Source organism: Salvia splendens, chromosome 17, assembly GCF_004379255.2.
Source record: "Salvia splendens isolate huo1 chromosome 17, SspV2, whole genome shotgun sequence".
Taxonomy (NCBI): Eukaryota; Viridiplantae; Streptophyta; class Magnoliopsida; order Lamiales; family Lamiaceae; genus Salvia; species Salvia splendens.
Window position 1 is genome coordinate 7,658,741 of NC_056048.1, and position 254,884 is coordinate 7,913,624.

At 38.7% G+C, this 254,884-nt stretch overlaps 18 protein-coding genes, 1 long non-coding RNA gene and 2 pseudogenes across 28 annotated transcripts; 8 read left to right on the top strand and 13 right to left on the bottom strand.

The window, feature by feature from the left end:
• Positions 1-31,266: 31,266 nt before the first annotated feature.
• LOC121773329 (ubiquitin receptor RAD23d-like) lies at positions 31,267-35,409 on the top strand. Its single transcript, XM_042170157.1, has 12 exons — positions 31,267-31,479; positions 32,269-32,430; positions 32,736-32,786; positions 33,418-33,491; positions 33,569-33,619; positions 33,721-33,895; positions 34,094-34,234; positions 34,314-34,379; positions 34,456-34,503; positions 34,593-34,702; positions 34,798-34,876; positions 35,076-35,409. Exons 1-12 carry the CDS (start codon positions 31,414-31,416, stop codon positions 35,190-35,192), a joined length of 1,140 nt encoding a protein of 379 aa, XP_042026091.1. The 5' UTR covers positions 31,267-31,413; the 3' UTR covers positions 35,193-35,409.
• A 748-nt stretch (positions 35,410-36,157) lies between these two features.
• LOC121774248 (protein SWEETIE-like) lies at positions 36,158-54,391 on the bottom strand. The gene is made up of 37 exons (XM_042171154.1): positions 54,383-54,391; positions 53,877-53,980; positions 53,530-53,662; positions 53,348-53,454; positions 52,622-52,729; positions 52,338-52,505; positions 52,079-52,165; positions 51,800-51,893; positions 51,635-51,703; positions 51,417-51,539; positions 51,268-51,336; positions 51,076-51,180; positions 50,000-50,088; positions 49,093-49,249; positions 47,595-47,744; positions 47,132-47,181; positions 46,858-46,957; positions 46,724-46,780; positions 46,111-46,178; positions 44,920-45,013; positions 44,099-44,319; positions 43,630-43,774; positions 43,471-43,539; positions 42,650-42,706; positions 42,406-42,492; positions 42,197-42,325; positions 41,848-42,048; positions 41,295-41,744; positions 41,102-41,167; positions 40,080-40,177; positions 39,909-40,005; positions 39,625-39,754; positions 38,271-38,581; positions 38,065-38,199; positions 37,763-37,927; positions 37,566-37,691; positions 36,158-37,172 (listed from the first exon to the last, which is right to left on the bottom strand). The coding sequence occupies exons 1-37, from the start codon at positions 54,389-54,391 to the stop codon at positions 36,189-36,191; spliced, it is 5,412 nt and encodes a 1,803-aa protein (XP_042027088.1). The 3' UTR covers positions 36,158-36,188.
• Positions 54,392-54,465: 74 nt separating this feature from the next.
• Positions 54,466-56,301, top strand: LOC121774249 (ubiquitin receptor RAD23d-like). The gene is made up of 8 exons (XM_042171155.1): positions 54,466-54,488; positions 54,613-54,787; positions 54,986-55,126; positions 55,206-55,271; positions 55,348-55,395; positions 55,485-55,594; positions 55,690-55,768; positions 55,968-56,301. Exons 1-8 carry the CDS (start codon positions 54,466-54,468, stop codon positions 56,082-56,084), a joined length of 759 nt encoding a protein of 252 aa, XP_042027089.1. The 3' UTR covers positions 56,085-56,301.
• A 400-nt stretch (positions 56,302-56,701) lies between these two features.
• LOC121773328 (protein SWEETIE-like) lies at positions 56,702-84,961 on the bottom strand. Its single transcript, XM_042170156.1, has 48 exons — positions 84,600-84,961; positions 83,885-84,092; positions 82,346-82,452; positions 80,632-80,868; positions 80,447-80,536; positions 80,295-80,376; positions 79,944-80,008; positions 78,802-78,906; positions 78,050-78,139; positions 77,888-77,968; positions 76,954-77,022; positions 75,720-75,845; positions 74,752-74,855; positions 74,405-74,537; positions 74,223-74,329; positions 73,497-73,604; positions 73,213-73,380; positions 72,954-73,040; positions 72,675-72,768; positions 72,510-72,578; positions 72,292-72,414; positions 72,143-72,211; positions 71,951-72,055; positions 70,875-70,963; positions 69,968-70,124; positions 68,472-68,621; positions 68,009-68,058; positions 67,735-67,834; positions 67,601-67,657; positions 66,988-67,055; positions 65,797-65,890; positions 64,977-65,197; positions 64,508-64,652; positions 64,349-64,417; positions 63,528-63,584; positions 63,283-63,369; positions 63,074-63,202; positions 62,725-62,925; positions 62,172-62,621; positions 61,979-62,044; positions 60,969-61,066; positions 60,798-60,894; positions 60,514-60,643; positions 59,162-59,472; positions 58,956-59,090; positions 58,654-58,818; positions 58,457-58,582; positions 56,702-58,063 (listed from the first exon to the last, which is right to left on the bottom strand). Exons 1-48 carry the CDS (start codon positions 84,762-84,764, stop codon positions 57,080-57,082), a joined length of 6,828 nt encoding a protein of 2,275 aa, XP_042026090.1. The 5' UTR covers positions 84,765-84,961; the 3' UTR covers positions 56,702-57,079.
• A 10,602-nt stretch (positions 84,962-95,563) lies between these two features.
• LOC121773444 (uncharacterized protein DDB_G0275933-like) lies at positions 95,564-98,199 on the bottom strand. Its single transcript, XM_042170301.1, has 3 exons — positions 98,037-98,199; positions 96,438-96,585; positions 95,564-95,873 (listed from the first exon to the last, which is right to left on the bottom strand). The coding sequence occupies exons 1-3, from the start codon at positions 98,089-98,091 to the stop codon at positions 95,795-95,797; spliced, it is 282 nt and encodes a 93-aa protein (XP_042026235.1). The 5' UTR covers positions 98,092-98,199; the 3' UTR covers positions 95,564-95,794.
• A 2,105-nt stretch (positions 98,200-100,304) lies between these two features.
• Positions 100,305-103,818, top strand: LOC121773478 (ultraviolet-B receptor UVR8-like). The gene is made up of 11 exons (XM_042170348.1): positions 100,305-100,513; positions 100,579-100,723; positions 100,832-100,942; positions 101,044-101,104; positions 101,283-101,401; positions 101,794-101,879; positions 102,090-102,291; positions 102,689-102,742; positions 103,006-103,116; positions 103,226-103,282; positions 103,380-103,818. The coding sequence occupies exons 1-11, from the start codon at positions 100,485-100,487 to the stop codon at positions 103,578-103,580; spliced, it is 1,176 nt and encodes a 391-aa protein (XP_042026282.1). The 5' UTR covers positions 100,305-100,484; the 3' UTR covers positions 103,581-103,818.
• Positions 103,819-109,860: 6,042 nt separating this feature from the next.
• On the top strand, positions 109,861-116,882 carry LOC121775066. Its single transcript, XM_042172028.1, has 13 exons — positions 109,861-110,251; positions 110,438-110,535; positions 110,619-110,705; positions 110,775-110,916; positions 111,002-111,190; positions 111,356-111,498; positions 111,577-111,759; positions 111,846-111,936; positions 112,019-112,151; positions 115,022-115,129; positions 115,203-115,296; positions 116,235-116,597; positions 116,785-116,882. Exons 1-11 carry the CDS (start codon positions 110,126-110,128, stop codon positions 115,268-115,270), a joined length of 1,368 nt encoding a protein of 455 aa, XP_042027962.1. The 5' UTR covers positions 109,861-110,125; the 3' UTR covers positions 115,271-115,296; positions 116,235-116,597; positions 116,785-116,882.
• On the top strand, positions 116,472-117,519 carry LOC121774250 (cell division cycle-associated protein 7-like). The gene is made up of 5 exons (XM_042171156.1): positions 116,472-116,597; positions 116,785-116,882; positions 116,966-117,052; positions 117,131-117,272; positions 117,358-117,519. The coding sequence occupies exons 1-5, from the start codon at positions 116,472-116,474 to the stop codon at positions 117,517-117,519; spliced, it is 615 nt and encodes a 204-aa protein (XP_042027090.1).
• Positions 117,520-128,089: 10,570 nt separating this feature from the next.
• On the top strand, positions 128,090-136,230 carry LOC121773403. 4 transcript variants are annotated; one of them, XR_006044749.1, is made up of 13 exons: positions 128,090-128,561; positions 128,708-128,805; positions 128,889-128,975; positions 129,043-129,172; positions 129,260-129,487; positions 129,903-130,042; positions 130,122-130,301; positions 130,388-130,478; positions 130,568-130,718; positions 132,792-132,899; positions 132,973-133,066; positions 134,218-134,524; positions 136,100-136,230. XR_006044749.1 is itself a non-coding variant. In XM_042170256.1 (12 exons), exons 1-12 carry the CDS (start codon positions 128,448-128,450, stop codon positions 134,225-134,227), a joined length of 1,431 nt encoding a protein of 476 aa, XP_042026190.1. In that variant the 5' UTR covers positions 128,090-128,447; the 3' UTR covers positions 134,228-134,689. The 4 variants fall into 4 exon arrangements, 3 of the variants coding, with proteins under 3 accessions (XP_042026190.1, XP_042026191.1, XP_042026192.1); XM_042170256.1 differs by lacking the exon at positions 136,100-136,230 and having other exon boundaries at positions 134,218-134,689; XM_042170257.1 differs by lacking the exon at positions 136,100-136,230 and having other exon boundaries at positions 128,092-128,561; positions 130,586-130,718; positions 134,218-134,689.
• On the bottom strand, positions 134,850-139,223 carry LOC121773404 (thylakoid membrane protein slr0575-like). Its single transcript, XM_042170259.1, has 9 exons — positions 138,945-139,223; positions 138,533-138,579; positions 137,908-138,010; positions 137,494-137,580; positions 136,149-136,232; positions 135,583-135,636; positions 135,281-135,361; positions 135,139-135,184; positions 134,850-135,046 (listed from the first exon to the last, which is right to left on the bottom strand). Exons 1-9 carry the CDS (start codon positions 139,206-139,208, stop codon positions 134,991-134,993), a joined length of 822 nt encoding a protein of 273 aa, XP_042026193.1. The 5' UTR covers positions 139,209-139,223; the 3' UTR covers positions 134,850-134,990.
• Positions 139,224-143,604: 4,381 nt separating this feature from the next.
• LOC121774946 lies at positions 143,605-146,529 on the bottom strand (annotated as a pseudogene).
• An 18,674-nt stretch (positions 146,530-165,203) lies between these two features.
• On the top strand, positions 165,204-166,839 carry LOC121774251 (protein REVEILLE 2-like). Its single transcript, XM_042171157.1, has 5 exons — positions 165,204-165,667; positions 166,203-166,289; positions 166,402-166,513; positions 166,607-166,745; positions 166,830-166,839. The coding sequence occupies exons 1-5, from the start codon at positions 165,650-165,652 to the stop codon at positions 166,837-166,839; spliced, it is 366 nt and encodes a 121-aa protein (XP_042027091.1). The 5' UTR covers positions 165,204-165,649.
• A 131-nt stretch (positions 166,840-166,970) lies between these two features.
• Positions 166,971-167,739, top strand: LOC121774252. The gene is made up of 3 exons (XM_042171158.1): positions 166,971-167,215; positions 167,318-167,385; positions 167,523-167,739. The coding sequence occupies exons 1-3, from the start codon at positions 166,976-166,978 to the stop codon at positions 167,737-167,739; spliced, it is 525 nt and encodes a 174-aa protein (XP_042027092.1). The 5' UTR covers positions 166,971-166,975.
• Positions 167,740-169,530: 1,791 nt separating this feature from the next.
• On the bottom strand, positions 169,531-172,793 carry LOC121773720 (annotated as a pseudogene).
• A 3,552-nt stretch (positions 172,794-176,345) lies between these two features.
• Positions 176,346-178,781, bottom strand: LOC121773277 (probable protein phosphatase 2C 47). Its single transcript, XM_042170098.1, has 4 exons — positions 178,360-178,781; positions 177,722-177,907; positions 177,367-177,572; positions 176,346-177,224 (listed from the first exon to the last, which is right to left on the bottom strand). The coding sequence occupies exons 1-4, from the start codon at positions 178,558-178,560 to the stop codon at positions 176,669-176,671; spliced, it is 1,149 nt and encodes a 382-aa protein (XP_042026032.1). The 5' UTR covers positions 178,561-178,781; the 3' UTR covers positions 176,346-176,668.
• Positions 178,782-179,529: 748 nt separating this feature from the next.
• On the bottom strand, positions 179,530-182,791 carry LOC121773477 (protein PIN-LIKES 7-like). 6 transcript variants are annotated; one of them, XM_042170346.1, is made up of 12 exons: positions 182,655-182,780; positions 182,296-182,385; positions 181,716-181,907; positions 181,546-181,625; positions 181,334-181,458; positions 181,126-181,247; positions 180,720-180,920; positions 180,543-180,629; positions 180,352-180,452; positions 180,238-180,290; positions 179,973-180,158; positions 179,530-179,882 (listed from the first exon to the last, which is right to left on the bottom strand). In XM_042170346.1, exons 3-12 carry the CDS (start codon positions 181,848-181,850, stop codon positions 179,758-179,760), a joined length of 1,215 nt encoding a protein of 404 aa, XP_042026280.1. In that variant the 5' UTR covers positions 181,851-181,907; positions 182,296-182,385; positions 182,655-182,780; the 3' UTR covers positions 179,530-179,757. The 6 variants fall into 6 exon arrangements, with proteins under 6 accessions (XP_042026280.1, XP_042026276.1, XP_042026278.1 ...); XM_042170342.1 differs by lacking the exon at positions 182,296-182,385 and having other exon boundaries at positions 182,655-182,791; XM_042170344.1 differs by lacking the exon at positions 182,296-182,385 and having other exon boundaries at positions 181,716-181,970; positions 182,655-182,791.
• Positions 182,792-187,393: 4,602 nt separating this feature from the next.
• LOC121774253 lies at positions 187,394-188,241 on the bottom strand. Its single transcript, XM_042171159.1, has 2 exons — positions 187,512-188,241; positions 187,394-187,416 (listed from the first exon to the last, which is right to left on the bottom strand). The coding sequence occupies exons 1-2, from the start codon at positions 188,239-188,241 to the stop codon at positions 187,394-187,396; spliced, it is 753 nt and encodes a 250-aa protein (XP_042027093.1).
• Positions 188,242-201,736: 13,495 nt separating this feature from the next.
• On the bottom strand, positions 201,737-203,788 carry LOC121773984 (protein PIN-LIKES 7-like). The gene is made up of 9 exons (XM_042170892.1): positions 203,550-203,788; positions 203,406-203,485; positions 203,086-203,332; positions 202,867-203,013; positions 202,674-202,769; positions 202,490-202,590; positions 202,362-202,414; positions 202,107-202,292; positions 201,737-202,024 (listed from the first exon to the last, which is right to left on the bottom strand). Exons 1-9 carry the CDS (start codon positions 203,682-203,684, stop codon positions 201,900-201,902), a joined length of 1,170 nt encoding a protein of 389 aa, XP_042026826.1. The 5' UTR covers positions 203,685-203,788; the 3' UTR covers positions 201,737-201,899.
• Positions 203,789-219,400: 15,612 nt separating this feature from the next.
• LOC121773855 lies at positions 219,401-220,472 on the bottom strand. The gene is made up of 2 exons (XR_006044869.1): positions 220,062-220,472; positions 219,401-219,987 (listed from the first exon to the last, which is right to left on the bottom strand). It is a non-coding gene; the product is annotated as an uncharacterized LOC121773855 (long non-coding RNA).
• A 9,270-nt stretch (positions 220,473-229,742) lies between these two features.
• LOC121775495 (WUSCHEL-related homeobox 8-like) lies at positions 229,743-232,358 on the bottom strand. 2 transcript variants are annotated; one of them, XM_042172570.1, is made up of 4 exons: positions 232,238-232,358; positions 231,935-232,153; positions 230,658-231,188; positions 229,743-230,063 (listed from the first exon to the last, which is right to left on the bottom strand). In XM_042172570.1, the coding sequence occupies exons 2-4, from the start codon at positions 232,113-232,115 to the stop codon at positions 229,978-229,980; spliced, it is 798 nt and encodes a 265-aa protein (XP_042028504.1). In that variant the 5' UTR covers positions 232,116-232,153; positions 232,238-232,358; the 3' UTR covers positions 229,743-229,977. The 2 variants fall into 2 exon arrangements, with proteins under 2 accessions (XP_042028504.1, XP_042028505.1); XM_042172571.1 differs by having other exon boundaries at positions 232,294-232,312.
• A 1,240-nt stretch (positions 232,359-233,598) lies between these two features.
• LOC121773847 lies at positions 233,599-238,735 on the bottom strand. Its single transcript, XM_042170764.1, has 6 exons — positions 238,445-238,735; positions 237,609-237,808; positions 237,228-237,307; positions 235,295-237,013; positions 235,015-235,180; positions 233,599-234,547 (listed from the first exon to the last, which is right to left on the bottom strand). Exons 2-6 carry the CDS (start codon positions 237,679-237,681, stop codon positions 233,913-233,915), a joined length of 2,673 nt encoding a protein of 890 aa, XP_042026698.1. The 5' UTR covers positions 237,682-237,808; positions 238,445-238,735; the 3' UTR covers positions 233,599-233,912.
• Positions 238,736-254,884: the final 16,149 nt, after the last annotated feature.

A 254,884-nucleotide genomic window follows, 5' to 3' on the forward strand; every position in this document is an offset into this window, starting at 1 on the left:
GAGTTTGCTATAAAAGGCTAAACGGAATATCAGAGAATAAGTGGTAGTTAGGTGACTAGGCCTACAGATCTGAAAAGTGACTGCTGAAAAGTAAAGAAAAGTAAAGGACAAAAGCAAAAGTAGCTAAAAAGTAAAAGTGGTCCCAAATTTGGATGTGGACATTGTCTTCTCCAACGAGTATGAACACAAATCAAACAACTCAGATTCCATGAACGAGAAATGCAGAATAACAACTTCACAAGAACAGATCTAATAATTAGAACTCCAAATAAAAAGATTAAACTAACGAAACTGAAATTACGCTTACTGGGTGACATGCAAGGTGGCAGAAATCACATAAACTAGGCTTTCACACTTAACCATTTCAGATCTAAAATCTAACAGATATCTAGACTTGCAAACTCAGGGAGATTAACTACAGAAATAAAAACATGCGATTCAACACTTGAAATTACCGTAACGATTAGATCTAAGCTATCTAGGCAGAAAAGAACGAAATCAAACAAGAACCGATGCACAAAAACAACTTCATAGCATAAAACGTTCGGATCTTAACCACAGTGCTTCAAGTCAGAAAGTATTGAAAATGCAACAAATCCAACGTAGGAAAATAAGTGCGATTAACTAAGAAAGCAAATAAAGATTGTTTGCCACTCCGGGCGATGGAACTGTTAACACTACGAAACACGCTGACTGGAACAAAAGGATGTGGAACTCCGGCGAACTGATGATCTTCAGGTGACCATGACTGTCGGCGAGGAACGAGAATATGAAGGATAATGCTGAAGGATTGATCTACCGAAGAGAGATTGCTAACTAAGTGTAGGAGTGGATGAACTAATTGATGATGATTCTCTCTCCAAGTGGCTTCCTTTTATAGGGAGGCCTCCCTTGATTTTTAGGGTAGACTTCAAACATGAAATGACTCTTTTACCCCCTTGCTTGCGGCTAATCTTCCCAGCTATCCTTCTTCTCCATCTCGAGCCTTTTTAGCATGCATACTGGTCAGGATAGCAACATCCAGATGCCCTTTTCACCTGAATTCTCCTAACATTCCCATACTGGCTAGAATACTTCCCTGCACACTTTAGCAACTGTTTTGCAGATATATTCCAATTATGCACATTATACTGATCAGTAACCAAGGCCTAGAATACGACTTATCAAACTGCTCACACTTACCACATGCTTGTCCTTAAGCGTGAAGAACAAATAAAAGAAGTAAGTCGAATTCTAGCTTGGTTACTCCCCTCACCGACTCTATCCTAACCTAGACCCTAAACTATGGCGCAAAGAAAAAAACACATAAACAGAACTAAAAAACACTTAAACACATTAACACAGTAAACACAGTAATTGGGCTATATTTTCAACCATCACTCCCCTTGGGATTAGGTGCAATCCGGCCTTAGACAGCCTTGAATTTCCGCCGCCCCACTTTCCTTCCAGTCAGTACATCCGCTTGTCAAGATCACCCACACTCGCGGCTTAACACTGGATTCTCTCAGTCACTCACTCCTCACTGGGGACGTTAGGATTGTATTCTCTCATAGCGCTGAACCCAGGGGCGGAGGCAGGATTTTATTGGAGAAGGGGCAAAAATATAATACATAGGAAAATTTTATGTATTTGAGAAGGGGCATTTAGTGTGGTTAAAGTACATAATTAAAAATTTATGTATAAATATATAAGAGAATGAGTGGATGAGGAGGGGCAATTGCCCCATGTCCTCATAAGGTGGCTACGCCCCTGGCTGAACCACAGATGCTTCAGACTTAGATCTCCCGTGCGGCTACTGAAGGTCTTTTAGGCTTGTAACGGGGCTATTGGGTTATAGTGTTTGGGGTGGTTGTTCCTAAGGCTCTAAGGTTCAAAAACCATTACTTTATTCTGATGCGGGGGGGGAACTGTGTGCACTCAGGCTTTCGGCTGCCACTTCTGCTTGGCTGGACTTTTTCCGAAGTTGCTTCCCAACTGGTCAGTAGTGTCTTGTGGCTTCGCCACCCTTATTCCTTCTCATTCTTTTTGTGGTCAAGTGTTTTCGACCATTTTCTTCACATTTTTCTTCTTTCCTTCTTATTATTTTTTTGGGCCTGGAATGACTTCCTGGTCGATTTTCTCCTTGCTTCTCAATTCTTTTCGCTCCAGTTGGTTTCTTTATTGTATGTCCTTCTGGCCAGTGGCTTCCTTGCCTCATGCCTTGCACACAACAGTCCAGTGGCTAGGGGTTATAGCTGGGTATATACGGCTAGAAATTGGGTTCTAAGGGTTGGAAAATATTTTTTTTTGGGGGGGAGGGGGGTTCCTACTGCCTTCAGTGTTGCTACACGCGGTCACTTTACCCTAGGCACCTTGTGGCAGCCACTCTTTTCTTTTCTGAATTAGTGGAAAGTGGTTCCACTTTAGGCTTTTAACTCACATTTTAAGAGGGCTTTTGTGTTTTGGCTCTAAGTGTGGGCTTTTCTCTCATACTCGCATCATCTATACTGACGAGGAGATACTAGGGGGGGTGGTTTCCATTTTCCAGCATGTCTTATCTCCCTCAATTCTCCTCACCGTCAGTTCGAGACAGTTGAGTTTTAAGCCCAATAAATAAAAAAAACTAGACCTAGACACTACACAAACACTTAAACACAGATAACACAGTGCATTCCCCCCTCCCACTTCACACGTGTCTGCCCTCAGATGAGGTTGTGAAGTGGAAAAAGGTAATGGCCAGTATGGCTGACACACAGACATACCAAAACACAACAAGACATACTTATACTAAAAACTTCTCACACTTAGACTATATAATAGGCTAAGCGGGAGAGTTTAAAATCTAAACAGAAACCATCAAACCTAAACATATATATACAACAAACTCCTCACACTTAGACTATATAATAGGTTAAGTGTGAGTTGATATGCATACGAAAAAGAAACAGAAAATACAAACACATGCGCTAAAAATGGCAAACCCTTTACTTCTCACACTTAGACTATTGCGTAGGCTAAGTGTTATGAAAGGGGTTTGCTCACGTACTACACAAATTATACTACCTAAAAAACACAGCAAAACACAATAAAAATACGAAAAACTAAAAACTGAAAATAAAAAGAAAACTAACTGGTCAGTATGGTTGGTCACTTGTTCCTCCTGCTCCTTCGCGGGGCAGGTTGTGGTGCAGGTGGTTCTTCCGGTTGTGCCTCCTTATTCTCGGACTGCTTGTTCCCAGATTCTGCCGACTCTTCGGCATCTCCTTCCTCTTGTTTCTCTTCTTCTGTCTCGGTCCCCATGGGTTCATCATCCTGGCCTCCATGGCCACTCGGTCCAGCTTCATGGACCAACTTCCCGGTCGCCAGTTCTTTCAAGATTCCTTCCATCACGGTAGTCAGGCGAGCCAATTCTGTCCTAGCTTGTCTATTTCTTCTGCTTCCACATGCACATCACTCTTCCCCGCCTCTATCTGGGGGTTCACTGACTCTGGCTCTTTCTCTCCTGCCCTACCTTCTTCATCTTCTCCTACTGCCCTAGATGTGAGGTTCAGATCCTCAACCATCGTGGCAGTATCATCTTCCCTCTGGTTTACTCCATCCAAAATCGCCTTGAAAGAGCAGGATTGTGTCAGGTGTCGTATCGAGCACATGATGTATCCTACTGATCAGGATGGAACCCCAGCTATGCCTGAACCTGGTATCAATAATTCCTCAACCCACTTCTACTGACTAGTATAGTGGACGTAAGGGTCGAATCCCACAAAGATGAATGCACTTTGGGAATTGTGGTGAAATTCTGGAGAGGTTTGGTTAGCTACCACGCTTTGGGTTGAGACTTTATCTAGGCTGGAAGTTAAGATGTTACTCTACTGATTAGGAGGTGTGAGAGACGTTTGATAAGCAACTGTGTACGTGAGAGTATGGGACATTGTGTCTCTGAAAATATGTGTAAGGTACGGGATTACTATAAAAGGCTAATGGAATATCAGAGAAAAAGAGGTAGTTAGGTGACTAGGCTGACAGATCTGTAGGGTACCAGCCGAAAAGTAAAGAAAAGTAAGGACAAAAGCAAAAAGTAAGTAAAAGTGGTCCCAAACTTGGATGTGGACATTGTCTTCTTCAACAAGTATGAACACAAATCAAACAACTCAGATTCCATGAACGAGAAATGCAGATTAACAACTTCACAAGAACAGATCTATGATTAAAACTCCAAATCTAAAGATTAACTATCGGAACTGAAATTAAGCTTACTGGGTGACATTCAAGGTGGCAGAAATCACGTAAACTAGGCTTTCTCACTTAACCATTTCAGATCTAGAATCTAACAGCAAAATAAACTCATGAACTCAGATCTATCAATTCGGAAATGAAAACATGCTCGCAACACTTGAAAATACCGAAGCAGTCAGATATAAGCTATCTAGGCAGAAAGAAATTGAATTAATTAGGGACCGATGCACGAAAACAACTTCAGAGCATAAAAAACGTTTGGATCACAACTAAGACTTCAAAGTAAGCTAGTATCAAAAATGCAACAGACCCAACGTAAGAAAACAAAGAGCGATTAACTAAGAAAGCAAGTAAAGATTGTTTTGCCACTCCGGGCGATGAGACTGTAAACACTACGAAACACGCTGACTGGAATGAGAGGATGGGGAACTCCAGCGAACTGATAAGCTTCAGGTGACCATGGCTGTCGGCGAGGAACTAGAATATGAAGGATAATGCTGAAGGATTGATCTACCGAAGAGAGATTGCTAACTAAGCGTAGGAGTTGATGAACTAATTGATCATGATTCTCTCTCCAAGTGGCTTCCTTTTATAGGGAGGCCTCCCTTGATTTTTAGGGTAGACTTCTGATAAGTCGTATTCTAGGCCTTGGTTACGGGTCAGTATGATGTGCTTAATTGATTATATTTGCAAAACAGTTGTTTAAAGTGTGCAGGTTAAGCATTCTAGCCAGTAGGGAAGTTTCGGAATGTTCAGGTGAAGGAGGCGCCAGCATGATCTCATACTGATCAGTATTCGTGCTAAAACGGCTTGAGATGGAGAAGACGGATAGCTGGGACGGATTACCCACAATTAAGGGCAAAGAAGTCAAATTGCAACGAGGATTTACCCTAAAATCAAGGGTAGCCTCCCTATAAAAGAAAGCCAAATTGGAGAGAGAGACACATTCACTCATTCACCACCATCTTTAGGTAGAAAGTTTTCTCGGTAGTTTCAGTCTTTCAGCCGTGTCCCGCTTCTTGCCTCGCCGTAGCCATGATCACTTGACGTTCAGAGGTTCCCAGAATTCCAGTCATCGTCCATTCCAGCCAGCAAGATCGTAGTTTAGAGTCTCATCGCCCGGAGTGGCAAAACACTTTTACATTGCTTTCGTAGTTTTAAATTTCTCGCTTTCCTTACGTTGGATCTTGTTTGCCTTTGGATATTTTCTGCTTTTGAAGTACTTTGTTGAAGATCCGAACGTGTTTATGCTATGAAGTTGATTTCCGTTTCGTTTATTGTGGTGTTTCTTTATTCCCTTGCCTAGTTAGCTTAGATCTAAAGTTTCTCGGTGTTTAAAGTGCTGAATCTCTCAATTCCGTTTACGTAACAAATTTCTTTAGGATAGATAAACAAGTACTGTTTGATCGGAAAGTAGATCGTTGCATGCAAAGCTTAGTTTTAATTTCTGAATCGTTCTTTCATGTTGACCAGTATGCAGAAGTCCAGTTTCAGTGTTTGATTTCAGATTTGATTTCTTAGTTTTGGATCTGTGTTTGTGAGTTGTTAATCTGAGTTTTCCGTGTTGAATCTGGAATTGTTATCTGAATTTTGGAAGTGTTTGTTGAAGAAGATGATGTCTATTTCAATTGGAGGGGACCACTTACTTTTCGAGATGCTTTTGCTTTTGTCCTTCACTTTTAGTTAAGCCCTGTCAGCCTAGTCATCAAACTTCCACTACACTCCGAATATTCTGTTTAGCCCAAAATAGAAACCCGTACCTTCCAAATATTTTCTGTTACAAAATTGTCTCTCCATTCCACGTACACAGTTACATTCCAAATGTTTTCCTTACCGTCTGACTAGTAGAACACCTCCTTTAAGTTCCAGCCTAGGTAGAAACTCAACCCAAGCGTGGTAGCTAACCAAATCTTCCAATTGTCACCGCGGTAGTTTAAGAACGCACCATCTCTGTGGGATTCGACCCTTACCACCACTATACTGATCAGTAGAAGTGGGTTGAGGAATCTTTGAAACCAAGGTCTAGGTTAGTTAGGATCTCTATCCTGATCAATAGGATATATCCTTGCTTGAACGACACCTACGCACCCAGGTCCTTTCAAATGGCGCCGTTGCCGGGGATGGATAGCGTTATTTGCAATTACTGTGAGTGATACTTCGGTGTATATATTGTGCATAACCTTTCTTTTTTTCTTTTCTTTTCAGTTTATGAGAAGCAGTTCGGCTCCTGACCAGTGGAGGCCGAAGATACTTCAGCGAGGATCGATACTCGTAACCACTCGATCCGGGTTGTCGACGGCTTTATCTGACTTAGGTTCGAGTAGCGACGAAGAGCAATACAACATAGAAGGACCAATACCAGAGGAGATACCACTGTTGGAAGGCATTCCAGTTCAGATGGCCGCCAACGGAGATGAGGATCCAGAGATCGGTACCCTTAACGCGCATACCGAGGGAGAACCATCGCAAGCCATAGTCGTCACTCCAGGGCAAACCGCCTGCGATGTGAAGCCTCATGTGATCGCGATTCTGCCTACATACTGTGGGAAGAGCTATGAAGGGCCGTATGAGTTTCTGCATGAGTTTTGTAAAATTTGTAGGGCGCAGAGGAGACCAGCAGGAGCGAATGAGGATGATTATAGGTTGAAGGCCTTGCCATTTGTGCTCAAGGGGGAAGCCAACACCTGGTTCATGCGCCTGCCCCCCAACTCCATTGAGACTTGGGCCGATTTCAAGTCAGCATTCCTAGGCGAGTTTTTCCCGTCATCAAAGACAAGCGCGCTGAAAAGGGAAATAACTAATGTGAAGCAAGGGTATGATGAACCCTTGAGCGATTATTGGGCAAGATACATGGGTCTTTTGGAATCATGTCCCAACCATCGCATGGCGGACATTGAAGTGCATCATACTTTCTACGAAGGTATGAACGCGGTAACCAAGGATCTAGCAAATTCTTCGTCAGGAGGAAGCTTCACACAATTACGGGTCAGCGAAGCGAAGAGAGTCCTAAGGAAGCTACTGAATGCAAAGAAAGAGTATGACCATTCAAGGGAAGGATACAACCGAGAGCGGGCTGCTGTTGTCTCGTCTACTGATCAGGAAAATAAACTGGAGCAGAAAATGGACTTGAAGATGGATGAGCTGAAGAAGTCACTTCTGAGTGCGATCGAGAAAAGCACCCCACCACCTCCCCCGGCTGGGAATTACAAAGGTGCAGAACAGGGAAATCAAGGACCGAACTATGAACAGCCTAGTGACTACGTGAATATGGAACAGGTCAATGCTGCGGGGTACTTCAATTCCAGTGGGCATTGGATTCAGGGTAGACAACGGGATGCACCATGGAGGGATCATCCAAACTTTCGATGGGGAGACGGGGGCCAAAATCAGAACCAAGGACAGAACCAGTATAACCCCAATCCGAACCAAAACCCTAACCGTGGACTAGCAAACCCAGACTACCAGCCCAACTGGTCAGGAAGAAACCAACAAAGCCAAAACCCGAATCCTGTTTATGTACCACCCCACCAGAGAAACTTCCACAGTTTCCAAAATCAGCCAAATCATGCACCCCAACACCATCAGAACCAAAATCAGTTTCAAGCCCAGCACCAGAATCAATATCCTCAAGTTCAGTACGTCCCTCCTGCACAGTATAACCAATACCCGCCTAATCAAGACCAGCAAAACTTCCAGAACTATCAACACCAAGGGCCGAATCATTTCCAAAATCCGAACAGGCCAAGGAGGTCCGTTGAGGACATGATGGGTGAAATGCTAGCGTCACAATAGAGCATCAAAGGAGACTTGCAATCCCATAACGAGGTTGTGCAGGGGATGCAAAATGCCCAGAAAGAACATAAGGCGAACATGGATATGATGAATAGGCAGTTAGCCCAACTGGCCAGTTCGGTGGGGGATTTGAAAGGAAATGCAGGTAAACTCCCATCTACAGTCCAAATGCCCGACAAGGCAAATGTGAGTAAGGTTACGTTGCGGACCGGAACTACTTATGACGCGCCTCAACCCAAACGACCTAGTGGAGGATCTAACGGAACGAAGATAGGAGGCGATACCGTTTAAGCGGAAGAACTAGGGAGGCCTATACCTCAGATGCAGGATCCATTCTTCTTGGATGCTACACCAATTGTAGGAGATGAACCCGAAACCCTACTGACCAGGAAGGAACCTCATCGAGAAGAAGAGCCCAGAATGGAAGCCCAGACTCAGGAACTACCCCGGAAAGACTCCAAGAAGGTTGCTAAGGGACAAGTAGATGAGAAAAAAGGGGAGAAACCATTCCCATTCCGATTTGTTACAAAGAGGAAGAAAGAGAACCCGGTTGACTATTTGTCGATTTTTGGGAAGTTGGATGTCACCATACCATTTCTCCAAGCCGTGAAACTACCCCCTCTTGGGAAATTCATAAAGGACTTCATAGCCGGGAGAGCCCAGAAAGATGGCAAGATTATGGTGGAAGGGATAGCGTCAGCAATAGTGCAAGAGACGTTACCACCCAAGAGAGCCGACCCAGGTATGTTTACCTTACCAATAACTGTTGGAGATGTGAAGGTCGAACATGCAATGTGTGATTTGGGGGCGTCTATAAATGTCATGCCATTGTCTATCTATAACCGGTTGAAGGGAGTGAGGCTGTCAAGTACTAGAGTATTGATCCAACTGGCTGATAGGTCGTGCATAAGTCCGGAGGGAGTTTTAGAGAATGTATTAGTTAGAGTGCATGATTTTACATACCCTGCTGATTTTTATGTGATCAAAATGAGTGAGCATGAAGCGAGGGAGTCTAGTGGAGTCTTGTTAGGAAGACCATTTTTGAGAACGGCCAAGACGATCGTGGATATGGCTGAGGGGACTATTTGCATTGATTTTCATGGGGAGAAGTTTACCTTTGATATAAATGATGCCATGAAGAAACCTATTGATTCTGAAAATCTATGCTATGTTGATGTGATTGACCCTTTAGTCCAAGATTTTATTGAGACCGAACTATTGCAGGAGAGACTCCAGGCTTTAGATGTTTATGAACAGGCTGACGTAGAAGCTGCTGCATGGTGTGATCTGATCAGTAGCCAGGGGTTGACCGATGAAGAAATTGAAGGAGCAATCAAGGATTTTTGTCAAAAGTCGGAGTTCATAGGAGCCGCAGGGGCTCAGCTACCAGTCAGTATAGAAGAACCATCAGAAGGAGATTTAGAAAAAGGGGAAGAGTCCGAGAAAAACCCCCTAACCGAAGACACACTTCCACCCCAAGTTGAGCTGAAGAAGTTACCCTCGAATTTGAAGTATGCCTTCCTCGGAGGTGAGAACTCCTATCCAGTGATCATCAGCAGCAGCCTTATGAAGGAACAAGAAGCTAGGCTACTGACCGTGCTGAGCAAGAACAAGAAGGCGATTGGATGGAGTCTTACAGATTTAGTTGGAATTAGCCCCGACGTCTGCATGCACCATATTAGGCTGGAAGAGGGAGCAAAGGCACATCGAGATGCCCAAAGGAAAGTAAACCCTAACATGCGAGAGGAAATATTGAAGGAAATCTTGAAGTTGTTGTCGCTAGGGATTATCTATTCAGTGCCAGACAGTGAGTGGGTCAGCCCGATCCACATGGTTCCAAAGAAGTCGGGAATCCAAGTCGTCCAAAATGAGAGGAATGAGCTGATTCCAACGAGGCTAGTCACGGGTTGGCGAATGTGCATCGATTACCACAAGCTGAACAATGCAACAAGGAAGGATCACTTCCCTCTGCCTTTTATCGACCAGATGTTGGAGCGACTCGCTGGGAAGAAGTACTTTTGCTTCTTGGATGGGTACAGCGGATATTTCCAAATCTACGTGGATCCTGAAGACCAGGATAAGACCACCTTCACTTGCCCATTCGGAACTTATGCATACCGGCGCATGCCTTTCGGCCTATGCAACACTCCAGGTACGTTTCAACGTTGCATGATGAGCATATTTTCTGATTTGATTGAGGATTGCATAGAGATATTCATGGATGACTTTACGGTCTACGGAGACTCGTTCGATTCTTGCCTTCATCATTTGGATATAGTTCTTGAGAGATGTCAAGCGAAGAGTTGGTTTTGAACTTTGAGAAGTGCCATTTTATGGTCACCGAAGGGATTGTTCTGGGACACGTGGTCTCGGAAAGGGGAATCCAGGTGGATCGAGCAAAGGTGGACGTTATATCTAAATTACCGTTCCCTACTGATCAGAAGGGGATTAGGGGTTTTCTGGGGCATGCCCGATTTTATCGACGATTTATTAAGGATTTCTCCAAAATCGCCCAACCCCTTACCAGGCTACTTCAAAATGACGTGGAGTTCGTTTTTGATGAGCAATGCAAGGCTGCTTTCAATCTTCTCAAGGAAAAGCTGATATCCGCACCTATCATACGGGCTCCTGACTGGGACCATCCTTTCGAAGTAATGTGCGACGCCAGCGACTTTGCGGTAGGGGCCGTGCTGGGTCAGAAGATCGATGGGAAGAGGTACGTAATTTTTTATGCGTCCAAGACTTTGAATCAAGCCCAGCGGAATTACGATACCACTGAAAAGGAGATGCTGGCAGTGGTGTATTCTTTCGAGAAGTTCCGGCCATATTTGTTGGGATCCAAGGTCATAGTATATACTGACCATGCAGCCATTAAGTATCTGATTGCCAAGAAGGAATCCAAACCACGCTTGATCCGATGGGTACTCTTGTTACAAGAATTTGATTGGGAGGTGGAAGATAAGAGAGGAGTCGAGAACAAGGTGGCAGACCATTTGAGCAGAATAATGCAAGATGGAAACAGTGACAAAGTGCATGATAAGTTTCTAGAGGAACATTTATGTGAGGTGATTTTTGCGCCCAGGAAAATTGATTGGGAAGAAGTGTACAAACTTACTGGTCAGAATGATACAGCAAAAGGAAAGGAGAAGGTAGGGCAGGAGCCATGGTATGCGGACCCTTTATGAGGACATGGGGCAATTGCCCCTCCTCATCCACTCATTCTCTTATATATTTATACATAAATTTTTAATTATGTACTTTAACCACACTAAATGCCCCTTCTCAAATACATAAAATTTTCCTATGTATTGTATTTTTGCCCCTTCTCCAATAAAATCCTGCCTCCGCCCCTGGGTTCAGCGCTATGAGAGAATACAATCCTAACATCCCCAGTGAGGAGTGAGTGACTGAGAGAATCCAGTGTTAAGCCGCGAGTGTGGGTGATCTTGACAAGCGGATGTACTGACTGGAAGGAAAGTGGGGGCGGCGGAAATTCAAGGCTGTCTAAGGCCGGATTGCACCTAATCCCAAGGGGAGTGATGGTTGAAAATATAGCCCAATTACTGTGTTTACTGTGTTAATGTGTTTAAGTGTTTTTTAGTTCTGTTTATGTGTTTTTTTCTTTGCGCCATAGTTTAGGGTCTAGGTTAGGATAGAGTCGGTGAGGGGAGTAACCAAGCTAGAATTCGACTTACTTCTTTTATTTGTTCTTCACGCTTAAGGACAAGCATGTGGTAAGTGTGAGCAGTTTGATAAGTCGTATTCTAGGCCTTGGTTACTGATCAGTATAATGTGCATAATTGGAATATATCTGCAAAACAGTTGCTAAAGTGTGCAGGGAAGTATTCTAGCCAGTATGGGAATGTTAGGAGAATTCAGGTGAAAAGGGCATCTGGATGTTGCTATCCTGACCAGTATGCATGCTAAAAAGGCTCGAGATGGAGAAGAAGGATAGCTGGGAAGATTAGCCGCAAGCAAGGGGGCAAAAGAGTCATTTCATGTTTGAAGTCTACCCTAAAAATCAAGGGAGGCCTCCCTATAAAAGGAAGCCACTTGGAGAGAGAATCATCATCAATTAGTTCATCCACTCCTACACTTAGTTAGCAATCTCTCTTCGGTAGATCAATCCTTCAGCATTATCCTTCATATTCTCGTTCCTCGCCGACAGTCATGGTCACCTGAAGATCATCAGTTCGCCGGAGTTCCACATCCTTTTGTTCCAGTCAGCGTGTTTCGTAGTGTTAACAGTTCCATCGCCCGGAGTGGCAAACAATCTTTATTTGCTTTCTTAGTTAATCGCACTTATTTTCCTACGTTGGATTTGTTGCATTTTCAATACTTTCTGACTTGAAGCACTGTGGTTAAGATCCGAACGTTTTATGCTATGAAGTTGTTTTTGTGCATCGGTTCTTGTTTGATTTCGTTCTTTTCTGCCTAGATAGCTTAGATCTAATCGTTACGGTAATTTCAAGTGTTGAATCGCATGTTTTTATTTCTGTAGTTAATCTCCCTGAGTTTGCAAGTCTAGATATCTGTTAGATTTTAGATCTGAAATGGTTAAGTGTGAAAGCCTAGTTTATGTGATTTCTGCCACCTTGCATGTCACCCAGTAAGCGTAATTTCAGTTTCGTTAGTTTAATCTTTTTATTTGGAGTTCTAATTATTAGATCTGTTCTTGTGAAGTTGTTATTCTGCATTTCTCGTTCATGGAATCTGAGTTGTTTGATTTGTGTTCATACTCGTTGGAGAAGACAATGTCCACATCCAAATTTGGGACCACTTTTACTTTTTAGCTACTTTTGCTTTTGTCCTTTACTTTTCTTTACTTTTCAGCAGTCACTTTTCAGATCTGTAGGCCTAGTCACCTAACTACCACTTATTCTCTGATATTCCGTTTAGCCTTTTATAGCAAACTCGTACCTTCCACATATTCCTAAACATCATGTTCCCCACTCTCACGTACACAAATGCCTGTCAAACATCTTTCACACCTTCTAGTCAGTAGAGTACCATCTTAAATTCCAGCCTAGATAAAGTCTCAACCCAAAGCGTTGTAGCTAACCAAACCTTTCCAGAATTTCACCACAATTCCCAAAGCGCATTCATCTCTGTGGGATTCGACCCTTACGTCCACTATACTAGTCAGTAGAAGTGGGTTGAGGAATTATTGATACCAGGTTCAGGCATAGCTGGGGTTCCATCCTGATCAGTAGGATACATCCTGTGCTCGACACGACACCTGACGCAAACCTGCTCTTTCAACTATCCTATTAAATACATTCGGAGAATTTACAACGTCTACCAAAGTTCCTCTCTTTTGCATTCTGGATTCTATTCCTAGTCCTCTATTTTGTCCCTGAAATGCATTCCAAGTTTATTCCTTCATTGTATATCTCATACATCAACCTCGCACACTAAACACTAGCAATATTCAACAATGAACCGAACTGAACCACTGAATACCACGTCAATTAATCGGAAAGTGCGAATTAACATAAAAGTTGAGTAAAGAACTTATCTTTCTGGGTTGTGCGGGGCTGTTCGGGTTGGTTTCGGGACGAATCGGGGGCTGCGGTGATGTTTCGGGGCTGCACGATCACCGACGGAGCAGCGGCGAATAGTAGCCTACGGCGCGGTGCAGATGGCGACAGCGGAGAACAGCATCCCAGCTCTGTGCAGCGGCGAACAGCAGCCCGGCTCTGTGCAGCGGCGAACAGCAGCCCGGCTCTGTGCAGCGGTGACAGTAGCGTCCTCCCGGCGAGACGACAGCAGCTCTTCCGGCGGATTGGCGGCGGTGGCTGGACGCTGAAGACGACCGTCAATTCTGTGGTGAATCGGGCGACGGCGACGGAAAATTTGGGGGTTTCTTTTCCTTGTGGAAGGGAAGGGAAGAACGAGAACCGTGACTCTCATCACCAGAATCGCGGCGGTGACGGAACGACGGAGGTGAAAGGCGACCCTAGATCGAGGATTTCTTCAAATTGTCGACGAGAGAGAGAAATAGAGATAGGGAGAGAGAGAGAGAGAGAGAGAGTGTGAGGGACGAAGGAGAAGGTGGGAGTATAAGTGGGCCTCTTTTGTTTTTATTAAGAATTGGGCCTTTGTTTGTTTAAAAAAAAATAAAGAAAGAAATCGGGCCTTAGCAAATAGGATGATTTATTTGGTTTGGGCACCATTTAATTGATTTGGGCCATTCTTTTTAGTTGGGCATTACTAAATAAAATGGAGAGATAAGGATGAGTTAATAATTGTTTTGGGCTTTAAAATTTTAAATTAGAGATATAAGGTGTGAAAATAATTAAGTCTTGGGCCTTTTAAATAAATCTTTGGGCCGATAATTAATCGTGACGAATTATTTAATTAAATCCCGAAATAATTTTGAAGTATGAATAGTTTATCCCAAGTCCGGAATATATAAATTTTTCTTAACAAAGGGGAATACTTGCGATAATTCGGTTAAGCGCTTATATAATTTTGGGATTTTAGTTCGACATCGTGGTTGAAAATACGAGGAGCCAACGGAGAAATTTTGGGCATAAGCGACCGACCGGCATCGCAATCGACGCCTCGGGCGGCCGCTAAGGAAATGGAAAGAAAGAGGGAGACGACGTTCTCAAGTCACAGAAATAATTAAGTTTAATAAAGAAGTGCTATTAATTAAATTTCCCAATTTAATTAATATGCAAGTTTCTAAAATTTTCTAACGGTGAACAAATGATAAAAGAAATAAAGTAGGGGCATGCATTCCTATAAGTATGTGAATTTCTCGAGTCTTATTAGTACGTTGTTTGTTTTCAAAAGGCTATCTCCGTGAGTTAAGGGTGGAGTCAGGAAAATTCAAGTTAAAGAAACTAAACGAACAAGGTGAGCTTTCCTATACTAAAAATACAAATCGTATTTTATGAAAACACGAACACATGTTCGTGATTCTTAAAGATGTTGTCTTGCCATAAATATTTTTGTATGATGCCTATCTATTTGGCTAAGGCCAAAGGAATTATGAATGATGATATAAGTCGAATCTGGGTCCCAGTGAGGGTGGTGTCCCCACTCGGACTAGTGTACACAAGCTACCTCTGACATGTTGGGCAGAGCAGGTGACCGAGGAAGGTGGCCACCTTCCCGGCACAAGAATACCTCTGACATGATGGGCAGAGAAGGTGACCGTGCGAGAACACCATCTCGACGGCATATTGGGCTGCACGGAAGGATGTGGAGCGGGCATTTGGTGTGCTCCAATCACAGTGGGCAATAGTGAAAGGGCCGGCGCGTCTCTGGTACAAGGAAGTCATCGCCGATGTCATGTATGCGTGCATAATCTTGCACAACATGATAGTCGAACACAAAGGTGGAAGCGTCACCGATTGGGGCGATAATGAAGGAGGATCTAGCTCTAGCACGGCGACCGCGCCCCACGCTCGAGGATTACCGACGGGCTTCAGAGCATCGGCAATGGGCGGACGATGGCACGCCCGATGGCACGCATCGTCCGCGCCATCCATCGTCCGCACCCATTGCGGGTGCGTGCCATAGGGCGCGGACGATAGTCGCGCCCTATACTTCGGTCGCGGGGGATAGCGCGGACGATGGCCATCATCCGCGCCATCGTCCGCCCCATTGTGGAGGTCGCGGACGATCGACGCGGACGATGGCACGCGATTTTGATTTTCTATTTAAATCTTGTTTCTCATTCAGTTGTGCATACGAACATATCGACTATCTCTTTACATATTCTCTCTCTACATCCAACCAAAATGAATCTCGGCAACGACACCAATAGTTCTAGATCGTCTGAATCCGTTGGTTCACTTGACGAAGCATTAGATGCAGCCGTTGAAGAGGTCATGGCGGCATGCTATGCGCAAATGCAGCGCGAGAAGGAGGCGGCAGCCGCGGCTGAGCAAGTCCATTGGCCTATTCGACATAGGTCGTATGTCCGACGCGACCACCAGGAAGCTCACAGACGTCTGGTTGAAGACAATTTTGCCGATCAACCGCGATGGGGCCCGACTGTTTTCCGCCGCCGGTTTAGAATGTCGAGGTACCTTTTCTCAACATTGTTCGTACATTGAGTTCACTGCCAACAGACGATGGGGCCCGACTCGTCCACCCTCTTCACCGACCAATGTAACGGCAACGGCCCGGCCATAGAGTTCACTGCCAACAAACGCCAATACCATATGGGGTACTACTTGGCCGATGGCATCTACCCACGGTGGCCAGTTTTCCTAAAGACGGTCAGCTGCCCAATTGGTGAGAAGAGGGTTTTATTTACGCAAAAGCAGGAGGCGGCGCGGAAGGATGTCGAGCGGGCATTTGGGGTGCTCCAATCACGGTGGGCAATTGTGAAAGGGCCGGCTCGTTTCTGGTACAAGGAAGTCATCGCCGATGTCATATATGTGTGCATAATCATGCACAACATGATAGTCGAGAGTGAAGGCGGAAGCATCACCGACTGGAATGAAGACGACCGTGCATCTAGCTCTTCCGGCACATCGACCGACACACCCGATAGAGGGTTACCGTTAGGCTTTGAAGAGGTTCTATCTAGACAGACCTCAATGTGCAACCAACAAGAGCATGCGCAGCTCATGAGCGACATGATTGAAGAAGTGTGGGCTCGTAACCGACGTCGCTGAGTTTGCATTTTTTTTAATTCGCATTGTAATGTATTAATTTTTATTAAATTAAATGAAGTTTTTGAAATTTATATTTTAATGTATTATTTTTTTTTACATTCGTATGGATTTTATAAATATTAAAAAAAATGATGACGTGGCGCGCCATAGGGCGTGCCTTAGGGCGCCCCACTGCAGGTGGGGAGGTAGGAGGATAAAACTGCTGACGTGGCACGCCATAGGGCGCGCCTTAGGGCGCCCCATTGCTAATGCCCTCAATGAGGTTCTATCTAGACAGACCTCAATGCGCAACCAACAAGACTATGCTCAGCTCATGAACGACGTGATTGAAGAAGTTTGGGCCCGTAACCGCCGTCGTTGACAATTCGTATTGTAATGTATGAATTTTAAATGAAATGAAGGTTTTTTCCAATTTTTGTAGTTATTTAAATATTCAAATAAAGAAAATGCTTAGGGCGGCTTATAGGGCGCCCCACTGCATGTGGAAGGGTAGGAGGATAAAATGATGATGTGGCGGTGCATAGGGAGCCCCATTGTGGATGCCCTTAGCTAAATTATTAGTCGTCTCAGCTCAACACCACCTCCTCTCGTCAGCGTTCAACATGCACATTTAAGAAAGAACATGCAGGGCTAAGTACTTGGTATAATCAGTGGACACATGCCGAAAATATATAATTTTCATAAAAAGGGTTTTGTCGGCCACAGTTGAGTGAACACGAATTTTTAACCTAAAAAGGCCAGAGTCACTAAAGTACTTTACTCGTAAAGATCGATTGGGCAATCTAAGTTCATCTAACGTACGTGAACCCGGAATGTGGCCACATTCCACGACGGTCATTGGATCGGCCAACTCGAAAGTCAACTCATGATCCCCATATGTGTACACTAATCTGAGTATGGTTTGCGGTCCTACTGGGACCGAATTCGATTTAACATAATTGTTATAGCCAGACAGATAGGTATTTTATAAAAATTAAATATGGCATGACAAAAAGTATACATAGCATAATTTTCACATAAACATGCTTGAAAGGCAAGTTCACATTTTATAAAGAAAGCGCCACCTCAAAAGTGATCGGAAATCGTTAGTCCGAGTTTAGTTGACGTACGAAAACGCCCCCTTTAGAAATAAATAATATTTCAATTAGACTTTTGAAAAGTCGTTAACTTAAACGTGAATTCATCATTAGGGTGCAGTCATTTTATTCCTCAGTCCTAACTTAGGGAAAATTATAGGATTCTTGAATGTTAAATAAATCAGGAGATTTAATTAACTGTTTTACTAAAATCGAAATTCTTGATGATTTTCTCTTGGGACAAATTGTTAGATAAATCACGGAAGATGCATGGTTAAGTTTTGGTTCTTCTCACCCTTTTCAACATTTGAAAAATAAATTACCATTATGATTTTTTTGTAAATATCTCATATTTTCCTTTTTTGGTAAAAAGATTTCATTTAAAACACGTGGACATAGCAATCGATTTAAGATATGTGGATAAAATGCGTCGAGCATAACAACAACTCGTAATAAGTTCGAACAATGTTTTGTCCTCTGTATTTTAGACCAGCTGTCAAACCATATAAACAATCCTAAAGTCATCCCACTAGTCCTTCTAAAAACAATACTACAAAAATATTAGGCAAATGAACATATTCGGAAATTGTAGAATGTGAGTGAACTGAATGATCATATGTCTGAAAATTTGTTCTAGTCAGACTTGAAAAAGTTCGGAATATTTTGATGATTGATACCACTTAAAAAATACAAAATGATATTAATAAAATATAGTAAAAATTATGATAAAATTAAGAGCACTCACAATAGGTGCCTATTGCGGCCGCCGAGGCGTGGGAGGGGCACCGAGCGACCGTCGCCCATTTTTAATTTTTTTTAAAATTTTATTTCTTCTCTAAAATACCCTTCTCCCGTTTCATTTTTTTTCATCCATTTTCTCATATTTCACTTTTCCACACGAAAATTTTCACACTTCTCGCTAAAAATGACTTTTGGTGGCGATAAGGATCCAATGGATAAGCTCGTCGAGGACGCCTTGTGAGCGGAGCAGACGTCTGCGGAGTTAGACTATGAACTGGAACGATACGTTCAGGAAGAGATGCAGTCGGTGGTTCCTCAAACGATTCAACATCGATGTACAATCAACCACGATGGGATTCCAGCAGCAGGGCTAGAATATCGTCGATACAGAAGTGCACTGCTATAATTAGGCAGTTGGTTTATGGAGGACCGACCAACATGTTCGATGAGTATCTTAATATCGGCCACACGACTGGACGCAACTATCTAAAGAATTTTTGTCAGGGTGCACGGCTTTCCTGGAATGTTGGGCAGCATAGATTGCATGCATTGGGAGTGGAAGAACTGCCTAGCCACTTGGAAAGGGCAGTACACGACCTGGTCAAGAATCCCACGATGATCCTTGAAGTCGTTGCTGACTACCGGCTGTGGATTTGGCATGCATACTTCAGGGTTGTCAGGTCAAACAACGACATCAAAGTCCTATAGTCGTCGCCCCTCTTCAATGACCAGTGCCTAGTATGGGTCCGGCCATCAATTTCGTATCCAATGGCAACCACCATGATATGGGCTACTATTTGGCTGATGGGATATATCTCATGTAGCCCGTATTTGTGAAGACAATAAGATTCCTAACAGATCTGAAAAAAAATTACTTTGTGCAACAGCAAGTGTCAAACCCCAACCTCTAGGACTTATTTTATTATACTCCATATAAACTCCCAGCTTTAGAATAAACTAGTATTAACCTCCGTACTATGACGGGACATAAGAATTTCAAATAATGAATACAAAATATAATAAAAATATAGAAAAGAAGAACTCAAAGCAATGTGAAGATTTAAAAAAAATGTACTACTCCTTAATGAATGTATTATTTATATACAATTTTAATTTATGATCTAAGTGGAGTAAAAACAATAAAATTAATTACAAAAAGAATATGTGTAACTAAGGATCAAAGAATATAAGTTAATTAGAATAAATATACAAATAAAGAAAATATGTGTGAGTAAAGATCAAAAAGTAGAAATTGGAATAAGAAACGTACAATAACAGTATACTCATATTAGATAATTCAAAAAATATTTTAATTAATTAACTATAAATTTTAAAATACATATTAACTAAAACACTTTAAAATTATATAATACATATAGAGCAATCACACTTCGATGACATACTACAACTTCGTATAAAAATAGCAGTATTATTTTAATATTCAGTTAAACTCAGGAATAATTAATACTTTCGGTCATTCAATTGAATCGAATATAAAAAATGTCTTTATTTTTATGAGGATGAAATATTAAATATTTTAATTAAATAAATATAGCATGAAAATTAAATTATATATTTGTGTTGCCATTTAGTTTATAGATTAATTCAGAGAAGAAATTATTACTATGATGAATAAAATTTTAATTTTAACCCAAATAGAAGGCAAATTAAACTCTTTAGCACAGTTCCAATTTTAAACTCTTTAGCACAATTCCAATTTTAACTCAAATAAAAGGCAAAATAACAATACATAAACTTAATTACAAAGATGAATTTAAATTAAAAAAATATTTATACAAAGTCCAATAAATTAATAGTTCAAAATTAAAACCTAATTTTTAAAACATAAATATAATGATATATACGTAACACCCAATTTAAAACTATATTTTTATAAAATATTTCAAAATCATAAAATCCAATACAAATAAAGCCCAAATATTCCTTGGACTAAAATTTCAACACAAATAAACCTAAATAACAGTATACTCCATAAATTATTATTCCCTACAAACCCTACAGAAAAATGCGGTGTCTCCCTCCCTTTCTCTTGTATTTTTATTAAATTGGTAGCCCATTCTATGACTTAATTTATCATTAGTCCATCCTCAATTTAATTCTCTTGGATTAAATCTAAAATGAGATTTAATTAGTAAGGTCACAACTAATTGGTTGTTGGTCCAAGTATTAAAATGCCCAACATAAATCAGAGGCCCAAAGGAAATTATTTAATGGCCCAAGTCAATTAAAATTCATGGTCCAAGGAATTAAATTTCATGGCCCCAAATTAATTAAAATTCATAGTCCAAAAATAAAGTTTTAATGGCCTAAATCAATTAACATTCAGTGGCCCAATTTAATTAACATTTAGAGGCCCAAAACAAATATACTCCTATCTGCCGCTGCTTCCTCTCTCTCCCCCCCTCATTTCTTCTCTCCATTCTTCCCCAAATCCTCAACCATAGTCTCGCCCTCTCTCCCGTCGCGGCGAATCCTTGCTCGCGTTCGGCCTGTGCCGCTGTCGTTATGCACCGGCGACGTTTCCCTCTCTCAATCTCTCTCCGATTTTTGCCGTTTTTCCGCCGCCATTTGCCTCCGTCGTCTCTGGCGAATCTACGCCAATCGTCCGTCGATCCCTCGCCTTCTCCGTCCTAGAACAGAAAAACCAGGGTATGGCTTATTGAGGCAGCGGCGTTCCTCTTCCTTTCGCGGCTGAGTCGCCGATGAGGCTGAGATGTCGCCTCGGTGGTCGCGACCTCGCCGCCTACGGTAGCCTCAGCGTTGCGTCGAGGCAGCAACCGTTTCCGTCGGCGCTGTCCCCTCTCCAGCGGTCTCGTGGAGCCGCCGCCGCCGAAGCCCAGCGGGGAGGCAGTCCTGCTCTCCCTCGTTTCAGCAGCCGTTGCTGCTGTCTTTCAGCCGTCGCCGGGTTGATTAATCGATAATAATGCAGATTCAATTAAAGGTGTGCATGTATAGGTGTTTTATCTTGTTTGAGAAGCGAATGTTTCATTAGACCAATTTTTTTTCTAATAATATCTGCCTCTTTTTCTGTCTAATGTAACAAGAAGCCAATGTTTCATTAGACCAATTTTTTTTCCTAATAATATCTGCCTCTTTTTTTGTCTAATGTTGTCATGTTTAAATGACCAAAAGGGTAAACAAAATAGCTTTGTATTTTCTCACCAAAAAGGACAAATAAGTGTTTTCATTAAATTGGCACTTTATATTACGATAGATAGGACACATATTTTAAAAATATTTTTAGATTGTAGTGGGATCCTCTCTTCCCTCTTATATGATATACATATATAATTTCTAGTTATTTTTTCTATCTATTATTAACTCTTTTTTTTTACGTTTTATGACACCATTTTCTTTACAAACATATTATACCAACTCTATCAGAACATATCTCATTTTTTTAGGACCATTTGAAAAGCTAATTACTATCATAGCTCTTACAACCATTTTTTTTGTGCATTATTCACTAACATCAACCACAAGATATTTCATTAGTATCACTTTACTGTTTATAGTATATAAATAACATAAGTATATCAATAACATAATAACTCACTCGGATAACATGATAACTCACTCGGATCGCATCATCATAGCTTTAAATATTTACGCTTACCATACATCCCATTCAAACTATTTTAACTTCTAATTAACTCATTTTTTTGCCGATATTTCCTATTGATATACTTCTTAATCTAGATTTTCTTGAAATAATATTTTTAGTTAAAACTTTACAACTTGTGATGGTTCCAGGACAACCTACCATGCCTATTATCATGTATTCTCTTTTCATATAAAAACACATTATATAAAATATTACTCCCTCCATCCCAAGTTACTTGAGGCGTTTCTTTTCGGCACGAAAGTTGTGTTTAGTAAATTAAATAAAGTAGATGAGAGAATAAGGTAAGAGAAAGAAGAGAGAGTGAAGTAATTGAAAGAATAAAGTAGGCGAGATTAGTTAGATGTTTTGTTTTTAGTCAAAAAGAGAAATGACTCAAGTAATTTGGGACAACACAAAAAGAAATACGACTCAATTAACTTATGACGGAGGGGTATACAAACTCATCTTATATGGTTAGTACGCATGAATATCATGCTACGAAGTAAAAGTAGCTATAACACGCTTGAAATGCAATCCCAATCAAAATTTATTGATCTAATACTTTAACTTACAATGTTTAGCCATTAGTCTTTCCATTAAAATATGTTCATTCTGATAAATCAATCATTACTAGATATAGGATAATTAGTTTATTTATTTATTTTATTTTTTGGAAAACCAACTAAGTTCAATTTTCTAAAATTGGTATTCTCCCAGAGAATATATCTAATAAACGGTATATATCTAATAACTATCCAAGTATATTGAGGAAGAAAGAAAATATATTCGTATATGTACTTAATTAAATGTTTATGTGTTTTATAGGATCAAGGCTATGTATGAGTGAGAAAACCGAATGAGTTCATATTAGATTATCTATCTTAATTAAGTGTATATCAAATCAGAATAATAAACTGAATAGAGAGACATATGCATATGGATATGAAATTGTTTATGAAATATGTTGTATATTGTTTCTGATTATATGTGTTGGTTAAAGCATATGCTTGATATATGTGCGATGTGAATTTATTTACCCTGAGTTGTGGCTCATATAAGTAATATTTTTCAGGAAAAGATATCAGTGATGTTTCTGTGAATGTGACTTATACAAACTCCACGTGTTATCAGGACCGGCAACTGACACATTATGGAAATTTCTCCTCTTCGTTATTTGGTATGTAGATAAATGTATATCATACAAAGTAAGAGATGATCTCACTACAATCCAAAAATATTTTTAAATATGTGTGCTTTTTGTTATGAAGTTGGGTGTTTATACATTATAAGAGAATACGTCATAGGGGTTGGGGTGTAACAGTTTAGGGAGTTTATATATTATAAGAGAATACGTCATAGGGATTGGGGTGTAACAGCAAGAGGGTAGGCGGAAGGACGTGGAGCGGGCATTTGGTGTGCTCCAAGCGCGATGGGTAGTGGTGAAGGCCCGACAAGAATGTTCTATGACGACTGCATCGCTGATGTCATGTATGCATGTATCATCATGCATAACATGATAGTTGATAATAAAGGTCCAGAACTCACCAATTAGGCCAATGAAGATCCTACTGGACCAAGTCACGGTGTAGCCACCGCCCCCGTACAGATGGGCGTAATGCATGGCTACACTGAGATGCTCCAAGCATTTGTTACTATGCGTCAGCAAGAAGCCCATATTCAACTCCAGCACAATATAATCAAAGAGTTATGGGCACGTAGGGTTGCACACAACCGTTGATATCATTTGTATTTTATTTGAAAGTTTGTTTATCGTTGTATTGTTTTCCAAAATTCTAATATAACGAAGATTTTCCTTAATCCTGCATTTTCGAATAAGTAGTAGTAATTGTTACAAAAACTCTTATCAATGTCAACTCAATGAAAAGGAATTTCACATTGTGAATATAAGGTTTTATTTCAATGTGTTTACGTATTTTATATGTTTTATTTCTCCAATTAATTTTGTTTTTTGTTGTTTCAATTTCTAAAAACTCCAACAATTTAAATGAATTAAATGGGAGGGATATTGGTTGGGCTGAAGGCTATGAGGGCTGTGGGAGGGCTGTGAGGTGTTTTTGGGAAGACTGATGATATGGCAGGAGGAATTTTTGAAAGGGATGTGGGAGGGCCTAAGCTATTATGAATGCTCTGATATCACGACCGCACTTTGCTAAGGATAGCGAAAGTGGGAAACCTGTGGTTAAAGGGGGATTAAAGAGTGGAGAAAGAAAGGGATAGAGCTTTACGAATTTATACTTCACATGAACAATAATCAAAGACTGATCCAAGGTCAAAGTACTCAGACTACACGAGTTTGATCAAAAGACATCAAATGAGTACAATCAATCAAAGTCTGAATGATAGAAGATCATTGTTTTCTTGTCAACCAAAATACAACGAAAATATATTGAGAAGATGAGAACGACTTTATGTATGAGGACATGATAGGATGATTTGTGTCATATGTCTTCAAATGTACTATAATGGAATATATTTATGTGTAGATGCTACTTTTGGTGTGAAAATGGTGAAATTCGCAAAGAGCACGGGTGGGAGCGTACGAAGTAGAGAAGATGGAAAGAAGGGTTCCCCTAACTGATGGTGAGGATTACCAACTAGTCTCAGGCGCCCATGCCACAAATACTGACTAACTTGTGAACATGTGTGAACAGTTCTGCGGCTTTTTAGAAGTACTCCCCCCGTCCCAAGATAAGTGAGCCAAAACTTTTCGGCACGGGATTTAAGAAAATGGAGTTTTGTTAGTAAGTGGAAAGTGAATAGAGTAAGAGAGTTAATAAAGTAGAGAGAAAAAGTAAGAGAGAATGCCAAAAAAGGAAATGGCTCACTTATCTTGGGACGTCCCAAAAAGAAATGTGAGTCGCTTATCTTGGGATGGATGGAGTATAAAAGAGGCGGACTTAGTCGCAAGAAAGAGAGGATAATTTATCTAGTTTTAGTTTATACTATTAGAGTAAAGACAATAGGGCATCCGCGGCGGCCTATTGTAAGCCGCCAATGTGCCACGGCAGTGGTGGAAGAGCCGGGTACGCGGCGGTGGCGTGTAAGAGGACGGCGGTCTCTCGGCGCCGCCCCGGCGGTCTATTGCAAGCCGCAAGACCACAGCGGCTTATATTTTATGAATTTATTTATTTAAATTTTTTCTATAAAAATCATATTCCCAACTCATTTTTTTTCCATTCCAATCTCAAATCTCATGTTTTTCTCAAATCTACTCTTAGAAAATGGACGTCGACGACGAGTATCAACGTGCATGAGATGCGGCCTATGACGCGTTAGTTGAAGAGGTTGCGCACGAAATATAGGAGGAGGAGTGGGCGGCAGCGGCGGTCCCTCGTCCGATCCAGCATCGGCGGACAATCCCCGGCGGCCATGTCGGGACTAACCAGCGGCTGATGGATGACTACTTCACCGAAAACCTTCATTTTACGCCAGAGCTTTTCCGTCGGCGTTTCAGAATGTCCTAACGGCTCTTCTTACATATAGCATCGTCATTGGCGACTTGATACAGGTGCTTCACCCTCTGATCTGATGCCAGCGGCAGGGTCGAACTATCGACGTTACAGAAGTGCACCGCTACAATTAGGCAACTGGCCTATGACGGACCGGCTGACATGTTCGACAAATACTTACATATGGGTGAGACGACTAGCCTACAAGTAATGAGACAGTTTTGTAGGGGCATCAGGGCCATCTTCGGTGAAGAGTATCTCCGAAAGCCGACCTCCGCTGACTACTAGATACTGCTTGCTATGCACGGGAGGGAGCACGGTTTTCCAGGGATGATGGGCAGCATAGATTGCATGCACTGGGAATGGAGGAACTGCTCGGTGGCTTGGAAAGGGCAGTTCACTACCGAGTTCAAATGCAAACACCCGACGATGGTCCTGGAAGTCGTTACTGACTACTGGTTGTGGATCCGGCATGCGTATTATGGTGTTGCAGGGTCTAACAACGACATAAACGTTCTGCAGTCATTGCCTCTTTTCAGTGAGCAATGCTTGGACAAGGGTCCGCAAATCAGCTTCGTAGCCAACGGCAGGCAGTACAATAGGGGCTACTATTTGGCTGATGGTATATACCCTCGGTGGCCTATATTTTGAATACGATCAGACATCCAGTTGGTCGGAAGAAATCTTGGTACGCAAAACGGTAAAAGGGTGCGAGGAAGGATGTTGAGCGAGCATTTGGTGTGGTCCAAGCGTGATGGGGCATTATACGGTGCCCGACATGAGTTTGGCACAAAGACGATGTTGATGATATTATGTATGCATGTATCATATTGCATAACATGATAGTATATGTTCAAGGTCCATCTGTGGAGCATTGGACAGCGGACGATGGTGCTAGACCAAGTCAAGGTGTTGCCACCGCCCCCTTGCAAATGGGTGTACAACGTACTAATGAATACTTGCTCCTAGCTTTCCTTGATATATGCAAGGAAAGAGAACATCTCCAGGCCGATATGGTTGAAGAGATATGGACACGTAGGGAAGCGATCACGTCGTGATTACTTTTGTTTGTAATTCTCGTTGACTAATTTTTTATGAATGAATTATATTTTTTTTAAAATTATTTTTATCCAATTAATTTTATTCTAGTGCAATTAAAATATACCAACAATTGCTAAAATAATGTGATTTGTGATTGTGGCGTGACTTTTTTTCTGGCTGTGATGACTAGGTGAACACGTTTTTGCGGTTGTTGATGACTAGGCGTACAAGTTTTTGTGGTTGTTGATGACTAGGTGAATAAATTTTTTTTGTGGGTATGGCATGGCTGTTTCACCTACTGTGGACACTCAAACGCCTCAGCAAAACAAATTGACACGTTTCTATTACTAATTAGTGCAGGTGTGCCAACTAGTAACCATGTTGTTATAGCTTACATAATTGGTTTTTAAAATAATAGAGAAGAATATATACATTAAGATTAATATGTGAGGGCATGTGATATTTATAGAATAAGAGAATTAATAAAGTAGACGAAAAAAGTCGTTGCTTGACATAATGTATACATTATGGATGGACCGCATGTCACTTAGTGTTAGGCCGCTCCCACAATGTGCATTACGGATTCCCGCTCGACCCCTCTAGCGGCAATGCGATATCAAGTAATTCGATCAATGCTGAGCATGTACTACACTACATAATTTTGACATCCATTATTCTTAGACGTCACCACGGTTCGGGAACCGCCGGTTAACGGTTCGGAACCGCCGGTTCCGGTTCAAGATTTGGATGAACCTGAACCGGCCTGGCCAAGGTTCGGCGGTTCCGGTTCGATTTTTTTTTTAATTGTAAATTTGAAATTCAAGTAAAAAATGTAAATATATTTGCATAAATAAAATTAGAATAAAACGATGTACAAATGCAATTTTATTGATACACATTACAATTTCAAAATTACAAATTACAACTTTAAAATTGCAAATTACAACTTTAAAATTACAAATTACAACTTAAAATTTACAAATAACAACTTTAAAATTACAAATTATAACTTAAAATTTACAAATTACAACTTAAAAATTATAAATTACAAAAGACCTAAAGTCTTTATTACAATTTACAAATTACATATTCGAAACAAATGGGAGAAAAAAGAAATAAAGGAAAAGGACTTGAGCTCAACTTAAATTTAAAATTTAAGTTGAGATGCCTACGTATCCTCAATGCTCAATTTCATTTTGGAATCAAAGTCTACGTAGTTCTCTTACCTTGCTTACCTATTTGGCTTGATCGGAGGAATTGGCGGCGCGCCTACTCTTCTTCGTCGGGGAAGTAGTCTTGGTCGGGTTGTACTACTTGATTGTTCCAATCCGGTTCTTGGTCTCTAATTTCGGCGGAGCACCAATCATCAAGTAACATGGTGGCTTCCATGTTTTGCCCGGTGAGTCTACTTCTTTTGTCGTCCAAGACGTTGCCTCCAACACTAAAGGCGGACTCGACGGCGACAGTGCAAGCCGGAACCGAAAAGATCTCCTTGGCCATTGATGCAAGGATGGGAAAATCTTTCTTGTGTGATCCCCACCAATCTAGGACGTCGATTTGTTGGGGAACGGGACCTCCTTCTTCCTCATTGAATGAAAAGTGTGAGTCAAAATATAAGTCTAACTCACTTGTCGAATTTGTCGTCCTTCCTCCGCTGCTGAAGCCGTATAGGTCCGCCAATTGGGATTGGGCGTCGAGGTCATCAACTTGGAAGAAGCCAAAGTTATGTGTTTGACGGGGGGTCTAGGTCTCACTTGGTGGGTACGGTTGTACTTGGCTTCGTAATCGTGAAAGAGAGCCCGCAAGTCGAACTCAAAACTTCTTTGGAGGCTTGGGAGGTGGGGGATGTTTATTTGGAATGTTTGGGCTAAGTTTATGCAGTTGTCGTCGTCCTCGTCAGTTTGCAAAGCTCGGAGTGGTTCAAGATCAATAGAAGCCAAATTGTTGTAATAAAATTCTAAAATTTTGAAAGTGCCAACTAGTTTCCACTTTGGATCCAAAACTTTGGCAAGCAAAAAAACCGTGGCGATCTCGTTGAAATACTTGAGCCATTTTTCAACCATATAATATAAAACACACATTAACTCAAGATTGTTTGTGGAATTTTTCATTGCAGTTTTAAAACCAAGTGATATGATCATGCAATGTTCTAAAACACGAACGGATGTGCAATAATACACACCCGATAACTCAATAGTGGCATTTCGAAAACCTTTGAATAACTTAAACAAGCTCATGCTTTGATCCCAACAAAAAGATGTTAGATATAAATCATCAACAGGGTAAGTTCTATAAAAATCAACTAAATATTCTATATGCTCCAATGTAGATTGCAACATATCATATGTGGAGTTCCATCTAGTAGACACGTCTAAAGTAAAAGTTGTGTACCTTATTTTCTTCGAGTGGCAATACTTCTTCCACGCCTTGCCAATTTGAGGCTTCCATTGGATCAAGGATACAGCTGTAGTAATAGGTTGAATATGTCTTTGCCATAAAGACAAAGCATCTTGTACACATAAGTTTAAAATATGACAAATACATCGTTGGTGAAAATACTTACCACTTATCACCGGGGAGCAAGCCGCAATTAAATCGGCTATACTTGCGGTGTTAGCGGTTGCGTTATCAAAACAACCGAAAATATCTTGTTGCATAACTTGTACTCATTCAAAACTTGAATAATTAAAGATGCAATTGTTTGTGCGGTGTGTGGGGAAGGAAATTGTCTAAAACCAATTAAACGTTTATTTAAAGACCAACTATTGTCTATAAAATGACATGAAATTCCCATGTAAGAATTTCGTTCCACACATCGGAGCAAATATTAACTTTGTGCCCCAAGGTGGAGAGGAATTTTCCAACCTCTCGTTTTTTGTCAAAAAACTGACGGTTGTTAGATCTTTGAGCAGTAGAGGGGGGAATTCTCTTTGTAGCAACATTAAAAGCGGTTTGCATAGTAACTTCATATTTTTTGTCATTAAAAAAATTGAACGGCAAATGTTTCATTGCCGCCCATCTTACCATAGCATCGGTAACATTTTTCGGATCATATTTAAATAGCGGTGTACCTGTTTGAGACGATGAGCCGGCGGGGAAGTTTATTTGGCTTTGGGACTTAGTATGCCCATATTCCACGGGGTGTTTTGACTTCAAATGGCGATGGAGAGTACCAAATCCCCCACCGGTTCCAAATGGATAGACTTTATCGCAATAGTTGCAATATGCTTTGAACTCACTTGTCTCCACGGTAGTGGTCGGATCATTAGGATTTGAAATTACCACCGGGACCTTCTTGAAATGTTTGGTGAAAATCTTGGATTTCAACTTGGGAGGCATCTTTTTCTTTTGTCGTCCTGCGGAAGGAGGAGGATCGGCCTCCTCCTCATCATTGTCGCCAACTTGGCCGGTGCTAGAAGGGGGGAATTGATGCGATCCATCATCGCCTTCGTCCGACGATAGATTCACATCGTACTCGAAACGCGAAGCCGAATGTGAATTCCCCCTTGTTGGTCGTCGTCGGCGAGGGCAAGTAACAAGGCCGCATTTCGATCTTCTTCCTCCTACGAAAATTATACAACTAAGTAAAAATACTAACACAAAAATAAAACACATAGACACATAGATGTTGAAAAATGAAATTATGAATTTAATAAAAATGAATTAACAAAAAATTAAAACATATTATAACTTACTTGAGCTCGAAGAGCGGCTAGCCTTCCCACCTCCTCCGCAACTTGTGCTCTAGAAGGGGCACATCGACGACGAGTATCACTTTGATCTTTGGCAATTCCCTTGCCCCGATCACACCACGACGAGATGAAGACATGATATAAATATTTATGGAAATTGAAAGTGAAGAATAGATAGTAGTGTGATTGTGTGAAGATGATAACGTGAACAACGTGAGAGTAAAGTATGAGCGCAAATAACGTAAACAACTTGAGAGAATGAGGATGGAGAATAGAGAAATTGAGATTGAGAGAGAAATTCTTATTAACACAAGAATGGGGTGAGTAGAAATGAAGAGGAGGGGGGTATTTATAGGGGAAAATTGTGATTAAAAAAAATTAATTTTTGAAAAAACGGTCGAACCGCCGGTTTTCGGTTGGAACCGGCGGTTTTTCGTCAAATTCAAAATTCAAATTTTTAAAAAAGTCGTTGGAACAGCCGGTTTACCGCCGGTTTTTCGGCCGAAACCGGAGGTTTCCGTCAACGGTTTCTGACCAAACCGGCGGTCGTGGGAGCGGTTTCTGAAAAGGCTAGGAAGTAGGCCTGAAAAGGTGTCGGGAACCGCCGAACCGGCGGTTCCGGCGAGACCGGCGGTTCAGAACCGCCGGTTATGGTTCTTCAAATTCTGCAAACCTGAACCGGCCCGGCAGTTCCGGCGGTTCCGATCCCGGTTCGAAGCCGCCGACGGTTCCGGTTCCGGTTCGTCCGGTTCGGTTCGGTTTGAAGACCTCTAATTATTCTGATCTCAATTTATTTTGTTACCAAATTATAGGCAAATATTGAAAAAGAAAACATAAAAAAAAAAAAAAAAAAAAAACGCATTACCAAAACTAATTAACACGTGTCTATTACTAATTGGTGCAGGTGTGCCGCCGGCTAATAACCATGCTGTTATAGCCAACATAATTGAGCTATATAAACGGCGCGATAGGCAGCAGTTTGCAATTTATTTGTGTGATTTGCGTCTCGTTTTTTTTGGATTTTTTAAAAAATCATCGATCAGCTCGTACCTCGCCGCCGGCCACAGGAGATCGGAGGCGCATTCTCCGACGCGCGTCCGGACGTAGAGTCAGAGAACCAAAACGATGAAGATTTTCGTTAAAACTCTCAAAGGCTCGCAGTTCGCGATCGAAGTGAAACCTAACGACTCCGTATGTATATCCTTTCCGCTTTCTCTCGCTATGTACCGGTGTCGAACACCTAATTGTTTACATGTGCGCGGAATGTGTTGGATTTCCAATTAGTTGGTGTTCTATTTTATGTGGCTGGAGAGTGGCTAGGGTTTTCGAATGCTACTATTGTTTTTCGGTTTTGTTGATTGTGATTTATTTTAATAAAATGTTATTGTCATTGAAGTAGCAGTAGCAGTAGCAGCGTGTTTCTGTGTGTGCTTCTTTATTGATCCTAGAACAAGGCGAGTATATTTTCCCTTACATAGGAGCAAGCTGGAAATTGTTTCAATTATGAATTTAGATAAATTGAGGAGGTCGTGGATGCTTAGATCATTAAATTTTGCAGCAATGTGTGAAACTTTGCACTTGTTATAGAAGATTGTTGCACCAAATTCCTGAAACATTATTTAACTCTTGTAGTTACGCAAAATATTCGTACGTAAAGAATTATGCATTTTAGGATAAATTTGAAAATGCTCATTCCTCACTCTTTAAATGGAGAGATTAATGTGGACGTCTAATATTGGATTAGAACAAAGCTGTTGCTGTTTGCTCTCGGTCTTTATTTACTCAAATTAGAGCAGATTTTTGTAATGCGATTGGTATGCAAGCCTTTTTCTATGTTGGTGTTTTTTCTTAATAAATATATTTTTTACAAAGAAGTAATGGAGACAAATCAATAAGTTACTGTATCCATATTTGTTGATTCTTTTTAATTGAAAAAATTGTAGTTCTAGTCATGTCACTGTTTGTCTTGATTATTTTCAGGTGGCAGATGTGAAGAAAAACATTGAAACAGTTCAGGGCTCTGCTGTCTACCCCGCAGCTCAGCAGATGCTTATCTATCAAGGGAAAGTTCTCAAGGATGAAACGACAGTAGAGCATAATGAAGTTGCTGAGGGAAGTTTTGTTGTGATTATGTTGTCCAAGGTATTTTTTATCCTGTCTTCTGGAGAAGATTCCTGTTGCAATTTGCAATTACTTAATATATCTCATTTCGTCTTGAGTGAGGGTTTTATATATCCAGGGGTGATTTGCAAAATATGATTAAACATTAAGATGTGACTCACCATTCAAAGGAACAATGAGAGGGAATATTTGCATAGCCCCAAGGAAAGTTGTGTCTAGGAGCCAACATATTACATTACGAGATTACCTAGCATTGATGAAAAGTATTGTAGAACACTAGAACATGTTTGAATATATTTCTGATTGTATATGCCCAATTTTGATAGAACAAGAGTTCGCAGAGTGGATCATCTGCATCTGCTGCCCCATCGAGTACAGTGAGCCACAATCTCTCTCTCTCCATCTCCCTCGTTGTGCATATGTTTTTGGTTTCTTTTTTGTGCTAGTGGCTAGATATGCTATATATAAGATGTTTACGTGAATACGTGTTTAAAATGCTGATTTTAGTACTACTTGATTTGTAAGGGTTAGATATGCCTCTAGTATCTACTCCAAGGTACAAAAACTGATACCGATAAGGTATTGATTTAGATAAATTTTCATATATGCTTATAATATTAGTTTGTTAGGTTTATGTCTCAGATTGAGTAATTTAAGCTTTAATATATTCGGTAATTGAATGCTCTATAATGTCAATTACAAAACTAACAAGCCAAACTAACTATTATATTAGTCAAAAGACACTTGAGAAGGGCATGATGTGAGTGTTGGTCAACTTGTAGACTTAATTATACATCAATCATTTTATGTAACTTTTATTGGTTGTCTTAGCCTAAGTAAAATTAGCACGTTTGCTCAATGATTTTGTTCATGAATAATTAAACGAAAAGCTGAAATGCATGAATTGTGCATATGTGGCTTTTGAATTAAAGCTTTTTTTTTTACTATTTTGCTGAAAATTGTTCGTGAATGATTGCTTTTGGTTGATATTTCTGTTTATTTGTGTAGGTGCAACCTGCAAGTGGCACTCCATCAGCACAACCAGTTGCAGCAGCGTCTGCAGATCCATCTACTCTTGCACCGTGAGTTCATCTTGGTCCCTCAGTTTTGGCTAAACGAGTAATTTCTTGTCTTATAGGTTCTTTTCCTGCATTTGTAGTCAACAATCAGAACCTGAATCTGCTTCTTTTCCTGCGCCTAACCCTGCTGCGTGAGTACATCTAATCCGTTCATTACATGCAGTATTAATTTTTTAGGTTGTTTTGACTGCCCTCAATTTTTCTGAGATTGCTTGTTTGTTCAATCAATCAGCTCAGTAGGCGTCTATGATCAAGCGGCATCCAATCTTGTAGCTGTAACTAACTTGGACGGTACTGTTCAGCAGATACTAGATATGGGTGGAGGAAGCTGGGACCGAGATACTGTTATCCGTGCACTACAGGCTGCATATAATAATCCAGAGCGAGCTGTTGAATACCTCTATTCTGTGAGTCTCTTCCTGAAAATCTTGGACTCCTGATAAATTTTGATTTGATCTTTAGTGGTTCCATTGACTTAAGAGTTGAAAACTTATTAATTATTAAAAAGTGGAAAATAAATTCTACTTATTGGATACAGCTGATTCTTTTTACTCACACTCGTTTAATAGAATCGTTGTGATAACCCAATAATAATCCAATCTCAGGGTATTCCAGAGCAAGTAGAAGTTGCTCCTGTTGCGCAACCTCCTGCTGGTGCCCAGCCTGTGGTCACTTCAATTTATGATACACAGCCAGCTGTACCTTCCGGTGGACCAAATGCTAATCCTTTAGATCTTTTCCCACAGGTACAGATACAACTTGATTATAAATTTCTTTATTAAAACAATAAATCGAAGGACAACTCTAATAGTTTCTCTGGGTTAGGGTCTCCCAACTATGGGCTCAAATGCAGGTGCTGGAAGCTTGGATTTTCTTCGCAATAGTCAACAGGTTTGAAACATTGTTTTCTATTAGTTGCGATGTTTTTTGGTATGGATCTCATGTAACTAATTCCTTCCCCTCTCAGTTCCAAGCCCTGCGAGCTGTCGTGCAAGCCAATCCTCAAATCTTGCAGGTACTTATTTATCTTTTTAGTTAGTATCTGCAACTTTTAGGTGTCACTGGGAATGTTTTCTTGAGATTGTTTCATTCTTTTGTCTGTAGCCTATGCTTCAAGAGCTTGGAAAGCAAAACCCTCAGCTGGTTCGGCTGATTCAGGAACATCAGGCTGACTTCCTACAGCTAATAAATGAACCTGTTGAGGAGGGGGAAGGGTGAGAAGCTGAATATTAACTATATCATATTCCACTGTCTCTTTAATTTCCCTCTGAAAATACTTTTTGACCGTCGAGTTTTGTGATGTCTGTAGGAACATATTAGGGCAACTTGCTGATGCAATGCCACAGGCTGTAACTGTTACACCAGAAGAGGGTGAAGCAATTGCACGTGTAAGTTCTTCCATCTGAAATAGCTGATTCCTGTCTTTTAACATCTCACCACTCAGTTAAGACCTTCACGTGTCTGGTTGATCTCTCATTATGATTACTGATATGTCGATCTCCGTACCTAGGTCATCTTCTATCCCTAATAGTTCAATACACGCTAACTCTAACTTAAGTTTATATATGTTGGTTTGTTGGCTTGTAGCTCGAGGCAATGGGTTTCGATCGTGCGTTGGTAGTGGATGTATTCTTTGCCTGCAACAAAAATGAGGAGCTTGCGGCCAACTACCTATTAGACCACATGCACGAGTTTGATGACTGAAATTTTGTTGATGTCTTCTTATGTACAACGTTTTTGTCTTCTTGCTAGCTCGTCGGTATTCATATATTCCCCAGACAAGATATATTTTTGGAACATTTGTCCCAATTCTCTGTTGCCTTTTACTGCCTTACCAAACATTTGGATTTCGCCATTCATTTCTAGTAACTGAAGCAATTTAATCTTCTCGCATTGAATTCAACTGCCAGATTGCTGAAAATGTGAAATCGCAAGTTATTTGTCGTCTGATTTATCTGCTGTGCTAATATAATAATAGGAATATATTGCAGTACTGTAAATGTTGTTTAGATACATCTATGAAAATTTGTAGTACAATTTTATTGCCCTTCCACTATTTTTTAATCACTTTTAACAAGTGAGATCCTAGCCAAATGTACCATTCATTTGTTTAAAATTTGGGTTGCCCAGTGTAGCAATTTTTTTGTGCAGCCGAAAATGAAATTGTAGCAAATTTTCTAAGTGGAATGGACGCAGCTTTAAATTAGTATTCGTTTCATTGTAATGCAGCTTTATATTGAATCCATAATTTGCAAATGTGAACATTAGAAAACTATAATTTGATTCCAAGTAAAACAGAGACTTCGCTGACAGTGGAGCTCTTAAGTAAAAGTCACCCTAACATCTGGCAAACACACAAGAAGCATCCACCATTCATTACAAACAAAGAAATAAGCAAAACATCATATACGATTTGTGATTTCAGCTCTGGGCTCGATTTTTCAATCTTCACGAAAAAACAACTACCATCTCCCAACCTACTACAAATGAATAAACCATAATTCTTTCGTAATGGGATTGTGGGCACTAACTTGCCTGTTCAAAAATAGTCCCTCGAACAAAAAGAGGATAATAGCTTAATGTAATGTCATGATTGCAGTTGGCCAGCAAACGATCACGAATTCATCAAGCATGTAACCTTCGCTAGCTACCAGAAAATGTTAAAGTCCCCAACCACTCCCATGGCCTACTTATGTAAAGTTACTCTCTTGCCAACATGGTGCTTCCGTTTTCTGAATCATTAGGAGCCAAACTGGGCTGCTCATATAGATTACTCGTTTTCTCATGATGCCCTGAATTAGATTCCTCTACTGCAGATGCGTCTTCAGAATCATCGGTTGAGACCACTGAGATGTTTTGGTCAATGTTATTGTTCTCTTCAAGAGGATGCTCAATAGATGGCTCATCATTATCAGCTGATAATTCTGTAGGTTGACTACATTGCTCTAAGGTGAGAGAAATCCCCAAACAAAGCTCATTAGACGGATTTTCATATGAGTCTGTGCTATCTATACATTGAACATCCAAAACAGTTTGATTGTCTTCCTTCTTGGGTGATTTCACAGAAGGTGAAGTATGCTGATTCTCAATTTGATCGGACTGAATATTAGGCAGCACTTCATCTGCACCTGGAAACACCACAACAGACTGCTGATGATCGCTAGAACCATCTTGAGGTCTCTGGCTATTTTCTATCTGATCGTTACCATCGGGTATATAAGACGTACTTGCAGCTTCACCAAACTCATGATCTTCTGTGTTGGAGCCCTCTTTAGTGCTAGGAGAGTGCCCTTGGTCATCACTGTTTTCTCCACTGTTATTGCCTGAGATGGATGGAGATCTTTCCAGAGCTGGAGCAGTGTCATCGCCTGAGATGGATGGAGATCTTTCCAGAGCTGGAGCAGTGTCATCGCCCGAGATGGATGGAGATCTTTCCAGAGCCGGAGCAGTTTCATTGCCTGAAGCTGGAAAAGACTGGAAAGTGTCCCAATCATCTTCCTCATCTTCCTCATCTTCGTCTTCCACACTACTGTTATTAGACTCCTCTGGGGGGTCTGCTAATGGAACAGGATTCTTCATTACAATTTGCGGAGTCTGTGAAGGTAACTTTATCACTAGGGGTGGTCCAGTGGATGCCATGGGTTGTGGGTTCTTATCTTGGACAACAGAAGCACGGATTATATCCTGAAAACAGGGAAGTAAAATCAGTGAACAAATCAAGATTTCCAATTCCTATGTTACTCACAACAGCTTACTTGCCGTATGGTAATACATGAATTGAACATTAAGAGCAAATACAGATGATAATCGGAGGGGGGAGAGGGGATAATGTTCAAATAGAGTAAAGAAAAAAAAATATATAAAAAACATCAAGAATAAGAACAGTAATTGGCAATTATTGTTTTGCGACCCATTGCACCGCATGTTGTGTGGCAGTTGCAGGACAGTTTTCATGATATGAAAAGAACCGAGAAATGCAGAACAGCACTTGGTTTAGAATAATTATTACTTCAACTTAAGAGCTTGGAGTTGATACAGAGAGGAGTATGCCAGATAAAACGGGAGAAACAAAAGAACCTGAAGCTGCTGTCTTCGTGTAGTAGGCATTGCCAAAAGAATATCCTTGACAGAAGATGCTGAACTAGGAGTTTGAGCAAGTTGTGCGACAAGCTTAACAGCAATGCTCTGTAAATCATGAGCCTCCTGGAATTGGCCTTGATGATTAGAGCAGGCAAGATTAGACAAATGTGAAGGGACTGAAACATTGGCATTACCGGAGAAAGAGAGCTATCAGATGTCGCAAATATCATCAGAACAGATTCCAGAATAAGATGTATTAGGCCTTTCTCATAATCACACTCTTTTGACACTGTCTGAAGAAGCATTAGAAATTTGAGACACTCCCCAGCAATAGCAACTGCTTCTCTGTTAATAGGGTTCTGCAACCAAAAAATCATATGGTAGGCCAATTAGAATGTGAAACCAGCATGATTTCAATTATAATAAAAATAATAACATAATAATAATAGTGATAGTTATTTTTAGTATTATCAAATTATTATAGGAACACTCTCACCTCTAAAATGTTGTGGAGAATGACAAATATATCGCCGACAAGCTCCCCAAGGTAGAAAATTAAGAAAGGATCAGATTCTGCACCGATTCTCTTTTGCAGCATGACTTTCACAACTTGCAAGACAACTGCTTGAATCTGCTTGCAGATTCTCAGTCATTAGTTTGTACGTGAATGCATCAATATGAAGAGATTTTTTAAATGGTAACCTGTATGTCAGGATCAGTAAGCACAGCTCGGGCACACTCAATACTATGATGCAAAACTCTATAAAAGACAGGATTCATTTCTTGTCTCTCTCTAGGACCTTCGAAAGTATAAACTAGAGTGGCATAAGTAAAAAGCTGTTCCACTGAATAGGAAAGCTTCAACAGCAGCATCTTGCGCAGGTTGGACCTCTTCTCTTCTAGTTGATGAATTGCTTGGACACAGTCATTAGTCAGACTAACTGTTGCATCTACACTAGCTCTGGTTATTGATACAAAGTGTGTAACGCCATCAGCCTCAAGTTCAGATTGTCCTGTGAGGAAAGAAACCATCTTGTTGACATATAATTATGCTACTCAAATGAAACCTAGTACATCCAGAACAATATCCTAGTTTTCCAGGATACAGATATTAAGATGAAACCAGATGTTACTCAATATAAAACCTTCAGAAAATAGTTTATTTAATTATATAACTATGTCCTTCTACCACCAGGTTATGTCATTACCCTTAGTACCTTACCACCAGGTTATGTCATTATCCTTCTATTATAGCTTATGTCTGATCACTAAGTGTATCTTCTTCAGGGTCACAGCTCACGAGATACTACCACAGCATTTTAAGAGCAATGCTGTTTTTGTTATTTGTTTTATCAATTGAAAAGTTATACACAAGTAAAGCCCCCTACCTCATCGAAGAAAAAAAACACTTTACATTGATTTTTCCGTCTGAGGTAAATTATTTCACTTGTGAAAACTGACCTCTAGATTTTTATATCACCTTGCTTACTTCTCCAAGTGCAAGACCATGTTCTAACATGGTCAAACTGCAAGCCAGTAATGGCTCACCTAAAAAAGCAGGCTACAGTGTAGCCTCTGAAGCTTTTTAGCCAGATGGAAGAAAATAAACTAAAAGATATAGAGAGCCAAGATCAGCTTTGAGCTATAGCCTTGAAACTCCCAAGTCATATATGATGATTGAGTCCGAGAAAGAGAGATTCAAGACCCTCATTTCACAATCATATGTAGCTCAAAATAAGAATGGAAGTTAGATGCCTAATTATGACTCGAACTCTTAAAAGCTGTTGCCTGGAGTACCCATTTTTGACACTAGTTCTTATCTAGATTTTTTTCAAACAAAATGGAGTATCAGCTAAGAAAGCAGATTGGTGGATGTAAGAAAATTGAGAAATTCATTATTCCAAGAACAATCCTACAGTGACATGTCAGTGAGGGAAAGGAAAATCCATCAAGAAGTAGTCCATAAGTATCATGGGAAGATTATACTAATAAACTTTTAATAAGCTGGTGGTGATCTAATAGTGCTTATCAGGAATCAAAGTCATGAGGTACTTGCCGAGTTTTTTCAATGAAGAAGTAATAGTCTGGCTAAAGTAGGTTATTCTTGAAAGGGCCATCTCAGTTGATGCTTCTCCGATGCACTTGTAAGCAATAAGGAGAAAGGGCAACAATAACTTTAGCTGCATCTGCATGAATGAGCAAGGTAATAATAAGTGACACAAGTATGATAAAATGCTCCAATGCTTCAGGCCTTCACAAACAGCTAACTTGAAGTCGATACTTGTAATGATCAGAAGACTAAAATTTCGGCATTCAGTTACCATCACAAATGTATCTTACCTTAGCTTCAGAGCGTACTAATAGAGTTGAAGCAGCATTAAGTGCAACAGAAATATCTCCTTCCCAGCCTGACGGTTTCTGACAACTCCCATCACAACTGAAAAAACAGCATCGTCATTTCACCTGTTATTCTAGGGATTGTTGAATACATATAACAGAATATACTGTTACCTTAATAGCACTTTAAAGAGAGAAGTTAGACATAGTTCTGTTGCCAAATACGTGAAACTCTCCACTAAAAGGAACTCATTAGGACAGTTCTGAATAACCTGCCAAGGCCAGCCAAGAAATAATTGTCATAACAATCATGTAAAATGAAACTCCCCTATAATAAAGCAAACAGACTTTTCAAGCTTTAAACAGTACAAATCAGAAAACAAGCATGGTTTAAATTAACTTGTGCATACAATAATTTGTGAATAACAAAGCAAAGCATTATGTTTTAGCTAAAGTTGAGAGCAGTGAAGTTTACTTGGGCTCTGTTCGGTATCATGGAATTGGGCTTGCGGAATTGGAAGTGGAGCTTTCAATTCCAAATCCAATGTTTGGTAATTGGTACCACAAAAAAATTGGATTTGGAGTTGAATTACAATTCCAAGTCCTCCCGATTCCACAATTTGACTTCCATATCAAAAGTAGATAATTGGAATTCCAAATAGTTATAAAATTGGGCACCTTCACAGTTCACGCACTACACACACATTGCACACACACTTCATATCAATTCCTTCTAATTCAATTCTTTATGATTCTAATTCCAAACCAATTCCAATTCCAATTCCAATTCCAATTCCAATTCCGTGCACCAAACGGACCCTTATATATCTTGTTCTTACATGCTGATAAAAATGAGAGTTCCTCTATTTGAAACAAGGAAAACTAATTTATAAAGAAAAATACAACTACAGAGGAGATAGCGAAATCCAAAATGAAACAAAGAAATCCGACCAAAATTACACTGCTCTAAAATATCAGTAGATAACTCCAAATTATTTAAGATCCCTTATTCCTTTCTAAATCAATTCATCAACTATTTTGAGATTACCAAATAAAAGAGATCAAATTTTATTTGCACAATAATGGGCCATATGACTAGGTGGTAATGTGAACTAAGTTCATTTATTTGTTTTTATATTGGTTAGTTTCATCTACCAAACGGATGAGTTATGAAAGAAGAGAACCAAAATTGTAACCTGTGATAGAAAGAAGACTGCAAGATAATCCCATCTATCTTCCTCAAAAACTAGATATGAGAATACCTGCATTCAGTCTGTAAAGTTACGGATTGAGAGCCACAACAGTTCACATCCATTTTTTAAAGTGAAGTCATTCTATTGTGCCTTCCCTTTGTAACTTGTAAGAGACTGAAATTGTAGGCATGCATACCTTCAGTAATTCTGTGCACACATCCAAACTGAGATATCCAGAACTGAAGAAACTTTTGGTGGACATAAATTGAAAGACAGAGGAGAAAATATTCTTCAAACTTGAAGAAGAACTGGAGTCATCGGCTAAGATTTTACTGCTGAAATTGGATTTTATTTGACAAACTGGTATAATATTATCTCTGGGTGTAACATCTTGCTCCTGAAACAGAATCAGTAGTAGGAAACCCCACAAAAAGTTGAAATCATCAATCTGAAACTCCACCATGCCGTGTCCAGACGTATGAATATTTTCTATTCTATCTGTTGGAGGAGATTCAATCAAATCAGAATTTGCAGGAACTGCGTCCAACACCAGTGCTTGTAGAATTACAGGCCAAGCTTCTTCTAGACATGGGTGCAGCTCAGCTGATACAACTGATGATTGGATTCCATCAAGAAATGGCTCCCACTGTATCGCAATCAATCAAGGAAAGAATGTTTCAGTTTAACAGTCGGTGATCAAATTTTAGTTGAAGTAGGTGGCTCAACTGAGAGAAGAAGGTAAAGCTCACATTATCCAAACGTAAGTGGAAATGAACAATGTTGTAGTCCTTTAAAAAGGAAAGCCAATATGTTCCTAGTGTGCTTGAACTCTTAGCGAACAGTGGCAACAGAGCTAGATACTCATCGGAAATTTCATCACCTTGTTCCCTTAAGGATGCAAACATGTAACATTTAAGAGATGCATAGACCATGAGAAGCCTGACTTTTATCTGTAATCACCAAAAAAGATAAGCATCTCAGAAAGGCTCCTAGATCTTTTCGTCATGTTTGCTATGCGTGCTGATGAACTAGCAGTCTAGCACAGAAGAATGAATAACTTGACAAAGCTACATAACATGTTAAAAAAGGCAAGTGGACCTTGCATGACACCCATTCGGCATATGAAGGATAGAAAAGATCATTGAAGTCATCCAATGGGCGTGAAATCAATGAAAATATTCTCTTGACTGCAACTTGATCTCGGCTAATAATTCCACTAGTTAGCATCTGGAAACCCCGAGATGTCAGACCATCTGAATTCATAATTGAAAATTTACTTTGAACAAATATCTGCATGTTTTCTATACCTTAGTGGCTAATTGCAGGCCTGCTTCCAGTAAAATTGGGCCTGATAATGAGTCCAAAGCACTTCGGACAGCGGACACCAGTTGGGCCTAGCACCAGTAAGTCAAGCTACAATAAGGACTCTGACTAATTTGTTGCAATTAGGCATGAATAGCTTCTCAGGATATATTATAAACAAGTGTCGATATCTAATTTAAGCACAAGAATTTAAACGACCGACAAAGTATAGCAACTATGGTAACAAACCTGATACTGTTCCACAAGGAGGTGATCGGGGAGCTCAGGGTCCGGAATTGCTGCAAACTGACCACACATATAATGATATAAGAATTTACTCAGTCAATTACTATCTTAAACAAGACTGATTCTATTCTATTGAAACCTTGAGTTTTTAGGGCCTCGCCACTTTGTAGAATATGGGTGGATTGCAAGAAAATCTTTGACCAATGTTACTTTCTTTTATTTTAAATCCATATTAAACCATAGTCAGTGAGTACTTTGGATTTGAGTGACTAACTAGTATCCAGTAATGACTATCTCATCTAATAAAATTGGAAATGTATTGTCCATCTCTTTCTAGTTAGTACATCAGAGTATGCAAGATGTAATTATTATATCATATTTAATCTATCATATCCATACAGAAAGAAAAAATTCCTCAAACTAAACAAGCCCTAAATACTTCAATCACATGTGTCTGAATTTTCTCTTACGTTTCTTCATCCATGCCCAGGTTAAAAACATAACCTGTTAGTACTGCAGTAACCTTATTACAGTACTGCAAATAAGCTAGCAAGAATGGATGTCATTTACTTGAATTAGAATAGAAATCTCGACTACAAAAATCTTGAACATAATGTATTCGTTATGAATAGAAGTTCTTCATGGAATGTCACCATCAAGTTATCTCCAATATTGAACAGCTTCTTTGGGAAGGCAAGCATACATTCCACATTGATAAATATAGAGCCAAAATTGAGAAATTAAATGAAGGTTATATATATGATACTTAATCTTGTTTGTTATCAGGTCATAAAAACAAGTAATGTTTAGGTGAGGTGAAGTACCTTATCCATTATTGTACACAGAAGTGTAACACCTATTGGCCGCATTTTCTCTAACTGGATGGTACTTATCTACAAATCATGATTAGGAATCAGAAAAACAATTCTTTGTGCCACAAATTGACGTACAATTTTAAGATGGCTGCTTAATATGTAGACCACCTGATAAGCAAGAGAAATGATCTCTTGCAATTGAAGAACCAGCCAGTCTCCTGAAAGATGTCCCTTAGCATGTTGTGCCCTCGCCAACGAGAGGTCAAAGTGAGCAGGATTGTCACCAACAGCTTCAGGAAGGTGATTCAAGCACCTAATTCGAACCAGACTCATAATTTCAGTCACAAATCACAATCATATATACAATGGAAGTGTTTGCATCTAATAACAAAAGTATAACTAAATCATGTGATTCTCATAGCAACATCAGATCATGGAATTTTAATCAAATAATGAATCAAATCAAGCCATATTGCTCTAAAGTACACAGGCACACATAACATTTAAATTCAACTAGGATACACAAGTTTAAAATCACAAAATAATGACACACTAATGAATAGTTGATCTTATCTTCACAAACTCAACAAACTATATGCGCAAGCAAGAGTAATAGGGGGGATCAAGGGCAACATACTCAGCAGCGAAAACTCTTGTTCGATATCTGAGGTGCTTATCCCTTGAAAAGTTGGGGCTAGAATAGTCAAATGCATGGCCACGATTTGGAGATGGTTTGGAGCTAGAGACCATGCTCTCATCATCATCCCCAACACTCAAGGTTCTTTCACCATCCATACCAGTTGAATCATTCGTTGTATTGTTGCTATTGCCTGTATTATGTCTTGATGTAGAAAGAATCTACATGAAGTTCATAAAGAAACTTTATATGAGTCATGGATCAAATTTCAATAAAAGCTAGATGTAATTAGCATCACAAGTCACAACCAAACAAACATGAAAAGAGCATATGTGAATGAACATATAATCATTGGCATCCCAGTTCTTAGGTATAACTAGAATACCCATTTTCTATAATGTAGCATAAATACATTGGCTGGCAGGGGAAATGGGTTTATTATTGATGTCCCAGTTTGAGGAATGATCTTCTTTCGCAGGTGTGTTCAATGGCTGCATCTATGTCTTTCTTGTGCCGAGCCAGCATGAAGTTTTGGTCTTGCGGAGATTCTTGATTTTGGATATGACGAGGATGTGGGTGTAGAGAGAGAGAGAGAAAAGGTAGGCGAGGCCTTGATGGGGTAAGCAGGAGAGTTTCTGAAAAGAGACAAAATGAAAGTGAAGTTGCTGGGGCTCAAAGATAACAGGCCAGTGGAGGACTTGAGGAAATAGTAAAGCTGCTGAAGTTGGGTCAATATTGATTTCAATATATAAAAATCCAACATTTGCATAAAATTTTAGAATCACACTAGTAATCCATATTTTCGTAGGCAAGAAAGTTACCATCTTGCGGCATATTGACAACCAACGGGATGGACGTGAAGGGCATGATGCATGGAGTAATCTCATAATCGTACTACGAGCTAAATTGCCAATCCTGCAATCAAGACACAAGAGTCAAAATTTTGTCCTATACTGCTGCTATTCTAGGCACCAGAGTGTATCTATATTTAGACCACTGACAAAAATTCAGCCTGGCACCTGGACTGCCTTGTATGCTGTGGATTTGGCATATATGAATCTACGCAATGTAGCCCTAGATGAGTTCTTTTTCTAAACTTCCTATGAATTTTGTATTACTTGTTGAAATTGATGGTCTTGCTTGGGTTATTATAGCATTAGAGAAAACAGATATTGAATAAAGAATTTATAAAAAAAATCATTTTTTGCTAAATTAGCAGGGGCTAGAGCAGACTGGGTGCAAAACTTTAGTGCTGCCTAAATGACGAGGCTTTGTGCAACAGTATGTTTCAAAACACCGGGTAAGACACTAAAGAGAGGGTATACCCTCTAAAAAAGATTATTGGCAGACAGCAACTAAGACTGATGAAACTTATGAACCACATCATGAGTCGTGACAATGGAAATTTCTACATCCTAAGCACCATTATGAAGTACGTTAATCACCCAGCTCTTTCGTTGACCCTTGAGAACAAAAAAAAACGAAGCAAATCTTCATTCTTAAGGAAACCTCTCCATTAGAAAGCCATAATGTGCTGTTCAGTCAGCAGTTGAAGATACTGTTTCTAAGTCCTCTAAATATCATGAATCCTAATGATATTGAAGTTATAGCAAGTAGGAGTATTTCATTTAACTGAAAGAACAACATAGCTAAGCTATAATGATGAACAGCAGAGCACATTATTACACCATAAAATTCTAAGGATTATGAGCCAAAATCATGTTCATGAACTCATGAAGAGCAGATACAAGATACATCCAAATATTTTAAAGTAAATAGACCAAATGGCATCACATGAAGAAGCACATCCTTAAGGCTGTAAAATCCTATAAGCATAAAAATACGTTAATGGGACCAGAATAAGAGAGAAAAATATGTGTTAGCAAGAGGAAAAAACAATGAAAGCAACTCCTCAATGTGTAAATGATATGATGCAAAGAAACAATATGGCTTTCTGGTTGTAACTTGTAACAATACCAACTTAATACAGTATATGCAGGGAAACAACTCACTCTGGGTCAGTTTCCTCATCCAACATGTAGAACAAAGTTTCTTCTATTTGTTCATCAATTATGGACACCTGTAATTTCTAAACATCAGATTCCTACTAAACATGTTTATATCAATAACGAATCCTATTATGATAAAAAGGAGAAATCATGAAGAGAAGCCAAGTCCTCACAATCCCTACATTGGATTAACATTTAAAACTTTTCAGGGGATCTTATAATAACTTCTTTTAAGTGTAGCCACAAGGCTGTTGGAAATTGGGATATTAAGACACTTCTCAAGAAGATAAAAATAACAAACTAACCTCACAAGAAATTTGGTTAGGAGTATTACTCCTCATACATTACTCATTATATAACCTCTTCAATGGTTTATGGAACTTTCCCGCTACAGATAATTTTGTAGTTGAAATGCTTAATACACATTCATGCAGATCAAACAAATGTATGTTCATTGACTTTATATACGAAGATACGCTTCTGAGAAATGAAGTCAAGCTGTCAATGACCTTTCTTTTTTATTTATTTATTTTGTGTCTTTATTATTATGATTTTTCTATTTTTATTTTTTGTGATAACAGAAAGATCTTATTATAAGTGACACGTAGTTACTAACCGGATCCTTTTCTATGAGGTGTCGCAGTGTGGACAAAGCTAGATGTCTCAAAGTCGGCTGACATACAAAAATTGAATTTAGTTAGAGAACAAGATAATCCATGTAAACCCTTTGTATTAGAAAGATAAAGATACCTGTCTTGAGGATAAAGTTGGAAGGAGAGTTAGCACATGAGAATGTACAGGAACTGCTTGAGGTGCAAAAAGAACGAGTTGTTGTGTGAAGCGGACACTCCTGCCAATGTGTAAGGAAAAGTGAAATTGCAATATTTTCTTCTGCATTCAACAGCAGCTATTATATAAAACTCAGTCAGCTACAAAAATTAACCAGCTAAAAGTACGTGTATTAATTCCTATAACTAGTAACAACAAAGGATAAGTAAACTATCGAAATTTAGAGCTAACATACTCGAGAAGTGTTGCGGTCTCTTGGGAGGAGCTGATCTCTGCAACAGCTGACTATGTCCAGAAGCATCAATTAGGTTAAATTCAGCAATAAGGCAAAACACCAACAATGAGTTTTTTCACTTAAAACAGAGGGTTAAATGCTGAAAAATTACACAATGTTAAACCAAATTTGTAATTGTCACATGAGTTTTAAAATGTTGAAATTTCAACAGCACTATTTAATATGGTTAACCTTGTTTTGAACTATCCCAAAATTCAGTTACAAGCTCATCAAGATCATAAATCCTTGAATAAGTTTACTATTCGAATTATGTGTATTATTTTAGATTTTAGTTGTTGTTATTTCCTAAAACTTAAATAAATTTTTATTACATAAAAATATAAATCTATTTAACATAGCAGGAGTAAGGATAGTGTTAATAGAAAGTAAACTAAAACACAGAATACAAAGGGAGAACTTTCACCTTGCAGCGAGAAAAAAATACACTCCCAGGGGCAAGCTCCGGACCTGTGACTGCAACTATAGCATTAATTAGGCGGCCCACTGCCTGCTGCAGGTCAACCCAACCACTCCCCTCTGATAAAATAATTTCCATTGCCAGGCCAAGTGTTGCCTGTTAATAGAAGAAAGCATTTCAAACTACATGGACATAAGATGTTTTAGATAGCCTAGTTTTTTATGAATAAAAGTAGAATGGAAATATATCAATTCAGCATGCCACAACTGAATGGATGTTCCACTAAAAAGACAATGCAAAGTTCATCATATGTTTATAGTTTTGCATTTTTAAAGAATTCTTAAAATTTACCATAGAAAAGACAGCAATACATTCTGGAGATTTTTTTCCTTTGTCGGATTTATTCATTGTTTCAAAAAGATCATAGAACCTTCAAAATAAAACTTATAAACCACCTCAAATTTTCATGATCTATCTATTTTTTTTCACAAGGATCAAAAGGAAAACATAAGTTCTACCCAGCCACTGTAACTTCTCAACAAGGACTTTGTGAATAACTCTCACAGACTCCTATATTCTACTCCAAATTGGTGGATAATTCATGCAACATCTAATAGAGAAAGCAAAACCATCAATGTCCAGTAGACCTTGTGTTAGAGTCTCATAGTGGATGGATTTAAAAAAGAGAACTTCCAAAAATTTACGGGCTTATCTTAAGAGACAACAATTTGATCGTGGTAGTCTGGAGATCTCATGGCTATTTTTGGAACAGATCTAAAATTCATGTAATATGAAGCCATTATTCCCAAAGTTCTCTCAGACTCAAAGCCTTACATCAAATGCATCTTTAAGATTTTAAACTCGCAGTAGTTATATTCTTGCAGGTCATTTCGGTATATGTAGTAAAAAACTTCATCATCATTTTGCTGCTTCTTCTCCGACTCCTCTTTTCTGGCCTCCATCATTTTTGCATCTCTTCCATTATGAGATTGATTATCATTTATATAGATCAATATATGCATTGTATATAATCTTATTTGGTGGGTCAAGTTAGAGATGATTCAGTGAAACGTGTCTTCACCACCACAAAACATGCATATCAACTCTGCTTCATTTTACACGTTGCGTGAAATAATAAAATTATTATTCAGTCTCTATTTCTAATGTACACTTATCTATATTTGCATAATTCCAATACTGCTCTTGATCTTTCAGAGCAATAACATGGAATCAAATTAGAGACGCGTGAGTCTCTCCCTAAGACGCATGACGCTCATGCGTCGTTCAAAAAAAACCAAAAAAATTGAGAGACGCATGTCCCTCATGCGTCTCTATGAAAGACGCATCTCCGTCATGCGTTTCATTAAAAGGAGACGCATGAGGGTCATGCGTCTCTCCCGAAGCCGGAACAAAAAAAAGTCCAGTACAATCGAGGAATGATAATCGTGGTCTAGAACAAAAAAAGAAAAAACCTCACTCAGAAGGTCTGCAAGCCCATCTATACCTGAACCTGGGACACATAAGACAAGCCGGCTGCTTCAATGGTCAAAAGAAGTCCATGCAAGGACCAGATCTGTAAACTTGATATTGAACTTTTAGCAAGCGATGAGACAACATTGACCGTGTTAGGAACCAAACTTGACAAGGCCATTCCTCCTGCACTGTAGCAAATTGATGAAAGGAAATTTGTAAGCCATTCTTCAGATAATACATATGTTTCCAATGCAAACAAGCTTCGCTATGTAAATAATTTATCAACTATCAGTATATCTTTTCTATGATGAATAATTACTTATGTGCAAACGTGACAGTAATTAAGGCTTAAGCAGTTGCATATTTTCCCCATGCATGCGTATATCAACTGAAATAGTAATATCACAAAGATAATTAGCTTCAGTAGAGTAGATAAATGAACAATTGAAAAGGGAGCACAAGTTGCATATGGTAGAATGAGAGGCCGACTACAACTCCATAATCTCACTTAGTGTAGGTTAAAAATAGAAAAGCAGATTGCTTCATATGAAGCACACATTTTGCTTGTCCTGCAATCATGAAAAGAGCTACATATTCAATCACAGCAAGTTGAGACATGGTGTAATATTAAATCATAGTTAAAAATGGTGGTGTGATATAGGCGTAAGACAAGAACCTGCCGGTCTACCATGACAATATTACACGCAAAAAAAAACGATCTTTGTACTTAAGTTGGAACGTCTGAACATGTTGGCGCTAGACACTTACTAGAGGCATAAAATTAGTTTCTTAATGGGTATGCAGATTTGTCTGTGTGCATCAGCGATGTGTATGTGAGCAAGTGCACGCACGCAAGCGAGCGAGAGAGAGAGAGATGAACTCTTGCCCACTCAAGCTAATTTACATTACATAAATTGAAATTTGTAATTCACAATTACCTGCAATGTATGCAACCAAGAGCGAGAGCAATTGATCCAGAATAGTGAGAATCTACATTGCCGGTTACATCACCAAGAAGTTGTTTTGTCTGATCACATTAAGAACGGTCAAAATGATAACAGAATCAATGAAAAATACATAAAGGAAAATGCAATATTACATATATAAGTCACAGTACTTTTAGTTGATACACTAAACAAGAATGTGATGTGGTGATAATGAAGATGAATCAATAGCCTTAGGTCCTTTATAGAAATCAGTGTGTACAAAAAAAGGGTTTAAGGAGGTGAACTTTTTTAGCCCTAGAATCAATTACAAAGGCAGGGGAACATCACATACGCAGAACATTAGAATCAATTAAATGGGCGGGGGATATCACATGCGCAATATGAAGATTATGGCATGGAATATACACGGAGGCTCCTAGGGCAGGAGTACCACCACAGCCTTGAAATCTTTAGGAAGATAAAGGACTGCTTGGATGGAGTTTTTGTTATAAGTATATGGAAATAAAAATTTGTGGATTAGATTCCTCTTCTGAGAGATTGTTGACGAGGTTGCATAGTGGTAATGTGGCACCACAAATGGTTTCTATTGCCAATAGTCTGTAGGGAGATTCCTCAATTTCCATCAAAACCAGAAAAGTAGTAATACTTTCTAGTAGCCTACTCTGTATATGGGCCTGCCAAATCAAAAAAAACAGTGCCGGGAAGAAATTGCAGGTTTAAGCACACTATTTCCAGAGATAACTGGTGCAACTGATCCACAAGATGTTCCATTAGACATATTACACAATGCTAAAAAGGAATTACTAATATGCAGGCAGGGCCCATCCTGCAGACTGCAGATTGGATCACAAACCACTTAATACTTTTTAGGGGAAGATTTTTTTTTTTTAGTTTCATATATTGCCAGAGATTGGAGTAGTAACTTCAGCTAGCATGTTATCGCCTTGTTGCGGATTACTGATTCTTTTCCTAATACAATGTGTTATCTTATTACTCGTATTATCTTATAAGACAATTCTAATAGTAAGCAAAGAAAATCACTAGAAAGGGTTCATCAACCAACTGACCAATCTGGCAGTAAATGTATCATTTCCTAGCCGTGCTAATAAACCAAGCCCTTCTGATGATGCTCTTCGTTGCGATGCACAAATGTCACCTTCTGCTAAAATACTCTGCCATGAACACAACATTAACACCTAAGGAGAAAAAGAAATAATCTCATAATACTCCAGAAAATAAAATAAAAGAATTATCTTAACCTGAAAAATTGACTGAGTAGCAGTCAGTATCTCCATCCCCAGGGGTTCAGAGCGTTGAGCAAGCAATGTCTGGAAGAATATATAGCTTAATGATGTACAACTTGCTGGAATAAAAGATAAGAAACCTGCCCATGAGATTAGTATATAACCTTGAGTCCAGCCAGTAACCCCACACAAATATTGGTGACACTGGCTGCATGCCAAGACTGTCTTTTTCCAGCTTTCAGACATTGATCAATCATGCCAAGAAAGGAGAGCATCCCTCTACTATCCTGGGAGGATGGGGAATCAAGATGACAGCATTCAGTTCTTTCCGCATAATCTCCAATAAAGATTCAGACACTAAACCAACTATAACATCACCTACCTGAGAAGCAAACATGGTTCCGAACGACAGAAGCATCTGATTGACCAGCATCTTGCTTATGGTCTCAGGCTTCATTGTTTATTACATATATTGCCATCATAGACCAAGAAAAGATTAGTTATAAGAACTCACGCAACTGCTTTAAGATAAGGCGACAAACTTTACCTGGGGAAAACTAGGAGGCTCATTTTCCCAAACACATGTCAGTACACCATCTTTGCCCCCTTGAAATGAACGAAGTTCATCTTCAAACCAATCTCTGGATAATCATATTCCATTAAAATCAAAACTTTAGAAAAAGAAACAACCAATTAACTGCCTGAGAAAAAGAAAATATCAGTTAAAATCAATGATGAGGCTGAATGACCATAGAAAAAGAAAAAAGGATCATAGACAGTACAAAACACAAGTTCAGGAAAAATAAGATGACTGCAAAGATTGCACCTTCCAGGAGTCCAAGGACCTAACCAGGCATCTCTCTTGTCTAACAACATCCTCAGACAAGAGCTTTCATCACATCTGGACGCTTCCCTGTTATAAATTTCACATGAAACAACTACAGATGAACTGAGCTCCTTTGAGAAGAAGAAAAAGGATTGTACATATCCCGCTTTTATTTGCAGTAGAAGTGTCTGGTTTCTTCATAAGTGCATGTCTTAACATGCAGAAGTAATCTCAGGCAAAGCAATTTATTAATGATTACCTAAAAGGGGTAGTGCATATCTGAATAATTGATGCATGATCACTTTCATATAAAGATGGATCTGAGAGTGCTTGATAGGCTGACAACACCCTAACAATAAATACGTCCATTGAAGAACTTGCTCCACCTCGTTCTTTGCCTGCTAACTGGGATACAAAGGACAATGCTCTGGTTCATACAAACGGAAACATAATGTTAGAGATACATACACCTAGAGGAAGGAACCAACAGAAATTCCACAGAAATTTAGAGCCCAAAAAGAAACTGTTAAGAAATATTTGTACCCGTTGAGGTATAGAAGAACAGGTTGCAGCAATATTGTATCCACAGGATCAGAAGAAAGAAAACATTTTATGCATGACATAAGAGCATCAATGGCAGCAGACCACACTCTACATAGGAAAAATATTATTGTAAGTTTAATATTAAGAGAAGAAAAAGAAGAAAGAAAGCAGAAAAGTGATTCAGAATCTCAGATATTAAAAAATAATGAATTTAAGTACTCAGTCCACAATGTTCACTTAAGTATTGAATATATGATACAAGACACGAAGAATTAAATGTAATTTCTCCCTTTCTCCCTCCCTCCCGCATCCCTAAACTCTAGATTCCAGACACAAATTCAAGCTGGACACAGATGGTGATTGGTGAGAAAGGAGATGTGGTTCTCAAGGTAGTAACTGCATGGAGAAACTATGCACCACAAACGCTTCTTTTTATTGGATAGTTTTTCCGTTTATCTCTTTTCAATCATGAGGTTCTTAAAGGCATATGAATGAGCAGTATAGTTTAAGGGGCAAATGCAAACCAATCATTGCTCCCAAAAATCTTAAAATGTAACTAATTGTCATGTTCCACTAATTGGCTGGAAATATTTTACATTTTAAGAGAAAAAATTGTCATATAGTTTCTCCGAGTGAAAATAGTAGGCTACCAATATCAGATCGGTTCAGCCAAAAAAATGTGGAGGTAGAGATGATGTCATTGAACAAGAATATCATTCAACTGACCCTATTTCTGATGTGCGATCTTGAACTAGGTTCATTGGATTTTTAGTATTTCCACTGAATGTGGAAGCCCATAAGGCAAGAATGTCAAAAACTTGGTCATGAAGCTCCTGAAACCATCAAACTAGCTCCGTAAGAAACTGAAAAGAAGTTAGGACCTACAAAATAGAACAAATAAAACTTACCTCTTTTGACACAGAAGTCAATAGTGACGATAGAAGGTTCCACCCAGCTTCTTTTTCTACAGAAGCTGCTATAGGGTTCCTGCTGGATTTCATCAGCATCTTCTTGCAAACATCAAGGATAGATTTGGGCAACCTGCAGACAACATACCAAAATAAGTAATAGATATCATTAAATTGGAAAACCTTCGGTGCTGAAAATAATTGAGATTCCACATCGTACAAAAATATGCACATGTGAAACATTACGAGCAATCAGAAAGCATATAGCTCTACATTAATGCAATTTGGGCAGTTGATAACAACGTAAATGCACAATGTAAAGAGGAAATGGAAACCAAAAACTATACCTGGTTGGATATCCAAGTGGTAACTTTGGTGAAGTGGACACTAACGAAGCCAAAACTGCTGCTAGCCCATGCAGCGAATCAAGCTCCCTTTTAAAGTTGGATACCTGGATATCTAAGACAGTAAAACAACTTGCACGAAGAAGAATAGCAAGAGGGAAAATTGAATATATATATTTATCATCATAATAAGAGAAACTGAGGCCAGAATGAAAGGAGAACAATGATAGCATATTATACTTTATTAATACATGTAAGGTCTTATCAAAAAATTAGAAATCAAGCAGAAAAACATTCCAATAGAGAAAACATATATTACACACACACATATACATGTATACAGTCCATTAGAGGAACATATTACACACATGCATATACATGCATACATGAGGTGAAAGAGTGGAGCATTCACAAAAAAAATTATGTTTAACCGAATTTGATCCTTTTGATTCCAAAGATTTACTGAAAATAATGTTCTAGATATAATTTGATGTTCGCATCATAATAACCATCGCCATTGTCTTACTTGTTATATTGTTAATGCTTCTATACATTGATATAACCACTAAACAATCTATTACATACGGCAAATATGGACCAGAAACTCAAGGTAAAGTTGATGGAGCCAAACACATATCCACACACATTATGATCCGTTCATTACATGCAGTATTAACTTTTTAGGTTGTTTTGATTGCCCTCAATTTTTCTGAGATTGCTTGTTTGTTCAATCAATCAGCTCAGTAGGCGTCTATGATCAAGCGGCATCCAATCTTGTAGCTGTAACTAACTTGGACGGTACTGTTCAGCAGATACTAGATATGGGTGGAGGAAGCTGGGACCGAGATACTGTTATCCGTGCACTACAGGCTGCATATAATAATCCAGAGCGAGCTGTTGAATACCTCTATTCTGTGAGTCTCTTCCTGAAAATCTTGGACTCCTGATAAATTTTGATTTGATCTTTAGTGGTTCCATTGACTTAAGAGTTGAAAACTTATTAATTATTAAAAAGTGGAAAATAAATTCTACTTATTGGATACAGCTGATTCTTTTTACTCACACTCGTTTAATAGAATCGTTGTGATAACCCAATAATAATCCAATCTCAGGGTATTCCAGAGCAAGCAGAAGTTGCTCCTGTTGCGCAACCTCCTGCTGGTGCCCAGCCTGTGGTCACTTCAATTTATGATACACAGCCAGCTGTACCTTCCGGTGGACCAAATGCTAATCCTTTAGATCTTTTCCCACAGGTACAGATACAACTTGATTATAAATTTCTTTATTAAAACAATAAATCGAAGGACAACTCTAATTGTTTCTCTGGGTTAGGGTCTCCCAACTATGGGCTCAAATGCAGGTGCTGGAAGCTTGGATTTTCTTCGCAATAGTCAACAGGTTTGAAACATTGTTTTCTATTAGTTGCGATGTTTTTTGGTATGGATCTCATGTAACTAATTCCTTCCCCTCTCAGTTCCAAGCCCTGCGAGCTGTCGTGCAAGCCAATCCTCAAATCTTGCAGGTACTTATTTATCTTTTTAGTTAGTATCTGCAACTTTTAGGTGTCACTGGGAATGTTTTCTTGAGATTGTTTCATTCTTTTGTCTGTAGCCTATGCTTCAAGAGCTTGGAAAGCAAAACCCTCAGCTGGTTCGGCTGATTCAGGAACATCAGGCTGACTTCCTACAGCTAATAAATGAACCTGTTGAGGAGGGGGAAGGGTGAGAAGCTGAATATTAACTATATCATATTCCACTGTCTCTTTAATTTCCCTCTGAAAATACTTTTTGACCGTCGAGTTTTGTGATGTCTGTAGGAACATATTAGGGCAACTTGCTGATGCAATGCCACAGGCTGTAACTGTTACACCAGAAGAGGGTGAAGCAATTGCACGTGTAAGTTCTTCCATCTGAAATAGCTGATTCCTGTCTTTTAACATCTCACCACTCAGTTAAGACCTTCACGTGTCTGGTTGATCTCTCATTATGATTACTGATATGTCGATCTCCGTACCTAGGTCATCTTCTATCCCTAATAGTTCAATACACGCTAACTCTAACTTAAGTTTATATATGTTGGTTTGTTGGCTTGTAGCTCGAGGCAATGGGTTTCGATCGTGCGTTGGTAGTGGATGTATTCTTTGCCTGCAACAAAAATGAGGAGCTTGCGGCCAACTACCTATTAGACCACATGCACGAGTTTGATGACTGAAATTTTGTTGATGTCTTCTTATGTACAACGTTTTTGTCTTCTTGCTAGCTCGTCGGTATTCATATATTCCCCAGACAAGATATATTTTTGGAACATTTGTCCCAATTCTCTGTTGCCTTTTACTGCCTTACCAAACATTTGGATTTCGCCATTCATTTCTAGTAACTGAAGCAATTTAATCTTCTCGCATTGAATTCAACTGCCAGATTGCTGAAAATGTGAAATCGCAAGTTATTTGTCGTCTGATTTATCTGCTGTGCTAATATAATAATAGGAATATATTGCAGTACTGTAAATGTTGTTTAGATACATCTATGAAAATTTGTAGTACAATTTTATTGCCCTTCCACTATTTTTTAATCACTTTTAACAAGTGAGATCCTAGCCAAATGTACCATTCATTTGTTTAAAATTTGGGTTGCCCAGTGTAGCAATTTTTTTGTGCAGCCGAAAATGAAATTGTAGCAAATTTTCTAAGTGGAATGGACGCAGCTTTAAATTAGTATTCGTTTCATTGTAATGCAGCTTTATATTGAATCCATAATTTGCAAATGTGAACATTAGAAAACTATAATTTGATTCCAAGTAAAACAGAGACTTCGCTGACAGTGGAGCTCTTAAGTAAAAGTCACCCTAACATCTGGCAAACACACAAGAAGCATCCACCATTCATTACAAACAAAGAAATAAGCAAAACATCATATACGATTTGTGATTTCAGCTCTGGGCTCGATTTTTCAATCTTCACGAAAAAACAACTACCATCTCCCAACCTACTACAAATGAATAAACCATAATTCTTTCGTAATGGGATTGTGGGCACTAACTTGCCTGTTCAAAAATAGTCCCTCGAACAAAAAGAGGATAATAGCTTAATGTAATGTCATGATTGCAGTTGGCCAGCAAACGATCACGAATTCATCAAGCATGTAACCTTCGCTAGCTACCAGAAAATGTTAAGTCCCCAACCACTCCCATGGCCTACTTATGTAAAGTTACTCTCTTGCCAACATGGTGCTTCCGTTTTCTGAATCATTAGGAGCCAAACTGGGCTGCTCATATAGATTACTCGTTTTCTCATGATGCCCTGAATTAGATTCCTCTACTGCAGATGCGTCTTCAGAATCATCGGTTGAGACCACTGAGATGTTTTGGTCAATGTTATTGTTCTCTTCAAGAGGATGCTCAATAGATGGCTCATCATTATCAGCTGATAATTCTGTAGGTTGACTACATTGCTCTAAGGTGAGAGAAATCCCCAAACAAAGCTCATTAGACGGATTTTCATATGAGTCTGTGCTATCTATACATTGAACATCCAAAACAGTTTGATTGTCTTCCTTCTTGGGTGATTTCACAGAAGGTGAAGTATGCTGATTCTCAATTTGATCGGACTGAATATTAGGCAGCACTTCATCTGCACCTGGAAACACCACAACAGACTGCTGATGATCGCTAGAACCATCTTGAGGTCTCTGGCTATTTTCTATCTGATCGTTACCATCGGGTATATAAGACGTACTTGCAGCTTCACCAAACTCATGATCTTCTGTGTTGGAGCCCTCTTTAGTGCTAGGAGAGTGCCCTTGGTCATCACTGTTTTCTCCACTGTTATTGCCTGAGATGGATGGAGATCTTTCCAGAGCTGGAGCAGTGTCATCGCCTGAGATGGATGGAGATCTTTCCAGAGCTGGAGCAGTGTCATCGCCCGAGATGGATGGAGATCTTTCCAGAGCCGGAGCAGTTTCATTGCCTGAAGCTGGAAAAGACTGGAAAGTGTCCCAATCATCTTCCTCATCTTCCTCATCTTCGTCTTCCACACTACTGTTATTAGACTCCTCTGGGGGGTCTGCTAATGGAACAGGATTCTTCATTACAATTTGCGGAGTCTGTGAAGGTAACTTTATCACTAGGGGTGGTCCAGTGGATGCCATGGGTTGTGGGTTCTTATCTTGGACAACAGAAGCACGGATTATATCCTGAAAACAGGGAAGTAAAATCAGTGAACAAATCAAGATTTCCAATTCCTATGTTACTCACAACAGCTTACTTGCCGTATGGTAATACATGAATTGAACATTAAGAGCAAATACAGATGATAATCGGAGGGGGGAGAGGGGATAATGTTCAAATAGAGTAAAGAAAAAAAAATATATAAAAAACATCAAGAATAAGAACAGTAATTGGCAATTATTGTTTTGCGACCCATTGCACCGCATGTTGTGTGGCAGTTGCAGGACAGTTTTCATGATATGAAAAGAACCGAGAAATGCAGAACAGCACTTGGTTTAGAATAATTATTACTTCAACTTAAGAGCTTGGAGTTGATACAGAGAGGAGTATGCCAGATAAAACGGGAGAAACAAAAGAACCTGAAGCTGCTGTCTTCGTGTAGTAGGCATTGCCAAAAGAATATCCTTGACAGAAGATGCTGAACTAGGAGTTTGAGCAAGTTGTGCGACAAGCTTAACAGCAATGCTCTGTAAATCATGAGCCTCCTGGAATTGGCCTTGATGATTAGAGCAGGCAAGATTAGACAAATGTGAAGGGACTGAAACATTGGCATTACCGGAGAAAGAGAGCTATCAGATGTCGCAAATATCATCAGAACAGATTCCAGAATAAGATGTATTAGGCCTTTCTCATAATCACACTCTTTTGACACTGTCTGAAGAAGCATTAGAAATTTGAGACACTCCCCAGCAATAGCAACTGCTTCTCTGTTAATAGGGTTCTGCAACCAAAAAATCATATGGTAGGCCAATTAGAATGTGAAACCAGCATGATTTCAATTATAATAAAAATAATAACATAATAATAATAGTGATAGTTATTTTTAGTATTATCAAATTATTATAGGAACAATCTCACCTCTAAAATGTTGTGGAGAATGACAAATATATCGCCGACAAGCTCCCCAAGGTAGAAAATTAAGAAAGGATCAGATTCTGCACCGATTCTCTTTTGCAGCATGACTTTCACAACTTGCAAGACAACTGCTTGAATCTGCTTGCAGATTCTCAGTCATTAGTTTGTACGTGAATGCATCAATATGAAGAGATTTTTTAAATGGTAACCTGTATGTCAGGATCAGTAAGCACAGCTCGGGCACACTCAATACTATGATGCAAAACTCTATAAAAGACAGGATTCATTTCTTGTCTCTCTCTAGGACCTTCGAAAGTATAAACTAGAGTGGCATAAGTAAAAAGCTGTTCCACTGAATAGGAAAGCTTCAACAGCAGCATCTTGCGCAGGTTGGACCTCTTCTCTTCTAGTTGATGAATTGCTTGGACACAGTCATTAGTCAGACTAACTGTTGCATCTACACTAGCTCTGGTTATTGATACAAAGTGTGTAACGCCATCAGCCTCAAGTTCAGATTGTCCTGTGAGGAAAGAAACCATCTTGTTGACATATAATTATGCTACTCAAATGAAACCTAGTACATCCAGAACAATATCCTAGTTTTCCAGGATACAGATATTAAGATGAAACCAGATGTTACTCAATATAAAACCTTCAGAAAATAGTTTATTTAATTATATAACTATGTCCTTCTACCACCAGGTTATGTCATTACCCTTAGTACCTTACCACCAGGTTATGTCATTATCCTTCTATTATAGCTTATGTCTGATCACTAAGTGTATCTTCTTCAGGGTCACAGCTCACGAGATACTACCACAGCATTTTAAGAGCAATGCTGTTTTGTTATTTGTTTTATCAATTGAAAAGTTATACACAAGTAAAGCCCCCTACCTCATCGAAGAAAAAAACACTTTACATTGATTTTTCCGTCTGAGGTAAATTATTTCACTTGTGAAAACTGACCTCTAGATTTTTATATCACCTTGCTTACTTCTCCAAGTGCAAGACCATGTTCTAACATGGTCAAACTGCAAGCCAGTAATGGCTCACCTAAAAAAGCAGGCTACAGTGTAGCCTCTGAAGCTTTTTAGCCAGATGGAAGAAAATAAACTAAAAGATATAGAGAGCCAAGATCAGCTTTGAGCTATAGCCTTGAAACTCCCAAGTCATATATGATGATTGAGTCCGAGAAAGAGAGATTCAAGACCCTCATTTCACAATCATATGTAGCTCAAAATAAGAATGGAAGTTAGATGCCTAATTATGACTCGAACTCTTAAAAGCTGTTGCCTGGAGTACCCATTTTTGACACTAGTTCTTATCTAGATTTTTTTCAAACAAAATGGAGTATCAGCTAAGAAAGCAGATTGGTGGATGTAAGAAAATTGAGAAATTCATTATTCCAAGAACAATCCTACAGTGACATGTCAGTGAGGGAAAGGAAAATCCATCAAGAAGTAGTCCATAAGTATCATGGGAAGATTATACTAATAAACTTTTAATAAGCTGGTGGTGATCTAATAGTGCTTATCAGGAATCAAAGTCATGAGGTACTTGCCGAGTTTTTTCAATGAAGAAGTAATAGTCTGGCTAAAGTAGGTTATTCTTGAAAGGGCCATCTCAGTTGATGCTTCTCCGATGCACTTGTAAGCAATAAGGAGAAAGGGCAACAATAACTTTAGCTGCATCTGCATGAATGAGCAAGGTAATAATAAGTGACACAAGTATGATAAAATGCTCCAATGCTTCAGGCCTTCACAAACAGCTAACTTGAAGTCGATACTTGTAATGATCAGAAGACTAAAATTTCGGCATTCAGTTACCATCACAAATGTATCTTACCTTAGCTTCAGAGCGTACTAATAGAGTTGAAGCAGCATTAAGTGCAACAGAAATATCTCCTTCCCAGCCTGACGGTTTCTGACAACTCCCATCACAACTGAAAAAACAGCATCGTCATTTCACCTGTTATTCTAGGGATTGTTGAATACATATAACAGAATATACTGTTACCTTAATAGCACTTTAAAGAGAGAAGTTAGACATAGTTCTGTTGCCAAATACGTGAAACTCTCCACTAAAAGGAACTCATTAGGACAGTTCTGAATAACCTGCCAAGGCCAGCCAAGAAATAATTGTCATAACAATCATGTAAAATGAAACTCCCCTATAATAAAGCAAACAGACTTTTCAAGCTTTAAACAGTACAAATCAGAAAACAAGCATGGTTTAAATTAACTTGTGCATACAATAATTTGTGAATAACAAAGCAAAGCATTATGTTTTAGCTAAAGTTGAGAGCAGTGAAGTTTACTTGGGCTCTGTTCGGTATCATGGAATTGGGCTTGCGGAATTGGAAGTGGAGCTTTCAATTCCAAATCCAATGTTTGGTAATTGGTACCACAAAAAAATTGGATTTGGAGTTGAATTACAATTCCAAGTCCTCCCGATTCCACAATTTGACTTCCATATCAAAAGTAGATAATTGGAATTCCAAATAGTTATAAAATTGGGCACCTTCACAGTTCACGCACTACACACACATTGCACACACACTTCATATCAATTCCTTCTAATTCAATTCTTTATGATTCTAATTCCAAACCAATTCCAATTCCAATTCCAATTCCGTGCACCAAACGGACCCTTATATATCTTGTTCTTACATGCTGATAAAAATGAGAGTTCCTCTATTTGAAACAAGGAAAACTAATTTATAAAGAAAAATACAACTACAGAGGAGATAGCGAAATCCAAAATGAAACAAAGAAATCCGACCAAAATTACACTGCTCTAAAATATCAGTAGATAACTCCAAATTATTTAAGATCCCTTATTCCTTTCTAAATCAATTCATCAACTATTTTGAGATTACCAAATAAAAGAGATCAAATTTTATTTGCACAATAATGGGCCATATGACTAGGTGGTAATGTGAACTAAGTTCATTTATTTGTTTTTATATTGGTTAGTTTCATCTACCAAACGGATGAGTTATGAAAGAAGAGAACCAAAATTGTAACCTGTGATAGAAAGAAGACTGCAAGATAATCCCATCTATCTTCCTCAAAAACTAGATATGAGAATACCTGCATTCAGTCTGTAAAGTTACGGATTGAGAGCCACAACAGTTCACATCCATTTTTTAAAGTGAAGTCATTCTATTGTGCCTTCCCTTTGTAACTTGTAAGAGACTGAAATTGTAGGCATGCATACCTTCAGTAATTCTGTGCACACATCCAAACTGAGATATCCAGAACTGAAGAAACTTTTGGTGGACATAAATTGAAAGACAGAGGAGAAAATATTCTTCAAACTTGAAGAAGAACTGGAGTCATCGGCTAAGATTTTACTGCTGAAATTGGATTTTATTTGACAAACTGGTATAATATTATCTCTGGGTGTAACATCTTGCTCCTGAAACAGAATCAGTAGTAGGAAACCCCACAAAAAGTTGAAATCATCAATCTGAAACTCCACCATGCCGTGTCCAGACGTATGAATATTTTCTATTCTATCTGTTGGAGGAGATTCAATCAAATCAGAATTTGCAGGAACTGCGTCCAACACCAGTGCTTGTAGAATTACAGGCCAAGCTTCTTCTAGACATGGGTGCAGCTCAGCTGATACAACTGATGATTGGATTCCATCAAGAAATGGCTCCCACTGTATCGCAATCAATCAAGGAAAGAATGTTTCAGTTTAACAGTCGGTGATCAAATTTTAGTTGAAGTAGGTGGCTCAACTGAGAGAAGAAGGTAAAGCTCACATTATCCAAACGTAAGTGGAAATGAACAATGTTGTAGTCCTTTAAAAAGGAAAGCCAATATGTTCCTAGTGTGCTTGAACTCTTAGCGAACAGTGGCAACAGAGCTAGATACTCATCGGAAATTTCATCACCTTGTTCCCTTAAGGATGCAAACATGTAACATTTAAGAGATGCATAGACCATGAGAAGCCTGACTTTTATCTGTAATCACCAAAAAAGATAAGCATCTCAGAAAGGCTCCTAGATCTTTTCGTCATGTTTGCTATGCGTGCTGATGAACTAGCAGTCTAGCACAGAAGAATGAATAACTTGACAAAGCTACATAACATGTTAAAAAAGGCAAGTGGACCTTGCATGACACCCATTCGGCATATGAAGGATAGAAAAGATCATTGAAGTCATCCAATGGGCGTGAAATCAATGAAAATATTCTCTTGACTGCAACTTGATCTCGGCTAATAATTCCACTAGTTAGCATCTGGAAACCCCGAGATGTCAGACCATCTGAATTCATAATTGAAAATTTACTTTGAACAAATATCTGCATGTTTTCTATACCTTAGTGGCTAATTGCAGGCCTGCTTCCAGTAAAATTGGGCCTGATAATGAGTCCAAAGCACTTCGGACAGCGGACACCAGTTGGGCCTAGCACCAGTAAGTCAAGCTACAATAAGGACTCTGACTAATTTGTTGCAATTAGGCATGAATAGCTTCTCAGGATATATTATAAAACAAGTGTCGATATCTAATTTAAGCACAAGAATTTAAACGACCGACAAAGTATAGCAACTATGGTAACAAACCTGATACTGTTCCACAAGGAGGTGATCGGGGAGCTCAGGGTCCGGAATTGCTGCAAACTGACCACACATATAATGATATAAGAATTTACTCAGTCAATTACTATCTTAAACAAGACTGATTCTATTCTATTGAAACCTTGAGTTTTTAGGGCCTCGCCACTTTGTAGAATATGGGTGGATTGCAAGAAAATCTTTGACCAATGTTACTTTCTTTTATTTTAAATCCATATTAAACCATAGTCAGTGAGTACTTTGGATTTGAGTGACTAACTAGTATCCAGTAATGACTATCTCATCTAATAAAATTGGAAATGTATTGTCCATCTCTTTCTAGTTAGTACATCAGAGTATGCAAGATGTAATTATTATATCATATTTAATCTATCATATCCATACAGAAAGAAAAAATTCCTCAAACTAAACAAGCCCTAAATACTTCAATCACATGTGTCTGAATTTTCTCTTACGTTTCTTCATCCATGCCCAGGTTAAAAACATAACCTGTTAGTACTGCAGTAACCTTATTACAGTACTGCAAATAAGCTAGCAAGAATGGATGTCATTTACTTGAATTAGAATAGAAATCTCGACTACAAAAATCTTGAACATAATGTATTCGTTATGAATAGAAGTTCTTCATGGAATGTCACCATCAAGTTATCTCCAATATTGAACAGCTTCTTTGGGAAGGCAAGCATACATTCCACATTGATAAATATAGAGCCAAAATTGAGAAATTAAATGAAGGTTATATATATGATACTTAATCTTGTTTGTTATCAGGTCATAAAAACAAGTAATGTTTAGGTGAGGTGAAGTACCTTATCCATTATTGTACACAGAAGTGTAACACCTATTGGCCGCATTTTCTCTAACTGGATGGTACTTATCTACAAATCATGATTAGGAATCAGAAAAACAATTCTTTGTGCCACAAATTGACGTACAATTTTAAGATGGCTGCTTAATATGTAGACCACCTGATAAGCAAGAGAAATGATCTCTTGCAATTGAAGAACCAGCCAGTCTCCTGAAAGATGTCCCTTAGCATGTTGTGCCCTCGCCAACGAGAGGTCAAAGTGAGCAGGATTGTCACCAACAGCTTCAGGAAGGTGATTCAAGCACCTAATTCGAACCAGACTCATAATTTCAGTCACAAATCACAATCATATATACAATGGAAGTGTTTGCATCTAATAACAAAAGTATAACTAAATCATGTGATTCTCATAGCAACATCAGATCATGGAATTTTAATCAAATAATGAATCAAATCAAGCCATATTGCTCTAAAGTACACAGGCACACATAACATTTAAATTCAACTAGGATACACAAGTTTAAAATCACAAAATAATGACACACTAATGAATAGTTGATCTTATCTTCACAAACTCAACAAACTATATGCGCAAGCAAGAGTAATAGGGGGGATCAAGGGCAACATACTCAGCAGCGAAAACTCTTGTTCGATATCTGAGGTGCTTATCCCTTGAAAAGTTGGGGCTAGAATAGTCAAATGCATGGCCACGATTTGGAGATGGTTTGGAGCTAGAGACCATGCTCTCATCATCATCCCCAACACTCAAGGTTCTTTCACCATCCATACCAGTTGAATCATTCGTTGTATTGTTGCTATTGCCTGTATTATGTCTTGATGTAGAAAGAATCTACATGAAGTTCATAAAGAAACTTTATATGAGTCATGGATCAAATTTCAATAAAAGCTAGATGTAATTAGCATCACAAGTCACAACCAAACAAACATGAAAAGAGCATATGTGAATGAACATATAATCATTGGCATCCCAGTTCTTAGGTATAACTAGAATACCCATTTTCTATAATGTAGCATAAATACATTGGCTGGCAGGGGAAATGGGTTTATTATTGATGTCCCAGTTTGAGGAATGATCTTCTTTCGCAGGTGTGTTCAATGGCTGCATCTATGTCTTTCTTGTGCCGAGCCAGCATGAAGTTTTGGTCTTGCGGAGATTCTTGATTTTGGATATGACGAGGATGTGGGTGTAGAGAGAGAGAGAGAAAAGGTAGGCGAGCCTTGATGGGGTAAGCAGGAGAGTTTCTGAAAAGAGACAAAATGAAAGTGAAGTTGCTGGGGCTCAAAGATAACAGGCCAGTGGAGGACTTGAGGAAATAGTAAAGCTGCTGAAGTTGGGTCAATATTGATTTCAATATATAAAAATCCAACATTTGCATAAAATTTTAGAATCACACTAGTAATCCATATTTTCGTAGGCAAGAAAGTTACCATCTTGCGGCATATTGACAACCAACGGGATGGACGTGAAGGGCATGATGCATGGAGTAATCTCATAATCGTACTACGAGCTAAATTGCCAATCCTGCAATCAAGACACAAGAGTCAAAATTTTGTCCTATACTGCTGCTATTCTAGGCACCAGAGTGTATCTATATTTAGACCACTGACAAAAATTCAGCCTGGCACCTGGACTGCCTTGTATGCTGTGGATTTGGCATATATGAATCTACGCAATGTAGCCCTAGATGAGTTCTTTTTCTAAACTTCCTATGAATTTTGTATTACTTGTTGAAATTGATGGTCTTGCTTGGGTTATTATAGCATTAGAGAAAACAGATATTGAATAAAGAATTTATAAAAAAAATCATTTTTTGCTAAATTAGCAGGGGCTAGAGCAGACTGGGTGCAAAACTTTAGTGCTGCCTAAATGACGAGGCTTTGTGCAACAGTATGTTTCAAAACACCGGGTAAGACACTAAAGAGAGGGTATACCCTCTAAAAAAGATTATTGGCAGACAGCAACTAAGACTGATGAAACTTATGAACCACATCATGAGTCGTGACAATGGAAATTTCTACATCCTAAGCACCATTATGAAGTACGTTAATCACCCAGCTCTTTCGTTGACCCTTGAGAACAAAAAAAAACGAAGCAAATCTTCATTCTTAAGGAAACCTCTCCATTAGAAAGCCATAATGTGCTGTTCAGTCAGCAGTTGAAGATACTGTTTCTAAGTCCTCTAAATATCATGAATCCTAATGATATTGAAGTTATAGCAAGTAGGAGTATTTCATTTAACTGAAAGAACAACATAGCTAAGCTATAATGATGAACAGCAGAGCACATTATTACACCATAAAATTCTAAGGATTATGAGCCAAAATCATGTTCATGAACTCATGAAGAGCAGATACAAGATACATCCAAATATTTTAAAGTAAATAGACCAAATGGCATCACATGAAGAAGCACATCCTTAAGGCTGTAAAATCCTATAAGCATAAAAATACGTTAATGGGACCAGAATAAGAGAGAAAAATATGTGTTAGCAAGAGGAAAAAACAATGAAAGCAACTCCTCAATGTGTAAATGATATGATGCAAAGAAACAATATGGCTTTCTGGTTGTAACTTGTAACAATACCAACTTAATACAGTATATGCAGGGAAACAACTCACTCTGGGTCAGTTTCCTCATCCAACATGTAGAACAAAGTTTCTTCTATTTGTTCATCAATTATGGACACCTGTAATTTCTAAACATCAGATTCCTACTAAACATGTTTATATCAATAACGAATCCTATTATGATAAAAAGGAGAAATCATGAAGAGAAGCCAAGTCCTCACAATCCCTACATTGGATTAACATTTAAAACTTTTCAGGGGATCTTATAATAACTTCTTTTAAGTGTAGCCACAAGGCTGTTGGAAATTGGGATATTAAGACACTTCTCAAGAAGATAAAAATAACAAACTAACCTCACAAGAAATTTGGTTAGGAGTATTACTCCTCATACATTACTCATTATATAACCTCTTCAATGGTTTATGGAACTTTCCCGCTACAGATAATTTTGTAGTTGAAATGCTTAATACACATTCATGCAGATCAAACAAATGTATGTTCATTGACTTTATATACGAAGATACGCTTCTGAGAAATGAAGTCAAGCTGTCAATGACCTTTCTTTTTTATTTATTTATTTTGTGTCTTTATTATTATGATTTTTCTATTTTTATTTTTTGTGATAACAGAAAGATCTTATTATAAGTGACACGTAGTTACTAACCGGATCCTTTTCTATGAGGTGTCGCAGTGTGGACAAAGCTAGATGTCTCAAAGTCGGCTGACATACAAAAATTGAATTTAGTTAGAGAACAAGATAATCCATGTAAACCCTTTGTATTAGAAAGATAAAGATACCTGTCTTGAGGATAAAGTTGGAAGGAGAGTTAGCACATGAGAATGTACAGGAACTGCTTGAGGTGCAAAAAGAACGAGTTGTTGTGTGAAGCGGACACTCCTGCCAATGTGTAAGGAAAAGTGAAATTGCAATATTTTCTTCTGCATTCAACAGCAGCTATTATATAAAACTCAGTCAGCTACAAAAATTAACCAGCTAAAAGTACGTGTATTAATTCCTATAACTAGTAACAACAAAGGATAAGTAAACTATCGAAATTTAGAGCTAACATACTCGAGAAGTGTTGCGGTCTCTTGGGAGGAGCTGATCTCTGCAACAGCTGACTATGTCCAGAAGCATCAATTAGGTTAAATTCAGCAATAAGGCAAAACACCAACAATGAGTTTTTTCACTTAAAACAGAGGGTTAAATGCTGAAAAATTACACAATGTTAAACCAAATTTGTAATTGTCACATGAGTTTTAAAATGTTGAAATTTCAACAGCACTATTTAATATGGTTAACCTTGTTTTGAACTATCCCAAAATTCAGTTACAAGCTCATCAAGATCATAAATCCTTGAATAAGTTTACTATTCGAATTATGTGTATTATTTTAGATTTTAGTTGTTGTTATTTCCTAAAACTTAAATAAATTTTTATTACATAAAAATATAAATCTATTTAACATAGCAGGAGTAAGGATAGTGTTAATAGAAAGTAAACTAAAACACAGAATACAAAGGGAGAACTTTCACCTTGCAGCGAGAAAAAAATACACTCCCAGGGGCAAGCTCCGGACCTGTGACTGCAACTATAGCATTAATTAGGCGGCCCACTGCCTGCTGCAGGTCAACCCAACCACTCCCCTCTGATAAAATAATTTCCATTGCCAGGCCAAGTGTTGCCTGTTAATAGAAGAAAGCATTTCAAACTACATGGACATAAGATGTTTTAGATAGCCTAGTTTTTTATGAATAAAAGTAGAATGGAAATATATCAATTCAGCATGCCACAACTGAATGGATGTTCCACTAAAAAGACAATGCAAAGTTCATCATATGTTTATAGTTTTGCATTTTAAAGAATTCTTAAAAATTACCATAGAAAAGACAGCAATACATTCTGGAGATTTTTTTCCTTTGTCGGATTTATTCATTGTTTCAAAAAGATCATAGAACCTTCAAAATAAAACTTATAAACCACCTCAAATTTTCATGATCTATCTATTTTTTTTCACAAGGATCAAAAGGAAAACATAAGTTCTACCCAGCCACTGTAACTTCTCAACAAGGACTTTGTGAATAACTCTCACAGACTCCTATATTCTACTCCAAATTGGTGGATAATTCATGCAACATCTAATAGAGAAAGCAAAACCATCAATGTCCAGTAGACCTTGTGTTAGAGTCTCATAGTGGATGGATTTAAAAAAGAGAACTTCCAAAAATTTACGGGCTTATCTTAAGAGACAACAATTTGATCGTGGTAGTCTGGAGATCTCATGGCTATTTTTGGAACAGATCTAAAATTCATGTAATATGAAGCCATTATTCCCAAAGTTCTCTCAGACTCAAAGCCTTACATCAAATGCATCTTTAAGATTTTAAACTCGCAGTAGTTATATTCTTGCAGGTCATTTCGGTATATGTAGTAAAAAACTTCATCATCATTTTGCTGCTTCTTCTCCGACTCCTCTTTTCTGGCCTCCATCATTTTTGCATCTCTTCCATTATGAGATTGATTATCATTTATATAGATCAATATATGCATTGTATATAATCTTATTTGGTGGGTCAAGTTAGAGATGATTCAGTGAAACGTGTCTTCACCACCACAAAACATGCATATCAACTCTGCTTCATTTTACACGTTGCGTGAAATAATAAAATTATTATTCAGTCTCTATTTCTAATGTACACTTATCTATATTTGCATAATTCCAATACTGCTCTTGATCTTTCAGAGCAATAACCTGGAATCAAATTAGAGACGGGTGAGTCTCTCCCTAAGACGCATGACGCTCATGCGTCGTTCAAAAAAACCAAAAAAATTGAGAGACGCATGTCCCTCATGTGTCTCTATGAAAGACGCATCTCCGTCATGCGTTTCATTAAAAGGAGACGCATGAGGGTCATGCGTCTCTCCCGAAGCCGGAACAAAAAAAAGTCCAGTACAATCGAGGAATGATAATCGTGGTCTAGAACAAAAAAAGAAAAAACCTCACTCAGAAGGTCTGCAAGCCCATCTATACCTGAACCTGGGACACATAAGACAAGCCGGCTGCTTCAATGGTCAAAAGAAGTCCATGCAAGGACCAGATCTGTAAACTTGATATTGAACTTTTAGCAAGCGATGAGACAACATTGACCGTGTTAGGAACCAAACTTGACAAGGCCATTCCTCCTGCACTGTAGCAAATTGATGAAAGGAAATTTGTAAGCCATTCTTCAGATAATACATATGTTTCCAATGCAAACAAGCTTCGCTATGTAAATAATTTATCAACTATCAGTATATCTTTTCTATGATGAATAATTACTTATGTGCAAACGTGACAGTAATTAAGGCTTAAGCAGTTGCATATTTTCCCCATGCATGCGTATATCAACTGAAATAGTAATATCACAAAGATAATTAGCTTCAGTAGAGTAGATAAATGAACAATTGAAAAGGGAGCACAAGTTGCATATGGTAGAATGAGAGGCCGACTACAACTCCATAATCTCACTTAGTGTAGGTTAAAAATAGAAAAGCAGATTGCTTCATATGAAGCACACATTTTGCTTGTCCTGCAATCATGAAAAGAGCTACATATTCAATCACAGCAAGTTGAGACATGGTGTAATATTAAATCATAGTTAAAAATGGTGGTGTGATATAGGCGTAAGACAAGAACCTGCCGGTCTACCATGACAATATTACACGCAAAAAAAAACGATCTTTGTACTTAAGTTGGAACGTCTGAACATGTTGGCGCTAGACACTTACTAGAGGCATAAAATTAGTTTCTTAATGGGTATGCAGATTTGTCTGTGTGCATCAGCGATGTGTATGTGAGCAAGTGCACGCACGCAAGCGAGCGAGAGAGAGAGAGATGAACTCTTGCCCACTCAAGCTAATTTACATTACATAAATTGAAATTTGTAATTCACAATTACCTGCAATGTATGCAACCAAGAGCGAGAGCAATTGATCCAGAATAGTGAGAATCTACATTGCCGGTTACATCACCAAGAAGTTGTTTTGTCTGATCACATTAAGAACGGTCAAAATGATAACAGAATCAATGAAAAATACATAAAGGAAAATGCAATATTACATATATAAGTCACAGTACTTTTAGTTGATACACTAAACAAGAATGTGATGTGGTGATAATGAAGATGAATCAATAGCCTTAGGTCCTTTATAGAAATCAGTGTGTACAAAAAAAGGGTTTAAGGAGGTGAACTTTTTTAGCCCTAGAATCAATTACAAAGGCAGGGGAACATCACATACGCAGAACATTAGAATCAATTAAATGGGCGGGGGATATCACATGCGCAATATGAAGATTATGGCATGGAATATACACGGAGGCTCCTAGGGCAGGAGTACCACCACAGCCTTGAAATCTTTAGGAAGATAAAGGACTGCTTGGATGGAGTTTTTGTTATAAGTATATGGAAATAAAAATTTGTGGATTAGATTCCTCTTCTGAGAGATTGTTGACGAGGTTGCATAGTGGTAATGTGGCACCACAAATGGTTTCTATTGCCAATAGTCTGTAGGGAGATTCCTCAATTTCCATCAAAACCAGAAAAGTAGTAATACTTTCTAGTAGCCTACTCTGTATATGGGCCTGCCAAATCAAAAAAAACAGTGCCGGGAAGAAATTGCAGGTTTAAGCACACTATTTCCAGAGATAACTGGTGCAACTGATCCACAAGATGTTCCATTAGACATATTACACAATGCTAAAAAGGAATTACTAATATGCAGGCAGGGCCCATCCTGCAGACTGCAGATTGGATCACAAACCACTTAATACTTTTTAGGGGAAGATTTTTTTTTTTTAGTTTCATATATTGCCAGAGATTGGAGTAGTAACTTCAGCTAGCATGTTATCGCCTTGTTGCGGATTACTGATTCTTTTCCTAATACAATGTGTTATCTTATTACTCGTATTATCTTATAAGACAATTCTAATAGTAAGCAAAGAAAATCACTAGAAAGGGTTCATCAACCAACTGACCAATCTGGCAGTAAATGTATCATTTCCTAGCCGTGCTAATAAACCAAGCCCTTCTGATGATGCTCTTCGTTGCGATGCACAAATGTCACCTTCTGCTAAAATACTCTGCCATGAACACAACATTAACACCTAAGGAGAAAAAGAAATAATCTCATAATACTCCAGAAAATAAAATAAAAGAATTATCTTAACCTGAAAAATTGACTGAGTAGCAGTCAGTATCTCCATCCCCAGGGGTTCAGAGCGTTGAGCAAGCAATGTCTGGAAGAATATATAGCTTAATGATGTACAACTTGCTGGAATAAAAGATAAGAAACCTGCCCATGAGATTAGTATATAACCTTGAGTCCAGCCAGTAACCCCACACAAATATTGGTGACACTGGCTGCATGCCAAGACTGTCTTTTTCCAGCTTTCAGACATTGATCAATCATGCCAAGAAAGGAGAGCATCCCTCTACTATCCTGGGAGGATGGGGAATCAAGATGACAGCATTCAGTTCTTTCCGCATAATCTCCAATAAAGATTCAGACACTAAACCAACTATAACATCACCTACCTGAGAAGCAAACATGGTTCCGAACGACAGAAGCATCTGATTGACCAGCATCTTGCTTATGGTCTCAGGCTTCATTGTTTATTACATATATTGCCATCATAGACCAAGAAAAGATTAGTTATAAGAACTCACGCAACTGCTTTAAGATAAGGCGACAAACTTTACCTGGGGAAAACTAGGAGGCTCATTTTCCCAAACACATGTCAGTACACCATCTTTGCCCCCTTGAAATGAACGAAGTTCATCTTCAAACCAATCTCTGGATAATCATATTCCATTAAAATCAAAACTTTAGAAAAAGAAACAACCAATTAACTGCCTGAGAAAAAGAAAATATCAGTTAAAATCAATGATGAGGCTGAATGACCATAGAAAAAGAAAAAAGGATCATAGACAGTACAAAACACAAGTTCAGGAAAAATAAGATGACTGCAAAGATTGCACCTTCCAGGAGTCCAAGGACCTAACCAGGCATCTCTCTTGTCTAACAACATCCTCAGACAAGAGCTTTCATCACATCTGGACGCTTCCCTGTTATAAATTTCACATGAAACAACTACAGATGAACTGAGCTCCTTTGAGAAGAAGAAAAAGGATTGTACATATCCCGCTTTTATTTGCAGTAGAAGTGTCTGGTTTCTTCATAAGTGCATGTCTTAACATGCAGAAGTAATCTCAGGCAAAGCAATTTATTAATGATTACCTAAAAGGGGTAGTGCATATCTGAATAATTGATGCATGATCACTTTCATATAAAGATGGATCTGAGAGTGCTTGATAGGCTGACAACACCCTAACAATAAATACGTCCATTGAAGAACTTGCTCCACCTCGTTCTTTGCCTGCTAACTGGGATACAAAGGACAATGCTCTGGTTCATACAAACGGAAACATAATGTTAGAGATACATACACCTAGAGGAAGGAACCAACAGAAATTCCACAGAAATTTAGAGCCCAAAAAGAAACTGTTAAGAAATATTTGTACCCGTTGAGGTATAGAAGAACAGGTTGCAGCAATATTGTATCCACAGGATCAGAAGAAAGAAAACATTTTATGCATGACATAAGAGCATCAATGGCAGCAGACCACACTCTACATAGGAAAAATATTATTGTAAGTTTAATATTAAGAGAAGAAAAAGAAGAAAGAAAGCAGAAAAGTGATTCAGAATCTCAGATATTAAAAAATAATGAATTTAAGTACTCAGTCCACAATGTTCACTTAAGTATTGAATATATGATACAAGACACGAAGAATTAAATGTAATTTCTCCCTTTCTCCCTCCCTCCCGCATCCCTAAACTCTAGATTCCAGACACAAATTCAAGCTGGACACAGATGGTGATTGGTGAGAAAGGAGATGTGGTTCTCAAGGTAGTAACTGCATGGAGAAACTATGCACCACAAACGCTTCTTTTTATTGGATAGTTTTTCCGTTTATCTCTTTTCAATCATGAGGTTCTTAAAGGCATATGAATGAGCAGTATAGTTTAAGGGGCAAATGCAAACCAATCATTGCTCCCAAAAATCTTAAAATGTAACTAATTGTCATGTTCCACTAATTGGCTGGAAATATTTTACATTTTAAGAGAAAAAATTGTCATATAGTTTCTCCGAGTGAAAATAGTAGGCTACCAATATCAGATCGGTTCAGCCAAAAAAATGTGGAGGTAGAGATGATGTCATTGAACAAGAATATCATTCAACTGACCCTATTTCTGATGTGCGATCTTGAACTAGGTTCATTGGATTTTTAGTATTTCCACTGAATGTGGAAGCCCATAAGGCAAGAATGTCAAAAACTTGGTCATGAAGCTCCTGAAACCATCAAACTAGCTCCGTAAGAAACTGAAAAGAAGTTAGGACCTACAAAATAGAACAAATAAAACTTACCTCTTTTGACACAGAAGTCAATAGTGACGATAGAAGGTTCCACCCAGCTTCTTTTTCTACAGAAGCTGCTATAGGGTTCCTGCTGGATTTCATCAGCATCTTCTTGCAAACATCAAGGATAGATTTGGGCAACCTGCAGACAACATACCAAAATAAGTAATAGATATCATTAAATTGGAAAACCTTCGGTGCTGAAAATAATTGAGATTCCACATCGTACAAAAATATGCACATGTGAAACATTACGAGCAATCAGAAAGCATATAGCTCTACATTAATGCAATTTGGGCAGTTGATAACAACGTAAATGCACAATGTAAAGAGGAAATGGAAACCAAAAACTATACCTGGTTGGATATCCAAGTGGTAACTTTGGTGAAGTGGACACTAACGAAGCCAAAACTGCTGCTAGCCCATGCAGCGAATCAAGCTCCCTTTTAAAGTTGGATACCTGGATATCTAAGACAGTAAAACAACTTGCACGAAGAAGAATAGCAAGAGGGAAAATTGAATATATATATTTATCATCATAATAAGAGAAACTGAGGCCAGAATGAAAGGAGAACAATGATAGCATATTATACTTTATTAATACATGTAAGGTCTTATCAAAAAATTAGAAATCAAGCAGAAAAACATTCCAATAGAGAAAACATATATTACACACACACATATACATGTATACAGTCCATTAGAGGAACATATTACACACATGCATATACATGCATACATGAGGTGAAAGAGTGGAGCATTCACAAAAAAAATTATGTTTAACCGAATTTGATCCTTTTGATTCCAAAGATTTACTGAAAATAATGTTCTAGATATAATTTGATGTTCGCATCATAATAACCATCGCCATTGTCTTACTTGTTATATTGTTAATGCTTCTATACATTGATATAACCACTAAACAATCTATTACATACGGCAAATATGGACCAGAAACTCAAGGTAAAGTTGATGGAGCCAAACACATATCCACACACATTATGATCACTGCTGAGAAACCTTAGATCGTTTTTGCACATGACGACTTTGTTAGATTGTAGCAGATCAAGGAAAAGTTCTATCACTTCTTCTAACCCACAGAAAGTTGGAGAACCTACGTACAAACAATTGACCTCTACAATAATAATCGTTAGTTCCTCAAAACCTCTACTACAGCCTAGCTACTCATCCATAATAGCACTTGCATGTCCCTCCCTGTATTTCTAAGTCTGATTGCACAGGCAATAAATAAACATGCATAAGTTCCAGGCTCTAGGAAGAGCATATGTGCATAGCACAGTGAGCCTCAGTAAAAAAGTTTTACCTTCTGAAATGAAACATTTTCTCTTGCTGCACTAAGCATTGTCATTGCATAAGATATCAAGCCACCAACACAAGAAGGATCAACTTCAGCCAACATACGAATGGTCAAGGCAGCTTCAACTCTTACCTGGCCAAAAATATGACACGGTGATTAAGATGAAAAGCACACCTGGCTTGAAATCTAAAGAAGTAGATACATCATGTAGTGTGTACATATTTGACTAAATCGCCATAAGCTAAGCCACGTTTTATAATTTTATTACAAAAAGATTGGTTAAACAATCCTGCTTGATAACCATACAAGGCATATAACGAAAAAATGTGGCATACTAAGCAAATCAAAGTAAAAGCAGAATGGAAGTAAATGGCATACATAATAGGTAGTTCCCCTAGAGTAAACTAGGTGAATGTATAGAATACCGTTGTTAGACAGACTGAACAGCTCTGAAGGTGAACATACAATAGTAATGTTCGCACAGATAATGTGCCGCAAATAAGCAGATAAAAATAAAAGCAGAATGAAAGTAAGACATACATAGCAGGTGAATGTAAAAAATAACAATGTTTTCACAGAAAGCACTGCTCTCTGAAGGTGAACACACAAAATGTAGCAAATATCCAGCCTTTTAAACCATCATATGTATGGAAGTTGCAGGAATTCAACTGTACAAAACACAAAGTAGACAGTAGCAAATAGGCTTATCAAACCAGTCTCTTTCTCCTTTGGCCAAGTAATTACAAACACCATTAAAGTCTTATTGTCCATAGAATCAGAGATTTCTTAGCTTTTCTATCTGGGGGGGGGGGGGTGAATAAATTAACGGTCACCAAAAAGGGCAAGCTCCAAGTCTTCTCCTATACTCCCTAGCTACCAGAGCTGAAGAGGGAAACTGCTTGGGCCAATGATGATGAGATAATATCCAGGATGCTAAACACTATGTCAAAATGTCAATTACATCTAATTAGAATGAAATACACCATAACTTTTATCAGATGAAGATTCAAACACATTCACAATCATAAAGAGAAGAATGTAAAGTTACCAAAAAACTGAACCATAGCATGTGTAAAAAGGTTCATATATATAACATAGATGACTAGGCATGTTTACTAACTTTGCCAGACATTGCATATGCCAACTGCCAACATGACAGAGGTTAGCAATCTTCTCTAACATAAACATGGCTTATTTAACAAGATTAAAATTGAAGTAAATAATATTATCAGAAGCTTACCAATGCTGAATTATGGGACAACGCTGCAACAACTGTGTCATCAAGAACTTCCTTGAATTCGTGTGGAACCTATTGTTAAATATGTGGAGTATTACATTTATGGTAAGGTGTATTTGCAATAAAACCCACTAAACCACAGGAAATAGTTAACAAATAATGCAGAAACCAGGGAAGTAAGCAGAAAGTATGAGTAGTGGCCAGGAGGCTATTCATAATATGTAACTCATTATCTTGTCCTCAATTTATATAATTAAGTTATTAGGATTATAAGTTTTGCAGTAATAGATAGCAGATTCCATGGAATAAAACCAACTTCATGTAGAAGCATGTAATACCTGGAATTGTGCTTTCAATCAGTACAAGAGGGCAGATTGCATGGAGAGTTGTAAAAACATACACTTGGTTTGTCTATCCAGCAGGAATGATTACAAATTATGAAATACCTTGAGGAATGTTTGTATGACGTATAGGTGGATTGAAGGTCAAAGTACTATTGTGGATATAAAATAAACAGAGAAGGCACGGTGTACTTTATTTTAAACAAAAGGATCTTTTTCAAATGATTTCCTGAATCTTATATTGATACATGCTTTTGTGTGTATGCATATCAGACCATCAGTTTGGAGGTGTTCAATTCAAGAAGTCCAGCATGTAGCTTTTTGCTAATTAGAAGGTATGTTACGCCTTTCATCAAGCCATTCAAACAGCAATATAATCTGGAATTCCAAACTCAAATAAATAATTCCTTCTGCTTTTGGACCATAATAGATGATGATGTCATCTGAAGTGAAGAACTTACAACACAACACAATCCCCATGTCTGACCTAACTACAACTCTTCTTATTATTTGAGCATGGTTAGACATAATCCGAGGACAAAGATTGGAACACAAAAACTGATTGTTGTGAATATATGTTAAAGCCATGAATGTACCTCGCCAAGTGTTTTCAGCACATATGACAGAGTTCGTAAAGCAGCAACTCTCATGGATGGGGTGGAATCTGATGACAAAAGCTGCAGCATATATTTATTACCAAGTCGATAATGTAGCAGCCAACAGAAGTATTACAGTTCCAGTTGGACCATGTAGAATACCTGCTTCGCCAGAAAAACTGAAAAGCCTCTCTGAATTGGTTCGCTCATTTGATCTATCATACCAACTCGCACAATATACAGCACACAAGCCTTGAAATAAGGAAGAGGAATATGAGAATTTGAGGTTACAGAAGCTGACATGTATACAAGAAATTACTAAATTCATAAGGTGATCAAAAGTAAGTAGTGGTCAAGATAAAGACACTGTGATGAGTTGAAAACCTACACGTTAATCTTATTTTATGTTTTAGAAATATGGACTGTGTAAGCAAATATTTCTAAAGTGGGAAAGAGAGGTTCTCCTATTTCAGAATGGAAATGTAATGCCATAGGGACAATGACTCAATTATTTGTCTACTATGAGCTATCCAAACCACAGAGAGAAACAAATTAATGGAAATGTTATGATGAACAAATAAAGATGAAAATGTCAACAAAAATTTACAACATAAAATTGTGTTGACAATGCATAGGACCAAAATCAGGAGGGCAAGTGTAAGCAAACATTCATTCTTATTCAACCATCAAACGGGTTTCGGAGCCATTCAACCAGATTTTTTTTTAAATTGCAGGTTATTCTATGAGATTTCTGTTTTGCTCATACAAAAGAGTTCTAAGAGATCTCTGTTATACATGATACTATTCTAGCTGAATATAAATTATAAGAACTAGGAAGTATAACCAAAAGCTATTTTCAGCAATATATGTGAAAAAATAGCGTCTATCAAACTATATTGTTTAACATCAGATACCAGTGCTTGAGCATCAACAGATGTATCCGAACGGAGCATATCCATGACCAGCACAGCATAGTTTTGTAGCTCACTATCAGGATGTAGGTACTTTAAACACATAGCCTGCAGATTCACGATATTACAACACTAGTCCAAAATAAGAATTTAGAAGTAAAACAGAAAAAATGGTAGTTTACTGACAAATATAAGGTCTACGAACCTTACATCAGGCTCAACATTATAGTATTTAACCGTTTTACTTTCTCGTTCTTACCTATGTTTATTCTTTACAACTATTTTTATTTAGATCTCAAAAGTCAATTTCATACATAACCAGTGATCAAACTCTCTAGATCTCAAAGCCATGTAAAATAGGCTCTAAGAGTCCAGATACCATTTATTTTCTCACTCGGCTGAATATCCATAAACTCCATGCATACCTTCAAAGGTTTTGATACCGATCGATTTTCTGTGGTCATCCTTATCTTTAGTAGTTTATTTTATTTATTGAGATGTTATTTTTAAGAGTTAGAGTTCGAATAGGAGTCTAAATTGCTATCTTTTGAGTTAGAGTCTTTGTTGAATAGGTGTCTTCATTAGTAGGTTATAAATAGCTCTTCATATAAGAGCAATGTATCATAGAGTTTACAGTTTAGGATGGTAGTTCACTGTAGGGACTCGAAAGAGGATTATCTTTGTGTTTTACTTTCTCTAGTTCAGTTTGTATCAATATTATTCAGTTTATATTCTGCAGTTTGCTGTTCTTCCTGCCTCCTGTTTTCCTCTGTTCGTTCTCCAAAAACAACCGCCTTATCTCTAACAGGTTTCCACGTGGAAATGGTCCAATGACACTGCATTAACCTTTCAACACTCAGAACCTTCCATGTTCTGACCCAGTTGCACACTAAGATTAACTCGCAATGTATAATAACTGAATAACAGAGGTGATTGAGCAAAATAAAATGACTTCTTCTTGCTTCACAGCTTCAGATATGAATTTGAGATGAATATCTTCCCGTTTTCCACTATATCTAACCATATCAAGAATTTATTCGAGGAGAATATCTTCCCATTTTGACAAAATTATCTCACTGCGACAAGGCGTGTTTCTTTTTCTAATTCTGAAAAGAAATTATTAACCGTTAGGATGTGTCCATTACCTGTAAAAAGCATACCCATGACAAGGAAATGCCAATACGTACATCCTTCAGACGAGGTCCACTGACTGCAAGTTCACATTGACAGATGAAGATAAAGAGGAAGAAATAAAAGTAAAAAATATGGAGAAGTAACTATATATACAGAAATGACGAGGAAAATATTTCCGAGCTAAATTTTTTTTAATGCAATTCAGAATTAGGTATTATCGGCATAACAGAAACTTCGCACTTTCCTCTAATGGGGGGCTGAAAATAACTATCCATTGTAGATAATAATCTCAAATTTAACTGTCAACAAAAGCTACTAAAGATTTAAGAGAAGTACAAGAGCAATCATGCACTAAAGCATACCTTTGGAAAATGGGACTGCTAAGTGCTTCTGTAAGCCCCCTTCTAGCTTCTTAGGAGTAGTACCCTTTCCCTTTGGTTGTACCTAACACAAGTTGATAAATCACTACATTAACAATGAACAGCGAACAGATGCTGAAGACAGAAAGTGATACCTGTGCATCAGGATTCATTCCAAGAGCCAGCAATGCTCCTAAAGCGTCAGCAAAGGCATCTCTTACAGGTTTCACAGGATCCTCAAGAGCCTATAGCAGACAAAAAAATACGATCACATGTATGTAAAAGCAAGGTGTTACAATAATGGTAAAAGAAACATAGAGGAACATGAAGATTTAAGAACCTTGACACAATAAGACAAGCAATTTTCAAGTTCTCCAATCCCCAACCCTGGTCCTCCAATATTTGCAAAAGCCTTAAGACATCTTGCAGCAGCTATTTTGACACGTGGAGACTTGTCCCCAACTCCTACCCGCATAATTACACGAAAAGCCTCTGTATAAGCTGCAGAAGCAGCACTACCATCAGATCCCTCCAAAGCATTGTGAAGCATGCGCAGAGCCTCTTGCCTCACAAAATCCTAGATCAACATGCAGTTAGGCAAGGTACATAAAAACCAGAAAAGAAAGGAAAAAGAAAACAAAAAAGATACATCCAGAAACATTCAAAAATGAGAATTATATTTGATCCAGAGATGCCATTTCAGTCACAAGTATCAAATTCAGTCTTATTGGCTGATAGATCAGCTTACATGCAACACAGTTTCAAATGAATAATCTGACACAAGTGGGAAAAAACAAATACTCCCTCCGTCTCACTTATGGCAGGATGGAGGGAGTAAGATTTTTTGGGTGTGGAAACTATATTCAGGGAAAATCCTTCATTATACTGACAAACCTATAGAAAGATGAAGAAACTAAATCTTTTGCATCCCAAGTACGAGACTGGGATTTTCACTACAAAAATGGATGACATTGAATATGTCAAAGTCACCACTGAAGACACTACCAGGATTTTAAGAGAATAAAAGGGTGTAACTCCCCCATGAGTTTAAACACAAAGTGCATTAAAATAGATTAACATCTACTTTTGAGAATTGTTGGCAATTGAAACATAAAAATGAATATAATAATATCTCACATCGGTGTACACAAAGAGCTTAATATCCCACATCGGTGTACACAAAGAGCTTAATCCACTATATAAGTCTCATGGGCATCTCCTCTTATCACCAATAGGTTTTAAGATGGAACCCATGGATTTCTAACATAGTATCAGAGCGGGTCGCCGACTGTGGGTCATATTTAACTGACCCAGCAGTATATCTGGGCTGAAACCGAAAAAAATGACTACCCAACAGTATAACTGGGCTGAAATTTTGGGCCAGTGGTCCAACCGATCGAAAAAAAATTGGGCCGATGGTCCAATCGATCATAAAAAGTCCAACCCCTCCAAGATTCACCTTGAAGGGTTTGAGGGAGGGTGTTGGCAATTGAAACATAAAAACGAATATAATAATATCCCACATCTTTGTACACAAAGAGCTTAATCCACTATATAAGTCTCATGGGCCTCTCCTCTTATGACCAATTGGTTTTAAGATGGAACCCATGGATTTCTAACAAGAATAAAGGAATCCTCAATATGTTTCTAAATTATTTATATGAAATCTTTACTCATCCATTACAAAATTTCCACGACATCAGCTATTATCCTGTCATTCCTTCGCAAAAGATGCACCCTGACTTTCTTATCTATTTGGGATAGTAGAGGGGTCTTTCAGAACCATTTTGAAAAGGAAAGCAAATGAATATCGAACATATTTCTAATGTACTAAGGAAACTAGACATTGCTAGTTATAACAAGTAAACACCATCCTTTGTCCCAGAAAAACTTATGGAAGTTTGCCCGGGCTAGGGCTTCTGATATTTTTAAAGTTCCTGTTTTCAGTACATAACCATTATATTCTTGCATGGCCATATAGGAGAAAAATCAGGGTTCATAATACATGGCGAGTTAAAATTGGGTAACTGGCGATGGAATGGGAATTTAAATACCTCATTAAACTTTAGTAACTTTGAAACAATAGTAGTTGTTTCCAGTAGGCCAGAAACAATTCGTCTCCCGAAGAACCTATACAATATTCCCAAGCATTGGGAAGCACCTGCAGCAGCAGTGAAAAAGTAATAGAGTTAGAATCAATATTTCTCAATAATAATACCCTTAACAAATCTTGTGCAACAGAGATGAAAGAAGACTAGGCATGCATTCTTTAATCAAGTAAGATTACATAGACCAAAAAAATATATATAAATGTGATGCTATGACCGTTAGGAAGGTAGCTAGCCGGAGATAGACTTTTCTTTCCTAAATCTCATGTTTTATAAGTAGCAACGTTATTAGAACAAAAAGTAGAAATTTAAAAAGGGATGAGAAACTACAAAAGACGCAGCCCACTGCAAACACAACACCAATCTTTAGTATAATAACTAACACTAGAAAGAGCTTGCAAACTTTGTGAAATGACTCCTGCCATGCAACTCTAAACCTTACTATATCCCCCATCCCCTCTATGTAATCTCATTTACCCTCAAATATTCTCCTATTCTTCATTGACCGTGAATACCAACATAGGGCTAGAACAATGATCTCCCAAACACTTTGCCTACTTTACAAATTAAACTGCCATCATTAGGAAAAAATAAATCATAACTGGATGTGGCTGAGGCCACTGTATGCCAAACTCATTTAGCACTCTGTACCAAAGTCTGCCCTACATCTCACTTATTTTAGGCAGATAAGGGTTTGGAATTTAAAAAGAAAAGTAAAGCAAAAGGAAGTGATATTTGCACTACTTTGCTTAATTGCTTAACAAAATGTATGAAGCCCCTTGCATGATAACTTTTATCCCTTTCCTACTTCCAAGATTAAAACATGTCAGAAAAAAACACCATGGTGGAGCTAAACATTGTTTAAATGGACTTGCCTCAGTTTCAAGCATAAGTTATCCCACTTGTTACTAATGAGGTAAGTTTGTGTCCACTAGTGCAAAAAAGAATTCTAAAAGCTTATAATTTCATCCAAGAATAGAATATAATGTCAACTTCCATTATCCTACAACTCAGAAAACACAACGGGGTCATAATGTTGGGAAACGTTTCGACCATGAATGGGTTGCAGGAGACTCTTTTTGGGTGATTGCAACTGCAGTATGTGTAGGATGAGTTAAATGTTAGTAATTAAATATTGGCATATTTTATGCGCGAGTGTGTCTTACTTATCTTGCTAACTTAAAAATTTGGAAATATGAATTTCTTCGATTATGAACATATTGAATTTAATGTCACACATGGTGTATGAGATATATACAATGTGAAAGGGGGACTAGCCTATTAAAAGCGAAAATGCAAATGAGAATACTTTCAGTACAGTAAGTTCCCCATCATAACCAGATCACCCCAAGCTAAGACTAACAATATTTAAAACTGCAGAAATGTACAACCCTTGTTAAACATAAAACAATCTCAAAGAGACATTTGAAATACCAACAGACCAACAAATATCCATGATGTATAAGAAACTACATAAATACACACCAGCAACTTTCTGAGCTTCACTCCTCTTGCCATCAGAAAGAAAACCCTGAAGGCTGCTTGCTCTAGAGTATATTGAGATTGAATCACCCTTCAATATAATATTGGCCATTGCTACTGATGCCAGATGTCGCACTGGCCTACGAGCTCCAAGCACCAGCAATGAATACAGTGTGTCCTCACATTTCCTTTGCCATTGCAATACAGACTCCTGGATAATGCGAGAAAATCATTAACAAAGTGAAGGTTTAGAAGTTTAGGGTGAGATGATTAGAGATTTGTAAACTAAATTCAACGAACAGCCATTGAAAAGACTCTATTTACAAAATGCCTTCAGCAACAAATACAACATCAGGCAGAAAACATATGCGCAATTTGCTAGCAGTTCTTCTATAAGTATTCCAACCACAGCAATGTGCTATTTGATGAGACAGAAGCTACAGTATTGAGAATAATGGAAAATTTTAAAAAAAAAACGATATATCAAATTATTTATTCTCCTTCCTGCAGTTTGTTTCGTACGAGTAATTAAGATGAAAGCATAATTGTACTGATTAGTTACTAAAAATCGCCGAGTTTAACTTTTCATTTTTCCACTAAATCAATAGCAGAGCAGACTCAAAGAAGTGCAACGGCACACACACGCTGACACGGATCAGTCAGCTAGCGAGTGCAATGTATATGAAATAAGGGGGGGAAGTGAGCATCAGTCTCCTACCTTCGGCTCTTCTTCAATGGCGGAGATGAGATCAGACAGAAGATCGAAACAGAGAAGTGCGTCCGGTGGCTTGTGCGCGGCGGAGGCGACTATAGATTCTAGCTGCGCCACCAGAACGCTTAATCTGGAGAGCTCCATGTTCTCTCTGGCGTAATTCCTCGCCATTTAGCGGCTGTGAAATGGCAAATCTGGTTGCCAGCGCTCTGCTGTGGTAAGATCTGAGAAGGTGCTGTTTGGTGGCAAAAGTCGATATTTTTGTTTGGGGATCAAATTTGGAGTGTGTTCGCTCTACACAGTCTCTGTAAAACAAAACACTCTTTCAATTACTCCCTATAACTATAAGAAATGACATCAAAGAAACTCATGGAGTTGTTCGTTATCCCTGAAATTGGAAGGGAAAGGTTATTTTATTTTTTATATTTTATTAGGAGTGTAAGTTTTTTTATTTCTTTCCTCTTAATTTTTTTCTTTACCAATAAATAGGCTAATTGGTAGTAGTAGTAGTAGTAGTAACCTCAATCAAATTAAGCAATTAACACAATACAGAAAAATCGACTAATAAATATGTGAATCGAAAACTACTAGCGATAATCTCAATCAAATTAAGCATGCCCTTTTATTTTTATGTATATATGTTTTGTTTATGATATAAATACGTCTAGATGTTTACTTCTATTATGATATTTTTATTGTCAACAAAATAAAGTTATTTTTGAACTAATAAAACATTTTTAATATCTGACCAGGTGTCAGACAGATTAAACATAACTAATTTTTGTTAGATGTTATGTGTTTTTATTAACTTTAACCTTGAATCCACCTTAAATATAATCATGTATGCTATTTACATATTAGTAATACAAGTTCTTTCATCTCAATTTTTTTCACAACTTCATTTTATTAGTCATCTCCTAAATTTGGGTATTGTGGATCGTATCAATTTTAATAACTCAATGTATTAACGTGCAAGTAAGTTTAAATTTAAAACAAAAAAAATACAAAAATAAACTGATGACGGTGAACAAACTACAAACATATAACCATAACCACTATGTTTGTTAGTGAATTAACTTACTGAGTTTCGAAAAGTGATGGGGTACGTACTAAACAAGCCCAATAGCAGTGACGGCCCATCAGCCCAAAGACCAAGGAAGAGTATCAGTTCGGCATTACCAAAGAGTTCGGCCCTAGCCTACAGCTCGGTAAAAGCCGACCAATCAGTTCGGCATTACCAAAGAGTTCGGCCCCAGCCTACAGCTCGGTAAAAGCCGACCAATCAAGCTCTACTCTCAGATCGGCAAAAGCTGCTCGGCAAAGTTCAGCAGTTCGGTCTCAGTATTCGACCGAACTGGGAGATAGTGGACTCATGCAGAATCTCCACGACCTCCACTACTCGATCTATTTAGTGGTGGACCCATGCAGGATCTCATGACCTCCACGACATCCACGATCTAATTAGTGATGATGTAAGCCACGACCTAATTAGTGATGATGTAAGCCACGACCTAGTTAGTGGTGATGCAAGCCACGATCTTAGTTCAATGTATAAATAGAACTTAGATCAGGTAGACAGAGGAGGAAGAAGCTCTCTAGACATCAAAGATCATATAGCAAGTCTGTATTTGTAAGCTGTAAACCAGATCAAGCAATACAATCTTGCCCTCCTTTCTTCCCGTGGACGTAGATTTACCTCAGTAAATCGAACCACGTAATTCCTTGTGTCGTGATCTATATTTTCATTACCTGCATTTACTACCATCAAAAATTCGCCCAACCATCACTGGCGCCGTCTGTGGGAAACGGAGAACCAAATCTGTGATAAAAGCGAGTTTTTGATCCTCTTCCACCAAAAAAATGCATACCAGATCACGTAACACCCATAATACCGTTAGTGATAACCATGAGGAAGCTAGTCCAGCCCGCAGGTCTGGAAAACAGCCTCGGGAGAAATCTACTTCCAGTTCTCACGGAGAAGGAACAAGCCGCTCAAAGACTCATCGCACCGAGTCTTCCCAGCAGCCCAATTTGAACGAGGCTGTCAAGTTGTTTTTGGCCGAGAAGCAGGAAGAGTTCTTAGCCTTCCTGCAAAAGAGCCAAGAGCCGAAGACGAAAACGGTGGATTCTCCTTCATCCAGACATGAAAGTCACTACCGCAGTAGTGCCGTGTCTTCCAGGAAGAAGAATCCTCAACCCCGACATGTTCCTGTTCCTCCTCGGTACCGGAATCACAGGAGAACTCCATCTCCTCCATACCGAAGAGATGTCGGGTTCGCCATGTACGGAGCATTGAAGACTCCGTTCTCGGACGATATCACCCGAACTCCCTTGCCACAGAACTACCGAACTCCGTCGATGACTTATGACGGGTTAGAGAATCCTCATGACTTCCTGGGACGCTATCAGTATAACATGGTGAACCAGGGTCTCAATGAGGTCCATATGTGCAAGCTGTTTCCCGAGCTGCTTATCGGGAACGCAAGAAGGTGGTTCGATAGCCTCCCCCAAGGCAGCATTAGATCTTACCGAGATCTAATGGATGCTTTCCACAGGAGGTTCTTTCAGAAAGCGGAAGCCCGAATCACTTCGGCTCAGCTGCTTTCTACACGTCAAGGTCGCGACGAAAAAATCAGCGACTTTATGACGAGGTTCCACAAGGAATGCCTACAAGTAGATTATCTCAATGATCTGCTTGTCATCTCGGCATTCCAAAATGGAATCCTGCCCGGAGCTCTCTACAGGAAGCTCGTTGAGTGCGGTCCGCAGACAGCTCAAGAGATGTGGGACATTGCGGACCAGTTCTCCCGTGCCGATGAGGCAGACCGTCGCAAACGGTCTTTAGACAGCTCATCCCGAGGAGACGGGAGGAAGCCCGATCATAGCGATCAGGGACATCCTCGCCGAACTCCTTTTGGCGATCAGGGACATCCTCGCCGAACTCCTTTTGAAAGGATTCAAAGGACTCCGGTGCAAGACCGATTGGGGCCACGTCTCAATCCTGAGAAGCCGCCCGCCTGCCGTGATTCCGGTTGAGATCGGCGTACCCAGTCCCCGAACTCTAAATTTCTCCTCAGAAATGAATGATGACGGACTGAGAGCCGAACTAGATCTGGCCGAAGAAAGAAGAGAATTGGCCTGCATAAAAGCAGCCAAGTACAAGGAGCAAGTAGCCCGGTATTATAACCAAAGGGTGAAAAAGCTGCAATTTCAAGTGGGAGATCTCGTCTTGAGAAACAACGAAGTAAGCCGAGCAGAAAAGCTGGGCAAACTCGAACCCACATGGGAAGGTCCATATCGGGTGTCAGAAGTCCTCGGCAAAGGGTCTTATAAATTGACTCACATGTCAGGAGAACAAGTACTCCGAACATGGTACATTTCCAACCTCAAGAAGTTCCATTTGTAAGAGACAGTCCGGTCAGTCAGTCTTGTGTCTAGTTCGGTCCTAGGGGTATGTGCTTTCCTTGTTTTTTACTTGTTTTTCGTGTTTGTCTATGTGCGTTTTGTTTGTCTATGTGCGTTTTGTCTGTCTATGTGCGTGTCGTCTCTTACAAATGTTACTGAGGTATCTTGTTCTTCGAAGGCTGATCCCCTTTTTAGAACATATATAAGCCAACGATTGTGAGTCCAAGCTTCTAAGGAGGATACAAGACCACAATTCAGCTTAAGAAACAAGCAGTTCGTCTGAAACGAACTGCAACAAAGGGAAAGTCCGATCCACGCGATAAAACTCGCCGAATTAGGACAAGGGAAAGTCCGATCCACGCGATAAAACTCGCCGAATTAGGACACAAGCTTAGTCCGGTCAAAGAAATTTACTTCATAAGACCAAAGACGAGTCCGGTCAAAGAAGTTTACTTCATAAGACCAAAGACGAGTCCGGTCAAAGAAGTTTATTTCATAAGACCGAGGACCAAGTCCGGTCAAAGAAGCTTACTTCATAAGACCGAGGACGAGTCCGGTCAAAGAAGTTTACTTCATAAGACCGAGGACGAGCACGATGAAATTTTTTCGCTGAGCTGTAAATACGCAGTGATAGAAGCGAAATGAAGATTTCATTTATTAAAACTTGTTCGGCATACAACTCCGCTGCCCTACGAGAAGGCGTTACGCTATTACAAAGGACTATTCTACTGTCCCTGGTTGCTAAAGTTGAGCCACCTATTCACAAAATCCTCGTGAAGCCGAGTTCGGGCGTTCCGGGCAGCTGAAGAATAAGCAGGTCGACGAGATGCTCTGATCGACCTACCGCCTCTTCCTTGAGTCCGGGAAGTACTGGCACCTCGGCGGCGAAGAGTCTCTTCACGAAGCATTTGTTGATCTTGCTCACTCATAATCACAGCTCCTCTACGAACTTCAGTCCGTCCTTGTCTTGACGTTTCCGGTTGCTCCTGAGTCCGTTCTCGTCTTGACGTTTCCGGTTGCTCCTGAGTTCGTTGCTGATTTGGAGTAGGATTTTGAGCAAGTGGATCAGAGGTTTGAGCTGGAGTATGAGCATCTGTTGGCGAGAAATGCCTAAGGAATCTCTCGATTGAAGGACGCCGGGAAAGAACGATGTCGTACCGAGAAGCCCAGCGCCGCAATGATTTCACAACTTGTTGGCAAGCCGAGCTCTCCAGCGCATTGTTCCTCCGGAGTACATGATATTCCTCCCACAGTTCGTCAACTCGTTCCTGAACTTCAGAGATGGTCATTCCCCCGCGCCTGCTGATGAAATCCTCATACGCAGTCCTCTCAGCGACAGCAGTATTCAGTTCGGCCTCCAGATCTTTCTTTTCGGACTCTAAGTCCTTATTGTCGGCCTCCAGCTTCACTAAACAAGCCAAGAGTTCGTCATTCTTCATCTGGTCAGCTATGGCTTTTTTCTCAGCTTCGTCTAAAGCGGAAGAGTACAGCCGCTTCCAGTGAAGTACCTCCAGCTCCTTAAGAGTTAAGAATACAAAGCAGCCTATGTCAGTTCGGCATTTCAGTTTACTGAGCAGGTAGTAAACCACAACAGGAGTAAAAGAGAGTACGAAAAGCTATACGAAGACACAAGTGCAGAAAGAAGAATTTTTTCATTCATAAGAAAAAAAATTTTTACACAAGGAGGGCTTCAAGGCCATTTTACAACAAGGAAGAAACTAAACTAAGAGAAGGGAGACGAAATCATACTCCGCCAGCTTCGTCTCCGGCTCCTCGGTGAGGTTCAGCTTCCTTCTCCTTGTCTGCCTCAGCTTCAGCCTCGGCCTCCCTGCTCCTCCCAGCCTGCTCGGTGCCCCCATCACCGATCAGCAGCACCTCTTGCTCGGCCTGCCTGTCTCCGGTCTGCTGATCAAGTTGCTCGGTCTCACCCTCTCCGTGGAAAATTGGAGCGGGTGAAACTGGCCCTAAGGAGGCAAAGATAGCCTCCATATTCTCGTCCCGGTCAGCTCGGCAACTACGAACTCGGTCAGCAGAAAGCAGGACCGAGGACGAAGCAAGCTCCTCAAGGAGCGGCAGACTCTGGAGACGAGCTGCTATCTCTCGGCCGTACAGCGGCAGAACGACTTCGGGCCCCTGCTCGGCATTATCGGTCATCAGTTTCAGCAGATCACCGACAAAGGCCGAAAATTGATTGCTCAGAAAGAGTTTCTCCGCGAAAGCACGGAGAACCTCCCCTTGGGCAACCACGGCGGCAGCATCCCTCCGTTTCGTCTGCTCTCGCTGGATGACGAGCTGGTTTTTGGCAAACTGGGCTTCATCCTGGGCCGAGATCCTAGCAGCTCTGGCCTTCTCAAAGTCGGCCTTAGCCTGTTCGGCCTGGTGACGAGCTGCCGCCAACTTCCTCTGCATCTCAGCATAATCGTTGGACGCTTTGGAGAGTTCAACGGCGACGAGCTTGGAGAGCATATCGTTCCTCTGAAAATGGAAAAAGGAAAAAGTCAACCGAGGGGCCACAAAAAATACAGGAAAAAAGCAAGGCCAGAAAATCAAGAAGAGAATTCACCTCGGCGAAGTCCGTGGGCCATAAAAAGGGCTCACAGATATGTTCCGAAGGAGGCGCCAAGACCACGTCTTTCTCTGGCGCTCTTGGGGGTTTCTGGGTCTTCCCCTTCCCCTTTGCCGAAGTCGACTCCGGCTTTTTTGGATCCGAAGAAGAGGTCTTTTGCCTCTTCGGATTCTTCTCGGCATCAGGCGCCGAGCTGGTAGCCTTCTGTTTCTCCGGCTCCTTAAGCTCGGAGGATTTGCGGCTAATCTTATTTAGCAAGTTCACTGCCAAAAAGCAAGAAAGCAAGGTTAGTTTTCGCCACAAAAGCAGTAAGGCACAAAAAAGAAGTCCTCACCCTCAGTCTCTTCGTCCGAAGACGAGGAGTCGAACACGAAGTCGCCCTTGACGAGCTCAGACTCCAGGTACTGCTTCCTAATCATAGGAATCTTATTGAGCTCGCCCTCGAGCTCGTTCAACGGTTCTAACCGAGGATGAGGAATCACGGACTTCGGCCCTCTCCAGGGAAAGCCCGGAGCCGCTGTCCTATTATAAAAAAAGAAGCGATGTTGCCACTTTGGCCACTTGGTTTTGCAGAAGGCCCTAAAAGGCTGTAAATGGATCAAGTAAAACCAAGATCCTTTTCTTTTAAACTGGAAAAAATTAAGGATTGCCCTCAGAGACAGATCCTTATCTAGCCTACACAGTTCGGCAGCAAAGGCCGATAAGTGCCTCCAAGAATTCGGAGTCACCTGACCTAAAGGGAGTTGGAAAAAATCAAGCAGCTCTACAAAGGCAGGGGGAAGAGGGAAACGAAGCCCGCATTCCAAGCCGGCTTCATAAACGGTGGCGTAACCCTCCGGCGGCGAGTCAGCCCTATGAAGGTCGTCGGGAATCGCAACCTTCCCCCCAGGAAAAAAATATTTTTCGTGTAAGGATATCACAGTATCCTTACTCAAGATGCTGTGAAAATACTCTACGGTCTTCTCCCCGGATTCTTTCCGGCTAGAAGACCCCTTATCCCCTTTCCTACCGCTACCTGACTCAGAAGAAGAAGAAGAAGACATAGTTCTTACTCTTTGAAAGTCTGAAAAAATTCTGAAGAAATTCTTGAAAGCGGAAGGAAATTTTTTCGCAAAAGAGAGAGAATGCAGAAGAAGCAATAGCAAAAGTGTTCAACTGATGAAGAAAGGACGTATTTATCAGATTCGGAGAAGATTTCAAAATCATCGCACCGTTTCGAATCCCACCTTTTCAGGATTCAACGGCCGGATTTTACTGTCGCATTTAATGCAGTCACGCGCAAGGCACGTCCCCTAACGTCAGCCTCCCCCGTACCTTTATCCAGAATGCCGAAGTGACTCGCTTCGCCGAAGTGATTCACTTCGCTTTTCGGGGGGGGGGTAGTGATGGGGTACGTACTAAACAAGTCCAATAGCAGTGACGGCCCATCAGCCCAAAGACCAAGGAAGAGTATCAGTTCGGCATTACCAAAGAGTTCGGCCCTAGCCTACAGCTCGGTAAAAGCCGACCAATCAGTTCGGCATTACCAAAGAGTTCGGCCCCAGCCTACAGCTCGGTAAAAGCCGACCAATCAAGCTCTACTCTCAGATCGGCAAAAGCTGCTCGGCAATAGTTCAGCAGTTCGGTCTCAGTATTCGACCGAACTGGGAGATAGTGGACTCATGCAGAACCTCCACGACCTCCACTACTCGATCTATTTAGTGGTGGACCCATGCAGGATCTCATGACCTCCACGACATCCACGATCTAATTAGTGATGATGTAAGCCACGACCTAATTAGTGATGATGTAAGCCACGACCTAGTTAGTGGTGATGCAAGCCACGATCTTAGTTCAATGTATAAATAGAACTTAGATCAGGTAGACAGAGGAGGAAGAAGCTCTCTAGACATCAAAGATCATATAGCAAGTCTGTATTTGTAAGCTGTAAACCAGATCAAGCAATACAATCTTGCCCTCCTTTCTTCCCGTGGACGTAGATTTACCTCAGTAAATCGAACCACGTAATTCCTTGTGTCGTGATCTATATTTTCATTACCTGCATTTACTACCATCAAAAATTCGCCCAACCATCAAAAAATATTCTAGGTAATGACGATAATATTTATGAAATGGTGCATGCTCTAATCTATCCACCGTATAATATTTGCATCTCACATTACATATAGAGGGAGTCTAAATCACACGTTTCTTCAAGCCTTCAATACACCAGGGGGCAAAGCTACCCCAGCATTTTAGACATTTAATATATTTCATATAATTTTTATCTATATAATATAGATATTGTAGTTCTAGTGCATATGGCATAGGAGTTAGGCTTGTGTTCCAGAGGTAATATGTTCGATCCCGTTGGAGTTTTTTCCCAACTATTTTATCTCTCTATGCTTGTTTTATTTTGAGTTTTATTTTTTTTTTCTCTTTTTATTTACCTTTTTTTAATATGTGTTGTTTTGTGTTCTTTTCATTTTTATGTTGTTATAATTTTGTTTTAGTATTATTATTATTAATAAAACTTTATTGTTTTACACTACTAATTAATCTATTTCAAATATTAGTCATTATTAATAATATTAAATTTGTAAAAATTATTGATAGAATATTGTAAGATTTTAGAAACTACTCATCTCTCATATATCTTCTATCGTTAATGTCGCAATTGTTTTCGGCAATATTAATGGCATTAAATAGTTCACAATTGTTAACATTGACTTGAGCCCCTTATCAGCAAAAATCAAAATCATTGCTTCGCCACTGAATACACCCTACAAAACTTTAAAGCTTTATTAATATACAAATTACAAAATCGAAGTTTTTAAACTAAGGCTATTTGCATGTAAGGTACCATACTTTCACTATTTTCTTATCTTGTACTACCAATTTAAAAATATTCAATGCTCATGCAGACGATGGTAGCTGGAAAATTGATGCAAAAATAGATCTAATGCATAACCGTTGTTTTATTTATTGCTAATTATGTCAAGTTAATTATGTGGTTATCTATGCAAGCACAGATGATGGTTGAAACTTAAAAATGAGTTTTGAATTTAGACTAAAGGTCCATTTTGGTCTTTAACGTATTGCGATTTGTTGATTTTGTTCCAAAACATTATCTTTTGAATTATTCAGTCCCTCACAAATAAAAATGGATCACATTTGGTCCGAATTTGACGGAACCGTTAAAAGTTAACGGTCAACGCAAATAAGTGATCCGGTGATGTTGTTTTTGGAGAGCTTGAGGTCGGTGAGGGAGGCGCACGTATTGCCGAGCTCCGGAGGGATTCAGCCAGTGAGGTGGTTGTGAGAGAGGTCTAGGGTTTGCAAATTTTTCAGCGCGCAGAAAAGCAGAGGGGATTTCGCCGGAGAGGAAATTCTCCGGCAGAATCAGCTCCACGAGGCTGGTGCAATTGGAGAAGAACGGCGGCAGCGATCCGGAAATCTGATTCCCCGACCAATCGAGGTGAGTAAGGGAGCTGCATTTTTCAATCTTCAAACTGGAGATGGTGCCGGAGACGTTGTTGTAGGATAGATCGAGATATTTGAGCTTATCAATGTGGAGTAAGAGATTATCCGGTAAAAATCCGGTGATGTTGTTGAAGGCAAGATTGACGTACTAAAGACTAGGAGAATTGGCAAACATGCTCACCTGTAAGTGGCCGATGACGCCGGAGAAGGAGAGCTCGAGCTCCTTGACGGAATATGGAATTTGGAGGAGAGAAGAGTTGGCGTTGACGACGAAGGAGTTGGCGGAGAGGTTGAGGGAGAGGAGCATGTCGAGGGAGGAAAGTGGGGAGAAGGAGATTTGGCCGACGAGATTGGACTGGGCGAGATCAAGGGCGGTGACGCGGCGTTGATCATTGCAGGTGACTGTTGACTTTTAACGGCTCCGTCAAATTCGGACCAAATGTGACCCGTTTTTATTTGTGATGGACAGAATAATTCAAAAGATAATGTTTTGAACCAAAATCAATAAATCGCAATATGTTAAGGACCAAAAGGAGTCTTTAGTCTTGAATTTAGTATACATAGTTGGAGATAACCTTGTATTAAAAATAATGTGTTTGTCAATGGTACTAATAGACCATTTTGCAGCATTTTCAAAAGATGAATAATAGAAAATAAATTTTATGATGTAATTGTAATTGACTTTTATTTTTTAAATATTATGATTTAACTTATACAGTACTCCCTTTGTCCGAAGATAATTGAAACATTTTTTTAGATATGCGATTTAAAAAATTGATGAGTTTAAGGTTAACGTGAAGAAAATAAAATAGTAAAGGGAATAAAGTATGACAAAAAAAAAAGAAACAGTAAAATATGTGAAAGTAAAGTTTTTGCAAAAAAAATGAAGACAATCCCAAAAAATACTCCGTGATACTCACCTACCTTGAAATAAATAGAGTACTTGTCTACAGTATTACTTAATATTTTATTTTTAAACTTCATCTTGGGCTCCCCAAGTAATTTTCTGGCTCGATCAATGATTGGAAAGCCATTTCAATTCGACTCAACAATTTATCAATGATTATTTAAGAGTTAGATATTTAGGTGGTGTTCGGTTTACTAGATAAAATAATATCAAGATAAAATCTAGAATTAGTTATGAGACTATTTTAGTAGCGAGGAGTTGATCATGACTAATTATCACATGATTATCCATCTTGGATTGAGTTGTGGGATTCAATCTCATGAACCACACCCACTATATATTTAATCTCGAGATACAATCTTACAAACCGAATTTAATTAGAACAAACGCAGCATATTTAAGGATGATGACTTTTTGTGAAGTATTAGTCCGAGAGCCTCTAACTCGTTTTTCTTTACAATGATAGCCACCATCAGTGTGAGGTAAACATGACACTGAAATAGTTTTTGTGAATCTAAACTGCAGCCATTCATAATAATCATCCCCCAAAACAGTATTTCGCACACTTTCTTATCAGATAGACACTAGGAAAATAACTAAGAGAAAGTAACCCTTAAAGTGCACCAAACCTAATATAAAGTATTCATATCCTATAATATTTAGCAATTCATCACCTCCCAAATGTAAAGACAGTACAGGCACGGGGATATATTGCGGCAATTAAAGAACAAAAGCATGTTATGAAACTAAGATTGCGGAGACACTAATCATGACATAGGCATGATATAACGAAGTCATAGGCCCCATAGAGATTTCTTCTTGCAGAAGCTAAAATACTCCAATCATCAGTAGGAAAATGAATCAAAGGCTTAAAGACCCCTTTCCCTCCTGTTGGAGCATGTATTCTTTCTTCATTTTTTCCAACACAGAATCATTTGTGCTGTAATATACAGAATACAACGACAGATATTTCAGGGATTAGTGATTACACGATGTACTTTTTGAAAAAATTGGAGCAACACATCCTACATATCTGACAGCTGAAACTCAAATTTGGTTACTGCATCCTTAGGCAAATTCTTGATGCAAGAATAAGTAATAATAATACTCCGTATGTTTTATAGATGAGTACCACGAGAGCTGCAACTGACAACTATATAAGCATGCAAGAACTTAGTATATAGAAGTTTCAATGATAAGTACATACTGGGTGAAGGTGTCTCTGTCTTTCATCTCTCATTCTCATAAGTCATGATACTAAGTTGAGGCTAATAATTTTTCACTACTTCGACACGTATGAAAGTGTTGTCTGTATGTAGTATTTATCAGGGGAAATTCCAAACCGAGTGAAAACAAATAACAATTTCTCCATTTCAACATTATTAGAATATACTACAGATAACAAACAGCAAATAAAGTATGAAGAGGCCCATAAGCAGACCGCAGACATATATACAAAATTTAAGAAAATAAATGATTATAAGAAAAAACAAATCCGACTTACTATTGATGGAGGCATGTATTCAACTCCTTAGCTTGACCACGACATGTCCAAACAACGGATAGTGTTCTGCCTACAGCACATTCAGCATATTTGGACACGTATTGATCACATTCTTTCAGTGCTTTCTGTTTCATCTTACTGCGCAAAGCTGGAGTATAAGGTGAATAAATATCTGCGTACTTGTATTTAACTCAAAACCCCACAATAAATTATTTCTGCACCCCAACTCTCTTCTATGATAATGAAGTTGGAACTGTTTGAAAATGAACTTTGGAAACGATAGTACAACCATACAAAGAAGTGCACACCAGATCTAAGCTAGTTGATGTAAGTGACTATATGTTATACTCCCTCCATCCCATAGAAGTAGGCCACATTTCTTTTTTCGTCTGTCCCATAGAAATAGTTCATATCCATTTATGGTAACTTTTTTCCCTTTCTTTTTTACTTTATCGTTCATGGGCCCCACCATCCACTATTTCAACTACTTTTTCTCATTCTCTCTTACTTTACCAACCAATTATGCATTAAGCCAATCCTAAATGGCCTATTTCTATGGGACGGAGGGAGTATACACTAAATATAGTGCAGAACAATCAGCAAAAGGAGCACGTTTTCCATAAATCCAAGGAGACAGTTCTTTCCAATTGCATATTTGTCAATTTATCAGTAGAACCCTCCCCCCCCCCCCACCCAAAAGAAAAATACTAATAATTAATTGCCCAAAACAGAGATTAAGCATAACCTACTAGTCATAGCAGGAGAACCCCAAAAGCATGAAACAACGAGTGTTTCTTGTACTTATCAAGAGGGTACGATAGTAGATAATGATGATACAAAAAATAAAACATCTACAATGAGCAATACGACTTCCCCATAGATAAGAACCATGGCCATAAACACTTAACATAAATAGGTTCTTTTGTTCATCTCCTCAAAGTATAAGGCACTACATTGCTTCAGCAATTAGAATCAGGCAACGTTATGGTTATTGGTTGAACAAAAAAATGATACGGAAATAGCAAAACTTCATCTCTCATTTAAATTTTAAAGGGTGTGCCTATAGACAAACACAAAAATTTCCTTGAGACGCTAAAAGCATGTATTTGATTCTCAAGTTTTTCTACTGTGTAAAATCCACAATTTCCAATCAACAACGCTGGCTCTATCTGTACACCATTTTCAAAACCTCTGGCACCAATACTATAGGAAAACATACTTGTAAGCGAAAAAACAAATTATTTGTCAAAATCAAAATTTGATGCATAATAGGATGAAATCCGCCTCAATTTGAATAGTAGGCGTTCGGTAAAACACATTCCATCGTTTTCCAATCAAGACAGATTTTAAAAAAAAAATCACTGAACTGAAATTAAAGACTGAAATGAAGGTCAGAAAAATGAAACACCACGTTTGAAGGAAACACACCCAGGGCACATTGAGATTAATCAAACAAATCACAAATAACAAGCAAGGTAGTGCAATTAGCAAGGCATCCATAAATGTAGCGTATCTGAGCAAAAAAAAAACAGCAATAGGGTTTAAGGGGGCTTTTGATAAATTATACTCCTTGCAACATAGAATAGCAGAAGAAGTTACCTTCTTCGACCTTCTTCTTAACGTGATTCTCTCTGGCTTCATCTAGGTAGCCCATTTTTACCGATTCAGAGCAACAAATTCAACTCCTCCTCAGGATTGGATTGCTACGGTGTTTTCTCGTTTTTTATTCTAAGTTATATTTTTCTCTAACCCCTCAACTAAAAAAAGCGTGAAATAAAATTTTCAGTTATTATGTAACTCACCCGATTTTTGGGGGCGTTGTTGGACTTGGACATGTAGTAGTACATCTTGTTTAATGTTTATGATTTGCTAGGGGTACTAAATTGCATGGATTGGGTCGGCTTAACTTGATAACGATCCCACCTAATAAGTTCTAACCTGAATTTGAGCCGTAAAGGTTACTATAAATCTGAATATGAACCTGACTACCTTCAAACTCGAACATGATCCGTACTCGACACGAACCCGTCAACGATACGATAGCTATCCGAACCTGGTATTACAAGATTAAAGTCTGATATTACACGATTAAAATCTAATAGTACACATGTAAACCTAATTTACACGATAATTCCATTTTATACAATTAAAACCTGATTTACTAAAAATTAAAAAAATTAAAGCGAATATGTTTTTTCAAATTATAATAAAAATAACAATTTCGTATCTAACTCATCCAACTCAAAATTACCTGGTTCCTAACGGGTCAACTCGAAAAGTACGCGAACCCAATAAGGTTTGACTCAATTCCAATAATTTTGTGCAAATTCATGTCGTATTATAGTGTCTTGTCAAAAATTGTCAAGCATATGTTTTAAATTGCGGATATAATTAAGACCAAAAATTTAAAATTGGTCACGTAATTGTTCAATTTCTTTTTTTTGTTATCAGACCAAGGGCACCCATTGGCGGACCCAGTGGCTATTTTTGTGGTGATTTGTAGGCACCTCATATGGTGGGTGGGACAACTAACCCAAGAACTGAAAGTTGCTTCATATCTAAAGGCATGGATTGATCCCATGATCATTTGGTTAATGATGGACGAGTCTCATGCCCCTTGACCACAACCCTTGGGTTCAAAAAATTTCAACCTATATTATAGTAGTATGTGTTAACTTTTGGTCTTTAAGTGTAGTAACATGTTTTGATTTATATTTAATGGTTTCGTAAATATTTAAGTGCTAATTTTGTTTTGACCTAATTGATTAATTAATTAACTAAACAATTGTATATGACCAAAAGCTAACACATTTTAAAATAGGTCTTTGTGCAAATATATGAAACCAATTTTGGACTTAAAAATATGATTGACTGTTATTTTTTGATAAAATTGTTAAATATAAATTGAAGCATATTATTTAGGATACAAAAATAACATACCTCTAATGTGTAGATCTCAAAAGATATTTTAAGCATATGTAAAGACCAATTTTAGACTTAAATTTTAATTCCATTTATCTTTTCCTCCTCGCCTTCTATCTGTTAAAGAAATATACTAGTATTCCATTTGTTTTATAAAATTATAAGTATATGGGATAGTACAAGTTTTAATATAGTACTATATAAATAAAGTTTTAACTATAAAGATAATTTAACATAAAAAAAAGTTAAAAAAATAATAAATTATTTTTATAAAATGGTCCAAAATAGAAAAGGTTCTTATTCATAAAGAATCGGATTACAACGAAATTGTACCAAAACTCAACCTCCACCGTCGATTCTCTCCAATCACCAATCGCCACTGTGTCTATCACAACTTTCAGTATATCATCCTTTGCCCTATAATGGGGATGAATTATTTTATTTTCATTTTATTTTTGGAGAATATTGTGGACACATTTTCGAAAATACAATAGAATAACCCAACTAGGTTTCCAACTCCAAGTGTTGTCTGAAAATGTCAATTCTGTAATTCGTTAGAAGATATTGGAGATACATGTAATTAATTATGGAATGTCAAAACGCGAGATGTAATACGAAAAAATTGAAACTTAAAATACAAAAGATAAATGATTTATAGTTAACATATGCTCAAATAACGCTAGTTATTCTACTCTAACTAATTAGTGGAACAATATAAAAATATTCAAGATTTCAGCTTAAAAGACTCGGGTTCATGCCATTTGTGTGTGTAATCGAAATAAAGCAATTAATTATCTAAATTTTGAAATGAAAACCACACTCCTTTAAAGATAAGTCTCACTCGACCGACAAAGAAAATAAATTGAAATCCGAAAGTGAAAATTCAAATATTTTGACTATAAAAAAACTTAAATCCCACGTTTCAAGGGTTTAGAATCAAATCGCAGCCCACCAAGAACAAAACCCGGAATGCAGCCACTACTTGTCCTAACAAAAATAAATCTCCACTAATATCTCACCATTATTTTATGTACTAATAAAGTTGGTACTATTGCCTGAACTTGTTAAATCCTGCGCTTGCCGCATTGCAACTATCACTGCAAGCACCAATTTTCTCCACTGTTTATGGCCTCCAAAACCGCCGTCATTGCATGGTGAGTCTCTCTCTGTATCTCTCTATCTCTCACACACACTTCTTTTCTGACACAGTGCATTTCAGGGGTTCGGGGGAAGACGGCCAGTTAGGAATCGGAAATAATGAAGAGAAAGAGTGGGTTTGCACCATCGACGCCCTTAGCTCTGAAAAAGTGTGCTCCGTCGTCGCCGGCAGCCGCAATTCCCTCGCTATTGGTGAAGACGGCAAGGTTTCCTTTGAACCCTTTTACTGTATTCTGTTTCTTTAGAGCATAGGATTCTCAGATATTTTAATTGGTTTTGAGCAATTGCTATGACTTTGTGTTTGAATTTATTAGTTGTTTACTTGGGGTTGGAATCAAAGAGGCACCTTGGGGCATCCACCGGAGACCAAAACTGAGAATGTTCCTAGTCAAGTTAAGGCTCTTACTAATGTCAAGATAGTCCAGGTATTTGTTTAAAGTTTTGAGCTTTGGAGTGGGTGATAATGAAATAGTTAGCCCACTTCTTGAATTGTTGATGGTTTTGGTCTTGTTCTGTTTTTTTCTAGGCTGCTATTGGTGGTTGGCATTGCTTGGCTGTTGATGATCAAGGCCGAGCCTATGCGTGGGGTATGCATACTTGCCTTTATGCACTATTTCTATCTTTGCTCGGAAAGGCAGATAAATAGGAAAATAAGATGCAATATGAAATGGATGTTTGATTCGTAGAAGTGATTTATTGAATTCAATGTAACACGGTTATGTAAGGTGTCTTATGCTTCAAGGTTGAGGTCTACTGTGGGTGCAGGTGGTAATGAGTACGGGCAGTGTGGTGAAGAACCTGAGCGTAAAGATGATACGGGCAGACTGGTTAGAAGGGATATTGTGATTCCACAGAGATGTGCGCCAAAACTTTCAGTTCGTCAGGTAACTCAACTAAATTTGTCTAAATCTTGTGCGTCTTGATTTTCGTCACAGCTTGGTAAACAAGATTAATGAAAGTTTAGGGGTGTCTGTGGAACTTTGTTTATTTTGAGCTTAACTGGAACTTATACTAAATGTTCATTGTTAGTTCCACACAAATATATCTATGGGAATAGATATCGTTGCTGGTCATTTTACTGATTTTTGGTCTAGAATGACTATTAAGATGTCTGCCTCTGAGAGAGGATTCCATGTTCTGTTGAGTGCTCAGCATTTGCAAGACATCAGGGGCTAGAGCTCCTTACTGTCAAACCCAATGTAGCATGATTTCATAAATCTGCCAGCTTTTTATGATTTTATATAATGTCAACATGTCTAACTTTCTCACACATCAGGTAGCTGCTGGTGGGACGCATTCAGTAGTCCTAACGCGGGAAGGACATGTTTGGACATGGGGTCAACCATGGCCTCCCGGTGATATGTATGTTCCCTTGCATTAAAGTCTGCAATAGTATTTTTGTTGTCGTGCTGCCTGATCCTTTCGTTGAAGCAAGCTAGGATCCATGAATCCATGATCAGTTAGCGTTGAGTAATTGATAGCAGCTGCTTAGAATTTACAGAAATTTCCTCATCTTGTTTGTTAGCTAATTGCGATGTTCATATGTTTTCCATGGATTTGCTTTGTTTGTAGAAAACAAATTTCCACTCCAGTCCGAGTGCAAGGCCTAGCCAGCGTGAGAGTTATTGCAGTTGGAGCATTTCATAACTTGGCCCTTCTTGATAATGGAACTGTAATGGCATGGGGTAATAATGAGTATGGCCAGCTTGGAACCGGTGATACACAGCCACGATCGCAACCAGTACCCGTCCAAGGACTATCCGATCTTAATTTGGTTTGTGTCCCGACCTTGACATATCTCCTAGAAGCTTTTTCTCGCATCTTGCGAGCACTTTTAACTTCACTGCACAAGATGTTTGCTTTTATACATGAAAAAAAGATCATCAATATCCTTTGATTTTTGTTTCTTTCTCTAGATGATTAGATCACCATTGTATTAAAGATTGCAACGGCTTAGCCTACAAGAGGGTATACCATTTTCAGTGGTTGAAGCCATTTAGATTCATAATTTGTCAGATATACCAATGAATTTAAGAATAGTTGGCTATTTTCTGTTCTGTTTAATCACTTCACTGATAATTTGTATAGAACATTCCTCGCCCAAAGAAAAGAAAAAAGAAAACTAATAGATGAATAATTATCCAGATTCTGTTCATCACCTGGTTTTGCAGGTTGATATTGCTGCAGGAGGATGGCATTCTACTGCATTGACTGATGATGGAGAAGTAAGATTTCCGAGCCCCTTCTATATTTACGTCCATTTATTTGAGCTTTAGAACTTTTATCTTTTGTCTAACCATGTCTTGGATGAATCTAAAGCCAAGCTTTGCTAATGTATATACCTTAATCTATTGCGTTACATGTAAGTATGCAACTTCATTCTCCACATAATAGCTCTATATGCCATGGCGATAAAATCCTCATTGAATTACCCTTAATTTGTTTATATGGCGTGAATATGTAGATGAACATCTCGTCTTTGATGTAGGTGTATGGGTGGGGTAGAGGGGAGCATGGGAGACTGGGTTTTGGAGTTGACAAGAGCAGCAAAATGGTTCCTCAAAGGGTTCAACTTCTAGTAGCCGACGAAACAGTGCAGGTTTTCCCATATATCTAACCTTTAGACTAAATCACTGGTTTGAAGTTTCAAGTCTTGATGAGAAACAAATCAAGATGTTTGATTCAAGACACATGCTTATTGAGTGCAGGTGTCTTGTGGAGGTACGCATTCTGTTGCGTTAACACGGGATGGTCGCATGTACTCGGTGAGTTTGTGCAGACTACACTTAAAAAACAAACATTCTAGACATATATAAATAATCTTTATCACACACAATGACAACGAATTCTGAATCACTTCAGTTTGGACGAGGAGACCATGGGCGTTTGGGTTATGGAAGGAAAGCAACTACTGGGCATCCAGCTGAAGTGCCTATAAACATCCCTCCTACTAAGGATCTGAGTGCGGAAGAAGGCAGTTGGTGCGCGACCCTCGTCGCTTGTGGTGGCCGCCACACGCTGGCTCTCATAGAATGGCGTGATCATGAGCAGCAGCTCCTCTGAAGCAAGCTTTTCATGCTTATGAGAAAAATATAGCTAGACTTTTGTTGTAATTCAGGAGTCCAAACTATAACTTAATTACCTATCTATGAACTCTAATATCGTTAGAATAATCGTGAGTCTACCTGTTCATCCAAACAAAACAGGCATATCAAACTATATATGACTATATAATATAAGGATGTATAGTTTGGCTACAAATTAAACGATTTTATGATGCATTAATTAGAAAAATGTGAAATCTGCCTTCTTTATTTACCGTGAATTTTAGGATGTTGTACTTTTGGTACTTCCTATAACCGACTAATGAGATTTTGTAGTCTCAACCCAATAACCCATATTGTTTTAGTTTTAGATTCTCACTTACTTTCTTCCATCACTTTTTCCTCTCTCGTATTTTATTATTTTTTTATTAAATACATTACACATATTTTCTTAATCTCTGTGTTGGAAAGAAATACCTCCATTACTATGGAACGGAAGAAATGAAAAAATGTGAATAAAGTATTGTATAAGACTAAGTTTATCGGTAGTGGGGGTCGACCGCCACGCCACTTTATATTTTAAAAAAGTTTAAAGGCAAAAAGTAGTCCTAAACATATTACGATTTTACGATTTTGATACAGAACATTATCTTTTGAATTATTAAGTTTTGAACAAATGAAAACGGATCAGATTTGAAACATTATCTTTTGAATTATTAAGTTTTGAACAAATGAAAACGGATCAGATTTGATCCATTTTTATTTTTTAAACGTCAACACTAGTTAAATGACATTTGACCAAATTAGTATTTCTAATTGGGGTTTACCAGATTCGGTTTTAGATTCATACATTCAACACTTTTTTCTCTCTTATAACTGAACATCAATGGCCGACGTTGAGTAGGTGTTTCGTAGTTGGTTTGGCGTGGGCCTCCACCGACCAGTCTCTTCCAGGCCTTCTCTCAGTTCGGCGAAGTCATCGAATCGAAGGTCCGTTGTCGCAGAGATCGGATCGACTCGATTCACTCTGATTTGTTAACAGAATTGTTACTCTCTCTGTTACTACTACTGTAAATTTCTCCAGTCTTCCTCGGAAGAGCCAAGGTCACCTGCCGCCGCCATAAGTACCACCGCCCTCGCGACGGCCATATTCCCCGCCACCCCCGGCGCCCGTAGCCACCTCCGCCTCCATAACCTCCGCCATCACAGCGTGGGCCATGGAAATCGCCGCCGCGTCCACCACCGCTGCCGCTACGGCCATCTGATTCCTGGTCGTTCAACCCCTCGATCTATTCAATTCAACACTAGATAGCAAATAAAGGGGGAAAATGATAGCGATTTTTTCTTATCTATTCAATTCAATTTAGTTCAATTCAATTCAATACTAGATAACAAATTAAATACACAATAACAAAAAACATCAGATCTATTCAATTCAACACTAGATCTACATAAAATGATATCAAATAACGGAGGAAATCAAACTGAAAAGCCATTTTTTCTGATCTTCAACTCAATAGAGAGAGAGGAAGCTAGAACGTAACGTTTCTAGTGTAAAATAGTAATTAGAAATATTAAATACATTAATTAGAAATACTAATATAGTCAAATATCATTTTATTTGCTTTGACCGTCAAAAATAACGATTCTTTCAAAAATGGACCAAATATGATCCGTTTACATTTGTTCGAGACTCAATAATTTAAAAGATAATATTTTGGATCAAAATCGTAAAATCGTCTATGTTCAGAACCACTTTTAGCTTTTACTCTTAAAAAAATTTGAAACAAGAGGCCACTCTCTCTCCATGACCAAGGCCTCTTCCATTGGCAAACACCAACCGGCTGTCTCCATGTTATTTCATTTCATCATCCAATGAGACATATATATATTTTCGAATTAATATATCTTTAATATATTATATTAAAGATTTATTAAAATTATATCAAAATTCATAATTTTTCTTTCTTTATAAATAAAGACCACATTTGCTATAGTTTTGTATGCAAAAAAATATCATATTTTCTCCTCCTATAATCCTTCTTGTTTGATAGAATTTCATATTTTTTAGTTTCCTTTGTTGCTAACCATAGAGGATGATGAGAATAATATATTCTCCGATCCCCAAATTTCTATCCTTCCCAAAACTTCTACCCTTCCCAGAATTTTAATCCCTCTCAAGATTATTTCCCTAGCTTTTATGATTTTCCTAATTTTGATCAATTTCAAAGTTCATTTCAAAACCAATTATGTATTTTCAATTGAATGTCTAGTTTTCATCTTATGTATGAGCACCAATTATGTATTTTCAATTTCGTATTTCAATTATTGTAATTTATATTTTTTATTTGTTTGTTTTTATAATTTTTAGTTTGTCATTTATTACGTTTTTCTATAAATTTACAATAATAAGTATTTCATGTAATAATAATATTATTAAAAACTAGTATAAAAATAAATACTATAATAGTGTGGTTGGGTGGTCATTGATAAACCATGAAAATATGTGTGGTTGGGTTGAAATATATATTTACCAAATTATATATTGCAAAATTATCATTTATGTTTTGTTTACATTTTTACGTGAATTATACTTTTTAGAATTATTATTTACAAAATTCTATATTATAGATTTATAATACTCCCTGTCCGTCATTAGGAGTCTCATTCCTTGGCGGCACAAGTTTTAAGAAATGTTAAGAAAAGTGAGTGGAAAAAGGTTAGTGAAATATGACTCTCACTTTTATATATTAGTTTTAAATAAAATGTGAGTTGAATAAGTTAGTGGAATATGAGACCCTATTAACATTTATGGTAAAAGTGAACCGGGACTCCTATTCGCGGACAGACTAAAATGGAAAAACGGGACTCCTATTCGCGGACGGATGGAGTATGTAGTATCATGACATATGTATTAGTAAATTTTTAAAATGTTATAATTTTTAAAAATGAATGTTTGCATAATTATTTCAATCAGAATTTAATTTCATCATAAATTTTTTTTGGTTGAAGAAGCATATAAGAATTACCAAAATAGTATTATAAAATTTTGAATCGTTAATTTAATATGGAAAATTAAAGAATTTATATAGTTTTTTTGCTTATTCGAAAAGGAAGAGTATTACCGGTTGCATTTCAGACAACTCATTGTTGCATTACTAACAATGCAGACACTAGTTATAATGACAATTACCATATGTATCATTTCCTATTTATCTGTCGCAATATAAGTAATTTTTTGCTTATTAAAAAATGAAGAGTATTACCGGTAGAAATTATGACAACTGGATGTTGCTTTTATAGACAATGAAGACATTAGTTATAACCACAATTACCATATGTATCATTGCTTATTTATATCTCTCGCAACTATATTATATAGTTTTTTTTTTGCTTATTTGAAAAGGAATAGTATCACCGGTTGCAGTTATGGCAACTCTTTGTTGCTTTTATGACAATGCCGACCATAGTTATAATAACAATTACCATATGTATCATTGCACAACTCGCGTACACATCGTGCAACACATTGTAAAAATACAGATTTACATGTCCTGCACTTTATCCAGTGTGTTTCTAGCCGTTTAAATTTTTTTTGTCAAATAACCTTAACAACTGCTTATCGAAGAATGATTCATTTCAATTTTAGCGATTTAATCCTAAAATTTTGATCACGTAAATTTATAAATTTACTCATATAATTTTCAGATTTCAATTATGTACTGTATATTTTTTATTTTTACGTGATCTTAGAATTTTAATGTAATTTCATTTTAATTATACTCCTTCCGTCCCAACTTAAGAGTCCTATTTTATCATTTCCGTTCGTCTCAGCTTAAGAGTCTTATTTCACTTTTACCATAAATGGTAAGTAGGACCCACATTCTACCAACTTATTCCACTCACATTTTATTATAAAAGTAATATATATATAAGTGAGATCCATATTCCACTAATTTATTCAACCTATTTTTCTTTACATAGGACTCTTAAATTGGGATAGAGGGAGTATAATTTAACTACGTAGTACAACTGCAAATTAAGTGAAACACGAATGATAAAATTAAAAAATTGAAAAAATGAATTTAGCAGTGGTGATCCATTTTCGTTGGTGGATTTATAGAGAGTTTTTTTGTTTAAAAGTCGATGTAGAGCCAGGCAGTCATTTATCAGATGTAAATTGCTTAAAAAGTTACTCCTATTTGATTGTCATTGTCAATACCCTTATTATTTTTACACCCAACGATGAAAAGTGCATCCACGTTAATACTCTTTGGCAAGAGCATGGATATGGGTCCGGACCCATTTTTATTCATTTTTTTACTCTCTACTCATCTGCAAAAGCACAACACCCACATCTATACTCTTCCACAAGAGCATGCTCAAGGGTCCCACCATTCTATTGTTCAATTTAAATACTTCGATTACTAAAAACATTTCCACAACATTAAAATGCATTAAAAAATCGAAATACTATTACAAATTACTATAAAAAAACATTACATAATTAAAATCTTAAAAATAAAAAATTACATAATTAAAATCCTAAAAAATAAAAAATTACATAATTAAATCCTATAAATTAAAAATTACATAATTAAATCCTGAAAAATACATCAGTGCAAAGTTAAAGAAGACTACCCCGATGGCGGTATCCCCAATGTTTGTCGGAGAGCTTGTATCATTGCGTGATGTGAATCAAGTTGCTCAGGAGTTATCCGAGACGTATCGGCCATATTGGCTTGAGCCAAAAGAGACAACAACGAGTTGGTGGGGGTGGAGGCGACATAAAGGGAGCGGGAGCTCGCTTTGCGGCTGGTCGCGACGCGACGGCGGTTGGCCGTCGCTTGTTTCCTTCCTGGCGGCTGGTACTAGGAACTGCTCGAACCGGCGTCGGGGCTATGCAAGTGAGCTCCGGCAAGCTGGCTAGCCACCTCGTCCTCTCTAGCGTCGGATAGGGATACCGACCTCGACCGTTTGTTGAAGAAGTTGGAGGAGAATCGGACACCATTCTTATACTTCGGATGAAGACGCACCTCCTGCCAAGCGCTGAGATGCTTGAATGGTTTGTAGTGTTGATTGGTAGGTCGACATGGCGGTTGTGATGATGTCGACCTCGCTCGTGCCGCTCCCTGCTAACTGTTGTTCCTGTAGGTCATACTCCTAGAACTTTTGGATTTCATTGTTGGCTCTTCCGATGGCATTGCGCACCATACTCTCAATGCGTTCGATGGTTCCATCCGGTCGGCTGGCATTGTAATGGCGAGAGACGGGCCACCAAAACCTGTCCTCGGTTTGGTTCGTGACGCTTTCCGCATCTTTGGAGATCACCAAATAGGCTTTGAATAATTTCTCCATTTCCCCCCAGAGTGTACGGGGTGCGGACGTTGGGGTCACCGGTAATACAACGAGTACGAACACGGACACTACGAGGAGGAGGAGCTGCGGGACAGTCAGAACCATCCTCCGGTGGCATCGGGGCGCTCCTTCCCGTGCCAGTTTCGGGAGCCCGCCCGTATTGCCCCTCGGCATCTTGCTCGTCCACCGGGTAAGGCCGGTAGCCACTCAGAATATACGAACCTTGGGTTGAGGAGGAGGCGAGAAATCAGTATCCGGATTAGGGAATGACGATGAGCAGAACCATTCGTGGTTCCATCCGCGGGAGTCGGAGGGGTGATCGCCGGAGCCAGACATTTTATGCAAGAGTGAAAGAGTGAGAATTTAGATGAAAATTGATGAGAGAATTTAGAGAGAATTGATGAGAGAATTGTTTTGACTTTTGTGTATTGTGTAAAATTGTGTGTGGAAATGAGAGTATTTATAGATGAAAATGTGAATTTTAGGGTAAAAATGATGAAAAATAAATTAAAAGTGAAGAAAAAATGAATATATTTTATTGGGAAGTGGGAATATATATATATTTTTATTTAAAACCGATTTTTTAATATTTTTTTATTTTTTTAAAATGCTCATCGGCACGGCGGTGCTCGATGCATCGAGCAGGGTGCTCGCCGCGCCGTCGACACGGCGACTGCTCGATGCAAAGAGCACCGATGCAGGTGCTCTAATAATACTAATTTAAATTGGGTTAGTGAATGGGAATTATAGGATTTAAGCTTAATAAGTATCATTAGAGCAATTATGTCACTAAGATACTGTAATACTACTAATAAGGTTATAAATATGCGTATAATAATGAAGTGAATATAGAAATTATTATTTTTATTGTGTTAATAGTTAATTTGAATAAATAAGTTCAGTGTGAGTTGATTATTACTGTACGCCTCTGTTTACAGATCATTCCTACACACAGAACAGAGCTAAGATAGAAAGACAACCATTTCTCTTGAAGGCGGGAAAAGGAATCGGCAAAGAAAATTTAATGCAGATGACTTCGAAAGATTCTAGGGCAAAAATTCCCAATTCTGCCAGTATAATTATTGAGAACTGTCGCCGCTGCACATTTCGAAACCATCAAAACCAAAGCGCAAGTTCAGATTTCAGAAGAAGGAAAACCGAATTAAGTAAAATTTCCGGTGTTGGATATCTGAATACTACACAGAAATGGCGGTTGAAGCATCCCTAGGTAATTCTGTGGCGTCTCCGTCGGCAGAGAACGTTAAATCAACCGGAAAATCGGATGCCGGTAGCCAAGTTAGTAATTCTGGTGACGGGGTATATTGCCATCAGGTAAGTCCTATTCATACCAAAAACTCCTGATTCATTTTATTATTTATAGTGTTTCATTTAAGCTGGGATGGATCTGATCATTGAGCTGCAGAATTTCACTTAACCCTTAAATTCATATAGCTGTGGTCATGAATGTGCCTAAACTGTTTTTTCGTTTCTTTTTCTCACATGTAAACAATGCTGCAGTGTCGTCAAAAAACCAGGGCTCCCGCAGCAGCATGCAAGAATCTTATGAAGAAGAAACCCTGTTTAGTAAAGATATGTGGCAAATGCCTATGGAACAGGTTATAAACGTTTTCTGTTTACTAGGATTAGGTCTTGATTTAGGTACTCGAACTGGCAAGTGAACTGAAATTCTTGGATCTAGGTACGGTGAAGTGGTGGAGGAAGTAGCTAGTTTGGAGGAATGTAAGTGCCCGAAATGCAAGGGCGCTTGTAACTGCAGTGTGTGCTTGTGAGTTTTCTGACATATTTATCCATGATCGTCTGGTGTTTTACTGTGTTTAACATCCGTGTCATTCAGGAAGAGAAGAGGCCTTCAACCCATGGGTGTACTTACCAATGCAGCAAAAGCGACTGGATTCTCTTCCGTCACCGAGATGCCAACTGCTGAGGGTTCAGATAATGGAACGGTTGGTAATGCCATGAATGGGTCTCTGGAAAATGTAGGCACCTTAAAGATAACAGTTGCTTATTATGTGATCTGCCGCATTATTTTTTATCTAATGTTGTGCTTCTGAAAATTAACAGGATGCAGATGATAATACCTCTTCAAAGAGAATGAAACTCTCTAAATTGTCTGAAACCAGCCAGACTATTCCTAACGATATTGTGCTGCCAGTCGGAACAGACTCGAGCAGTGTGGATGGCATTGATGTACCTGCAGAAGATGTTAGAAATGCTTTGGAGTTTCTAGAATTTTGTTATGTTTTTGGAGAGGCAAGTGACTCTATTCATATAGTACTAGTTAATAGCTACTGATGGTTATTTGAAAGCAAGCTGTTATCATGCATATGGATTTTCCTATTAGCATCTCTGGTATTATATAGTACACCTGTACCTTTATCGCTATCTTTATGGTTTGCTTCCTCTAATGAGCAACAGATCCTAAAATTGAAAGATGGGGAAGCATTATGTGTCCTTCGAGATATATTTCATGGGCGAACTGCAAAGCAAGGCAGATCATGTCCGGTTGTCCTGTTTCATGTACACCTGCTATCAATAATTAAAGAGGAAGAGGGAGAGAAGTATGACCCCGATTTAGTAACAATTGACAAGTCAGAATTTATTATGCTGGAATAAATGCTTTTCCATTTTGTGTATAGGATTGCGAAGCCGAATCCGAGCTCGTGGTTCAGTGTGCTAAAGAAATGCTTTGCTGAATCTGAACGTGTTCTTAAAATGTTGGGGATGCATTATTTAGAGAAGGCTTCCGACTATGATGCTTTAAATGCTTCAGAAATGCTTAGGGTCTTAAATCTCCTATGCATTCATGCTCTTGGCACAAAGTAAGGATCATTCTGTTTTAAGTTATACATGCCACTCCCTTTTCATCTCTCACCTAGATTGATTTTATTCTATTCCTTATGCACAGAAAGCTAAGAAATTGGATAAAACACCAAAAAATACAATTTGACCAGAAGGCAGAAGAAGCTAAACTTAACGTTTTTGAAGCAAGAGGCGAGGTAATTAAACATTGTCATCAGTAAACACACCAACTGTGAAACTAGACTTATATCAGATTTCTTCCTCTTCTCTTTGAAGCAGAAAATAAAAGAGGACACTGCCAAAGCTAATGACGCTAGGGTTGGGGAGGAAGAAGCAATTGTTTCTCTTAATAGATCTGCTGCAGAGCAAGCTCATGGAAAGCTGCTCGAGTCAGAGGCAATGCTTTTGAAGCGTAAGTTCTGTAATATTCATACTGCTTTTTATCGTTAAACACGGGTCCGTGTTTGTGTGTGTGTGTGTGAAGAGATTCAAATGAGAATCCCTATTTAAATTGGGAACATGAGTATGGAGATCTACGAAAAATGCATCACTCGGGGATTGAATCCCATAGATGAAAATTCCTTTTTTTGTAATGCAGTTAATTTCAAGGCGAATGTGGTTATCTATATCATTATATGCTCCGGGTGTGTTCTTCAATTCTTACATAAAATGTAATTCTCACTACAGACCCAACCCCTACATATGTAGAGAGCTAGAGAGTGATAGAGTACATGTAATTGGCGTAAAAAAAAACAAAAGATAGAATAGAAAAATCTCTAATCGCAAGAGGCCATATCAAAGATGCTGATCTCTAAAATTATATTTTTGATCAATGCAAGGTAGGAAACATAGCCTTATAAATAAAATACTAACAAACCTTAATAAAAGCCTAGACCCATATTAACCGAACAATAGTTCAACCTAATCAACTAAATATCAGAAGACAAATATTACAGAATATAAACATAACATCTCTATCTAATCTACTACATCTCTATTAACTGCGGCACTATGTCAAAACAGGCATGTACACAAAGGTGGAAAAAATATTAGAAACGACCCAAATCTGCCAGTCATATTATAAACTTGAAAAACTCGTTAATCAGTTCCCTCCAATCTTAAACCCTAGCTGAGAGAGAATTAGCAACAATAGAGAGTTTCAAGCCACTACAACCACTGCACCTATTAAGAGATGTTGGCAATGGCATTGTCGTTGAAACAGGAGGTAGGGAGGTACGGCTGGTAAAATGGATACCCACAGGCTGTTTAGTAATTTAGGGCGAACAAAAAATATGTACTCCCTTTGTCCATGGGTAGATCTACCTTGAGCAAAGGAGGGGCAAATGTCCCACCTCATATCTTCCAACACATGTATATATTACCTATTATAAGTTTATTTCTTTTATTCTCTCACTAGCATGCCCCTTCTCAAATTCTTAAAATTCTTTCACATGTAAAGATCCCCTCACTACTACAAATTCCTGCCTCCGTCCCAGTGTATATGTCACACTTGAGAAATACATCGTATCTTAATGCACGTATAATTTAATTTTGATTGATGCAATCAATAAAATGTTTTTCAAACACGCATACATGGAAAGCGTAACTCGTTTTTCAAATTCGTAATTCATTTATTCTTTCTTAGAATTGAAGCTGTAGGCCTTTGGAGAAAGGTGATGGAGAGAGTTATAAATCATGGTGACCTTATCAGTGTATGTAGTATTATATATTTATTACCTAAGCGAGAGAAAATAGCGACGAGGGTAGAAGCAAATTTCAACTACTAAATTAAGTTTTTACTCTCTATTCCCTTTGTCACTAAACATTCTACAAAATTAGCCCATTTCCTTGTTTGGCAACTTTTTCACCCTTATAGGGTGGGTCTCATTATTCACAAATAATACTTCAATCACTTTTTCTTTGTATCTCTTTTACACTTTACCAATTTTGTATTAAAAACCGTGCCGTTCCGAAGTCCCTAATTTTAGGGGACAGTTGATTGCAAAAAAATTATTGTATCATAATAATGAATAAATAAATAAATATTAAATGTGGATGAAGTTTCATATATTTAAATAGATTTGATACAACTAATTTCTTTTTATAATATGCATAACTAAATTATCTTTATATTATAATAAAATATTAAGAATGGTTTTATAAATTTTTGTTGTTAAAATAAACATTTTTAGAATGTAAATATATATATATATATATGTATATATATAAACCAAAAATTTTAAATTAAATATTCATGTTACAACTTAGATTTCTTTTTCCATCTTAAAATTTTTATTTCATGTAATAATTTAATTATATATCCTACTAAAATACTCCATGACTAGAAATGGACGGGATGATGACATGAACACTCAAACTCATGATGATTTCTAAAACCCATGAGGCTACAAGAGGCATTTCAGCTGAGGGGGCACTATTTACACGTTCCTTGAATGCGTATTCGGAATACGGCGTATTTGGAATATGCATTCCAAGAATGCGTCTCACTAGAAGTAAATACGCATTTGCCAAATGTGTTTTTTCCATATTTACAAGTAAAAAATTGTTCCCCTTTTGGAAATCTATATTTTATTTTCGCCCTAAATTACAAACAAGCCGCGGGTACCTGCACCCGGAAATGCGTCCTTGAATGTGTATTTGGAATATGGCGTTCAGCTAGGGAACACTAATTAAGCGTTCCTTGAATGCGTATTTGGAGTACTGCGAATCTAGAATACGCATTTAAAGAATGCGTCTCGCTAGAAGTAAACGCATTTTCCAAATGCGTTTTTTCCATATTTATAAGTCAAAAAAATATTCCCCTTTCAGAAATCTATATTATATTTTTTCTTGAAATAACCCTTTCTATTTCATTATTGCGACGATTACTCCTGAAAATTACAGGTCAATTTCATGCATGCGAGCACTTTGGAATGTGCTGCATGAGAATTGTCTTAACATAATAGCTCTCCAGAAAGTTTGGTCTCCTATTGCTTGTATCCTCAACCTTGATTTTCAGCCTGCCCATTAATCAATCTTTTGACATTTCTATAAATTTCAATGCTGAGTGGGAGTCAACCATTTTAGTATTGTGTTGTGTAACTTGTAACTAATATTTACTTTGCTTTGCTTATTGCATAACCTCTCCAACTTGTCAGCAAAGTATGATTTTGGCATAATAAATTACAATTGTAGCTTCAAATTTTTATAACGCAGTTTATGAAATCTATGCGGGAACAAAAACTTGTCTAACCTTTTGATGCTATCTATCATTTAAATCAGTTCATCAGACAGCTGATGCTACAAGAGTAGAGCCCATCTTCACGGAGTGCAGTGGTCAATTGTATTGGAAATATAAATGTGGTGATGAATCTGATGTACTGCATCAAGGTAAGTAACACAGCAAATGTTTTATTGTATCATTTGCTGCTGAGCATGGCTAACTATAATCTCCTACTGCTAGATGTTGGGAAAGAGGATACTCTTACCTTAAATGAAAAATGGTTTGCTCTCGGTGCTGAAGAAAAATAAGAAATTGTAAAGAATATTACTACAAGGTAAACTATCTTCTCATTTAAGTTTTGTGGGTTTTTCCTAGTTGCATTTTAAAAATTATGGTCAGCACCACAGAACACTATTGGAAAACGTATAAGTACACAAGATGAATTCTGACAGTTGTGAATCTTAAAGATGCCTGGGGAGAATATGCACTCATAGAAATTAGTATGCACTGCAACAAAAAGAACGGCAAAGGACATTTTTAATACTAATAAGGACGCTAATTTGTGTGTCCAAACTAAAATTAGGAGACACAAATAGAAGAGTCCTAGAAAATAAAAGATTAAGATAATTTGCCCTCAACTTAGACACGCTTCCTTTTGGGTTCTAAATTATGATTATTTTTTAAAAATTTCTAACGATAGTAGCTGCGTCTCTATTTTTATGTCCTTAAAAGATAAGTTTTTTTGTAGTGATGGAAGTTATAGGAGTTACTCAGCTGTGGCTGTTATGACTGATAAATTGCGTAAATTGTTCTTCGATTGTCACTGATCTATATGTTATTAAAGAGGGGCAATTGCCCCACCTCATGTTTTTCATCCCATGTATTTATATATCCATTTTAAATAAATTTCTTTTAATCTTCTACTAATTGCCCCTCCTCAAAATTTTAAAATTCCTTCACATGTAAATTTGCCCCTTTTCCTACAAATTCCTAGCTCTGCCCCTGAATGCCCTTATCATTTTTACACCCAACGATGATAATAGTACTAATTAATTTAAATTGGGTTAGTGAATGGGAATTATAGGATTTAAGCTTAATAAGTATCATTAGAGCCATTATGTCACTAAAATACAGTAGTACTGCTAATAAAGTTAAAAATATGCGTATAATAATGAAGTCAATATAGAAATTATTATTTTTATTGTGTTAATAGTTTATTTTGAATGAATAAATTCAGTGTGATATATTATTACTGTACGCCTCTGTTTACAGATCATTCCTACAAACAGAACAGCAAAGCTCTTGAAGGCGGGAAAAGGAATCAGCAAAGAAAATTTAATGCAGATGACTTCGAAAGATTCTAGGGCAAAATTTCCCAATTCTTCCAATATAAGTATTGAGAACTGTCGCCGCTGCACATTACGAAACCATCAAAACCACAGCGCCGGCAAGTTCAGATTCAGAATGAAGGAAAATTTCCGGTGTTGGATATCTGAATACTACACAGAAATGGCGGTTGAAGCATCCCTAGGTAGTTCTGTGGCTTCTCCGTCTGCAGAGAACGTTAAATCAACCGGAAAATCAGCTGCCGGTACCCAAGTTAGTAATTCTGGTGACGGGGTATATTGCCATCAGGTAAGTCCTATTCATACCAAAAACTCCTGATTTATTTTTTTATTTATAGTATTTTATTTAAGCTTGGATGGATCTGGTCATTGAGCTGCAGAATTTCACTTCACTCTTAAATTCATATAGCTGTGGACATGAATGTGCCTAAACTGGTTTTCGTTTCTTTTTCTCACATGTAAACTCATTGCTGCAGTGTCGTCAAAAAACCAGGGCTCCCACCGCAGCATGCAAGAATCTTACGAAGAAGAAACCCTGTTCAGTAAAGATATGTCGCAGATGCCTATGGAACAGGTTCTAAACGTTTTCTTTTTACTAGGATTAGCTCTTGATTTAGGTACTCGAACTGGCAAGTGAACTGAAATTCTTGGATCCAGGTACGGTGAAGATTTGGAGGAAGTAGCTAGTTTGGAGGAATGGAAGTGCCCAAAATGCAGGCTCGCTTGCAACTGCAGTGTGTGCTTGTGAGTTTTCTGACTTATTTATCCATGATCATCTGGTGTTTTACTGGTGTTTTAGTGTTTTACATCTGTGTCATTCAGGAAGAGAAGGGGCCTTCAACCCATGGGTATACTTACTAGTGCAGCAAAAGCGACTGGATTCTCTCCAGTCACCGAGATGCTAACTGTTGAGGGTTCAGATCATGGAAAGGTTGGTAATGCCATGAATGGGTCTCTGGAAAATGTAGGCATCTTAAAGATAACAGTTGCTGATTTTGTGATCTGCCGCATTATTTTTTATCTTATGTTGTGCTTCTTAAAATTAACAGGATGTATTATCTGCTAGAAAGAAAGGGAAGGAAAGCTTGGATGTAGATGATAATACCCCTTCGAAGAGAATGAAACATTCTAAACTGGCTGAAACCAGCCACACTATTCGTGAAGAAATTGTGCTGCCAGTGGAAACCAGCCAAACATTCAAATTGGGCTGACTTGATAAGCTCTGTAATATTATACTACTTTTTATTGTTAAACACGGGTCCGTGTTTGTGTGTGTGTGTGTGTGTTTGAAGAGATTCAAATGAGAATTCAAATGAGAATCCTTATTTAAATTGAGAACATGAGCATGGAGATTGACGACAAATCCATCACTCCGGGATTGAATCCCATAGATGAAAATTCCATTTTGTAATGCAGTTAATATCACGACGAATGTGGTGATTTATATCATTAAAATATTATATGCTCCGGGTGGTGCTCTCCCATTCTTACATAAAATGTAATTCTCACTATGGAACCAACCCCTATATATGTAGAAAGCTAGAGAGTGTGATACGAGCATCTCAGCTCCTATACCCTCCTATACCTGCAGAACCGGCCCCAGAGCCTGACCCCGAGTTATCGACGGTGGAAACAGAACAGCTGGAGATGATACAAACAGAGTTGTGGCGGGAGACCCGCGCGAAGCAGTGAAGAGTCCAAAGCCGAAGAGAGCGTCGAAGAAGCCGGATAAGTACATGGATTTCGTCTCCCATTGATTATTTTGCAACTAGCGTGATTTTATTTTTTTTACAGATTGATTTAATTGTTGGGCCGAACTATTATTTATAGCTTTTTCAGGTTTTCTTTGTTGATTCTTTCCCGAATAGGGTCCCTAGATATAAAAGGGAGATATTGTTATTTTGTGAATCATCAATGAAATAACGTATTTTCCATTCCTTCATTTATTTTCTCCAAAACCCTAGTTTATCGGTGTGATCGACGGGGCAAGCCTGCGACTACCACGAATCATTCCAACGACTAACATCTCGACGCCTTCGTTCAGCTGAGGGAAGTTTTTCCTTAACAAATTGGTGCTTTCAATCCCGATCCATGTCCCTTCCGCTCTCAACACAGTGCCGGGTGGAGACCCTTCACATGACGGATTTACCATTTTCAACCTCGCTAGTGATCTCGCAACTTCTAGACTCACCACCGATTGATCCCATATCGGCAACTGAGGCAAAGTTTGAGGAACAGGATCGCCGCATCGCTGCTGTGACACCGCAGCCTAGGCCCGATCGGGAGCCTCTCTACGGGATATCATTTTCCGGAGTATCGCGGTTCGATCCTACGGCGGCAATATCCATGGCAATTTCATCACTACCTCCTCCGGGTTCTGGCGCAGGCCCGTCAGGAACGTTCACTCATCACTGGCGTGCTTCGGTCAGCAACGATCATGGTTTGCGACCTCCGCCGGGGTTCTTCTCGTCGGGTCTATCGTTCGCGGACAACGTGCCCAGGGATGCAGTCAGCCTTTCAGCGTATGCAGGGCCAGCGATTCCCTAGCTCTCGGCCGCTCACATCCTGGGATCCTCCTGGTGCTCGATCAGTGGCAGAGTGTGCTGGTCGCCAATTCACCGCATGGGACAATCCTGCAACTCGGCAGTGGCCCAGTGGGGGCATTCAGGACCACATGCGACAGTTCAAGATGAAACCTCCACAGTTTGATGGGTCGGAGGCGCCTAGTTGGATATCCCAGATTCAATATTACTTCAACCATATTCAAATGCCGGAGGACCATCGTTTACACTATGTGGTGATATTATTCCGTCCCCCAGCTTCGGAGTGAGTGTTTAACTACCGTGCTAATAATCCTTTTGGCCAGTGGCCGGAGTTTTTGGAGGATGTTCGCAGGAAGTTTGATTCCAGATACTTTGTCAATTACATCGAGCTCATCTCTAAGTTGGTGCAGACGGGTTTGCTGGCGGATTATCATAAGGAGTTCGATAGCTTGTTGAATAATATTAGTGGCGTTCCGGAGTCAACGTTGTTGCCCATTTATATCGGTGGGCTACAACAGCCAGTTAAGAACCAGGTGCGGTTCCAACAACCGCCTTCGGTGGCAGCGGCGATGGCACTGGCGTTGGAGTTCGATAGTGCCATTGATCGGCAGCCGGCGCCACCTACATCTAGTCGCCGAAATTGGCAAAGCCGCGACAGCAGGCCACTACCCTCCCCGACGGCCCTTCCATCACCAGGCATTCCGAGCTCAGGCCGCCAATTTCAGCCTGCAGGCAAGACCCAGGACATGTCGAAATTGCCTGTGATATGTCTGTCATAGGCGGAGAAGGCTGAACGGACTCGATTGGGTCTCTGTTGGTATTGCCCGGAGAAATGGAGTGCGGGTCATGTGTGCAAAAGGAAGTTCTTGGCATACATGGGCGTAGACGAGGAGGATGAGGACGACAAGCAGGATGAACAGTCGGATGGCCCGGAAGTGATTACTGCAGATTTATCACATATATATGCTCTCCATGGAAGACATCGTTTTGATTCGATTGAGTTGAGGGGGTCTATTGATCAGATGAAGGTGTTGATTTTGGTTGATACGGGGAGCTCTCATGACTTTTTGCACCCACGAATCGCGGAGAAGCTTCAATTGCCACTTCGAAGTAAGGAATTCAAATTCAGAAAATTAAACGAACAAGGTGGGCTTTCGAACTAAAGTATTTTCAAGAGCTTTCGATTTAATATATTGGTTTGAGCACCATTTTATGTGACGAAATGCCTGTGATTGCGATTATTATTAATTTAATGGCTAGTTTTTCTAATTTGGGGATTTCAATTTTGAAATAAACGAGAGATATGGCCGATGGATGTTAGGGAGTATAGCTTTTGGGCTGCTTGTTGGGCCAAGGATTTAATTTAACTGTTGGGCCTTAGTTAATTTTGATGGTTGATCCTACAATGGAAATAAATAGAAAGAGGAGAAGAAATGGACTAGATCTAAATGGACCGATGGAAATAGAGGAGTTTCGCTTAGAAGTCAAACAAGTGTTTGGGTAGATTAAAGTGGGAAAGTGTGAAGATAATGATCGATGTCTCGGGCAGCCTAGAAAATAAATAAAAGAGAAGAGAAGCATAGAGTCAAAGAAGATTTCTCTACGTACAAAATTGAAGTCGAAGTAAGGAATTCAATTTCAGAAAATTAAACGAACGAGGTGGGCTTTCGAACTAAAGTATTTTCAATAGCTTTTGATTTAATATATTGGTTTGAGCACCATTTTATGTGACGAAATGCCTATGATTGCGATTATTATTAATTTAACTTCCATGATTATGTGATTTATGTGTTTAAAGTGAAAAGTGATTGTCATGTGTTGTGCTGTATAGCTTTTTGAGTGGTTGTGAATTGCTCGACTTGTTGATGCGATGTGAGATGATGCTTGACCTATGCAGAAAAATGATTTATGTTTCAAATATGTCTTATAAGAAAAATGGAGTTTGCAAAGGATATGTCATGTCATGTTTTTGTTTTGAGAAATGCCTATCTGTTTGTTTAGCAAGGGAATTGTCCCTACTAGACCTATTGAAATCGAATTCGGGTCTGACTAGGGAGTGAGTCCCTACTCATGCTAGTGTACACCAATGGGGATCGTGAGCCGTCTTTTGAGTCGGTCGGTCCAGTGATTGAGTTTGCGGCCACATTCTCGTTTCACATTATGTTGTTGATGTTGATGAGATTGATGTTGATGATTACTTAGTGGGGAGTGAGTCCCTACTATGAGTTTAATCGAATTCGGGTCCTAACAAGGGTGCGTCCCTACTCGGACTAGTGTACACGATGAGGACCGTGAGTCATCGAACAGGTTGGCCGGTTTTCGTGCTCGTGGAAAGTGGCCCACTTACACGGCACCCTAAAGAACATATATGGCAGTTTCTTAAATAAATCAAGGAGAAATGGTTGTGTTTTGCAATGATGAGGAAAAAGGGTTTGAGGATGAGTTGAAAGTTTGTGTTGGAGATATTTTTAGGGTCTCAGGCCTTTTCAAGTTAAAACCCCGAGGTCACTCAATGGTGGCATGATATAACTGTTTTTATAACATTGTTTTGGCATTTGTCCACTGAGTGCATCAAGTACTCAGCCTTGCATTTCTTTTAAAAATGTGCAGGTTGACGAGCGCAGTGGGTGTTGAGCATAAAAGTGAAGAATGTCTATCAAATGTCTAGAATATGTTGTGTCTTCATACATAGCATTATTCTACTCTCGAAATGCTTCCGCTAAATATTGTTTCTTTTGAGTTGTTGATTGTTGATATACTTTGATTTTATTCGAGTTATTCTCATTTGTTTCGAGCTATGGTCGAGTTGTGTTGTTTTCCCCCTTTCTTCCCCGCTTCTTTAACCCTCCCCTAGTCGCGATCAACCGTGTTTTCTATCCTTAGAAAATGCGGGCGTGACATTTTGGGTCGAGCGTAATATAAGCTCCTTTTTGGTTTTCTTTGTTAATTCTTTCCCAAATCGTAGGTCGAATCAACCCTAAGGTCTCTAGATATAAAAGGGAGATATTGTTATTTTGTGAATCATCAATGAAATAACGTATTTTCCATTCCTTCTTCATTTATTTTCTCTGCAAAACCCTAGTTTATTAGTGTGATCGATGGGGCAAGCCTGCGACTACCACGAATCATTCCAGCGACAAACATCTCGACGCCTTCGTTCAATTGAGGGATGTTTTTCCTTAACAGAGTGATAGAGTACATGTGATTGGCACTGGAAAAGAATAATAAAAAACAAAAGATAAAATAGAAAAATCTCTAATCGCAAGAGGCTATAGCAAAACTTGTTAATCAGTTCCCTCCAATCTTAAACCGTAGTGCTGAGAGAATTAACAACAATAGAGAGTTTCATGCCACTACAACCACTGCACCTATTAAGATATGGGGAAGCATTATGTGTCCTTCAAGATATATTTCATGGGCAAACTAAAAAGCGAGGAAGATCATGTCCGGTTGTCTTGTTTCATGTACACTTGCTATCAATAATTAAAGAGGAAGAGGGAGAGAAGTATGACCCTTGATTTAGTAACACAAGTCAGAATCTATTCTGCTGGTATAAATGGTTTTCCTTTTTGTGTATAGAGTTGCGAAGCCGAATCCGAGATCGTGGTTCAGTGTGCTGTAGAAATGCTTTGCTGAATCTGAACGTTTTCTTAGAGTGTTGGAGATGCATTATTTAGAGAAGGCTGGCGACTATGACGCTTTAAATGCTTCAGAAATGCTTAGGGTCTTAAATCTGCTATGCATTCATGCTCTAGGCACGAAGTAAGGATCTTTCTGTTTTAAGTTATACATGCCACTCGCTTTTCATTGCTCACCTTGATTGATTTTCTTCTATTCCATATGCACAGAAAGCTAAGAAATTGGATAGAACACTAAAAAACACAGTTTGACCAGAAGGCAAAGTTAATTAAACATTGTCATCAGTAAATACACCAGTTATGAAACTTGACTTATGTCAGATTTCTTCCTCACTCTCAATAGATAAAGACTTTGAAGCAGAAATTAAAAGAGGATACTGCCAAAGCTATTGGTGCTACGGGTGGGGAGCAGGAAGCAATTGTTTCTCTTAATAGATCTGCTGCAGAGCTAGCTCATGGAAGTTGGAAAGCAATGCTTTTGAAGCAGAAGTTCTGTAATATTTATACTGTTTTTTACTGTTAAACACGGGTTCGTGTTTGCGTGTGTGTGTGTGAAGAGATTAGAGCATCCGCAACGGTGGCGCTGCTCGCCACCGCCGTGCCAGCGAGCAGCTGACGTGGCGCGCCCTCATTCGTCAACGGCATAGCCGTTGGGTTTAAATAAATTTTTTTTTAAAAAAAATCGGTTTTTAATTAAAAAAACGGATAAAAAATAAAAAAAAATTTCACTTCCCAAAAAAATTATATCCGTTTATAACCGTTTTTTCCCACTTTTTAATTTTTTTTTAATTTTTTTACCCCAAAAATACACACTTTGATGTATAAATACCCCCAATTTCACTCCTAAAAATTCACATCAAACTACACAATTCTCATCATCATTCTCTCATCTTCATTCTCATCTTCAATCTCTCATACCCATTTTCATCTTCATTCTCTCGTACCCTACAACATCACTATGTCCGGCCAAGGCGATAACCCTACGGGCTCCCACGGTTGGAACCCCGAATGGTTCGGTTCACAACCGTTTCCTAGTCCGGAAACGGAATATTCGGCCCCTCCTCAAACCCAAGATTCGGCCGTTCCGGGTGGCTACCGTCCATACTCAATCGACGACCAAGGTGCCTCCGAAGGACGATACGGGTGGACACCAGAGCCTAGGCCGACCGCCCCCTCCCAACCTCCGCAAGCTCCTACTCGCGGCAGCGGTGTCCGCACACCGTACACGCCGGCGGAGATGGATAAATTGTTCAAGGCGTACTTCGAAATCTCCGAAGATGCGGCGGTTGGCACGAACCAATCGGGCGATCACTTTTGGTGGCGCGTATCTGGCCGGTACAATGCAAACCGGCCGCCGGGAACGATCGAGCGCAACGAGAGTATGGTGCGCAACTGCATCGGCCGAGCCAACGATGAAATTGGCAAGTTCAATTGCTATTTCCTCCAGGAGTCGCGGAATGCCGGAAGCGGCCGGAGCGAGGTCGACATCATCACTGCGGCGCTGAACACATACCAATCCATGAACGGTAAGTCGTTCAAGTACCTCAACGTTTGGCAGAAAACGCGGTTCCACCCGAGGTATCTGGGAGGCGTAACATCCTCCTCTAGCGGCTCCTCCAAACGGTCAAGGTCGGTATCCCTATCCGACTCCGGCTCCGAAGAAGTGGCTAGCCAACTCGCCGGAGCTAACTTAGGTAGCCCCGACGCCGGACCAAGCGGTTCCCAACGCCGACCGCAAGGAAGGAAGAAGGCGGAGGCCGAGCGCCGGCGCTCCGCGACTCCATCGGCCCCTGCCCCCGAACCCGCACCCTATGTTTCACCTCCACCCCGAACAACTCGTTGTGGGCCCTTTTGGCCCAACTCAATATGGCCGATAGGTCAACTATGACCCCCACGCAACTTCAAACGCACGAGGGCATGATAGTGGGTCTCCAAAAACAATTGGGGTTGTTGCCGCCGGATGAGTAGTCTTCCTCGGGTAATATTAGCCAATAATTATGTAATTTTTAATTTTTAGTATTTTAATTATGTAATTTTTAATTTTTAGGATTTTAATTATGTCTTTTTTATTTTATTTGTATTTTGTAATATTTATTGTGATTTTTTAATGAATTTTAGTATTATGGAAATGTTTATGTTTAATTGAATATTAAATTAATTGTGCTCGTCCTTGCGGAAGAGCACAGTTGTGAGTGTTGTGCTCTTGCCAGAGAGCAGGCATGAATAGTACCCCCGGGCCCACAACCGTGCCGCTGGCAAGAGTACGGTTGTGGATGCTCTTAAGATGAGAATCCCTATTTAAATTGAGAACATGAGTATTGAGATCTACGACAAACGAGAACATGAGAATCCCCATTTAAACGCGGGTCCTGGTTTCTCTGTACCGTAGTTGGCAGCGCGGAGCTGTGGTGATCTTGACCGAGAGACTTTCGGCCTTTATCCGGAAACTCGGTCGAGCAGATTACGGTTAAAGATGGGTTCGATACACTTGTGATCAAACCCAAAAAATAAAAATAAAAAAATAATAATTATTAAAAAAAAGACTCAACATATTATAATATGTGTAGTATAAAAAATCTTTTATAAATTAAAGAAAACAAATCAAATCAAATCCTAATTGTTACGAAATAAATCAAATCCAAACAAAACTTTAACAATAATCGTAAAATAAGTTAAATAATAATATCGAAATTATCAACTCATTTCCTTTATCATGTATTATATCTAAGAATATGTATTATGTTTGGTTAATGAGATTAAATCTCACAATTCAATCTTAGATGGATAATCATGTGAAAATTAGTTATAGTCACTTCCTCCAACTAAAATAATTTCACAACTCAAACCTATACTACATCTCATAATTATTTTGTCTAGGAAACCGAACCTCCAGTTATAGAATATAAATTATAGCTTGGTGGAGTTGGTTTACCCTTTAGTCTTGCTGCTATGAGAGCATCCACAACGGTGGACGAACGACGTCCGTCCGTCCGTCCGTGTCGCTGGCAAGGACGAGCTCCGCTGCCGCTGGCAAGGACGAACTCCGCCGCCGCTGCGCTCTTGCCGCTGGCACGGACGTGCTCTTAGCTAAGAGCACGTCCGTGCCAACGGCAAGAGCACGAGGCGTCGACGTGGCATGCTCTGATTGGCCCGATGATTTATCATTTTTTTTTATTTTTTAAAAAAAATCGAAAAAATCTGAAAAATTCAAAATTAATAAAAAAAAATATTTTCCCGCTTCCTAATAAAATATATCCATTTTTTTCACAATTTTGATTTATTTTTTCATTATTTTTACCCCAAAATTCATACTTTCATCTATAAATAGTCTCATTTCAAGCACAAAAAAATGACACTATACCAAACAACTATCTCAATCTCAAATTTTAGGATTTTAATTATGTAATTTTTAATTTTTAGGAGTCTAATTATGTAATTTTTAATTTTTAGTATTTTAATTATATAAATTTTAATTTTTAGGATTTTAATTATGTCGTTTTTATTTTATTTGTCATTTGTAATATTATTTAGGTTTTTTAATGAATTTTAATATTATGGAAATGTTTTTGTTTAATTGAATTTTAAATTGAATTGTGCTCGTCCTTGCGGAAGAGCACAACTGTGGGTGTTGTGCTCTTGCCAGAGAGCAGGCAGAAAAAGTGGGTCCGGGCTCACAACCGTGCTCGCTGGCAAGAGCACGGTTGTGGATGCTCTGAAGTTGTCGGTTTGAATCCCAACTTCTGTGACATATATGGTATTTTTTGCGCTATCTCCTTAATATTTAATGCTCCTTATGTACAATTTTTCGTAATATTTTATGTTTTTATTCATTCTATGTGAAATATGCTTTTTATAATTATTACTCCATTTTCCGTCCATGAAAAATAGTCTTATTTATGAATGACATAAATTTTAATGAGAATTAGTAAAGTAAGAGAAATAGAAGAAAAAGTAGATGACGTGGGAGAGGAAAAAAAGAAAAAGTAAGAGAGAAAGGGAAAATGTGAATAAAATATGAGATAATGTTTTCATTTTCGAAATAGGGACTTTCCCAAAATGACAAAATGAGACTATTTTCTGTGGACAGATGTAGTATACTCCCTCCGTTCCCAAAGAGTATGAACATTTGGTTTGACACGAGTTTTAATGCATAATTAAAAAAGTAAGAGAGATAGAAAGAATAAGTTTTTACAGTATTATTAGTGAAGAATAGGTCTCACCTCATTAGAGAGAAAAAAGTTTTCAAAATTAGAAAGTTCATAATTTTCAGGGACAGACTAAAAAGAAAATAGTTTATACTTTTCAATGACAAATGGAGTATTATTTACCAAATTCTATTGCAGATTTATCATTTATGTTTTTGTTTACATTTTTTACTTATACCTTTTAGAATTACTATTATTTACAAATTCTATATTATAGATTTGTAATATGTGGTATCACGACTTATGTACTATTAAAAATTTAAAATGTTGATTATTTCTACAAATAAATGTTTGCATAATCATGATTTTTTTTGGTTGAAGAAGCATAGACAAAATTATCAAAATAGTATTATAAAAATTTGAATTATTAATATAATATGGGAAATTTAAAGAATTTATATAGTTTTTTTGGCTTATTCAAAAAGGAAGAGCATCACCGATTGCAATTAAGACAATTCATTGTTGCTTTTCTAACAATGCCAACACGAGTTATAACGACAATTACCGTATGTATCATTTCCTATTTATATCCCATGCAATCCCCTATTTTATAGTTTTTTTGCTTATTCGAAAAGGAAGAGTATTACCGGTTGCAATCATGACAACTCAAAGTTGCTTCTCTGAGACAGTTTATAACGACCATTACCATATGTATCATTTCCTATTTATATCTCTCGCAATTCCTGGTAGTTTTTTTTGCTTATTCGAAAAGGAAGAGTGTTGTTGGTTGCAGTTATGAAAACTCAGTGTTGCTTTTATGACAATGCCGACCATAGTTCTAACAACAATTACCATATGTATCATTTCATATTTATATCTCTCACAATCCCCTATTATCTATTGTGTTTCTAGCCGTTTTAAATTTTGTTGTCAAATAGTCATGACAACTTCTTAACGAAAAATGGATTGTTACAATTTTAGTTTTTTAATCCTAAAAAATTGATGTTGTAATTTACAAATTTTTAATGTAATTATGTAATTTTAATTTTTTTTGTGATCTTAGAATTTTAATGTAATATTTTATTTTATAATTACAAATTAAGTGAAATATGAATGATAAAATTAAGAAATTGGAAAAATGAATTTAGCAGTGAAGATCCACTATTATTGGTGAATTTATAGAGAGTGTTTTTTGTTTAAAAGTCGATGCAGAGTTAGTCCTTTCACCAGATGCAGAGTGTTTTTTGATTGTCATTGCCGATGCCCTTACCTTGCCTTTTTTTAGACCCAACAACGGAAATAGGGAGTACTACTAATTAAATTGGGTTAGGGAATGGGAATTATGGGATTTAAGTTTATTCAGTTTCATTTGAGCCATTATATAACTAAAATACTGTAATACAGTCATAATATGTTTATAATGAAGTCAATATAGAGTACTATTTTTATTGTTTTAGTTAATTTTGAATTACTAATAAATTAGTGTGAGGAGATTATTACTGTGCTGCTCTGTTTAGTGTTTACAGATCATTCCTACACACAAAACTGAGCTAAGATAGAAAGACAGCCATTTCTATTGAAGGCGGGAAATGGAATCGGAAAAAAATTTAATGCAGATGACTCCACCCCTCCAAAGATTCTAGGGCAAAATTTCCCAATTCTTTCGAATATTAGTATTTAAAACTGTTGCCGCTGCTCATTTCAAAACCATCAAAAATCCTCCACCCTCAGCGCCGGCAAGTTCAGATTTTAGAAGAAAGAAAACCGAATTAAGTAATATTCCGTTATTGGTGTTCAGAATTACTAGACGGAAATGGCGGTTGAAGCATCCCTAGGTAGTTCGGTGGCGTCTCCGTCGGCAGAGAAATCAACCGGAAAACCGGCTGTCCGTAGCCAAGTTAGCGGTGACGGGGTACACTGCCATCAGGTAAGTCCTTCTCATACCTACAATTCCTGATTTCATTTAAGCTGCGATGCAGAATTTTCCCGAGGGCTGATTTCACTTTATTAATTCTTCATATAGCCTAAACTGGTTTTCGTTTCTTTTTCTCGCATGTAAACTCAATGCTACAGTGTCGTCAAAAAGCCAGGGTTCCAGTAGCAGCATGCAAGAATCGCATGAAGAAGAAACCGTGTTTAGTAAAGATATGTAGCAGATGCCTATGGAACAGGTTATAAACGCTTTCTGTTTACTAGGATTAGCTCTTGTTTTCGGTACTCGAAGTGGCAAGTGAATTGAAGTTCTTGGATCCAGGTACAAGGAAAAGGTGGAGGAAGTAGCTAGTTTGGAGGAATGGAAGTGCCCGAAATGCAGGGGCGTTTGCAATTGCAGTGTGTGCATGTGAGTTTTCTGACTTATTTATCCATGATAGTCTGGTGTTTTACTGTTTAACAACCGTGCCATTCAGGAAGAGAAGGGGCCATCAACCCACCGGTGCAGCAAAAGCGACTGGATTCGCTTCCGTCAACGAGATGCTAACTGCTGAGGGTTCAGATAATGGAAAGGTTGGTAATTCCATGAATGGGTCTCTGGAAAATGTAGGCACCTTAAAGATAACAGTTGTTGATTTTGTGATCTGGTGCATTATTTTTTTTTATCTAATGTCGTGCTTCTAAAATTAACAGGATGTATTATCTGCTAGAAAGAAAGGGAAGGAAAGGTTGAATGCAGATGATAATACCTCTTCAAAGAGAATGAAACATTCTAAACTGACTGAAACCAGCCAGACTATTCCTATAGAAATTGTGCTGCCAGTGGGAACAGACTTGACCAGTGTGGCTGGAATTGATGTACCTGCAGAAGATGTTGGCAATGCTTTGGAGTTTCTAGAATTCTGTTATGTTTTTGGAGAGGCTAGTGACTCTACTCATATACTAGTAATTAATAGCTACCGATGGTTATTTGAAAGCAAGCTGTTATCATGCATATGGATTTACTTATTACAAATGCGCTGCATCTCCCATTTTCAATCTTTTTAGGTTGCTGTCCTTATCTAGATATTCATAAACATTCATTTTAACATATTAACCCAATATTCTCAGTGCTTGCAGCTATTGTATTCATGTAAGATAGTGATTTCTGGTTTACTTTTTCATATTGCTTTGAAATCATCTAGTGTTTCATGATTAGTTGTTCTTCTGTTTGAATTGTTTTCTCGTTAGTAATCACTATTTCCAATTAGCATCTCTGGTATTATATAGTACACCAGTATCTTTATCGTTATGGATCTACTTATCTCTATGGTTTGCTTCCTCTATTGAGCAACAGATCCTAAAATTGAAAGATGGGGAAGCATTATGTGTCCTTCAAGATATATTTCATGGGCGAACTGCAAAGCGAGGAAGATCATGTCCGGTTGTCCAGTTTCATGTACACCTGCTATCAATAATTAAAGAAGAGGGAGAGAAGTATGACCCTTGATTTAGTAACAATTGACAAGTCAGAATCTATTCTGCTGGAATAAATGCTTTTCCTTCTCGTGTATAGATTTCCAAAGCGTCCGAGCACTTTGTTCAGTGTGCTGAAGAAATGCTTGGCTGAATCTGAACGTGTTCTTAAAGTGTTGGGGATGAGTTATTTAGAGAAGGCTGTTGACTATGATGCTTTAAATGCTTCAGAAATGCTTAGGGTCGTAAATCTGCTATGCATTCATGTTCTTGGCACGAAGTAAGGATCTCTCTGTTTTCAGTTATACATGCCACTCCCTTTTTATTTCTCACCTAGATGTATTTTCTTCTACTCCTTTTGCACAGAAAGCTAAGAAATTGGATAGAACACCAAAAAACACAATTTGACCAGAAGGCAAAGGAAGCTAAACTTAAGGTTTTTGAAGCAAGAGGCAAGGTAATTAAACATTCTCATCAGTAAACACACCAGTTTAAAACTAGACTTATATCAGATTTCTTCCTCTTCTCATACTTCACAATTAATAGATAAAGACTTTGAAGCAGAAAATAAAAGAGGACACTGCCAAAGCTATTGATGCTAGGGATGGGGAGCAGGAAGCAATTGTTTCTCTTAATAGATCTGCTGCAGAGCAAGCTCATGGAAAGCTGCTTGAATCAGAGACAATGCTTTCGAAAAGTAAGTTCTGTAATATTTATACTGTTGTTTATTGTTAAACACGTGTCCGTGTCCATGTCTGTGTGTGTGTGTGTGTGAAGAGATTCAAAAGAGAATCCCTATTTAAATTGAGAACATATGGAGATCTACGACAAATGAATCACTCGGGGATCAAATCCCATAGATGAAAATTCCATTTTTTGTAATGCAGCTAATATCACAGCGAAGGTGGTGATTTTATATCATTATATGCTCCGGGTGGTGTTCTCCCATTCTTACATAAATGTAATTTTCACTATGGAACTAACCCCCTATACATGTAGAGAGCTAGTGAGTGATAGAGTGCATGTGATTGGCGCTGGAAAAGAACCAAAAAAAACAAAAGATAGAATAGAAAAATCTCTAATCGTATGCCATTAGCAAAGAGGCTGATCCCTAAAATTATATTTTTGATCAATGCAACGTGGGAAACATAGCCTTATAAATAAAAAACTAACAAACCTTAATAAAAGCCTAGACCCATATAACCCAACAATAGATTAACCTAATCAATATCAGAAGACAAACATTACAGAAGATAAACATAACATCTATATCCAGTCTACTGCATCTCTATCTGATATCTCTATTAACTGCCCCTTCTCAAATTCTTAAAATTCATTCATATGTAAAGTTCCCCTCGCCACTACACATTCCTGCTTCTATCCCAAGGTAGATGTCACATGTTGTATCATAATAATGAATAAATAAATAGATATTAAAATTAGATGAAGTATCATATGTTTAAATAGATTTGATACAACTAATTTCTCATTATAATATACATAACTAAATTATCTTTATATTATAATAAAATATTAAGAATGTTTTTATAAATTTATCTTGTTAACATAAACATTTTTAGAATGTCAAAAATAAAATATAAAAACCAAAATTTATAAATTAAGTATTCATGTAACAACTTAGATTTTTTTTCCATTGTAAAATTTCCATGTAATAATTTAATTATAAATCCTACTTACTAAAATACTCCATGACTTGAAATGGGTGGGATGATGACATGAACACTCATGATGACTTCTAAAACCCATGAGGCTAGAAGAGGCATTTCAGCTGAGGGGGCACTAATTATGCGTTCCTTGAATGCGTATACGGAATACGGCGTATTTGGAATACGCATTTCAAGAATGCGTCTCACTAGAAGTAAATACACATTTTCCAAATGCATTTTTTTCCATATTTATAAGTCAAAAAATATTCCCCTTTCTCAAATCTATATTTTATTTTCGCCCTAAATTACAAAAAAGCCGCAGGTACCTGCACCCGAAAATACATCCTTGAATGCGTATTTGGAATACGGCGTATCTGGAATACGCATTTCAAGAATGCGTCTCACTAGAAGTAAATACGCATTTGCCAAATGCGTTTTATTCCCATATTTATAAGTCAAAAAAATATTCCCCTTTCAGAAATCTATATATTATTTTTGCCCTAAATTACAAAAAAGCCACAGGTACCTACACCTGAAAAATCGAGATTTCCCCTACTCTCATCGGATGCCCTGAATACCAGCAGCGGGTACACATACCTGATGGATGTTGGTACCCACACCCACAATTTTTCTTGAAATAACTAATTCTATTTCATTATTGTGACGATTAGTCCTGAAAATTACACGTCAATTTCATGCATGCGAGCACTTTGAAATGCTGCTGCATGAGAATTTTCTTAACATAATAGCCCTCTAGAAAGTTTTAACATAATAGCTCTCCAGAAAGTTTGGTCTCCTATTGCTTGTATCCTCAACCTTGATTTTTCAGCCTGCACATTACTTGGCATCTAAAACATTAATCAATCTTTTGCCTTTCTATAAATGTTAATGCTGAGTGGGAGTCAAAACCACTTTAGTACTGTGTTGTAACTTGTAACTAATACTTTTACTAGATTTGCTTTGCTTTATCGCATAACCTCTCCAACTTGTCAGCAAAGTATGATTCTGGCATAATAAATTACAATTGTAGCTTCATTGATAACACAGTTGATTAAATCTATGCGGGCACAAAAACTCGTCTAACCTTTTGATGCCATCTACAGTTGATCAGACAGCTGATGTTATAAGAGTAGAGCCCATCTTCACGGACTGCAGTGGTCATATGTATTGGAAATTGAAATGCGCTGATGAATCTGATGTACTGCATCAAGGTAATTAACACGGCAAATGTTTTATTGTATTATTTGCTGTTGAGCATGGCTAACTATAATCTCCTACTGCTAGATGTTGGGAAAGGGGATACTCTTACCTTAAATGAAAAATGGTTTGCTCTCAGTGCTGAAGAAAAAAAAGAAATTGAGAAGAATATTACTACAAGGTAAACTATCTTCTCATTCAAGTTTTGTGGGTTTTTCCTAGTTTCATTTTTAAAATTATTGTCAGCACCACAAAACACTATAGGAAAACTTATACACAAGATGAATTCTGACACTTGTGAATCTTAAGGATGCCTGGGGAGAATATGCAATCATAGAAATTAGTATGAAAGTTATAGGAGTTACGCAGCTGTGGCTGTTATGACTGATAAATTAGGGCAACATCTTAACAAAATTATGATTTGGTACTTTGGTTATGTGCAGAAGAGATAAAACAGGGCTCCACTGTTCGCATGCACATTTGTTTTTTTGTGTTTTTACTAATTGTACAAATATGGGATTTTTTTTTGGGGGGGGGGTATTCTCCAATTACTCTAGTTGGCATTTTGAAATAATCACAACTGAGGTGTGAGGGTGATAAGGATCATCATTGATGTGACAGCAGCTATCGGGAGTTGAAGAGGATAAAGTCGACTTTGTTTGTAGTCTTTTCTTTAGTTCTTTGTGTTTTAGTTGGAGTCTTGGAGGCATGCTTATCTCTATTAGTTTGTTTTGATAGGAGTCTTTAGTTTTCATAATTTTAGTAGTATTTGATTTTGTTGGGAGTCATATTTACTCCCTGAGGTCTGACAGGGAAGAGTGGTCTGGAAAATATATTTTGTAGTAGCATTGCCCTCGCCTCACAAGAGGTGTTCGGAATCTTATGTTTTGTTCTTTGGTTTCTTGTTGGAGTCTTGGAGTCATGTTTATCTCCAGTAGTTTATTTTGATAGTAGTCTTTAGTTTTTTTTTTATCTTTAGTATTTGATTTTGTTAGGAGTCCTCGCTCGAGGTTTAACAAGGAAGAGTGGTCTGTAAAATATAGTTTGTAGTTCTGTTTTCCTCTCAGCAAAAGAATATTTATACTTTTGGGCCAAAATACAATAAAGATTCCCTAAACTCTAAAGCCGCGTACCTAAAACCTGAAACACAATTTTTTAACTGTTTTGCAAATTAAAAAGGTTCCCAATTAGGCAGCCATTATTGTATTTTCGGCCTAAATTAGAAAAAACCTGCACAATAATATTTACAAAATCCCAATAAAGCTTCCACCTTGAATGTACTTGAAACAGATTTCTGTCCAGTTTTGACCTCACTAATGCTCTCTATTGCAGGGGAGAGTAACAGCACCAGGTCCTCGTCATTCTCTGATTTTGGCATCCTGACCGGAATCTCCTACTCCCTCCGCCCCAAGGAAGATGACCCCTTCCTTGGGCAACACGGGGTTTTATGCAGCTTTATTTTTGTGTGTTAAGTGGAGAGAGTAAAGTAAGAGAGTGGGAATATAATGCGTCATCTTGGCTGGGACAAACCAAAAAGGAAAATGCGTCATCTTCAGTGGGACGGAGGGAGTACATACAGTAACTCATAACATGCTAACGTTGTGGGCATTGGTTTCTCATAACTACAGCAGTGTAGTAGGTACTTGTTTAGAACATCGTCTCCTTTTTTCATATTCAAGACAATATATGCAGTCAACCAACATTCTTTGATTACCTTTACCAGTCAATGTACATTTATACCATACACTAATATATCTGTTGGGCGTTTGCATTATATGTGAATACAAATTGGAGGTTTTTAAAATTATTTTTGTATTGTAGTCTTCTCCCATGATGCATCTTGTGCAATATATTGACTTGTTTGCAGTGTTTGCCACACATGTATATCTGATTTATAATAATTATTTGAGTTCCAAATGTGATTTAAGCAATTTCTGTAAAAGAGAGGGATATGGGACCAGAGATAATCCACTTGTTGCTTCCACTATAGGTTATACAACAGAAATAGCTTGTGATATACAACAGGGTAGCAAAAATGTAGAATAACCCAACCCCTGAATGGTATATTCTATTGAATTGCCAACAAGAGCTTGTAGGCTGCCTGCTTACAATGTTGTGTTGGAAATTAGTTTGACCTCGTATGAACCGTTCCCACTTTCGACTGCATTTAGAAACCAGTGGTTATTAGCCTTTTGTCTATTTTCTTCGTATTAAAATTTTGACAATGTGAAGCAAATAATGTACAGAACTTACTAATTTCAGCAGTGATCCCTGGCCCAAAGAAGGAAGCAATTTTTGCCTACATTTTTTTGTTTTTTAAAATGAACAGGGAGTATTTAGCCTTGCACCTAATATGATGAAATACTTGAGTAGATGGAAGAAAATAAGATATCACCTTTCTTTTTTCAAAGTCGGATAACTCCAGTGCTTTGGCCTCAAATACTAACACCAATGAATATTTCCCATCTTCAGTAACCTAAACATAAGAATAATTCATAAAATCACCAGAGCATCTGAGGCAACTCATCACATTGGTATATCAATAGAATAGATGTCCTTCCATAGTGACGTTATAGAGCATTTATAAGGGGAATACTCTTTAGAAACAAAAGGAGGAATCAAGATGGTAAGTTCAGTGTGAAATACTATCAAATAGTGAAAGAACCGACTTAAAACAACCAAGTTTGAGGACCATACTTCTTCCCGGATACTTTGTAAAATTGGAGCACTCCTTCGAGGAATACCTCCACCCTGCAACAATAGCAGAACAGTAACCATATTTAGGTTAAGCAAAACTGTAGTCTTTGCACACAGCAACTTTCATAGTTGAATGCTAAACTCTAATAGGAACTGCAAGATTTTTGTATGATTTCATCAAAGGAAAAACCAAAAGGGTTATAGTGCAATTCTGATTCAGTTTTTGAGCCTCAAACTCCTAAATCCTTCCGCCAACATCAAATAGCAAGTTTATGATGGCAGATCGAGATACAATAACTAATCTAACTTCAGCAGCAATAAAAATGTTTATGCATCCAATGTGCTTTGGTCTACTCCAAGTTAAAAGGTCACAATCATGATCTACCTTTTTATACAAATTGTTTTGTTGAAAACATTAAATCTTCAATTCTTGTAGTCCTAAACCCATTCAAATCATTTTGTTATGAAACACAATCTTTCATTAGAAAATGACTACTGTAAAGTTATTTGTCTGCAGTGACATAGGAAGATTGACATGAAGAAAGCAAGGAATATGTGTTAGCTACCTGGCCGTATTGGAAAATTCGCTTTAATGCTTCATCCAGATGCTGCTCATCCCCATAACGGTATCTTGTAACATCATTTCTGACCTAACATATAAAATGAGATGTAATTTCTAGTCAGTGGAAACTAGAGGCTTATGCATCTGAGCATCTCTAGCAAAGACAAAATTATGGGAGCCTGATGTGCAAAACATGATTTTGAATACAAAAATCCATCAAGAAGGAATATAATTATCATAACACAAACACAAAGCTCATCCTAATGATTCCAATTTTCAAGTCATCACCCATTAGAGTTAGGTGAAAATCTTTACAAGAGCATCAATAATGGTTCCACATTTACCCCCATGACCGTGGTGACTCGAACCCCCGACGTATTGGTTGGAGGAGAAACGTCTTATCAAAGTTTTATTGCCGTCCATGACCAAAAGTTTAAAATGAGACTTGAAGCTGTTTTCTTAAACCACCCAGACTTCCATTTGAAAAAAAAAGGAACCGCACACATCAATGTCCGTTTTGAGAACTAGCATATAAGGAGGTGATGGGAAATCATAGCACAAATGGCTCCTTGCATACTCACATCCATGCCCATACATGCAATAATTTTATCATATGGATTATATGATAATAATCTACTTGCATCTACATTTTAATAGATGCAAGGAATAGTGCTCATCAGGCATCTTTATGGTAAGCATTCATAATATTTTTCAGTACCTATGAAGACAGTATGAGACTTCACCACTTTAGTGCATCAATTAAGCAAATAACACTTGACATCAATACTACCCTCCAACAAAAGTAAGCAATTTAAAATTAGAAATGTACTCCCTCCGTGAAAAGTATGAACATTTGGTTCCCTCCGTCCCTGAAAAATATGAACATTTGGTTCGGCACAGGTTTTAACGTATAATTGGTAAAGTAAGAGAGACAGATAAATGGTAGTGTAAGTAGTGTTGGTGGAGAGTTGGCTCCACATCATCAGTAGTGTAGTGTAATGGTATAAGTTGTAAATAAAATGATGTGTAGAGGTAATGTGTTGTTTGATTATTCCAAAAATTGAAAGTTCACACTTTTCAAGGACGGACTAATAAGGAAATAGTTCATACTTTTCAGGAAGGAGAGAGTATAACGTATTGCGATACACAAAACAACTTGGCTGTCAGCAGACAACAAGGAAGCACATCAAACTTGATGGAAGACAAAGGGCACAGGGTTCCGTTATGAAGGTTATGACATAAGCAAACGTGGATATCAGAAGCGAAGTTAGCATCATAAATGGAAACATTATCATGCACAGAACGAGATTTGTATAGATGATAAAGAAGAAATTATACGTAAAAACTACCTGATTGAGAATCGGAGTTGAACATTTTTCTCTCATTGCTAGAGCATCTGAATAAGTCAAGCAGGGTACAGGCTTAAGTTCTGCATACTAGACACCAATATCAAGATGAAGATATCATAAGTTAGGGGTGGATACATAAAACGAATAAGTTCTGAGCACAGACTTAAGTTCTGCATACTAGACAACAATATCAATCGTAAGTTGGGGATGGATACATAATAAATGAATTAAGTACTACTTGTAGTCAGCAGGCAAGCTAAGCTAAGTCTTCTAGCCAATTCCTCAAGGAATAATAGCATGCTATGTGAAAGTGACAGATGTATATAGCATAGATTAAAGCACATAAAATTAAACAGTAAAAGATTAATATTTGAAGTTGTATGTATAATGTGAATAAAGGAGATAATAAAGAACCTTGAGAGCCATGCCAATGATTGCTAGAGGAAAGCCATAGGTCAGCATCAGCGCCGACCATTCAGACCCTGGGAGGATATTGAAGTAAGCCCCAAAGCCATACCTATAGGAAGAGAAGTCAAAATTTGGCCATGCTCAGTTGAGGTAAGAAAGAGGAACAAACTTAGATCCACTTTCTCATACTTAATCATTTGGACAATTCGATGCACATAAAGAAGCATGGAATCCTTGTTCAATATTTAGCACCGAGACAGTCACACATATACTAGCTGCTTGCTTGTTTGACTGCAAGTACTTGCCCCAGTCAATTTCACTTTGGGAAAATGTTGGGTAAATCTAAGAAGGGCTCATCAACACTTGCCAAGTGTCGCAGAATTTGCTTTTGCAAGATGGGCAGCTTCCAAAACATAGGTAATCATGGTTTCCGTCAAGGTAACCATCATGCGAGCTTTAAAAGACTTACTAAGCTCCCAAAGTCAAGAACTCCTAATCCAGTCTACATGTTCTTATTTTTACGTAATCTAGTAAGCAGGCACAAGAATACTGATTGTTTATACGTAAGATTCATATTCTTTCACCTGACAATGATTCAATTTTTACTGGATAAAAGAACGAGTATACTCACGAGAGAAGCCCAACGCCAAGTCCTAATCCAACAACACCGAAAGAGACCTGGACATAATAGTAAAATTTTAGTAATTGTGAAGAAATGTAATCTAACTCCTTTGAATTCCACAAAATGATTAACATTCTTCGCAAAATAACAAGCATCTAGACTTGACAATTGACTAGTCTATCAACAGCGAGTTAAAACAACAAATACAGAAACACTATGCTTCTCCAATCGATGCAGGCAGCCAACTACATAACATAACACGATCACTCACAGTTCAATCACGATGTTCTCCACCTTATTGAAGTAAATAAAAAATTGGAATCGTTTAACACACGCTTGTAGCAATAGCAGATTAAAGCAAAATAGAAAACACTCCAGTTCAGAAGCACAAAACTGTAAAAGGGAGGGAAGAAACTGTTACTTTGGCGAGCGTGAATTCAGAATCGGGGATTACTGTCTTGTCAGTATTAGCAGTGGCAATGGAAGAAGACTGCGTTGAATCGGCAGCTCGGGGCAATTTAGGGCTCCGGTACGTTTGAGGTGTGTTTTGAGTGGAAATTGGGTGTGATAAATCGATAAGTTGGGTCCGGGAATCCGAGATGAAGCCAAGCAAGGCAGAGAGCGCGAACAGATGCAGGCCCGGGCATCGGACAAGTATTCCTCCGCCGCCGCATCCAGCCACCATCCCCCGCCGTGGATGTCACTGCCATCTTCTGTCTGAAGTGGTGTGTGTGTAGGAGAGAGAGAGATCAGTTGGGAGATTGGAGGGAATGGAGTATGGCCACTCAACTGCCAAAATCTGGGATGATGACGTGGAACTCTGTTATCTTCTAAATTCAAAAAGAAAGAATGTAAAAATCCAAATTATATTTGTCACCGGGAAATGGGCTTACGCATCTGCAATGCGTCTCGTTGTAGTCTCTAATCTCTATCTCGTCTTGGAGAGACGAGACGGCAGCAAGACGCGTTGTAGGGATACATCTCGGTCTCGTCTCGGAGGGACGGTTGGCGGGACAGCTCGCCACGCGCCAGCGCCACGTGGCGCGCGCTGGCGCTAGGCGTGACGCCACCACGTCGCCTGCCCGCGAGTGGGCGTCGTCACGCTGACGCATAAAATCAATTTTTTTTAAAAAAAAAATCGATTTTAAATTAAAAAATTTTATAAATGTTACCGTTTTTTGCCATTCAACGGTATTTTTATTATTTATTATTTTTTCTTTTTTACTCTATAAATACTCCCATTCCATCCTCATTATACAACACAAACACACATCTATTCTTCTCAAATCATCTCTCTTTCCTCTCCAATTTTCATCTCACCTCTGCAATTTTCATCTCAAAATGTCTGGCGACGGAAACGAGGGCGGCTCCGGCGGATATGACTTGAACACGTTTGGCGACTGGGGGGCATGTACAATGTCCTTGGGTGCTGCCGGTTCCGGTTCGTCGACGTCGGGCACCCAAGGCTCGTCGACGCCGGCGGCGTACCAACCACCCTATTTTGATGTGGATGCATACTTCGTCCATCCGCCCGAGGTATGGGCAATCGCAGGGGATTATCCCAATTAGGGAGGATTTTCCGGATGAACCCAATCCGGAAGGAGGACAAGGCGGTGGAAGCTCCAGGGGGTCGCGCATTCGACGCCGTGGAGGAAGAGAAGGAGGCGGCCGAGGAGGAGGATGAGGAGGATATAAGTCGTCATCCATACAGCCGCAAGGACACGATAACTCTGTTCAAACGCTTGGGTCAGCGTCTCGTACAATCCCATCGTCGGGAATCAACAAACCCGCAAGTGTTTTTGGGAAAAGGTCACCGACGCCTACAACGAGAACAAGCCATCTCGGTCCCGCCGCCGCACCATGAAGATGCTCCGCAGTCATTTTGACCGAGTCGATAGAGATGCCAAAATTTTTTGCGGCATCTACAAGAAATGAAGCGACTCAATACCAAAGCAGAGCCAGTGGAGCCGACATTATGAGAGCGGCTATGCGAGTCTTTTTTTACGACAACGGCAAAGAATTCAAACATGTCGATGTTTGAGAGGCCGTCAAAGACGTTGAAAGGTGGGCCGGCGATGTCCAGGTCCAGCACGGGCTCGAGCTTCGAAACGCACAAAGCACACAGCGGGTGGCCAATACTCGTCTAGTGAAGGCGGGTCAGACAACACCTCACAAGAGATTGAGGGCACGACCACCGATGCAGGGGGCTCCTTCGTGGGCATCGTCGGCCGCAAGGGACCAAGGCGGCGAAGGCGGCGAAGGCGGCTAGAAGGAGGAGGGGCCTAGACGAATCAAGCCAGGCGGGCTCGGTCTCGAGCTCGAACACCCTATTGTCCATGTACTTGACCGCCACGATGGCTGACACTTTCACCGCCACCGCTTTCGGGGGATGATTCGCCGGCGGAGTAGTTCTACTCAATTTCTATAAAATTGTATTTTAAATTATGTAATTTTTATTTTTTTAGGATTTTAATTATGTGTTTTTTTTTGTTTTTTTTGAATTTTAAGTTGTAATTTTATTTTATTTAATGAAGTGTGTTTTTATTAATTGAATTTGTTGGAAATAAAAATAAAAATGAAATTGAATGAATAGTTAAGGGATGAGATAGTTAAGAGATGGTTAAGAGAAGGAAGGTTGCAGGTACTGTCTCTTAGTTAAGAGATGAGATGAAAAGTACAGTGAGACCCATGAATAGTTAAGAGATGAGATGATTAAGAGACGGATAAGAGACAGCGTTGCGGATGGCCTGAGTTACTCCCTCCGTCCGCCATTAGGAGTCTCATTCCTAGACAGTAAGGGTTTTAAGAAATATTAAGAAAAGTGAGTGAAAAAAAGTTAGTGGAATTGAGGTCACACTAGTGTATATTAGTTTAAATGAAATGTGAGTGAAATGAGTTAGTGGAAGGTGGATCCTATTACCATTTATGATAAAGGTGAACTGGGACTGCTATTCGCGGACGGATGGAGTAGTTGGGAATGGAGTTTCATACTCCACTAAACATGAAAAATAAAAAAGTGAATAATATTTTATAGATATACCAAAACGATAAATGGGGCAATATTTGGTGGACGGATAAAGTTTTTTTAAGAGAAATAGATAAATTATTGTAAATAGCGATGTACTGCTATAAATTGACACTAAAATTAGGAAGCTAGGTCAATAGTCCATCTACAAATGACTCCCAAACGTCTATTTATATTTAGGGCTAAAAGCCCTAGAAAATTGTTAAAAGAAAAGGACCAAAATGGCCTAAAATGGGACCCACCTGGCCAGGTGGCTATTACATCATGTTCTCACCCGGTCGGGGGTACTTTGGTGTTTCTCGAGCCAGCCATCAGGTAGCTCTATGTGGACCAGTGCCCCTCATCGGATCGATCCTTTGTTCCATCCCCGCGTCGCCTTTACACTCGTTTGTGTCCTTGTTTCCGGGCTCCAATCAACCTATGACCCTTGGAGTACTCAACGTTGCAGTCGATGTCGAACAACCGGAATTCACATAATCCAATCTTCTCACAATACTCTCACCCAATGATCTATGTGCTTCTTATCGAGACAAATTCATATGAGATGTATGTGATAAGTAGATATGTGATCCTAAAGTAGTTTTTTGGGTTTTGGCCCAACCATTTTTCCTTGAATTGTTTGGGAACATAGGTTCCACACAACAAATATGATTTCAGTATATACGAACTCATAGATGCAAGATAGATATCATGTGTTGTATTACTGTGATAATTATGAATTCCGAACTCATTTCGTGCAAAAGTGGTTGAGATATCACAAATATCACTTCTTTATCACTCTTTTATTGCATGTCTATCACATGCATTTACAAATAGTATTTAGTGTCACATGCATTTTCCTGCAAAAGTAATTGAGATGTCACAATCATCACTGTCTTTTATCGTTGTATTATTGCAAGTATGTCTATCAAGCATAAACACATCATGTTAGAATTTGTCATAATCTAATAATTAAAATGTGTTTTTTATATTATCATTTAAAAATGATTTTTTATTGGAAACAAACCATATATGTAACCTATAAAATGTGCATGCTTACAAATGTTAATGTACAACACACTATATGTTTACTTATTTTATACTATTGAAGTAGTATAATTTAGCAAAGCGACATTCATTATTTTTAGTATGATAACATCAAAGATAGATATAGTTTTGTCAAACTAAAAGATATTAAAGCATATACAATAGAGTTGATCGTACGCACCAATAAAAGGCTAAAATAGCTTGCCTTGTGGCTTAGCCCTAGTTTTACATTTCAGAAAATGACCTAAGATTTGAAATAACGTACATGCATCTCATCCATGGCAGAGAAAAAAAAAGAGTCGTGGTGCAATATATCGGAGTTTGGGAATTGGTTGTTGGAAAAATCCGATCTTTAATGACACAATTTGAATAAATTTTTGATCTGAGAAATTGAGATTGAAGAATCAAAGCAGCAGAAGAAAAATTGGATACAATGTGCAATTCAAGTATGTGTATGTGTGTGCAGGACAGCTTTGTCTCCATATCAGCAAACTCACTCACTGTGTACAAAGAAAAGACAAATTTAAATAAGGAATCTTTTTTATTTTAATCATCTCTACTAATACACTAAACCTAAAATAGAGTAAACAATTAGCTCCAATTATACTATAAAACCAATCTCATTTTTGGTTTTTAGTAAATATACAAATCTTTAGGTTTATATAAAAACAAACTCATTACTTTTCAAATTTTACGAGTAAAAAAAGTAATATAGAGAATATTCTTTTAGTGTAAATAATTAAAGAAAAAACATTATTTGATGTGACATTTATATTAAAATGAATTTGAATTTAGTATAAATGGTTAGGGATGCGGTTATCATGATTGTTATGATGATGCTCATTGCCCAACTCTCAGTTTTCTGAGACATATTTTTAAAAAGAGTAAAACAAGTTGCATTGCTGACAATAATATTGATCACTTTCACTTCATATGCACCTAGTTAGCAAAAGAACAAGATTGGCAACAAGATTATCTCACAACCAAATGAAATTCAACAATAGAACAAGATTCCATTAAGTAATTGGCATTTTTACCTCATCACAATCAACAACAATAGAAAAATGTTTTCATGATCTATCACAGAGTCAAGCAATGTTACAACAATTTTACACATCAACATTAATAAATACATTTCCCTTTTTCCTAGCCAGTTGTACTCAAATTTTGCAGCTCATCATGGTTCTTGATTCGAAAATTACAGGCAATAAACAAGGACATGTCAAAATATTTGAAAAAAAACCTGAAATATTTAAAATGAAGGATCACACCCCATCTGAAGACAAACCCCTGTCAAGATTTGTGGATGTGGCAAATCCAGAAACTTCCCCCCAATCATCCCCTCAGTTCCTGCATACAAACAACGAAAGCATGTGAGACTTACTCAGGATGTGTTATGAGGTTCAATAATTAGATCATGATAATTTAAAAATGCAGTCAGGAACACACATGAAGGAAACTGAAATGGCATTACCAACAAGTTTGATGCTGTATATTCCGAACTGACACGTCTTAGGTTTTAGCATAATCCACACCATTGCGTTTGCGTTTGTTGGATCTCGAAAAGAAGCATATTTGTGCCCAAGATTTCTTTTGCTTGACCGCTGAGCCTTGACTTCCTTCTTGGCAACAAACTCAGCCATGTACTGAACAATAGCCTGAGTTACAAAAAAAGTTATTTAGCCTTCTGCAAAACAGAAATAAACTGATTCATTTTATAGATGCAAAAAGGATAACTCAATCTGCTCACCTGCGGTCCTTTCGCGATTACATCTCCTGGGGGCACTGTCAGAGGGTTCCATCAACCTTCAAGACACGAAGTCGGGTTAACATTCTGAAGGAGTCCGGAAGGACCCTTATCTGGTTATTGCTCATATCCAACTCCTCAAGCATTTCAAGGTTTCCGATGGACCTTGGCAGGTATTGCAAGTCTGCAAAATTGTTGCTTATGTTCATCTTCTGAAGGGTTGTCGCAAAGCACAAGCTCTCAGGTACGGATTCGAGCTCATTGAAACTAACATCGAGCTCTCTCAAGTTTGCCAAGGAGGACATTGTAGTAGGCAGTTGTCGGATGTTATTGTAGCGTACTGTGAGAATCTCCAGAGATTCGATCCGACCTACTGCTTCAGGGAGTGCTTTAAGCCGGTTATAGTCAGCGTGAAGCTCTTTGAGAGAAGCACAACGACTAATTGTATGCGGGATCTCCTCAATGTTGTTTGTTTCAACGTTCAATACCCTGAGACTGACCAGAGATCCAATGGTTTCTGGTAGCGATGGGAGTCCATTAGAGCTCAAATCAAGCTCTTGGAGACGAACTAACCTATCAATGGTAGGAGGCAGTGACCTCAACTGGTTTCCCCTCAGATCAAGATTGAGCAAGTTAAGCAAATCTCCGATAGATTCTGGCAATTCAGATATAGAGTTGGCATGTAAATCCAACACTTCTAATGAGGACAGTCCCCCTATAGCCTCTGGTAACTCAGCAATCCTATTCTCGGATAAATCCAACGTGGTCAAACTAGAGAGCTTCCTAATGGAATCAGGAAGCCATTTTATTTGGTCCGATAATTGGCTCGGAGAACAAGCTTTTGAGTCCCTTTCTTCGCAGACGCTTCAATGAGACTCGCCAGTTTTATCAAACTCAGTTTCTCACCATCTTGCCCTGCAATAAATCAGTTCAAATGAAGGTTCATAATGCATATTACATGTCAAAACAATTGACGAGGAGCTAGCTCACCTGAAGCAGTCACCGGCTTAAGAGTCGGATCCACAATCTGTGGAGCAGCCGAGAAATCTCCAGCTCGACTCCCAACCCCCAATCCATCCATATTGAACCCCGTCTTTGTTTTCTTCACATACATGTCATCCCTGGTAAACAAGGGCTCCGAGGCCTTCACGATCTCCTTCTCGTTATAGAAACTAGACGAGGAGGACGACGTGGTGGTAGCTGAGGTGTTCACCGTGGGACTTAAACTGTTCGACGAGCTATATGAGGCTTTCACAGTGTCAGCATACTGCGAATCTGAAGAGCCGGACAAGCACCTAGACGCTCTCTGGATCAAATCATCGAACACCAAGTGAACACTCTCGAGATCCAAGAGTTTCAGAGCCTCTCTGCAATGCTCCTTGCTCTGAAAATGGATCATGCTCCTTTGGATCTCCTGCAAAATCTTGAACAGCTCCTCCGGCACATCTTTCCCCTTGCTCTGCTTCACAATCGCTTCCAATCCAAGCTGATCTTCCCTCTCGACGTTTCGGATCAGAGTTTTCGCAGCCTCGACTTCATCAATCCCCGGCCGCGATGGCAAAGACCGGTGAAGTCTCATTATTTCTTCGACTACGTCGTCGGTAGTCATCAATGACAACTCCATTAAATCCCCAATTCTACTACAGCACAAACTTATTCACAGAAGATACCAAGAATCACACAGATAACGTATCAATACAAATCCAATGAAATTGCCTAGACAAAACCAGGATTTCACCAATCCTATTACACAACAGTAACTGAAACCCGCCTAATTCACCTCTAAAATTAAAAAAACTCACTCTCGAAAAAAGTAGAAAAACAAAGTCATAACTTCAATTCGTCGGTTACAAAACCGAAAAATTCCCCTACAACCGCCATTTTTTCACCCGAATCGAATCACAATCACGCAGCTCCAAAACCCCAAAAAAGAGCAACAGCAATTAATAGTTTAATACAACAACAAAAGAAGCGCATTCGAAGCTCAAAGTAGTCATTTTTACTAACCAACTAAGACGACGACGTATCGAAATCGGAGATATTTTGAGGCCGTGAAACGACCGACTGCAACCAATCAAATCGAGCAGAAGCTGAGCGATTGGTGGTAGCGGCGAACAAGGAAATCGAATTGGGGGAAAAGAGGAAAAGGGAAGTGATAGATAATTGAGTAATTATTTGTTTTATTGCAAAGGGAAGTGATAGATAATGGAGTACTTATTTGGTACCTTGTCTTATTATATTACTCCATTCATTTGCTTCTTTTTCTTTTTTTCCGGAAATGGCCTTCACCGCTGGCAAAGAGATCAATCCAGCTGCGAAATCCATGCTTATTTTAATCAATTTAGATAGCTTTTTAAATTTGAAAACTACTGCATTGACTTTTGTTCTGATTTGTAGAATATTGGTTTAAATGTAAATAACATTCAAGATTACGAATTTTATAGCACAGTATAAACTTGATAGTGTGTCAGTGTGATGCGTTTCAATTAGACTTGTTATACGAAAAAATTCGATTATATAAAAATGAATTCTGGGTGAAGTTAATTACATTGAGGCAATACCCTAAGAGGCCTAAACCATCCATTCTTATTTAACAATTAGAAAGCATCCACCAAAATGAAAATTACAGTAAAAAATTGACTAATTATTTTTAGGATAGAAATTATAATCTGAATAAAAACATTAATTTACAATCGTACGTATATTGTGAATTACAATAAAAAAATAGTTGAGATTACAATCAAAATATTAATTTACAACTTAAAATACTAAGTTTTAAATTGTAGCAAAAAAATAGTAAAGGTCGATTTCCGATGAAACCTGGCGCATTAAATGACGATTTTCGATATTTTTCTATTGGTAAATGAATCAAAATCTAAAGGTCATGCCATGAAGGACTCGAATTGGACTCGAATCTGAGACCTTTGACCTCAGACGTTAAACTCTCTACCGCTTGGACAACTTAAACACACACGATTTTTAATATTTATTTTACATTTAGTGTTATAACATTTTGTGAAAATTAAGAAGTTATGGTACATTAAATGACAATTTTCTATAAAATTTGAGATTGGGAAATTTACTAGAAATCGAGGAACGTGATCTTAACTGAAACTTGATGAACGAGGTTACTGTCGCAGCTTAGGGTCAATGGTTTTTCATTTCGAAATTAATACAATTAGGTGGGTATTTTTCTCTAAAGCACGGCAAAGATCATGCTAATTAATTTTAATTAAAATTTAAGTCAAAACTCAAGAGCTAGGATAAATTATTCGATTTTGTCTGTTGTGGTATCAACAACGTAGGGATGCATCTGATGGCAAAAAAAATCTTTTGTTTTTTCATACATTTATTAAAATTCAATCAATTTTTTTAAATGCATCTTTGTTTCTAATAATAAATTCCAGACTACATATTCAAAAGGAGAGTCGCTTTCAGGCTTTCAGCCACAATACAAATTATTGAACTTGAACAAAACAATCACTAATCAAAAGATAAAATATGAAAATAATTAAATTAATTCGAATTCTATTATCCATAAAAATGAAAACAGCCACATGTCCATTTCAATGATGCATTTCAACGAAATCGAATAAAGCGAAACGACTTTACCACATATTTGCAGTTCAAAGGTTGATTCGTATATTTTGTGTATTAATCATTTGACTTTAATGCAAGCCGCCTTCGGTATCATAATCATATGTCACTTACTTGTTTATTAAGGTATATACACACCACATATTTGCATGAGAATATGCTGGCAGATTAGAGGTGAACAATAAAAATATTAGGATTCACGCCGTTACAATTTGACATATTAATTCAGATGTTTTAAAATGGAAAATAACTCTATAGATTAGGATTAAAATCGAATTTATATGGAAGACACGTTTAAAACAATTTCAACCTAAATTCAGATGAAGCGCAACTAGTAAGTAGTAATATTGAAATCTACGGAAATTATTGTCAAATAGTACTATATATAACCAGAGTAGATTGAGATTGCAATGTTGGAAAAATCTACAAAGAAAAAAAGGAAATAAAATAAAGAAAGTGGATAATAATACTCTCCCACCTCAAGTTAAATCTCACATGATAGACACGAGATTATAAAATATATTTTATATATTAAATGGAAAGAGAAAATACTTTTTATATATTAATGTAAAATAGAATTTTTTTCGTTTTTTTTAAAAATTATATTAATTTTAGAACAGACTAAAGGAAACATATACTAACATTTATAGAAGGGTGACAATGGACAGCTGGCAACTGCAAGCTCATGCCATAACCGTGTTTGGTTTGGACCTCTTTTGCCTAAGGCCATCCACATAGCCCAGCAATAGCTCAGCCATAGCCTATCCACTGTCACATTATCAGCACTAACAATCATCCTGCCACATCATCAAAACAAGCAAATAGCCCAGCAATAGCCTAGTCATAGCCTAGCCACATACTATCCACATCACTATTAACAAATATGTACAAAATGAAATAATTAACAATCACACAATACACGGAATTAAATTTACGACACAAAAACGAGAAAATTCACTAATATTAATAAAATTTAAAAAGTACATTAATTAAAAAAATTACATAATTAAAAAAAAACTAACGTCGTGCAGTCCTCCGCGCCCATAACTCTTCAATTAAATCCTTTTAGAGTCGAATATGAGCCTCCGTTTGGCGCATGTCGGCATGTGCTTGGAGGCGGCCGTCTTCATCGTGGGGTACCTCACTCCGTACGTTAGGGGCGGCAACGCCGTGGCTTGGACCAGCTTCATTATCGTCGTTGGCCCAATCAGTCAGTTGTCCACCTTCATCTTCGACAATCATGTTGTGCATGATTATACAGGCGTACATTATATCAGCAATGCAGTCGACGTGCCACAAACGCGTTGGCCCCTTAACTGCCGCCCATCGAGCCTGGAGCACACCAAATGCACGTTCCACGTCCTTGCGCGCCGACTCCTGCCGTGCCGCAAAGTAGGCCTTCTTCTCATCTCCTGGGCATCGGATCGTCTTCACAAAGACGGGCCACCTAGGGTATATCCCATCCGCCAAGTAGTAGCCCATATCATGTCGGTTGTCGTTGGCGACAAAACTGATGGCCGGACCGACACCCTGACACTGCTCGTTGAAAAGTGGCGACGAGTTGAGGACGTTGAGGTCGTTGTTCGAACCAGCTATCCCAAAATACGCATGCCAAATCCACAGCCGGTAATCAGCTACGGCCTCGAGGATCATCGTGAGATTCTTTCCCTTGTAGCCGGTAGTGTACATCCCCTTCCAGGCGGCGGGGCAGTTCTTCCACTCCCAATGCATACAATCTATTGCTGCCTAACATCCCTGGAACCCATGCTGTTCCCCGTGCATCCGCAGCAGATCCCGACAATCATCGGGGGTAGGGCTTCGAAGGTACTGATCACCGAATATTTCAATCACGCCCTGACAGAAATACTTCATACACTCCAGGGCAGTCGTCTCACCGATGTGGAGGTACTCGTCCCACATGTCTGCAGCGCCTCCGTAGGCCAACTGCCGGATTGCCGCAGTGCACTTTTGAATAGGAGTGTGGCCGGGTCTGCCAGCCGCATCGTGCCTAAAGCGGAAATACAGATATCGTTGCTCCAATCCGTTAACAATACGCATAAACAGGGACCTGCGCATCCTAAAACGGCGCCTGAAAAGGTTGGCGTTGAACCGCGGCTCCTGTGCGAAGTAGTCTTCGTATAGGCGCTGATGTGCAGCTACGTGATCACGATCAATCACCGCTCGGCGGTGTACCACTGGTCGAGGTCGAGGTACAGCCGGCTGCAAGGCCATCTGCATCCATTGATCAATCTCACGGTTCGTATAGGCATCTAGCGCTTCGTTCATTATACGCCCGTACTCCTCAGCATCCCCACCACTCCCACCACTACCACCGGCGTTACTCATTTCTAGGTGTTGATCTTGTACAGAAATTAAGATAGAGAGAGTACTCGTTAATACAAGTGGTGCGAATGAAAATGACGGGCAAGTCGCGTATATATAGTGTTTCGAAAAAAAAAAATTAAAAATTCGCGCTAGGCGGTGCGCTAGGCGATCCGGACGCTGCAATAGCGCCTAGCGGATCGCCTAGCGCCACGGAACCGCCGAGCGCTAGGCGGTTTTTTTTCGCGAAATCCGCTAGGCGGCTGCAATAGATCCCCTAGCGCACCGCCTAGCGCCGACGCTCGGATAGGCGGTGCGCTAGGCGCTATTGTGGATGCTCTAAGGTTTAGGCTGTCCAAACTCCTATACTCCCTCCGTTTCATGTTAATAGGGACATTTTTTTAGCACAAAGTTTAAAAATAGTGTATTAAATGAATGATAAATAAAGTAAGAGAGAATAAAGTAAGAGAGACGAAGAAAGAATAAAATAAAAGAGAAAATTACTTTTTGCCAAAAATAGAAATGACTCAATTAATTTGGAACTTTCCAAAATAGAAAAATGATCCTATTAATATAGAACGGAGGGAGTACATTATTAAGTTATCAGTACTATTTTTATTTTTTTTAATTAATTTATGTAGCTTTCTATTTGGTTATTCCATATGACATGCTTCTCCTATTTACATCGATATTATTTATCTATTCATAGAATAATAAAAAAACACTATAGAGTAAATGGTCATTTTTTAGATTGTCTAAGCGTTCACTCGTAATATCTTCCCATTTATCATTTTCAAGAATAAAATATTCTATAAAATAGTATTTTTTTTACGATCAAAATATTGAATTGATAACTGAAATTACACATCACTTATCTATGTAGTCAGCGGCAATGAATATATGATGTGTAAACTGAAAACCACAACTTCGACTACACTTGAACTTTCAATCCCTAGCTCCAAAAGGGGCTCACCACACTTAGCCTATAAACTCAATAAAGCCTTATACGGGCTCAAATAAGCCTCTCATGTCTTGCTCACTATAATTCAGGTGTAACTTTTTTAATTTGATTTTACTCAGTCTAGAGCTGATACTTCTCTGTTTTTTCGTCTTCTTAAAGAGGAAGTATAATCTATCTTCTTATTTACGTGGATAACATGCTAATAACATATAATGCTTGATGATTTTTGTCTAGTTAAATTGATTAAAAAATCTACGACTCCCTTCGTCCCTAATAATTCGTCACCATTTGACCCGGCACGAGTTTTAAAGAAATGTAATAATAAGTGAGTTGAAAAAATTAGTGGCATGTGATTCCTACTTTTATAAATTGGTTTTATAATAAAAAGTGAGTGGGAATGAACTAGTGGAATGTGGGGTATACTACCAAAAATGGTAAAAGTGAAAGGTGACAAATTTTCAGGGACGGACCAAAATGGAAATAAGTGACAAATTTTCAGGGACGAAGGGAGTACTATATTTTATGAAAAGTATATTCAAAATGAACAGAAGTATTCAAAAATTAAAATTTGAAAAATGAAAATTTTAATTATGAAATACGTATGAAATTAAATAAAAAAAATTCAAAATACCATTGCAATCAACCTAAACAAATATTACGTCATCTAATGTCATGAAAAAACGAGTTTGGTTAGTATTCATTAAGTACACAACAAAATAAACAAATTATAACCAAACAAATCTACATTTTAAAATGCACAAACCACACTGTTCACATTTTAACACTTGATCCATGCGCATAATAGATTGATTATTTAATTGACACTTGCAAGATAAAGTTATCATATCCTACACAAAAATAGAGTTATAATGAAATTAATTAATTGAGAACAACATTCTTAAATGCACATAACTATAAACTTTCAAATACTTTTTTCTTCTTATTTTTCGATCTGTTCGAAGAATTTTTGAGACACTAAATTTGGGGCAGAGGAGTTGCGAAGCCAATATTTACCGACTATGATGCTACACATCCCACAATATAAGTTGGAGAAGAAGCTAGAGTGAAGAAAGAACTTTCTTCTATCAAAATGAATAAAATAACTCTAGATATATAAATTGAGGTGGTGTTTGGTTTAAGCAAAAAAAATATTTTCTTAATAAATAAGTATTTGTATATTTAAGCAAAAAAATATTTTCTTAATAAATAAGTATTTGTATATTTAAGCAAAGAAATATTTTCTTAATAAATAAGTATTGTATAATTAATTCAAATCAAGATCCAAATCATATTACAATTCAACATAAAATTTCTATATTACTTCTTTCTTATTGCTACACATAATACAATAAATAACAAAATTAATTTTTAATTAATTCACTTAAATTTAAAAATTTAAGGATATTATGTACATAATACATTTATCTTTTCTTATTTGGAGAAATTCACGCCGTTGCAATTTCGATGTGGATGTTTTAAAATGGAAAAGAACTCTATTAATTAGGGTAAGCTAGCTAAAAGGCGAGTTTATATAGAAGACATGTTATAAACAACCACATTTCAACCTAAATTCAGAAATAATGAAATAAAATAAAGGGAAAAAAATAAAGAAATGGGATAATAATAGTAATTAATGTGGACACCCAACCGCAGACAGCTGGCAAATGCAAGCTCCGTGCATAACCGTTTTGGAGTTGGATTGGGCTGTCCAAGCTGCTGCATTATTAATTTATCACTACTATTTTCATTTTAATAATTAATTTATGTAGCCTTCTCTTGGATCATCCACATGACATGTCTTCTCCATCGATGTTAGTATTTTATATTTATTTATTCACAGAATAATCAAATCCACTAACATAAATGCATATGGGCGATCACATAATTATAGTACTGTATAAAAATGTAGGAGTATGTATAAATTTTAAATTGGATTGAAAATAATTAAAATCAGATAAATGGTCAATTATGTTAGATTTGTTTGATAACGGTCATCCGAAAATATCTTAGTACTACTAATTACCATTAGGCTTCTAAACATAGTACTACTATTTCTTATTCGATAGGACAATATATGCAATATTGTTTTGTGAGTTAAGTTGAAAGATAATAACATGTTCCACAAAAATTTTCAGAAGAATATTGACTTATAGCCAAAATTGCACATCATTCATATGCATAGTAATGAAAATCTAATGTGTAAAACGTAGGAAGTGTTAATTGAACCATAACAAGTACTACATCATGCAACAACAATGTTAAAGTCCATTGTAAATAATTGAAATCATGTTGTTTTGACACCCTTCATTGTAACTGAGTTTTTCTCATTCGATTTTCTGCATTGTTTCAGATTAATTAGTAGGGTAAAATTTCATTCAGGCCTTTGTCGAGAGAGAATGGCACACCAGCGAGGTATGAGCTGCGATCCCCTATCAAATGGGCTTCAACCCCTCGCAAATTTACTTTTTCTTAATGTATTTTGCTTATAAAATTTTTAAATTTAATCCGTCCATAAAAATAGTCTCATTTATGTACGGTACGGGTTTTAATGAGAAATTGGTAGAGCAAGAGAGAATGAGAAAAAATAGGTAAAGTAAGAGAAATGAGGAGAAAAAATAGGTAAAATATGATAAAGAAACTTTTAATTTTTAGAAATGAGACTATTTTTTTTAGGAAGGATGGAATAGTATAAAATTTTATGTAAAAGATAAATTTTAATGTGTAATTGGTAAATTAAGAGAGAAAGAGAAAAGTGGTTAAAATTGTGGGGTCATTAATGTTGGAGACATTATAATAAGGGGCTCCACAGTTTGGTTGTTTTTCTAGCAAGATTAAATTCGGGCAAAAAGATTTGAGTATGGGGCAGTTCTGTTGTGTAATACCACTGTTTTTATGCAAAGCAAAGAATGGGCAGCCCACTTAGAATGGCCCTAGAATCTAATCAAACAAGAAAGCGTGAGGTATCTCTAAATATCTAATTATATGAAAAGCCCATTTTCACGGAGTTTCTTGTTTTGGGCAAACCACAAACAAAACATATTAGTAACTATTGGATATTTCTGTTGTTGAAGGGAGTGGAATGGATTGTAGGAGTTCTGAATAGTTACATTGTTGCAGGGCGGAGGCGTCGTGTCGGGATGGGGTACGGTACAATCGGGTGATGAAGAGATTCGAGCGGATGACAATGCTGGAGATACCTTTTTTTTTGTTTCCAGAGATCCACTTGATGAGAGTGGCCACGGTAGCCAGAGGCGCCTTGGATTTATATTCAATATGCCTTTCATGGTCGCCCCAAGTACAATTAGAGGTGCCCAAGGTTTACGGTTTAGGCAGTTACGATTCCGAACCAGAACCGCGAGAATTTACTCGAACCGAAACCATCAATTTTTAGAACCATGGTTTGGTTTAGGTGCGAAAATTTTCGAACCGAAACCGTAAAAAATCGCCGAAAATCGACGGTTAAGAACCGCGAAAAACCTTAAAACCCGCCGGTTTGGAACCGGAATCGCAAAACACCCTCGTGGTTCGGTTCCAGTTCGGCAATTTGCAAAACCGGAACCGGCGGTTCCGGAATCGTGTGCACCTCTAAGTACAATGCGAATGACGGATATGAGGAGAGAGAATGAAAATTATAAATATTTTTAAATATAATTAGAAAAATATTAACCTAAAAATATGTAAGTTAGATTCGGCGTGCCACTTCTGCTTAATTTCGCCGAAAAAATGCGAGTGGGATGGAGTTGGAATTACACAAAACAAAAAAAATGTGATTTAATGACTATTTAAAATTTTTAAAAATAAATTTAATGTGCCCTATGTTGGTGTTATTAACAAGTACATTATGATTATTCAAACTATTAGAGCATCCGCAACACTGGCCGTCGGCGTTCTGCGGGCCGTTCCGCCAGAACGACTTCGCAGCGGAACGCGTTGCGGTGCATGGTGTCGTCGAGGAGCCGTTCCCAAGCCGTGCCGGGTGCCGACGGCACGACCCACGGCACGGTCCGTGCCGCCACGCGCTTCGGCGACGTGGCTCTCCCCGCGTCGTGCGTGACGTCCACTCGCCGGCCCGCGAGTGGGCGACGTCACGTGCTGACGCAATAATTATTTTTTTAAAAAAAATTCGATTTAATAAAAAAAAATTAACGGTAATATTACCGTTTTTTATACCGTTTTTATTTTTTTTTAATTTTTTTATTTTCCTAATTCATCCTCATTTCACACACAACTACACATCTATTCTTCCTAAATCAACTTCATTTCCTCTCCAATTTTCATATTCAATCTCTTCACAAAATGTCCGGCGACGGCAACTACGGCGGTGGCGGCTCCGGTGTGTTTTTTTATTGTGTGTTTTTTATTTTTTTAGGATTTTAATTGTGTGTTTTTTATTTTTTTTAGTTTAAGTTGTTATTTTTTTTAATGTTGTGTGTTTTTTAATAAAGTGTGTTTGTTTTTTTATTAAAGTGTGTTTTTTTAATTGAATTGAGTTGGAAATAAAAAAAATGAAATTGAATGAATAGTAATTTAAGGAACGGTTAAGGAACGGATAAGGAACGAAGGGTTGCAGGTTCCGTTCCTTAGTTAAGGAATGGAGTAAAAAAGTACAGTGAGGCCCGTAAATAGTAGTTTAAGGAACGGTTTAGGAACGGTATAGGAACAGCGTTGTGGATGGCGTTAGCAGTAATAATTGATTAATTGTTCATGAATCATGATGCATCCAGTCCTATCCTATCTAAATTGAGTGGGCCCAGGCTAGGGAATTTGCTGCGATGGGTGGTTGGTGAAGTGGTGGAAAAGTGAAGCCACTCCCTTGGCATGGAAGGTAGAGCATTATGGTGACACCTCATCAATCACCTTCCACGGCCATTCAAATCAGTGGCCCTTGTTTTTTAGTACTTTATTTTCATGTTCGAATACAAACTAATTTATTTAATGTTCGTAAATGGAAATTCATATATGTACATAGTAGTAAAGTTATAAATTTATTCAAAAGTTAGATGTAAACTGACCCATAATATTGTATAAACTCTAAACTATAATTTAGACCGTTAAAATTATCAACGGATGATAAAATAACCGTAATAAAAAATGTCAACACAATTTCAATACAACATCAATCGTTGACATTGTGTTGATATTTTTTGTTGCTATTATTTTATCATCTATTATTTTCTAACGATCCAGATTATAGTTTGAAGTTTGTACAATATTTACGGTTTACATTTAATCACGTTCCAATAGCGAATATTGTCCTATGGATATGAAATTGTGAGACAATAGTACTTTTTGTATTTTATAAAATGTTCTCGTAAATGTAAAATTATTCACTGCACCGTTTCTATTTGATAATAATGAAAAATATAGCTTCGACTAATTACTCCGAACGAGCTAGTCAGATTTCTAATCAGGTTCTAATTTTCAACCTTAACCCTTAATTTTAACGGGTTAATGGCAAGCCTATGAGTTTAAGTTGAACTGACATCTCTAAAAATAATACTCGATCCGTCCATTCACTACGACCATATTTATGAATGGCATGAGATTTTAGATGTAGTAGTTGAGTGTTACTCCCACAATAAGAGTCACATTTTTTCCATTTTTGTCTGTCCCACAATAAGAGTCACATTTCACTTTTATCAGAGTAAGTAGATCCTAAAACATTCCACTAACTCATTTCACTCACATTTTATTATAAAACCAATATAAAAAAGTGAGCCAGATATTTAACTAATTTTTCCAATCCACTATTCTTTACATTTCTTAAAACTCGTGCCAACACAAAATGTAACTCCTATTGTGGGATGAAGGGAGTATAAATTAGAGAGAAAATGTGATTGGATATTTTAATGTGAGAAAAATCAAAATTTTATTTCAAATATAGAAAGTGGACATCTTAAGTGAGAAAACTAGAACATCTCGAGTGAGACGGAAAGGGTTATACTTAAAAATTTATGTTTATTTACCAATTACTCCCTCCATCCGCCATTAGGAGTCACATTTCTTGGCGACACGAGTTTTAAGAAATGTTAAAAAAGTAGGTGGAAAAAAGTTAGTAGAATAAGGGTCTCACTTGTGTATATTAGTTTTAAATGAAATGTGAGTGAAATGAGTTAGTAGAAGGTGGTATTAGAGTTTGTATATTAGAACTTTCGAGTGATTGAATACTGTAAAACCTCTTATTTTATTTTTCAAGGAATAAACAAATTATTTTTGTCATAATGTTGTTATGTTTTACATTTAATGGATGTTTATTGCATGTTTAAATGTATAAGTAACTTAACAAAGTCTAAGTCTTTGTTTCAGTAGACCGGTTGTGAGCGTCGTCCACTTTAAGGTAACACGGTCAGTTCTGAACATAAAAAAAATAAGAATTTCACAACCCAGACAGACTTAGACTACCTATTGTGAAATGTTGCAATGTCAGTCCGCATATTTCTAAGCCTTACTGAAATAAGATGACATTGGTATGGTAGAACACTGAATTGGATCTAACAGCGAGACAAGTCTTTATGCTATCTACGGAAAGACGAGGTGTTGATAATTATTTGTTTCTTAATCAATGTACGTTAGCATTGAGCATACGATATTGATTATGCACTACTTTGACTTACCAAATGGTGCGAGTTTTTCGCAACCCAATAATCCTGGTATATTGAGTAGTGGTGATTAATATCTAGCGGTGCTAGGATTGCTATTATGTTGAATCGTGCATGAGGTAAGTCTCGTTTGATTACGTCCTCAAGAGGAGCTCGAAATAAGACTTTATTATTCGGAACCTAGCTAGTTGGAGTTTGATTACTCTATAAATAATAAATAAGCGTTTCTTGCTGAGTCCACTCTTGGAATTAATAAGATGTTAATTAATTAAGTCTATAACAGACACTAATTAATTAATGGATGTTTCTATCTTAAGCGCGGGAAATAAATGACAAACAATGGAAACCCGGATTACTTATAATTTCGGATTTGGATGGGGAGTTCAATATTACTTCTGTAGTGGCTGCTCGTAATATTCCAATTTAAGCTTATATTAAATTATATGTTCAATTTAATTAGTAAAAAGCTAATTGGGAGGGCCCATATTCAAAACCTTCCATAGATCCCTGTCTGGGCCCAATATGTGACTTAATATAAATAGGAGAATAAAGGAGACAGAAAAGACACTTAATTTTCTTCATAAAATTTCGTCCCCCTCTTCTTCTCTGAAGAGGACGAAAATTTCCTCTCAGCTTTCCTCCGTGAGATCAGTTTCTGTCTTCTTTATTTAAGTCCTAGTATTCTGGTGAGATCAACCTACCCTGATATCAGTTTACAGTCCGAGAACCAGTTAGAAGATCCGTGGTTTAGTACTCAAGATCTTCACGTGGAGAAGACGCTAGCTATCTTCAATTCTTTGGAGAATCATTAAGGTAAAATGGCTAATCCGTAGAAAAGCATGTTTTAGATTTCAATTATTCTTAAAGCATGATTTATTTGAGTTATGAACATGATACATGTGATAATTGCACGAACAGAATTTGTCTAAATAATCTGCTAAATAGATCGCTTTCATTATCGATTTATTTGAACGTACGCTTCCACTGCCAACCCTTTCAGGTGGGACCCTATTACCATTTATGGTAAAAGTGAACCGCAACTCCTATTCGCAAACAGACTAAAATGGCAAAACGGGTCTCCTATTAACTAGGGGTGAGCAAAAAAACCGGAAACCGAATATCCGAACCGAACCAAACCGAAATTTTGAAATTAGGTTCGGTTTTTTCAATTTTTCGGTTCGGTTTTAAAAATAAAAAAATTTTGGTTTTTCGGTTCGGTTCGGTTTGGGCGAAGAAAAAACCAAAAAAACGAAAAATGGAATATAATATATATTCTATTAATTTAATATATTATATTATATAAATATATATATTCTTTTAATTATTCTACTATATATATATTATATGTATTATTAATTTTATATTATATATAAAATTCTATTAGTATATATAAATAAAATAAAATACACATATAAAATATATATTTATATTAATTTTTTTTTTCAGGTTTTTCAATTTTTTTCGGGTTTTTCGGTTTTTTAAGTTCGGTTTTCGGTTTTTCGGGTTCGGTTCGGTTTGGATTTTGAACTAAATTCGGTTTTTTGGTTTTGGTTCGGTTTTGGCAAAAAACCGAACCGAAACCCGAATGCACACCCCTACTATTAACGACGGAGGGAGTAATTAAGAATACTATCCTCATAAAAAAAACAGTCTTGACTGTGGACAACACGAAGTATAATGCAAAATTGGTCACTCGAGATACTCCCTCCGTCCGTCATTAGGAGTCCCATTTATGAGCGGCACAGATTATAAGAAATGTAAAAAAAAAGTGAGTGGAAAAAAGTTAGTGGAATAAGGGTCCACTTGTATATATTAGTTTTAAATGAAATGTGAGTGAAATGAGTTAGTGGAAGGTGAGGCCCTATTACCATTTAAGGTAAAAGTGAACCAGGACTTCTATTCGGGGACGGATTAAAATGGAAAAATGGGACTCCTATTCGCGGACAGAGGGAGTATACTCTATCCGTCTCAATATATATGAAATGTTTGCTTTTCGGCATGAGATTTTACGTAGTATAGTCTTGTGAGTTAATGAACAGAGTGTAAAATAAAAGAGAAGAAACGTAGAGATTGTGCTGTTTCTATTTTAGGAAATGTTTCATTTATAATGAGACAACGCAAAAGAAATCGTTTCATTTTAACGGACAGACGGAGTAGTATATAAAGAGAAAATTAGTAGAAATATTGTTAGTGGAAAATAAGACCCACTTTATTAGAATTTGTACTACTATAAATATATAAATACTATTTTGATGGATGGTCCATATTTTAAAATACATGACTATTTTTATAGACGAAAGTAATATTTTTATAATAATACCTAGGTGTGTTAATCTAAGCCGAAACTCGCAGGTCGGTCCGAGCAACCAGATAAATTATAGGGTTAGAACTATATTTTTGTAATCCGAATACAAAAACGGGCTATATGGGCCAACCCGAATGAGTCGGCAGGTTAGGTGGGCTGACCCGATAGGGTTGCAGATCAGCCCAACAGATTGCACTTTTCAATTAAAATAACAAACTAGATTTATTTTAAACATAGATCATGCTTTCATAAATTCTTTAATTCTTGCTTTCATAACTTTATGCATATAATATTTAAATATATATTTTTTTTATAGAAATCTTAATAGAGACAAATAGTTCATTATATGCTAAACACTTTTATTCTCTACAAATTTATGATTTTAATACATTAGGTTTTAAATTATTATTATTATTATTTAATAAATACTATATACTACTTTGTTATTATTTTATGCTCCATATGTCCCATGGTATTCCCTCATTCTTTCGGCTCGTTCTAAACTGTTTGCACTATTTATATTTTAAGTAACAATTATTGTATTTAATTAAAATATTAGAGTTAATTAAGTGTTCCTTTATTACAATTAAATTATTACTTTAATTACACTAATTACTCAATTCTTAATTTAATATCCAAAAAGAAAAATGTGCGAGTAACATGGGATAAAGGGAGTACAATAATTGTGTTTTCATTATAGTAATAATTATATTGTTTACAAAATAAAGAAGATTATACTATGTGAAGTAATGGAAATGAATTCTAAGTTTTAACCAATAAAATTGGAACTAAGCATTGTTGAAATTTTTTTTTGCTCGATTAGCTCGAAGGGTTAGAATTAAGGTCGAAAAATTATAATCCGAAATAAACCAAAACCCGAATAGTCCACACTGAATAATCCGACAAATCGAGCGGGTTGGCCAGATTGATGTCACTAAATAATACCCTAGCATGCTTGAGTATTAGGCCATTCGCAACGCTGTCTCTTATCCGTCTCTTAACCGTCTCATCTCTTAACTATTCATGGGCTCCACTATACTTTTCACTCCATCGCTTAACTAAGAGACAGAACCTACAACCCTCCATCTCTTATCCGTCTCTTAACCATCTCATCTTAACTATTCATTCAATTTCATTTTTTATTTTTATTTCCAACAAATTCAATTAATAAAACACACTTCATTAAATAAAATAAAAATTACAACTTAAAATCTAAAAAAATACATAATTAAATCGTGGTAAAATAAATAAAAAAAGACACAATTTAAAATACAATTTTATAGAAACTATAAAAACTACTCCGTCGACGAATCATCCCCGGAGGCGGTGGAGGTGGAATACCAAGTTGTCCCACCAGATACACAATGCCGGCATGATGGGCTTGAAATTGGGCAGGCGTCATGCGGGAAGTGTCCGCCATCGTGGCGGTGAAGTACATGGACATTAAGGAGGAGGGGGATCCTTGGGAGCCCGCCTGGCTTGATTCGCCTCGGCCCCTCCTCCCTCTAGCCGCCTTCGCTGCCTTGGTCCCTTGCGGCTGACGGCGCCCACGGAAGGACCCCCCTGCATCGTCCGTCGTGCCCTCAACCTCCTGCGAGACAACCTCTTGTGCGGCGCTGCCTGAACCGCCCCCACTAGACGAGTATTAGCCACCCGCTGTGTGCTTCGTGCGCTTCAAGGTCGAGCTCGTGCTGGACTGGACACCGCCGGCCCACCTTGCCTCGTCTTTGACGACCTCCCAAACATCGACATGTTTGAATTCTTTACCAGTGTCGTAGAAATAGACTCGCAAAGCCAATCTCAGAATGTCGGCTCCCGTGGCTCCGCTTTGGTAATGAGCCGCTTCAGTCTTGTAGATGCCACAGAATTTTTTGACCTCTCTGTCAACTCGGTCAAAGTGAGCGCGAAGCATCTTCAATGTGCGACGGCGGGACCCCCTTCGGCTTAATCTCGTTGTAGGCCTCGGTGACCTTTTCTCAGAAGCACTTCCGGGTTTGTTGATTCCCGACGATGGGATCGTACGAGACGCTGATCCAGGCGTTGTACACAGTCATCATGTCCTTGCGGCTGTACGGATGCCGGTCTACATTCTACTCCTCCTCCTCGGCCGCCTCCGCCTCTTCCTCCACGGCGTCGAATGCCCTGGAGCTTCCACCGCCTCGTCCTCCTTCCGGAGTGGGTTTATTCGGATAATCTTCCCTAATTTGGGATAATCCCTGCGAATACCTCGGGGCGGAGGGACGAGCGTATGCATCCCATCAAAATGGGGTGGTTGGTACCCCGCCGGCGTCGACGAGTTTTGGTGCCCGTGTCGACGAACCGGAACCCGAACCACCCAATACATTGTACATGCCCCCCAGTCGCCAAACGCGTTGATGTCAAACCCGCCGTAGCCGCCACTGCCAGAGTTTCCGTCGCCGGACATTTTGTGATGAAAATTGGAAAGGTTAGATGAAAATTGGAGAGGAAATGGAGATGATTTGGGAAGAATAGATGTGTGTTTGTGTGTATAATGAAGATGAAATATGAGTATTTATAGAGTAAAAAAAAAAAAACGGTCGAAAACGGTAACATTACCGTTTGAATTTTTATTTTTTTATTAAATTAGATTTTTTTAAAAAAATGATTTATTGCGTCAACATGACGAAGCCCACTCACGGGCTGGCGAGTGGGCGTCACGCCTAGCGCCAGCGCGCACCACGTCGCGCGGGCGCGTGGCGAGACGGCTCGTCATCCATCTCGGTGGGATGGGCGTCTCAGCGGGCAGGTGACGAGACGGGACGCTGCAACGCGTCCCGCGTTCGTCTCGTCTCGGAGGGACGTGATAAGAGACACCCGCGAGATGCGTTGCGGGTGCACTTAGAACATGAATAACGCTTGGGACCGGGCCGCATCTCGTGAGTCTTGGCCCGTCCCGCGCGTTGGAGGAGGAGGCGGCACGGCCTGGGCCGGTCCCTGTGCCGCGATCGCGGCCTGGTGCTCGTCATGCGGCCCGGCCTGGGACGGTGTTATTCGGGAGCCGGGCCGCATCCGCGAGTCCCGGCCCAGCGTTACACGCTTCTCAGGCCGGGCCGCAACCGATTTTTATTTTTATTTTTTTTAAATTCAAATTTTTTATAAATACTACTCCATTTTCATACATATTCAACTTCACATTCAACTTCAAATCTCTTCTTATAATTAAAAAAAATGCCTCATCGTCAAAGAATATTCAAAGATTAATTGACCCGTGTGTTAGGCGAGGCGCTGCCGGCAATCCAAGAAGAAATGAACAATGAAGTTGAACGCTTCTAAGCTTCGAACGAAAGCAAACCCGGGTACCAAGTTCCCGGATGTATATTCACCGGGACCGTGAAGCAGCTGCGTTGCGGTTTTTCACGGATTATTTCTCAAGAGATCCGCGATGGAGTGATCAGATGTTCCGTCGCCGGTTCCGGATGCGGAGGCCTTTGTTCCTACGCATTGTCAACGCAGTTGTATCTCGTGACATGTATTTCGGCCAAACTAGCGATGCGGTGGGCGGCAAAGTATATCGACGTTGCAGAAATGCACGTCTGCCATTCGTCAACTCGCTTACGGAACTACATCAGATATGTTCGATGAGTATCTCCATGTAAGCGAGCCTACTGAACGGGAGTGTCTCGCGAGATTATGTCGGGCAGTCATCGAAGAATTCAAGGATACGTACTTGAGAAAGCCAACGACTGACGACGTCAGGAAGTTGGTCGACATGCACGAGCGGGTCCACGGCTTCCCGGGGATGCTTGGAAGCATCGACTGTATGCACTGGTAGTGGAAGAATTGTCCAACGGCTTGGAGAGGACAATACACTAGCGGGCACAAGGGCACACATCCGACGATTGTCTTGGAGGCTGTTGCCGACCAACGATTGTGGATCTGGCATGCCTACTTTGGTGTCGCGGGGTCCAACAACGACCTCAATGTGTTGAACGAGTCTCAATTGTTCAACGACTTGTGTGCCGGGTGAGCACCGAACTAGAGTTCACGGCCAACCAACGTCGGTATAGTATGGGGTACTATCTGGCAGACGGGATCTACCCTTGATGGCCCGTGTTCGTGAAGACTATCACAGCTCCGACAACCGATCGGAAGGCAATGTTTGCCCGAAGGCAAAAGGCGGCTCGGAAAGATGTCGAGCGTGCATTCGGATTCCTCCAAGCGCGGTGGGCTATCGTGAAGGGAGCGGCCCGTGGTTGGCAGCGGTCACACATTGCCGACATCATGTATGCATGACGTATCATAATGCATAACATGATCGTTGAGGACGAGCAAGATAACGTCACATCATGGAGCGACGATCTGCTCGCCAGCACTGGGAGTGACTACGTTGTCACCGAGCCGCCCGTGCAGGGCCTTCCTCCCGACATCCGCAATGTCATGGCCCGTTCAGCTGCGATGCGCCAAGAGGAACAACACACTCGCCTCCAAGCCGATCTAATCGAAGAAATTTGGACTCGCACCAACGTTTTCCAGCATTGACGTTATGTTTTTATGTATTTTTTTCAGTTTTAAAATTTATATGTTGTAATTTTGTAGTATTCGGTGAAATTAAATTATCCGTGTTATAAATTTCCGGTGTTTTTTTAATGTTTAAAATAGGTTGGAGTTGTGAATAGTGTCATTTATTAGTTGCGGCCAGAGTTGCGGCCTGCAGGGTTAGAGGCTTCTCAGGCCGGGCCGCAACTGTAGAGAAATGATGACGTGGAGGGGACTTGGGGCCGGAACTTGGGACGGGGTTATTTATGCTCATAGATGAACTAGATATTTCGTGTCGGTAAAATTTGCAATTTAAGGAAAATGAAAAATACTTTGAGGTAAACATTTTTTAGGCAACAAATATGTTGAACTCTAGAAAAAGCAGAGTTCCACTAGGAATTTGACAAGTGGCAGCAAGTTAGTGGCGAGTAAGGCGTCGTTGCGACCACGCGTGAGCACAGTAAGCATAAAGCGCGAAAAAGAGCAGTAGTGGGGCCGCCCCATGCATCCACACGCCACGTGTTAACGCCGCTAGTTGAATTCCAGCCACATGATTCCATACAATTCTCGATAATTCTATTTTCTACGCGGACGTGGCGGCTCCAGCCTCATCTTCTCTTCCCCTTTTCTTTCTCCTTCTCCACAATCCACAAATTCCCCCAAAATTAGTTTCTTCATCCAGATATTTCTTCCTCATCTCGTTTCCTCTTGATTTACACTGCATTTCCGTCGTCAATTCCGATATGGATCTACTTTTTGCTCGTATTTCACTTCTGTTCCGTTAAATGAACCTCTTTTTTCTGGATTCACATTGAATTCCTGTTTCCTGAGCTTCCTTGTTTATTTATTTTCCATATTAAGAAGTGTGTTGAGTTGTTGTGTAACTGAAAGTTCAATACTGCCGTTTTGTTCCAAAAGAGGAAATGGGATAATTTTGGTCCCTTAAAATTCGAATTTAATAGGATTTGGATTTTTTGCTTTTTTTCGGTGAAAATTGAGGTTTAGAAATCAGTTCCAGCTAAGTCGAAACGAGATTTGGATAAACTAATGGCTTCGTCAGTTCAGGTGAGCCAATACGTAGATTGAGGCATCAAATTATTATATATTTTTCCTTGTGTTATCTGATTAATTTAGGAGTGCTTCAAATATTATGCTTTTCTGTTAAATTCTATCAGAGATTGTGTGTTTGTAGATTGTTGAATGATGACCTCATGTAGTTATTCTTTAATATTTAGTATAGATAATTACTTTTGTACTTAGTCAGTTAGTCTATATTAGGAAATTCATATATTACATCAATATTGTTAAAACAAGAACCCGAAAAGGGAAAACTTTGTTGAGTTAATCATGTTTTGCTATTAAAACGTGGTTTTGTTGCTTCATATTCTTTCAAGATTTTAGTTTATGTCCCATTTAGTATTTTGAGATTTCCCATTGTGCTTCTTCATGATAGTTTATGTGATAAGATGTCAAATGTTGTACTTGCAGCTAATATGTGAATGCTATTAGGATACTTTTATTGGCATATGCTAGCTAAATAGTAAGTACGTTGTGATTAAGAGACCGCTAATTTCAGGAGGATTGTAATTTTCTGCTGCAGGGAAAGCATGAAAGTGCTACAGGTGCGACTGAGGAGAGTATGCAGTCGAATGAGCAGTTCTCTAGTGCGGATGAGTACGCTTTTAAGGTCTGTATGCTCATTAGTTGTTTGAGTTCACTCTTAAGGTTTAGTAAGCGTAAAAGTATGCTTGTGCCTTTAGTTGGTTCTGGTGTCTTGTGTTTTATATTTGTTGGGACAGGTGAGAAAGCCATATACCATTACTAAACAAAGGGAAAGATGGACTGAGGAAGAGCATGAGAGGTTCCTCGAGGCCTTGAAACTTCATGGTCGTGCGTGGAGGAAAATTGAAGGTAATGAGCGATTGTCACCGGTGTTGTACATATGATGTGTCTTTTATTGAATGATTGATTGATTCTGAGGAAATTATGTATTCTCTTTTCCAGAGCACATGGGTACGAAAACAGCAGTGCAAATTCGAAGCCACGCTCAGAAGTTTTTCTCCAAGGTTAGCTGTTCTCATAAGTATCATATCTGCCATTATGTCAATATACTCCTTTTAGTAAGCCATCTAATTCTTGTGAGGTTAGGCATCCAAACTGCATTGGTTTGACTTAATTTGAGGATTAAATGTTTCCGTACTTAAATGTGGATGGTCATGGTGTTTAGGTGCTCGTGAGAGTAATAATGAGATAGCAGCAATGCAAAACTGATCGAAATTCCTCCTCCTAGGCCAAAAAGGAAGCCGGTTCACCCTTATCCTCGGAAGCCAGGTTCTGTGGTTAAAAATAAGGCGTCAATATCCTGAGAAGTTAATGAGATCGGCATCTCAAGATGTGTTGGAACAAGCGACAGAGTCTCCTACTTCTGTGTTATCTGAAAACCATTCAGATACATCTGCCAGAGCTGATACATGTACTCCCGAAGGTAGCTGGTCACAGTTATCATCCACTCTTGCTCTTGATGCCAGTGCTTCTTGTGCTGCTGAAGCACCTACGAGAACCGAACTAGTGAATGAAAATGGAAAATATAATCCCGATGAAGAAGTTTCTCCGGTACTTAGCACATTTTTGTTAAACTACTTTGTAGGCTAGCATTTAATGCTTTATACAGAAAGCCAAATCATAACTAATACTATGCCTGCTTCTACGAAACAGTATCAGGAGCTTTCATCTCACAACGACAAGGAAGATCAATCTGCTGTGCAACAAACTGAAGCTCTTTGGTAAGACCTTACTGTGCAGGGTTCTCTTGGAACATCTTTTTCGCCGTGCAAGGCTGAGAGTGTAGATAAAGTGAGGGTGGGTATGCTTCATTCCCTTTGAAAGTGATACCTCTGAAGATAACTGCTGAGCATGTGAGCCCTGTAGACGCGGTTCCTTTTCCATGGCTGATGCTTTCATCATGTTCGACTCAGCAAGGGCTCGACAAGAAAGGCAATCTCGACAGCAATGAAGAGAAGGAAGTGTCTTCCAGTGGTTCAACAACTGATTCAGACAGAGAAAAGAGCTCGGATACTGACAGCCGACGTCCCTTGCTTGAAATGAGAGGGAAGCAAACGCACTCGCCTCTAGATTAAGTAAGAGGGCCTATGCAGATTCTGAAGATTGTAGAAAAGGTTTCGTGCCATACAAGAGACATACACGAGCAGAGAAACAGCGGAGCTGCATCTGCTTGAAGCTTAATATATATACATAGTTGATTACATTTTTTAGCTGTGCCAGTGAATGGAAGGCTGGATACTTACTATCTTAGACAATCTTTGATTTTTGGGTTGTAATATTTGCAATCTTTCACGTTTTTTGTGATTGTAACTTTTGAGGCACAACTGTGTATCCATCCTAATGGGAACTTTTTTCTTGTAATTGAGAACCAACTTTTCAAGTATGTTGATTTTTGCCCTTCTCCGAGGCTTCAAATGAAATAGAAAATGAAAAAAGAAAAGAAAAAGGAAAAGGAACAGATAAGATATATAGTACTATACTCTCTCGTCCGTGAAATGTTGTCTGGTTTTGTCATTTTAGTCTATTTCCCATTTTTAGTCTATCGCGAAATGTTATCCACTTTGTTTTTTTCCTATTGTTGATAAATGGACCACACTTTGTCCTAATTCATTACACTCACATTTTATTATAAAACTAATATATAATGTGAGATCTGCCTTCCACTAAATTTTTCCACTCACTTTTGTTCACATTTATTAATTCTTAAAATCCGTGTCGAGTCAAACTTGGATAATATTTTGCGAGGGGAGTACTATTTATTTGTTGTTGAGATGGTGATATACATCTAGCCAACAACCGCACAAGTTTATTTAGCTTTTGGATAGTAGAAGGGGCGGATGTAAGTCCGATGGTTTCACCTTGAATGTTGTTTATTGTTAAAAATATGTATAATCCCAAATAAAGTTATACTCACTCATAAAAAAATAGTCTTATTTTCTCATATTGGTATGCCAATAAATGAGTTCCATTTTAATTTTTGAAAACTTTTTTACTATATTTTCTCTTTATTTTCATACTTTATTTATTTTTTCCCTTTTCCTCTCATACTTGAAAAATCTACATTAAAATATGTATCATTCTCAAATAAAATTGTTTTTCGTGGATGGAAAAGTAACTTTTAGAAACACACTTGGCAATGGGGAGATTGGTATTATTGGCTCTGCCATCAATTCTATTCCATTTGTTTGTGTTTTAGGAGTAGTTGCTTGTCACTGTACTGATTAGTCTAGTGCTACTAATCATGTAGAAAAATAATGATTTAAATTACGAATTTTAATCAATCAATTTTTGTCAATAGTCCCATATGTGTAATAAATGACGTTTATATTTTTTTTGTCTTTCATTACGGATTGAAATTTTGTGATCTAATATTTCGTTCTCATATCTTATGATAGTTACTAACATGTAACAAATTACTAGTATCACTTATATAAAACAAATAAACTTGTGTCCTAATTTTTTTTTCTCGAGGACTTATGCATACACTTGTTAATCATATGTGGTCGATCGATTAACAAGTGTATGTCACTCCTAGTTTTATTTATAAAATAGTAATTTCCTACTTGGTTTAGGTCTTGTTGATTTTCTCAGCTTATAACTAAATTAATTAGTCTTGACATAGAAAAGCAAAAGCAATGAAATTGTTACGACTTCAGAGTGTCATTCTCCACTTAGTTGGTGAGAGGTTGAGAACTTTCTAAATGAAACATTTCTAATTTCGAGTTATGGTGTGCATTACATCAATAACGATGGATGAATTTCTCAATAACATGCGTACTCTGTCTCATTCAACAAAGCCAAAAATTAAATAAAAATAGAATACGATTCTGCAAATACATCGAGTGCAAAGTAAACCAGCCAGGGAATGTAAAAAATGGCTTTTGAAATCAAAGTTTTATCAACTACAGTAAAATAATGCAAAATGGGGGCAGAGTTATGAATTCAGAAAATCGAAACACAAGATTAGTTTCACAAAAAAAAAAAAAAAACTCTGTGAGCACCAAAACCAAACCAAGAGAGACAATTACAACTTGTAGGCCGAAATAATCAGTTATGGAATAGCTGTCGTACCATTCGAGCTTCATTGTTGTTGACAGTTGAAGAACGTGTGTTTGTTCCTTGAAGCACTTTACATTGCTGGAGATTCCCCCATGCCAAAAAAGATGGAGCTGCTGCAGCTCCATTTGCTTTTCTCTCCCAGAGTGGGAAAGAATATTGTAGCACTGAGCGCTTCATCATCAGTTTCCCCGCATGTCATTGCGCTAATCATATAGTACTATATTACAATCTTAACAAATTAAATTCAATCAAATAACTAACTGCAAACAAAACTCAGATCATGTTGACAACTTGTCCCTCGTTCCTACATCACTTCTTCGCCTTGATTTCCAGGTCGTTCATTCCTGCATTCAGCCTACTTGTCTCACTGTCAGCATTAAGCCATGGATGTTGTAGACACTGCTGGGCTGTGGGTCGTTTATCTGGATCAAAATCAAGCATGGGAGATAGAAAACCAGCGAATTCACGTGCATCAGCGTCAGAGAACTTGTATTTATCAACAAGTAATCGATCAATGGATCCGTACTTCAGCCTTCTAATCCTCTTCAAGTCGCCATATCTATCGAAGTACTCTTTGGATCGGGCACCACTGGTAGCAATCTTACATATAAGCATATTAACCAATGAGAGTTAGCAACTACTGCTTATAGCCTGAATTTATATGGAAACATGAGATGTGCATCTTTACCTTGCGTGGAATCTTTCCAAGGAACTCCATCATCATAGCAAGGTGATCCTGCAAAGGAAACCTGTCATATGACATATCAATTGATACCACTTCCCGAAAACTACTTGTGCAAAAGCACCCCAAACAGGTAGAAACTATATGGCTTGAAGGTTGGTCATTAGCTAGTAGTAGTACTACTATTTTACTATCCTAAAATTGCTGTAATTAAAACTGCACATATCCTAAAATTAGCTAATAGTAGTACTACTATTTTACTATTCTAGTGGTCATCGCTAATTGGGGCCCCGTGATGAATCAGGAGCTGGGATAGGAAAACTAATTAATTTCAATCGCGAATAGCATCCCAAAAAATCTTTAACTGACCACATTTCTACACCTTAAACGTTTAGATTTCAAATTGAAGCATTTCACTGAAGAGCTGAGGAATGTGAAAGCCGCACCCAGCAAGATGATGCAAATTAAGAAATTAATTCCAGTAAAGGGAAGATGCCTCATAAGCTGTAAATATGAAGCTCATTAAAGGGCCTTTTTCTCCCCTATGCATGATATCATGCATTAACATGAAATCAACGTGTAGATTATTACCTCATCCTCGCTGAAACCTTGTCCAGTCTTGGGAGTAAACATCATCTCTCCAGTTGCAAGTTCAAAAGCTGTACAAGCAAATGACCAGATATCAGCAGCAAAGGAATAACCAGACTGAAGTATAACCTCTGGTGCTCTATATTGTCTTGTTTGAATTTCTTCCGCAATTGGGCTATCGGCCCAACATGCATTTCCAAAGTCCACAACCTTACATGTGAAGTCTATCCCATCCAAGATCCTAGGAGGCTTTGGAGTCCTGCCTACCCCGCCCCCCCATACCAATTCGCCTCTCTGAGATTCTTGCAACTGCTCTCTTTGCCCTTTGCTTTAGTCTTTTCTCGATACTACTAATAACTACTCCTCCATTTGGGTTCCCCTCAGGCCTTTCAAGGACGGGAGTCACTCCTGACCTGATTGGATCTTTTGAAGGATTAATGTTGGAACACAAAAGAATGTTCTCAGGTTTTAGGTCAGTGTGTATGATTCGTAGTTCCCGATGCAAGTAATCCAGAGCAGTCAAGATGCATCTACTTATCTCCCTAACTCTATGGAACTCGAGACCTTTATACCGGTTATACTTGATCAAACTGAGCAAACTATCACCAAGAAATTCCAGAACCATGCATAAATGCTGTCCATTTGGGCCTGCATGCTTAAAGTGGTCTACTAAGCGTACAGTGCACTTGTCATTTGAGGGATCACCAGCAGCAACCGCGGAAAGAATTTCAATTTCATGAATTGCCGCCTGAGAAAATTGTGGTGCACTTTTCTGGATCTTTAAGGCAACATATTTCTAAAAAACGAAAAAAAAAAAATCACAAATAAGAGAAACTAGGAAAATCCCAGCATATGGATTAGGAAAAGCTCTAGCATTCTTCAAAGTAACTGGATCCAAATTGAATATACCAAAGAGTCAGAATTCTATTCAATTTCTAAGAGTATATAATGGGGCTAATAATCTGTAGTTCTGTATGCCAAAATCATGTTTTTTTTCACATAACATGTTGCTTGAAGAACAATCAGCATTCAATAATAATATTTGCTTCAATTATGCAAATGAGGTTTCAGAAACAACCCATTTCATACGAACCAAATTTAGCGCACTAAATGATCGTTAATCAAATCAACATATAATGGTAAAATGTGTTATACTTAGTTTGTACTTTTGCGGAAACTGACTCAGAATCCAACGCCAACAGCGACTACAGAACCTTCGGAGATGAAAGCTAGCCACCCGAATCAATTTCAATAACTAATTGTGATCCGATCATGAATAAAACACATACATTAAACATTGATTTATCTAACAATCATCCAAATTAAAACAGCAGCCGAAATGAAAGCGAATCTACAGATGATAGGCCAACACAGTCACAGACGAAATCCGAAACCAAAAAAAGAAGAAGCAGAACGTAAAATTTGCGATATGCATACCGACGATTCAGTATCATAGGCGAGCCAGACAGTGGAAAACTGTCCCCAACCAAGTTTCTTCTGCGCGATGTAGCGACCGGCGGAGAAATTATCGGCGATTCTGACGGCGTGGTAGCCTCCTTTACGGTAGGAGTCGATTCCTTCATCCTCTTCTTCCGATCCCGACGACGAAGACGGCGAGCCGGACATGATGATCGCAACCCGCAGTTAATTCGGAATCAGAAGCGATCCGTAAATCGAAATTGGGTTGCAACAAATGCGAGGTCGAATTTCCAAATCTCGTCAAAACTTTGTTGATTAGGGGAAGTTGAGATTGGGCGGAAAAGCTGCAATGGTGGGGTGGAGTGGAGATTGGAGAAAGATGTAAAGAGAGAGAGGTGATTTATTGTGGAATTATGCTATTAATGATATTTACTAATTTTCAATTATCGGATTAAGTGCGATGAGATGTGTCTCTCATCGCTTAACTCTCTCCACTTTTTCTCTGTTTTCGCTTTCGCTTTCGCAGAACTTTCTTCTCTGTTTCTCTCTCATCTGTTTTTGGGGATTGAAGGGGAATGTCTTCAATAATTAGCAAAAATGATTTATGTTTTATTATGGGAAATGTGAAAACTAGTTTATAACTAAAGTTGGTAGTACCATTTTCAAACAACAGTTGAGAAGTTAAGCTGCTAAGAGCATTCGCAATGGAAGCTCTCTACCCGTCTCAGAGGGACGGGCCGAGACAAGAAGCGGTGGCGGGACGAGCAGCGCACGTCGAATAATGTCTACCCCTTCTCATCCAATAATGAGGCAACGTAATATTTATTCATTGGACATGCGAGTGAGTATCACTTTAGATGTTAAATATTACGCCATCTTGTAAATAGATGCATTTCATTTCAGCAAGACATTAAGAAATACAATAGATTTTTAATATATTAAGTGAAGAAATAAAAGTAAAAAATTAAATTAAGAGATATGAAAATAGTTAAGTATGAAAGATAAAATTTATTATTTTTTGCTAAAAATAAAAATAGTTCTACTATGTTGGAACCTTACAAAAAGAATAGTACTACTACAACTCTATTTGACAAGGAATGAATGGAGTATAAAAATAGTAATTTCTAGCATAATTAACATTTATTTGGAGCTAAGAGCATCTGCAATGGTGGACGGACGACGTTCGTCCGTTCGTGCCGCTGGCAAGGACGAGCTCCACCGCCGCTGGCACGGCGCTGCTCGATGCATCGAGCACGTCCGTGCTAGCGAGCAGCTGACGTGGCGGCACGCGATTGGGCAACGGCATAGCTGTTGCCTTAAATTATTATTATTATTTTAATTAAAAATCAGTTTTTAATTAAAAAAACCTATGAAAAATAAAAAAATCCACTTCCCAAAAAAATATATCCGTTTTTTTTACCGGTTTCCATCATTTTGAAATTTTTTTTTATTTTTTCCCCCAAAAATACACATTTTCATCTATAAATACCCCACTTTCACACCCAAAAATTCACCCCACACTACACAATTCTCATCTACACTCTCTAATTTCCATTCTCATCTTCATTCTCTCATATCCATTCTCAATCTTTCTTCCACTCCTACAACATAACATTGTCCGGTCAAGGCGATGACCCCCCGCCCTCCCACGGTTGGAACCCCGAATGGTTCGGTTCACAACCGTTTCCTAGTCCGGAAACGGAATATTCGGCCCCTCCTCAAACCCAAAGTTCGGGCGTTCCGGGTGGCTACCGGCCATACCCAATCGACGACCAAGGTGCCCCCGAAGGGCGATACGGGTGGACACCGGAGTCTAGGCCAACCGCCCCCTCCCAAACTCCGACTCCTCCTACTCGCGGTGTCCGCACACCGTACACTCCGGCGGAGATGGATAAATTGTTCACGGCGTACTTGGAAATCTCCGAAGATCCGGTGGTTGACACGAACCAATCCGGCGATCACTTTTGATGCGCATCGCTCGCCGGTACAATGAAAACCGACCGCCGGGAACAATCGAGCACAACGAGAGTATGGTGCGCAACGCCATCTACCGAGCCAACGATGAAATTGGCAAGTTCAATGGCTATTTCCTCCAGGAAGAGCGGAATGCGGGGAGTGGCCGGAGCGAGGTCGACATCATCACTGCCGCGTTGAGCACCTACCAATCCATGAACTACAATTCGTTCAAGTACCTCAATGTTTGGCAGGAGACGAGGCCGCACCCGAAGTATATGGGAGGCGTAACATCCTCCTCTAGCGGCTCCTCCAAACGGTCAAGGTCGGTATCCCTATCCGACGCCGGCTCCGAAGAAGTGGCTAGCCAACTCGCCGGAGCTAACTTGGGTAGCCCCGACGCCGGCCCGAGCGGTTCCCAACGCCGACCGCAAGGAAGGAAGAAGGCGGCGGCCAACCGCCGTCGAGCCGCGGCTGCAACCGCCGATGCTCCAGTTCCCACTCCCGCTCCCGTTTCCGTTCCATATGCGCCACCTCCACCCCCCACCAACTCGTTGTGGCAGCTTTTGGCCCAACTCAATATGGCCGATAGGTCCACTATGATCCCCTCGCAACGTCGATCGCACGGGACCATAATATTGGGCCTACAAAGACAATTGGGGGTAGTGCCGCCGGATGAGTAGTCGTCCACGGGGTATTTTTAACTTTTAATTATGTAATTTTTTATTTTTAGGAGTTTAATTATGTAATTTTTTATTTTTAGGTATTTTTAGTATTTTAATTATGTAATTTTTAATTTTTAGGATTTTAATTGTGTCTTTTTATTTTATTTGTAATCTGTAATATTTATTGTGGTTTTTTAATGAATTTTAATTTTATGGAAATGTTTTTGTTTAATTGAATTTTAAATTGAATTGTGCTCGTCCTTGGGGAAGAGCACAGCTGTGGGTGTTGTGCTCTTGCCAGAGAGCAAGCAGAAAAAGTGGGGTTGGGCCCACAACCGTGCTCGCTGGCAAAAGAGCACGGTTGTGGGTGCTCTAATGATAAGGAAAGACATTGTTTTTGTCAAAGGAAAAAAATACTCTATCCGTCCCATAAAAATAGGTCATATTTCCTTTTTCGTCCGTTACATACAAATAGTCCATATGCATTTATGGTAATTTTTTTTTCTTCTTTTTTACTTTATTGTTTATGAGTTCCACCATCCACTACATAATTTCAACTACTTTTTCTCCTTCTCTTTTACTTTACCAACTATACATTAAAACTCATGTCAAATCCAAATGACCTATTTCTATGGGACGGAGGAATATATAATTGTAACAACTTAATTTGAAAACATTCTTCTCTATAGTTGTTGACACACATCATATAGGACAAATAATTTTTTGTAATCGTTCAACAGTGGTTGACACACATCAAAATTTGGTGTGAGTGTGACTCATGATATTAAATCATTGTTTTGCAATCTTAATTTTCTAATCCTTTTATCACCACTTTTGCTATCTTCGTCTATCTTCATTAATTATTCACTTTCATTTTTATCATATCCACTTTTGCTATCTTCATCTATCTTCATTAATTATTCACTTTCATTTTTACCATAAATGATAAGTAGACCCTACATTTCACTAACTTATTTTACTCATACTAACTTTTTAAATCCATTTTCTTTTAAATTTCTTAAAACTAGTGCCATAACTAAAGCGAACAATTAATAAGGACGGAGGGGGAGTATAATAGTAATGTTTTCCTTCTCATTATTCTTTTCTTAAGAGTAAATATCCAGTAAAATCGTCTGGTGTCTTGAGACTTGAATGTTCACTTGGGTATAAGCATTTCAATACTTACTCTAATATTTACGTAACATTAAATTGACATTTAACTGAAAAGAATCAAACAAGCCAGTTTGTTTACATTGTATCATCATCTAACAGGTACCAAATTTTTTTTAAAAATCACTTTTGTTAATCTGAAAAATTCAGGGTTAATATCACTGTCAAATAAAGTGAATAAAAATGGTACATAAAATTGTAAAAAAGAAAAAATTCTGATCACACTATAGGAGTAACTAACACATGACAATTATAACTGCCAAAGGCTAAAAACCAAGATCTAAGAATGTGAGCATACAAACAAAATGTTTCACAAACCTCTCTACCTCAAAATTTTTGCCAATGTGGTTGCAACTGGACATTCATTCCATCTCGTCAGATCCCCGTCCCGACACGGTCCAACGGCCAACAACAAGGCATCGGGTCTTGCAAGATCCTCTCCAGGGCTCGAATGCAGCATCCCACCTCTCACGCCTGGCTCAACACGCCCTTCAAGATATCCAACCCTTCCGCCGAAATGCTCCTCCTCCTATGCGATCTCGGGATCTCAATAGGAGAGGGAGGGTCCGGTGAGAAGCAGATCACGACCACCGTTAGGTTGTCACACGTGTTGCGCTTGAGGGCCTCCCTTACGAGCTCCATCGAGCACCTCTCCGGGTCGTTGTGGGCCATCAGCTCCTTCCTCACTATGGTCACCGCGTATTGGCTGCTCATGACATCCCATAGGCCGTCACACCCGATGATCAAGAACTCGTCCTCCTCTGTCAAGACCAGCTCCTCCAGCTCAGGCTCCGAGCTCAGGGGGTATGGTGAGCCTTTTGCGCCTTTCATGTGCCAGTCGCCAAGTGCACGTGCGACTGAGAGCTGTCCGTTGAGATAGCCATCGTAGATGACACCACCCAACTTTTCTATTCTAAGCCTCTCAGATGTGCAGTTGGGCTTGTGGTCTTTCGACAATTCTATGGCTCGTCCTCTTTTGCCAAGAACAGCTCGAGAATCGCCAGCATTGGCTATTATCATAGTCCTGCAACCCATCAAACATCAATAGCATTAAATTGTGATACCAAACAATCAAAGTTTCCAAACCAAATAATAAATTGATGTTATGCAAGCAGAATCATGATCATTCTTGTGATGGAACACGAAGAGCTAGTCCGATTTCTGACCTTCCCAACATAAGAGCAACCAGAGCAGTGGTGCCAGAAGACTGATCAAGATTCTTGGCATCCGCTAGAGCATGATCAGCTTTCACGAAAGCATTCTTCAGCGCTCTTTTTACGCCATCTGGAAAATGAGAATCCTGGGTGATAAAGTCGAGGATGTTCATTCTAGTGAAAGACGCGGCGTCTTTTCCACCATGACCATCAAAAACCTGAAAGAGAGTAGTGACTATGAAATGTATGAGCAGTCTTTTTTAGACTCTAATTCCCTGCTAGAAAAACTAACGCACATACACGACTAAAAGGAGCGATCTCTCTCTCTCTCAACGAGTAAAGCATAAGTTCAAAACAGGTTACACACCCCATAAAATGCTCCAGGGGATGGAAAACCATTATTTGTACCAAGATGTTGGGGAAGATCGTCTACACAAATGAACTCATCCTCCATATACTGCTTAGGACCTATCTCGGAGCAGCTTCCAGAGCGAAAACTAGGCTGAAATCCAGAGTCCTTGCTCGATTTTGCACTGCCTTCGGGACTACATAACTACACATTCAAACAAGATGATCATGTCATGTCAACCAAACACTCAACCTATACAAGAACACACTCTTCTTCCAAACCACACAACCAATTAAAATCAAGACAATATCTACACATTTAAACAAAGTAATCATGTAGACCAAACAGTTAACCTATACAAATACAATAACATACTCTTGTTACAATGCTACCACCACACAAGCAATTGAAATCAAGAAATTTTCCCATGAAATCTCATGAAATTTTCCCAACAATCTCTCTGCACGTATACATATAATTTATGTTCTTGTCTTAAAACATACCAACCCAATCTAAACATCTCAATTTTCAAGAAACAATTGCCATACAAATTACAGAGGCCAACCGTTCTTAAAAATGCAATCTTTAATCACAAAGAAATACAGCAAATTAATTCTCTTCCTTTTTTCGAGTTGGGAGAGAATAATTAGACTAACCAAGGAAAAGGGATCGACCAAAGCGACGTGGCTGGTGCAATGCCGCATCAACGGAGGGCGTGCGGCTTTCGCCTGGGTGGAACTATCATGGGGATCCTCCTCGTGAGCATTCTTGTCAAAGGTGGAATCTTTTTCGTTTTCTTTGCAAAACCCACGTTCCAATTTTTCTAAACACTCCGTCGCGCCGGTGCCCGGAGCCATGTACAGAATTTTATTTGCTAAAGAAAAAAACGGAAGTTAGTGGTTTTTTCCTCGTCAAGAACCCATTTTTCGATCGCCCCCGGATCTAAAAAATCAATTCACCAAACATAAATTGTGAAGAATGTTAGGGATTTTTAACGATGTTTTGGTCGGGATCATGAGGCGAAGAATGGTAGTAGGAAGGGAGGTGTGAGTTTGTGGCTTTGAGGTTTCATTGGCTATCATTTAGGGGGCTTACAACCAATTGAATTTTGAGTATTGTCTATATAAATTTATCTAAGCTTTTTTATTGAACTTTGTTAATTGATTTGAATAATTGAATCTAATAACGGTGGGGATCACCTACACTAGTATTAATTGTAGTAATACTTAGTCCGTAATTTATAATTTATAAATTAATACAAAATTGATATTTAAAAAATAAAGTGATTTTAATGCATAATTAATAAAGTAAAAAATCAAAAGAAAAATAATTAAAATATTATTAGTGAAAAATGAATTTAACCTCATTAGGAAAAAAAGAATTTCTAAATGTGCAAATTTTTTATGAGACTGACTAAAAAAAGAGTACATACTCATTTTAATGCAAAATTGATATTTAAAAAATAAAATAATTTTAATGCAAAGTAAAAAATCAAAAGAAAACTAATTAAAATATTGTTAGTGAAAAATGAATTTAACTTCATTAGGAAAAAAAGAATTTCCAAATGTGCATATTCTTACGAGACTAACTAAAATGAAAGAGTATATATTTTTTTCGGAATAGAAAAAATATTGTTTAAGGTCAAGTTATTTTTTTATTACTCCGTAGTATACTTCGACACATGAACACATTCAAAATTCATCATCAAATGTAAAAAAATAACCCAATTAACTAGGAGTACTAGCATACTGTGTACTAAATTCAAAATTCATCATCAAATGTAAAAAAATAACCCAATTAACTAGGAGTACTAGCATACTGTGTACTAAATTCAACATATGTGACTGCTTCTGCATCTTCAAATTTTCATTCGTCCACATTTTAGGTCACAAATCAATGATTCATACTTCAATGCTACATTGACATGGCTGTAAATAAACCATTTAAACAACACCGAATTCGAATACGAACACAAATACGACTCGAAAAAATTTTCATGATGCATTGCACCACCACGCTAGCCACACGACTTCTTGCCTTGGCTTTCGATTCATTTAGGTCAAGATCCACATGAAGACCGTGGACCAACCGGTCAGAGCCACAGCTGCAGCCAAGTAAGTCCACAGAAAGAGAACCGAACACTCTTCTTGAGCCACATCATACAGCTGCGTCATCGTACCTAAAAAACATCGTTCGCACCATCATCTCATCGTACAACTCCAACAACACACCATCAATCAGTACGGATGTAACAACCATACAAACTTACCAATGTTCATGGCAGGTGGAAGGGTGAATTGAATCATCAGCACGAACCGGAACAGTGGATCCGAAGGCACGAATCCTAGACGTGCAGCTCCGAGCACAACACCTATCCCAATCATAGGAAGTATCACATATTTCACTATAATCACTGCCACTATCAGCGACAGGCTCAGCTTCGCCTTGTGCAACCCTGCGTATCAATCAAGGTTACTTGGTTCGTCCTTATATAAGTAAGGTGTTCTCTCGAACAACGAGGGAGAGAATCGTACCTAGTGTTAGGTTGCCTCCGAGTATGAGGGTGATGCAAGGAATGGTTCCATCCCTACATAGAATACAGGCCATTAGATTAAGTTAAGGACCGAGCAGCTGTGTTTTTAACATACCCGAGCAATGTTATAGAGTCGAATATCACTCTCAGTGGAGCGCTCTCGCCAATGAGAATGCCCCGAAGCCACGCCACGGCCCCAAATACAAATCCCAAAAGCTGAAATCGACAAGAAGGGAGACTAATTTCAGCATTGCACAAGTAGGGATGCATGGATTTTTTTCGAGAAATGGGAAAAGGCGAACTCACAGCAGCAACGACTGGAGGAGACATTAGCTCCTCTCCTAGTTGATGCAAAATCCCAAACACTTGACCCCATTGTGTCTTCAACTCAATCTTCAAACAGCAAAATTTACATTTTTTCAATTCTTTGCAAGGGAAAAAATGAGCAAGAAGCCGAGTTTCATGAACTGTCATTGTACTCACAGTTTGTTCGTGCCTAACGTCTTCGATTTGGGTGGGTGTATCGGCTTGCTCTGCTCCAGTTAGAAGGAGTGACTTGCTGTCTGCCTCTAAGTCGTTGTTAGGCTGCTTTTTGGGGTCCTCTGCTTCGAGAGATGCTTTGTATTTCACCCCCGCGCTTCGTATCAAGTGGAACGTGTAAGTCCATATGTAGAATGCGCCAACCTATGGTCCCGATCAACAAGTAAGCATTAGAAACATACATAGGCGTTGTCGTCACCTGAGAGAGACGAACAACTAGCAAACAAGCAAGTATTTGAGACACCTTTAACTGGTTGTAACATCAACAATGATGTTGTGGCATATTATCAAATGTTTTCATACATCTTATTTCTTCACTACTAAATAGCAATGAGCAAAAAGTGCTTACAGCCATTGAATATGAAACATATGAGAGTCCCACTGTGGAGCAGACATTTGCATCTCCGAATGGACTACCGTTTTCCTTGCAGATCGCAGGGATGATGATCAACAGAATGTTCCCCAGATTTCCTAGTCGGGATCAACGTGTGATTTAACTAGTTAGCTTCTGAAAAAAAGACTATCCAAATAGTATACTTATTTATTAGGACAACAACCTGACGAACAAACGGCTAAGATAAGATTCCGTATGTAAGGTTCTGGTTTTAGTATTTTAACCACGATCCATCCAAAACTCGCCCCAAACAAGAACGTTAATCCGATGTTAACTGGCATGAACCACCTTCATCAGAGAATCAAAACAAACACTGCTCATATAAGATATGCATGTTTCTCTTGATATGAAACTAATAACATCGTAGCATCATACCACGAGATGATCTCTTGGAAGTTGACAGTCTTTGCGAGGCTCGCAAACACGAGGGATGGAGTGAAGGCCATAAACACAATCTGCATTGTTCAGACACACTCAAAAACCAAGAAACTACTAAACACCAAAAATAAAAACACACTTTCTTCGTTCGAAAAGAAGCAACCTACTTTGTTCATGTACTTTCTGGCATCGGGTGGAAGGAGCTTGAGGTAATCAGTAGCCATGAAAGCTCCAAGCATGCTTATTATGAGCACCTGAAGAATCGGCATCGATGCAACCTCGAACAAATTCAACAACCCCATTTTCCCTCGACCGTTTTTGCTTCCTCCTTTCAACCCCAGCTTTATATCAATATGTGCCTACAGAGAGTGGTCCAAATTTGCTGTGAATACAAGATCAATCTCACGTGCACCAAAGCATAACTGTGTGACATCAACATTTTTGTTAGGACAGAATTATTGATGCCATGTGGGAACAATTGAATCAAGGACTTAGGAACATGGCTTGTGTAATATTCACTACCCTTTTTTACAATAATTTTCCAATGATGTTCAACTGGAAATCAAGATTGATGAAGTGTATAGTTGATTCAAACTCAGTATGAATACATCAAATTTAAATAGAATAAAATTTAGAGAAGCGCATACATACACCTATTTCTATGAATCAAGACATAGTTGAGCCATGAAAGGTGCCACTTTTGATTAATTGAATCAGCAATTTTGTTAACTAACAACTAATACATACATCAGCTGCTAAATTTGGAACAATCTTCTGTCTCCAGCTAGAATTCCCACCTTAGAAAAAGTGCATCCCTAGTAATAGTATAATTTATAACTAAAACAAGAAAAACAGTCATTAACAAAAAAACAAAATAAAACATGTATATAGACTTGCTAAAATGGACGTGGGCAAAGACTGCCATCTTTGATTTCGAATAGCTGTCATTCAATTCCATAAAATAAAGAAGTGATGGCTGCTGAAAGCAATTATTTATTCCATAGAGGCAGTGAGATAACAACAAATCGCAATCGAATCTCCAGAGAGAGAGAGAGAGAGAGACAGAATTTAGAAGAAGATGCATATAGTTGTTGAGATAGTAAGACCTTTTTTTGACAAAACACTTCAAGTCTTCATTAGAAGAGAAGGGAAAAGAATGGAACAAAGTTGTAAATGAGAGAGACAGAAGAATAGAAGAGAAGAGTTTGATGCATATATATGTTGACAGACAGCAGAGGATGGCGATTCGGTTCTATCACTCTGTGTCTGCATTGATTTTGGTCTTTTATAATTTCGAGAATATGATTTTTGGATATGCTTAATTGATTAAAAGCTAACGATGAAAATAATTTCATTATTGTTATTATTAATGACTAAAATATAAAAAAATCCAAAAAAAAATACATACGTCTCCGAATTATAATACTCCCCCGTCCATGAAAATTTGTCACTTATTTCTTTTTTCGTTCGTCCCTAAAAATTTGTCACCTTTCACTTTTACCATATTTGGTAGTGGACTTTTCATTTCACTTATTCATTCGCACTCACATTTTATTTTAAAAGTAGAACACACGTGCCACTAACTTTTTCAACTCACTTTCTATTACATTTCTTAAAACCCGTATCGGGTCAAACGATGCCAAATTTTAAGGGACATAGGGAATAGATAAATTACTCACAGTATTTATTTAAGTACAAGTATTTACTAGAAAGAATTTTACTGTTCCAACTAAGTATAATTTTTTTACTGGCCCAACTAAGTTGATTTGGGTTTCTTTTCGAGATATCCTAACTAAGTTTAATTATTTTTTTAAAAAAATAAAATATTTAATCATATTTATTTTAAATACTCCCTCTGTCCCATTAGAAATGAAACGTTTTCCTTTTTGGTCTGTCCCATTAAAAATGAAACATTTCTAAAAATGGAAACAATACTCTCTCTACTTTTTCTTCTCTCTTACTTTACTCTTTCTTCATTAACTCACAAAACAACACTACATAAAATCTCGTGCCGAAAAGCAAATGTTGCATATTTAATGGGACGGAGGGAGTATATGATTGGATGCAAGCTAAGTCGATTGCAATTTTTTTAAAATTATAAAATTACAATTCTAACCCTACAAATAAAGTCAGGTTTCAGACTGCTTTAATCATGAAATATTGAATTTATTTGATAATTCAATGGATTCGCCACACAGCAATTGGCTGATGTTGTATTAATCGATATTCCAAACATCAGTACCAATACCAAACTCGTGAGAATCCAAACTAGATTTTACTTTTCATTCCCCTATTGCGACAAGAGTTGTTTTAAATTAGTATATCAAAAGACAATGATTAAGTTAATAAATTTCGTGTGTACAGATAACAATTGCAATTAAAACTCTTGTAATTTCAAAACCAACTTTTCCATATATGTTAATCAATTTCAAATCTCACTAACTTAGAGCATCCACAACGGTGGCGTTCGTCGCTACGGCGGTCCGCGCCGCTGGCACGGACGCCACCCGCCGCCGCTGCGCTCGCGCCGCTGGCAAGGCGCTGCTCAATGCATCGAGCAGAGCCGTGCCAGCGAGCAGCTGACGTGGCGCGCCCTCATTCGTCAACGGCATAGCCGTTGTGTTTAATTTTTTTTTAAAATCGATTTTTAATTAAAAAAACTGATAAAAAATAAAAAAAAATTTCACTTCCCAAAAATATTATATCCGTTTATAACCGTTTTTACCCACTTTTTAATTTTTTTAATTTTTTTTTACCCCAAAAATACACACTTTCATCTATAAATACCCCCAATTTCACTCCCAAAAATTCACATCAAACTACACAATTCTCATCATCATTCTCTCATCTCCATTCTCATCTTCAATCTATCATATCCATTTTCATCTTCATTCTCTCACACTCTACAACACCACTATGTCCGGTCACGACGATAACCCAAGCGGCTCCCACGGTTGGAACCCCGAATGGTTCGGTTCACAACCGTTTCCTAGTCCGGAAACGGACTATTCGGCCCCTCCTCTCACCCAAGATTCGGGCGTTCCGGGTGGCTACCGGCCATACCCGGTCGACGACCAAGGTGGCTCCGATGGGCGATACGGGTGGACACCGGAGCCTAGGCCTCTCGTCCCTTCCCAAACTCCGACTCCTCCATCTCGCGCCGGTGTCCGCACACCGTACTCACCGGCGGAGATGGATAGATTGTTCAAGGCGTACTTGGAAATATCCGAAGATGCGGTGGTTGGCACGAACCAATCCGGCGATCACTTTTGGTGGCGCGTCTCTCGGCGGTACAATGCAAACCGGCCGCCGGTAACGATCGAGCGCAACGAGAGTATGGTGCGCAGCTGCATCGGCCGAGCCAACGACGAAATTGGCAAGTTCAATGGCTATTTCCTCCAGGAGTCGCGGAATGCCGGGAGCGGCCGGAGCGAGGTCGACATCATCACTGCGGCGCTGAGCACCTACCAATCCATGAACGGTAAGTCGTTCAAGTACCTAAATGTTTGGCAGGAAACGAGGACGCACCCGAAGTATCTGGGAGGCGTAACATCCTCCTCTAGCGGCTCCTCCAAACGGTCACGGTCGGCATCCCTATCCGACGCCGGCGAAGAAGTGGCTAGCCAACTCGGCGAAGCTAACCTGGGTAGCCCCGACGCCGGACCAAGCGGTTCCCGACGCCGACCGCAAGGAAGGAAGAAGGCGGCGGCCGAACGCCGTCGCGCCGCGACTCCATCTGCCCCCACTCCCGAACCCGCACCCTATGTTCCACCTCCACCCCCGAACAACTCGTTGTGGGCCCTTTTGGCCCAACTCAATATGGCCGATAGGTCATCTATGACCCCCACGCAACTTAAAACGCACGAGACCATGATATTGGGTCTCCAAAAACAATTGGGGTTGGTGCCGCCGGATGCGTAGTCTTCCTCGGGTAATATTAGCCAATAATTGTGTAATTTTTAATTTTTAGAATTTTAATTATGTAATTTTTAATTTTTAGTATTTTAATTATGTAATTTTTAATTTTTAGGATTTTAATTATGTCTTTTTTTATTTTATTTGTAATTTGTAATATTTATTGTGGTTTTTTAATGAATTTTAGTATTATGGAAATGTTTTTGTGTAATTGAATTTTAAATTAATTGTGCTCGTCCTTGCGGAAGAGCACAACTGTGAGTGTTGTGCTCTTGCCAGAGAGCAGACAGAAAAAGTGGGGTCGGGCCCACAACCGTGCCGCTGGTAAGAGCACGATTGTGGATGCTCTTATGGTCATGTATTGTATCACTACTATAATTGAAAGAAAACAAAGGTAGATGGCTCTTCCCTAATTTAATTTCCTAATTTGGAAAGAGAGAGAGAGGTGTTTGGGATACTTTGTGTCAGCAGTGACGAAGAATGGGAGCATAAGAGTATTCACAACCGTGGCAACACGCCGTCCGTCCGTCCTTGCCAGCAAGGACACGCTTGTCCGCCGCTGCGCTCTTGCCGCTGGCACAGACCTCCGTGCCAGCGAGCAGGGCGACGTGGCGCGTTTCTATTGGCCGTTAGCATTTTCTTTTTTTCCTTTTTTTAAACAAGCGAAAATAATACCAAAAATTTAAAAAAAATATTTTTGGATTCCAAAAAATATACAGATTTTATTACCATTTTTTTGAATTTTTTTTTGAAAATTTTAAAAAAATTTAATCCCAAAATCATCTATAAATACAGACAATCATCATCCATTTGGGCGAAATTCAGCCACGAGTAGTGAGTTTTTTTAATTTTATGAATTTAATTATGTAATTTTAAATTTTTAGGATTTAAATTATGTAATTATGTAATTTTTAAAACTTTAATTATTTAATTTTTAATTCTAGGATTTTAATTATGTAAGTTTTATTTTTTTTTGTAATTTGTAATATTATTTCGGTTATTTTTAATGAATTTTAATTTTGTGGAAATGTTTTTATTTAAATTGAATAATGGAATGGTGGGGCCCTTGTGCTCGCGCTTGCGGTAGATCACGACTGTGGGTGTTGTGCTCTTGCCTAAGAGCAGACAGAAAAAGTGGGGCCGGGCCCACAACCGTGCTCGTTGGTAAGAGCACGGTTGTGGATGCTCTAAAGCAATTCTATATTAGAGATGTGATTTGCGTAGGTTGTTTCTGTCCACCAAAATTTGTTGTCAAATTCTGATTTATGCATCATTCAAACGAAACCCAGTTTAACGGGAACTCTTCTAATCCATTCATTACATTCACAAAATATAAATTTTTTTTTTTACAAATTATAGATTATTATTCACAAAATATCACACACAAATGCTCGTTTAACGCTATTTGCTGCTAAATATGGCACTTATAAAATTCATGAGTAAACGTTTAGTAGTCTAGACGCGGCAAATGAGATGATGGCATGGTGTGTTCTACCAATTACTATTGACAAATAGAAGTAGGATACATCCCATTTTTATGTTTAAAATATGCATTACATTGAAATTTTGAAACTTTTAAAAATTAATTGCTATCATTTGATTAGTTGAAATAAGTCACGCACAATTTGAGTTTAATACTTTTTCAATTTTGAATTTAGTTGCTATTTTATGTTGCAGTCATATATTGTATTCCATATTTTATTTTAGAGTTTTTACATGATAATATTAAGATGAAAATTTAATATAATAAAGTTAATTTTTAGACCACTTTCTTATTTTTAGCTATATTAAAACATAAATATAATCAGTGGCGGAGCCAGAGATTTCATAATGGGGGGTCCAAAATTAAACTTCAAAAAAAATTACATAAATTAAATTATAAGGTTCAAAATGTAAAAGTCAAATGCAATCACATCATAACATTTGTCTTCTATTCTTCATCTTCTGAAACCGCTGCATAATAGTTTCATTGGTAACTTTAACAAACACATCCTTTTCGATGTAAGGAACTAAGCAATCATTCAATAGTTGGTCTCCCATGCTATTACGTAGAGAAGTCTTGATGATCTTCATTGCTGAAAAGGCTCTTTCTACTGATGCAGTGGCAACTGGTAAGATCAATGACAACTTAACTAATGAATCAACCATTGGAAAAACTTCATGTTTCCTTGTAGAAACCATCTTTTGAGCAAGACCACTGATTCCTGATATTTGTGAAAACTTTTCATCTATGCGCACATCGAAAATAAAGTTCTCAAGTTGACTTTTAAGCTCGGACAAAGCAACTTCAGAAAATTCAGAAGGATAATACCGTGCAAGACGAAGCAGCTTCTCCAAATCAAATGCAAAAAATAAATCCCTAGGATCAAAACATGACATGCATAAAACTAAGTCTGTGTTGACTTCATCAAAACGTTGATTCAACTCTTGAGCTTGCAAGTCAATAACAGAACAAAAGAGCTCAACTCGATAATAGTGGAGATTCTTCATTTTCTCAGCTCTACGTCTTCCTTTTTTTCGAGCTACAAACTCATCTTCCATGTCAAGCACATCCAGTTCATATTTGCTACAAAACTTAGAAACATCAGCAAGCAATACATCCAAATCTTTTTCCCTCATTATTTGCAGACGTGATTTTGCTACCTTGACAAGATTCATCGCATTAACAATGTCTTGATCTTTCTTTTGTAGCACTTGGGAGAGTTCTTGAGGTTGAAGAAGTGAAGGTTCAACTGATGAAGAATCAACGGAAGAAAGTTTCTTGAAATAAAGATCCATATACCTACAAAAATAGTCAACACTGATTAAGTTCAAAATATTTGATATTTTCTGTATGCAAAACTATTAACACACACATCAAATAAAGAATTGGAGTTATAAAATTCCAACTACAGAACCACCGTAGTCCGTAGCCATTGAATTACATAAGCTATCTTCTTTCTCCCCCTTTGAATTATTATTGCAGTCAAACAAAAAAACAACCTATGTAGAAAAATTAATTGAATTATATTTGAATTTTGAATATACCTAGTTCTAGTTTACCAGATTTCAGACTTGGAACGGCAGAATGAATACGCTAAATTCAGACTTGGATTGGAACGGCAGAATGAATACGCTAAATTAAGAGGCACGATTCATATATATTTTGCTGAAACCCATCTCTAATATTATATTTATTATAAATTATAATTATTGTGAAATTACTAAAATACCCCTAAGTTTTTTAAGAATTAGTGGGGGGACCATGGGCCCCCCTGGCCCCACCCTCCCTCCGCCCCTGAATATAATACTCCCTCTGTCCCCAAAGAGTATGAACTATTTTTTTTTGCCCGTCCCTAAAGAGTATGAACTTTCTAATTTGAAAAATTCAAACAACATACTACCCCTACACATCATTTTATTTACAACTTATATCATTATCATTAACACTTATACCATTATAATAATGTGGACTCCAATCTCCACTAGCATTATTTCCACTACCCCTTCTCTCTCTCTCTTCCTTTTCCCCTTATTTATTGAAACTCGTACCGAACCCAAAGTTCATACTCTTTGAAGACGGAGGGAGTACTATCATTATCCATATAGTTGATGTGCTATGGTAAAATAAAAATATAACAAAATTATATTAAAAAAACATACAAGTTATCAGGGGTGCGTTATAATGCTAACTTTTTTTTAAATTGCTAATTTGCTAACTTATCAACGCAGTGTATTAAAAATGTCAACACGATCACATTAAAATGTCAACACAAATTTGTGTTGACATTTTAATATACTGCGATAATTTTAAATATCAATGTCAACACAATGTATAAAAATATCAACTAAGTTTATGTTGACATTTCAATATCATCGTGTTGACATTTTTAATACACTGCATTGATGAGTTAGTAGACTTAGCAACTTAAGAATGTTAGCAACAGATCACGCCCCTAAGTTATTATTAATCAAGAGTTACGAAAATCTTAAAAAATTGAAAAATGTTACTCCAACTTTTAATTTTTTGAAAAATTTCCAAATTTAAAGATAATGGATTTTTAATATAAAAATGAGATTTTTTGAACTTCTATGTATCAAATAGTAGTAATAATTAGTAGTCGTAGGATATACCATGTCACCATGCTATTCGGCGTGTCTAAATTACTAAATTATTACTCCAAATTCACGTAGTTAGATAATTATTAACTTGAAAAAATCACTTGAATCCTAATATCGCCACCCTACAAATTCACATTTAGATAATTAATAACTTGAAAATATGTCCATCATTTGTATTTATGTGAACAAGAAGTCAAAAATAGGCTAATTGCATTTAAAAAATTAAATATGATGATTGAAATACTTGGAAAAGTTGGTCATATCATTGGTCATTATAAGTCAAAAATAGGTTAATTGCATTTGAAAAATTAAATGTGATGATTGAAATACTTAGAAAAGTTGGTCATATCATTGGTCATTATAAGTGTACTTTCATCGTATCATTAAAAATGAAACATTTTTCATTTTGAATTGTCTTATTAAAAATGAAACATTTCTTAAAATAGAAACTATATTATTTCTATTTTTTTCATTTTTTTTACTTCTCTCTTTATTAAATCATAAAACAACACTATATAAAATCTCAAACCGAAAAACAAATATTTCATTTTTAATGGAACGAAGGGAGTACTCACTCTTGTCCTTGTTAACTGATTGGCTTAGTAATGTACTCACTCATGGAGTAACACTTTGGTACTCAATATGATTGGCTTAGTAAACATTACTCCCTCTGTCCCCATTATATGTACCAGCTTTACATTTTAGTCTATTACGTATTAATTGTCTCATTTCATTTTACATTGTTTGGTAGTAGACTGTAAACCTCATATTCCATCGACTCATTTGAACTCACATTTTATTATAAAACTAATATTAAAAGTAGGATCTACAATCCACTAACTTTTTCAACCCACTATCTATTACTACATTTCTTAAAATTTATGCCCGATAAAATTGGGACACATATTGAGGGACGGAGGGAGTATATAGAATAACTGAAATTGGATTCAATTTTAAATCTAAATATTGGATTTGGAATTAGAAAGTTCAAATTATAATTACACACCTTCAATTCTATGATACAGATTTTTAAATTTGAAATTGATAAATATTAGTATATCTTTTTTAATTGGAATTGTAAATCAAGTAGAGCCCCGCCCAAATAAACACCAGCGCCGATCTTAACTTAAAGAGTCCAGATTCAGTATAATGCATGGAAGCCCATATGTAAACCCATATTAATTAATATAGGCATCTATTCAAACATTATAAACCAAGCACAAGATGAAAAATGAAAAATGAAAAATGCAAAATAAATATCATCTAGCTAGTACCACAGCTATGTGATGGGGTACGAACCAAACCCTAATGGCAAGCCCAATAACAGTGACGGCCCATCAGCCTAGAGCCCAAGAAAGAGTATCTGTTCGGCACCAAAGAGTTCGGCACGACCAAAGAGTTCGGACTCAGCCTATAGCTCGGTAAAGTTCGGCACGACCAAAGAGTTCGGACTCAGCCTACAGCTCGGTAAAAGCCGACCAGTCAAGCTCTCCTCTCAGATCGGCAAGAGCTGATCGGTAAAGTCCAGCAGTTCGGTCTCAACATTCGACCGAACTAGGAGTTAATGGACTCATGAAAGACCTCCACGACCTCCACTATACCCACGATCTATTTAGTGGTACGAAGCAGTTATTGAGCAGTTATTGCTCACCCACGATCTTGTTAGTGGGGCTGCAAACCACGATCCTAGTTCAATGTATAAATAGAACTTAGGTCAGATAGAAAAAGGTTAAGCTCTCTAGAGATAAAATCATATAGCAAGTCTGTGTTGTAAGCTGTAATCCCAGATCAAGCAATACAATCTTTCCCTCCCTTCTTCCCGTGGACGTAGATTTACTTCAGTAAATCGAACCACGTAAATTCTGTGTGTTGTAGTTTTCATTCTCTACCAGCATTTACTAACATCAGAAATTCGCGGATCCATCACTGGCGCCGTCTGTGGGAATCAGAGAACAAAATTTGTGATAAAGCGAATTTTTGATCCATTTTTTCCACCCAAAAAATGCATACCAGATCGCAGAGTACCCGTATTCCTGCCCGTGAGAACCAGGAGGAAGCCAATCCATCCCACAGGTCTGGAAAACAGCCTAGGGATAAATCCACCACCAGTTCTCATGGCGAAGGAACAAGCCGCTCCAAAAATCGTCCCACTGAGTCTTCCCAGCAGCCCGATTTGAATGAGGCTGTCAAGCAGTTTTTGGAGGCGAAGCAGGAGGAATTCTTAACCTTCCTGCGAAAAAGCCAAAAGCAGCCGGAGACGAAAACGGCGGATTCTCCTTCTCCATCCGCACAAGAAAGTCACTACCGCAGTAGTGTCGCATCTCCTAGGAGAAAGAATCCCCGTCCCCCTCATGTTCCAGTTCCTCCTCGGTATCGGAATCACAGGAGAACTCAATCTCCTCCATACCGACGAGATATCGGATTCGCCGTGTACGGAGCACTGAAGACTCCGTTCTCGGACGACATCACCCGAACTCCCCTACCACAGAACTACCGAACTCCGTCGATGACTTACGACGGGCTCGTGGACCCTCACGATTTCTTGGGGCGCTATCAATATAACATGGCGAACCAGGGTCTCAACGAGGTCCACATGTGCAAGCTGTTTCCCGAGCTGCTCATCGGGAACGCGAGAAGGTGGTTCGATAGCCTCCCCCAGGGCAGCATCAGATCTTACCGAGATCTAATGGATGCCTTCCACAGGAGGTTCTTTCAGAAAGCGGAAGCCCGAATCACTTCGGCTCAGCTGCTTTCCATTCGTCAAGGTCGCGACGAAAAAATCAGCGACTTTATGACAAGATTCCACAAGGAATGCCTGCAAGTAGACGATCTCAACGATCTGCTTGTCATCTCGGCATTCCAAAATGGAATCCTGCCCGGAGCTCTCTACAGGAAGCTCGTTGAGTGCGGTCCGCAGACAGCTCAGGAAATGTGGGACATTGCGGACCAGTACTCCCGGGCCGATGAGGCAGACCGTCGCAAACGGTCGTTAGACAGCTCATCGTCCCGAGGAGACAGAAGGAAGCCCGATCATAGCGATCAGGGGCATCCTCGCCGGACTCCATTTGAAAGAATTCAAAGGGCTCCGGTGCAAGACAGATTGGGACCTCGTCTCAATCCCGAGAAGTCGCCCGCTCAGTTCGTACCGCTGAACAAGCCGAGAGCGGAAATTTTCGAACTGCACTCTGACCTATTCGAAAAGCCAAAGCGGATGACGAAATCAGCCGCGCGCCGACCACATGATAGCTACTGCTCCTACCATCAAGACCACGGTCACGATACTGAGGAGTGCAGAAACTTGGCTGCAGGTATCGATGTTCTTGTGAAGGCAGGGACATTGAAAAAATACCGAAGCAAGCAGCCAAAGAAGAATAAAAAGCAGAGTGGTGCGAACTGCGCTCCTCAGGATCCGAAAAGGCAGCCGGATCCCGAAGACGATGACGAGCCGCAATATGATGGAGTAATCCAGACTATTGACGCGCTCCCTGCCGGGAAGACCAAGTCGTCCCTAAAGTCAGAACGCAGAGGCTCCAATCGAGAGGAGCCAACGCATAAAAGGCTGAAGCAGGACGAAGTGATTACGTTCTCGGCTGCTGATCCCGTCCCGGCCATCTCTCCTCACCAAGACGCCATTGTCATCCAAGCCGGAGTGGCAAACAAACTGATCCACAGGGTGTTTGTGGATACAGGAGCGTCGGTTAGCATTCTTTTTAAAGAGTGCTTTGACAAACTAGAAGTGGACCCAGCTCGGCTCAGTCCGGCTCCGCTTCCCCTGAAGAGCTTCACCCAGGAGGACACCCGCCCTGAAGGTATTATCAGCCTTCCGATCACGGTGGGGAAAACGCCTACTAGCTCCAGTACGATGATTGAGTTTTTCGTGGTGAAAGCTCGGTCCCCGTACAACGTCATCCTGGGAAGAGACTGGCTCAACACAGTTCGGGCCGTTTGCTCCACCTATCACCTCACCATCAAGATCCCTACTAAAGGAGGGATAGCGGTCATCTGAGGTGACCAAAAGAGAGCAAATGAATGTCTGCAAATTGCGCTTAGAAGTGCCGAGCAGTCAGATCGGCACCACCAAGCATAGCAATCACAGCAGCCGGAGTCAGAGGCGATGACCGAAGTCATACCGGAGCCGAACTCGATGACAGTTCAGCTGTACGAAGACGATCCATCCAGAACGGTTAAGATCGGCTTCGCGGGAACGCCCCTACTTCGGGAAAAAACCATCCAGCTCCTCAAGGAGTATAAAGACGTCTTTGCATGGTCTCCGTTGGACATGACCGGAGTGCCCCCCGAGGTAATCACTCATCGGTTAAATATTGATCCTTCAGTCCGGCCGATAAAACAGAAGCAAAGACTCTTTGCGGCAGAACGAAGTCAAGTCATCCATGACGAAGTCCGTCAATTATTGAAGGCGGATGTGTTATTCGAAGTGAAGTATCCTTCGTGGGTGGCCAATCCTGTCATGATCAAGAAAAAGGAAGGAGGATGGCGGATGTGCATAGATTTCACCGATCTAAATAAGCACTGTCCCAAAGATTGCTATCCCCTTCCGAACATAGATAAAAAAGTAGAAGCTTTGATAGGCTTTGAAATTTTTTGTTTTCTTGATCTGTACAAAGGATACCATCAAGTTTTAATGGATGAGATTGACGCTTCAAAAACGGCCTTCATTACTGATTTCGGCATTTTCGCTTATAAAAAGATGCCATTCGGTTTAAAGAATGCCGGAGCCACTTATCAAAGGATGGTAGACAAGCTTTTTCGGCACCTGATTGGAAAGGAGGTCGAAGTGTATGTTGACGATATAGTCGTCAAAAGCAAAAGCACTTCGGAGTACGAGCACAACCTCAAGTCCACTCTCAACGTGCTCAAGAAAGCCAACCTCAAACTTAATCCCCAAAAGTGTACCTTTTTGGTAGATTCGGGAAAGTTTCTGGGTTGTTGGGTTTCAAAGGACGGACTCAAGGCAAACCCCTCAAAAGTTCAAGTCGTTCAGAACATGGCAATGCCGAAGTCCATACATGACGTGCAAAGGCTAACCGGATGTCTAGCCGCACTGAATCGATTCCTTTCCCAAGCAGCCGAAAAGCAACTGCCGTTCTTCACGGTGTTGAAAAAGGCACCAAAGTTCGAGTGGGGAGCCGAGCAGAAAAAGGCATTTGACGAGCTCAAAAGTTATCTAGCCGAGCTTCCTACTCTCTCTGCTCCAACCGAAGCCGAAGTAATATTCTTATACTTAGCGGCATCGGATCAAACCATCAGCGCGGTGCTTGTACGAGAAGAAGGCCTAAAGCAGCTTCCCATCTACTTTACAAGCCGAGCATTAAGAGGTCCAGAAACCAGGTATCAACCTCTGGAAAAGATTGCTCTGGCATTAGTAAATGCAGCAAGGAGACTGCGGCCATACTTCTATGCTCACAAGGTATGCGTCTTAACTGATCTGCCACTTCGGCAAGTGTTGACCAAACCAGAAGCATCAGGCAGAATCGCCAAGTGGGCTATAGAGTTGGGAGAGCACACAATTGAATATCTACCTCGGAAAGCCATCAAGGGACAAGCCTTGGCAGATTTCCTTGCAGAAGCGAAGTTCGGTCAAGCAATTCCTGTTATGGCCGAACAGAAGAATTCTGCCAATGCCGAACTAGCACAGCCCTTGGAATCCGAAGTAGAGCCGCCGGACTGCTGGAGCGGATTCGTAGATGGAGCTTCAAACAAGATGGGAAGTGGAGCTGGTATTCTACTTGTCGCTCCCGACGGACACGAGGTAACCTACTCACTTCGGTTCCTATTCCCCACTACTAATAATGAAGCCGAGTACGAAGCCCTCCTGGCCGGACTCCAGTTAGCGCAAAGTCTGCTCGTCAAATCTCTCAAAGTCCATTGTGATTCACAAGTCATAGTAAATCACATGTTGGGTACAAGTGAAGCTCGTGACGAGAGAATGAAGAAGTATTTGGACAAAGCGCAAAGCATCAGCCGAAGTTTCTCCTATTTTCGGATAATCCGCATTCCCAGAGCGGAAAATAGCCGAGCAGATACCTTAAGTAAGTTGGCCTCAGATCCGAACTCAAAGGCGGAAGAATTAATGCATCGAAGCATTGATGAAGCCGAGGTACATTCAGTATCCAGCTCGCCGAACTGGATGACGCCGATCTTGCAGTATCTGGATCAAGGACAATTGCCCGAGGATAAGAGAGAAGCTCGGAAGATCACATGCCGAGCACTTCGGTACGAACTTCATGAAGGAGTCCTCTTTAGAAAGTCTTACCTCCAGCCGTTATTGCGGTGCGTAGGACCAGAAAAGACGGACTACATCCTCAGAGAAGTTCATGAAGGATCGTGCGGTAGCCACATCGGAGCCAGAGCTTTAGCTAAAAAAGTTCTGAGATGGGGATATTATTGGCCAACCATGGTACAAGAGGCAGTGCAGCTCGTCAAGAAGTGTACGAAGTGCCAAATTCATGCAAATGTCCCAAGGATGCCGCAGACCGATCTATACACTATGCAAAGCACTTGGCCTTTCATGCAATGGGGCATAGACATAGTGGGACCACTTCCTCAAGCTCCTCGGCAAATGAAATTCCTTATCGTTGCCGTGGACTACTTCACGAAGTGGGTGGAGGCTGAACCATTAGCTACGATAACGAGCTCAAAGGCATTGGACTTCGTCTGGAAGAACATAGTGTGCCGATTTGGCATACCCCACATCCTCATCTCGGATAATGGGACTCAGTTCACCGACAAGACGTTCAAGAATTGGTGCCAAGAGCTGAACATTCAACAGCGGTTCACTTCGGTCTCCCATCCCCAAGCAAACGGACAAACGGAAGTAACGAACCGGATTCTGGTGAAAGGGTTAAAAGCTCGGTTAGAACAAGCCAAAGGACAATGGGTAGAAAATCTCCCTCAAGTCCTATGGTCCTACCGAACTACGCCCAAAACCTCCAACGGTGAAACTCCGTATAGTCTGGTGTACGGCACTGAAGCCGTAATTCCGGTGGAGATCGGCGTACCCAGTCCCCGAACTCTAAATTTCTCCTCAGAAATGAATGACGACGGACTGAGAGCAGAACTAGATCTCGCCGAAGAAAGAAGAGAATTGGCGTGCATAAAAGCAGCCAAGTATAAGGAGCAAGTAGCCCGGTATTATAACCAAAGGGTGAAAAAGCTTCAATTTCAAGTGGGAGATCTCGTCTTGAGAAACAACGAAGTAAGCCGAGCAGAAAAGCTGGGCAAACTCGAGCCCACATGGGAGGGTCCGTATCGGGTGTCAGAAGTCCTCGGCAAAGGGTCTTATAAATTGACTCACATGTCAGGAGAACAAATACCCCGAACATGGCACGTCTCCAACCTCAAGAAGTTCCACTTGTAAGAGACAAGGTCCGGTCAGTCTGTCTTGTGTCTAGTTCGGTCATAGGGGTACATGTTTTTATTTGTTTGTTTTTTACTTGTACCTTTTACTTGTCGTTTTATAAAAAGTTTAAAGTTTTTTCTTTCGTCTTTTTCATTTTTTCTCTATGTGTTTTGTCTCTATGTGCTTGTCGTCTCTTACAAATGGTACCAAGGTATATCGTTCTTTAAAGACTGATCCCCTTTTTAGATCGATTATTAAAGACTATTGTGAGTCCAAGCTTCTAAGGAGGATATAAGACCACATTTCAGCTTAACAAGCAGTCCGTCTGAAACGAACTGCAATAAGCCAACGATTGTGAGTCCAAGCTTCCAAGGAGGATACAAGACCGCAATTCAGCTTAACAAGCACTTCGTCTAAAACGAACTGCAATGAGGGAAAGTCCGATCCACGCGATAAACCTCGCCGAATTAGGACGACCAAGTTCGGTCAAAGAAGTTTACCTCATAAGACCGGGGACGACCACGTCTAGTCAAAGAGGTTTACTGCATAAGACCACTTCGGTTAACTGGGAAAGTCCGATCCACGCGATAAAACTCGCCGAATTAGGACAAGGGAAAGTTCGATCCCGGCGACAAAAATTGCCAAATTAGAACACAAACCAAGTTCGGTCAAAGATGTTTATTTCATCAGACCAAAGACGAGTCCGGTCAAAGATGTTTATTTCATCAGACCAAAGACGAGTCCGGTCAAAGATGTTTATTTCATCAGACCAAAGACGAGTCCGGTCAAAGATGTTTATTTCATCAGACCAAAGACGAGTCCGGTCAAAGATATTTATTTCATCAGACCAAAGACGAGTCCGGTCAAAGATGTTTATTTCATCAGACCAAGGACCAAGTTCGGTCAAAGAAGTTTACTTCGTAAGACCAAGGACCAAGTCCGGTCAAAGAAGTTTACTTCATAAGACCGAGGACAAGTACGATGAAATTTTTTCGCTAAGCTGTAAATACAGTGTTAGAAGCGAAAACAAAATTTCATTTTTCAAATCTTGTTCGGCATACAACTCCGCTACCCTACAAAATGGCGTTACGCTATTACAAAGGACTATTCTACTGTCCAGGGTTGCTGAAGTTAAGCCACCTATCTGCAAAATCCTCTGGAAGCCGAGTTCGGTTGTTCCGAGCAGATGAAGAATAAGCAGGTCGACGAGATGCTATCCTCGACCCAACACCTCTTCCGCGAGCCCGAGAAGTCCTAACACCTCGGCGATGAAGAGTCTCTGCAATAATCATCTGCTGATCTTGCTCGCTCATAGTCACAACTCCTCGGCGAATTTCAGTCCGTCCCTGTCTTGACGATTCCGGTTGCTCCTGAGCCCGTTCTCGTCTTGACGTTTCCGGCTGTTCCGGAGTTCGTTGTTGACTGGAAGTAGGATTTTGAACAAGGGAACCAGAGGCTTGATCTGGAGTGCGAGCATCTGTTGGCACGATATGCCGAAGGAATCTCTCGATTGAGGGACGCCGGGAAAGAATGATGTCGTACAGAGAAGCCAAGCGCCGTAATGATTTCACAACTTGTTGGCAAGCCGAGCTCTCCAGCACATTGTTCCTCCGGAATACATGATATTCCTCCCACAGTTCGTCAACTCGACTCTGAACATCTGATATGGTCAATCCCCCGCGCACACGGATGTAATCCTCGTACGCAGTCCTCTCAGCAATGGTCGTATTCAGCTCGGCCTCCAGATCCTTCTTATCGGACTCTAAGTCCTTATTATCGGCCTCCAGCTTCACTAAACGAGCCAGAAGCTCGTCATTCTTCGTCTGATCGGCTATAGCTCTTTTCTCAGCTTCGTCTAAAGCCGAAGAGTACAGCCGTTTCCAGTGAAGTATCTCCATCTCCTTGAGTACAAAGCAGCTATATTAGTTCGGCAACTGTACCGAGCAGATAGTAAAATACAACAGGAATAAAGGCGAGTACGAAAAGCTATACGAAGACAAGTGTAGAGAATTTTTCATTCACAAGGAAAATTTTTACACTAGGAGGGCTTCAAGGCCATTTTACAAGGAAGAAACTAGACTAAGAGAAGGGAGACGAAATCATACTCCGCCAGCTTCGTCTCCGGCTCCTTGGTCTGGTTCAGCTTCTTTCTCCTGAGCTACCTCAGCCTCGGCCTCGCCTCCTGCCGGCCTCGCCTCCGCCTCCTGATCGGCTTCCTTCTCCGGATGCCCGGCCCGCTCGACTTCGGCCTCCAGCTCCAGCGGCTCGGCCTCACCCTCTCCGTTGTAAGTCGAAGCGGGTGAAACGGGTCCCACGGAGGCAAAGATAGCCTCCAGGTTCTCGTCCCGATCAGCTCGACAACTCCGGACTCGGTCTGCAGAAAGCAGGACCGAAGATGAAGCGAGCTCCTCAAGGAGCGGCAGATTCTGAAGCCGAGCTGCTATCTCTCGGCTGTACAGAGGCAGCACGACGTCGGCCCCCTGCTCGCCCTTATCGGCAATTAGCCTTCCCAGACTACCGACAAAGGCCGAGAACTGGCTGCTCAAAAAGAGTTTCTCCGTGTAAACACGGAGAGCCTCCCCTTGGGCAACCACGGCAGCAGCATCCCTCCGTTTCGTCTGCTCCCGCTGGATGACGAGCTGGTTTTTGGCAAACTGAGCTTCGTCCTGGGCCGAAATCCTAGCAGCTCTGGCCTTCTCAAAGTTAGCCTCAGCCTGTTCGGCCCGATGACAAGCAGCCGCCAACTTCCTCTGCATCTCAGCATAGTCATTGGACGCTTTGGAGAGTTCGACGGCGACGAGCTTGGAGAGCATATCGTTCCTCTGAAAATGAATAAAGAAAAAAGTCAACAAAGGGGCCACAAAAAATACAGGAAAAAAGCAAGGCCAGAAAATCAAGAAGAGAATTCACCTCGGCGAAGTCCGTGGGCCATAAAAACGGCTCACAGATATGTTCCGAAGGAGGCGCCAAGACCACATCTTTCTCTGGCGCTCTCGGGGGCTTCTGGGCCCTCCCCTTCCCCTTTGCCGAAGTCGACTCCGGCTTCTTCGGATCCGAAGAGGTTTTTTGCCTTTTCGGAGTCCTCTCGGCATCAGACGCCGAGCTGGTGGTTTTCGGCCTCTCCGGCTCCTTGGACTCCGAAGATTTGCGGCTAGCCTTACTCAGCATGTACACTGCCAAAAAGCAAGAAAGCAAAGTCAGATTTTCTTCGTTAAAGCAGTAGAGCATAAAGATAAAGAGAAATCCTCACCCTCGGCCTCTTCGTCCGAAGACGAGATGTCGAACACGACGTCGCCCTTGACGAGCTCAGACTCCGTGTATTGTTTCCTAACTATGGGAATCTTGTTGAGCTCGCCATCGAGCTCGTCCAACGGTTCAGGCCGAGGATGACGGATAACGGACTCCGGCCCTCTCCAGGGAAAACTAGGAGCCGCGGTCCTATCATAGTAGAAGAAGCGATTTTGCCACTTCGGCCACTTCGTTCTACAAAAGGCCCTAAAGGGCTGTAAAGGGATCAAGTAAAACCAAGACCCCTTCCTCTTAAATTGAAAGAATTTAAGGATCGCCTTCAAAGACAAATCCCTTCCTAACCTACGGAGTTCGGCAGCGAAGGCCGACAAGTGCCTCCAAGAGTTCGGAGTCACTTGGCCTAAAGGAAGCTGAAAAAAATCTAGTAAATCTATAAAGGCAGAAGGGAGGGGGAAACGAAGCCCGCATTTTAAGCAGGCCTCGTACACGGTGGCGTACCCCTCCGGCGGGGAGTCAGCCCTATGATCACCGTCAGGGACCACCGCCTTCCCCCCAGGAAAAAAGTATTTTTCGGGTAGGGATATCACAGTATCCTTACTCAAAATACTATGGAAATACTCTACGGTCTTATCCCCGGACTCTTTCCGGCCAGAAGACCCCTTATCCCCTTTCCTTCCGCTACCCGACTCCGAAGAAGAAGAAGACATTTTTCTTACTTTTTGAAGGTGAAGAAAGTCTGAAGAAGCTCTTGAAAGCGGAAGAAAATTTCTCGAGAAAGAGAGAGTATAGAAGACGCAACAGCAAAGGTATTCAAATGAGGAAGAAAGAGCATATTTATCAGATTCGGGAAAGATTTCGAGATCGTTGCGCCGTTTCGAATCCCACCTTTTCAGGATTCAACGGCCGGATTTTACTGTCGCATTTAATGCAGGCACGCGCAAGGCACGTCCCCTGACGTCAGCCTCCCCCTTACCATTATCCAGAATGCCGAAGTGACTCACCTCGCCGAAGTGATTCACTTCGCTTTTCGGGGGGGGGTAGTGATGGGGTACGAACCAAACCCTAATGGCAAGCCCAATAACAGTGACGGCCCATCAGCCTAGAGCCCAAGAAAGAGTATCTGTTCGGCACCAAAGAGTTCGGCACGACCAAAGAGTTCGGACTCAGCCTATAGCTCGGTAAAGTTCGGCACGACCAAAGAGTTCGGACTCAGCCTACAGCTCGGTAAAAGCCGACCAGTCAAGCTCTCCTCTCAGATCGGCAAGAGCTGATCGGTAAAGTCCAGCAGTTCGGTCTCAACATTCGACCGAACTAGGAGTTAGTGGACTCATGAAAGACCTCCACGACCTCCACTATACCCACGATCTATTTAGTGGTATGAAGCAGTTATTGAGCAGTTATTGCTCACCCACGATCTTGTTAGTGGGGCTGCAAACCACGATCCTAGTTCGATGTATAAATAGAACTTAGATCAGATAGAAAAGGGTTAAGCTCTCTAGAGATAAAACATCATATAGCAAGTCTGTGTTGTAAGCTGTAATCCCAGATCAAGCAATACAATCTTGCCCTCCTTTCTTCCCGTGGACGTAGATTTACTTCAGTAAATCGAACCACGTAAATTCTGTGTGTTGTAGTTTTCATTCTCTACCAGCATTTACTAACATCAGAAATTCGCGGATCCATCACTATGCATAGTAAGAAATATAGGTTGGATTGAGTTATATAATTAGGTCAAGATCCACATGAAAAGGGTGGACCAAGCAGTTAGAGCAATGGCTGCAGCCAAGTAAGTCCACAGAAACAGAACTGAACACTCTTCTTGAGCCACATCAAACAGCTGCGTCATCGTACCTAAAACAACGTCGTTCGCACCATCATCTCACCGTACAACTCACCATCAATCAGTACGGATGTAATAACCATACTAACTTACCAATGTTCATGGCAGGTGGAAGAGTGAACTGAATCATCAGCACGAACCGAAAAAGTGGATCCGAAGGCAGGAATCCCAGACGTGCAGCTCCGAGCACAACACCTATCCCAATCACATGAAGCATTACGTATTTAACTACTATCACCGCCACTATCAGCATCGGATTCAGCTTCGCCTTGCGCAACCCTGCATTCACCCAGCAAGGCCTCCCTTTAATACGAAACCACGATTAGAGAGAGACGCGTACGTACGTACCTTGTGTTAGGTTGCCTCCCAGTATAAGGGTGATGCAAGGAATGGTTCCATCCCTACAAAACAAAAAAATAGGGCTATTACGTCTATGATACATACATACATACATACATACATACATACGTACGTACCCGAGCAAGGATATAGAGTCGTAGATAACTCTGAGCGGCGCATTTTCAGGGATTAAAATATCTCCCAGCCATGCCACTGCTCCAAATATGAATCCCAATGTCTGAAACCCCATTTCAACATCATTCATTCCACAAATACAGATGATCATATATGAAATATAGTAGTATACTATCAATTACTCACAGCAGCAACCACAGGAGGAGACATTAGCTCCTCTACTAGTTTATGCAGAATCCCAAAAGCTTCCCCCAATTTCCTTGAACTATGCTTCACTTCAATCTTCAAACAACATTACATAATACATATCATCATCTTATATCCTTTCACAAGAAGCTACCAAACTATAAGTTAATAGTATGTTGAAATTTAAACTCACAGGTTGAAGAAGAAGAAGAGACTCGTGAATGCCATCATCTCCCTCTAAATCCTTGCTCGGAACATCCTCAACAAGTGCTGCTCTGTATTTAACAGCAGCACTTCGTATCAAGTGAAATGCGTACGTCCACACATAGAAGGCTCCCACCTGTTACTATAAATTGATAAGCTTACTGTATGTTAAGAGAGATAGAATTATATTATTATTGCTGTCACGTACCGCCATTGAGTAAGAAACGTAGGAAAGGCCGAGCGTGGAACAAGCATTTGCATCTCCAAAAGGGCTGCCCTTCTGCTTGCAGATAGCAGGGATAATGATCAACAAAATGTTCCCCAAATTCCCAGCTGAACAAATGGCTAGGATTAGATTTGCTATGTATGGCTGTGGTCTAAGTAGTTTCACCACTATCCATCCCAGACTCGCCCCAAACACGAACGTTAGTCCAATGTTCACCGGCATAAACCACCTACATCATATCGTTCCAAAATTAATTACACTACGCAAACTAAAACAACCTACGTATATGTGTACATACGTACCACGAGATGATGTCTTGGAAGTTGACAGTACTCGCGAGGCTTCCAAACACGAGCGATGGAGTGAAGGCCACGTACACAATCTGCAATATTGACTAATCAACACCAACTAAAATCAACAAAATTTTACTCTAATTGTGAACATACTTTGTTCATGTAGTTTCTTGCATCAGGTGGGAGGAGATTGAGATAGTCAGTTGCCATGAAGGCTCCCACCATGCTTATGATCAGCATCTGCACAATCGGCATCGAGGCCACCTTCAAGAGGGTGAAGAACCCCATTTTTAGACTAATGATCTCTACTTCTCTGCTTCAATATATTCGCCTTTGAAACAACTAAGCAAAAATGCTAACCATTTTATATGTATGAAAACGGGATGGCTGCATTATTGATTTAGGTTGTGAGGATTGAAGATGAAAGGGATTTCTAGTTCCATCATGAAACCACTATATGTTTGTTAGGACCATGTGTATTAATTATTGATATAAGTGGAAAGGAATCAGCATCTTGGGGTAATCACTTGTGCCTTTTTTTCAAGATTTGAAATGTGGGAATTAACAGAAAAAGTTGTTCACTCAGTTTAGCGACTTCTTATACTTACTAGAATATGCATGAAATAACAAGTGATCAAACAAATTATGAGAACACACACACCAACAACACTACTAATGGCATTAATCGTTCGATTTTTCGCAGTTCCCAACCGACGGTTTTCGGGTGTTTTTTTGCGGTTATGTCACGGTTTCAGTTTCAGATTTTTTTAACCTGAACCAACGCATGGTTCCAAATGTCACGGTTCCATTTCAATTTTGCGGTTCCGGTTTGGAACCGTAACCGGCGGTTTTGGTTTCAAGATTAACAGCCAGTTCGCTAAACCTTTGGCATCTCAAGTCTGTATCTTGTAAAAGTAATTAATTTATTCAGAAATTTGTGTGACAAATCCTCCCACCTCAGATGCCAGCGTTTGAACCATTGTTTGTCCTTGTTGATAGAAATCCGTGGGTTCCATCCTAAAACCGATTAGTGATAGGAGGAGGGGCCCATAAGACTTATATACTAGTTTCAGTTTTATCTTGACACCGATGTGAGACAGTTATATGTTATGTTTTTAGTTTCAATTGCCAACACCCTCCCTCAACCCTTCAAGGTGAACCTTGGAGGGGGTTGGACTTTTTTCTAATCGATTGGACAATCGGTCCAATTTTTTTCGATCGGTTGGGACCACTTGGCCCAAATTTTCAGCCCAGTTATACTGCTGGGTCAGTCATTTTTTTTTCGGTTTCAGCCCAGATATACTGCTGGGTCAGTTAAATATGACCCACAGTCGGCGACCCGCTCTGATACCATGATAGAAATCCGTGGATTCCACCCTAAAACCAATTGGTGATAGGAGGAGGGGCCCATGAGACTTATATACTAGTTTCAGTTTTATCTTGACACCGATGTGGGACAGTTATATGTTATATTTTTAGTTTCAATTGCCAACATGGTATCAGAACATTTGGAGGACAAAAAAAAAACATTGGAATATTTCTCTATACACTTTACTATCAAATGTCTACCCAATCTTTCTCTACCTCTCTCGATTACCATCTTTAAGACTTGTCCCTCAAAGAAAACGAAAATACTAAAACAAAGAATCTCTAAGGCCATCCACAACACTGTCTCTATACCGTCTCTTAAACCGTCTCTTAACTACTATTTGAGCACTATTTGAGGGCCCCACTGTCCTTTTTTCCTCCATCTCTTAACTAAGAGACGGAACCTGCAACGCTCCGTCTCTTAACCGTCTCTATACCGTCTCTTAATTACTATTCATTCAATTTAATTTATAAATTTTTTTTAAAACCCAATTCAATTTAAACAAACACACTTTATTAAAATTAAAACAACATTACAACTTAACATTAAAAAAACGAAGACATAATTAAAATTCTAAAAAAATAAAAATGACATAATTTAATCTTCTCCGCCAAAATTTTCCCAAATGTGCTCAATTAGATCCTCTTGGAGTTGGGTGTGGGCGCTAGAGTCGCGTGTCCTTGCCCGAATAGCCAACCGTTCTTGTATAGATGGATGCGCTCCACTTCGCGGCGGACTACTTGCGGTTGAGCTTCCGGGGGATTCGGGGTCGAACCAATTTCCGGCATCGGGTCCTTCGTCTCGGACAATCATGTTGTGCAAGATTATGCACGTATACATGATGTCGACCATGCTCTCCATGAACCACGAACGAGCCGGGGCTTTGATGATGTTGAAGCGCGCTTGGAGAACCCCGAACGCCCTCTCCACATCCTTGCGCGCAGCCTCCTGCTTCTGCGCAAAAAGAGTCTGCTTTGGGTTCGCTGGCCTGCCGCACGTCTTCACGAAGGTCGGCCACTTCGGGTAGATGCCGTCGGCGAGATAGTACCCCATTTTATACCGCCAGTTGTTGGCGACGAAGTTGATGGCCGGCGCTTTACCATCCAAAACTTCGGTAAAGAGGTCGGACTGTTGGAGCACGTTTACGTCGTTGTTCGAGCCAGGGACCCCGAAGTACGCGTGCCAGATCCAAAGTCGGTAGTCGGCAACGGCCTCGAGTACAACGGTTGGGTGGGTGCCTTTGTGGCCGCTCGTGTAGGAACCCCTCGAAGCCACTGGGCAATTCTTCAATTGCCAGTGCATGCAATCGACACTGCCAAGCATCCCGGGGAATCCGTGCACTTGTTCTTGTAGGTTGAGGAGGAACTGACAATCCTCCGTGGTTGGCCTCCGGAGAAATTCGTCACTGAAGGCTGCCCGGACGCCTCTGCAGAAGTTGAGCAAGCACAAGAGCCCAGTGCTGTCTCCGATGTGCAGGTATTCGTCGAATATGTCGGCCGTTTGTCCAGTCGCAAGCTGCGGGATGGCTGCAGTACATTTCTGCAGCGTCGTGTGGCTGGGACGACCGACCGCGTCGAACCCTTCTCGGAAGAACTCCTCCCTGGCCGCCAAAGTATTCGCTATGTGGAGAAATAGCGGTTTCCGCATGCGGAAACGGCGACGGAAATAGGTATCTCCCCAAATCGGGTTATCGCAGAAGTAGTCGCGTACTAACCGTGCGGCGGCTTCCTCCCGGTTCCGATTGATGTACTTCCGGGAGCGTCGTGGGGGTGGTGCGGCTTCCTCCGCCTCTCGTCGTCGATCTTCTTCGAGTGATTGTTCCATTAATTGACGCATTTGCTCAAAAGGATCCATTTGTTTGAGTTGATTGAAGATGGAAATTGGAGTGATAGAGAGGATTTGAGAGGAATAGATGTGTGTTTGTGTTTGAAATGAGTATGAAATAGAATTATTTATAGAGTAAAAAAATTAAAAAATTTAAAAAATGAAAATAAAAATTTAACGGTAATATTACCGTTTGGAAAAAAAAAATTTAATTAAAAATCAATTTTTTTTTAAAAAAACGAATTATTGCGTCATCAGTGACGACGCCCACTCGCGGGCCAGCGAGTGGGCGTCACGCACGCATGGGGACGTGCCACGTGTCCTTGGCGCGTGACGAGCCATCTCGTCTCGTGTCTCGCCGAGACGAGCTACGCGACGAGACGGGCGCGAGATAGAGACGAGATGGGCGCTGCAATGCGTCTCGCGGGGGTCTCGTCTCTCCGAGACGAGACGCGAGCCCGGCGCGAGACGCGTTGTGGATGGTCTAAGGCTTTGATTTGATTAATCAAACTCATTAAACAACCAAATACATGACAACTAAACTTAAACATGAAAACCACACAAGACACAACAATTTAACACCGAAATGGGTCAAATATCGAATTTATAAGTATACGATTATAAGTATTGCTAAAACAATAAAATTCCCAAAATACGCCAATATTTATCCCCCACCACAAATATGTAGCAATATATATATATATATATAGTCGTGATCATATGATAACCTCTAAATATCGTAATAACCCTATAACTAAATCTGGACCACACATATTTCTAATCATGCGGTTGAGATTCAAACTTAGATTTACTTCATAAAAAAAAGGCGGAGGGGTAAATATGTCATTTCCCTCATTTAATTTCTGAATTTCGCCAAATATCACGTAAAATGATAAAATGATATATTTTAGGTTTATTGCATAGAATGATAGTTTTGCCGGATAGAATGATACTCTACTTCATAAAAAAAGGCGGAGGGGTAAATATGTCATTTCGCTCATTTAATTTCTGAATTTCGCCAAATATCACGTAAAATGATAAAATGATACTCCCTCCGTCCCGCACTACTCGCACGTATTTCCTTTTTGGGCGTCCCAAGTTACTTGCACTCTTTCCATTTTTAGTAAAAATTTTCACATACAGCCGTCATTTTTGACTTTCCTATACACTCATTCCTTAATCTCTGTGCCGAAAAGGAAATGAGCGAGTAGCTCGGGACGAAGGGAGTATATGTTAGGTTTATTGCATAGAATGATAGTTTTGCCGGATAGAATGATACTCTGAGTTGATAAAATGATACTCTGAATTTCGCCAAATATCACGTAAAATGATAAAATGATAAAATGATAGGTTTATTGCATAGAATGATAGTTTTGCCGGATAGAATGATACTCTGTGTTGATAAAATGATACTCTGAATGATAAAATGATACTCTGAATTTCGCCAAATATCACGTAAAATGATAAAATGATAGGTTTATTGCATAGAATGATAGTTTTGCCGGATAGAATGATACTCTGAGTTGATAAAATGATACTTTTGACTGACTGATAAAATAATAAAATGATAAAATGATAGGTTTATTGCATAGAATGGTAGTTTTGCCGGATAGAATGATACTCTGAGTTGATAAAATGATACTCTGAATTTCGCCAAATATCACGTAAAATGATAAAATGATAAAATGATAGGTTTATTGCATAGAATGATAGTTTTGCCGGATAGAATGATACTCTGAGTTGATAAAATGATACTCTGAATTTCGCCAAATATCACGTAAAATGATAAAATGATAGGTTTATTGCATAGAATGATAGTTTTGCCGGATAGAATGATACTCTGAGTTGATAAAATGATACTCTTGACTGATAAAATGATACTCTGAATTTCGCCAAATATCACGTAAAATGATAAAATGATAGTTTTGCATGATAGAATGATACTTTCAGCCGATAGAATGATAGTTTTGCCGGGTAGAATGATACTTTCAGCCGATAGAATGATATGTATTTTTTGTATATAAAATGATATTTTTGTTTAATAAAATGATACTTTTACCTGATAAAATGATAATCTAAGCGGATAAAATGACAGTAACCTTATAAAAATGATAGTTTAGCTGAAGAAATTGCATATAAGCTGATAAAATGATACTTTAACGTGACAAAATGACTTAAAACTGATAAAATGATAGTTTTTCCGGATAGAATGATACTTTCAGACGATAAAATGATACTTTTGACTGACTGATAAAATGATAAAATGATATATGTTAGGTTTATTGCATAGAATGATAGTTTTCCCGGATAGAATGATACTCTGGGTTGATAAAATGATACTTTTGACTGACTGATAAAATGATAAAATGAGCTAAATTCAGAAATTAAATGAGCGAAATTTGGATACGTAAATTTTATCATGAGCGAAATGACATATTTAAATCTAGACCGCGTGATTTTAAAAATGTGTGGTCCAGATTTAGTTATATGGTTATTACGGAAATTGGGGTTATCATTACAATGCACCCCTATATATATATATATATATGGTCTTGTTAGGTTGAAATTTTTTAGCTTAATTGAGAATTGAGATGCATTTTCAGCCACTCATTTTGAAATGTCAACTACAAGTAGATTATATCAATTAAGGGTATTATCGTCATTTCATTTCAATAGCCAGAATATCAAATGTCAACAACTCGTATTAAAATGTCAACAACTAAAAAAATTATTTTTTTATTTTTTTAAAAAATTTTTAAAAAAAAATTTAAATTTTTTTTAAATTTTTTTAATTTTCACGCGATGTCAACTACGATGTGTAGCCTGCACATCAAATGTCAATAGCCCTACACATCAAATGTCAATAGCCTGCACATCAAATGTCAACAGCTTATAGTTGACATTATATGTGTATAGGTGATATAAATCATATATGTAGTTGACATTATATATGTGCAGTTGACATGAATTGTATATGTAGTTGACATTATATGTGTGTAGTTGACATGAATTGTATATGTAGTTGACAAAAAAAATAAAAATAATAAAAAAATAAAAAATCAAAAAAAAATTTAATTTTTTTTAAAAAAATAAAAAAATATTTATTAAATAAAATGTATGATGAAATTACCATTCTGCCCTTTCACAATTAATTAATGTAAAAATATTTTCCATGTGGTAAATTCTGGACCACTCATTTAATAAAAATGAGTGGCTAATAATGCATCTCAATTCTCAATTAGGCTAAAAAATCTCAATTGATCACAACCCTATATATATATATATAGGGTCATGATCTATGGCAAACACCTCTTAACCATATAACTAGAGAACAAATAATAGCCACAAGATCAAAAAAATTAAGGGCTAATATTAATTTTCGAATTTAATGAGATATTAGCTCCCTCAATCACAAATTTACTTCATAATAACAAGTCAGGGGTATTTTGGTCATTGCACAGCGAATTAAATCCAATTTCGAAAATTGAATTCAAACCGCGTTGCGTCTTCTTCTCTTCTTCTCTCTTCTCCTCTTCTCCTCGCAGTTGGCGGTGTCGCAGAAGAGAGTTTTGGTTGCGACAATGGCGGTTGCCGAAACCGTCTTCGCTCTCATCGGTAGCTCAGCCGCGCAGGAAGGTCCTGCACCGGCGCTGGCTTCCGTCGCTCGCCGTCGCCGTAGCTTCGTTCGTCGTCGGCGCGGCGCTCAGGACCTTAGTTTTTATTTTCCTTTCTAGGCTATGGCGGAGTGTGTATGTAATATATATTGATTTGCGGTGTTTGGGGGTTTGGATCAGTTGAATTGCTGTGTTTGGGGTTTTTGAAATTCTTTTTCGGTTTGTAATATTCATCCGACATTTTTATGTGTGACTTCTAACAGTGTGTATCACACTATTAGATATTCATACTGTGCATTTGATGTTAATTAGGATAAGTAATATAAAATTGCCATTTTCTCCAAATCATATTGCCCGTAAGTTCTTACCAATTTTGATGTTATTATTATATTGATTTCATTACTTATTTTGTTGTTGTTGTTTATACTATAAACTGCATTTATACTAATTTTTTAGCTTGAGCATTTAGTATTACTTAAAAAACTGAATCATTCTAATAGTGATGTTTTTTTAAATAATAGTGAAGTAAAATCATACTAAGAGTGATGTGTTTTGTAAACAAGAGTGAAGTAAAATCATGCTAAGAGTGATGTGTTTTGTAAACAACATTGAAGTAAAATCATGCTAAGAGTGATGTGCTTTGTAAACAAGAGTGAAGTAAAATCATGCTAAGAGTGATGTGTTTTGTAAACAAGAGTGATGTGTTTTGTAAACAAGAGTGAAGTAAAATCATAATAAGAGTGATGTGTTTTGTAAACAAGAGTGAAGTAAAATCATAATAAGAGTGATGTGTTTTGTAAACAAGAGTGGAGTAAAATCATGCTAATAGTGATGTGTTTTGTAAACAAGAGTGAAGTAAAATAAGAATAAGAGTGATGTGTTCTGTAAACAAGAGTGAAGTAAAATCCGAATAAGAGTGATGTGATTTGTGAACAAGAGTGAAGTAAAATCCGAATAAGAGTGATGTGATTTGTGAACAAGAGTGAAGTAAAATCCGAATAAGAGTGAAGTGCTTTGTGAACAAGAGTGAAGTAAAATCCGAATAAGAGTGAAGTGTTTTGTGAACAAGAGTGATGTGTTTTGTGAACAAGAGTGAAGTAAAATCAGAATAAGAGTGATGTGATTTGTGAACAAGAGTGAAGTAAAATCCGAATAAGAGTGATGTGCTTTGTGAACAAGAGTGAAGTAAAATCCGAATAAGAGTGAAGTGTTTTGTGAACAAGAGTGAAGTAAAATCCGAATAAGAGTGATGTGTTTTGTGAACAAGAGAGAAGTAAAATCACAGTAAGAGTGATGTGTTTTGTGAACAAGAGTGAAGTGAAATCATTGTAAGAGTGATGTTTTTTGTGAACAAGCGTGAAGTAAAATCAGAGTAAGAGTGATGTGTTTTGTGAACAAGAGTGAAGTAAAATCAGAGTAAGAGTGATGTGTTTTGTGAACAAGAGTGAAGTAAAATCAGAGTAAGAGTGATGTGTTTTGTGAACAAGAGTGAAGTAAAATCATAATAAGAGTGATGTGTTTTGTGAACAAGAGTGAAGTAAAATCAGAATAAGAGTGATGTGTTTTGTGAACAAGAGTGAAGTAAAATCATACTAAGAGTGATGTGTTTTGTAAACAACAGTGAAGTAAAATCATTCTTATAGTGATGTGTTTTATTTAAAATGGTACTACTATGAATTGGTGGAACTGATTCCCGCATGTATACAACCAATCTAAGTACATTGATTAGAATTTAGAATTGATTGAATTCGTATCAGACTACCAAACAATTACATATTAATGCATAAAAAACACAAACCAAAAAGAGAAACACAAAAAAGAAAAAGGCACCATTCCAAGCTACAAACAAAACCCTCCCCAAAAGTAAACCTCAATTCCAATTCAACAATCAATCCATGGCGAACTCCTCCGCCGGAGCTCCCCCGCTGCTGGAGCTCTTTAATTTCACGGCGCTGCTGCTCCGCCTCATGAGCAAGCGCCGCACTTTGGCCTGCCTCTTCGTCTCCGTCTATTTCAAATTCAAAAGTGAATCCACCACATGTTTCCTTCTTCCTACGCATTACATCCAACGGCATCTGAGCATCAGAACCTTCGATGTTTGCTTTCATGTCACGAGCACACTTTTCAACATCCAATATCATCCAATACAATAACAAATTGCATGTGATAATCCTCCAGTAACTGATTCAATACAGAGAGATAATTCAAATTGTACTTAATCATCCGCCTGTAATTGTTTGAATTTTAAGAAATTTTAGAGTGTGTGTGTGTGAGAGAGAGAGAGAGTTACGGAGAGATTCCGAGCACAGAGGGAGCATTGAATAGAAACCCCATTTTTGAAATTGGAGTTGGAAATTTGAAGGAGCCGGATGAAGTTGAATTTAGTTTCCAAAAATACCCTTATTAATTACTTTTTGTATAAAACATGTAAAAATAGCTAAGTCATAGGATTAATTTGGAGTATTAAGATGTGTGACTGAGATTTATTCTCTAGTTATACACTTAAAATTAGTTATATCTTGATCACTCTCATATATATATATATATATATTGTTGCATAACAATTCAATAATTAATTCTTGTGGAGGAGAGATGACCGACAAGCTCGTGACAGAGTAGTCAATTTAATTGCTATCCAATTTTATTCGATAAATTAATGCGAATGCATAAGAAATGGTTGGCATAACATTTACAGTTAACCAGAAAAAGTGGTACAATGAAAGCAAAGTTGTCTGTTAAATGATTGTGCAAATTGAAGCTGTCCGTTTGCTATTGGAAACTGCCCAATTATTTTGGGAAAATTAAGTGCCGAAACTGGCAAAAATGATTGTGCTGCAATTATTATTGATTATGATGGTGATAACCAAATTTGGATTTTTCGAATAATTTGGAATATTTTCAATTGTAAATACAGTACAAAACTTGAGTTTGAGAGGTGGTGGCCAAAGATTTGGATTTTGTAGGACAACTCGCATTCAGTTCCCAACTCCACGGAAATCCTTCATACAAACAGCAAACAGCTTTTTTTTTTTTTATTAATTCGGAGTTCGAAATTTACAGAAAATAACTTACTTATGATTTCATTTTGTAGCTTTTGCCAAAAAATGATAATTTGAATAAAAAATAGTACTCCACCCTACCTATATTAACCGCACTTTTCAATTTAGGTCATGATTTGGGATTGATTTTTTAGTGTACTTAAATTAATATTTTAAGTGTAATGAGAGATCACTTAATAATGTAGTACTTAATTAACTTTAATATATTAATTAAATATCATAATTTTTATTTAAAATATAAATATTGTAAGTAGTTTGGGATGACTCGAAATAAAAAAGTGTGAATAATATGGGATAAATGGAGTAATTTTTTTTCCATAATGAATAGGGATTACTCTCTCCGTCCCACAATAAAAGTCACATTTTACCATTTTGGTCTGTCCCACAATAAGAGTCATATTTCATTTTTACCATAAACTAGTATTTACACCCGTGCTATGCATGGGGCATATAATTTTTAAATAATGAATATAAATTTTAATGAAATATAGAAACTAAGAATTAAAAATAATATAAGGATTTACAAAAACATAAATGTGATTATAAATAAAACATTTATAATAAATGAAGAATTTACTCATCAACTATAAATGAAATATTTCATATTCGGCAATCAATTTTATACAATTTTAATTTATGATATAAGTGGAGTAAAATAAATGACAAATAAGAGATGTATGACTAATGATCAAAGAGTATCAGTTAGTTAGAATAAGATACACAAATAAAGAACCTGTTATTTGAGTAGAGATTAAAGAGAAAAATTAGAACAACAACAAACCAACAAATAGTTCATAAGTTTTGAAAAACTTCTTTGTAAACAACATTAACAGTAGCATCGCTTCTATTATCATCTTCATCTCCACAAACTAAAATCTTGAGACCTCCACGACTCGTAACTCTAGATATAGCAACATACAACTGTCCATGACTGAAGACTGGTTTTCGTAAAAATAATCCAACATGAGACAGAGATTGACCTTGACTTTTGTTAATGGTCATTGCATACGACACAACCAAAGGAAATTGTCGTCATTGGAATTTGAATGACAACCTTGGATCAGATGGTATTAAAGACATTCGGGGAATCAAAACTTTATGACCAACATTATGACCATTCAATACTTGTCCCTCCAAAACATAATCACCCAAACACGTAATTATCAGTCTGGTGCCATTACACAATCCATTCGAGTGATCTATATTCCTTAACAACATCACAGGAGTACCAACTTTCAACAACAATTTATGATTAGGTGTACCTGAACACTTCAACTTATTAAAAAATTCAACAGAATGTATCTCATCTAATCCATTTGAGGTCAAATCTGAGTTTGAGATACTATCAGAACTCAAATAAACTCGACCCTGAGACTGATCCAACGACATCATGAATTGGTTAACCTCATCAACAACCTCTAAAGTAGGAGCAAGTATGGCACGATCATGCAAACAATTACTCAACTCTTCATGATTCATATAGGACAGATATATCGTTGAAACAATTATTCTAAGAGGATCCCCAGAATTAGACAAAACAATGTCAGAAGGAAGATCAATAGTCACTTCACCATCATTTGGACCACCAACAACTCCATCTCCAATAGAAGCAACCCAAGAAGAAAATTCCTTCAATCGTGAAACTTCATCAGAAGATGCAGCACTCAAAAGTCGCATGTTTTTTGGTCAACCTCAGAATTGTGCAATTCCTCCAAAGATATGAAGAGTTAATCAAGTTATTCACAACATCTTGCCTACTACCCTTAGGAATAAGTTGAAAATAGATTTGAACTAAGAAATTTCTTACCATTTCAAAATATGGTTTGTTTTGAAATATACCTATTTTTATCTATATTAGAATTTTCTATTCAATTTGTTGGGTAAAATTAACATCATCTGTATACATCATTTGTATACATCATTTATAAGTTATAACAATTGACATCCATTGAATTCATCAACGTTCCCCTGCACCAAAAAATTGGATTAACATTGCATCACCATAAATTCAATTATCACTACTATGCTAATTTGTTATTAAAAATTCATATATGAAACTAAAAACTATAGGACGCGAGATTATCTACAATATATATCGTTTTGCATACGAAAATAAATTCCACCACCACCAACTACTACTACTACTACTACTACATAGCTCGAATATTACATATAAAATTTATATATATAAATATAAATTTTAAATAATTTTAATATACTAAATAGAAATATAAAATATTAAATAAATTAATAGTATATAAAACTAAAAATATGTTGATTTTTATGATAGATATTAAATAAAATCGAATAAATTAGAAATCAGATTATGACCTTACTTTTAGTAAAACATACATATAGAGCCCAACACCAAATTAAAAAAATTATCAATTGTATAAAAGTTTGTACTATTAATTAAATTCTAAATCATAAAATCTCATATTTAAGAAAAATACAATAATAAAAAAGATAAATAACAACAAAATAAAGAAATCAAAGGAGAACCAATATTGAAAGCTAACTGTGTAATTCTTTCTTTATATTTTTAAAATAAAAGGATGATGATTTAACAGTATTTGTAAAAGATTATATTGATAAAATAATCACTTTTTGTAAGCACTTTATAACATGTTAGCATTATTCTTGATTTACATGTAGATTATTCAATTTTAGTACTTCATAAAGTATTAACGCAAATTTTTATTAAATTGCATACAAAATATTAATTACGATGTATTTTGTTCCTTCCAATAAATGTGTATTACGTGATATTGTTAGATTGCGTAATATTGGAGGAACGAAGTTAGTTATATCAAGTGTGAATTGTAATCCATCGTCTTCTCTTCTTTATTTTTTAGTTTATTGTTTTTGTAACCCATAATATATATAGTAGTTTATATTAGAAGACTCGATTAATCCAACATGCAAGCATATCCACTTGAAACAACCATTATTTAATTTCTTAACTCATAACTAAATATTGTTGTATGCAAAACAAAAATTAGTATTAAAATGGAGTATTATTGTATCATAAGAAATATATTCCAAGAAAACAATCATAATCAAGAAGTCTATATTTTATTAAATAAAAATATATCAAATAGTATAAAATTATACTTTTATAATTTAAACTTTAAACTATAAACTATAAAACCTAATACATTAAAAAATCCGAATTAAAACCTACATGGTATACATATATTAGTACTCCATAATTTTCAAACTCTAAAAGCCCAACTAAAGCCCAAATAATATATTGTATTACATAAATTTTCTAAACCCTAAAGGAGAGTAGCGCCTCTTTCTCTCTCTTTCTCTCCCTATCGGCGCTGCCAGACCGGTGGTAAGCTCCCAGACCGGTGGTAAGCCCAAATAATATATTGTATTACATAAATTTTCAAACTCTAAAAGCCCAACTAAAGCCCAAATAATATATTCTATTACATAAATTTTCTTCGCCGCCCGCCTCGTCAGTTATTCCTCCCCGTTTCACGCCCGCCGAATTTGCTAGCCAAGCTGTGGTAAGCTCCGGCGGCTCTCTCGGCTAGCAGCCGCCCACCGCCGCTGTCACGACCGCCCTTTAGGGTAAATAAATACCGGCGATCGTGATTAAAAGAACTTAATAAACAGACGAAGGAAACTAGGGTTTCAATAAAGAGTTTGACCAATAATTAATATTTAATAAAAAGGGCCAAGATGTTGACATTATCCAAATAATTAGGTTCAAAGCTAAATGAATGATGAGTAAAAACAATGTCTCAGCGGAAGCGTTCAAGAGAAAGAGTGACGTCATGTGTGGAGACACAACGACACTCGTAGTTCACAACTAACCAAAACATGCTTCAATTTTAAATTGCTCAACACCAACAATTGCTCATCGTCGCTCAACCTGCACATGGGGAAAACACATGCAGGGCTGAGTACTATAAAAATACTCAGTGGGCTCATGCCGGAAACAGTTGATAAAAGTTATGTCATCCATACCACAGTGAACTCGAGTTTTAACTTGAGAAAATAATCGAGTTCACAAAAACATTATCATAGACAGGCCAATCAAAACAATCTCCCCACTTTCTCAACAATCCATCAATCACAACATTTCCATAGTGCGACGAAAGTGTGGCCACACTATTCGCCCACGAGACCGGCCGACTAGCAAGGACGGCTCACGATCCCACCTGTGTACACTAGCCTGATAGGGTTTGCGGCCCTACTCAGACCCGAATTCGTTTAACATAGCCCTATAGCCTAATGGAGCGAACTCACAAACTAGGCATCAGACAACAATCTCATCATCAAGCAAACATGGCATGACATAGCAGTTTAAACCACCATTATTACACCATAATCATACTTTTGAAAATGTTAAAGAGTTTCAGTAAAAGAAAGCCCACATCGACTGCTTAATTCACAAGCACTTTCTTCCCCTTGGTATCACGTTTCACTTGCGATGATTCACTTTTATCATTTAGATAATACATAAATCAACATACTTTTCAAATAAATAAATAAAATGCGTGCATCCTAATTAAAGTTATTTATCTCATTTTTTCTCGATTTTCGATTATTCAGCGGCCGCCCAAGGCGTCGCGTGAGACGCCGGTCGGCTACTTACGCCCCTAATTCCTCCGTTGGCTCCTCGTATTTTTCTTAATGATATCGAATTAAATCCTAAGATTTAATTAAGCACATGAATTAATCATCGAAAATATTTTCCCTCACAAATATATTTATTTCGGACTTAGGATTAAAATTCCTTGTTCTTGGAAAAGTTTCCAAATTGATTAAATAATTCCTAAAAATTATTTAATCCCGTGATTAACTTATCGTAATAATTTTCCCACAATTAATTTAATTATTAACCCAAAGATTTATTTACAAAACCCAAATTCTCCACCTTAACTCTCAAATTGAATTTTAAAGCCCAAACCAAATTAAACGGAGCCCAAACTTAAATAAATCCTCCAATTTAATTATAAGGCACAAATCCTTTTAGAATAACAAATGCCCAAATCCTTTTTCTTCCGCCATTCTACATGCCTCTCTCCTTCTCTCTCTATCCTTCTCTCTCGACAAACTCGGAAATTCCCAGAATCTCCGTCGCCGTCTCCCATCTCACCTCCAGAATCGACGACCCACATATCTTCCGCCGAGAAATCCATCGGGTCGCTGCTGTGCAGTCGCCGTCGCTCGGCGCCGGGAGGCGCTGCTGTCGCCGCGTCCAGATCCTCCACCATCGCGTCGATCCTCACGCCGGCGGCCTCTGCTCGTCGGTCAGCTACTGCTCGCCCCTCCGTCGCACGCCGCATGGGTCACAACTGTCGTACAGCAGCGCCGAGTCAGGCGCCTGCTGTCGCTGCCCGTTGTTGCTGTCCGGTGGCTGCTCGACGGTCCCCGAACAGCTCCGAAACGACACCGCGCAGCCCCGAAACCAACCCGAACCACCCCGCAAGATAAGTTCTCTTTACTAAATTTTGTTCTTTTGTGTTTTCGATTAATCACGGTGGGTGTTCGATTATTGATTTTTTCGGTTCATTGTTGGTGGTGTGGTTTGATCGGTGATGTTGGTTGATTCAATGGCGGATACAAGAACCAAATATCGTGGGGTCGGACAATAAAATAAATATTTAAATTAATTATTTTTATAAATATACATAGTATTAATATAGATAATTAATGCGAGTATGGATATTCTGAAAACAACATACTCCATTCGTCCCATAAAAATATGTACTCTTTCTTTTTGTTAGTTTGTTATATAAGAATATGCACTTTCTAATCTTAGAAATTCTCTTCACTCTATTGAGGTGACACACATTTCCACTAACAATACTTTAACTATTTTTTTTATCTTACCAATTGTGCATTAAAACTCATGTCCAACTCAAAATGAATATTCTTATAGGACGGATGAAGTACAATTTATTATGTAACATCCCAAAATTTGAAAATTTAGAAGTAATTTGAATATGAATAATAAGGTTGAAATCTAAATTATAGAATAAAAAAATGAAATTAAGATTATATTCATTTTTAAATACGTTTGATTTATTGATATGTAAGAACTATATTTAACATTAATTGAAATTATTAGACGAGAATTTATTTGAAATGGAATTATAAGAATTAATACAAAGAAAGAAAGAAAATTTCACAGCCCATTTATTTAATGCGCAGAGTATTAACTTTAGTTAAATTGTGGGGGCAAAAATTGTAAATATTGGGAAAAAGAAATATTACAAATATTGGGAAAAAGAAATAATAACGACGATCAAGACTTTTTGTATTCAGCATTTCTCTCTATTTCATCTCCCCCAACGCCAAATCCAGTTTCATCTCTCTCTGTAAACAAACTGAAACAATTCTCCTCATCTCTTCATTCTCGATAATCACCGCCTCCCCTGCCGCGAGGCCACTGCTGGATTCCGGACGTCATCTCACCCTATGTTGAGGTGGGGTCAAAGATGCGAACGCTGTGGGTCGGAGGCCAATGAATTGAGCTTTCCGGCGGCACTCCGGAGCCGGTGGTGGGGTCGGCCGACCCCACCTGGATCCGCCGTTGGTTGATTGAGTTATGTTGGAGGCGGAGTATGATGATATGTTGTGAACAAAAAGCTAAAAATTCACGCTTTAGAATTGGGTAGAAATTATACCTCCGTGGGTAGGACTTGGCTGTGGAGTTCACAAGGCTGAAAAGGAAGATTCTTGAAGCTGGAAAATTTCAATTTCTGTTGATAGCAATCTGATGTTAGATTCTGAGATAGGAGCAATTTAGGTACGAAACGATAGAGAAATTGTTTACCACAGTTAGGACTGAGTTAAGAATTTAGGTACCCTTCGAAGTCTGCCGTGGATTTTAAAAGGAAAACTTCCCTGAATTCTTGTTGCAGAGTTGCAGCTCGTTGCAAAGATGTGGAAATAAGGGGAAACTGATTTAGGAGAAAAATATATTAGAGAGAAGATGGCTCATGGGTAGTTTAGGTTTTGGGAGAGATTTATGGGAGAGAGGGGAGAAACGGTTTTGGAGTCGTGGGAAATAGAGGGGGATTTCGAATTCCCTTTTTTTTGTGATTTTGGATTAATTTGGATTTGTTTGGTATTTTATTTGCAGATCACGGAAGAGGAAAATCTCTGCGGAAATCTTTATTTAAAATTTGAACTAAAGAATAATTGGTGACCAAGTCAACGAGGAAAAGATTTAATTAGATTAGTTTGATTCACGGTCCTTTGTATTTTATTTAAATTGTGCAGCCCACAATTTATTTATCACCGGACTGGATTTTTGTATTATTTATTTAATTTATCGGATTCAACACGGAATCGAGTCCAATAAATATTCATCACGGAAAGGAATTATTTTAATTCGCATTGTGATTTACTTCACAATTTCTAGCTCTTATAACAAATTATCAATTATTCAAAAACATCTAATTTCACCCCACATTAACTATTCAAAGCAGGCACGTCACATTTTCAACAAAGTTGACCCAGTAAAAATTCCAACTCAAAATTAGGTCACGAAAAGTATCCAACAACAATTCCACTCGACAAATAAATTCACGGACTTCGCAATAAATATTTCATTAATTGCAAATAGTTTAGAGTTCAAAAATTAGGTTTAGAAAAACGGGGCGTTACAACCGCCCTCTCCTTTTCTCATCTCTCATTCCGTCGCCCACCGCCGCCCACCTCGCCCGTTTTTCTCCTTCCCCTCCCTTTCTTCTTCTCATTTTTTTTTATCTCAGGCCTCTCTCACGCCACTGTCGCCACTGCATTCAGCGGCTGGACTCACCGCTGTCACCCGTGTCGTCTAACTTCACGCCAGCGTCGCCGGTCACCAACCCCTCTCGCTCGTATCTCTCAGGTATCGGGCTTGCCGGCGTGTGAGTCCAGCCGCCACCGCCGTTGGCTCTCCTTCTCTTTATTCCGCTTTCGCCGCCGTCGACCCTCCTGCACCTCCGCCGCCGCAGTAACCCATCCTGCACAGCAGCAGCGTCGCCGCTTCCTCTTCATCTCCGGCATCTATCTCGTCGCCTCACCCGCCGGAGCCGGAACCGAATTCCAAGCAGAACCAGGCCTGCTATAATGCAATCACAAAATTAGTCCACAAAATGCAGATTATAGTCCATCTATTTAAAAGCGTTTCAAATCTTCTTCAAGAAGTTTGTATTTGGTTGGACCATTTGAAAGCCACTATTGCTCAATAGGAGCTGCCTTTTTTTATCCAATGGTTGTCATTTCTCAAAATGACTAAAAGGTAAATAAAATAGCTTTACATTTTTCCCCCAAAAAGGGCAAATAAGTCTTTTCATTAAACTGACACTTTAGATTATGATAGATGGTAAGTAGGTCTCACATTCCACTAACTCACTTCACTCACATTTTATTATAAAACCAATATAAAAAAGTGGGTCGCATATTCCACTAACTTTTCCAACTCACTATTCTTTACGTTTTTTAAACTCCGTGCCCACAATAAGAGTGACTTCTATTATGGGACGGAGGGAGTATAATTTTACATGAAGAAAAAATTACTATATTTAATAATAACAAATATCTTCTATTAATATCAAGCTTAAAATGCATCCAGATGACAAAAACAATTAAATCAAATCAAATTTATGCGTACACCAATTTGTGTCATGAGTCACGAGACTCACGAGTCACGACGGTAGGTTGTCATGCGCATCAAAGATTTCAAAAATATATACATTTGGGCCATTTTTCATCAATGATTATCAAATCAAATTATTAAGTAATTATTTGAATAAACATCAGAATGACAAGTAGCCCCTTCAATTTTTTTACTTGATTTAGTATCTGACACATTAATAATACGCATTTATATGATAAATAATACATTTAATTTCGGTTATCTATTGCTAATATTATATTAATAAAAAAAATCTCAGATCCCTTTTAAGCTAAAAAATCCCATGAGTCGTGGAATCTATTTTCTTGATTTACTAGTATCTTACGAATATATATTTGAAAATTTATAACTATTAAAGTCATTATTAAAGTCAATGATAAATTATACTAGGGGAATAGAAAATAGTTGCGATCAGGGTCGTCTGGGTCAGTTCTACCTGAGTTGAAATTTTATGTTGGAAATTTACATTTATAACCTTATATATTTAGCAAGCTATATTTCAGTTCTCATTGCCTTCCTTTTTTTTATTTGACTACGAGTGTACCGAATTCACCTTTGGCAGAATCCGACTAATTCTGTTCAACCGAATTTGCAGATTAAGGCTGAAAATCTCACAGCGGGTAACGGGGCATCGTTGCCTTCCTTTGTTAAAATACTAAATGGCACTCCCATTTTTTTAAGAATCATCATTCCTTTCTTTTTACTGTCATATTATTCATTTCTTCTAGTTCTTACTAATCTATAGTATTAGCCATAACATTCCATTCATTATCCTTTTTTTAATAAAATTACATTTACATACTTTTTTAATCTTACAATTTATATTTCAAAATTACTTTTAAATTAACATAAGTGATATATTCTATACTATATTTTATATTATATCCGTTCACAATCAATGGTTTATTTTTCAATTTTGATCGGTCCACAAAAGTCAGTACTTCCTCCGTCCAAGTCAAGATGTTCATCTTTTATTTTAGTAAAATGGTCTTCCACTTTTATTCCCTCTTTCCTCTAATTATTAATTTTATATTAAAATCCGTGTTGTCCACTACCAAAAATAATGGTAGTGGATGAAGGTAATGAAATTGATGAAATACAATAAAATTAAGTACAGTACATTTTAATCTCTGCATTTCAGTTGGATCGTCCATGTATTTTTAAAATGAGTTCAACTGTAGCCCCAGGTATTGTTAATTGTTAAGTGTTTAGGTCACAACTTTTTGTTTATAATTCTGATTCTTGATCCATGTTGTAAACTATGATTCGCGAACTTTTCAACCTTGTTTTACTCATTTTCATATTTATAGCATTTACTACTCCATATGTTAAGAATATTTAAAATTGAGGTATGACGACATGTTGCGAAATATGTTACTCTATTTGATGACATTGATTTTCTTTTACGGCCAGTTCGGTACACATAATTGAAATTGAATTGGAATAAGAATTCTATAAAACTGAATTATAATTCAATTCTAAATCCTTATATTGATAAAAATGATGTAGGAGAAATTAATATGTAACTGAATTTAAAGAAATTACACACACTCACATGAGTGTGTAGAATGTATAGTGTGTGAGAGAGAGCTGTGTTTGTGTGTGTAGTGACTGTGTGCGTGTGACATGAGTGTGAGTGTGAGTGTGAGTGTGTGTGTGGTGACTTAGTGTGGGGTGATTGTGTCTCTGTATGATTGTGTGTGTAGTGACTGTCTGTGCGTGTTTGTCTATGTGGGTGGTTGTGTGTGTAACTGTGTGTTGTGTTTAAATAATGTGCGAAAGTATCCAATTTTATAATTATTTGAAATTCCAATTTTATAATTATTTGAAATTCCAATTTTATAATTTTGATATGAAATTAATATTGTGAAATTGAGAGAAATTGAAATTGAATTCCAAATTCAAATATTTGCGATAACATTAGATTTGGAATAAGGCCTGTTAGTGTATTGAGCTGATCAAGATCAAGGCATAAGCTTGGGTGCGCTGCAGACTACGGTGGAGATGCAGCTTGACCAAGGAAAAGAGATGCAGCTTAATCAAGGTCAAGAGCTACAGCTTAATCAAGGAGAAAAGGGAGATAACTTGATCAAGGAGAAAAGGGAGATAGCTTGATCAACGAGAAAACATTTCCAGAAAATAGCCGTTAAGCACAAACCGAAAGTGACAGTTTGGTTAAGCGGTTGTAACAGAATTCGGGAAAAGGCTAGCGGTTGAGCTGAATTGATCGAGCCAAACTTCCTATAAGTAGTGACGATACTTCCACTCATTCAACAGAGAGAGAGAAAGAAGAACAACAAAATTCAAGAGAGATCAAGTGAAGAAGAGAGTTTTTCAACTGTGCATTTGTGCTCTCGAAGCAGGTCGACTTTGAGCGAGTTGAGAGCGTTGTCACTTGTAAATCTTCTTTGAGTGATCAATAAACACATACACCAGTTTTCTGCCCGTGGACGTAGGCCTAGAGCCGAACCACGTAATCGCTGTATCCTTTTCTTTTCTTGTTGCGGTTCGTTTAATCGATCAATCGACCCTCACAACTTCGCAATCAAAATCTTCACAACGTGGCACCGTCTGTGGGAACGTTTCTGTAATCGTGAAGGCATAAAGGGTTTTTTCTAGGAGGGCATCACTTGTTTGGGGAAATGTCTACAACAAGATTTGATGTGGAGAAGTTCACTGGTCGAAATGATTTCGGCCTGTGGAGACTCAAAATGAAGGCAATCCTAATGCAGCAGGGCTTATGGGAAATCTTGAATGGTGGAGGCAGCAGTGAGGAGAAGAAGCCTGAGCTAGACGAAAAGGAAAAGGCAAAGGCTCAAGATATGGAATACAAGGCATACAACACCTTGATCATCAACCTCACTGATAGAGTTCCGAGAGAAGTTTCAAAGGAAGATATAGCGGCTGTAGTTTGGTCCAAATTGGAGTCATTGTACATGGCTAAGTCATTGGTCAACCGGCTGCATTTGAAACAGAAGTTGTTGACATTCAAGATTGGTGATGTGAAAGGTGTGTTGGAGCAGCTTGAAGAGTTTGGAAAATGTGTTGATGATCTTGAGAATATTGATGAAGAGATCAAGGATGAGGATAAGGTTCTGATGCTGTTAAACTCTTTGCCACCAAGCTATGAACACTTTAAAGATGCTATGCTTCTGGGAAGAGAGTCCAAGATCAGTTATGAGGAAGTCTATTCCGCCTTGAAACTTAAGGAGGTCCAAAAACACAATTCCAAGCATGCTGATGTAGTGTCTGAGAGCCCGAATATTGCTGATTACAAGAAAAATGGAAAGAAGAAATCACAAAAGAAGCCTTGGAAGAATAAAGGAGCTAATGGGAAGGAGACTAGATCACGCCACTACTGCAAGAAACCTGGCCACTTAAAGAAGAATTGCTGGTCATGGAAGAAGAAGCAGGCTAAGGAAGAAGGTGGGAAGAACACTGCTGATCTTGCAGAAGAGTTGGAAGTCCCAATGGCCCTGTGTGTTTCTGAAGATGTGGAAGAGCTTCCTTGGATCATGGACTCCGGATGCAGTTTTCACGTGTGTCCAAACATAGATTGTTTTGATAAAATCGAAGATGCAACTGGATCAGTCTTGTTAGGAAATGATCAGATATGCAGAATCAGAGGAATATGGGGTATAAGGCTCAGACTTCATGATGGATCTGTAAGGTTACTCACTGGTGTAAGATTCATCCCAGAGATTAAAAGAAACCTGATCTCCATTGGAGTTCTAGATGCTGCAGGTTACTCTTGCATTTTATCTGATGGAGTCATGAATATTGTCAAGAATGGGAAGGTTGTCATGATGGCTGAAAGAAGAAGGAGCTTGTACTATTTGAACGTTACTGTGATTGCTGGATCAGTGAACCTGGTGCAGGATTTGAATCTGAGAACCTGGCATGTCAGGCTTGGGCATCTAGGGGAAGTAGGAATCAGAGAACTATCTAAGAAGGGCCTGATCAAGCTGGGAAACCCCAGTGAACAGCTGGGGTTATGTGAACAATGTGTGCTCGGGAAATGCAAGAAATTGCCCTTTGCAATCCACAGTTCAGCAGCTCCACTGGACTATGCCCACAGTGATTTATGGGGCCAGCTACACCAATCACATTGGGTGGAGGTAAATATTTCCTATCCATCATTGATGATTTTTCGAGAAAGCTGTGGGTGTTTATCTTGAAAGAAAAGTCAGAAACTTTTCTGAGGTTTAAAGAATGGTGTAGAGAAGTTGAAGTTGAGAAGGGCTTTTCACTGAAGTGCTTGAGAACTGACAATGGGTTAGAATTCCTAAGCAATGAGTTTGATTCTTTCTGCAAGGAGAAAGGGATGAGAAGGCACAGGACAGCTCCAAGCAATCCCCAGCAAAATGGGGTTGCTGAGCGCATGAACAGAACCATTTTAGAGCGGGTTAGGTGCATGTTGTTTGGCTCTGGAATGACTAAAAGGTTCTGGGGGGAGGCTGTAAGTATGGCTGCAGTGCTTATTAATAGAAGTCCATCTTCAGCAATAGCATTTGATACTCCAGATCAAAAGTGGTATGGAAGGGTTGTGGACTACTCAAATATGAGAGTTTTTGGTTGTATGGCTTATGCTCACATCAGGCAAAGCAAGCTGGAGCCAAGAGCTTTGAGATGTGTGATGATTGGATACTAGAAGGGAGTAAAGGGCTACAGGCTGTGGTGCATAGAACCAGGAAACCAGAAGATCATTATATCTAGAGATATGCAATTTGAAGAGAATAGAATGCCATTTCTGGAGACGGCTCAGGACATTGAAAGGCCATCCCATCTAAGAAAGGAGCCAGAGCATGAAAAACTAATGGAGATGGAGATTTTAGAACCTGAGAAATCAGCTCAGGTGGAGGCTTCTGGATCTGACAGAGATGTTGAGGCTGAGCAGCAATCAGAGGCTCATCATGAACAAGAAGAGCCAGGCACTGATACTCTGGACCCTGAGGAGTCTCAGCAAGATCTAAGTGACTATGTCCTAGCTAGAGACAGAATCAGAAGAGTCCCTAAACCATCAACCAGATACAGTGAGGCAGAATACTTACTCTATGCACTTTGCATTACAGAGAATATTGAGTATGCAGAGTCTGCAAACTTCAAGGAGGCCATGAGGTCAAAGGAGAGCAAGCAGTGGATGGAAGCTATGATAGAGGAAATACAGTCTTTACTCAAGAATAAGACTTGGATACTTGTGAATAGATCATCCACACAAAGGCCAGTAAGCTGTAAATGTATTTTCAAGAAAAAGGTGGAGGCGGGAACAAGATCAGATTTAAGGCAAGACTTGTAGCTAGAGGCTTCACACAAGAGGAGGGAATAGACTATAATGAGGTATTTTCTCCAGTGGTAAAGCATGCCTCAATTCGAATTCTATTGGCCATAATTACACAAAGAAATTGGTTTTTGGATCAGCTTGATGTGAAGACAGTTTTTCATCATGGAGATCTTGAAGAGACTATATATATAGACCAGCCAGAGGGTTTTGTGATAGTGAGGATAAAGCGTGTCGGTTGAAAAAGAGCATTTACAGTTTAAAACAAGCAAGCATGCAGTGGCATATCAAATTTGATGAGCATATGCAGAAAATGGGATTTGTAAATTCCAAGTATGATAGTTGTGTCTACTTCAAATCTAAGGGAGAGGAACCAGTGGTGTACTTACTACTGTATGTAGACGACATATTGCTTGCTGGACCAGATAGGCAAGAGTTAGATAAAGTAAAGCACTTGCTGAAAGAAGGCTTTGAGATCAAGCATCTGGGGAGTGCTAGGAAGACACTGGGCATGGATATATTCAGAGATAGAGACAAGGGAGTTTTGTGGTTGTCTTAGGAAGATTATATCAAGAAAGTCATACAGAAGTATCAGATTGAGAGAAGCAAGACAACAACAGTTCCAATATCCCAGCAGACAAAGCTGTCAAAGGAGCAGTGCCCCAGAAATCAGCAAGAAGAAAAAGAGATGAGCCGTATACCTTACTCCAACATAGTGGGTAGTGTAATGTACATGATGATATGCACGAGACCTGACATTTCTCATGCAGTGAGTATAGTTAGTAGATACATGTCCTGTCCACGGAAAGAGCATTGGTTGGCATTAAAGGGAATTCTTAAATATCTCAAGGGAAACTCTGATTTGGGAATCATGTTCAGAATAAGAGATGAAGGAAGTGGAGATGCTCTTATTGGATTTTGTGACTTAGATTACGCAGCTAACCTCGACAATAGGCGCTCACAATTTGGGTACATTTTCACCTTGTTTGGCTCGGCAGTAAGCTGGAAGTCCAATCTTCAATCTGTGGTAGCTTTGTCAACAACGGAGGCCGAATATATAGCATTGACTGAGGCCGTGAAAGAGAGCTTCTGGCTCAAGGGAATGGTTGGTGATTTTGGAGTGAAGAAAGAAAACGTTGCTATCAAATGCGACAGTAATAGCGCAATTTACCTCGCAAAGCATCAGACTTTTCATGAGCGGAGCAAACACATCGACGTGAGGTTACATTTCATTCGAGATGAGGTTGACAAAGGTGCGGTCAGAATTGAGAAGGTGAGAACCGAGCGCAACTCGGCTGATGTTCTTACAAAAGCTCTACCAAAGTCTAAGTTTGGACATTGCTTAGATTTGGTTGGGGTAGTTCAGAATTGGTAAGTGAAAGGAGAAAGGTGGAGCTAGATGTATGGGGTTCTTGGATCGCTCAAGGTGGAAGATTTGTTAGTGTATTGAGCTGATCAAGATCAAGCCATAAGCTTGGGTGCGCTGCAGACTACGGTGGAGATGCAGCTTGACCAATGAAAAGAGATGCAGCTTGATCAAGGTCAAGAGCTACAGCTTGATCAAGGAGAAAAGGGAGATAACTTGATCAAGGAGAAAAAGGGAGATAACTTGATCAAGGAGAAAAGGGAGATAGCTTGATCAAGGAGAAAGCATTTCCAGAAACTAGCCGTTATGCACAAACCGAAAGTGACAGTTTGGTTAAGCGGTTCTAACAGAATTCGGGAAAAGGCTAGTGGTTAAGCTGAATTGATCGAGCCCAACTTCCTATAAGTAGCGATGATACTTCCACGCATTCAACAGAGAAAGAGAAAGAAGAACAACAGAATTCAAGAGAGATCAAGTGAAGAAGAGAGTTTTTCAACTGTGCATTTGTGCTCTCGAAGCAGGCCGACTTCGAGTGAGTTGAGAGCGTTGTCACTTGTAAATTTCCGAGAGAATAGAGTGTTCTTGTAAATCTTCTTTGAGTGATCAATAAACACATACACCAGTTTTCTGCCCGTGGACGTAGGCCTAGAGTCGAACCACGTAATCGCTGTGTCTTTTTCTTTTCTTGTTGCGGTTCGTTCAATCGATCAATCGACCCTCACAACTTCGCGATCAAAATCTTCACAAGACCCCACTTACAATTCCACAACTCCAATTCTGTGAACCGAACGGAACCTTAGTTTTATCTTTTGATTCACTTCATTAATCCATGAACCTATGAGTGTTATGAAATACGTTGGCATGATACACATAGGCTGATATTGAATATATTTTATATTAGGATTTTAGCATAAGTGTCTGACTGTCTGTCACGATTCTGAAAATCAAATAAGACAACACCACTATTTTATGCCCAGAAATTTCCTGCAATACCAATCAAAATCAAATAATTCTAAAAAAACAAAATATCATATGAATCATTATATTTTCCCAACTATCAGACATTCAGGTGTTGCTAAAACAATCATCAAAGAATCAAAAGTAAGACGATCTGTTAATATGGCAAATCTACAGAGAAGCATCACACTGCAATATTTGTAAAGCAACGGAGTGAGACAGTAGGAAAAAGAACAAATCGAAAATGAACAATAAAGCCCGACTCTGGAGTGATATATGTATCATAATACTAACTTCATTCGTCATACCAACAAAATGGCAAGACAAATTTCATCTTCAAAGTGGAGTCGAGATGACAAGATCAGCATTAGTCTCCAAGTTCGAGTAGAAGTAACTAATCAGCTCAAACTAATATATTTTCAGTTCATAAAGCACATATGCCAGAAGTCAAGAGACCTATATGCTTATCCATCCATGTTGTAGTCGTCTTGCTGTAAATAAGGATTGTAGTTCCCGGGAACTTCTATCTTTCCTATGAACTGGTCCATTCCTGCACATACGAACAACTTCATGCGGTCAAAGTGTGTATTTCAGCAAGCATAACATATTCATCTTTTTAAAGAAATTTTAATGTCGAGTTAAAGGATTTCATATAAATGTAAAAGCATGAACTTTCGATTATCAGTAGCTTGAACCTAGTACAGATGTATCATAAATTTGCATGCAAGTATGTGCACGTGAACACGCTTCAATCAATGACTACAAACATCTAAAAACACAAGCCTCTGATTTATTTGCATAATTACCTAAAGAAACAAAAAAAAAATCAAAATCAAAAGTACATCGTGCCATGGGGAGCTGTTTACAGATAGCTAGCCACTTTCGATAGGTTTCTCTCACTATTACATTACTTCCATATGTTGCTTTCATTCTTCTTTGAAATAAAGAGTAGTTTATTGCATATCAATACCCTTGACTCTATGCTTCTACATATGGAAGAGTTGAGAGCTATAGGATATGTTCTTTCCTTTTCGAGAAGAATTAAATAATCAGATAACGATGATCCAACACATTAGGAGTTACAATCTGGTACATCTAAGCACATAATATAGAAGAAATTACTATTTTAGGGAGAAACACGTACTCGGATTTGATAACATATTTCCATAGAAGGACATTTGCCCGAAATTACCCCCAAACTTGGAGCTTCCTTCAGGGGGCAACATTGGTTCAGGTTTGCTGGTTCTTGGATCGACAGAACGTATTGCTGAACTCGTCTGAGGGTTCTGAAAACAGAGATCCTCTGCTCTGGAGGTTAGGATGTTCTGAGGTTGAAATTCCTCAGGCTTTGTTTTCTTATCATTGGGGGATTCAACCTCTGTCTCGACTTCAGATTCAGCATTGTTTGATGGTGCAGCCTGCTGCTTCCTCTTCGACCTAGCACGCCTATTTTGAAACCAATTATAGACGTTTGTTTCACTAATCTGGCCGTGTTGAGACAACTCACTGGCTATTTCTTTGATCTTCTGTTTGCTCGGTGTTCCAATCCCCTGATCGAAAATGCGTTCAAGAATCTGAAGCTGCATAGGTGTTGGGGTCCACCTTTGTCTTCCGGTAATTTTATGGGCACCGGAGGTTATCAGGGGATCGCAATATAGATTTCCCAATCTCACTCCTGACCGAGGAAGACAATTCATTAACATCAGAACTGAACATACAAATTTTCACACATCCATACTAGCACTACTTTACAAGAAAGATAAACAACGACACAAATTGTTTCCTATTATACTTTCTGGCCAAGACTCACTGACTCACAAAACAAACAGTTCATCACAGGTGGTTAAGGGAAGAAAATCTGTCCTCCTTCATTATCCATTCAAGTATTCAACGACTCGCTGTACAGAATACTCGGTTTCCAGAATGTAAACAAAGTTATACTTCTTCACTGGGCTTAGAGAACGATTGGCAGCGGAAATAAAGAGGACCTCTATTTCCATCCTAGTAAACAAGAGAAATCATCTGATCTACACCATTTGATAACATCTTTTAAGACTAAAATCGACATAAACGTAAACCAAACATCAAACAACAATTTCTCACTATGGTAACATTTTTTTAAACAGAACAAAAATGGCATCAGAATCATAAAAGCATGAAGATGGTAAACTATAAGTAAGTAAAAATCGCAAAGCAGCCTAATCACCTCTAAAGCTTCATCTGATTACTGCACAAACCCAAGAAAACCAAAAGGACAGACCAAAAAATCACAACAAAAACTCAATTGACTACATATCTCCGTTCAATTACCAATCCAAAAGCCAAAAGAGGCCAAATTCCAATTCAAAACCCTCAATTCCCACCATTTCCACAAATAATCGAAAGTGAGAGTAATGCAGAAGAGATGTTTGATGAAATTACCAGCGAGATCGGTCTGGGAAGTGAGGGATTTGTGCAACTCAACGAGCTGCTCGCAAATGGTAGCGTAGCAAGCAATCTGCTTGCGGAGAACTTCCATCTGCTCGTCCGTCATGACCTTGACAAACATCCCTCCGCCGCCGGGCTCCTCCGCCTGCTGCGGCGGTTGCTTTTCCCACTCCATATAGTCAAGAAATGGTCTCCTTTTCTCCGCTGAATTTGCTGGTAAAGGAAAGACAAACAGGAAAAAGGTAAGGACAAAAGCAAAGCAAAAAAGACGGAGGCGATTATATATACAAATTATACAATGGCGACAAGGAATAGTGTCATGTGCAGTAGAATTTAGTGCAATTTTATCTACTTTTTTTTTCTTCGCCCGAAATCAGCGGCGACTGTTCCAATTGGAATCAAAGTCTGAGTGTGAAAGGTACGGTTCTTGAGGTGTCACAAAATCTGCACTTGTTTTTATTCATACGTATTTCTGTATCTATACTGCTCAATCATCACCTCATAAATATATTCTTCTTTTTGGGATCCTAAATTATTCACAAAGCTTCCCCAATTAACTCACATTTCAAATTTGAATAACGGCAATCCACCTCCCAACTCAATATTCGTGAAAATTATTATTTGAATTTAAATATTTGCAATAATAATAATAATGTCTCCTATGTGAACAAGAGATTAAAATTCAAATTTTATCATCCACCGGTCATGACTTGTAAAGAGATTGGTGGTGATGGTACACTTCCACCCCATACAAATACAGAATTTGGAAAGAAAATGAGTTATTACGAAATTTGGTAATGAAAAAAAATAAGAATAAAAATGTGATTGTAATATTATTAGTAGAAAATAAAGTTCAGATTATCAAAAAAATTAATTATCAAAAATAAAAATAGATTAATTTTAAAATACGAATTAAAATATAAAAAATGAATTATATTTTGGAACGAGAAAGTATATTTGTACATGAAAGTGTCACCTATAATATTTGTTGTAGCATTATTTATTGGATTCTACTACAAAACATTGTGTCAATCAAATGAACATAAATGCGTCAAACTACATGTTCGCAAACTAACCAATGAAATTCATAAACATTTAATACCAATACCTATATCTCCGCCTTAAAATATACTCCATCAATATCAAATCATCAATACCTATATCTAACTAGTAGTAGTTTAATAGAATGAATACCACTAATTATTCTGAATTTCCTTTCTCATTCATGAGAATTAGAATAGACACCCACAAATTTAATTTAAATCTAGTTGGGCTAGCTAGTTGTGGGAAGAGCAAATTGAATGGTTGATAACAATAAGATAGTGGGTCTTTAGTGTATCAAAAGAATGTACCAAAGTTAATAAACATTACATGTATATTAAAATCCCAAACTAGATACGACATGCACAATTGTATGAATTTGTCGTCAAAATTAATAATTGAGGTTTGGACCTTTAAGATAATTATGATTATTGTTTATAGAGTTAATCTAAAAGGTAATGTTTTTCACCTTAATAATGGAGAAACTTAGTGACTAATTGCTACAGTCTCCACCTAATAATATTATTGTTTAGACTGAAGCTGACTTAGTGACTAATTGCTATTCATTCTGTTCATTTATTTCTTTCTGATCATAATTCCATGTTTCTCATTGATCATTACAGAATGGGTTTTAAATTTATTATTTATGATACAAAATACAATAAAAGGCTAATTCCAAAATCATAACTAATTAAGTTATCCAACCAGCAACCTTTCTACAACAACCACACCAATATATGCAAACCACAATCTTTTACAGTGAACCTCAGCCATGCTTACTGAATAATAAAACTATACACATTTCACACAGCATGATCATATTTTCCTAGTCGGATTTTCTTGAGTTCGATCTAATTTACTACGTCTACAAAGAAGTCGAGCTGCCATGGAGCACAAAGATCGATCCAAACTATCCGACTCCAGAATCTACTTAAGTATGCAAAGAGTAGATATCCTTGACAATTTCTTCAATCAGATCACAAGTAATGTGGCACTCAAGATCTTTACCTAGACCGCTGACGTCATCATCCAGCAATCTTGGCCACGAGTCGGACTTCAAATCGCGAGCAAGCATACTTTCAAGAGCATAAGTTGATCTATCTGCAGCTGGAGGATGTACATGACCTTGAATGATTTCCCAGACAAAAGAAAGGAGTTCCCTTCCACGAGGAGCCTGGTAACGAGATGACTCAATAGCTTTTCCGAGTCTAGACATGTTGGGTGGTTGTTTGAGTACAGTTGGCAGTGCTTCATTCAACAAATCAAGTATCATCCTGTGATCTGTTCTTGCTCCCTCATCTTTGGTGCTGCTTTCATCAACCTTGATTTGTCTGTAAGACTCTTCCACTTCTTCAAATACCTGGTTGCTAATAGGTTGACTTAGTGGGTCCCATTTTGGCAGTGGTCGACTGCACGAACCATCATAATAGCCGGAAGCCACAAGCAAATCTCTAACATAAGCTTCAGTTGGATCCTTTATTTCTGGATCAACTTTATCGGAGTTCTCTTCAGTAATAGATTCCTCTAGACCTGGCTTTTCCAATTGATCCGGCTGTTTTACCAAATCTGTATGAATAATTATGGTAGAAGAAAGAATCATAAGGCAACTTGCGACACCATATTTGAGTGCAGAAAAATTAAAACGGAAATGTGAAATTTAAAGATAAAGGAATGAGATGTTGCATGATCTTTTGGATTCATGCTGTCAAACATACACAATATTTTTGGAAATATGGATTACATTAACATAGTTACTACGTTATCAAACCAAATATGTGTTATTTAGATTTGAAATGAAATGAATAGACCAACTGGACCAGTCATTAAATGATAAATCTAACAGAAGTCAGAAACCTGTTCAATGAAATTAAAAAGACAAAAGGCAAAATAAGCTAACTATGCTAATTTACTCATGCATCCACACAGGTTATATGAGCCTCCGTTTTCAAAACATTTTGAATAAAGCAGTCAACCTTGCTCGTGCAGAAGTACAGAGCTCTCCTTATACAAATAAGATGTGCAACTTCACTTACCATTCAAGTTTGGGTTTATTGGGCTGAAAACATAAGGCACTTCACTGTCCTCTGGTTGGTCTGCACCAGATGATGCTGGACTCGAACAAACTGCTGGCCTCCAGTATTCATCGTCAACACTACTGCATACAGATGCAGGGCTTGGTGGCACTTCAGTAGAATTCTCCTAAAACAAATACAATTGATTGAAAACATTATTGATTAGAAATTCATCAGCATTCAAAATCATCTATAGTTTCAAAAGTAAAAAAAGTTGAGTCGAGCCAAATAAGATCCTCACATGAGTCTCATAGGAGCTCATCATAACTGTTGGTCCACTTGCAATATCTTTTAGGAGATCATCACAATTATAGTGTAATTCATCGACTGACTGAACTCTCCTTCTAAACAGCCTTCCTCTAAGTGTTAAGCTGTACCCAAAGCTTGAGACCTTTTCTCTTATCTTGGATTTATCATTCTTCTGTTTCTTGACATCCATTGAGACATTCTCAACTACTTCATGCTTCATTCTTATCTGGGCCCCCGTAAATATGTGACGATCTTCCAGGAGGAGCTTCCCTAATGATGTTCCTGATCCTGAAACTGGAGCAGACAGAGATCTAACAAGGTTCCTTGGAGATGGTTCCTTATAGTGCATTCTGCAATCATCAGGAGCCTCCCTGAAAGATCTATTTTGCTTTCCTAAATCATTCATAGAGCTTTCAGGGTAGCACACTTTATTTTCGACCAATATATCTCTAGATTGTCCAGCTTTGGTCTTCTCAGGATTTAGCACAGACGATCTCTGTCTTTTATGAGAAACAAACTGAACTTCTCGATGTGTTTCACCTTTCAGAACATTCCTCAACCTTTCAGTCAATAATTTCTTTGTTTCTCTGTTAACAAACTCTGGAGAATCTGTTCCATTTGACTGAATGTCACTTATATAGGACCTTGTAGATTCTGACCGAAGTAAATTCAACCCAATGTCCTGTGTAACACTATCTCTTACTTGTTGTGCAATACGGTGAGCTATTTGTCTTGGTTCTGAAGGCTTTTCCCGGTAAGGGGTCTCAATTCCTCCTCCCCGGGCTACTTTACTCTTTTTAGAACTTTTACCTTGCAGTTCAGACTTCAGCCTCTCCTTGACCTCCTCAAGGAAATCTTGAATACTACCCCTCTCTTCAAAAGAGCTAGGAGTACTGTTCCATGAATCTTCATTGACACCCATCCTGTCAGGGCCAGGCCTTAAAACCACAATCTTGGTCGGAGCAGAGACAATATCTGATTTCTTATCAGAAGTCAGCAAATTAGAGAGAGGAATGTCTCTTTTTGACATGTTAGAAAACAAAGATTCCTTCATCCCATCTAACAAATGGTCCCTTTTCTTTTCACAATTGCGAGAAGCAAGTGTTTCGCGCAAATGCACAGGGAGGTCCTTTGGTTTCTTCAAATTGTCAAAAGACTTCACTCTCTTGCAATCGTCATAACAGAACTTTGTCTCTTCACTGAGTTCATCTTGCATCATTGTCTGGCTTCGACTGTTTTTGAACTCTACAACCTTTGAACATTCCATAATTCGTGCTGCTTGCCATGCCTCGAATTCTTTTTTGAACTTCTGAAGTTCCTTTTCTTGAGGATGTTCTCGGCGTTTAGGCTTCCTCGACATCATGTGGCTACTGCAGTGATCAGAAAAGCTATCAAAATTTCGGTCAAAGTAATCCAGGCCATGCTGTGGTGGGGAATCCCAGATAAAGGAATCACGGCCATCTGAGCTCTTTCTAGACTGTTCCTTATCTGTGAACTTCCTTGCAGGCACATCACTCATTCTTCCAATCATTTCTGGCTCTTGTCCCAGATCAACGGGTAACATATCAACCCCCATGAGGCGAGCCACTAAGCTTGGAGCATTTGGTCTGGCATTTGATTTTTTAGAAATCTCTTCACTAATCAATTTCTTCATTGGAGCCTCAGTGGAACATGTCTTCTTAGGTGACTCCTTGAATGAATTATAAGAATACTGAAAAATGTAGCAAAACAACAGTATGTTGTTATACACGAAAAAAAGGAACTATATAGATGGTGCCAAGCTTTATCAATTGGATTTGGTTACAGTATGATGTGATAAGGGCAATAGTGTAAAAGTAAGAGAACAACCAAAAGACTCTACCAAAACACATATATCGAAAACAACAACTGCTGATAAGTTAACGAGATTAAAATAAGAAAATCACCAGTTTCCTATCTCTTCTTGCATATAAGCCATAGAATGTCTCCTCTGGCAGCTCCATACTGTTTCTAGGTGTCTCCAGACCTGAAAACAAAGAAGAAGGTTTGTTTCTAGTTAATTAGAAGGCAAGAAGCTAACCAAAAAAAGTTTGTTTGATTGTTCATTCCAGCAAAATACAGGTATGCTAAACTTTTTAGTTGGGTGATTAAATTTGTCCCCTGAAGAATAGCTTCATACTATGAAAAATTCCAAAATAATAAACTCATTATTTCCACAAAAAATTTTCTAGTTGGAAGTCATAGCTGGATAAGATTTATGAACATTTGCGGGAAAATTAGCACCTCCCTAGTAAGTCTAATTATTTTGAATTATTTAGTAGACCTACCACCATATCTTGTAACAACATGCTGGGCCACTGAGTCTTCTTTAACATACGGCAGCTGGAAAAATCTTCCCATCCCACAAAGAATTACCCCGCCGTGTGGTCGAGAACTGCTCAAAGGCTCATCTTCATATTATTCCATTAAATTAAATTGAGTCCTCTTTACAATTTATAGGAGTTACAGATAGCAACCCAGTCTGATCCTGCAGTATCAGGATATGAGAACAGTATACAAAGAAATACATCAAAACGTAGAGCGGGCTCAAGATAACATTAGTGTTTCCACATTTCAACACAATACGACAACGCATCATTTCCTCTGCATAGGATACCAGAAATTCTGGCCTAACAGCAACACGGAAGAAACCAGATTAATAATGAATCAAGCATATTTGTATGTAGTCATGCATTAGTAGAATTATCCGAACCAAAAAAGCAAAAAAATCATTATTCCTCGTGTAAATTCCAGGAACCAAATTATAATGTTCTTCAGCATATGGCGATCATGCATTCAGTACAGTTGAGTAATTAAAACCAAATCCTTCATGAAGCAAAATAATTTCGGTAAAAAAACGTTTAACTATTTGCAGGATTAAATTGATCCACAATACTGGTAAACACTTGCATCGTCGCATAATTATCACCGAGGCAGAATTTTTAAAATCAGCCAGCAATCCAGTAACAGATAGAACAGTACAAAATCAAGTAACAACCATGACTGAAGCTGAAGCCTCTCAAAATAAACGCATTCAAAATCTATCGCAAATTCGAGCAAATGCGAAAACCTCCGATCCGAAATAAAGCAATCAAACACGATACAAACAGGTTTGAAAACTCACATTATTCAATCACAAAATTGAAGGTGTGATTGCGCATTAAACTATCGCTTGGAAGCTCCACCACCGTCACAAGCAGGGGAAAAAAGGTGAGAAACCAGAATCAGCAGCAGGTGTGAATCGGATGCGAATGGAATTGGAGGATGGTGATGAAAGAGGAGGACGGAGCATGAGATGGAATGAAGTACAGATAGTAATAATGAAGGAAGAAAAGTAGTGCTTTTGGCATGACAATCCATTGCTGGAAATCACACCACCAGCAACCCAAAAGTCTCTTTCTCTCTCTACACACTCGCTTTCTCTCTCTCTCTCTTGAAATTCTATTTTGACTGGGTGGTTAGAATCTGGGTGGGCCCACCAGACTTCATGATTCTGGGAATAATGAAACCCAAAACTAATCAACATAGTAACAATCGCCATTCGATATATCAAATGGATGAGTGAAATAATTATAGGGATGCTCCAAGCCAAAAAAAAAAAAGATATGGTACAGTAACTTATAGAGATCCTCAAAGGGTTGCAATAATATTAACTTAATTTAATTTTTAAAATTGTAACATCCACAATTCATTACTAAAATTTATAGATTTTCATTTCATTATTTATGGTGTCATGCTATTTTTTTCCATGTTCCTTACTTAAAAAGCAACATCATAATCCACCGTTCTTTTTTTAATTATTCATGAGTCTATTTTTTTTTCTAATATAATTTATTTATTCATTAAAATCCTACTTCCCAAGAAAGATGACCATGACATCTTTCTTAAGCAGCACGAGATTTTATACAACTTTATTTTATGTATCGAGTGGAGAGAATAAATTAGAAATAAGGAGTTTTCATTTTTAGTAATGAGTTATCTTGGATGGGATAAGCTAAAAAGAAAAGTGAATCATACTCAATGGGACGGCGGGAGTACTAGTTGGAAATCGGAAAAAATATAATTAAAATCCTATAATTACATTTTGTTATAAGCAATAAAAATATATTTTTAAAAGGTTCAACTCATTTTCAAGTTCCTTAACAAATGTATAGTGGGAATAAAACGCCTCTATTTGTTAAGATGGATAACCGAGAGGGAAGAAGCGATAGACATGGTTGTGATTAGTTTTCTGTGTTGTATTGATCGAATGGAGCAACTCTCTTAATATAGAGAGTTGCCCTAAATTACATATGGAAGAAGATCCCCTAATTATGATTGTATCAATCATATCAATTACATATTAATCTCATGATTCATTCCCTAATTACAATTATTTTCTTTCCATATTCTAACACTCCCCCTCAAGCTAAGTAACGGCATCTCCGATGCTTAGCTTGTCTAGTACTTCTTCAAACATCCTTGCATTGACTGCTTTCGTTAGAATGTCTGCCAGTTGGTCTTCCGAGCGAACGAAGGGTAGCTCAATGATTCCTTTTTCTATCTTCTCCTTGATGAAGTGGCGGTCGATCTCCACATGTTTTGTTCGATCATGTTGGACTGGATTTTCGGCTATGCTGATTGCTGCTTTGTTGTCACAGAATAGTTTGCTTTTCTGAGTGGGTGGAAAGCCAACCTCGGTCAACAGTCGCCGTATCCATAGGATTTCAGTGATTCCGCTCTTTACCCCTCGGAATTCTGCTTCAGCGCTAGAAAGTGCCACTACTTTCTGTTTTTTGCTCCTCCAAGTGACGAGGTTATCGCCTATGAATGTGAAGTATCCTGCAGTTGACTTTCGGTCGATCGGATTACTCGCCCAGTCAGCATCAGTGTATCCTGAGACTTCTAAGTGTCCTCCATTCTTCAGTAAAACTCCATACCCTACTGTACCCTTCAGGTATCTCACCACCCTCATTGCTGCATTCATGTGCTCCTCTTGTGGGTTGTGCATAAACTGGCTTATCACCCCAACAGCATAGGCTATATCTGGTCGGGTATGGGCTAGGTAGATTAGCTTCCCGACTAGGCGTTGATAACGCTCTCTGTCTGTGGTCCGTGCTCCTTCTTCTATCTTCAGTCCATGATTCTGTACCATAGGCGTCTCGGCAGGCTTGCAGTCAAGTAAGCCGGTTTCTGTTAGAAGATCGAGCACATATTTCTTTTGTCGTAGGAATATGCCCTTTTTAGATCTTAGTACTTCAATTCCGAGGAAATATTTCAGCGCTCCCAGATCCTTCATCTCAAATTCTTTGAACAAGTTTGCTCTTAGCTCCTCGATCTCTTCTGTATCATTCCCTGTAATAATCATGTCATCCACATATATAAGGAGACACGTTATTTTGTTACCTACTCTCTTAAGGAATAGAGTATGGTCTGAGTTACTCTGCTGGTAGCCATACTTCTCCATTGCTTGACAGAACCTTCCAAACCATACCCTTGGGGACTGCTTTAAGCCATATAGGGTTTTCTTCAGCCGACAGACTTGTCCCGGTGCAAACTCATCTGAGTATCCCGGAGGAACTTCCATGTATACTTCTTCTTCCTTCTTTAATTCTCCATGGAGGAAAGCATTGGTGACATCAAATTGGTGAAGTGGCCAATTTTTATTTGCGGCAACAGTCAGTAGGACTCTCACAGTACTCATTTTCGCCACAGGTGAGAAAGTTTCAGCATAGTCTACCCCATAGGTCTGGGTGTATCCTTTTGCGACCAATCTAGCTTTGTACCTCTCGATGGATCCATCGGCTCGCCTTTTGATCGTAAAGATCCACCTGCATCCAACGGGTCTCTTCCCTTCCGGCAATGCACACTTCTCCCAAGTATTGTTCTTTAGCAAGGCATCCATTTCTCGTTTCATGGCATCCCTCCAATGTTTATGCTTCGTTGCTTCTTCCACAGAGTGCGAAATATCCTCTTCATACAATGCTGCTTCAAAAACCTTCGCCATTTCAGTCATATGAGCTTTTACGGAATTCACAATGGAGTATTGTGTCTTTCGTCCCTTCCAATCCGGGGAGTATTTCTTTGGTGGTATTCCCCTGGTGCTTCTTGGCGGTAGAACCCGTGGTTGCTCACCTGTGCTTGCTTCTGGTTCTTTGCTGTGATCATGGTTAGTTTCAAGCCGAAGAGTTTCACTAGGGTTAGAAACTTCTCTTACCTCAGGAATATCGGCCGGGGATTGTATTGCAACGATGTCACTGAAGTTGATGGACTCATCTTGAGTATCAGAGACATGCTCGGTGGTAATGCTAACCTCCTCTGTTGGGTCCTCTTCCCGATCAGGACTTGGCTTATGACCAGGATTCGGATTCGGGATCAGATTCGGATTTGGGCTCGGGTTTATAATAGGATTAGGAAGCAAACTTAGTGGGTCAATCTCAGTTTCTGGTTCTTTCTCCCCCTGACCGCTAAGTTGGTGGTAAAAGTGTTCATTTTCTACGAAGTCACAATTCATCGTGACAAACATCCGTTTGGATTTTGGGTCATAGCACCGGTACCCCTTTTGATGCATTCCATATCCCACAAACACTCCTTTTATCGCACATGGTGAAAGCTTGGTTCGTTCAATTTTGGGAATGTGGATAAAGACAGAGCATCCAAAAATTTTTGGGTCAAGTGTGAGAGGTAATGGGAGTTCTGTATGGGATGATAGGACTTGAATGGGTGTTTTCCTGTCAAGGCCTTTTGTTGGGAGACGGTTTAGAGTGTAGGCTGAGGTAGCTAGGGCTTCGGGCCAAAAAGATTTTGGGACCTTGGAATCAATTAGGAGAGCTCTAGTCATTTCGAGTAGTTTCCTATTTTTTCTTTCGGCTACCCCGTTTTGTTCAGGTGTGTGAGGACAGGTGGTTTGGTGTATAAGACCATTTTTAGCAAAGAACTGTTGCATCTGGCTATTGACATATTCTCCCCCGTTATCGGACCTAAGTATTTGGATGTTTTTCTTATATTGAGTTTGGACAAAGGTGTAAAACAGGACGAATTTTTCAAAGACTTCTGATTTGGACTTTAAAAAATAGACCCATGTCATACGTGAGCAATCATCAATAAAGAGCAAGAAATACTTAAAACCTCCACCACCCATAACTGGTGCAGGCCCCCAAATATCAGAATGAATAAGGGAAAAAACATGATCCACACGGGTATTATTAATTCTAAACGAGTGTCTGTGGCTCTTTGCCAGAAAACAAGTATCACAGTTCAAATGAGAAATTTTATCAAATCTAGGAAATAAGGTTTTAAGATACCCTAAAGATGGGTGTCCTAGTCGCCGGTGCCATAGCCAAGCCTGTCGGTCTGTGGATCCGTGAGTCAGCAACACACTACTCTGTTGAGCTATCTCGTCCACATAGTAGAGTCCTTCTCGTTCAGTGCCACGCCCAACAATCGTCCCCGTCCGAATATCCTGTAACATACAAAATGAGGGTTGCATCAACAAAGTACAATTAAGCTCCTTTGTAACATGACTGACTGATAGCAGCTTGTGAGACAAGGACGGAACGTATAAACAATTTGAGATACTCAGAGTGGGCAAAATTTTAATTGTTCCTGCTCCTTGAACTGGAAGTAATTCCCCATTAGCTGTCTGAACATAGCTTTTCTTGGATTTAGTGATTTCAGTAAAATCAGCGATGTCAAATGACATAGTGTCAGTTGCTCCGCAGTCAAAAATCCAGTCCCTGTCTATATGCGGTTTTTCGGAAGTAAGGCATGCAGTAGAGAGTGTTTCAAGTACAGACAAACTATTTTTGCACTGAATTTTTGGGTTAATTTCCGAAAATGAATTAGATGTGGGTCTTTTTCCAATAATATGTGAGTAATGGGGCGCATTGTCTAATTTCGGATTATCCAGGGACCTGGCAGAAAGGATATGGGGTGTCTGGCATAATTCATTAGAAGCAAAGGGTGTATTATGTGATAATGGCAAAGTTCGGGGTGTATTGAATGAGGAACCTGATTTTGAGGGGCTTAATTGCAAAATTCTCCCTCTTTTACCTTGGCAAGCCCTAGCCTTCGCCATTTCTTCCCCTGTCTGCGCCGATGACTCTCCTCCTCCCTCGATTTCGCCGGGTCTGGTACTGGTGCTACCCGCCGTGCAAGCGGTGCCGGAAGCCCGGTCACCACCGGCTGGTATGGTTGTCCCTGTCCCTCCTCGGCGGTTGCCATTTCGCGAAGCTCTCTTCCGCTTCATCTCGTCCCACCACTCCGGGTACCCAACGAAGAGGAAGCACTGGTCTTTTGTGTGCTTTCTCCCCCCACAATGGCTGCAGATCAGTTTGTTTCGAGCGTCGTCTGCCTGTCGCTCTTCTCCTCGGAAAGGGGTCTGCCCCGGCCGTCCTCCGCCGCGCGAAGCGAGACCCGTCCCGATTCCGCCACTGGGTTGAGATTCTCTTCCTTCGGCAACCTGGGGTTTGAGTACTCCGTCGTTTGTTGCTTCGCGCCGGACGGTCGCGTAGGCGTCCCGGACTGAAGGGAGGGGCTCCCGCTTGAGAATTTCTCTCCGGGTCACTTCGTGTTCGTCGTTAAGTGCCATTAGGAATTGGAAGAGCCTGGTCTCTTGTCTCTCTCGGTTGTAGACCATGATATCCTCCGGGTCCTTCATTGGGTTTGGCTTCTTTCTGTCAATCGACATCCAAAGGCTTTGGAGTCGATTCCACAGCTGTTCAAGGGTCATTTCGCCCTGTTTGATGTTGCTTGCCCGGTGTAAGTCGTAGACTTGGAGTGAGTCTCCTCCACTGCCGTATGTCACGGCTAGTCCCTCCCAGAGCTCTCGAGCCGTTGGGTATTGCGATACCTCATTCACGAGTTCGGGTTCCATGTTGTTGATGATCCACCCGAACACGCAGTGATCCAATTTTTGCCATGTCTCGTGGCTGGGATCTGTTTCTGCCAGAGGTTCCGAATCCTTCGAGATATGAGAGGTTAAGCCTTTTCCCCCGATTGCACGTTTGATGAGGTTCGCCCACAGTGGGTAGTTGTCTCCCGATAACTTGGTTGAGACGACTACTTCACCGAGGTTGTCTGTGTTTACCGTCGTCTGCCGTGGGGGGATTGGCACGGTCTGGAGGTGTCGGAGGAATTCTGCAAACTTCATTGTGATGTCGTCTGAGAAGTTCACCATCGAACTCTTATTCTCGTTTTCTGATTCTGACATCGCTCTTTTTCTGATGATTGCAGGTTTCTGCCTCTTAGCCGGGGTTCGAGATTGGTATTTGGACGATGATGATGTTATATTCTGAGTCCCTATTGCTCAACCTGCTCTGATACCATGTTAAGATGGATAACCGAGAGGGAATAAGCGATAGACATGGTTGTGATTAGTTTTCTGTGTTGTATTGATCGAATGGAGCAACTCTCTTAATATAGAGAGTTGCCCTAAATTACATATGGAAGAAGATCCCCTAATTATGATTGTATCAATCATATCAATTACATATTAATCTCATGATTCATTCCCTAATTACAATTATTTTCTTTCCATATTCTAACACTATTCACTTTAGAGTGTCCACAATAGAGTGGAAGCCCAGCTACAAAATCTCTTCAACAACCTCAAAAACTCTCCTGCCACACCATCACAAAATAAATTAGGTTTCACCGTGGAGTAATATTTTGCCAATGTGAGAATCACCGTGGAGTTTTATCCTAGGTTTCAGACTTTTGAAAAAACTTAATTTTGACGAATAGTGAAAACTTTTTCTGTGAACATTAAATGATGAATTAATATAGTGCGAATATACAAAATATTGTGTCTCCAATTTTCTTCCTTATTTTCAAATGAATTGAGTAAATGCAATGCAGGTGGGAAAGGGAGTTGGCTAATGATGATCCATTAAAACTATTAGTATGGGCAACGTGAATTTAATGTGAAGAAGATGTTCAACTAAGATCCCAATCAGTCCACATTCTAGCTAACTCGATGTGGAATTATGACGTTGCTTTCTTTGAAAATAGACTTCTTACTTTGAAAAGTCTCCTAGATAAAATGATGACCCAAAAAAAGGATAGTGAAATATTCATAAATAGTAAATTAATGTTTTCATGAATGTACATGATTCCTTGCAACAGAGTAGACCATGCACGTGAATTCAACTGTTGTCTGTACAAAATATTCCCAGAGAACAAACATATTGTCAATTTGACTATAAAATGTGCCGTTAATAATAATATAAAGAAATCCATTACGTAGCTATTGGTTATAGAATTAACTTTAATCTTATAGTTGTAATTAAGTATTAATTTTTAGCTTGTAGTGAGAATATAGATGCTATTATCCTTAAAAATTTTAAATTACAATAATTTTACTTAATTTAAACCTAAACTTGATTTGTGTATTTCGGTCGATTATAATATTTGTACGGTTATCATAAAGTTAGTTAAATTTGTCAACAAATAGCTTCTTTAATAAGAGTGACTTAGATGATAGTACCATAACTTTTTTACCATTGAAATAACTCCCTCGTACCATTGGTTCCAAGAAAAAGTTATTGTTCTTATTCATAAAACTTACTCCATTTTGTTTAAAATGACTATCGTTTTGAATAAAAAATATTGTCATCTAATATATTATATATAGATCAACTCATTGTCTGCCGTAGTTGGCTTGGCTACTTCTAATTTTCTTACTCCGTTTAATACCTTATAAATAAAAAAACAACTCGCATCATCATTTTCTCAAAATTATGCATAAACCTACCAATGAAGGCAGAAAAAATAAACTGCTAATTAAACATTGCAAAATGATGGAATGTTCATTACAATATAATACTACTAGCATTCTAGATTAGATTATCATCCCAATTATGTCAATTCTGAATGCTAATTTTGTTAATAATTGGCATTGCACTGATTCATAGCAGCTTTAAACTAATAAATCCCAATAGAAAAAACCCCATATATTTTTTTTGCAAGTAGGAGCATGCACAACGGAGAGCAGGCGCTCGTCAGTCCGCCGCTGCGTTGCTCGATGCATTGAGCACGTCCGTGCCAGCGAGCAGGCGACGTGGCCGCGTGTGATTGGCCAACGGCATATCCGTTGGAAAAAAAAATTTAATTTTTTTTTAAAATCGAAAATAATACCAAAAAATAAAAAAAAATTTCCCAATCCCAAAAAATGGCCGTTTTTTTGCCCGTTTTTCTGTATTTTTTAATTTTTTCCCCCAAAATCATCTATAAATACACACATTCATCATCCATTTTTCACATCAAATCATCTCTCATTTATATTTTTCATACAACTTATCTACACCTTTATCTCTCACTCAAAACCTCAAATGGATTTCACCCATCTCATTGCGGAAGCGGAGCGCGAAGAACAAGAATACTACGAACAACATCGTGCCGCTTATGAAGCATATGTCGCAGCGAATACCCCCGCCCCTCCTCCTCAACCAACTAAATCAAGTCGCTGCTACATCCATCGTGACAGGGAGGGAGCCCACGAAAGGCTCGTTGCCGACTATTTTGCCGACCAACCGCGGTTTCTGGAAGATTACTTTAGGCGCCGTTTTCGCATGTCAAAGCGCTTGTTTATGCGTATTGTCAACACATTGTCCACCTGTGTTGAATTCTTCCAAACAGGTCCAGATGCAGCCGGTCGGCAAAGTCTCTCGGCGTTGCAGAAGTGTACGTGTGCCATCCGACAACTCGCTACTGGGCAAACGGCTGACCTCTTCGACGAGTATTTGCATGTCGGTGAGTCCACTGGAATCCTTTGTCTTAAAATTTTTGCGAGGGTATTCGTACAACTTTCGGTGAAGAATTCCTTCGGGGGCACCCACCACCGATGATTGCCAACGGTTGCTTCGTCTTCACGAATCAGTCCATGGCTTTCCCGGTATGCTTGGCAGCATTGACTACATGCATTGGAGGTGGAAGGATTGCCCGACTGCTTGGAGGGGGCAACACTTAAGCGGCCACAAAGGCGGCGGCCCAACACTTATCCTTGAAGCGGTCGCCGACTACCTCCTATGGATTTGGCATACATATTTCGGTGTTGTCGGATCCAACAACGACTTGAACGTGCTCTATTCTTCACCCCTCTTCAATGATGTGTTGAATGGTGTAGCACCGGCGATCGACTTCACCGTCAACGGAAATGTATACCACATGGGTTACTATCTCGCCGATGGTATCTACCCAAGGTGGTCGACTTTCGTGAAGACGCTCAGCAACCCGCAAGACCCGAGACGGGTTCTTTTTGCGCAGCGTCAAGAGTCCGCGCGGAAAGACGTCGAAAGAGCCTTTGGGGTCCTTCAAGCCCGATTCAACATTGTGAAGGCCCCGTCTCGGCTGTGGTACGTAAAAAATATCGCCGACATCATGTACACGTGTATTATCTTACACAACATGATTATAGCCGATGAAGGACCGAGGGCGGCTAGCTTTTACGACGAGGATGAAGCAGGAAGCTCAAGCGCGAAGTCTCCTCCACGCCGAGGTGTGCATACGACGGTGGGTGAGAGGATCGAAACAAGGCACACAATGCACGATACCCGAACCCGCGTTGAGCTACAAGATGACCTAATCAAACACATTTGGGCGAAATTCGGCCACGAGTAGTGGTTTTTTTATTTTAGGAGTTGAATTATGTATTTTTTATTTTTAGGAGTTTAATTATGTAATTTTTAATTTTTAGGATTTTAATTATGTCATTTTTATTTTTTAAGATTTTAATTATGTAATTTTTAATGTATTTTGTAATATTATTCCGGGTATGTTTAATGTATTTTAATTTTGTGGAAATGTTTTTATTTAAATTGAATAATGGAATGATGGGACCCTTGTGCTCGTCCTTGCGGAAGAGCACGACTGTGGGTGTTGTGCTCTTGCCTAAGAGCATGCAGAAAAAGTGGGGTCGGGCCCACAACCGTGTTCGTTGGCAAGAGCACGGTTGTGGATGCTTTAAGGAGGAAGGGAATATTTGAATTAATTAAGAACTAAGGCTGCAACCTACAACAGAATATGATTAGATCAATTAATAATCCCAAAGTAAAATGTAAGTACTATTCGAAGTGAATTAAGAAAGCATGAGGCGGGGCCTTCTCGAGAAATAAACCCAACGTGGGCTGATTATGAAGTCGAACCCACTTTCATTGCTTATGTATAAACAAAAAATATTTAAATAAATAAATAAAAAGTAAAACTAAAATTTAAAATCGATTATGCTAACAGACAAGAGTATACATGTACAATATATAGATTGCCAATTTTGTCTTCAAATAGTTGTTTTGTAACGTGAACCTCCCTCATAGTTGCTGCATTACAAGTTACAACATACCATAAAACCTTGGCTATTACTAACTTAACATAAAATTGAACATTTATCATCATGTGTTAAAAACCAAGACCTTTCAAAGCTACACTGAAAAATAGGACGATTAAGAAATTGCAATTTTAAAAGTGATAATGAGCAAAGTGGAGACAAGTAGAGGACCCAATTGAAAAAAAAAGCAAATAATTGAGTGAAGATTTAGGATTTGATATTAAAAAAAAGAGAGAATAATAAAAGGCATGATATTTATATTACTTTTTATAGAAAAATAGGTTGTAAAGGGGCCTAATCAAAATGATGTGAAAACGTGCATGTGGCTTGAAACCTAAAAGCAATGAGAAAAACAAAAGTACAACCCCTTAAAGCATGAGAGTTAAAGTTAGGGGCTGCCCATTTATCATTGTTGAATAAAATTGGACCACCATATGATGTGAGTGGCCATAATTGCCTCAATATATAATGGAATAACCAAGAGTTTACATATAATATTAAATTGGAATTCGATATATATGATAATATGATGTATTTCTTTGGGTTCACGTCCATTCATTTTTCTAGTTCCAAATATATCAACTACTACTATTGTTCTTAAATGTATGTATCACCTTCTTTGTAACTATAAAAAAATTGCATAAATCTACACTTATATATTTATACTACTAGTGTCCAATTAATACGGGACTCATATTACTACTGGCGCAAAAAGGGCGTCACTAGTTGCTTAAATGATTTCGTTTTCAACATTGCTTATAGCATCATGGCAACACAATTGATTTTGTTACCAGTTACCCGACTGACACAAATGGCTTCACTAGTCGCTTAAAGGATTTCGGTTCAGCATTGCTCGTAGCCCCCGCGTCGACATAATTGCTTTGTTACCAATATTTGAATACCATATTATCCAAGTCAAAATAGTTAATCCAAATAACTTTAGTGAGTATCCATTGATCCCATACATATATTCTAGCATAGTGAGAGAATCAAGTTCGAAATTTCCCTTAAATATAGGTCAATGGATCTGCATTGGACTGTTGGCCTTTAATGGACCAATAAGATTAAGAATGAATGTTATTTCTTTGGGTTAAGCCCAATTCTTCTGCTCATTTCCAATACTGATATAATAAGCTTTTGAGCTAGGCCTTAGTGTTTAATATTGGTAGCTTGAGCAATGTAAATATTTTATGTGTTTGCCCAATCATATAAGTTTACTTTCGATCTTGACAAACTGTTATGTAGCTCGTAACATCAGCTAATTTGTCAATTCATATTCATAGTCAAAAACTTAAGTAACAAGTTTATGGGAAAACAAATACTGTAACTAAAGCATTTTAAGAACTTTTTGACTGATAATAACAGCTTTAACACGTATGCACATAACAATTACCAATTTATCAATATTTCGAATATGATGAATTTAAAGATACTAATTTGACAAATGAGTCGAACAAATTAAAGATACTAATTTGTTAAAGTCTTGTGATTAGGTGGCAATTATATACTCGATTTCTTTCCCTCTAATACTTACAAGAATTTGTAACATTTAATGTTTAAAGTATATGTCTTTGACTCTGCCTCCCTACTGATTGGTTTAAATTGAATGCCTCAATATATAAAACCGGAATATATACTAATTGAACATCATTCCGTTTGATGGCTAATTATTTTTGCGAATAAAGTTTAAGATGATTGTCCTGACATATAGAAACGGTACAATTACTATCTAGCAAATAGGAACCCCTAATAAACTCGATCTACCATGAAATACAATAGGTAATCCATAACTTATATTTTACATTTTTATAATTGAGTTGTTCGTTGCAATTGAAAATCACCAATACTACACCTCAAGTTTGACCAACAACTATATTAACCAATAGTGTATATTCCCTCCGTCCCAAAAAAGATTGTCTCATTTCCTTTTTCACACTCGTTTTGCAAAAATAATAATAAATAGTTAAAGTGGAGAGAGTAAAGTAAAAGAGAGAATAATGTAGAGAATAGTCTTACCTACATTATTATTTTTCTTATTATACTCTCTTTAAACTTTACCTATTTATTATTATTTTTGCAAAACTGGGTGCAAAAATTGAATTGAGACAATCTTTTTGGGACGGAAGGAGTATGTCTGTAAAATTAATTAATATAACTCATATCATTTTTATTTGAATATATGACTTTGTTGAATAATTGGTGGACTTACATTTGGGCCCGTTTTAACCGTAGCTCATATGTATGAGAATTGGGCTGGGCCCAATAGACTTACCTCTCCACTCCAGATGCCGCCACGTGTACCCTCACTCGGATCCTTGTCTCCATCCGTTGGATCCAGGTTTGTGTTTGTTATGTGAGTGAGACCCTTGGGTTACTCACTTATATTATTCACTCTCATTCTCTCTCTGACTTCTCACTTTCTCACTACTCTCTCTCTCTCGTTCCTCTCTTCTGTTCTCCTTCTCCGACGTCTCTTCGACTGTTTCTGATGATCTCTCACGGTTGAAAGTGAAGAGGATCGTGCTACAGTAGTGTGGGAAGCAACTACTTCGGTTGTTGGGTCGGTTGTGAACTAGGGTTTTGTTTCTGGAGCGGTTTTTGTGAGGAGGTGTTCTTGAACTATTTAGATCTGGTGCTTGGGGTTGTGTTGGTCTGGAATCTGGAGTGTGAGGTTAATCACCGGTTGATTTGGCAATACTCATTTGGATCTAAGTTCTGGAGAATAGGCTTGAGCCTATGGCGGGTGTCTGAGCCGTAGACTCATTCTTGAAGTGTTCTTTCTGTGTTGTTTCTCTCTTACAAGTGGTTTCTGACTTAGATCCGAAAGGATTATTATAGTTTTTACTAATCAGGTTTGTGAGTGTGCAGGGTATAGAAGACTCCAAGTGGTTGGTGATTAACTCTCTAGTCTGTAATAGCTAGATAGTCTCTTGTTCTGTAATCAAGCTTTCTTGTAAACTTGCTTGTAATATCAGTCGCATTGTTGGAGTTTGACTGAGCTCCCTAATGAAGAACAAAGAGGTCTTGGTAAATAGTGAATCCGATCTATGTCTGATCCCAACAGTGGTATCAGAGCCCTGGTTCAGGGGCTGGGCCTGTGTGGCTCAGGGTTCGGTGGGTTGCGCTTGCAAGTTCTCCGATGTCTCTGCGTGAGCTCGACCAAGACCTGTGGTGACCTGTGGACCTGTAACTTGGGGTAGGCATGTGGTCTTGGTCTGGTGGTCTTGGTTTGAGGGGAGGATTGTGGTGAAGCAAAACCATATCCCACATCGGAGAATGGACAAGAGTTGCAAGCATATAAATGAGCTACCCCAACTCCATTAGTATGAGGCCTTTTGGGGAGTACCCCAAGAGCAAAACCGTGAGGGCTTTGCCCAAAGCGGACAATATCATACTAATGTGGAGTTCGGGTGTGCACCACCGGGACCCAACAGTGCTCACCACTTGCCCACCTCCTTATGCGACTTGGCGTGCCGATCTAGTCCCCCCGTGGCTCTATGACTCAGGGTGTACTTATCATGTTAGTCCTTACAAGGAGGTCTTTTCTGAGCTAAAACCTGTTACTAATACTTATGTGTCTATGGCTGATGATAAGAAATGTGAAATTCATGGTATTGGCACTGTGTGTTTAAAGTTTGATAATGGTTTTGTGCTCTGTCTGAAAAATGTGAGATATGTCCCTGACCTTTGCTACAATTTGATGTCTTGCACTGCTCTTGAAGCTGCGGGGATAGGGGAAAATGGGGGGATGGTGGCATGAAAATTTGCAAAGGATCTATGTGTCTCTTTAAGGCCAGCAAGAAATGTGGTTTATATGTCTGCAATGCAGTGTCTCTTTCATGTGAAAATGCCTATGCTAATGTGGTTAAAAGTAATAAAACAATGTTATGGCATGATAGACTAGGGCATATGAGTGAGAAAGGTTTAAACATTCTGAAGAAGTATGCCATTTTAACTGAGTCTGATGTGGTTGATAGTTTACCTTTCTGTGATACATGTGTGCTGGGTAAACAGCACAGGGTCTCTTTTCCTTCTCCTGTGCCTACTAATGTGAGCAAGTGTGTTCTGGAATATTTGCACATGGATGTTTGGGGCCCTGCCTCAGTGTCTTCTCACTATGGTTCTGTGTATTTTCTGTCTATTATTGATGATTTCTCTAGGAAAGTGTGGTGCTTTCTTCTGAAACATAAGTATGATGTCTTTGAGAAACTGAAAAACTGGAAGATCTTGATAGAAACTCAGACCAGTAAGAAGATTAAAGCTATCAGAACTGATAATGGCCTGGAATTCTGTAATAAACAGATTGATGGCTTATGTGCTGCACATGGTATTAAAAGACATAGAACTGTTCCTTATACACCCCAACAAAATGGGGTGGCTGAAAGGATGAATAGGACTTTGCTTGAAAAAGTGAGATGCATGCTTAGTAAATCTGGATTATCTAAGAAATTTTGGGGTGAAGCTTTGTTGACTGCTGCTTATTTGATCAATAGGTCTCCATCTGTGCCTCTTAAGGGACAATGTCCTGAGTTTGTGTTTTTTGAAATTCCTATATCTCTTTCTCATCTAAGGGTGTTTGGCTGTGCTGCTTTTGTGCATAACAAGACTGACAAACTTGAGCCTAGGTCTAGGAAAGGTGTTTTCCTTGGATATCCTGAGGGTGTTAAGGGTTATAGGTCTGGATAAGGGTTATAGGGTCTGGATAAGGGATGAACCTGGGTTTAAGGTCATAATTAGCAGGGATGTGGTCTTCAATGAAGCTGAATTCCCTTGCTTAAAGTTGACTGCTGACCCAACTCCACAATCTGTGGACAATGAACCTCTTATGGAGGTGGAGTCCACAGAACCACTCACTGATATGGAGAATCAGAATGATACTCCAAGTGAGGTGGAGCAGCCTTTCTGGAATTCTTATCCAGTCCTCACACCTGATGAGACACCTAATGAGGGAAATCTCAATGATTTTGTGCCTCAAAATGTGGATATTAATGTGGATAACAATGATATGCATGCTAGTCCTTTAAGGAATAATTCTCCTGTCCAGAATATTATTCAAAGTTCATCTGGTGTACAAAATGCTATTGATGATGCCGATTTGAGCAATTATGTGTTAGCTAGAGATAGAGCTAGAAGACAGAATGTGTCAAAAACCTACTAGATTTGTTGGCTTGATTGCTCTTATTAATCTGGCTTTTAATGTTCATGAGTCTGATGGGGATGAACCCCAATCCTATAAGCAAGCAACTGAATCTAAGTTTTGGAACCAGTGGCATAAAGCTATGCTAGAGGAGATGCACTCTCTTAAGATTAATCTTGCATGGATACTTGTTCCTTTGCCTCCTGGCGCATCTGTGGTTGACTGCAGGTGGTTATATAAACTGAAAAATGAAGTGGAGGGTCTTAGGTACAAGGCCAGATTGGTTGCCAAAGGGTTTACTCAACAAGAGGGGGTAGATTACACTGAAATTTTTGCTCCTGTTGTTAAATTCACCACTGTCAGATTAATGTTTGCTTTGTGTGCTCACTTTAATTGAGAATTGAAACAGATGGATGTCAAAACTGCCTTTTTGCATGGTGATTTTGATAAACCTATCTACATGAAACAGCCTGAAGGATTTGTTGATCCCAAATTTCCCAATCATGTGTATGTTCTTGTTGGAAAAAGGCTTTGTATGGTTGAAACAATCTCCTAGGCAATGGAATATTAAGTTTAACAGTTGTATGCTAAGTTAGGTTTTGTGAGAAGCACTTTGAGCATGCTTGGTATGTTAAGGAATCTTAACTCTTCTGTGCCTTGATCCTGTTATTGTATGTGATGACATGCTTTAATGAACCTTGTTTTTGAAAACCATAAAGTATGTCCAGTTCTGCTTTAAGTAGAATTTTGACATGAAGGACTTAGGTGATGCTCAGAAATCTTGGGATACATTATCTTTAGAGATAGAAGGCTTTCTACCCTTGTGTTGCGATCAGAATTTATGTGTGCAAAATTCTTTAAAAATGGTCCGCATATAGTTAAGACAAGGCTTTTTGCCATACCATAACTCATATGGTGTTTTCTCAACTGATTTAGATGGAACTCTATTCAGAATGTAAATAGCAGTCAATAAAGCATGACCCCAGAGAAATAAAGGAAGACTAGCTAAACTCATCATGGATCGAACCATATCTAATAATGTTCGGTTTCTCCTTTCAGATACTCCATTCATTTGTGGTGTACCAGGAGGTGTCCAGTCCGACTGAATTCCATGCGATTTCAAGTAA

Bases quoted from the DNA above. Each gene is read 5' to 3' on its own strand.
- LOC121773329 (XM_042170157.1), top strand. From the start codon at position 31,414: ATGAAGATTTTCGTTAAAACTCTCAAAGGCTCGCAGTTCGCGATCGAA. The intron at 33,620-33,720 runs GTGAGTACATCT...TCAATCAATCAG, and splicing joins CCTGCGCCTAACCCTGCTGC to CTCAGTAGGCGTCTATGATC. The intron at 34,877-35,075 runs GTAAGTTCTTCC...GTTGGCTTGTAG, and splicing joins AGGGTGAAGCAATTGCACGT to CTCGAGGCAATGGGTTTCGA.
- LOC121774248 (XM_042171154.1), bottom strand. The intron at 49,250-49,999 runs GTAATTGTGAAT...AATTTGCTACAG, and splicing joins CTTGGTTGCATACATTGCAG to TGCAGGAGGAATGGCCTTGT. The intron at 45,014-46,110 runs GTGAGTTGTTTC...TCTTGATTGCAG, and splicing joins GATGAGGAAACTGACCCAGA to GATTGGCAATTTAGCTCGTA.
- LOC121774249 (XM_042171155.1), top strand. From the start codon at position 54,466: ATGGACCAGAAACTCAAGGTAAA. The intron at 55,272-55,347 runs GTTTGAAACATT...TTCCCCTCTCAG, and splicing joins TTCTTCGCAATAGTCAACAG to TTCCAAGCCCTGCGAGCTGT. The intron at 55,396-55,484 runs GTACTTATTTAT...TTTTGTCTGTAG, and splicing joins CCAATCCTCAAATCTTGCAG to CCTATGCTTCAAGAGCTTGG.
- LOC121773328 (XM_042170156.1), bottom strand. From the start codon at position 84,764: ATGGCGAGGAATTACGCCAGAGAGAACATGGAGCTCTCCAGATTAAGC. The intron at 70,125-70,874 runs GTAATTGTGAAT...AATTTGCTACAG, and splicing joins CTTGGTTGCATACATTGCAG to TGCAGGAGGAATGGCCTTGT. The intron at 62,045-62,171 runs GTATGCATGCCT...GACTGAATGCAG, and splicing joins TGTGCACAGAATTACTGAAG to GTATTCTCATATCTAGTTTT.
- LOC121773444 (XM_042170301.1), bottom strand. From the start codon at position 98,091: ATGGGCTACCTAGATGAAGCCAGAGAGAATCACGTTAAGAAGAAGGTC. The intron at 96,586-98,036 runs GTAACTTCTTCT...CTTATACTCCAG, and splicing joins TAAGAAGAAGGTCGAAGAAG to CTTTGCGCAGTAAGATGAAA. The intron at 95,874-96,437 runs GTAAGTCGGATT...TGTATATTACAG, and splicing joins AATACATGCCTCCATCAATA to CACAAATGATTCTGTGTTGG.
- LOC121773478 (XM_042170348.1), top strand. From the start codon at position 100,485: ATGGCCTCCAAAACCGCCGTCATTGCATG. The intron at 100,943-101,043 runs GTATTTGTTTAA...GTTTTTTTCTAG, and splicing joins CTAATGTCAAGATAGTCCAG to GCTGCTATTGGTGGTTGGCA. The intron at 102,292-102,688 runs GTTTGTGTCCCG...CTGGTTTTGCAG, and splicing joins GACTATCCGATCTTAATTTG to GTTGATATTGCTGCAGGAGG.
- LOC121775066 (XM_042172028.1), top strand. From the start codon at position 110,126: ATGGCGGTTGAAGCATCCCTAGGTAATTCTGTGGCGTCTCCGTCGGCA. The intron at 110,917-111,001 runs GTAGGCACCTTA...GAAAATTAACAG, and splicing joins TGAATGGGTCTCTGGAAAAT to GATGCAGATGATAATACCTC. The intron at 111,760-111,845 runs GTAAGGATCATT...CCTTATGCACAG, and splicing joins ATTCATGCTCTTGGCACAAA to AAAGCTAAGAAATTGGATAA.
- LOC121774250 (XM_042171156.1), top strand. From the start codon at position 116,472: ATGGCGGTTGAAGCATCCCTAGGTAGTTCTGTGGCTTCTCCGTCTGCA. The intron at 116,598-116,784 runs GTAAGTCCTATT...TCATTGCTGCAG, and splicing joins ACGGGGTATATTGCCATCAG to TGTCGTCAAAAAACCAGGGC. The intron at 116,883-116,965 runs GTTCTAAACGTT...TCTTGGATCCAG, and splicing joins CGCAGATGCCTATGGAACAG to GTACGGTGAAGATTTGGAGG.
- LOC121773403 (XM_042170256.1), top strand. From the start codon at position 128,448: ATGGCGGTTGAAGCATCCCTAGGTAGTTCGGTGGCGTCTCCGTCGGCA. The intron at 128,806-128,888 runs GTTATAAACGCT...TCTTGGATCCAG, and splicing joins AGCAGATGCCTATGGAACAG to GTACAAGGAAAAGGTGGAGG. The intron at 130,043-130,121 runs GTATGACCCTTG...TCTCGTGTATAG, and splicing joins ATTAAAGAAGAGGGAGAGAA to ATTTCCAAAGCGTCCGAGCA.
- LOC121773404 (XM_042170259.1), bottom strand. From the start codon at position 139,208: ATGGTGGCTGGATGCGGCGGCGGAGGAATACTTGTCCGATGCCCGGGC. The intron at 135,637-136,148 runs GTAGCTAACACA...CTATTGTTGCAG, and splicing joins GAATTTTCCAATACGGCCAG to GGTGGAGGTATTCCTCGAAG. The intron at 135,185-135,280 runs GTGATATCTTAT...AAAAAAATGTAG, and splicing joins CCGACTTTGAAAAAAGAAAG to GCAAAAATTGCTTCCTTCTT.
- LOC121774251 (XM_042171157.1), top strand. The intron at 166,290-166,401 runs GTCTGTATGCTC...TTGTTGGGACAG, and splicing joins CGGATGAGTACGCTTTTAAG to GTGAGAAAGCCATATACCAT. The intron at 166,514-166,606 runs GTAATGAGCGAT...TCTCTTTTCCAG, and splicing joins TGCGTGGAGGAAAATTGAAG to AGCACATGGGTACGAAAACA.
- LOC121774252 (XM_042171158.1), top strand. From the start codon at position 166,976: ATGAGATCGGCATCTCAAGATGTGTTGGAACAAGCGACAGAGTCTCCT. The intron at 167,216-167,317 runs GTACTTAGCACA...TCTACGAAACAG, and splicing joins CCGATGAAGAAGTTTCTCCG to TATCAGGAGCTTTCATCTCA. The intron at 167,386-167,522 runs GTAAGACCTTAC...TGAGCATGTGAG, and splicing joins CAACAAACTGAAGCTCTTTG to CCCTGTAGACGCGGTTCCTT.
- LOC121773277 (XM_042170098.1), bottom strand. From the start codon at position 178,560: ATGGCTCCGGGCACCGGCGCGACGGAGTGTTTAGAAAAATTGGAACGT. The intron at 177,573-177,721 runs GTGTGTAACCTG...ACTCTCTTTCAG, and splicing joins CCCCTGGAGCATTTTATGGG to GTTTTTGATGGTCATGGTGG. The intron at 177,225-177,366 runs GTCAGAAATCGG...GATGGGTTGCAG, and splicing joins GTTGCTCTTATGTTGGGAAG to GACTATGATAATAGCCAATG.
- LOC121773477 (XM_042170342.1), bottom strand. From the start codon at position 181,850: ATGGGGTTGTTGAATTTGTTCGAGGTTGCATCGATGCCGATTCTTCAG. The intron at 181,459-181,545 runs GTATGATGCTAC...TCTCTGATGAAG, and splicing joins TTCCAAGAGATCATCTCGTG to GTGGTTCATGCCAGTTAACA. The intron at 180,630-180,719 runs GTGAGTACAATG...TGCTGTTTGAAG, and splicing joins ACGTTAGGCACGAACAAACT to ATTGAGTTGAAGACACAATG.
- LOC121774253 (XM_042171159.1), bottom strand. From the start codon at position 188,241: ATGGATCTTTATTTCAAGAAACTTTCTTCCGTTGATTCTTCATCAGTT. The intron at 187,417-187,511 runs GTAATAGCATGG...ACTATTATGCAG, and splicing joins GATCATCAAGACTTCTCTAC to CGGTTTCAGAAGATGAAGAA.
- LOC121773984 (XM_042170892.1), bottom strand. From the start codon at position 203,684: ATGGGGTTCTTCACCCTCTTGAAGGTGGCCTCGATGCCGATTGTGCAG. The intron at 203,486-203,549 runs GTATGTTCACAA...TCAATATTGCAG, and splicing joins CAAGAAACTACATGAACAAA to ATTGTGTACGTGGCCTTCAC. The intron at 202,415-202,489 runs GTACGTACGTAT...TTTGTTTTGTAG, and splicing joins GACTCTATATCCTTGCTCGG to GGATGGAACCATTCCTTGCA.
- LOC121775495 (XM_042172570.1), bottom strand. From the start codon at position 232,115: ATGGAGTGGGAAAAGCAACCGCCGCAGCAGGCGGAGGAGCCCGGCGGC. The intron at 231,189-231,934 runs GTAATTTCATCA...TTCCTCGGTCAG, and splicing joins TTCCCAGACCGATCTCGCTG to GAGTGAGATTGGGAAATCTA. The intron at 230,064-230,657 runs GTACGTGTTTCT...TCGTATGTGCAG, and splicing joins AAATATGTTATCAAATCCGA to GAATGGACCAGTTCATAGGA.
- LOC121773847 (XM_042170764.1), bottom strand. From the start codon at position 237,681: ATGGGAAGATTTTTCCAGCTGCCGTATGTTAAAGAAGACTCAGTGGCC. The intron at 237,308-237,608 runs GTAGGTCTACTA...CTTTGTTTTCAG, and splicing joins TGTTGTTACAAGATATGGTG to GTCTGGAGACACCTAGAAAC. The intron at 234,548-235,014 runs GTAAGTGAAGTT...TTATTCATACAG, and splicing joins AATAAACCCAAACTTGAATG to ATTTGGTAAAACAGCCGGAT.